Source organism: Pseudophryne corroboree, chromosome 2 (genome assembly GCF_028390025.1).
Source record: "Pseudophryne corroboree isolate aPseCor3 chromosome 2, aPseCor3.hap2, whole genome shotgun sequence".
Classification (NCBI taxonomy): Eukaryota; Metazoa; Chordata; class Amphibia; order Anura; family Myobatrachidae; genus Pseudophryne; species Pseudophryne corroboree.
Genome location: NC_086445.1, coordinates 132925027 through 133213384, shown reverse-complemented (window position 1 = coordinate 133213384; position 288358 = coordinate 132925027). Strand labels below are relative to the sequence as shown.

General features: G+C 47.6%; 1 protein-coding gene across 2 annotated transcripts; it reads right to left on the bottom strand.

Moving 5' to 3' along the window:
• Window positions 1–102371: 102371 nt before the first annotated feature.
• PAN3 (poly(A) specific ribonuclease subunit PAN3) lies at window positions 102372–277072 on the bottom strand. Of its 2 annotated transcripts, XM_063951726.1 has the most exons (18): window positions 276362–277072; window positions 215143–215264; window positions 179392–179458; window positions 171819–171889; window positions 167472–167622; window positions 145061–145308; window positions 144681–144785; window positions 136736–136793; window positions 135845–136006; window positions 135282–135398; window positions 133525–133626; window positions 124378–124543; window positions 123667–123754; window positions 116956–117095; window positions 113380–113509; window positions 112310–112374; window positions 103365–103503; window positions 102372–103211 (listed from the first exon to the last, which is right to left on the bottom strand). In XM_063951726.1, the coding sequence occupies exons 1-18, from the start codon at window positions 276639–276641 to the stop codon at window positions 103071–103073; spliced, it is 2352 nt and encodes a 783-aa protein (XP_063807796.1). In that variant the 5' UTR covers window positions 276642–277072; the 3' UTR covers window positions 102372–103070. The 2 variants fall into 2 exon arrangements, with proteins under 2 accessions (XP_063807796.1, XP_063807797.1); XM_063951727.1 differs by lacking the exons at window positions 171819–171889; window positions 179392–179458.
• Window positions 277073–288358: the final 11286 nt, after the last annotated feature.

Here is a 288358-nt window from a genome sequence, read left to right as displayed (position 1 = left end):
TTGGCTGCCGTTCCGTGAGCTCTGATTGGCTGGCGAACCGGCGCCACACAGCCGCCGGAGACCTGGAGCGGTGAGGGGAAGGAGAGGCGCTGCGCTCTCCCCTCACATAGACACAACAGGCGCCGGTGAGTGACCAGGGGGGGACGGACTCGGGGGAGCACAGTGGGGCATGTATCTGGCACTCAGGGGAGCACAGTGGGGCATGTATCTGGTACTCGGGGGAGCACAGTGGGGCATGTATCTGGCACTCAGGGGAGCACAGTGGGGCATGTATCTAGCACAATGGGGCATGTATCTGGCACAGTGGGGCATGCAACTGGCACAGTGGGGCATGTATCTGGCACAGTGGGGCATGTATCTGGCACTGTGGGGCAATGTATCTGGCACTGAGGGGCAATGTATCTGGCACTGAGGGGCAATGTATCTGGCACTGTGGGGCAATGTATCTGGCACTGTGGGGCAATGTATCTGGCACTGTGGGACATGTAACTGGCACTGTGGGGCATGTAACTGGCACTGTGGGGCATGTAACTGGCACTGTGGGGCATGTAACCGGCACTGTGGGGCAATGTATTCGGCACTGTGGGGCATGTATCCGGCACAGTGGGGCATGTAACCGGCACAGTGCGGCATGTATCTGGCACAGTGGGGCAATGTAACTGGCACTGTGGGGCAATGTATCTGGCACTGTGGGGCAGTGTATCTGGCACTGTGGGGCAGTGTATCTGGCACTGTGGGGCAATGTATCTGGCACTGTGGGGCAATGTATCTGGCACTGTGGGGCAATGTATCTGGCACTGTGGGGCAATGTGTCTGGCACAGTGGGGCAATGTATCTGGCACTGTGGGACATGTAACTGGCACTGTGGGGCATGTAACTGGCACTGTGGGGCATGTAACCGGCACTGTGGGGCAATGTATTCGGCACTGTGGGGCATGTATCCGGCACTGTGGGGCATGTAACCGGGCACTGTGGGGCATGTATCTGGCACAGTGGGGCAATGTATCTGGCACTGTGGGGCAGTGTATCTGGCACTGTGGGGCAGTGTATCTGGCACTGTGGGGCAATGTATCTGGCACTGTGGGGCAATGTATCTGGCACGGTGGGGCAATGTGTCTGGCACTGTGGGGCAATGTGTCTGGCACTGTGGGGCAATGTGTCTGGCAATGTATCTGGCACGGTGGGGCATGTATCCGGCATGGTGGGGCATGTATCCGGCACTGTGGGGCATGTATCTGGCACAGTGGGGCATGTATCTGGCACAGTGGGGCATGTATCCGGCACAGTGGGGCATTGTATCTGGCACTGTGGGGCAATGTAACTGGCACTGTGGGCCATTTTCAGTGGCCACACCCCTTCTGGTGCGTGGTCACACCCCTTCTGGAGTGTGGCAACACCCCTTCTGGTGTGTGGCCACACCCCTTTTTGTGTGTGGCCACACCCATTTTCTCAACACATGCTTCTTTTCCTGTGTTTTTTTTTTGGGGGGGGGGGGCTGTCAGGTGGCGCATAGCACATAGGCGCTCCATTATATTCAATGGTGGGTACTTTGCGGTCAGCGGTTGACCACGAGTAACCTCAACCGCTGACGCAAAGTTCCCACCATTGGATACAATGGAGCGCCTATGTGCTACATTGTATCTCGAGTGCGCCGCCTGACAGCTCAGACGCGCACAGCTAATCAGGAGAGTGCCACGACGTGGCGCTCCCTGATTGGCTGAAGGGACCCTCTTTGACAGCAGTCACGGGGGGGTCCCGCCAGTCGGGAAAAGGGGTCCCATGCGTAAACATGGGACCCCTTTCAGTGTGTGGATCGGGTTTTGCGTTTTATTATTTTGCCAAGTACGTGGATTACAAGCAGAAGAAAACAGATCTACACAGGATTTTTGTGAGTATAATTTTATTTACAGGTAACCCGTGGATTCTACTGGTGAAGAGGGCCGAGCCTCGTGTCAACATAGGTAAGTATGTGTGTGTCGGTGTGCATGTATGTAATAAAGTTATACTATCACGGTATGTGTGTACTGTTTTTATTTGTGTATTTTTTTTGCAGTAGAACTACAGGTACCAGCGGGCCCCGTTTCCCCCCGCATGCTGGTACTTGTGGTTCTCCAAGTACCAGTTTGCGGGGGAGGCTTGCTGGGACTTGTAGTTCTGCTACAAAAAACAATATTTTTTTTAACACTTGGCTATCAGCCTCCCATCTGCCGCCCTTGGATGGGGGAAGGGGGGGGGGGGGGACAGCCTCGGGCTCCACCTCAGACCCTTGGGTGGCTGGAGGGGGGGACCCCTTGATTTAAGGGGTCCCCACTCCTCCAGGGTACCCCGCCCAGGGGTGACTAGTTGGGGATTTAATGCCACGGCCACAGGGACCGGTATAAAAGTGTCCCCCAGCTGTGGCATTATCTCTCTAGCTAGTAGAGCCCGGTGCTGGTGTGAAAAATACGGGGGACCCCTACGTGTTTTGTCCCCCATATTTTTTGCACCAGGACCGGATGCAGAGCCCGGTGCTGGTTGTTAAAATACGGGGGATCCCCTGTCATTTTCCCCCCCGTATTTTTACAACCAGGACTGGCTCAAAGAGCCAGAGGCTGGTTATGCTTAGGAGGGGGGACCCCATGCATTTTTTCAGGGTTTTTTAAACACTTTTATGCCGTCCATGAAGTCGAATCCAGGCAGTGGTGCAAGTGGGCGGGTACGGGTGGGTACGGCGTACCCGTAAAAATTTAGCCATGGGTACGCCGTACCCACACCGACGGGCCGCCGCTCCTCGCACCGCCGCTGATGTGAGGGAAGGAGAGCGCAGCCTGTGCCTCTCCTTCCCCTCAGTCTCCGGCGGGTGTCATAGTTTAATTCAGCGCCGATCCGTGAGCCAATCAGAGCTCGCGGTGCGAGCTCTGATTGGCTCACGGATCGGCGCTGAATTAAACTGTGAGACACCCGCCGGAGACTGAGGGGAAGGAGAGGCACAGGCTGCGCTCTCCTTCCCTCACACAGGACGGCAGCGGCCAGCGGCAGCGGTGAGCAGGGGAGGGGGGAGGGAGGCATGTTATACCTGGCACTGGGGGATATCTGGCACTGGGGGGGGCATTTCTATCTGGCACTGGGGGATATCTGGCACTGGGGGGGCATTTCTATCTGGCACTGGGGGATATCTGGCACTGGGGGGCATATATACCTGGCACTGGGGGATATCTGGCATTGGGGGGCATATATACCTGGCACTGGGGGATATCTGGCACAGGGGGGCATGTATACCTGGCACTGGGGGATATCTGGCACAGGGGGGCATGTATACCTGGCACTGGGGGATATCTGGCACTGGGGGGGCATGTTATACCTGGCACTGGGGGATATCTGGCACTGGGGGGGCATTTCTATCTGGCACTGGGGGATATCTGGCACTGGGGGGCATATATACCTGGCACTGGGGGGGCATTTCTCTCTGGCACTGGGGGATATCTGGCACTGGGGGGCATATATACCTGGCACTGGGGGATATCTGGCACTGGGGGGCATATATACCTGGCACTGGGGGATATCTGGCACAGGGGGGCATGTATACCTGGCACTGGGGGATATCTGGCACAGGGGGGCATGTATACCTGGCACTGGGGGATATCTGGCACTGGGGGGGCATGTATACCTGGCACTGGGGGATATCTGGCACTGGGGGCATATCTGGCACTGGGGGCATATCTGGCACTGTAGGGGTATTTCTGTATCTGGCACGGGGGGCAATGTATATCTGACACAGTGGGAGCATTTGTGTATCTGGCACTGTGGGGCAATGTGTATCTGGCACTGTGGGGCAATGTATATCTGGCACTGTGGGGCAACGTGTATCTGACACTGCGAGGCAATGTATATCTGTCACTCTGGGGGCATTTCTGTATCTGGCACTGTGGGGCAATGTGTATCTGGCACTGTGGGGCAATGTGTATCTGGCACTGTTAGTCAATGTGTATCTGGCACTGTGGGGCAATGTATATCTGGCACTATTGGGGTCATACGTGTATCTGCCCCTCCCCCATATGTGTATCACGCCCCCATTTCCATTGGCCACGCCCCATGTGGCATTTGGCCACACCCATTTTTTTGCGCCCGCGCCTTCGGCGCGCGCACACAGTACCCGTAAGACATTTTTTCTACTTGCACCACTGAATCCAGGACGCACACTATCGTCAATTGGTCCGTTTTTCGACAGCGTGACTGTCGAATCTGTTTTTTACTGAATATGTCAAATTCGGGTCCCGGCGGGAGGGTGTCTGACTGTCGAATTAAAAAAGGGTAGAATTCCAGCCGGAATTCGACCGCAATTGCATATACCCCCAAAACAGCATTTAAATATAAAGTTTGTTCCCCCAATACATTCTATGGGATACATACTGTCAAACACAGAGTATGTCCACTGCATAATGTCAACAGGTACTGTATGTTTAATGTTGACAGAGTAAATGGGAACATGTTCATCATGCACAATTTCAACCATTTTAACCATCTGCAGCAGTTTGGGGGCGCTGATGTTTCCCAAAACTAAGGCTTGTCATCTCAGTTTTGGGGGCCAGGATCTCAGCCGGAAGACAGTAGATTTCCTGACTTCTTGGTCAGAGCTGTGGCAGCCGGCTTCGGCCAATGGTGTTGCAGGTGATCAGATACTGCGTCCGATAGCTACTAGATGCAGGAGGCATCTACTTCTACTAGGTGCCTCTTGCTGCATTATCACATTAGAGCCTCAGAGCAATGCTCACTCCAACTACATTTGAATCAGGCCCATGGCAACATCTAACCATAACTGTAATGTCAACAATTTCACTGTGTAAATATATTGTCCATGCCAACATTTTCCAGATGTGGACATTTTAACCATGTAATAACATTCAACATTTTGGTGTCTACCTTATGAAGGTCTGCTTCATAAATGCATACCCATTCTATAATATTATACTGCAGCACGGGCTATATTGCATGCACAACACAACAGACCATACGGTGGAAGTACATGCATGAAAAGCTCATTGAAAAGGCGTTAAGTCGTCAAGGGTGTATTCGTTTTCATGCAGTTGTGACGGAACCATGAAGATGTATTGTGGTTGCTACAAGAGGAGAATAGTAAAACAGAGGTCTCAGTTGATTATAGAAGCACAGTCTTACATGGAACGGGAAGAATTCTAACAAGATAATCTGTGCATAACACTCCAAAGATGTCACCAACAGGAATGCTGCTATTAATGAGGACAAATAGCATTTACTCAGTTTGTGTGCATGACCTGAACTGGATGACTTCATAGTATATGTCTCACTTATAAACCATGATAAAGGAAATATATGGAAGCCAAACACTTTAGTTCTATCTGGGCAATTCCTGCTTTAAGATCTACCAGGCTTATTGCATTTTCTGGATCACTCCGTGGGATCGGAAGCTTTATGAAGTCATGAGAAATATTTGAAATGTAGAATTCACGCTGAGGCAGGAAGGTTCATTCACAGTTGGAGACATGTGATGAGGTTCACGAAGCATACTAGATAGAGAGACACTGTTCTCCATGTGTGTTTAATGTAAAAACGGTAAGCACGGTAGCTAACCAACAACTCACTGAACAGGACACATTTCTGTTATTACCAAAAAATTAAAATGCTCCCAAAGGTATTTTCTATCTTCTATTTTTATTTTTCTAAACAGAGAACCAAAGATGCCGAAGGCAAGTTATTTTAAAATGGAGACAAATGATACTGCATTGGATGCTGGGCCATCATTGTAGACCTTGGGCAAACCAATGCACTGATGCCCCTATCCACAGGAATAAAAAAAATAATCACAACTTAGCCCTCCGCTGGTCCCGTGCTTTCATACAGTGAATGGATCCCTGCACTCTGACTGGTGGAAAGCTCCAGCCATCCACTAACTAGCATTCCTTTGGCCTTTCACTGTCTGGCTGTACTCTGGTGGATAGCCCTAGCCATCCACCAGTTAAAATTTGAAAAAACTATTCACTCCCTTAATGCTTTGTGTGTAATTCACAATAAGAATTGCCAGGAAGCATTCTCTACCTGCCTGCCAAGAAGCTCTAGAAACATCAGCCCTGTGGGCAGATATCCCCTGCTTGAAGGCCCCTAGAATTGAGGTTCCCTGGGCAATTGTGCAGTGTGCCTATATGTTAAGATGGCCCTGACTAGACAATAAGTTTGGTTTGCAAAATCATGCTTTTCAGATTTAAAAAAGGTGCCAATCACCCACAGTAGTTCAGTATTACCTAACTAATCCCTAAGAAGATTCTGTACTGGAAAAAGATTTAGGTGTTGACATAGATAACAAACTTAGCAGTAGTAAGAATGCAGCAAAAAACCGCAAACAAGGTATTATCATGCATAAAGCGGGGAATTGATGCAAGGGATGAGTGTGTTATATTCCAATTATATAAATCACTAGTGAGGCCACATCTCGAATACTGTGCACAACTATGGGCACCATACTACAAAAAGGATATCCTGAAACTAGAAAAGGTTCAGAGACGGGCGTCCAAATTGATTAAGGGGATGGAGACGCTAGAATGCGAGGAAAGGCTTGCTAGGCCAGGCATGTTTACACTGGAGTAAAGGAGATTAAGAGGGGACCTGATATATATACGGGGTCTATACACTGAGCTAGAGGCTCATTTGTTTTTGGTAAGATCATCACAAAGGACACGGTGATACCCGGTTAGGTTAGAGATTTCACACAGAGATGGATAGGTTTCTTCACAGTAAGGGCAATACGTATTTGGAATTCCCTGCGTGAGAGAATAGTAATGGCAGACTCTTTCATTACCTTTAAGAATGGGTTAGATAAATTCCTAATGGATAAAGGACATACAGGGTTATGGGGGGTAAATCATGCACTATAAAAATAAATAAAAAAGGAATTGACATAACGGCTAAACATTCACCACAGTTAAAATTAGTTTTAAAAATATTACGGTGAAGGAAATCACTAAATGGTTGAACTCGATGGACAAATTGTCTTTTTTCAACCTCAAAAACTATGTTACTATGTTAACTCCAGTCCTTGGGGAAACCTAACTGCATATTTTTATAGGCCATTGCTTGAGTACATTACATTACCAACACATTTTAAATACTAATCAGGTGGCATCAATTTTTTCACTAACAAGTAACCTGGAAAACAAGTACTTTTAGGGTTTCCTGAGGATAGGCATTTTTAAACACTGGTCTAGTCCTATTCCAACTGATTGAAAACCAGAGATTGATGCAACCATTGCTGAGAGGTGCATCATTAAAATTTTAAATACTTTAGATAAGTGGCTCTCAAACTTTGTCTTCAAGGCACCCTAACAGTCCAAGTTTTAAGAATATCCATGCTTAAGAACAGATTAATAAATCAAATTGACTGAGGTACTAATTTAGCCACCTGTGCTCAAGCATATTCTTAAAACCTGAACTATCAGGGTGCTTAGAGGACAGAGTTTGGGGGGTGGTATTCATGTGACCGCCGGTCAGCTGACCGACACAGTCACATGACCTCCTCCATGAGCCTGACGGCTCACTATCTCGATGGTCGGCATGCCGACCAACAGGGACTATTTCCACTCGTGGGTGTCCACGACACCCATAGAGTGGGAATAGAACCCGTGGCGACCGCAGGTCGCCACCGAGCCCGCAGCGTGGCGAGCCCGCAAGGGGCTTGCTGCACTCGCCCCTCCCTGCCGGGATCCCGACGTCGGTAAGCTGACCGGCGGTCTCCTGACCGCCGGTCAGCAGTACTACACCCAGTTTGGGAACCACTGCTCTAGTTACAGTCTGTCTGCCTTGACATTTTCCCTTGCTGTACACACATAGATATGTACAGTCATATTACGAAACTGCAACCTGTAGACTTATTTAAGGTTCACTGTGCACATTTATAAACACAATTAAAATTAAAAACTACCGACTCCAGTTACATTTGAATTCACAAAATAAAGGCAAATAATAGCCTACCTATTTTGATGTTTTAGTGCCTGTAAACTGCATTAATTTTTTTATGTTTAGTTAATATTAAAAATAGTCAGTACTAGTCACCAAGTATTTCATAACCCTTTCTTTAAGGACATGATTTGTTCTATTCTTAAAAATACACTGCTCAAAAAAATAAAGGGAACACTTAAACAACACAATGTAACTCCAAGTCAATCACACTTCTGTGAAATCATACTGTCCACTTAGGAAGCAACACTGATTGACAATCAATTTCACATGCTGTTGTGCAAATGGAATAGACAACAGGTGGAAATTATAGGCAATTAGCAAGACACTCCCAATAAAGGAGTTGTTCTGCAGGTGGTGACCACAGACCACTTCTCAGCTCCTATGCTTTCTGGCTGATGTTTTGGTCACTTTTGAAAGCTGGCGGTGCTTTCACTCTAGTGGTAGCATGAGACGGAGTCTACAACCCACACAAGTGGCTCAGGTAGTGCAGCTCATCCAGGATGGCACATCAATGCGAGCTGTGGCAAGGTTTGCTGTGTCTGTCAGCGTAGTGTCCAGAGCATTGGGGCGCTACCAGGAGACAGGCCAGTACATCAGGAGATGTGGAGAAGGCCGTAGGAGGGCAACAACCCAGCAGCAGGACCGCTACCTCCGCCTTTGTGCAAGGAGGAACAGGAGGAGCACTGCCAGAGCCCTGCAAAATGACCTCCAGCAAGCCACAAATGTGCATGTGTCTACTTAAACGATCAGAAACAGACTCCATGAGGGTGGTATGAGGGCCTGACGTCCACAGGTGGGGGTTGTGCTTACAGCCCAACACCGTACAGGACGTTTGGCATTTGCCAGAGAACACAAAGATTGGCAAATTCGCCACTGTCGCCCTGTTCTCTTCACAGATGAAAGCAGGTTCTCACTGAGCACATGTGACAGACGTGACAGAGTCTGGAGATGCCAAGGTGAACGTTCTGCTGCCTGCAACATCCTCCAGCATGACCGGTTTGGCAGTGGGTCAGTAATGGTGTGGGGTGGCATTTCTTTGGGGGGCCGCACAGCCCTCCATGTGCTCGCCAGAGGTAGCCTGACTGCCATTAGGTACCGAGATGAGATCCTCAGACCCCTTGCGAGACCATATGCTGGTGCGGCTGGCCCTGGGTTCCTCCTAATGCAAGACAATGCTAGACCTCATGTGGCTGGAGTGTGTCAGCAGTTCCTGTAAGACGAAGGCATTGATGCTATGGACTGGCCCGCCCGTTCCCCAGACCTGAATCCAATTGAGCACATCTGGGACATCATGTCTCGCTCCATCCTCCAACGCCACGTTGCATCACAGACTGTCCTCATCAGGCGTTGTAGGGAGGTCATACAGGCACGTGGAGGCCACCCACACTACTGAGCCTCATTTTGACTTGTTTTAAGGACATTACATCAAAGTTGGGTCAGCCTGTAGTGTGTTTTTCCACTTTAATTTTGAGTGTGACTCCAAATCCAGACCTCCATGGGTTAATAAATTTGATTTCCATTGATAATTTGTGTGATTTTGTTGTTGTCAGCACATTCAACTATGTAAGAACAAAGTATTTAATAAGAATATTTCATTCAGATCTAGGATGTGTTATTTTAGTGTTCCCTTTATTTTTTTGAGCAGTGTAGTTTTCCCATAAAAGAATGTTTAGAATGTTTTGGAAGGACAGACAGGTGCGGCCATCAAAGCCCTGCCCAGTAGTCACAGGCTTCATTTTTTAAGCTTCTTACCCAACCATCAATTCTGATCTTTCCTTCAGGAACTTTGGATGATTCTTACATTTATTTACATCAGCAATACCATCAGGGAGGCGTCTAATTGGCTCCAAATTTATTCTGCAGCAGAACATGGGTCGTTGGGTCGACTCAACTTAGGTCAACCGTCATTAGGTCAACCATATTAGGTCGACAGGGACAATAGGTCGACATGGTCATTGGGTTGACATGTACTAGGTCGACAGGTCAAAAGGTCGACATGGGTTTTTGGACTTTTTTTGGTGTTGTTTTCTTCGTAAAGTGACGAGGAACCCCAATTAGTGCACCATGTCCCCTCGCATGGCTCGCTTCTCTCGCCATGCTTCGGGCAAGGTGCCTCGCTTCGCTACCGCTGCACACGGCACAGGTTACCTTTCCCAATTGTAGTCCACGTGGATTGTCAAGTTTGAAAAAGTCCAAAAAATTAAAAAGTGGAAAACTCATGTCGACCTTTTGACCTGTCGACCTAGTACATATCGACCTTCAGTGGTCGACCTAATGACCGTATCCCATGTATTATTAACTGGAGATTACAGAAAAGAGGGTAAGACAACCTATATTTCTGCTGCGGGGTACACTGGACTCCACAAGGATTGGACAATGGGTGTAGAGTAGGATCATGATCCGAGGCACCAACAGGCTCAAAGCTTTGACTGTTCCCAGAATGCACAGCGCCGCCTCCTATATCACCCCGCCTCCCAGCACAGGAGCTCAGTTTTGTAAGTTGGTGCTGCAGTAAGCAGGCACTGAACAGAGGGGCTGCTCCAAGCAGCCCTAAGAAAAGCTTTTTATGAGGTAAAAAGTGAAGACTTCAAGGGCAGCAGCGGTGGTAAATGTCTTGTGACATTCACTGCTGCAGCTCCAGCTCTCCCCAGCGGCGCTGTACACTCCCGAGCCCTGGTTGCCGGGTACCTATAGCGGAGGCTCCGGTTTTCTTCACGTTAGACACACACGGCTGGGGCTCTCCTGGATCGCGTGGCCACGCTTCGGGAGGTGGTAAGTGGGTCCCGCTTGCGGGACCCGGTCTTTATCGCAATCCGGCGCGGTCAGTGGGAGGCAGACGCGCGCGCTGGCGGTGGACACTATGGCAGTACAGGCGATCCCACTAGATCACCAGGGCATGGGCGCAGGTTAGGTTCTCTAAACAAATTCTTATATCGCCCACAGTACCCGGTGGTTTTGCCAGCAGAGGGGATAAGGCTTAGACCTGAAGCCCCTCCCCGAGCCCCAGGGCGCCATTTCTAGCAAGTGTTCCCGCCCTGGAGCTGCATATCTGTCTTTTCCTCACTCCCTGTCAGTGTCTGCGGCGCCATTATCCCTCAGCTCACTGTTCCTGGGACTGCTTGGGCAAATCCTCCTATGTAATTGTAAAGCCGCCTGGTTGTCAGCGCTGTGCCTTTACATGACACTTAAGTATTCTACCTGCCTTTTTAGACAGTGATAGTTAAGAAAGAGTGCACTTAGGGTTTTATAGTACAATTACCATGTGATATACATCCAGTTCTTACTGTGTACTGTTATATCTATCTCCTATATAATAGCCCAGATCTGTGACTTTGTGACTCATTTGCTAATGCTGGGCAGAGTCACAACACTGGGCGGAGTTAGTCAAATGAGTCACAGATCTGGGCAAATCTATAGGAGACTAGGAGCAGAAGCAGATAGTATGGGCATGGCACAGGCAGGGGTGCATACCTCCCAGCTTTCTTCAGGCAGGAGGGACACACGCGCTGCAAAAAGGGGGCGTGGTCAACGAAAAGTGGACGTGGCTTCACGGGAGGGCCCCGTTTTCATCAGTGAGGGGGCATGCCCAGCGCTCTGTGAGCTGCTGGCATGCCTCCAGGGGCGGATTATGAGTCCGGGGGGCACAGGGCACTTGAGACAGGAGAGCCCTATCTCATTGCTGTGCCTGCTGTGGGGCGTGGCCTAATCGCGGGACACGTGGCCACGCCCCCTTATGCAAATTCAGGGATTTTTTTTTTTATATATATATATGGAATTTTGGCCCCTCAGCTAGGGCTAAATCCAGAGGAGGTGGTCGCTCCCCCCTACACACCCGCACAGGCAGAAGAAAGCAGGGAGACTACTGCCTCCCTGCAACACCACAGACCTGCCAACACGCAGCAGCGTGTGCTGCCTGTAGCCAGGCCCGGCGCTACCCGCTCAGCGAAGGGATGCAGTGCATGGAGGCGCTGGGACGGATAGGCGCTTCCACTGCTCTGCATCCCTTCCCTGCTGCGCCGTCCTGTCCCCACTGCTGCTGCTGCCACTGCTGTGTCTGTCACTGTATGACAGGCACTGGCAGCGGGCACCTGCAGCATGAAAATCCTCCTCCCTCCCCTCACCTCATCTGTGTGACTGTGAGAGCGCCGAGTACGGGACAGAAGGGGGCGGAGCTACACGGCCCTGTAGGGGGCGTGGCTAAACGGGCCATAAGGGGGCGGAGCTACACGGACCTGGCACCTGTACAGAGGGAGACTGGATTAGGTAAGTGGAGGGTGAGAGAGAAGTGTGTGTGTGTGGTGGGTGTGTATGTGTGTGTATATATATGTGTGTGTGTGTGTGTGTGTGTGTGTGTGTGTGTGAAGTATGTCTGTGCGCGCGCTCTATGGACGCCACTACTGGGGGGGCATTACGTATAAGGACGCTATTACTACAGGGGGGCATTACGTGTAACAACGCTACTACTGGGGAGGCCATTACGTGTAAGGACGCTAATACTACTGGGGGTGCACTACGTATAAGGACGCTACTACTATTGGGGGGTATTACGTATAAGGACGTGTCTACTACTGGGGGTGCACTACGTATAAGGACGCTACTACTACTGGGGGGTATTATGTATAAGAATGCTACTACTACTCGGGGGGCATTATTTATAAGGATGCTACTACTACTGGAGGGGCATTATGTATAAGGATGCTACTACTACTGGGGTGCATTACATATAAGGACGCTACTACTACGGGTGGGGCATTACGTATAAGGACGCTACTACTACGGGTGGGGCATTACGTATAAGATTAATAAGATTGTGCTACATTGTGGCGTAATTTTAAATGGGGGTACTACTGTGTGGCCATGCCCCTTACTTGTGAGACCACACCCCTTTTCCCGGCGCGCGCCAAAGGAATATGGGAGGGCGCAAATTTATAGTTTGCAGGGGGGCGCCGAACACCCTAGCACCGGCCCTGCCTGTAGCACAATTCTGCCGCTGTTGCTGGCAGGACGGGGGAGCTTCTGAGCTGGGATAGAGCTATTCCAGCCGGGGGGCCCCCTAAAACTGTGGGGCCCACGGTCCGTACCCCCTGGCCCCCCCCTTAATCCGGCTCTGCTGCCGGAACCCCGGGACAGTTGGGAGGTATGGGGGGGTATGCCATACAGACAGACGGGCACCGGCTCACTGTGTGCTTGACCCCCCACATCAGCATACTCAGCAGGGTCTTACTGGCGCGGAGGAGCGTCACTTTCTAGCACACTCCACGCTTCTTAGCTGCAGTTTTGTGGGGCACCTGCTGCTGTGCAGGTTCCGTACTGCCTCTGTTATCTCCAGCCCCGGAAACCCCACCGCTAGCTGCAGCGCTGCCGCCCGCAGTGAGGTGCGCCCAGCTCCTTCACAAACTTTAGCCAGCGGGTAGCGCTGCAGAAGTCCGAGCTGCTTGCAGGCTCCGACCCCCTCCACCCTCCAGCCGCAGCGTCTCCTGGGAGCTAACCAGTCACTCCCAGTCTCCCCTTACCACATAGTGCCCAGCAGCCGCGAGGTCCGCGCCGTGTGCATGCTATGACCCCCTCCTCCCTCCAGTCGCAGCGTCTCCTGGGGGCTAACCAGTCACTCCCAGTCTCCCCTTACCACACAGTGCCCAGCAGCCGCGAGGTCCGCGCCGTGTGCATGCTATGACCCCCTCCTCCCTCCAGTCGCAGCGTCTCCTGGGGGCTAACCAGTCACTCCCAGTCTCCCCTTACCACAGTGCCCGGCAGCCGTGAGGTCCACGCCGTGTGCATGCTATGACCCCCTCCTCCCTCCAGTCGCAGCGTCTCCTGGGGGCTAACCAGTCACTCCCAGTCTCCCCTTACCACAGTGCCCGGCAGCTGCGCGAGGTCTGCGGTGTGTGACTGAGGAGGGGGGGAGGGATGCTGATGGGCAGAGGAAGCACGACTCCAGCCTGAGAGAGTCAGCCATGCCAAGTCTCCACCAGCAGCACATCCCAACAGGTTGGAGTGGAACAGCAGCAGCCAGCAGCAGTGACTCCGGTAAGACACATCTGTCTGTCACCAATGTTTTGTCCCTAATACCAATCTTTCCCGTGCCCTGTGTTCTGTCTTGTCCCTGTCACCCCTGGCCTTGCCCTGTCACCCTTATGCTGGCCCTGTTACCCCTATCCTGGCCCCGTTACTCCATGCCCTCCAACTACCTTTTTGGCAGGTACAGTACCCGCAGCGCCTCCAGACCCCTCCTCAATGCACCACACCTCCGCACCTTCCCCTCCCCCACATGCAGCACTCCACCCCTCCCCCACACGCTGTGCCTCCAGACCCCCTACACCACCCGTGGCTCCCACTCCTCCGCCCCTCCACCACCCACAGCACCTCCAGACCCCCTCCACCATCCACCCCCCATATATGTCTCCCCCCACACCTGCCCCCCTTCACCCGCAGCATCTGCAGACACCCTCCTCCATCTGCGGTCCCACCCCTCCCCCACCCATGGCACTCCCGCACCTGCCCCTCCACCACCTGCAGCGCCTCCGGACCCCCTTCCCCATCCGCCGCACCACCCGTACCTGCACCTCCCCTACCCACGGCGCCTCCGGACCCCCTACCCCACCCCCGGCACCCCCGCCCCTTCCCATCCCACAGCACCTACGAAACCCTTCACCCATCCGCAACATCCCCGCACCTGCTCCTCTCCCACCCCTGCCACTCCCCCACCTACAGTGCCTCTGGACCCCTCCCCCATCTGCAGCCCCCTCTCCTCTGCCCCTCCCCCACCCGCAGCACCTCCCGACCATTCCCCATCCGGGCCCCCCCGCTTCTGCCCCCTCCACCCGCAGCATCTACAGACACCCTCCCCCATCCGCAGTCCCCCCCGCACCCGCTACATTCTGTACATCGTGCCCTGCAGGTGCTGTTCACGCTGTCGCAAGGGGCTGCGCCTCCTTCACCATCGCACGCCCTTTCATTGTGCAATATTTAACCACTAACAAAGGAATGCAGGTAATACTCCATATAATACAAATATTGAACCCCAGAAAGGCATGCAAGGGTTAAGGGGGCGTAGCCCCTTGCGACGGTGTGAAGAGCGCCCGTAGGGCGCGATGAAGCACCTAGTTGTTATATAGCTGTGTAAGCTGCTGATAATTGTACTGTGTTAACCTCATACTGCAAGTTATATCATGTCTGCTTCTGAGGGTAACGGTTCTGGGGCTGAACACACTGCCGGTGTTGCTGATGCCACGGAGCCATATGAGGAGAATATAGCAGCTGTGGGCTCTGGTTCTGGGGGCTCCTTGCCCCCCAGTGGGACTGTGGCAACGGAGGCACATACTGACCCACCGTGGGCCGCTTTTTACACGCTTCTGCATACGCTAGTTCATAAACTAACTCCCCCTATGGGACCACAAATGCCGGTAGAACCGTATGTGGTCCCTGCAGCTAACCCGCCGTGGGCGGACGATTTATCTGCTCAATTAAAGAAGTTGAACCAGTCCTTGACTAGTAAAAAGTCTGACCAACGCTCGCCTAAGTCCAAGAGGTCCTCTAAGCGAGCGCTTATCTCCTCAAAATCCACTACTGTCACGGACACCTCATCTGATGAAGACGGCATATATACAGACCCCTCAGGTTCTGACTCGGATACGGCTGATGGGGAGGGTAGTTCACATGTGGATGTTCCTGATCTTGTGGAGGCTATTAAATTAATTCTGCAGATTACGGATGATCCCGAGCCATCCGTCCCTCCTAAGAAACCAGATAGGTTCAAGAGTCAGAAGGTGGTTAAGCAAGTTTTACCTCACTCTGAACACCTAGTGGATATACGTCAGGAACCCTGGGAAAACCCGGGTACGAAGTTTGTGCCTCAAAAGAAGATGCTGGCTCGCTATCCCCTCGCGCCAGACCTGTCTAAAAATTGGGAAACGCCTCCTCCAGTGGACTCACATGTGGCTAGGATGGTGGTTTCCTCAGCTCTACCTGTCACTACCGTCACGTCTCTAAAAGAGCATACGGATAAACGTGTGGAGGGTTGTCTGAAAGCAATTTAAACCCTCACGGGTGCTGCACAAAGGCCCACTATTGCAGCTACATGGGCTGCAGAGGCTATTGAAGCATGGGCCTTGGAGTTAAAAGCTGAAATCTCTTCTGACCATGCTAGACAATGCTTGTCATATATTGTCACAGCTTCTCGATATATTAAAGAGGCGGCTTCTGATGCTGGTATCCTAGCAGCCAAGGCCTCTACTACGTCAGTCCTGGCTCGCCGGATATTGTGGCTGAGATCCTGGTCTGTGGATCTGGACTCTAGAAAAACCCTGGAGGTACTCCCTTTCAAGGGAGATATTCTGTTTGGGGAGGACTTAAATAAGATTGTGGATGACTTGGCTACTGCCAAAACTGCCTGTCTGCCTAATACCGCTCCTTCTGTGTCGAAGGCTAAAGGTACGTCCTTTCGCTCCTTTCGTCCTTCAGGTAAAGCAAAAGGTCAGGTGTACCATGGGGGTCATTCCGAGTTGTTCGCTCGCAAGCCGTTTTTAGCAGCTTTGCACACGCTAAGCCTACGCCTACTGGGAGTGAATCTTAGCATAGTAAAATTGCGAACGAAAGATTCGCAATATTGCGAAAAGACATCTCTGTGCAGTTTCTGAGTAGCTCCAGACTTACTCGGCATCTGCGATCAGTTCAGTGCTTGTCGTTCCTGGTTTGACGTCACAAACACACCCAGCGTTCGCCCAGCCACTCCTCCGTTTCTCCAGCCACTCCCGCGTTTTTCCCAGAAATGGTAGCGTTTTTTCCCACACGCCCATAAAACGGCCTGTTTCCGCCCAGAAACACCCACTTCCTGTCAATCACATTACGATCGCCTGAACGAAGAAAAAGCCGTGAGTAAAATTCCTAACTTCATAGCAAATTTACTTGGCGCAGTCGCAGTGCGAACATTGCGCATGCGCACTAAGCGGAAAATCGCTGTGATGCGATGAAATTTACCGAACGAACAACTCGGAATGACCCCCCATAAGCAGGCCCGCACTTCCAAGCCTGGTAAGCCGAAGCCCAAAAGAGCCTGGGCGGCCCGTCAGCCAGCTGCCAAGACTGATAAGCCTGCCGCATGACGGGGCGGGCCTCCCCCTGGGGGATCCCAGGGTGGGGGGCCGGCTTCTAGGGTATACCCAGGAATGGTTGGAGACCACTTCAGATGCCTGGGTATGGGAAGTAGTCACTCGAGGTTACGCCATAGCCTTCAAAAACCGACCCCCTCATCGATTTTGCCAGACAGACGTCCCTTTGGACCAGAAAAAGGCAAAAACTCTACACTCGGTGGTACAGACCCTCCTGGATACAGGAGTCGTCGTACAGGTGCCTCTTGCTCAGAGGGGCCGGGGGTACTATTCTCCGCTGTTTCTAGTCCCGAAACCGAATGGGTCCTCCCGGCCCATTCTCAACCTCAAGGCATTGAACAGGTTTGTGAAGGTTTCCAAGTTCCGTATGGAAACCCTTCGCTCTATAGTTCTGGCCTTGGAACCTGGGGACTACATGGTCTCCCTGGACATACAGGATGCTTACCTGCATACTCCTATAGCAGTGTCACATCAACAATACCTGAGGTTCGCTATTGGCAACCTACATTACCAGTTTTGGGCATTACCTTTTGGTTTAACAACGGCTCCACGAGTTTTCACCAAAGTTATGGCGGTGATGACGGTGGTACTCCGTCGTCAAGGGGTCAGGATACTGCCGTATCTGGATGACTTGTTAATCCTGGCAAATTCCCCAGATCTTCTCCTGCGTCATCTGGATATGACGGTCCGGTTTCTACAAGCCCATGGGTGGCTCATCAACTGGAAGAAATCCTCCCTGGTCCCTGCTCAGAGCATGGTGCACCTGGGAGCGTTGTTGGACACTCACAACCAGAGGTTGTTCTTGTCTCAGGAGAAAGTCCTGAAGATTCAGGACAGGATTAGTTGCTTCCTTTCTCGTCCGCAAGTGTCGATACATTCGGCAATGCAGGTGCTGGGCCTAATGGTATCAGCATTCGACATGGTGGAGTATGCTCAATTCCATTCTTGCCCCCTCCAGAGGCTGATTCTTGCCAAGTGGGACGGCCTGCCTCACCGGATCAGATCTCAAATGATCTTCTGGACTCCGGAGGTCCGTCTGTTGTTACACTGGTGGCTCCGGGACCAACAATTGTGCAGGGGTCGTCCCTTCTGGATATCCAACTGGGTCCTGTTGACGACAGATGCCAGTCTAAGAGGGTTGGGGCGCGGTGCTGGAGCAACACTCCCTTCAGGGTCGGTGTACCAAGGAGGAATCTCTCCTCTCGATCAACATTCTGGAATTGCGGGCGGTCTTCAATGCGTTGAATCTTGCCCAGCATTTAATTCAGAACCGTCCTGTTCAAGTACAGTCGGACAACGCCACCACAGTGGCTTACATAAATCAACAAGGCGGCACTCGAAGCCGTTTGGCAATGAAAGAAGTCTCACGGATTTTACGTTGGGCGGAATGCCATCTATCGGCTATATCGGCAATATTCATTCCGGGAGTCCTGAATTGGGAAGCGGACTTTCTCAGTCGTCAGGACGTGCATGTCGGCGAGTGGGGCCTCCATCCAGAAGTGTTTCAACTCCTCGTGGAAAAGTGGGGTCTTCCAGACGTGGATCTGATGGCGTCTCGACACAATCACAAGGTTCCAGTCTTCGGAGCAAGGACAAGGGATCCTCAAGCAGCATTCGTGGATGTGCTAGCGGTACCGTGGAGATTTCGGCTGCCGTATATGTTCCCTCCGGTGCCACTCCTGCCCAGGGTAATTCGGAAGTTCAAGCAAGAAAAAGTAAATCTGCTTCTCATAGCTCCAGCGTGGCCCAGATGGCACTGGTTCTCAGACCTGCAGGGCTTATCGTCAGAGCGTCCAATTCTACTTCCACAACGCCCAGACCTCCTCGTTCAGGGCCCCTGTGTCTACCAGGACCTAGCCCGGCTGTCTTTGACGGCGTGGCTCTTGAAGCTTCCGTCTTAAGGGCTAAGGGTTTTTCTGAAGAGGTCATTAAAACTATGTTGCGGGCCCGGAAACTGGCTTCTGCTCGGATTTACCATAGGGTCTGGCATTCCTACTTTGTTTGGTGCGCATCTAACAATTATGATGCTTCCAAGTTTAGTACAGCCAAGCTTTTGGCTTTTCTGCAGCAAGGCCTAGAGTTGGGCCTGCATCTGGCCTCCCTAAAGGTTCATATTTCTGCCTTGTCGGTGTGGTTTCAGAGAAAAATTGCGACTTTGCCTGATGTTCATACTTTCACTCAGGGTGTGTTGCGTATCCAACCTCCCTATGTCCCGCCTGTGGCTCCTTGGGACTTGTCGGTGGTTTTGGAGGCGTTGCAGGAGCCTCCATTTGAACCCCTTGATTCAGCTGACCTTAAGTGGCTTTCCTTTAAGGTGGTGTTCTTGCTGGCTATTGCCCCTGCTAGAAGAGTGTCTGATCTGGGTGCCTTGTCTTGTAGTTCCCCATATCTGATTTTTCACCGTGATCGGGCGGTTCTTAGGACTCGTCCCGGATATTTACCTAAGGTGGTTTCTTCGTTTCACCTAATCAGGAGATTGTGGTTCCGGCCTTTGTCTCTCTTGATTTGTCTCCCAAAGAGCGGTCTTTGGATGTGGTACGGGCTCTCCGTATCTATGTGAAGAGAACTGCTTCTATCCGAAAATCTGATTCTCTCTTTGTTTTGTTTGGATTTCACAAACGTGGCTGGCCTGCTCACAAGCAGACCCTGGCAAGATGGATTAGAATGGTGATTGCACATGCTTATGTGAAGGCTGGTCTCTCTGCTCCTGTTCACATTAAGGCCCATTCTACTCGGTCTGTTGGACCTTCTTGGGCGGCCCAACGTGGGGCAACCCTTGAACAATTGTGCAAGGCGGCTACGTGGTCTTCCAGGAACACGTTCATAAGGTTCTATGCCTTCGATACTGCCGCTTCCCAGGATGCTTCCTTTGGACGCTGGGCTCTTGTGCCCGCTACAGTGCGTCCCCTCCCATAAGGAACTGCTTTAGGACATCCCCATTGACCAATCCTTGTGGAGCCCAGTGTACCCCGCAGCAGAAAACGAGTTTTATGGTAAGAACTTACCTTTGTTAAAACTCTTTCTGCGAGGTACACTGGGCTCCACAAGGCGCCCACCCTGACGCACTTAGCTTCTTGGGTTGGTATAGCATTAGCCGCTGACACTTCTCTTGTCGTGAGAGTGTGGTGTATGTGGCTACTAACTGTTGTCGTCTCTTTTCCTGCTACTGCATTGGGCTGGTTAACTAAAAACTGAGCTCCTGTGCTGGGAGGCAGGGTGATATAGGAGGCGGCGCTGTGCATTCTAGGAACAGTCAAAGCTTTGAGCCTGTTGGTGCCTTGGATCAAGATCCTACTCTACACCCATTGTCCAATCCTTGTGGAGCCCAGTGTACCTCGCAGAAAGAGTTTTAACAAAGGTAAGTTCTTACCATAAAACTCGTTATACACTCAGCGGGTATGTAAGGCCCATGGGTATGACGCGGGAGTGCATCCAACCTATAAAGGATGTTGTGCTAATATCTTCTGGTCTCTCACGCCTACTTTTTCTCTGGCTTATCAGCCGAACACATTTAATCACCAAAACGATAATAATGATGACACCACAAAGACACAGGAGCAGCTTCCCTATGCTGGATATCATTTTCTGAGCCCATTCTCCTAAACCAGAAAACCATTTAAGCGGATTCAACCAGGAAGTCCATACCACAATCTTCTCGCCCACGGTCGATAAAGTAAGATTGTGCCTCCTCCTAAACTCCAATTTGAGTTGTAAGATCTTGTCCATTTTGTGGTCAATCACCTCCCTTGGGTCCTCAGTACTATTCGTGATGTATATGCAACTTTTGGCTCCAAACTGTGTTGCCAATGTTACACAATGGGGGTAATTCTGAGTTGATCGCAGCAGGGACTTTGTTAGCAGTTGGGCAAAACCATGTGCACTGCAGGGGAGGCAGATATAACATGTGCAGAGAGAGTTAGATTTGGGTGTGGTGTGTTCAAGCTGCAATCTAAATTGCAGTGTAAAAATAAAGCAGCCAGTATTTACCCTGCACAGAAACAAAATAACCCACCCAAATCTAACTCTCTCTGCACATGTTATATCTGCCTCTCCTGCAGTGCACATGGTTTTGCCCAACTGCTAACAAAGTTCCTGCTGCGATCAACTCTGAATTTCCCCCAATATCCGCCAGTACCAGCTGTTACATAATTCAGAACAATGCATTGCTGCACCAGGTCTTTCTTATATGCTTGTAACTCCCTGCCCGTATATCTGAAGATGTCATCATACATTTCAGTTATGTTATCTATCAAATTCGCCAACGCTTGGATGTACTTATAATTAACGATTCCTATGGCAGTTTGAGTTATATCTAATGCCATCAGAATCTGAATCCCTGTGGATTCTTGGATCAAATTAGACGCCATCGGTTCTACTCCATCTTATGAATGTGTTCGTACTGGGTGTGAGTGTAAGGAGAAGGAATACTTTTGTGAATATTTACCATATTGTCATGCGTAAGGGTCATTACCTCTGGCAGTATTCTCCCAAGGTAGCATAACCCTTTGGAGTTCGGAGAGAGACACTCATATGCTTTTCTACTACAGATAAAATAGATCATCTGGGAGTACATAGGGAACAGAGTGAATCATTATCATGTCACACAAAATTCTGACAAATAACCCTGTCCCCATTTCTTTCATTTGGGTATAACAAGTTTCTGGCTTTATGATTTTCATACAATAGTCTTCTACCGCTTTGCCGACCATTATCTTGCTATACCCTCTCGTATACCTATACCTGTAGTGTTTTCCACTACTGTGATCCCTCTTGCTGTTTCTGTATCAAGCTTGATGCGAGTTGGTCATTGTCTGATTGTTCCATATTATCTACCAATTTCCTGGTTTCTGGGAATTGGTGAAATCTAAATATATCAGGGATTTATCTACATGGTACTGGTGGAGTCTTAGGCTAGGGGACTCAGTTATATTTTATTTTTTATCCAACGGTCTACCTCCCATCAATTCAAGTACCTCAGATAACTTTAGTGGGTATGGGACTAAGCCTACATTATTTTGTCCTTGAGGTACCTGTGAGCACACCCAACATTCTGTTTGGTTTAAGACCTTACTCACTAGTGAGTGGTAATCACTCAAGGGATGTCTGTCAAATTCTGCCTTATTGCTAGACTGACATCTTTGGATGCACTCATCTTCAATTAGAAGGTTACAATACTTACAAATACAGTATTCCTCAGACAATAACCCCTCACATTGTCTTCGAACTCCGTACTCTCCAGACCTCTTACTCACTCCTGCTTTGAGCAAAGTATCAGGCTGTGCCTGGGATTCTATCAAGTCATCGCAGTTTCCTGAAAAGCTTGTCCCAGGCCCCCACTCAATTCTTTCTGAACCTTCGCAAAAATAAACAGTCCTGAGAAAAAATAAGATTTTAAACCTACCGGTAAATCTTTTTCTCGTAATCCGTAGAGGATACTGGGGACTCCGTAAGGACCATGGGGGGATAGACGGGCTCCGCAGGAGACATGGGCACTTTAAGAAAGATTTTAGGATTTGGGTGTGCACTGGCTCCTCCCTCTATGCCCCTCCTCCAGACCTCAGTTAGAGAAACTGTGCCCAGAGGAGACGGACAGTACAAGGAAAGGATTTTTGTTAAACCAAGGGCAAGATTCATACCAGCCCACACCAATCACACCGTATAACTTGTGATAAACTAACCAGTTAACAGTATGAAATTCAACATAGCTTCAGTCGGAAACTGAAAGCAACCATAACATAACCCTTATGTAAGCAAAACTATATACAAGTCTTGCAGAAGTAGTCCGCACTTGGGACGGGCGCCCAGCATCCTCTACGGACTACGAGAAAAAGATTTACCGGTAGGTTTAAAATCTTATTTTCTCTTACGTCCTAGTGGATGCTGGGGACTCCGTAAGGACCATGGGTATTATACAAAAGCTCCCAAACGGGCGGGAGAGTGCGGATGACTCTGCAGCACCGATTGAGCAAACAGGAGGTCCTCCTCAGCCAGGGTATCAAATTTGTAGAATTTCGCAAACGTGTTTGCCCCTGACCAAGTAGCCGCTCGGTACAGCTGTAGTGCCGAGACCCCTCGAGCAGCCGCCCAAGAAGAGCCCACTTTCCTAGTGGATTGGGCCTTGACTGATTTAGGTAACGGCAATCTAGCCATCGTATGCGCCTGCTGAATCGTGGTACAGATCCAGCGAGCAATAGTCTGCTTTGAAGCAGGAGCGCCAACCTTGGTGGCTGCATACAGGATAAACAGCGCTTCAGTTTTTCTGACTTTGGCCGTCCTGGCCACGTAAATTTTCAAAGCCCTGACTACATCCAGATACTCGGTATCCTCCAAGTCTCGTGTAGCCACCGGCACCACAATAGGTTGGTTCATATGAAAGGATGACACCACCTTAGGCAAGAATTGAGGATGGGTCCGCAATTCCGCCCTATCCATATGGAAAACTAGATAGGGGCTTTTGTGAGACAAAGCCGCCAATTCTGACACTCGCCTAGCCGAAGCAAAGGCCAACAACATGACCACCTTCCAAGTGAGATATTTTAACTCTACTGTCTGAAGTGGTTCAAACCAGTGCGACTTAAGGAAACTCAAAACCACGTTAAGGTCCCAAGGCGCCACCGGAGGTACAAAAGGAGGCTGAATATGAAGCACTCCCTTTACAAAAGTTTGTATTTCTGGAAGTGAAGCCAATTCTTTTTGAAAGAAAATGTTTGTAGAAAGTGAAGGAAACGGCCCAGATGGAATTCTTCCGTAGGAGCATTCCTGGCCTCACATCAAGCAACATATTTACGCCATATACGGTGATAATGTTTAGCTGTCACAACCTTCGTAGCCTTTATCAGAGTAGGAATGACCTCATCCGGAATGCCCTTTTCCGCTAGGATCCGGCGTTCAACCGCCATGCCGTCAAACGCAGCCGCGGTAAGTCTTGGAACAGACAGGGCCCCTGTTGCAACAGGTCCTGTCTTAGAGGAAGAGGCCACGGATCTTCTGTGAGCATCTCCTGCAATTCCGGGTACCAGGCCCTTTGTGGCCAATCTGGAACAATGAGAATTGTCCGAACTCCTCCTTTTCTTATTATTCTCAACACCTTTGGGATGAGAGGAAGAGGAGGAAAAACATATACTGAGTGGAACACCCACGGTGTCACTAGTGCATCCACCGCTACCGCCTGAGGGTCTCTTGACCTGGCGCAATACCTTTGCAGTTTTTTGTTTAGGCGGGACGCCATCATGTCTATCTAAAGGCAGGCCCCACTGGCTTGCAATCTGTGTGAAGACTTCCTGATGAAGTCCCCACTCTCCCGGATGCAGGTCGTGCCTGCTGAGGAAGTCTGCTTCCCAGTTGTCCACTCCCGGAATGAACACTGCTGATAGGGCGCTTACATGGTTTTCCGCCCAGCGTAGAATCTTTGTGGCTTCCGCCATTGCCACTCTGCTCTTTGTGCCGCCCTGGCGGTTTACTTGAGCTACTGCGGTGATGTTGTCTGACTGGATCAGAACTGGTAAGTCGCAAAGCAAAGTCTCCGCTTGACGAAGGGCGTTGAATATGGCCCTTGTCTTCACATCAACGTCCTGGAGCGAAGTCTCCTGACTTGACCAAAGACCCTGGAAGTTCCTTCCTTGTGTGACTGCACCCCAACCTCGGAGGCTCGCGTCCGTGGTCACCAGGACCCAATCCTGAATGCCGAATCTGCGGCCCTCTAGAAGGTGAGCACTCTGCAGCCACCACAGGAGAGACACCCTGGCCCTGGGGGACAGGGTGATCAACCGATGCATTTGTAGATGCGACCCGGACCATTTGTCCAGATGGTCCCATTGGAAGTTCCGTGCATGGAACCTGCCGAATGGAATGGTCTCGTAAGATGCCACCACTTTCCCAGGACTCGCGTGCAGTGATGCACTGACACCTGTTTTGGTTTCAATAGGTTCCTGACCCAAGTCACAAGTTCTTGAGCCTTTTCTATCGGCAGATACACCCTTTTCTGGTCCGTATCCAGAATCATGCCCAAGAAGGGTAGACGAGTCGTAGGAACCAACTGCGACTTCGGGATATTGAGAATCCAGCCGTGTTGCACCTTCAGTGAAAGTGACACGCTGTTCAGTAATTGTTCTCTTGATCTCGCTTTTATGAGGAGATCGTCCAAGTACGGGATAATTGTGACACCTTGCTTGCGCAGGAGCACCATCATTTCCGCCATTACCTTGGTGAAAATTCTCGGGCCCGTGGAAAGCCCAAACAGCAACGTCTGAAATTGGTAATGACAATCCTGTACCGCAAATCTCAGGTACGCCTGATGAGGTGGATATATGGGAACATGAAGGTATGCATCATTTATGTCCAGAGATACCATAAAATCTCCCCCTTCCAGGCTGGCGATGACCGCCCTGAGCAATTCCATCTTGAATTTGAACCTTTTCAAGTATAGGTTCAGGGATTTTAAATTTAAAATGGGTCTGACCGAACCGTCCGGTTTCGGGACCACAAACAGGGTTGAGTAATATCCCCTGCCCTGTTGAAGCGGGGGAACCTTGACCACCACCTGTTGAAGATACAATTTGTCGATTGCATTTAACACTATCTCCCGTTCTTGAGGAGACGTTGGCAGAGCCGATTTGAAAAACTGTCGAGGAGGCACCTCTTCGAATTCCAGTTTGTAACCTAGGGAAACAATTTCTATTGCCCTCGGATCCACCTGTGAGTGGGCCCAGATGTGGCTGAAAATTCGAAGACGTGCCCCCACTGGGGCGGACTCCCTTAGTGGAGCCTCAGCGTCATGCGGTGGATTTTGCAGAGGCCTGGTAGGACTTCTGTTCCTGGGAACTAGCTGTGTTGTGCAGCTTTTTCCCTCTGCCCTTACCTCTGGCAAGAAAGGACGATCCACGGCCTTTCTTGTTTCTATTTGATCGAAAGGAGTGCATTTGATAATGCGGTGCTTTTTTAGGTTGTGAGGGAATATAAGGTAAAAAATTAGATTTGCCTGCCGTAGCAGTGGAGACGAGGTCCGAGAGACCTTCCCCAAACAATTCCTCACCCTTGTAAGGTAAAACCTCCATATGCCTTTTTGAGTCGGCATCACCTGTCCATTGTCGGGTCCAAAGGACTCTTCTAGCCGAGATCGACATAGCGTTGATTCTCGAACCCAATAAACCAATGTCTCTTTGTGCATCTCTCATATATAAGACAGCATCTTTTATATGTCCTAGGGTCAATAGGATGGTATCCTTATCCAGGGTATCAATTTCTGCTGATAAGGTATCTGTCCATGCTGCTACAGCGCTACACACCCATGCCGACGCAATAGCCGGTCTGAGTAAGGTACCTGAATGTGTATAAATGGACTTCAGGGTAACCTCCTGCTTGCGATCAGCTAGATCCCTGAGGGTAGCCGTATCTTGGGAAGGCAGTGCTACCTTTTTGGATAAGCGTGTCAAAGCTTTGTCCACCCTAGGGGATGATTCCCACCGTATCCTGTCCGTTGGCGGGAAAGGATACGCCATAAGAATCCTTTTGGGAATCTGCAGTTTCTTGTCTGGAGATTCCCAAGCTTTTTCACATAACTCGTTCAGCTCATGTGAGGGGGGAAAATTTATCTCAGTTTTCTTTCCCTTATACATGTGTACCCGCGTGTCAGGGCAGGGGGTTCCTATGTGATATGCAAAACATCTTTGATTGCAATAATCATATATCGAATACATTTAGGCACCTTTGGCTGTAATTTTGCATCATCATATTCGACACTGGAGTCAGAATCCGTGTCGGTATCCGTGTCAACTATTTGGGATAGTGGGTGCTTTTGGGACCCCGAAGGTCCCTGCGACATAGGTACAGGCATGGGTTGACTCCCTGACTGTTCCCTAGCTTCAGCTTTATCCAATCTTTTGTGCAATAAATTTACATTGGCACTTAAAACATTACACATATCCATCCAGTCAGGTGTCGGCGCCATCGACGGCGACACCATTCATTTGCTCCTCCTCCCTCGAAAAGCCTTCTACCTCAGACATGTCGACACACACGTACCGACACACCACACACTCAGGGAACCCTCTTATCTGAGGACAGTTCTTCCACAAGGCCCTTAGGAGAGACAGAGAGAGTATGCCAACACACACCCAGTGCTATAATAACCCAGGACAAAAACACAATATTTATGTTTACCCAGATAGCGCTTTTATACTCAATTCGCCAATTATGTGCCCCCCCCTCTACTTTAAAACCCTCTTGTCACTGTGATCTAAGCAGGGGAGAGTCCGGGGAGCTTCCTCTCAGCGGTGCTGTGGAGAAAAAATGGCGCTGGTGAGTGCTGAGGCAGAAGCCCCGCCCCCTCGGCGGCGGGCTTCTGTCCCGCTCTAAAATACAAAACTTTGGCGGGGGCTTGTAGGTATATACAGTGGCCGGCTGTATATACCCATCTTTTGCCAGGAGAGGTTTATTTGCTCACTTTTTTGTGCACTCACAGGCGCCTGAGAAGGTCCGCAAAAGTTGCACACCTCCACGTGCGTCCGTGTCTGCACAATCTACGGGTGCAAAAATAAATTGTATCAGCAGGTGTCTTGATTTTTCAATCCCAATACACTGTACTAATCACTAGCTGTTAGAACCAGCTGCTCTCACTTAATAGTCTGAAGTGAACTATATTTATGGAACAATAAAATATCTATAAAGAGCGCATATATTCCAATATATTATATAAAAAAATATTTTTACTTCTAAAAAATTAGCATAAATAATGCATATATACACATAATATCACTTATTAGGCTAGGAAACACTGCATTATCTGATAATCAGAATCACAGCTCCAACATGATGTCAAAATTCATGCATATAATGGCAGTCCAAAGTCAGGTGTATTAAAGAGTCTCTTTTTATGCTCCTATATCCGGAGATAATTTTGAGGACCGCTGTTATTATATTGGTCCACTTTACTCCTATGGCTAGAAGAATTTCATTTGGTGACCAAAATGATGTAGGCTTTAGATCTGGACGTTTTTAAATATGATTTGTAGTGCAATTTCTAAATCATTAGGACCTATTGCATATTCACCAGGAGCCCGCTGTGCCCAGCCGCCGCTCTGATTCACTTTTCTATTGTCAGCGTACAGTGCGGTCCGAACAGGTGCAATGACCGGATAGGTCAAATGCAAAGTTTCTCACCTCACTTCTCCGCTGCCCGCATAGTGAATCCTCTTACGGGATGGAGCGGCCAGCAACCGTGATGACACAGGCAAAACGTCCCTCTGTCGGAGGGGCCCCCGGATCAGCGATCTCTCGTCTCTCCGGTCCAACGGACCTGCTGGTGGACGTCATAGTCCGCTGTGTTGATCTGCCAGGTGAATTGATCACTCGTAGCCAATTAGGATATGGCGGCCAGAATAGCAGAATTTAGGAGCCAGCAGAAGTTTCCTAGAGCGGTGTCTGATCCTTAACGCGTTTCTCCGTTATAGCATTTAGAACGGTTTCCTCAGAAGGTATACACCAGTTGTCCACACTCTGATATTTAAACATACTGTCGTCCAATCGTATACTGACAATCATTATAGCATCCAGGTGTGCTAAAGTGTTCTCAGCATGAATGTCATTATAACACCCAGCAGATCTCGTCTATACATGCATTATAGGGAACATATCCCCTGTTCACATTACAATACTGTGCAATTTTCAACTTATAATTTTATTAATATACATATCCAATAAAACCAATAAAAAGTTATATTTAAAAAAAAAAAACACCATTTCATAGCTATAGCAACACGTAGGATTATTGGAGAAAAACAAAAAGAAATATATTGTGGAGATCAATATTAGAGATATATGGATGTGAGGCATCACTAATAATTTATGGCTACCATAGCCAAACGGTTAGAGCTTTTGCCTAGTAATCTCCAGCCCTAGGTTCGAGACTCACTCCCCACCGCTTTCCAGTATATTTTTTCTTTAATAAACTTACATTTAAATACATTCTTTAGTTATATATATATATATATATATATATATATAGGTAGCGTGCCTATCCCACCTGTGGCTCAGGTATATCTGGAAAGGACAGAGGCGGCACTCCAAGGACTTTTGAAAAATGATTTATGTGCAAAGCATAGCAACTCAAAAAAATGTGCAAACAATCAAAAAAACATGGTGGTCTTACGTCTTATGCATGCATTATACTGGCCGATAACACGGTGTTTCTCTTTAAATTCTTTTTTCTTCTTTTGTTTTTGTCTCTTTTTTTATGCTATATTCCCTGTTTTGCATCGTCAGCGGAGCTTCAGTTTTTTAACCTCTTAAATATTTTTAAATGGTTTCTCACAGTCACTCTTATTGTTCACCCTCTTTGGGTGTCGTACACTGCTGCCCAGCATCACTTCTTTTTTCATTTCTCCTAGACACGACGGGTCTCCCCGGCGCCTGTGCGCATTCTCGTTGCCTAGCAACGATGACGTCAGCTATGCGCCACTCGGGCGCCGCACCCGGAAGTCCCGGACACGGACGCCGGGAACACCTGTCCCAGCATGTCCTTAAAAGGTGAGTTTTTCTCTTGGTTTGTTTGGTTTTCGCTTCTTCTCACTACACTCTCCACATGGGTCTCCTTACCTGAAGAAAAGGCTTGCTGCCTTGAAACGTAGTAAGACGTAAGACCACCATGTTTTTTTGATTGTTTGCACATTTTTTTGAGTTGCTATGCTTTGCACATAAATCATTTTTCAAAAGTCCTTGGAGTGCCGCCTCTGTCCTTTCCAGATATACCTGAGCCACAGGTGGGATAGGCACGCTACCTGAATTAATCTAAGGAAGGCACCCAGGCATATGCTTTTTCCAAATTGAGTGCCGGATGTATACATTGATATATATATATATATCTCCTATATAATAGCCCAGATCTGTGACTTTGTGACTCATTTGCTAACGCTGGGCGGAGTCACAACACTGGGCGGAGTTAGTCAAATGAGTCACAGATCTGGGCAAATCTATAGGAGACTAGGAGCAGAAGCAGATGGTATGGGCATGGCACAGGCAGGGGTGCATACCTCCCAGCTTTCTTCAGGCAGAAGGAGGGACACACAGGTGGCGTGACCAACGAAAAGGGGCGTGGCTTCATGGGAGGGCCCCCGTTTTCGTCAGTGAGGGGGCATGCCCAGCGCTCTGTGAGCTGCTGGCATGCCCCCAGGGGCGGATTATGAGTCCGGGGGGCCCAGAGCACTTGAGACAGAAGGGCCCTATCTCATTGCTGTGTCTGCTGTGGGTTTGGGGGCGTGGCCTAATTGAGGGACGCGTGTCCCCGCCCCCTTATGCAAATTCCGGAGATTTTATTTTATTTTTATGGGATTTTGGCCCCTCAGCTAGGGGTAAATCCAGAGAGGGTGGTCACTCCCCCCTACACACCCGCACAGGCAGAAGAAAGCAGGGAGGCTGCTGCCTACCTGCAACACCACAGACCTGCCAACATGCAGCAGCGTGTGCTGACTGTAGCACAATGCTGCTGCTGGCAGAACGGGGGAGCTTCTGAGCTGGGACAGAGCTACTCCAGCCGGGGGGCCCCCTAAAACTGTGGGGCCCACGGTATGTACCCCCTGGCCCCCCCTTAATCCGGCTCTGCTGCCGGAACCCCCCCTTAATCTGTACCCCCTGATGCCCCCTCTCCTCCTGTCTCCTCTAAATAGACGCTGTGCGCATCTATTCACCGCTGCTCTGCTAAGCAGAACAGCGAGTACAGGAGCTTCCCAACTCCCCCCCCCCCCCTTCACCGGGGGACACTGCGGCCCACGGGTGGGACAGCAGGACAGTTGGGAGGTATGGGGGGGTGTGAGGGGGTATGCCGTACAGACAGACGGGCACCGGCTCACTGTGTGCTTGACCCCCCCCCCCCACATCAGCAAACTCAGCAGGGGCTCTCTGGCGCTGAGGAGCGTCACTTTCTGGCACACTCCACGCTTCTTAGCTGCAGTTTTGTGGGGCACCTGCCGCTGTGCAGGTTCCATACTGCCTCTGTTATCTCCAGTCCCGGCAACCCCACCGCTAGCTGCAGCGCTGCCGCCCGCAGTGAGGTGCGCCCAGCTCCTTCACACACTTTAGCCGGCGGGTAGCGCTGCAGAAGTCCGCGCTGTTTGCAGGCTCCGACCCCCTCCTCCCTCCAGCCGCAGCGTCTCCTGGGAGCTAACCAGTCACTCCCAGTCTCCCCTTTCCACAGTGCCCGGCAGCCGCGAGGTCCGCGCCGCGTGCATGCTATGACCCCCTCCTCCCTCCAGCCGCAGCGTCTCCAGGGGGCTAACCAGTCACTCCCAGTCTCCCCTTACCACAGTGCCCGGCAGCTGTGCGAGGTCCGTGGTGTGTGACTGAGGAGTGGGGGAGGGATGCGGACGGGCAGGGGAAGCAGAACTCCAGCCTGAGAGAGTCAGCCATGCCAAGTCTCCACCAGCAGCAGATCCCAACAGCAGCAGTGACTCCGGTAAGACACATCTGTCTGTCACCACTGTTTTGTCCCTAATACCAATCTCTCCCGTGCCCTGTGTTCTGTCATGTCCCTGTCACCCCTGGCCTTGCCCTGTCACCCTCATCCTGGCCCTTTCACCCGTATCCTGGCCCTGTCATCCTTATCCTGGCCCTGTCACCCTTATGCTGGCCCTGTTACCCCTATCCTGGCTATGTCACCCCTGTGCTTGCTCTGTCAACCCTATACTGGCCCTGTCACCCCTGTCCTGGTCCTGCCGCCCCTACCCTGGCCATGTCACCCCTATCCTGTCCCTGTCATTTCTGTCCCGGACCCGTCACCCCTGTACTGGCCCCGCCACCGCTGTCCTGGCCCCGTCACCCCTGTTCGGACCCTGTCACCCCTGTCCTGGCCCTCTCACCCCTGTTCTGACCCTGTCACCCCTGTCCTGACCCTGTTACTGCATACCCTCCAACTACCTTTTAGGCAGGTACAGTACCCGCAGCGCCTCCAGACCCCTCCCCAATGCACCAAACCTCCATACCTTCCCCTCCCCCACACGCTGTGCCTCCAGACCCCCTAAACCACCCGCGGCTCCCACTCCCCCGCCCCTCCACCACCCACAGCACCTCCAGGCCCCCTCTACCATCCACCCCCCATATATGTCTCCCCCCACACCTGCCCCCCCTCTACCCACAGCATCTGCAGACACCCTCCTCAATCCGTGGCCCCACCTCACCCACCCACGGCACCCCCACACCTGCCCCTCCACCACCTGCAGCGCCTCAAGACCCCCATACACCGCACCACCTGTACCTGCTCCTCCCCCACCCATGGAGCCTCCGGTCCCCCTACCCCACCCCCGGCACCCCCGCCCCTTCCCATCCCACAGGACCTCCAAAACCCTTCACCCATCCGTAACATCCCCGCACCTGCCCCTCTCCCACCCATGGCACCCCTGCCCCTCCCCCACCTGCAGTGCCTCCTGACCCCTCCCCCATCTGCAGCCCCCACTCTTCTGACCCTCCCACATCCGCAACACCTCCCGACCCTTCCCCATCCGCCCCCCCCCCGCAGCAGCTACAAATACCCTCCCCCATCCGCAGTCCCCCCCACACCCGCTACATTCTGTACATCATGCCCTGCAGGTGCTGTTCATGCCGTCGCAAGGGGCTGCGCCTCCTTCACCATCGCACGCCCTTTCATTGTGCAATATTTAACCACTAACAAAGGAATGCAGGTAATACTCCATATAACACAAATATTGAACCCCAGAGAGGCATGCAAGGGTTAAGGGGGCATAGCCCCTTGCGACGGTGTGAAGAGCGCCCGTAGGGCGCGGTGAAGCACCTAGTATATATATATATACACACAGCTTTATTTCATAACTGGTTCTTCTCACTTCCATAGTTACTCCATATATCCTCCACTATATATTACAACCCTATCTATACAACTCAAATGAGTATGTGTTATCATTGCATATACTGATTTAACTCTTTAGCAACCCAGTACAGCTTTAGAAAGCTATTTCTACAGAATATACTAACTAAAAGGATCTTATGGAATAATCAGTTCCCCATTAATACTATGACACTCAGTTCTGACTTCAGACCATAGATTTGTATTGACAACCTTTCATAATTTAAAATAAACCCAGAGACCCAAAATCAAATACTATAGAGCCCAACCCCATCGGCTATTAGTACAGATTTTTTACCTATAAACTAGACTAATTTATCTTTAACTTTACAGTCTTATATATTGTTCATTTCTATATTATCATTGAGTCCTAAAGGAGATAGGGAACCCAATGAAAAGATCCAAAAGGCCTCTCTTTTACTTAATTTGTTGTATCTATCCCCTCCTCTATCTGTATTGGGTATATGCTCAATCCCCTGTAGCATCAGACCATCCATGTTACCCTCATGTTTGTTTTTAATATGCGCTGACAGACTGTGTGTTCTAATCCCTTTCATTATGTTACGTCTATGTTCTAAAAACCTAGTGTTAAGCTTCCAAGTCGTTCGTCCTACATATTGAGCTCCACATCTACAGGTGATCAAATAGACCACATATGTTGTGTTGCAATCAATATGTCCTTTAATCTCAAACTCAGTATTATATGTAGTAGAACGAAAATGTATGCTATTATGTGCCATATGTTTACACGTCATGCATTTTACACGGCCACACCTAAAACAACCCTTTTTCAAGGGGAGAGTAGTAAGCCACGTGTTGTTCATTGTTCTATGTGACGAAGAACCAACATAATGACTAGGGGTAAGATAACTGTAGCTTTCTAGCTTTTTAAAAAACAATCTGTAGTTCTGCTTCAGGTAAAGGTGCTAACAGTTTATCTGCCTTTAAAATAGACATGTTGTTTCTTAACACAGTCTTAATTTCTCTTGAGCTGGAATTAAATTTTGTTATAAATCTGAGTGGGGTGTTTCCTTTAGAGGGGATAGAGGCAGTTTTCTTAGTGGTGAGTAATGTCTTTCTATCTACTTTTCTAGCATGTTCCCTTGCTTCCTCTAAAATTTTCTCCGGATATTCTTGTTCCAGAAGTGCAAGAGTGAGATCCTGAGCTTGTCGATCATATTCCACTATATCCGTACAATTTCGTCTATGTCTCATATACTGGCTTTTTGGTATATTTCTAAGCCAAGGCAAGTAGTGGCAGCTTGAATAATGTAGAAATTTATTACAATCTACCTCTTTCTTAAATGTGGACGTAACTAAACTGCCATTCTTCACTTCTAGGGCGATGTCCAGAAAGGAAACTCTAGTGTCGTGAATAGTGCTAGTGAGTTTTAACCCATATTCATTACAGTTCAAATAGTCTACAAATGCTTTAGCCGAACTTATACTACCTTCCCAAATAAAAATCATATCGTCTATGTATCTGCCATAGAGCACCAAGCCCGCCCCAGTAGCACATGGCCAGATGAGCGTATTCTCAAAACTGCCCATGTACAGGTTGGCAAAACTAGGGGCGAACTTGGTGCCCATGGCAGTACCATGTGTCTGTAAATAAAATTGTGCATTAAAGGTGAAATAATTGTGAGTTAAAGTGAAAGTGATTGCCTCTAAAATAAATTTAAACCTGGCCTTACTCAGATCATCAGAGAGGAGGAAGCTCTCAACCGCCTCCACTCCTTCCTCCTGTGTCATCACGGTTGCCGGCCGCTCCATCCCGTAAGAGGATTCACTATGCGGGCAGCGGAGAAGTGAGGTGAGAAACTTTGCATTTGACCTATCCGGTCATTGCACCTGTTCGGACCGCACTGTACGCTGAATAGAAAAGTGAATCAGAGCGGCGCCTGGGCACAGCGGGCTCCTGGTGATTATGCAATAGGTCCTAATGATTTAGAAATTGCACTACAAATCATATTTAAAAACATCCGGATCTAAAGCCTACATCATTTTGGTCACCAAATGAAATTCTTCTAGCCATAGGAGTAAAGTGGACCAATATAATAACAGCGGTCCTCAAAATTATCCCCCGGATATAGGAGCATAAAAAGAGACTCTTTAATACACCTGACTTTGGACTGCCATTATATGCATGAATTTTGACATCATGTTGGAGCTGTGATTCTGATTATCAGATAATGCAGTGTTTCCTAGCCTAATAAGTGATATTATGTGTATATATGCATTATTTATGCTAATTTTTTAGAAGTAAAAATATTTTTTTATATAATAAATGATATTGGAATATATGCGCTCTTTATAGATATTTTATTGAGGTTTATTTGCTGCCCAGGGCGCCCGCCCCCGCGCCCTGCACCCTTACAGTGACACAGTATGTGAGGTGAATAGGAGCAATGGCGCACAGCTGCAGTGCTGTGCATTACCTCAGTGAAGAATAGTGAAGTCTTCTGCCGCCTCTGATGTCTTCTAACTTCTCATACTCACGTGGCTTCTACCTTCAGGCTCTGTGAGGAGGACGGCGGCGCGGCTCCGGGACGGACGGCGAGGATGAGACCTGCGTACCGATCCCTCTGGAGCTAATGGTGTCCAGTAGCCTAAGAAGCAGAGCCTTTCAACTCACAGAAGTAGATCTGCTTCTCTCCCCTCAGTCCCACGATGCAGGGAGTCTGTTGCCAGCAGGCTCCCTGAAAATAAAAAACCTAACAAAATACTTTCTGTCAGAAACTCAGGAGAGCCTCTGAAAAGCACCCAGTCTCCTCTGGGCACAGTAATCAACTGAGGTCTGGAGGAGGGGAATAGAGGGAGGAGCCTGTGCACACCAAAATCTTAAAGTCTTTCTTAAAGTGCCCATGTCTCCTGCGGAGCCCGTCTATCGCCCCATGGTCCTTACGGAGTCCCCAGCATCCTCTAGGACGTAAGAGAAATAAAGGCAAAAAGGAAAAAAAAAAAGAATAGAAAAAAAAAGTTGATTGCCGACGATCTTCCATCTCTCAACAGAAAAGTCCTATGTGTCCACTTAATATGCTCGGGGGGGGGGGGGGGGGGGGGGGGTGTCCACTGTTATTGCATCTCAGTTCTCCCGGAATAGGTACTCTAGTGATATCTCCTCTGTTTCACTCCTTTCCCGAGCTTTTTCCGGGTTACTGGCTTTTTTGCAATGCGACAAATGGACCCAAGTCTCTCTCTCTCTGCTTCCTTCAATGAAGTGGGGCTGGTCAACAAAACTTGGTAGGGTCCCTCCCAACGGTCTATCAAACAACCCGAGCGTAAAAAATGTCAAATTATCACATAGTTCTTAAAAAAAAAAAAAAAAAGGTTTCTCAGGCGCTGACAATCAACGCTCCGGCAGCTGAATAGAGTTAGGGCTGCGGCTTCATTCACAGGAGGTCACTGCACCTCTTATATCGGTGAGACGACCAATAACCACTACCTAGGAAGCGTGAGAACCGGAGGCTTATGGAAGGGGTGAGACGTCACCCAATACACTAATAGCCGTACACCGGATTGCTACACGCCGTGGAGTGGATCACCTCCAATACATGTGGCCATGCAAGTATAAATTGCACATGGACTTTCATTCATGAACAGTAGTTGTAAGCTTGTAAAACAAACATATTAACATCAATATAAGCTATGATGGATACAATATAACATGGTCATGTTGGATGAATGGACACAAACTAACAATCACTAATCCATTACTGATGCGCTTTATGCTGGCATCACATAGTTCCCTGGTTCAGTACCATGGCAGTTTGAACTTGGCATATCTGGAATCAACAGTTTTAAGTTCTTTTGCTGTTCTCTCAAGTGCATATTCATTTTTATGAGGTATTGAACTGTCACCTCATTCTGGCATTTCAAATCGTCCTGGGGGTCTATCATCACATGAGGTTGCCTTCCAAAAAGAATTTCAACAGGAGATAAATTGAGGGGAGCCCTGGGAGTGGTCCTGATGCTATACAGCACCAGTGGCAGCGCCTCTGGCCACAGTAGTCCAGTTTCAGTCATCACTTTGCTCAAATTGTTCTCGATAGTACTATTCACTCTCTCCACCTTTGCACTGGCTATCAATCCCCAGGAGTTTGCACATGACCTGAGAGACCTCCCCTGTGAAGTGGGTACCCCTATCACTTTCAATAGTCCTAGGGATATCATATCTACATACAAATTCTTGGACTATCTTCTTGGCAGTGAAGACAGCGGTGTTAGAGGCAGCTGGGAATGCCTCTACCCAATTGGAAAACATCGATACAAACACGTTTCACATTTCTACAGGGTGGTAGACGTATAAAGTAAATTTGTATTACCTGAAAAGGACCATCTGTAGGAGGGATAGGGGATGGCTCTGTTGGTACTGTCTTACCAATGGTCTTCCTCAGGCAAGTAAGACAAAACATGGCTTTCCTTCTTGCCTGAGAAGAGAATCCTGGTGCACCCCAGTAGGCTCTCACTAGTCTGCATATTCCTTCCTTGCCCAAGTGAGTCAGACTGTGTGCTGCTTCAGCTAGGCTGGGGAGATATGCTTTGGGAGCCACTGGCTTACCTTGTCCATCTCTCCAGAGTCCGGATGACTCTTGACCATATCCCTTCGCCTTCCAGACCGCTTTTTCCTGTGGGGAACACAAATTTAGCATTTTGATTAATTTCTGGGTGTTCGAAGGCGGGTCCAGGTATACTGTACACCTCTATGGGAGAAGGCAAACAGATACTGGCTGTTAGGGTGAAGTGGGACAGAAAAGAAAGCAGAACAGAGGTCAATTACAGTAAAGCGAGTAGAATGAGGAGGAATTTGCATAAGGATGACAGCTGGATTAGGCACTATGGGGAATTGGCTCTCAACTACTTTGTTTACCCCTCTTAAATCCTGCACTAGCCTAAAGCCGCTCCCCCCACTTTTCTTTACTGGAAAGATGGGACTATTGGCTGTGCTGGAAGTTGTGATTATAATTCCCTGTTGGAGCAGCCTTTTAATGACAGGATACACCCCTACTTCCACTTCTGGCTTCAGGGGGTACTGTGGTATTCTTGTAGCTGTCCTACAGTCTCTTAAATTGGATTACTATGGCAGCTATATTCTCCATTAATCCAGCGTCCTGTCCATATTTGGTCCAAAGGGAACCCGGTATTTGCGAGATCATTTCCTCTACCTGAGATGGATGCAAATCTAGAACGGGAGAATGCAACACTAGTATTTGGGGAGTGTCCAACATGTCCTGTACTTCCTGAGCGAAGTTTCCTGGGGTGTCTAAAAATACACCATCAGGGGTACAATAAATCACACATCCCATTTTACAAAGCAAATCTCTTCCCAGTAAGTTAGTAGGGGCTGCTGCAGGCAGGAAAAAAGAGTGTTTGGTGTGTAGCGGACCAAAAGGTAACCTCTGCTTGCTTAAAGGGTAATGTTGCACAGTACCCGTTACTCCCATTGCCGAAAGTTTTCCCAGTCATTTTTTTTAAAACTAAGTGGAGAAGTCAATACTGATCTGGCCGCCCCTGTATCTACAAAAGAGGTTTGCTCTGTACCATTTATGTCAACCGTCACTTGGGGTTTTGTTAAGATCATTAGTTAACCTAACTGGTTGTAGGATACAGGTGTGACCTTCTCCCTATTGACTTCCTTGGTTGTGCCTCATAGCGTTAGTTGCTATGATGTGTGCAGGTATACTTGGAGACACTTCTGAATCTCGCCAATCTCCTCTGGGGGCGGGTTTCTATGTGCTCCCCTGTTAGGTGGACTTTGGTTACCCCTATGTGAATCATAATCCCTTCTATGTGTGTCATAACTCCTAGTGTTCCTATGTCCTGGGCAGTCTGGAATAGTGCCCATCTCTCCCATACGTGTAGCATCCGATAAGTCTTTTATGTGGTACCCAGTGCGTATTAATCTGTATTGGTCTTGTTGTGGTGTTCTCTAATGCCTGGATACTTACCATCATTAGCTTCTCATTTTGTCTTTCTTTGTACTTACCTATGTTCCTATCGTGTTCTAGTGCAGATTCCCTGAGGGCATCTACAGTTATCCCATGCCAGTGGTAAGGATGTTTGCACTCTTACTTTAAACTTTGCTTTAGGCCATCCATAAGCACTGAGACAGCCACCTCCCTATGGTGCGCGTCATCTTTGATATCAGTAATTCCTGTGTATTTCAGACATTGCTAGCAAACTTCTAGCAAAATAATCCACGGCCGCTTCATTGTCTGTTTGTTTTATGGAAAAAATTTTGCTCCAGTCAACTACTACTGGAAAGTATATTCCTAATTGGGTAGTTATATGGGTCACATTTAATTGGTTGTCGGCATCTGATAAGGTCTTATCTTCCTCCAATTGACAATCTTTGATAAATTTCAAGCTATCAATGTAAGGAGGCAAACAGGACCTCAATACTACCCACCAGTCCTTTTTAGGGTCTGGAAACTCATAATGGTCCTTAACTCAGCTCTGGTCCATGTGCAATGCATGGCGATATTATTAATGGGAATTACTCCTTCTCTGTTTGCTTTCCCACTAGGGACAGCCAGAGTACGTATGGGGTACATTCCTGCCACTTCACTACTTCCTGACTCAGTTTTTTAAAATTACTGTTTCAGTGCTATGGCCCGTCTCATACTCCCCGCTTTCACTGATCTCAGCCGTCTCCTCTGTTTGAGTTGAGAAGCAGCCCCTCCTCTTGCTTGTTGGGTTTGTCCCTACTGCAGGCTGTTAATCGCATGAGAGACAGCCGAGATCAGGGTAGCTTCGTCCACCTCTCCTGCTCCGTTACCTTGGAACTTACTTAAGACAGGATATAAATTGCAAGGGTCAGTCTCATCAGTTTTTGTATTGGTTGTTACCTTTTCCCCATCCACATATGGTGGTGGTGCAGTTGACCCTATTTGTGTTACTATACTTGCATTTGCTGCATACCCCATTTCTCTCTGTTTCACCTTCATGCTGCCACAAATTTAAACAGTCATTTGGGTATATTTACTAAGCTCCCGGTTTTGTGGGTTTTTTTCAGTGTCATCTCGGGAATTTACCATACTCAAATCTCGGCAGTGATGAGGGCATTCATATATTTTTTTTAAGTCAGAGAAAAAAAAAATACGAATGAATACACGATCGGTCACACACGCCTGTTATTTGATACAACTCGGTAATTTACTAAAAAATCGTATTCACAAATCACTGCCGGCAAAAGCCAAACACTGCCGTGAAAGACCTGCTTTTCCCCCCCGTATTCTGATAAACATGCACGGATCTCACTGATCTGTGCATGCCTATCAGTGGGAAGGGGTGTGAAATGGTTAAAAATAAAAATTGCGTGGGGTCCCCACTCCTAAGCATAACCAGCCTCGAGCTCTTTGAGCCGGTCCTGGTTGTAAAAATACAGGGTAAAAATGACTGGGGTTCCCCCATATTTAAACAACCAGCACCGGGCTCTGCGCCTGGTCCTGGTGCCGAAAATACGGGGGACAAAAAACATAGGGGTCCCCCATATTTTTAACACCAGCACCGGGCTCCACTAGTCAGAGAGTTAATACCACAGCCGGGGGACACTTTTAAATTGGTCCCTGCGGCCCTGGCATTAAATCCCCAACTACTCACCCCTGGTAGGGGTACCCTGGAGGAGTGGGGACCCCTTACATCAAGGGGTCCCCCCCTCCAGCCACCCAAGGACCAAGGGTGAAGCCTGAGGCTGTCCCACCCATCTGTGGGCGGTGGATAGGCTGATAGCCTTTTGTGTAAAAAGAAAGAATATTGTTTTTTGTAGCAGAACTACAAGTCCCCGCAAGCCTCCCCCGCAAGCTGGTACTTGGACAACCACAAGTACCAGCATGCAGTGGGAAACGGGCCTGCTGGTACTTGTAGTTCTACTACAAAAAAAATACCCAAATAAAAACAAAACACAGACACCGTGAATGTAAGTTTAATGAACATACATGCACACTTATATACATACATACTTACCTATGTTGACCCGAAGCACTCGGTCCCCTTGTCCAGTAGAATCCAGTGGTACCTGTAAATAAAATTCTACTTACAAAGAATCCTGTGTAGATCGGTCCTCTTCTTAAAAGTTATAATCCAGGGACATGGCAAAAAAACAAACCGCTCACCCGACCCACGAACTGAAAGGGGATCCATGTTTACACATGGAGCCCCTTTCCCCGAATGTCGGGACCCCCCGTGACTCCTGTCAAAGAGGGTCCCTTCAGCCAATCAGGGAGCGCCACATCATGGCACTCTCCTGATTGGCTGTGCGCTCCTGCACTGTCAGTCAGGTGGTGCACTGCGGATACAATGTAGCGTAGCGGCGCTACATTATATGCAATGGTGGGAACTTTGCAGTCTGCGGTAGACCGCGAGGTTAAGTGGGGACACCCACAAGAGTGACCCCACTTAACCTCATGGTCTACCGCAGACCGCAAAGTTCCCATCTTTGGATATAATGTAGCTGCGCTACGCTACGCTACATTGTATCCAAAGTGCACCCACCGCCTGACTGACATTGCAGGAGCGCACAGCCAATCAGGAGAGTGCCATGACGTGGCGCTCCCTGATTGGCTGAAGGGACCCTCTTTGACAGGAGTCACGGGGGGTCCCGACATTAGGGGAAAGGGGATCCATGTGTAAACATGGATCCCCTTTCAGTTCGTGGGTCGGGTGAGCGGTTTGTTTTTTCCTGGATTATAACTTTTAAGAGAGGACCGATCTACACAGGATTCTTTGAAAGTATAATTTTATTTACAGGTACCCCTGGATTCTGCTAGACAAGGGGACAGAGTGCTTCGGGTCAACATAGGTAAGTAGGTATGTATGTATGTGTATATATATATATATATATATATATAAGTGTGCATGTATGTTCATTAAACTTTTACTTTCACGGTGTCTGTGTTTTGTTTTTATTTGGGTATTTTTTTTGTAGTAGAACTACAGGTACCAGCGGGCCCGTTTCCCCCCGCATGCTGGTACTTGTGGTTCTCCAAGCACCAGCTTGCGGGGGAGGCTTGCTGGGACTTGTAGTTCTGCTACAAAACACAATATTCTTTCTTTTTACACAAAAGGCTATCAGCCTCCCATCCACCGCCCACGGATGGGGGAGGGACACACAGCCTCAGGCTTCACCCCTGGTCCTTGGGTGGCTGGAGGGGGGGACCCCTTGATTTAAGGGGTCCCCACTCCTCCAGGGTACCCTGGCCAGGAGTGACTAGTTGGGGATTTAATGCCAGGGCCGCTGGGACCAATATAAAAAAGTGTCCTCTGGCTGTAGCATTATCTCTCTGACTAGTGGAGCCCGGTGCTGGTGTTAAAAATACGGGGGACCCCTACTTTTTTGTCCCCCGTATTTTTGGCACCAGGACCAGGCGCAGAGCCCGGTGCTGGTTGTTTAAATATGGGGGAACCCCAGTTATTTTTCCCTGTATTTTTACAACCAGGACCGGCTCAAAGAGCCCAAGGCTGGTTATGCATAGGAGGGGGGACCCCACGCAAATTTTTTGGGGGATTTTTAACTCTTTCTTCACTTCTCTGAATGCACACAATGAAGCCCTGCACGGATCTCACTTCCGTAAAACACTGCCTGACATTACGAATGACATCGACATCGGAAAAAACGAAAATGCAGAATACGACGGCATAGTAAATGAGATGTAAAAAAAACAAAAAGTTGCAAATACACACTACTGATGTCATTCGTGTTTAATTTCCCACCAAATCCCGACAATTACAAATCTTAGTAAATATACCCCATTATGTCTTATCCTCAGTTTATGAAATTTTATAAGACATATTCTATGTTTTTTTTGTTTTTTTTTTACAGTATGTAATACCTCTGGGTCAAAACTACCAATAATAGGAAATTATGTTTTACCTTTCTCATTCATACGTATTCTTTCACGAAAGCCAGTGTCTACCTACCATATTTCTGCATCATTATAGATATCGCTGACCCTTTTGGCCCGATATTTCCCGCAACCTGCACCTGAGTTGCAACAACGGCCATTCCACGTGAACCTTTAGCTCCCATTGCGGCTTTCTGCAATCCTTAAAGGTTTCTCTGAGAAATTCCTGTAGGGGATTACTGAGCTGCCCTCACACACTCCCTCCAACAGAGGAACAACTAACAATCAAGTAAGTAGTTGACGTAACCAGTGGAGTCGCCTACGTCGGCCACTTGTTACTAGGATGCTGGATATAGATTGTGCTTTACAGTGTCTCACATCAGCGGACCCATTTGCATGACTGGTCTGATTCTTTTGATCCGTTTCTTTCACTCCTTATCTCCCCCTTAGTAGAAGCTATAACTTAGAAGAAGTTATGCGGCCTGTACTCTGTTGTGAGAGGACAACAGATTTCCTCACAGTATCTCACACTAGCGGAGCCGTTTGTACGACTGGTCTGGATCTTTTGACCTGCTTTCTTTACACAAATCACGTTTGCGTTTAATACACAATGCAAATGACAGTGTCTAACACCAGCGGAGTAGTTTGCACAACAGGTCTGGTTCTTTTGACCTGACAATAAATAGGATTTTGGTTACCTACCTGTAAATCCTTTTCTCGTAGTCCGTAGAAGATGCTGGGGTCCACATTAGTACCATGGGGTATAGACTGGTCCACCAGGAGCCATTGGCACTTTAAGAGTCTGAGAGTGTGGGCTGGCTCCTCCCTCTATGCCCCTCATACCAGACTCAGTCAAGAAACTGTGCCCGAGGAGACGGACATCTTTGAGAGAAGGATTTAACACAGATAGTGGCAAGATTCATACCAGCTCACACATACAAGGCACATTAAGCTAACTTAGCTTGAAAACTCAGCAACTGCTGAAACATTACTTACCAAGTAACAATGCAGTACTTAACTAAAACGAAGTTGTACTGAACCAAATAACGATAGCAGGAAAACAAAGCGGTGGGCGGGCACCCAGCATCCTCTACGGACTACAAGAAAAGGATTTACCGGTAGGTAACCAAAATCCTATTTACTCTTACATCCTAGAGGATGCTGGGGTCCACATTAGTACCATGGGGATGTACCAAAGCTCCCAGAACGGGAGGGAGAGCGTGGAGGCTCCTGCAGAACTGATTGGCCTCTGATGATCTGAAGTTCAGTCAAAGTATGGAACTTGTAGAACTTTGCAAACATGTTCGACCCAGACCAAGTTGCAGCTCGGCAAAGTTGTAAAGCCGAGACACCCCGGGCAGCCGCCCAGGAAGACCCCACCTTACGAGTAGATTGGGCCTTGACAGTCGTAGGACACGGCAATCCTGCTGTAAAACACGCATGCTGGATAGTGAACCCGATCCAGTGAGAGAAGCAGGACACCAAATTTTCTTGGGATCATACATGACAAAGAGTCCGATTTTCTGTGATGAGCAGTCCTCTTCACATAGATTTTCAGAGCCCTTACAACATCTAAGGACTTTGATGAAATTGAGGAGTCAGTAGCCACTGGCACCACAATAGGTTGGTTGATATGAAATGCCGACACAACATTCGGAAGAAGCTGCTGACGTGTCCGGAGCTCATCTCTATCTTCGTGGAAGATCAAGTATGGGCTTTTACAGGACAAAGCCCCCCAACTCCGACACACATCTAGCAGAAGCTAAGGCCAACAACGTGACAGCATTCCATGTAAGAAATTTGACCTCAACCTCCTGTAGAGGCTCGAACCAGTCCGATTGGATGAACTGCAACACCACGTTAAGGTCCCAAGGCGCCGTAGGCGGTACAAAGGGAGGTTGGATGTGCAGAACTCCCTTCAAAAAAGTCTGAACCTCAGGGAGGGCAGCCAACTGTTTCTGGAAGAAAATATATAGGGCCGAAATCTGGACCTTCACAGATCCAAACCTCAGGCCCATATCCACACCGGCTTGTAGGCAGAGAAACCGTCCCAGTTGAAACTCCACCGCAGGAAATTTCTTGGACTCACACCAAGATACATATTTTTTCCAAATTCGATGGTAATGTTTAGACGTTACTCCTTTCCTAGCCTGTATCAGGGTAGGAATAACATTGTTCGGAATGCCCTTTTGAGCTAGTATAAGGCGTTCAACCTCCATGCCATCAAACGTAGCCGCAGTAAGTCTTGATAGGCGAACGGCCCCCGGCTGCAGCAGGTCCTCCCGAAGAGGAAGAGGCCTCGGCTCTTCTTGCAGTAGATCCAGAAGATCCGCGTACCAAGCCCTTCTTGGCCAGTCTGGAGCAATAAGGATCGCTTGAACCATTGTTCTCCTTATGAGCTTTAGAACTCTTCGGATGAAAGTGGAGGAAACACGTACACCGAATGGAACACCCACGGAGTCACTAGGGCGTCCACTGCAACTGATTGCGGGTCCCTCGACCTGGAACAATAGCTTCTTGTTGATACGAGATGCCATCATATTACGTTCCAAGGTTACTATATATATTCTACCTAAGATACATAAGGATCCACTCCACCCCCCGGGAAGACCAATCATATCAGGTTGCAATGGCATAACTGCCAATCTTTCAGCATTTATTGATTCCTTCCTGCAGCCTTTAGTGGCTAAAAGTAAATCATATTTGAAAGATACAGGAGATACATTAAGAAAATTACAACTTATTGATTGGGATACAGACTGTTTTTTATGTACAGCTGATGTGAGTACTCTGTACACCATAATTAAACCGACACAAGGTTTAGAGGCGGTATCATATTTTTTTAGATAGAAGTGATATGGAGGATTCATTGAAGGAATTTGTATTGGAAGGTATAGCTTTCATCCTGAAAAATAATTACTTTTATTTTAATGGAGATTATTATCTCCAACAGGTTGGCACTGCCATGGGCACCAGGTTTGCCCCTAGTTATGCCAACTTGTTCATGTCATACTGGGAAGAGTTGGCGGTGTGGCAGGACGAGTTGGCAGGGGCAGGCCTGGTGTCCTGGCATTGTTTTATTGATGACATTCTCTTCGTATGGAGAGGAAGCGAAGAGAGCCTTAATTCCTTTTGTGAAAAATTGAATCATAATGATAAAAATATTAAGCTAGTTTATACTATGAGTAAAAAGGAAATAAACTTTTTAGACTTAAATATATATATTAAAAATAACAAGTTGGAAACACAAATTTACAAAAAACCAAAAGACTCAAATTCCCTTATTGAGAAGGATAGCCAGCATCATGCAAACTGGTTGGAGGGAATACCCTTCAGCCAGTTTGTAAGAGTCAAACGAAATTGCTCTGAAATACAGGTGTGTAATACACAAATAGATCAAATTTCAAACTGCCTTGAAAATAAGGGCTATTAAAAGGAAAAATTACAGGTTGTTAAAGAAAGAGTTGAATCTATGTCGAGACAAGAATTACTGACTGAAAAACCCAAAAAACCTCCTTTGAAAAACCTGGAATGGTCTTTTATTTCTGGTTATAGTTTCTTACATCGAGAGATAGAAAAGATTTTTTCTAAAAATTGGAAACTTTTGGAACAAGACCATGTTCTAAAAGGGAATATACCTACAAGACCATCCTTTATTTATAGGAAGTCTAAATCGCTTAAGGATAAATTAGTTAAAAGTGCATTGAGTGATAATAAAAGGAGTAGTGAACGTGTACATGGTTTTCACAGATGTGGGTCCTGCTTGGTATGTCGAACTGTTAAAACCACAACTTCAAAATACAAAGAGGTTACTCAATTCATTACATGTACAACGAAAAATGTGATCTACGTAGTAGAGTGTAAATGTGGCCTATTGTATGTAGGCAAGACCACTAGAATGTTAAGTGAGACTTTGTGAGCATATTTATAACATCAGAAAAGGTCTTGAAACACACACTCTCTCAATGCACTTTAAACAATGTCACAAATCCAAAGAATGTGACATAAAAAATTTCTGGGGATTAGAGCAGGTTGTAGGAAATTGGAAAAATAAAAATATAGAAACAAGATTAGCTAAAACAGAAATGAAGTGGATATTTGATTTAAAAACATTGGTACCACGTGGGCTTAATGGTGAATTTGAATTGAGGTGGTTTTTAAATGAATAAGTTATTTTTATTGCTTATTTTAATATATTGTCTTTATTTATTTATTTATTGGATTTGAGCCCCTCGCCTTTATCTTTGATATATGAATGGACTTCCGCTATTATAAAAGAGTTGGAATGCACGTGAACCGCATACATAAGGAGATAGAACTGTGTCTGATGAACTTCCGCCATCACGGCGCTTTGACACGCTCGTGAACCGCACAGACAGGAAGACGGAAGTGAAACTAGACCTCCGGCGGTGGAACACAAAATCACGTGACCGGAAGCTACGAGAAGCCGGAATATCTCTAATGAATTTTTTAAACATTGTACAGCTGTTTGTTATTAAATGGGAGGATCTTGGGGTATATAAAGGAGGGATTGTTTAGTGTAGCATCATCCGCTTTTGAAAAAGGGAAACCGAAACGCGTTAAGCGGGTGTGCACCACTGTCCCGCTGTTTGCCTGAATATCATCGCTGTCCCCTGGAATAGGTGAGCTACATGCTTCCCGGGACTGTAGCCTACCAGCTGTTTATTGTGATCTCAGCATTACGGTGGGATTACTTTGGCATCTGTGGGAAGTGATATAGAGATTCTACATGCTTTTAAACATTTATGTGATGTAAGTGCAAACTTGTCAAAATAAAAATCTGTATACTTTTAAAGGAAGTCTGCACTATAAGCCTCTTTTTGCTTTATGTGTGTGAGATATTGTGTTCTACCTTTGTGGTAGACACATACACACTACATTTAGGTTGGAATTATGGAGAAAGAAGATTAATCCTTCTGGAAGCCAGCATAAGAGAAAGAAATTGTGATGAGCTCATTTTTTCAAGTTGCTTTGTGATTGTACATTTGTCTTTTAAAGACACATTCCTTTAAAAAAAAAAAAGGTCTCTGCACTATATGTTTTTTTTCTTTGTAAACTACATCCTTTTTATTAAATTGGTACACTTAGGTTCTAAGGATATGAAGATATTCCTTTACATGTAAGCCTAGTGAAGTGCCAGAGTGGAATATTACTTGTTTGTAATGAGATGCCATCATGTCGATCTGGGGTACACCCCAAAGATCTGTTATCTTCTTTCCAATGTGATTTTGGAAGATTAAGGATCCAGCCATGTTCCCTGAAAAGCTGGGTCGTGAGAGCTATGGACCGTAACAGCTTCTCCTTGGACGATACTTTTATCAGCAGATCGTCCAGATATGGAATTATGCTCAACCCCTGTCTGCGGAGGAGAATCATTTCCACCATCACCTTGGTGAATACCCTCTGTGCTGTGGAGAGGCCGAACGGCAGGGCCTGGAACTGAAAATGATAGTCCAACAGTGCGAATCGAAGATAAGCTTGATGCGGCAGCCAAATCGGAATGTGGAGGTACGCATCCTTGATATCCAGGGATACCAGGAATTCCCCCTCCTCCAGACCTGATCTCACTGCCCTTAGAGAATCCATTTTGAACTTGAACTCCCTCAGAAAGGGGTTTAGTGATTTTAAGTTGAGAATGGGCCTGACCGAACCATCCGGTTTGGGTACCACGAAAAGGTTTGAATAGTAACCTTTGTTTCGCATATGACTTGTGCCTCCACCAATTTCTGGATGGCTTTATGCAGGACAGTCCTGTCCGCCAGCAGAGCTGGCAAGCCCGATTTGAAAAATTGGTGAGGGAGATTTTGAAATTCCAGCCTGTTCCCCTGAGACACAATATCTTGCACCCAGGGGTCTAGGCCGGATGACACCCAGACGTGACTGAAATGCCTTAGTCTCGCTCCCACCGGCCCCACCTCTGGGGCGTGCAGTCCACCGTCATACGGAGGACTTTGGTGTACCTGAAGCAGGTTTCTGTTCTTGGGAACCTGCAGCCACAGGTTTCTTGGACTTGGACCGACCTCCCCGAAAGAAGGTGTTGTACGGCTTGGCCTTTCTGGGCTTGGTAGACCGAAAGGGCTGTGATGTAGCTGAAGAAAAGGGTTTCTTCGGAGCAGGTGTAGCTGAGGGAAGAAAGGGTGACTTACCAGCCATAGCCATGGAGATCCACGCATCGAACGCTTCCCCAAAGAGAGCCTTACCTGTGTAGGGTAGGGTCTCCACACTTCTCCTGGATTCTGCGTCAGCAGACCACTGGTGCAACCACAGTCCTCGACGAGCTGATACAGACATGGAAGAAATTCCCGCAGCCATGGAACCCAGGTCTTTCATGGATTCTACCAGAATTCCTGCCGAATCCTGAATGTTACGTAAAAACAATTAAACATCACATTTCTCCATAGTATCCAAGTCTTCAAGTAACGTGCCTGACCACTTTACTATGTCTTTGGCAATCAAAGCACTTGTAATAGTGGGACGTAGTATTGCCCCAGAAGCCGTGTATATGGATTTGAGCGTATTAGCAATTTTACGATCAGCCGGTGCTTTCAAGGCGGTAGATCCTGGAACAGGTAAAACCACCTTTTTTTGAGAGTCTGGACACTGACGCGTCAACAATAGACGGGTTTTCCCATTTTTCCTATCCTCTACCAGGAAAGGAAATGCCACCAGAACCCTTTTAGGTATCTGGAATTTTTTTCCGGGTTTTCCCAAGCGTTTTTAAAAAATAGCATTTAATTCCTTTGACGCAGGGAAGGTTAGCGAGGCTTTCTTATTTTCAGTAAAGTAAGCCTCCTCAACCTGTTCGGGTGTTGTATCAGCAATATTCAACACATCTCTAATAGCCTCTATCATCAACTGCACCACTTTAGCAAGAGATGCTGCCGCCCGCAACACATCTCCGTCACCGTCTGCAGTGTCAGAATTGGTATCCGTATCATCCTGCATGATCTGCGCAAGAGCACGTTTATGTGAATATACAGCGGGGAGCCCTGAGGTACCAGAACTGGGCCAGACTGCCATAGAGTTCTGTAAAGCCCGAGTTGCAGATTCATTTTGTGCAACCCTATTTGAAATCTGAGAAATCATAGATCTGATAGAGAATAACCACTCAGGCTCCCTTGCTGGTATCTGTGCTAAACCAGTGCAATCCTGATTACATGGAATGGGATCATCCTGAAAGAACATATCCTCTGCAGCATATGTGACAGAGTCTCTGGACATTGCTTAATGGAGACCACAGACACTACACACACACACGCACGAAAGGACAGAGATTCACCCCCAAGAATGGCGAGAGAGACACAGATTGGAGCAAACCCACACACAGCGCTTTTAATATAAAGGGACACCTTACTAGGTTACATAGTCTTAAAGCAGCCTCCGCCTCCTTCTACAACCCCCTGGTACCATGAGAGATAGCTGGAGTTGCTGGGGAGGGACTTGCTCTTCCTGGACAGCGCTGTGCAGGCAGGAAAATGGTGCTGAATGCTGCTGAATCCGCTCTGAGAAGCTCCGCCCCCAAAATGGCGCTGTCTTCCCGCTCTTCACAAGGATTATACTGGCCTGAGGTAAAATGCTGGCTGAGATCCACGGACCCCGACAGGTTTGCTGACCAGTGCAGGGTTCAGGCACTGACTCAGGGCGCCCCTCACAGCGCCGCACTAAGTACCGATGAGCCTCCGGAGCGCCGTTAGTACTGCGCTCCTACCCTGTTGCCGCCATCTTTACACCGGCCACCCGCTTGCTAGGGGGATCAGTGATTCACTCGCCACTGATCTTCAGCTCTGTAAGGGGGTGGCGGCATGCTGCAGGGGTGAGCGATCACCTGTGGCGGGGAACGATCTATCCCCTCAGGAGCTCAGTGTCCTGTCAGCGGAAATAGTGGCTGAGACCCCGCAGGGTGGGTCACTACTCCCCCCCTTAGTCCCACGAAGCAGGGAGGCTGTTGCAGCAGCCTCCCTGTAAAATAATAAACTCAAAAAAAAAAAAAAAATGACTAAAGAAGCTTTTTAGAGCTCCCCTAGCTGTGACCGGCTCCTCCTTTCTAAACTGAGTCTGGTAGGAGGGGCATAGAGGGAGGAGCCAGCCCACACTCTCAAACTATTAAAGTGCCAATGGCTCCTGGTGGACCCATCTATACCCCATGGTACTAATGTGGACCCCAGCATCCTCTAGGACGTAAGAGAAATGCGGGTTGACACACAGACGCATGGTCCGGCTATAAAACACACAAGTACTTGTTATCTGTATGTCTTATGGCTATGGAGACGTTTGGTGAAGGTACGCCTCTCCTAACCCTGCCTATCAGTCCTTCGTATTGTCGCTAATCGTACCTTCTACGAATCTACCTCATCCGTAGGCTATACACAAATCAATTTAACATACGGTATAAGGCTCATATGCCGCTGGGTCTCTCTACCCTGGCGTCACCTTGGTATACCCTTTTCTGGTTCACTCCACACACACTTTACTTTCAACCCACACAAATACACAATATTTTTCTGTACAGAAAAGAATCACTTCCCAAAACTGGTAATGTCCCAGAGGTCTTACTATACCCTTGTAAGATGTACACTAGTAATAGCCCATTTCAGGTTGGATTGTTATATTGCACCCTATACACTTCGCACGTATATACTTTTTTTCGCGTCCGGGTTCCGATTTCCAGCAACAATTTACACAATGCATTTCTTATACGCTTACCTAACTCTATGACTCAGTACAACTACTTGCGTACTTTTACTTAAAGCAACTTATATCTATTATTACTCAATTTAAACTGTGTTTCCTATAGCGTGCGTCGGAGGCTTCAGCCGCAAAGGCGCTCCAAATATGGTGTGATTACACAGCGTATTTTAGAACTCACCGGAGTGTACTTTAGCAATCGCAAAAGCGTACTTTAGCGCTCGCCAAGGATTACCTTAGTTGCTTGCAAAAGCATACTATAGTGCTCCCCGCAGGCACAGAGTGTCTTATTGTGAAAACACTCGCTGTTTGCAGATGAATCTCCGCTCAGCCGCGTGTTAACTGCGACCAAGTTTTGATTACAGGCTTATGATTTTACTATAGGTTTTAAACTTTTAGCAAACAAACAATCCAACTTGAATTAAGCCCTAAATGATTTGTATAAACCTGTGGCAGTGGCGCACCCAGGGGGGGTTCTGAGTACCAAGAAACCCCCCCTGATGGACCAAATAAATTTTATTGCTAATCACGGCTTGCGAATGTAGCTCCGCCCACTCACGGCATTAGACTCCGCCCACTCGCAGCATTCCCGTGATTTTCGGACGCTCTGGGTAGAGCTACACACACTGACTTCTCTCAGCCAGCGACAGGTGAACCAGAGCTAATGGTCACAAGTCTTGTGAGGCTGCCTAATCTGAATGTGACCACCACACAGACTGATCCCTTCCTAGCTGACCTCAGTAAGGAACCTCTGTCTTCAATCATCCATTGCTTCATATTCTTAAGGGCTTTAAACACAGTATACCAACATTTTTGTACATGTGCACTAATTTATTAGCTTTATGCATTGTGTGTGTGTGTGTGTGTGTGTGTGTGTGTGTATATGTCTTTTTCAAGCCAAATTAACAAGGTTAATAGCACCAGGAAAAACAAATGGGAACATAACTAATTGAATACATTAAATATAAAGAGTAAATAATAATATAAAAAATAAGAATTTACTTACCGATAATTCTATTTCTCGGAGTCCGTAGTGGATGCTGGGGTTCCTGAAAGGACCATGGGGAATAGCGGCTCCGCAGGAGACAGGGCACAAAAAGTAAAGCTTTAGGATCAGGTGGTGTGCACTGGCTCCTCCCCCTATGACCCTCCTCCAAGCCTCAGTTAGGATACTGTGCCCGGACGAGCGTACACAATAAGGAAGGATTTTGAATCCCGGGTAAGACTCATACCAGCCACACCAATCACACTGTACAACCTGTGATCTGAACCCAGTTAACAGTATGATAACAGCGGAGCCTCTGAAAAGATGGCTCACAACAATAATAACCCGATTTTTGTAACTATGTACAAGTAATGCAGATAATCCGCACTTGGGATGGGCGCCCAGCATCCACTACGGACTCCGAGAAATAGAATTATCGGTAAGTAAATTCTTATTTTCTCTATCGTCCTAGTGGATGCTGGGGTTCCTGAAAGGACCATGGGGATTATACCAAAGCTCCCAAACGGGCGGGAGAGTGCGGATGACTCTGCAGCACCGAATGAGAGAACTCCAGGTCCTCCTTAGCCAGGGTATCAAATTTGTAGGATTTTACAAACGTGTTTGCCCCTGACTAAATAGCCGCTCGGCAAAGTTGTAAAGCCGAGACCCCTCGGGCAGCCGCCCAAGATGAGCCCACCTTCCTTGTGGAATGGGCATTTACATATTTTGGCTGTGGCAGGCCTGCCACAGAATGTGCAAGCTGAATTGTATTACACATCCAACTAGCAATAGTCTGCTTAGAAGCAAGAGCACCCAGTTTGTTGGGTGCATACAGGATAACAGCAAGTCAGTTTTCCTGACTCCAGCCGTCCTGGAAACATATTTTTCAGGGCCCTGACAACATCCAGCAACTTGGAGTCCTCCAAGTCCCTAGTAGGCGCAAGGCACCACAATAAGCTGGTTCAGGTGAAACACTGACACCACCTTAGGGAGAGAACTGGGGACGAGTCCGCAGCTCTGCCCTGTCCGAATGGACAAACAGATATGGGCTTTTTTGAGAAAAAACCCACCAATTTGACACTCGCCTGGCCCAGGCCAGGGCCAAGAGCATGGTCACTTTTCATGTGAGATGCTTCAAATCCACAGATTTGACTGGTTTTAAACCAATGTGATTTGAGGAATCCCAGAACTACGTTGAGATCCCACAGTGCCACTGGAGGCACAAAAGGGGGTTGTATATGCAATACTCCCTTGACAAACTTCTGGACTTCAGGAACTGAAGCCAATTCTTTCTGGAAGAAAATCGACAGGGCCGAAATTTGAACCTTAATGGGCCCCAATTTGAGGCCCATAGACACTCCTGTTTGCAGGAAATGCAGGAATCGACCGAGTTGAAATTTCTTCGTGGGGCCTTCCTGGCCTCACACCACGCAACATATTTTCGCCACATGTGGTGATAATGTTGTGCGGTCACCTCCTTCCTGGCTTTGACCAGGGTAGGAATGACCTCTTCCGGAATGCCTTTTTCCCTTAGGATCCGGCGTTCCACCGCCATGCCGTCAAACGCAGCTGCGGTAAGTCTTGGAACAGACATGGTACTTGCTGAAGCAAGTCCCTTCTTAGCGGCAGAGGCCATAAGTCCTCTGTGAGCATCTCTTGAAGTTCCGGGTACCAAGTCCTTCTTGGCCAATCCGGAGCCATGAGTATAGTTCTTACTCCTCTACGTCTTATAATTCTCAGTACCTTAGGTATGAGAAGCAGAGGAGGGAACACATACACCGACTGGTACACCCACGGTGTTACCAGAACGTCCACAGCTATTGCCTGAGGGTCTCTTGACCTGGCGCAATACCTGTCCCGTTTTTTGTTCAGACGGGACGCCATCATGTCCACCTTTGGTATTTCCCAACGGTTCACCATCATGTGGAAAAACTTCCCGATGAAGTTTCCACTCTCCCGGGTGGAGGTCGTGCCTGCTGAGGAAGTCTGCTTCCCAGTTTCCACTCCCGGAATGAAACACTGCTGACAGTGCTATCACATGATTTTCCGCCCAGCGAAAAGTCCTTGCAGTTTTTTCCATTGCCCTCCTGCTTCTTGTGCCGCCCTGTCTATTTACGTGGGCGACTGCCGTGATGTTTTTCCCACTGGATCAATACCGGCTGACCTTGAAGCAGAGGTCTTGCTAAGCTTAGAGCATTATAAATTTACCCTTAGCTCCAGTATATTTATGTGGAGAAAAGTCTCCAGACTTGATCACACTCCCTGGAAATTTTTTCCTTGTGTGACTGCTCCCCAGCCTCTCGGGCTGGCCTCCGTGGTCACCAGCATCCAATCCTGAATGCCGAATCTGCGGCCCTCTAGAAGATGAGCACTCTGTAACCACCACAGGAGAGACACCCTTGTCCTTGGATATAGGGTTATCCGCTGATGCATCTGAAGATGCGATCCGGACCATTTGTCCAGCAGATCCCACTGAAAAGTTCTTGCGTGAAATCTGCCGAATGGAATTGCTTCGTAGGAAGCCACCATTTTTACCAGGACCCTTGTGCAATGATGCACTGACACTTTTCCTGGTTTTAGGAGGTTCTTGACTAGCTCGGATAACTCCCTGGCTTTCTCATCCGGGAGAAACACCTTTTTCTGGACTGTGTCCAGAATCATCCCTAGGCACAGCAGACGTGTCGTCAGGATCAGCTGCGATTTTGGAATATTTAGAATCCCTCCGTGCTGTTGTAGCAGTATCCGAGATAGTGCTACTCCGACCTCCAACTGTTCCCTGGACTTTGCCCTTATCAGGAGATCGTCCAAGTAAGGGGTAATTAAGACGCCTTTTCTTCGAAGAAGAATCATCATTTCGGCCATTACCTTGGTAAGGACCCGGGGTGCCGTGGACAATCCAAACGGCAGCGTCTGAAACTGACAGTGACAGTTCTATACCACGAACCTGAGGTACCCTTAGTGAGAAGGGCAAATTTGGGACATGGAGGTAAGCATCCCTGATGTCCCGGGACACTATATAGTCCCCTTCTTCCTGGTTCGTTATCACTGCTCTGAGTGACTCCATCTTGATTTGAACCTGTGTAAGTGTTCAAATTTTTTTAGATTTAGAATAGGTCTCACCTAGCCTTCTGGCTTCAGTACCACAATATAGTGTGGAATAATACCCCTTTCCTTGTTGTAGGAGGGGTAATTTGATTATCACCTGCTGGGAATACAGCTTGTGAATTTTTTCCCATACTGCCTCCTTGTCGGAGGGATACCTTGGTAAAGCAGACTTCAGGAGCCTGCGAGGGGGAAACGTTTCGACATTCCAATCTGTACCCCTGGGATACTACTTGTAGGATCCAGGGGTCCTGTACGGTCCCAGCGTCATGCTGAGAGCTTGGCAGAAGCGGTGGAAGGCTTCTGTTCCTGGGAATGGGCTGCCTGCTGCAGTCTTCTTCCCTTTCCTCTATCCCTGGGCAAATATGACTCTTATAGGGACGAAAGGACTGAGGCTGAAAAGACGGTGTCTTTTTCTGCAGAGATGTGACTTAGGGTAAAAACGGTGGATTTTCCAGCAGTTGCCGTGGCCACCAGGTCCGATGGACCGACCCCAAATAACTCCTCTTCCTTTATACGGCAATACACCTTTGTGCCGTTTGGAATCTGCATCACCTGACCACTGTCGTGTCCATAAACATCTTCTGGCAGATATGGACATCGCACTTACTCTTGATGCCAGAGTGCAAATATCCCTCTGTGCATCTCGCATATATAGAAATGCATCCTTTAAATGCTCTATAGTCAATAAAATACTGTCCCTGTCAAGGGTATCAATATTTTTAGTCAGGGAATCCGACCAAGCCACCCCAGCTCTGCACATCCAGGCTGAGGCGATCGCTGGTCGCAGTATAACACCAGTATGTGTGTATATACTTTTATATGATATTTTCCAGCCTCCTGTCAGCTGGCTCCTTGAGGACGGCCCTATCTATAGACGGTACCGCCACTTGTTTTGATAAGCGTGTGAGCGCCTTATCCACCCTAAGGGGTGTTTCCCAACGCGCCCTAACTTCTGGCGGGAAAGGGTATACCGCCAATAATTTTCTATCGGGGGGAACCCACGCATCATCACACACTTCATTTAATTTATCTGATTCAGGAAAAACTACAGGTAGTTTTTTCACATCCCACATAATACCCTCTTTTGTGGTACTTGTAGTATCAGAAATATGTAACACCTCCTTCATTGCCCTTAACGTGTGGCCCTAATAAGGAATACGTTTGTTTATTCACCGTCGACACTGGATTCAGTGTCCGTGTCTGTGTCGACCGACTAAGGTAAACGGGCGTTTTAAAACCCCTGACGGTGTTTTTGAGACGTCTGGACCGTACTAATTGTTTGTCGGCCGTCTCATGTCGTCAACCGACCTTGCAGCGTGTTGACATTATCACGTAATTCCCTAAATAAGCCATCCATTCCGGTGTCGACTCCCTAGAGAGTGACATCACCATTACAGGCAATTGCTCCGCCTCCTCACCAACATCGTCCTCATACATGTCGACACACACGTACCGACACACAGCACACACACAGGGAATGCTCTGATAGAGGACAGGACCCACTAGCCCTTTGGAGAGACAGAGGGAGAGTTTGCCAGCACACACCAAAAAACGCTATAAATATATAGGGACAACCTTATATAAGTGTTTTCCCTTATAGCATCTTTTTATATATTTCTAACGCCAAATTAGTGCCCCCCCTCTCTGTTTTAACCCTGTTTCTGTAGTGCAGTGCAGGGGAGAGCCTGGGAGCCTTCCCTCCAGCCTTTCTGTGAGGGAAAATGGCGCTGTGTGCTGAGGAGATAGGCCCCGCCCCTTTTTCGGCGGGCTCGTCTCCCGCTCTTCAACGGATTCTGGCAGGGGTTAAATATCTCCATATAGCCCCCGGAGGCTATATGTGAGGTATTTTTTGCCAAAAAATAGGTTTACATTGCCTCCCAGGGCGCCCCCCTCCCAGCGCCCTGCACCCTCAGTGACTGCCGTGTGAAGTGTGCTGAGAGCAATGGCGCACAGCTGCAGTGCTGTGCGCTACCTTAAGAAGACTGAGGAGTCTTCTGCCGCCGATTCTGGACCTTCTTCTCTTTTCAGCATCTGCAAGGGGGCCGGCGGCGAGGCTCCGGTGACCATCCAGGCTGTACCTGTGATCGTCCCTCTGGAGCTAATGTCCAGTAGCCAAAGAAGCCAATCCATCCTGCACGCAGGTGAGTTCACTTCTTCTCCCCTAAGTCCCTCGTTGCAGTGATCCTGTTGCCAGCAGGACTCACTGTAAAATAAAAAACCTAAGCTAAACTTTTCTAAGCAGCTCTTTAGGAGAGCCACCTAGATTGCACCCTTCTCGGCCGGGCACAAAAATCTAACTGAGGCTTGGAGGAGGGTCATAGGGGGAGGAGCCAGTGCACACCACCTGATCCTAAAGCTTTACTTTTTGTGCCCTGTCTCCTGCGGAGCCGCTATTCCCCATGGTCCTTTCAGGAACCCCAGCATCCACTAGGACGATAGAGAAATTATGTATATATAAAACTACTGAAGGCTACTTGATTGAGGGGGTAATTCAGACCTGATCGCTCGCAAGTGTTTTTTTGCTGTCTTGCATTCAGATAGTCGCCGCCCATAGGGGAGTGTATTTTCGCTGTGCAAGTGTGCGATCACATATGTTGCAGAGCTGCACAAACTGATTTTGTGCAATCTCTGAGTAGCCCAGAACTTACTCAGCTGCTGCGATCACTTCAGCCTGTCCGGGACCGTATTTGACGTCAGACACCCGCCCTGCAAACGCTCAGTTACGCCTGTGTTTTCACAGGCACTCCCAGAAAAATAAGAATTTACTTACCGATAATTCTATTTCTCGTAGTCCGTAGTGGATGCTGGGAACTCCGTAAGGACCATGGGGAATAGCGGCTCCGCAGGAGACTGGGCACAAAAGTAAAAGCTTTAGGACTACCTGGTGTGCACTGGCTCCTCCCCCTATGACCCTCCTCCAAGCCTCAGTTAGGATACTGTGCCCGGACGAGCGTACACAATAAGGAAGGATTTTGAATCCCGGGTAAGACTCATACCAGCCACACCAATCACACCGTACAACCTGCGATCTGAACCCAGTTAACAGCATGATAACAGCGGAGCCTCTGAAAAGATGGCTCACAACAATAATAACCCGATTTTTGTAACAATAACTATGTACAAGTATTGCAGACAATCCGCACTTGGGATGGGCGCCCAGCATCCACTACGGACTACGAGAAATAGAATTATCGGTAAGTAAATTCTTATTTTCTCTGACGTCCTAGTGGATGCTGGGAACTCCGTAAGGACCATGGGGATTATACCAAAGCTCCCAAACGGGCGGGAGAGTGCGGATGACTCTGCAGCACCGAATGAGAGAACTCCAGGTCCTCCTCAGCCAGGGTATCAAATTTGTAGAATTTTGCAAACGTGTTTGCCCCTGACCAAGTAGCTGCTCGGCAAAGTTGTAAAGCCGAGACCCCTCGGGCAGCCGCCCAAGATGAGCCCACCTTCCTTGTGGAATGGGCTTTTACAGATTTTGGCTGTGGCCGGCCTGCCACAGAATGTGCAAGCTGAATTGTACTACAAATCCAACGAGCAATAGTCTGCCTAGAAGCAGGAGCACCCAGCTTGTTGGGTGCATACAGGATAAACAGCGAGTCAGATTTTCTGACTCCAGCCGTCCTGGAAACATATACTTTCAGGGCCCTGACTACGTCCAGCAACTTGGAGTCCTCCAAGTCCCTAGTAGCCGCAGGTACCACAATAGGCTGGTTCAAGTGAAACGCTGAAACCACCTTAGGGAGAAATTGAGGACGAGTCCTCAATTTTGCCCTGTCCGTATGAAAAATTAGGTAAGGGCTTTTATAGGATAAAGCCGCCAATTCTGAGACACGCCTGGCTGAAGCCAGGGCTAACAGCATTACCACTTTCCATGTGAGATATTTTAAGTCCACAGTGGTGAGTGGTTCAAACCAATGTGATTTTAGGAACCCCAAAACTACCTTGAGATCCCAAGGTGCAACTGGAGGCACAAAAGGAGGCAGTATATGCAGTACCCCCTTGACAAACGTCTGAACTTCAGGAACTGAAGCCAGTTCTTTCTGGAGGAAAATCGACAGGGCCGAAATCTGAACCTTAATGGACCCTAATTTTAGGCCCATAGACAGTCCTGTTTGCAGGAAATGCAGGAAACGACCCAGTTGAAATTCCTCTGTAGGGGCCTTCCTGGCCTCACACCACGCAACATATTTACGCCAAATACGGTGATAATGTTGCACGGTTACATCCTTCCTGGCTTTGATCAGGGTAGGGATGACTTCATCAGGAATGCCTTTTTCCTTCAGGATCCGGCGTTCAACCGCCATGCCGTCAAACGCAGCCGCGGTAAGTCTTGGAACAGACAGGGTCCCTGCTGGAGCAGGTCCCTTCTTAGAGGTAGAGGCCATGGGTCCTCCGTGAGCATCTCTTGAAGTTCCGGGTACCAAGTCCTTCTTGGCCAATCCGGAGCCACGAGTATAGTCCTTACTCCTCTCCTTCTTATGATTCTCAGTACCTTGGGTATGAGAGGCAGAGGAGGGAACACATACACTGACTGGTACACCCACGGTGTTGCGTCCACAGCTATTGCCTGAGGGTCCCTTGACCTGGCGCAATATCTGTCTAGTTTTTTGTTGAGGCGGGACGCCATCATGTCCACCTTTGGTTTTTCCCAACAGTTCACAATCATGTGGAAGACTTCTGGGTGAAGTCCCCACTCCCCCGGGTGGAGGTCTGTCTGCTGAGGAAGTCTGCTTCCCAGTTGTCCACTCCCGGAATGAACACTGCTGACAGTGCTATCACATGATTTTCCGCCCAGCGAAGAATCCTTGCAACTTCTGCCATTGCCCTCCTGCTTCTTGTGCCGCCCTGTCTGTTTACGTGGGCGACTGCCGTGATGTTGTCCGACTGGATCAACACCGGCTGACCCTGAAGCAGAGGCCTTGCTTGACTTAGGGCATTGTAAATGGCCCTTAGTTCCAGGATATTTATGTGAAATTACGTTTCCATGCTTGACCACAAGCCCTGGAAATTTCTTCCCTGTGTGACTGCTCCCCAGCCTCTCAGGCTGGCATCCGTGGTCACCAGGACCCAGTCCTGAATGCCGAATCTGCGGCCCTCTAGAAGATGAGCACTCTGCAACCACCACAGGAGAGACACCCTTGTCCTTGGAGACAGGGTTATCCGCTGATGCATCTGAAGATGCGATCCGGACCATTTGTCCAGCAGATCCCACTGAAAAGTTCTTGCGTGGAATCTGCCGAATGGAATCGCTTCGTAAGAAGCCACCATTTTTCCCAGGACCCTTGTGCATTGATGCACTGACACTTGGCCTGGTTTTAGGAGGTTCCTGACTAGTCGGATAACTCCCTGGCTTTCTCCTCCGGGAGAAACACCTTTTTCTGGACTGTGTCCAGAATCATCCCTAGGAACAGCAGACGTGTCGTCGGAATCAGCTGCGATTTTGGAATATTTAGAATCCACCCGTGCTGTCGTAGTACTACTTGAGATAGTGCTACTCCGACCTCTAACTGTTCCCTGGACCTTGCCCTTATCAGGAGATCGTCCAAGTAAGGGATAATTAAGACGCCTTTTCTTCGAAGAAGAATCCTCTTCCAGGTTCGCTATCACTGCTCTGAGTGACTCCATCTTGAATTTGAACCTTTGTATGTAAGTGTTCAAGGATTTCAGATTTAAAATAGGTCTCACCGAGCCGTCCGGCTTCGGTACCACAAACAGCGTGGAATAATACCCCTTTCCCTGTTGTAGGAGGGGTACCTTGATTATCACCTGCTGGGAATACAGCTTGTGAATGGCTTCCAATACCGCCTCCCTGTCGGAGGGAGACGTTGGTAAAGCAGACTTCAGGAACCGGCGAGGGGGAGACGTCTCGAATTCCAATTTGTACCCCTGAGATACTACCTGCAGGATCCAGGGGTCCACTTGCGAGTGAGCCCACTGCGCGCTGAAATTCTTGAGACGACCCCCCACCGTACCTGAGTCCGCTTGTAAGGCCCCAGCGTCATGCTGAGGACTTGGCAGAAGCGGGGGAGGGCTTCTGTTCCTGGGAAGAGGCTGCCTGCTGCAGTCTTTTTCCCCTTCCTCTGCCCCGGGGCAGAAATGAGTGGCCTTTTGCCCGCTTGCCCTTATGGGGACGAAAGGACTGAGCCTGAAAAGACGGTGTCTTTTTCTGCTGAGAGGTGACCTGGGGTAAAAAGGTGGATTTCCCAGCCGTTGCCGTGGCCACCAGGTCCGATAGACCGACCCCAAATAACTAGACCGACCCCAAATAACTCCTCCCCTTATTACGGCAATACTTCCATATGCCGTTTGGAATCCGCATCACCTGACCACTGTCGCGTCCATAACCCTCTTCTGGCAGAAATGGACAGCGCACTTACTCTTGATGCCAGAGTGCAAATATCCCTCTGTGCATCTCGCATATATAGAAATGCATCCTTTAAATGCTCTATAGTCAATAATATACTGTCCCTGTCCAGGGTATCAATATTTTCAGTCAGGGAATCCGACCAAGCCACCCCAGCACTGCACATCAAGACTGAGGCGATTGCTGGTCGCAGTATAACACCAGTATGTGTGTATATACTTTTTAGGATATTTTCCAGCTTCCTATCAGATGGCTCCTTGAGGGCGGCCGTATCAGGAGACGGTAACGCCACTTGTTTTGATAAGCGTGTGAGCGCCTTATCTACCCTAGGGGGTGTTTCCCAACGCGCCCTAACCTCTGGCGGGAAAGGGTATAATGCCAATAACTTTTTAGAAATTAGCAGTTTTTTATCGGGGGAAACCCACGCTTCATCACACACCTCATTTAATTCATCTGATTCAGGAAAAACTACGGGTAGTTTTTTCACACCCCACATAATACCCTTTTTTGTGGTACTTGTAGTATCAGAAATGTTCAAAACCTCCTTCATTGCCGTGATCATGTAACGTGTGGCCCTACTGGAAATCACGTTTGTTTCCTCACCGTCGACACTGGAGTCAGTGTCCGTGTCTGTGTCGACCATCTGAGGTAACGGGCGCTTTAGAGCCCCTGACGGTGTTTGAGACGCCTGGACAGGTACTAACTGATTTTCCGGCTGTCTCATGTCGTCAACAGTCTTTTGTAAAGTGCTGACGCTATCACGTAATTCCTTCCATAAGACCATCCAGTCAGGTGTCGACTCCCTAGGGGGTGACATCACTATTACAGGCAATTGCTCCGCCTCCATACCATTTTCCTCCTCATACATGTCGACACAAACGTACCGACACACAGCACACACACAGGGAATGCTCTGATAGAGGACAGGACCCCACTAGCCCTTTGGGGAGACAGAGGGAGAGTTTGCCAGCACACACCAGAGCGCTATATATATACAGGGATAACCTTATATAAGTGTTTTTCCCTTATATAGCTGCTGTATTGATTAATCTGCCAAATTAGTGCCCCCCCTCTCTTGTTTTACCCTGTTTCTGTAGTGCAGGACTGCAGGGGAGAGTCAGGGAGACGTCCTTCCAGCGGAGCTGTGAGGGAAAATGGCGCTTGTGTGCTGAGGAGATAGGCTCCGCCCCCTTCTCGGCGGCCTTTCTCCCGCTTTTATAAGGAAAACTGGCAGGGGTTAAATGCATCCATATAGCCCAGGAGCTATATGTGATGTATTTTTCGCCATCTAAGGTGTTTTTATTGCGTCTCAGGGCGCCCCCCCCCAGCGCCCTGCACCCTCAGTGACCGGAGTGTGAAGTGTGCTGAGAGCAATGGCGCACAGCTGCGGTGCTGTGCGCTACCTTATTGAAGACAGGACGTCTTCTGCCGCCGATTTCTCTGGCTCTGTAAGGGGGCGGGCGGCGCGGCTCTGGGACCCATCCATGGCTGGGCCTGTGATCGTCCCTCTGGAGCTAATGTCCAGTAGCCTAAGAAGCCCAATCCACTCTGCACGCAGGTGAGTTCGCTTCTTCTCCCCTTAGTTGTGTACGCTCGTCCGGGCACAGTATCCTAACTGAGGCTTGGAGGAGGGTCATAGGGGGAGGAGCCAGTGCACACCAGGTAGTCCTAAAGCTTTTACTTTTGTGCCCAGTCTCCTGCGGAGCCGCTATTCCCCATGGTCCTTACGGAGTTCCCAGCATCCACTAGGACGTCAGAGAAATAAGATTTTACTTACCGGTAAATCTATTTCTCGTAGTCCGTAGTGGATGCTGGGGACTCCGTAAGGACCATGGGGAATAGACGGGCTCCGCAGGAGACATGGACACTTTAAGAAAGAATTTAGATTATGGTGTGCTCTGGCTCCTCCCTCTATGTCCCTCCTCCAGACCTCAGTTAGAGAAACTGTGCCCGGAAGAGCTGACAGTACAAGGAAAGGATTTTGGTAATCCAGGGCAAGATACATACCAGCCACACCAATCACACCGTATAACTTGTGATAAACTTACCCAGTCAACAGTATGAACAACAACAGAGCATCAGTGCAACCCTGATGCAACAATAACATAGCCCTTATTGCAGCAATAACTATATACAAGTATTGCAGAAGAAGTCCACACTTGGGACGGGCGCCCAGCATCCTCTACGGACTACGAGAAATAGATTTACCGGTAAGTAAAATCTTATATTCTCTAACGTCCTAGTGGATGCTGGGGACTCCGTAAGGACCATGGGGATTATACCAAAGCTCCCAAACGGGCGGGAGAGTGCGGATGACTCTGCAGCACCGAATGAGCAAACACACGGTCCTCCTCAGCCAGGGTATCAAACTTGTAGAACTTTGCAAAAGTGTTTGAACCTGACCAAGTAGCCGCTCGGCACAGCTGTAATGCCGAGACCCCTTGGGCAGCCGCCCAAGAAGAGCCCACCTTCCTAGTGGAATGGGCCTTAACTGATTTTGGCAGCGGCAATCCAGCCGCAGAATGATCCTGCTGAATCGTGTTACAGATCCAGCGAGCAATAGTCTGCTTTGAAGCACCAAGCTTGTTGGAAGCATACAGGAGAAACAAAGATTCTGTTTTCCTGACCCTAGCCGTTCTGGCTACATAAACCTTCAAAGCCCTGACCACATCAAGCCACTCGGAATCCTCTAAGTCAGTAGTAGCCACAGGCACCACAATAGGTTGGTTTATATGAAAAGATGAAACCACTTTTGGCAGGAATTGTGGACGGGTCCGCAACTCTGCTCTATCCGCATGGAAAACCAGATAGGGGCTTTTATGTGACAAAGCCGCCAATTCTGACACACGCCTAACCGAAGCCAAGGCCAGTAGCATGACCACCTTCCACGTGAGATATTTCAATTCCACCGTTTTGAGTGGTTCAAACCAGTGGGATTTCAGGAAACTCAACACCACGTTAAGATCCCAAGGTGCCACTGGGGGCACAAAAGGGGGCTGAATATGCAGCACTCCCTTCACAAACGTCTGAACTTCAGGTAGAGAAGCCAGCTCTTTTTGAAAGAAAATGGATAGGGCCGAAATCTGGACCTTAATGGAACCCAATTTTAGGCCCAAAGTCACTCCTGACTGTAGGAAGTGAAGGAAACGGCCCAGCTGGAATTCCTCCGTAGGGGCATTCCTGGCCTCACACCAAGCAACATGTTTTCGCCAAATACGGTGATAATGTTGAGCCGTCACGTCCTTCCTAGCCTTTATCAGCGTAGGAATGACCTCATCCGGAATGCCTTTTTCCGCTAGGATCCGGCGTTCAACCGCCATGCCGTCAAACGCAGCCGCGGTAAGTCTTGGAACAGACAAGGCCCTTGTTGCAACAAGTCCTGTCTTAGAGGAAGAGGCCACGGGTCCTCCGTGAGCATTTCTTGCAGATCTGGATACCAAGTCCTTCTTGGCCAATCCGGAACAATGAGTATTGTTCTCACTCCTCTTTTTCTTACGATTCGCAACACCTTTGGTATGAGAGGAAGAGGAGGGAATACATAGACCGACTGGAACACCCACGGTGTTACCAGGGCGTCTACAGCTATCGCCTGAGGGTTCCTTGACCTGGCGCAATACCTCTGTAGTTTTTTGTTGAGGCGGGATGCCATCATGTCCACCTGTGGCAGTTCCCACCGACTTGCAATCTGTGCGAAGACTTCTTGATGAAGTCCCTACTCCCCCGGGTGAAGGTCGTGCCTGCTGAGGAAGTCTGCTTCCCAGTTGTCCACTCCCGGGATGAACACTACTGACAGTGCACTGACGTGATTCTCCGCCCAGCGAAGAATTCTGGTGGCTTCCACCATCGCCACCCTGCTCCTTGTGCCGCCTTGTCGGTTTACATGAGCCACAGCGGTGATGTTGTCTGACTGAATCAGAACCGGTTGACCGCGAAGCAGGGTCTCTGCTTGACGTAGGGCGTTGTATATGGCCCTTAGTTCCAGGATGTTGATGTGAAGGCAAGTCTCCTGACTTGACCACAGACCTTGGAAATTTCTTCCCTGTGTGACTGCTCCCCACCCTCTGAGGCTTGCATCCGTGGTCACCAGGACCCAGTCCTGAATGCCGAATCTGCGGCCCTCGAGAAGGTGAGCACTCCGCAGCCACCACAGGAGAGACACCCTGGCCCTCGGGGATAGGGTGATTAACCGATGCTTCTGAAGATGTGATCCGGACCATTTGTCCAGTAAGTCCCATTGAAAGGTCCTCGCATGGAACCTGCCGAAGGGAATGGCCTCGTATGATGCCACCATCTTTCCCAGGACTCAAGTGCAGTGATGCACTGACACCTGTTTTGGTTTTAATAGGCCCCTGACCAGTGTCATGAGTTCCTGAGCTTTCTCTATCGGGAGATAAACCCTTTTCTGGTCTGTGTCCAGAATCATGCCCAGGAAAAACAGACAAATCGTAGGAACCAACTGCGACTTTGGAATATTTAGAATCCAGCCGTGTTGCCGTAACACTTCCAGAGAACGTGCTGATCAGCAACTGCTCTCTTGACCTCGCTTTTATGAGAAGATCGTCCAAGTATGGGATGATTGTGACCCCCTGCTTCCGCAGGAGCACCATCATTTCCGCCATTACCTTGGTAAATATTCTCGGAGCCGTGGAGAGACCAAACGGCAACATCTGAAATTGGTAATGACAATCCTGTACCACAAATCTGAGGTACGCCTGATGAGGTGGATAAATGGGGACATGAAGGTATGCATCCTTTATGTCCAGAGACACCATAAAATCCCCCCCTTCCAGGCTTGCAATGACCGCTCTCAGCGATTCCATCTTGAACCGGAACCTTTTCAGGTACATGTTCAGGGATTTTAAATTCAATATGGGTCTGACCGAATCGTCCGGTTTCGGTACTACAAACATGGTCGAATAATAACCCTTTCCTTGTTGAAGGAGGGAAACCTTGACCACCACCTGTTGAAGATACAATTTGTGAATTGCAGTTAACACTATTTCCCTCTCTAAGGGGGAAGCTGGCAGGGCCGATTTGAGGTATTGGTGAGGGGGCATCTCTTCGAATTCCAGCTTGTATCCCTGAGACACAATATCTATTGCCCAAGGATCCAACTGGGAGTGAACCCACTTGTGGCTGAAATTTCGGAGACGCGCCCCCACCGGGCCTAGCTCCGCCTGTGGAACCCCAGCGTCATGCGGTGGATTTAGTGGAAGCCGGGGAGGACTTCTGTTCCTGGGAACTAGCTGTGTTGTGCAGCTTCTTTCCTCTGCCCCTGCCCCTGGCAAGAAAGGACGCACCTCGGACTTTCTTGTTTTTCTGTGATCGAAAGGACTGCATTTGGTAATACGGTGCTTTCTTAGGCTGTGAGGAAACATAGGGCAAAAAATTTGACTTTCCAGCCGTAGCTGTGGAGACCAGGTCCGAGAGACCCTCCCCAGACAATTCCTCACCCTTGTAAGGTAAAACCTCCATGTGCCTTTTTGAGTCGGCATCACCTGTCCATTGCCGAGTCCACAGGACCCTTCTGGCAGAAATTGACATAGCATTTATTCTAGAACCTAGTAGGCTAATGTCTCTCTGAGCATCTCTCATATAAAGGACAGTGTCTTTAATATGCCCCAGGGTCATTAATATAGTATCCTTGTCTAAGGTATCAAGTTCCTCAGATAAGGTATCCGTCCATGCTGCTACAGCACTACACACCCAAGCCGACGCGATTGCCGGCCTCAGTAAGGTACCTGAATGTGTATAAATGGACTTCAGGGTACCCTCCTGTTTTCTATCCGCAGCATCTTTGAGGGTAGCCGTATCCTGTGACGGCAGGGCTACCTTCTTGGATAAGCGTGTCAAAGCTTTGTCCACCCTAGGGGAGGATTCCCAGCGTAACCTGTCCGTTGGCGAGAAAGGATACGCCATAAGAATCCTTTTGGAAATCTGCAGTTTTTTATCTGGAGATTCTCAAGCCTTTTCACATAACTCATTTAGCTCGTGTGAGGGGGGAAAGGTTACCTCCGGCTTCTTTTCCCCATACATATGAACCCTCTTGTCAGGGACTGGGGTTTCCTCTGTGATGTGCAACACATCCTTAATTGCTATAATCATATAACGGATGGATTTAGCCAATTTTGACTGTAACCTTGCATCATCGTAATCGACACTGGAGTCAGAATCCATGTCGGTATCCGTGTCAATAATTTGGGATAGTGGGTGCTTCTGAGACCCTGTCGGCCTCTGCGACATAGGATCAGGCATGGGTTGGGACCCTGACTGTCCTGAGGCTTCAGCTTTTTCCAACCTTTTATGTAAGGAATTAACATTATCATTTAAAACCTTCCACATATCCATCCAATCAGGTGTCGGTGCCGTCGGCAGAGACACCACATTCATTTGCTCCCGCTCTGCTTCCACATAGCCTTCCTCATCAGACATGTCGACACAAGCGTACCGACACACCACACACACAGGGAATGCCCTTTTTGAAGACAGTTCCCCCACAAGGCCCTTTGGTGAGAGAGAGTATGCCAGCACACACCCCAGCGCTATATAACCCAGGAATAACACACTAACTTAATGTTAACCCAGTAGCTGCTGTATTTGTGTTTTTAGCGCCTAATTATGTGCCCCCCCCTCTCTTTTTACCCTTTTTCTACCGTGATCTGCAGGGGAGAGCCTGGGGAGCTGTGGAGAAAAAAATGGCGCTGGTGAGTGCTGAGGGAAAAGCCCCGCCCCCTCGACGGCGGGCTTCTGTCCCGCTAAAATACTTATCTTTTTGGCGGGGGCTCATACATATATACAGTGCCCAACTGTATATATGTTTACTTTTGCCAACAGAGGTCCATATGCTGCCCAGGGCGCCCCCCTGCGCCCTTGCAGTGACCGGAGTATGTGAGGTGTGTATGGAGCAATGGCGCACAGCTGCAGTGCTGTGCGTTACCTCATGTGAAGAACGGAGTCTTCTGCCGCCGATTTCGAAGTCTTCTTTGCTTCTCATACTCACCCGGCTTCTGTCTTCCGGCTCTGCGAGGGGGGGCGGCGGCGCGGCTCTGGGATCGGACGACGAGGGTGAGATCCTGTGTACGATCCCTCTGGAGCTAATGGTGTCCAGTAGCCCAAGAAGCAGGACCTATCTTCAGAGAGTAGGTCTGCTTCTCTCCCCTCTGTCCCACGATGCAGGGAGTCTGTTGCCAGCAGAGCTCCCTGAAAATAAGAAACCTAACAAAATACTTTCTTATAGCAAGCTCAGGAGAGCTCACTGAACAGCACCCAGCTCGTCCGGGCACAGATTCAAACTGAGGTCTGGAGGAGGGACATAGAGGGAGGAGCCAGAGCACACCAGAATCTAAATTCTTTCTTAAAGTGCCCATGTCTCCTGCGGAGCCCGTCTATTCCCCATGGTCCTTACGAAGTCCCCAGCATCCACTAGGACGTTAGAGAAAATGGTCAGTTGACACCCACAAATGCCCTCTTCCTGTCAATCTCCTTGTGATCGCCCGTGCGATCGCTTTTTTCGCACCATCCCGTCGCTATGCACCAATGCCCGATGCAGTTGTCTGACGAGCCTGCGCATTGCGGTGCATACGCATGCGCGGTTCAGACCTGATTGCAGGCTGTGAGAAAACGTAGGTCTGATCGCAGGCTGTGAGAAAATGATCAGGTCTGAATTACTCCCTGAGATACCAATATATTAATAGCACCTGAAGTCTAAAATCATAGCATATAGCAAGTGAGGTGTAGAAAGGGGTTTGGTATTTATTACCGGCTGATGCGTTGCCGGCTGTCAGGATCCTGACAGCGGCATCCCGTCCTCCAGAATGCCGGCAGCGGGGTGAGCGCTGAGTCCCCTTGCGGGCTTGCTGCGCTCGCCACTCTGTGGGCATCCACGAGTGGAATAGCCCTGTTGCGCAGGGATTCCGACTGACGGCATTGTTTGTTGTCAGGATTCCGGAGTCGCTATCCTGACCGCCGGGATCCCGACAGCCAGCAAATTAAACAAATCCCATAGAAAGTCCTAAAATCTCATTGTATGATTTGACGTTGCTGCTGAAGAAGACATGGGGAAATTTGTCTGATGGAAACCCCCCTTTACAAATCCTGTGTTTGCCCCTGCTGTGGCAACCATACAGCTACCCACAAAAGAGAGACGACAATACATATTTAACACAGATAATACAGTAAAACTAATTGCACCCAGTACAGATAAGGAAATAAATGTTCCTTATCGTCCCTGGATTCACTTTAATACTTTGCAGACTTACACAAAACAGCAGACGTGGTTTGTCAGCATTGGATGAAAAAGAGACAAAAAAAACAAAAAACTAAACAATTTTGTTAGCCTTAAAATGACGCGTCCTCCACCCTTTGGTGACAAACCAAAGTCTGCCGCTGTTTCTGCGCAAAATCAGCAAAAAAATAAGATTTTACTCACCGGTAAATCTATTTCTCGTAGTCCGTAGTGGATGCTGGGACTCCGTAAGGACCATGGGGAATAGCGGCTCCGCAGGAGACTGGGCACAACTAAAGAAAGCTTTAGGACTACCTGGTGTGCACTGGCTCCTTCCACCATGACCCTCCTCCAGACCTCAGTTAGGATACTGTGCCCGGAAGAGCTGACACAATAAGGAAGGATTTTGAATCCCGGGTAAGACTCATACCAGCCACACCAATCACACCGTATAACTCGTGATACTATACCCAGTTAACAGTATGAAATATAACTGAGCCTCTGAACAGATGGCTTAACAATAACCCTTTAGTTAGGCAATAACTATAAACAAGTATTGCAGACAATCCGCACTTGGGATGGGCGCCCAGCATCCACTACGGACTACGAGAAATAGATTTACCGGTGAGTAAAATCTTATTTTCTCTGACGTCCTAAGTGGATGCTGGGACTCCGTAAGTACCATGGGGATTATACCAAAGCTCCCAAACGGGCGGGAGAGTGCGGATGACTCTGCAGCACCGATTGAGCAAACAGGAGGTCCTCCTCAGCCAGGGTATCAAACTTGTAGACTCTTGCAAAAATGTTTGAACCCGACCAAGTAACAGCTCGGCAAATTTGTAAAGCCGAGACCCCTCGGGCAGCCGCCCAAGAAGAGCCCACTTTCCTCGTGGAATGGGCTTTTACAGATTTAGGGTGCGGCAGTCCAGCCGCAGAATGTGCAAGTTGAATCGTGCTACAGATCCAGCGAGCAATAGTCTGCTTAGAAGCAGGAACACCCAGCTTGTTGGGTGCATACAGGATAAATAGCGAGTCAGTTTTCCTGACTCCAGCCGTCCTGGAAACATATACTTTTCAGGGCCCTGACTACGTCCAGTAACTTGGAATCCTCCAAGTCCCAAGTAGCCGCAGGCACCACAATAGGTTGGTTCACATGAAAAACTGATACCACCTTAGGAAGGAATTGGGAACGAGTCCTCAATTCCGCCTTATCCATATAAAATACAGATAAGGGCCTTTGCATGACAAAACCGCCAATTCTGATCACGCCTGGCCGACGCCAAGGCCCACAGCATGACCACTTTCCACGTGAGGTATTGTAGCTCCACGGATTTAAGTGGCTCAACCCAATGCGACTTCAGGAAATCCAACACCACGTTGAGATCCCACGGTGCCACTGGAGGCACAAACGGGGGCTGACTATGCAGCACTCCCTTAACAAAAGTCTGAACTTCAGGCAGTGAAGCCAGTTCTATTTTGGAAGAAAATCGATAGAGCCTAAATCTGGACCTTAATGGAACCCAATTTTAGGCCCGTAGTCACCTCTGACTGTAGGAAGTGCAGAAATCGACCTAGCTGAAATTCCTCCTTTGGGGCCTTCCTGGCCTCACAGCACGCAACATATTTCCGCCATATGCGGTGATAATGGTTTGCGTTCACTTCTTTCCTAGCTTTAATTAGCGTAGGGATAACTTCCTCCGGAATGCCCTTTTCCTTCAGGATCCGGCGTTCAACCGCCATGCCGCCAACGCAGCCGCGGTACGTCTTGGAACAGACAGGCCCCCTGCTACAGCAGGTCCTGTCTGAGCGGCAGAGGCCATGGGTCCTCTGAGATCATTTCTTGGAGTTCTGGGTACCAAGCTCTTCTTGGCCAATCCGGAACAATGAGTATAGTTCTTACTCCTCTCCTTCTTATTATTCTCATTACCCTGGGTAAGAGAGGCAGAGAAGGGAACACATACACCGACTGGTACACCAACGGTGTTACCAGAGCGTCCACAGCTATCGCCTGAGGGTCCCTTGACCTGGCGCAATATCTTTGTAGCTTTTTGTTCAGGCGGGATACCATCATGTCCACCTGTGGCCTTTCCCAACGGTGTACAATCATTTGGAAGACTTCTGGATGAAGTCCCCACTCTCCCGGGTGGAGGTCGTGTCTGCTGAGAAAGTCTGCTTCTCAGTTGTCCACTCCGGGAATGAACACTGCTGACAGTGCTAACACATGATTTTCCGCCCATCGGAGAATCCTTGTGGCTTCTGCCATTGCCATCCTGCTTCTTGTGCTGCCCTGTCGGTTTACATGAGCGACCGCCGTGATGTTGTCTGACTGGATCAGCACCGGCCGGTGTTGAAGCAGGGGTCTAGCCTGACTTAGGGCATTGTAAATGGCCCTTAGTTCCAGAATATTAATGTGTAGGGAAGTCTCCTGACTTTTCTTGAAAGTTTCTTCCCTGTGTGACTGCCCCCCAGCCTCGAAGGCTGGCATCGGTGGTCACCAGGACCCAGTCCTGTATGCCGAAACTGCGGCCCCCTGGAAGATGAGCACTCTGCAGCCACCACAACAGCGACACCCTGGCCCTTGGAGACAGGGTTATCCGCCGATGCATCTGAAGATGCGACCCGGACCACTTGTCCAACAGATCCCACTGGAAGATCCTTGCATGGGACCTGGCGAATGGAATTTCTTCGTAAGAAGCTACCATCTTTCCCAGGGCTCGCGTGCATTGATGCACCGACACCTGTATTTGTATTAGGAGGTCTCTGTCTAGAGACGACAACTCCTTGGACTTCTCCTCCGGGAGAAACCCTTTTTATCCTGTTCTGTGTCCAGAACCATACCCAGGAACAGTAGACGCGTCGTAGGAACCAGCTGCGACTTTGGAATATTCAGAATCCAGCCGTGCTGTTGTAGCACTTCCCGAGATAGTGCTACTCCGACGAACAACTGCTCCCTGGACCTCGCCTTTATAAGGAGATCGTCCAAGTACGGGATAATTATTTCGGCCATTACCTTGGTAAATACCCTCGGTGCCGGGGACAGACCAACGGCAACGTCTGGAATTGGTAATGACAATCCTGTACCACAATTTTGAGGTACTCCTGGTGAAGAGGGTAAATAGGGACATGCAGGTAAGCATCCTTTCAGTGATACCATGAAATTCTCCAGGCTTGCAATAATCGCCCTGAGCGATTCCATTTTGAACTTGAACCTTCGTATATAAGTGTTCAAGGATTTCAATTTTAGAATGGGTCTCACCGAACCGTCTGGTTTCGGTACCACAACATTTTGGAATAGTAACCCCGGCCTTGTTGAAGGAGGGGTACCTTGATTTCACCTGCTGGAAGTACAGCTTGTGAATTGCCGCCAGTACTACCTTTCTCCGAGGGCAGCAGGCAAGGCTGATGTGAGGTAACGGCGAGGGGGAGTCGCCTCGAACTCCAGCCTGTATCCCTGTGATACTACTTGCAGAACCTAGGGATCCACCTGTGGGCAAGCCCACTGGTCCCTGAAGTTCCCGAGACGCGCCCACACCGCACCTGTCTCCACCTGTGGAGCCCCAGCGTCATGCGGTGGACTCAGAGGAAGCGGGGGAAGATTTTTGATTCTGGGAACTGGCTGTCTGGTGCAGCTTTTTCCTTCTTCCCTTGTCTCTATGCAGAAAGGAAGCGCCTTTGACCCGCTTGCTTTTCTGAAGCCGAAAGGACTGTACCTGAAAATACGGTGCTTTCTTAGGCTGTGAGGAAACCTGAGGTAAAAATTTTTCTTCCCAGCTGTTGCTGTGGATACGAGGTCCCAGAGACGTTCCCCCAACAATTCCTCACCCTTATAAGGCAGAATCTCCATGTGCCTTTTAAAGGCAGCATCACCTGTCCACTGCCGGGTCTCTAATACCCTCCTGGCAGAATGGACATTGCATTAATTCTGGATGCCAGCCGGCAAATATCCCTCTGTGCATCCTTCATATATAAGACGACGTCTTTAATATGCTCTATGTTAGCAAAATATTATCCCTGTCTAGGGTATTAATATTATCTGACAGGGTATCAGACCACGCTGCAGCAGCACTATTTATGCTGAGGCAATTGCAGGTCTCATTATAGAACCTGAGTGTGTATATACAGACTTCAGGATAGCCTCCTGCTTTTTATCAGCAGACTCCTTCAAGGTGGCCGTATCCTAAGACGGCAGTGCCACCTTTTTTGACAAACGTGTGAGCGCCTTATCCACCTTAGGGGATATCTCCCAACGTGACCTATCCTCTGGCGGGAAAGGGTACGCCATCAGTAACTTTTTAGAAATTACCAGTTTCTTATCAGGGGAACCCACGCTTCTTTACACACTTCATTCACTCATCTGATGGGGTAACAAAACACTGGCTGCTTTTTCTCCCCAAAAATAAAACCCCTTTTATGTGGTACTTGGGTTCATGTCAGAAATGTGTAACACATTTTTCATTGCCGAGATCATGTAACGGATGTTCCTAGTGGATTGTGTATATATCTCAACCTCGTCGACACTGGAGTCCGACTCCGTGTCGACCTCTGTGTCTGCCATCTGAGGTAACGGGCGTTTTTTGAGCCCCTGATGGCCTTTGAGACGCCTGGGCAGGCGCGGGCTGAGAAGCCGGCTGTCCCACAGCTGTTACGTCATCCAGCCTTTTATGTAAGGAGTTGACATTGTCGGTTAATACCTTCCACCTATCCATCCACTCTGGTTTCGGCCCCACAGGGGGCGACATCCCATTTATCGGCCTCTGCTCCGCCTCCACGTAACCTTCCTCATCCAACATGTCGACACAGCCGTACCGACACACCGCACACACACAGGGAATGCTCTGACTGAGGACAGGACCCCACAAAGTCCTTTGGGGAGACAGAGAGAGAGTATGCCAGCACACACCAGAGCGCTATATAATGCAGGGATTAACACTATAACTGAGTGATTTTTCCCCCAATAGCTGCTTGTATACACATATTTCGCCTAAATTTAGTGCCCCCCCTCTCTTTTTAACCCTTTGAGCCTGAAAACTACAGGGGAGAGCCTGGGGAGCTATCTTCCAGCTGCACTGTGAAGATAAAATGGCGCCAGTGTGCTGAGGGAGATAGCCCCGCCCCTTTTTCGGCTGACTTTTCTCCCGCTTTTTCATGGATTCTGGCAGGGGTAATTTATCACATATATAGCCCTGGGACTATATATTGTGATGATTTGCCAGCCAAGGTGTATTATATTGCCCTCAGGGCGCCCCCCCCCCAGCGCCCTGCACCCATCAGTGACCGGAGTGTGAGGTGTGCATGAGGAGCAATGGCGCACAGCTGCAGTGCTGTGCGCTACCTTGTTGAAGACAGAAGTCTTCTGCCGACGATTTTCCGGAACACTTCTTGCTTCTGGCTCTGTAAGGGGGACGGCGGCGCGGCTCCGGGACCGAACACCAAGGTCGGGTCCTGCGGTCGATCCCTCTGGAGCTAATGGTGTCCAGTAGCCTAAGAAGCCCAAACTACCACCAGTTAGGTAGGTTCGCTTCTTCTCCCCTTAGTCCCTCGCTGCAGTGAGTCTGTTGCCAGCAGATCTCACTGTAAAATAAAAAAACCTAAATTATACTTTCTTTCTAGGAGCTCAGGAGAGCCCCTAGTGTGCATCCAGCTCAGCCGGGCACAAGATTCTAAATGAGGTCTGGAGGAGGGTCATGGTGGGAGGAGCCAGTGCACACCAGGTAGTCCTAAAGCTTTCTTTAGTTGTGCCCAGTCTCCTGCGGAGCCGCTATTCCCCATGGTCCTTACGGAGTCCCAGCATCCACTTAGGACGTCAGAGAAATATAGAAGAGCCCCCAAACTGTGAAAGTTGACAATCTTCAAAAACCAGTGCAATCATTAATGTAACCGGACACAACTCTGCGCCAATTAGCATACGGCACCTCCGGTGCTAGGAATACGCAAGCTCAAACCTGTGAGCGTATGGACGTAACTCCGATGAGAAGTGCAACACTTTACCTTAAATAAACACGTTACAAGTGTACTGCGCTCCAACCCGCAAACATTTAATAAAGAGAAAAGGAGAAAACAGAATGCAGTAACAATTGATCAAACATTAAAACACAGGTATACAGAGAAATGCAATTACAATATATTACACCAATAGGGACTTACAGGTAACAGACCAAATACATACGCAGGCGCCCCTGGATCCAGGCCACAGTTGTCAGCAGATAACCGCGATGATTTGAGTTAGGAGAGCTAATGCTTACTATGGCTTGTCCTACAGGATTTCCAAGCCCCACCGTGCAGTGGGGGATGCACTGCTACAATTGGTCAGTAAAGTACACAGTTTCAAATCTTGATAGTACATTGGTCCCCTTCAAAGGTATTGTCTTCAGGAATGCGACTGTTACTGTCCTAAGGGTTTCACCAGATAACCAGTTTCTGTGTACCTAATTACTTATTCATATTATGGTCACATATCTGATACTTGCTAATATCTTGCGAATGCCACGGTCTTTTTGCTACTACCGGATATTTGCTAATGAACTGACGATCATATTGATAACAGACATGGGGAGATAATATGTCCCTGTGTGTCTATAAGCGTAATTGTGCAATTGTCAATATTATACACACACACACACACACATTATATTATATATATATATACATATATACATATATATATATATATATATATATACACTGCAACAACGGCTTGGCACTCTGGACAATATAGGAATAAATGTGGTGCCCTCCCCACATGCATAGACAGTTCCTTGGTTCTTATAAATAAGAATAAAGGGCGGCACTCCAAATTCTTCAATATAAATAAATTCCTTTAGTGAAATTCCATATTAAATAATCGTCAACGTTTCAAGGCCCTCCGGCCTTTTCGTCAGGACGTAGTTACAAACGTGCAGAATAGTGAATATACAGCATTGCAAACAGATGTACTTTAACATACCTTTTATAAGATGCAGGTGTGCCACAGGTGTTGGCGTCCGTCGTCCTCCCGTTCGGCCAGCGTGACGTCCTCCCGGATCTGACATCATCTCAGCGCCCGTCCGTCCGGCCACCAGGGTTTCCATAGCAACCAGTCGCGGCTCTCTCTCTGCCTCCCGGGAGTGCGGTGTGCGCCCTCCTGTGGTCACTGCAAAAATACATAATCATATCATATGTAGTGTCAAACAAACTTAAATCAAGTGAAAAAACTGTACTCAAATCGGTGAAACAAAAGTGTGACACAAAATAGTGATGATATGGTAGTGCATATTGTTAGTCTAAAAACAAAAGATTAAAAACAATGCCAGAGATATAATCGATGTTATAATTAATGCACAATCTCCCTCTACTCCAATGCATGAAATCAAGAAATTCTTGTGTCATTATATCTAAACCTCTTTATGTCATAATCTCCCATCAAGGAAACATTGAATAAGGCCGTCTGGAGAGCCTAAGCTAAATGGGATCCACTTCACTATTCTATTTCATAGGAATATACTCCACGAGATCTTCTCATTGAGACCCCTTGGAGCTATAGTGTCCAAAATGTGAATCCACTTGGATTCACATTGACTCAACCGTCTCTTTCTATCACCTCCTCTAACATCGAGGGGGACGTGGTCGATGATCTTATATTTCAAAGAAGTCAGTGGATGGTGCACTTTCTTAAAGTGGCGTGTCACCGGTTGGTCGCAGTCTTTATCTTCTAATGCGGCCTTAATGGCCGATCGATGTAGGGCCATCCTTTCCCTGAAGATTCTTGTCGTTTGTCCTACATAATAAAGCCCACAAGGGCATATTATGATGTACACTACATACTGGGTTGTACATGTCAATACATGATTGTTCTTATATTTATGTCCAGTGTGTGGGTGTTTAAAGTATGGCCCTGAATCAAGATAATTACATGTAGTACATGATATACACCTGTAACATCCCATTTTCTTTTTCTGAACAAGAAAGGATGTCTTACCAGTGTTAGGAGTGTATTCTACTCTAGATTTAACAAGTATGTCTCTCAGGTTCTTGCCTCTTTTGTAACAAGGCATCAACTGTTTATCTTTAAAGATAGGTAACTCACTATCCCCACTCACTATCGGCCACAAAGCTTTCATTGCCCGGGGCATAACTTGACTAGCTAGAGTGTACTCCGATATTAATGGGATCTTATCTGGTTTAGTCTTGGGGGTATCAGGTCTCAAAAGAGCCTCCCTCGGTGTATTTAACACCTTTCGCTTAGATTCTTCCAAAAGTGATCTTAGATATCCCCTGTGTGTAAATTTATCTTGAACGAGATCTAAGACCGGTTCCAATGTGTTTACATCACTTGTAATTCTAGCTGCTCTTAACATCTGTGTTCTAGGTAGAGCTTTTTTCAAAGGAGGTGAGTGGCAACTGCTATAGTGTAATAACGTATTTCGGTCAGTACTCTTATGGTACAACTCCGTGGCGACAATACCATCTACCACCTTTACCTTCACATCTAAATAATTAATTGTTTCACAACTATATTGAAATGTAAATTTTACAGGATGATCAAGAGCATTGATTTGCGAAATCCATTGGGTCAATTCACTCTCTGATCCCGTCCAGATCATAAAGAGATCATCTATGTATCTCGTATACATCATGATCTTCTGGTGAATATTCTGATCTGAAAAGAAAAAATTGCGTTCCTGTTCAAACATAAATACATTGGCGTACGATGGGGAAACATTCGTCCCCATCGCACAACCAGTGCACTGTAGGTAAAATTTACCGTTGTGAACGAAAAAAATTTCGTGTTCGTATAAATTCCAACAACCGTAAAAATAGTGGGATATCAAGATCACAAAACTGATTAGAATATAGAAAACTCCTCATGCATTCTAAACCCATGGAGTGTGGTATAATCTTATACAGATTCTTTACATCCAAGGTGCACATCAAGGCACCTGCTGGAATCTGCCCTATTTTTTCAAGTTTCAACAAAAATTGTGTGGTATCTTTCAAAAAAGTTTCCTGTTTCATCACTAACGGCTGTAACAGAAAATCTAAAAAATTTATTTATGTTTGAACAGGAACGCAATTTTTTCTTTTCAGATCAGAATATTCACCAGAAGATCATGATGTATACGAGATACATAGATGATCTCTTTATGATCTGGACGGGATCAGAGAGTGACCGAAATACGCTATTATACTATAGCAGTTGCCACCCACCTCCTTCAGGGAAAGGATGGCCCTACATCGATCGGCCATTAAGGCCGCATTAGAAGATAAAGACTGCGACCAACCGGTGGCACGCCACTTTAAGAAAGCGCACCATCCACTGACTTCTTTGAAATATAAGATCATCGACCACGTCCCCCTCGATGTTAGAGGAGGTGATAGAAAGAGACGGTTGAGTCAATGTGAATCCAAGTGGATTCACATTTTGGACACTATAGCTCCAAGGGGTCTCAATGAGAAGATCTCGTGGAGTATATTCCTATGAAATAGAATAGTGGAATGGATCCCATTTAGCTTAGGCTCTCCAGACGGCCTTATTCAATGTTTCCTTGATGGGAGATTATGACATAAAGAGGTTTAGATATAATGACATAAGAATTTCTTGATTTCATGCATTGGAGTAGAGGGAGATTGTGCATTAATTATAACATCGATTATATCTCTGGCATTGTTTTTAATCTTTTGTTTTTAGACTAACAATATGCACTACCATATCATCACTATTTTGTGTCACACTTTTGTTTCACCGATTTGAGTACAGTTTTTTCACTTGATTTAAGTTTGTTTGACACTACATAGGATATGATTATGTATTTTTGCAGTGACCACAGGAGGGCGCACACCACACTCCCGGGAGGCAGTGAGAGAGCCGCGACTGGTTGCTATGGAAACCCTGGTGACCGGACGGACGGGCGCTGAGATGACGTCAGATCCGGGAGGACGTCATGCTGGCCGAACGGGAGGACGACGGACGCCAACACCTGTGGTACACCTGCATCTTATAAAAGGTATGTTAAAGCACATCTGTTTGCAATGCTGTATATTCCCTATTCTGCACGTTTGTAACTACGTCCTGACGAAAAGGCCGGAGGACCTTGAAACGTTGACTATTATTTAATATGGAATTTCACTAAAGGAATTTATTTATATTGAAGAATTTGGAGTGCTGCCCTTTATTCTTATTTATAAGAACCAAGGAACTATATATATATATATATATATATATATAGCGTGTTGGGCAGATGGTGCCTATATGTATATTATTTGTAAGTAAGAAGTATTTGCTATGTGTTACAGTATATTAACAAATGCGTCTTCTACCATATTGTGCACAGTAAGTCGCCGTTACGGTCATTCGCGCCCTACCGTATTACTTATAGAATGCGTATTTGACGCATGTGTCATGGGCGCGCCCATTAGTAAATGCCATAGTGTATTCTAAATATCGAAATATGCAATTTGACTTTGACAAACGGAATCGGAGGAAATAGGTAGATCAGCTGGTAAGGCCAAGGCAAAGTCAGTGCATCCACTGCCCTCGCCTGAGGGTCCCTGGTTCGTGAGCAAATACCATGGAAGTTTCTTGTTGAGATGAAACGTCATCATGTCGATTTGCTGGCAGCCCCACCGGTTGATGACCTGCTGGAAGACCTGCTGGTGGAGTCCCCACTCCCCCGGGTGAGATCGCGACAACTCAGGAAGTCCGCTTCCCAGTTGTCCACACCCGGAATGAAGATTTCTAACATTGCTCTTGCATTTTTTTTCCACCCAGAGGAGTATCTTTGACACCTCTCGCATGCAAGCTCTGCTTTTTGTCCCTCCTTGTGGACAAAGCTGTGGCGTTGTCTGACTGTACCTGGATCGCGTGATAGGCCTGAAGCAGAGCATTGTAGATCGCCCGAAATTCCAAAAAGTTGATCGGAAGGAGGCTTTCGTGGGCTGACCACCTGCCCTGGAACTGCGCCCCTTGGGAGACAGCTCCCCATCCTTGTAGACTCGCATCTGTCGTGAGGAGGGTCCAATCCTGAATTCCGAAACTCCGCCCCTCCAGTAGATTGGAGGACTGCAGCCACCACAGGAGGGAAATCCTGGCCTGAGGCGACAGCTGTATCATCCGGTGCATCTGAAGATGTGAACCGGACCATTTTCTCAGGAGATCCAGCTGAAAAAGTTCTGGCATGGAACATGCCATATTGGATCACCTCGTAGGAGGCGACCATCTTCCCCAACAATCTTATGCAAAGATGGATGGACACTCGAGCAGGTCGGAGTACCATGCTGACCATCTCCTGAAGTGTTCTCGCCTTGTTCTCTGGTTAGAACACCTTCTGTGCCACAGTATCCATCAACATCCCCAGGAACAGAAGCTGCTGATTCGGCTCCAGGTGGGACTTCTGTAAGTTGAGGATGCACCCATGGTGTGACAGAAGTTGGATAGTGCGGTCGATATGGAGCAACAAAAGCTCCCTGGATCTTGCTTTGATCAGACGGTCATCCAGGTAAGGTACAATGTTGACTCCCTGGACCTGAGCTGGAACATCATCTCCGCCATCACCTTTGTGAACACCCTCGGAGCTGTGGACAGGCCGAAGGGCAGTGCCTGGAATTGGAAGTGATTGTCCAGCAGTGCAAACCGCAGGTACGCCTGATGAGGTAGCCAAATCGGAATATGGAGGTAGGCATCAATGATATCCAAGGAGACCATGAATTCCTGTTCTTCCAGGCCCGCAAATCACTGCTCGCGGATTCAACGATTTTAGATTCAAAATGGGTCTTACCGAACCATCCGGTTTTGGTACCACAAACAGGTTTGAGTAAAACCCTTTGCAGCACTGCGATATTGGTACTGGAACAATGACGAGGGACTGGACCAACTTTAGGATGGCCTGTTGCAACGTAACTGGCACATCCTCCAAAGATGGTAAGCTTGATTTGAAAAATCGTTGGGGAGAAGTACTGTCGAACTCAATCTTATTGCCCTGAGAAACGAGATCTCTGACCCAGGTATCCTTGCAGGAAGCCTACCAGACGCGGCTGAAGTGACGCAGTCGAGCTCCCACCTCGAGATCCCCTCAGGGTTGGTAGGCACCATCATGCGGAGGCCTTAGCGAAAGCAGAACTGGTAGTCTGTTCCTGAGAGCTGGTGCTTGCAGGCTTTTTGGACTTACCTCTGGTGCCTCTAGTCACATTGGAGGAACCTCTGGCCTTAGATCGAAATCTGTGAGACCGAAAGAACTGGACAGATGGCCCCGGGTAGGAGCGTGTCGCTGGTGGGGCCCCAGAGGGGAGAAACATGGATTTCCCAGCCGTAATTTTGGAAATCCAGGTATCCAATTCAACCCCAAAGAGCCATTCCCTAGAAAAGGTGTGGGAATCCACACTGCATTTGAATTCTGCGTCCGCAATCCACTGACGCAACCACAAGGCTCTGCGCGCCGACACTGCCATGGCAGAAGTCCTAGCATTAATGTTCCCCATCTCCTTGAGCGAATCACAGAGGAAACATGTAGTGTCCTGAATGTGTTTTAGGAGGGTCACCATAGTGACCAAGGGCATATCCCCCCCAGAGGCCCCCCTGAATTTGAGTGGCCCAGGAATGAATGGCATGCATCATCCAGCAACCCGCAATGACCATCCTTTGCGATACACCTGCTGCCATGTAAATAGATTTGAGTGTAGTCTCTATTTTCCTATCCCCAGGATCCTTTATGGTAAAGGAGCCCGGGGCAGGCAGCACCGCCATTTTGGACAGTCGAGAGACTGATACATCAACCCCTGGGGGTTCCTCCCAAAATATCCTACCTTCAGGAGCAAATGGGATAGTGCGCAAAAATTTTTTGGACACTTGGAATTTTTTGTCTGGATTTTTCCAGGCCAGCTTCAATAGGTCATCTAACTCTGCAGAATCAGGGAAAGAGATATTAGGCTTGTTTTGTACAAAGAAAAATGACTGCTGTGACGCAGCGTCCTCTAGAGGGAGCTTTACAAAGTCCCGTATAGCCTGAATTAGGGGTTCAATACCCTGAGCAGAATCGGGATCCCGAAGTAACACAACTAAAGAGAATTCTTCTGCGCACTCTAGGAGCTGCAGTCTACGACTGTGTTAATGGTGTGTCACCATCCACACACCGATAGAGAACTCTGAATGCAATATGTAAACACAACCACAAATAGCGCTCACTATAACCAAAATATGAAGTCACCACACATAATATGGACCAGTGGTCACGTGATGTTATAAAGTCCTAGGGGTGCCGACCACTTTAATGGTGAGGCGATGACGGTCTCTTCGTAATAAATGTAAGTCCTGATCCCACGTGGTTCGATCTCCCAATTGGAAAGGGAATAAGAAAAAAAATAAGAATTTACTTACCGATAATTCTATTTCTCATAGTCCGTAGTGGATGCTGGGAACTCCGTAAAGACCATGGGGAATAGCGGCTCCGCAGGAGACTGGGCACAAATAGAAAGCTTTAGTACTACCTGGTGTGCACTGGCTCCTCCCCCTATGACCCTCCTCCAAGCCTCAGTTAGGATACTGTGCCCGGACGAGCGTACACAATAAGGAAGGATTTTGAATCCCGGGTAAGACTCATACCAGCCACACCAATCACACCGTATAACTTGTGACCTGAACCCAGTTAACAGTATGATAAACAGAGGAGCCTCTAGAAAAGATGGCTCACTACAACAATAACCCGATTTAGTTAACAATAACTATGTACAAGTATTGCAGACAATCCGCACTTGGGATGGGCGCCCAGCATCCACTACGGACTATGAGAAATAGAATTATCGGTAAGTAAATTCTTATTTTCTCTGACGTCCTAGTGGATGCTGGGAACTCCGTAAGGACCATGGGGATTATACCAAAGCTCCCAAACGGGCGGGAGAGTGCGGGTGACTCTGCAGCACCGAATGAGAGAACTCCAGGTCCTCCTCAGCCAGGGTATCAAATTTGTAGAATTTAGCAAACGTGTTTGCCCCTGACCAAGTAGCTGCTCGGCAAAGTTGTAAAGCCGAGACCCCTCGGGCGGCTGCCCAAGATGAGCCCACTTTCCGTGTGGAATGGGCTTTTACAGATTTTGGCTGTGGCAGGCCTGCCACAGAATGTGCAAGCTGAATTGTACTACAAATCCAACGAGCAATAGTCTGCTTAGAAGCAGGAGCACCCAGCTTGTTGGGTTCATACAGGATAAACAGCGAGTCAGATTTTCTGACTCCAGCCGTCCTGGAAACGTATATTTTCAGGGCCCTGACTACGTCCAGTAACTTGGAGTCCTCCAAGTCCCTAGTAGCCGCAGGTACCACAATAGGCTGGTTCAGGTGAAACGCTGAAACCACCTTAGGGAGAAATTGAGGACGAGTCCTCAATTCTGCCCTGTCCGTATGAAAAATTAGGTAAGGGCTTTTATAGGATAAAGCCGCCATTTCTGACACGCGCCTGGCTGAAGCCAGGGCCAATAGCATTACCACTTTCCATGTGAGATACTTTAAGTCCACAGTGGTGAGTGGTTCAAACCAATGTGATTTCAGGAACCCCAAAACCACATTGAGATCCCAAGGTGCCACTGGAGGCACAAAAGGAGGCTGTATATGCAGCACCCCTTTGACAAACGTCTGAACTTCAGGAACTGAAGCCAGTTCTTTTTGGAAGAAGATCGACAGGGCCGAAATTTGAACCTTAATGGACCCTAATTTTAGGCCCATAGATAGTCCTGTTTGCAGGAAATGCAGGAAACGACCCAGTTGAAATTCCTCTGTAGGGGCCTTCCTGGCCTCGCACCACGCAACATATTTACGCCAAATACGGTGATAATGCTGCGCGGTTACATCCTTCCTGGCTTTTATCAGGATAGGGATGACCTCATCCGGAATGCCTTTTTCCTTCAGGATCCAGCGTTCAACCGCCATGCCGTCAAACGCAGCCGCGGTAAGTCTTGGAACAGACAGGGTCCCTGCTGGAGCAGGTCCCTTCGTAGAGGTAGAGGCCACGGGTCCTCCGTGAGCATCTCTTGAAGTTCCGGGTACCAAGTCCTTCTTGGCCAATCCGGAGCCACGAGTATAGTCCTTACTCCTCTCCTTCTTATGATTCTCAGTACCTTGGGTATGAGAGGCAGAGGAGGGAACACATACACTGACTGGTACACCCACGGTGTTACCAGAGCGTCCACAGCTATTGCCTGAGGGTCCCGTGACCTGGCGCAATACCTGTCTAGTTTTTTGTTGAGGCGTGACGCCATCATGTCCACCTTTGGTTTTTCCCAACGGTTCACAATCATGTGGAAGACTTCTGGGTGAAGTCCCCACTCTCCCGGGTGGAGGTCGTGCCTGCTGAGGAAGTCTGCTTCCCAGTTGTCCACTCCCGGAATGAACACTGCTGACAGTGCTATCACATGATTTTCCGCCCAGCGAAGAATCCTTGCAACTTCTGCCATTGCCCTCCTGCTTCTTGTGCCGCCCTGTCTGTTTACGTGGGCGACTGCCGTGATGTTGTCTGACTGAATCAGCACCGGCTGACCTTGAAGCAGAGGTCGTGCTAGGCTTAGAGCATTGTAGATGGCCCTTAGCTCCAGGATATTTATGTGAAGTGATGTCTCCAGGCTTGACCACAAGCCCTGGAAATTTCTTCCTTGTGTGACTGCTCCCCAGCCTTTCAGGCTGGCATCCGTAGTCACCAGGACCCAGTCCTGAATGCCGAATCTGCGGCCCTCTAGAAGATGAGCCCTCTGCAACCACCACAGAAGAGACACCCTTGTCCTTGGAGACAGGGTTATCCGCTGATGCATCTGAAGATACGATCCGGACCATTTGTCCAGCAGATCCCACTGGAACGTTCTTGCGTGGAATCTGCCGAATGGAATCGCTTCGTAGGAAGCTACCATCTTTCCCAAGACTCTTGTGCATTGATGCACTGAGACTTGCCCCGGTTTCAGGAGGTTTCTGACCAGTTCGGATAACTCCCTGGCTTTCTCCTCCGGAAGGAACACCTTTTTCTGGACTGTGTCCAGAATCATCCCTAGGAATAGAAGACGTGTTGTCGGAACCAGCTGCGATTTTGGGATATTTAGAATCCAGCCGTGCTGCCGTAGCACTACCTGAGATAGGGCTACTCCGACTACTAACTGTTCTCTGGATCTTGCTCTTATCAGGAGATCGTCCAAGTAAGGGATAATTAAAATGCCTTTTCTTCGAAGAAGAATCATCATTTCGGCCATTACCTTGGTAAAGACCCGAGGTGCCGTGGATAATCCAAACGGCAGCGTCTGAAACTGATAGTGACAGTTTTGTACTACAAACCTGAGGTACCCTTGATGAGAAGGGTAAATGGGGACATGGAGGTAGGCATCTTTGATGTCCAGAGACACCATATAGTCCCCCTCTTCCAGGTTCGCGATCACTGCTCTGAGTGACTCCATCTTGAATTAGAACCTCTGTATGTAAGTGTTCAAAGACTTCAGATTTAAAATTGGTCTCACCGAGCCGTCCGGCTTCGGTACCACAAACAGCGTGGAATAATACCCCTTCCCTTGTTGCAGGAGGGGTACCTTGATTATCACCTGCTGGGAATACAGCTTGTGAACTGCCTCCAATACTGCCTCCCTGTCGGAGGGAGACGTTGGTAAAGCAGACTTCAGGAACCGGCGAGGGGGGAGACGTCTCGAACTCCAATTTGTACCCCTGAGATACTACTTGCAGGATCCAGGGGTCCACTTGCGAGTGAGCCCACTGCGCGCTGAAATTCTTGAGACGGGCCCCCACCGTACCTGAGTCCGCTTGTAAGGACCCAGCGTCATGCTGAGGACTTGGCAGAAGCGGGGGAGGGCTTTTGTTCCTGGGAAGTGGCTGTCTGTTGCAGTCTTTTTCCCCTTCCTCTGCCCCGGGGCAGAAAAGAGGAACCTTTTGCCCGCTTGCCCTTATGGGGACGAAAGGACTGAGCCGGATAAGATGGCGTCTTCTTATGTTGAGAGGTTACCTGGGGTAAAAATGTGGATTTCCCAGCAGTTGCCGTGGCCACCAGGTCCGATAGACCGACCCCAAATAACTCCTCCCCTTTATAAGGCAATATTTCCATATGCCGTTTAGAGTCCGCATCACCTGACCACTGTCGCGTCCATAATCCTCTTCTGGCAGAAATGGACAGCGCACTCACTCTTGAAGCCAGAGTGGAAATATCCCTCTGTGCATCTCGCATATATAGAAATGCATCTTTTAAATGCTCTATAGTCAACAATATACTGTCCCTATCCAGGGTATCAATATTTTCAGTCAGGGAATCCGACCAAGCCACCCCAGCGCTGCACATCCAGGCTGAGGCGATTGCTGGTCGCAGTATAACACCAGTATGTGTGTATATACTTTTAAGGATATTCTCCAGTTTTCTGTCACCTGGTTCCTTGAGGGCGGCCGTATCAGGAGACGGTAACGCCACTTGTTTTGATAAGCGTGTGAGCGCTTTATCCACTCTAGGGGGTGTTTCCCAACGCGCCCTAACCTCTGGCGGGAAAGGGTATAATGCCAATAACTTTTTTGAAATTATCAGTTTTTTATCGGGGAAAACCCACGCTTCATCACACACCTCATTTAATTCGTCTGATTCAGGAAAAACTACAGGTAGTTTTTTCACACCCCACATAATACCCTTTTTAGTGGTACTTGCAGTATCAGAAATGTTTAACACCTCTCTCATTGCCGTGATCATGTAACGTGTGGCCCTACTGGAAGTCACGTTTGTCTCCTCACCGTCGACACTGGAGTCAGTATCCGTGTCGACGTCAGTATCCACCACCTGAGGTAACGGCCTTTTTAGAGACCCTGATGGTTTTTGAGACGCCTGGACAGGGACCAGCTGATTAGTCGGCTGTCTCATGTCATCAACCGTCTTTTGTAAGGAGCTGACACTGTCACGTAAATCCTTCCATAAAGCCATCCACTCAGGTGTCGACTCCTTAGGGGGTGACATCTCTATTATAGGCAATTGCCCCGCCTCCACATCATTTTCCTCCTCATACATGTCGACACAAACGTACCGACACACAGCACACGCACAGGGAATGCTCTGACAGAGGACAGGACCCCACTAGCCCTTTGGGGAGACAGAGGGAGAGTATGCCAGCACACACCAGAGCGCTATATATAGATATAGGGACAACCTTATATAAGTGTTTCTCCCTTATAGCTGCTGTATTGTTAATCACCCGCCAATTAGTGCCCCCCTCTCTTTTTTACCCTGTTTCTGTAGTGCAGGACTGCAGGGGAGAGTCAGGGAGACGTCCTTCCAGCGGAGCTGTGAGGGAAAATGGCGCCTGTGTGCTGAGGAGATAGGCTCCGCCCCCTTCTCGGCGGCCTTTCTCCCGCTTTTTTGTGAAAATCTGGCAGGGGTTAAAATTCATCCATATAGCCCAGGAGCTATATGTGATGTATTTTTAGCCAGCCAAGGTGTTTCTATTGCTGCTCAGGGCGCCCCCCCCTAGCGCCCTGCACCCTCAGTGACCGGAGTGTGAAGTGTGCTGAGAAGCAATGGCGCACAGCTGCAGTGCTGTGCGCTACCTTGTGGAAGACAGGATGTCTTCTGCCGCCAATTTTCCGGACTCTTCTTGCTTCTGGCTCTGTAAGGGGGCCGGCGGCACGGCTCCGGGACCGAGCTCCAAGACTGGGCCTGTGAGCTGTCCCTCTGGAGCTAATGGTGTCCAGTAGCCAAGAAGCCCAATCCACTCTGCACGCAGGTGAGTTCGCTTCTTCTCCCCTTAGTCCCTCGATGCAGTGAGCCTGTTGCCAGCAGGTCTCACTGAAAATAAAAAACCTAAACTAAAACTTTCACTAAGAAGCTCAGGAGTGCCCCTAGTGTGCACCCTTCTCGTTCGGGCACAAAAATCTAACAGGCTTGGAGGAGGGTCATAGGGGGAGTAGCCAGTGCACACCAGGTAGTACTAAAGCTTTCTATTTGTGCCCAGTCTCCTGCGGAGCCGCTATTCCCCATGGTCCTTACGGAGTTCCCAGCATCCACTAGGACGTCAGAGAAATAGGATTTTAATACCTACCGGTAAATCCTTTTAGTCCGTAGAGGATGCTGGGGACACCATAAGAACCATGGGGTATAGACGGGATCCGCAGGAGACATGGGCACTTTAAGACTTTAAAAGGGGTGTGAACTGGCTCCTCCCTCTATGCCCCTCCTCCAGACTCCAGTTATAGGAACTGTGCCCATGGAGACTGACATTTCGAGGAAAAGGATTTATTGTTAACTAAGGTGAGACACATACCAACTCACACCTCAAACGCGCCGTACAACATGGTATTTAACAGAACTCCAGTCAACGGCATGAACAACGTCAGCAACAGGCTAACTATAACATAACACAACCCGTGTGTAAACATAACTAATAACTGCAGATAGAGTCCGCACAGGGACGGGCGCCTAGCATCCTCTACGGACTAAGAGAAAAGGATTTACCGGTAGGTATTAAAATCCTATTTTCTCATACGTCCTAGAGGATGCTGAGGACACCATAAGAACCATGGGGTTTATACCAAAGCTCTAGAACGGGTGGGAGTGTGAGGATGACTCTGCAGCACCGATTGACCAAACACGAGGTCCTCATCAGCCAGGGTATCAAACTTGTAAAATTTCGCAAAAGTGTTTGAACCCGACCAAGTAGCTGCTTGGCAGAGTTGTAATGCCGAGACCCCCTGGGTAGCCGCCCAGGATGAGCCCACCTTTCTGGTAGAGTGGGCCTTCACTGATTTCGGGAACGGCAATCCAGCCGTAGACTGAGCATGCTGAATCGTATTACAGATCCAGCACGCAATAGTCTGCTTGGAAGCAGGCGCCCCAATCTTGTTAGCAGCATACAGGACAAACAGAGCTTCCATTTTCCTAAGTTGAGCCGTTCTGGTGACATAAATCTTTAAGGCCCTGACAACATCGAGAGATTTTGACTCCGTGAAGGCGTCAGTAGCCACCGGTACCACAATAGGCTGGTTCATGTGGAACGATGAAACCACCTTCGGCAGAAATTGTTGACGAGTCCTCAACTCCGCTCTATCTTCATGGAAGATTAAATAAGGACTCTTGTGAGACAAAGCCGCTAACTCAGACACCCGCCTTGCGGATGCTAAGGCCAATAGCATGACCACTTTCCAAGTGAGAAATTTCAACTCTACCTTCTGTAAAGGTTCAAACCAATATGATTGAAGGAAATGCAACACCACGTTAAGATCCCATGGTGCCACTGGGGGCACAAATGGAGGTTGGATGTGCAAAAATTCTTTCACGAAAGTCTGAACTTCTGGGAGGCCAATTGTTTTTGAAAGAAAACCGATAAGGCCGAAATTTGTACTTTAATCGAGCCTAACTTTAGGCCCGCATCCACACCTGCTTGCAGGAAATGGAGAAAACGCCCTAGCTGAAATTCTTCCGTAAGAGCCTTCTTGGATTCACACCAAGACACATATTTTCTCCAAATACGGTGATAATGATTAGACGTTACTCCTTTTCTAGCCTGAAGAAGTGTGGGAATAACTACACTGGGAATACCCTTTCTGGCTAGGATCCGGTGTTCAACCGCCAAGCCGTCAAACGTAGCCGCGGTAAGTCATGATACACGCACGGCCCCTGCTGTAACAGATCCTCTCGTAAAGGAAGAGGCCAGGGATCTCTTATGAGAAATTCCAGAAGATCTGGATACCAAGCCCTCCTTGGCCAGTCCGGAACAATGAGGATCGCCTGAACCTTTGTTCTTCTTATGATCTTCATCACCTTTGGAATGAGTGGAAGCGGAGGGAACACGTACACCGACTGAAACACCCATGGTGTCACCAGTGCATCCACTGCTATTGCTTGAGGGTCCCTCGACCTGGAATATCTCTGAAGTTTCTTGTTGAGGCGAGAAGCCATCATGTCTATTTGAGGAATTCCCCCAAAGACTTGTCACTTCTGTGAAGACCTCACTCTCCTGGATGGAGATCGTGTCTGCTGAGGAAGTCTGCTTCCCAGTTGTCCACTCCTGGAATGAAGATCGCCGACAGAGCGCTTGTGTTCATTGTGAGAGGCGTGCATTATAAAGTGAGGCGTGCATTATAAAGTGAGGCTTGGCTTATTAAGTGAGTTTGAAACAGCAGCAGGTGAGTTAGAATATAGCAACAGGTGAGTTTTATAATACACCAAAGTGACACACAAATTTGCAATAACATTAACATCTGATACAATGTTTGGCCTTGTGCAGTGCAATGGATGTAAAGCATTTGTTTGGAAAGAGGCAGCGTGGAGACTCAGCTGCTGTCCAATCTGTGAGCAATTTTCTCTGCTGAAGGAGGAGATAGCAAAACTGCATGCTGAGATTTGTAGGATGTCTGTGTCTTTGAAGCCTCCACTGCCTCAGAGAGCCACCAGAAGACATTCTGCCTGGACTACTGTGGGCTCTCAAGGGCAGAGATTTCTAGAGGGACACAGACACCTCCCGCAAGCGGTGACACTGCAAAACTCGTATGCTACTCTTGCAGGGCTGGAAGATACAACTAATAGAGGCACTACAGAACAGGAGGATATGGGGACTTCTACCAACTATAGGAACAGGAAATGGAACAGGAAAATTGCATCTCCAAAAAGGACTGCACTTCTCTTGGGAGATTCCATTATTAGAGGAATACATCTGGGAAATGCAAATGAAGTAGAGAAACAAGTAAGGTGCTTACCTGGAGCCACAGCTCCAAGGGATAAAGAGCGCATGCTAAGAATTGTAAAGGCAGCAAGAAAAGATGGGGAGGTGGATGTCATTGTCCACCTAGGGACAAATGACCTGGCAAATGCTGAACTCATGGCTGTAAAAGATAAATTTAGGAAGTTAGGGACTGCTCTGAAGCAGGTGGCAACCACTATCTTTTTCAGAAGTATTGCCAGTACACAGAGGGGAAGACAGAACTCATTGCATCAGAAACTTCAAATGTTTGGCTAAGGACATGGTGCAATGAGGAGAGATTTGGATTTATAGGCCACAGTCACACCATCTGGCAAGATAGGAGCTTATACAAAAGTGACGGTCTGCACCCATCTTCAAGGGGAACAAGAATACTAACTGAACAGTTTGGATGCTTCATCAAGAACTATTTAAACTAACAAAGGGGGGCAGTGAACCAAACAGGAATAAAGAAATCTGCTCCCCCAACACAGAGGTATTGTTTCTGCAGGCAAAGGGAATAGGAAGCATATCCACAGCAACAGAAGATAATTCAGATCAAAACCAAATAAAAATAGGCAGAGAGAAGAACATAGCTAGGAACAGAAAAAGCACAAACAAAACTCTAAAAGCTATGTGTGCAAATGCTAGGAGCTTAGGAAATAAAATCCCAGAACTAACTGCAATAATGACAAGGGATGATCTAGACATTGTGGCAATTACAGAGTCATGGTACAATGAAAATCATGACTGGGACATAGCTATACCGGGATATACTTTATTTAGGAAGGACAGAATTGGAAAAATCGGAGGAGGGGTAGCAATGTATGTAAAAAATGCCATAAATACTACATTAATACAAAGTATTGAAGAAAAAACTGAGGCCCTTTGGGTGACCATAGAAACAGGGGAAAAGTTGATTATTCGTATTGGCGTGATATACAGGCCACCAGGTCAGGAAGAGGAACTTGACAAGAACCTATTGCAGGACATAACTAAAATGGCATTAAAAGGAGAGGTAATAATCATGGGAAACTTTAATCTTCCTGATGTAAACTGGGAGGTGTCTGTTGCTAGTTCCACTAGAAGTAGGAACATTTTAAATTCCCTTCAGGGAGCATCCCTCCACCAATTGGTGAGGGAGCCCACTCGGAAAGACGCAATATTAGACTTAATACTTACAAATGGAGACAGATTATCGGATGTAAAAGTGGGTGAAAACCTGGGATCCAGTGATCATCAAGCAGTATGGTTCAGCATTAAGACAGACTGACTCGTCCCATACAAAAACAAAGGTGTTGGATTTTAGGAAGGCTGATTTTGTAGGGATGGGAAAATGTGTAAGCGATTCTTTGGCAGAGTGGAGGAACTTGGAAACAGTGCAGGAGAGGTGGGAAACAATAAAATGTGCAATATTGAAGGCAACAGACCTTTGTATCAAAACGGTTAGGAAAAACACAAGGAAAAGGAAGGCAGTGTGGTTTGCAAAAGAAGTAGCAAATATTGTGAGAGCAAAAAAGATGGCTTTTAGGAAATATAAGCAGACACAAAATAATGAAGACAAAAAGATATATATCTTGTTAGACAGAAGGAGACAAAGAAGGTAATCAGATGTGCAAAGGCACAAGCTGAGGAGAAAATGGCCCAATCAGTGGGTAAAGGAGGCAAAACTTTTTTTTAGGTATATAAGCGAAAGGAGAAAAACAAAAGGCGGAATTATAAAACTAAAGACGGACACTGGGAGTCTTGTTGAAGGAGACAATTTAATAGCAGATCATCTTAATGATTATTTTTGCTCAGTATTTACTACTGAAAGAGAGGGGAAGGGGCCACAGTTAAGTTGCAGGGATATTCAGGAAAATGAAACAAGTACATTTACAGAGGAAAAAAGGTCCTAACAGAACTCTCAAAGCTGAAAGTGGACAAATCTATGGGGCCAAATGGGATACATCCAAGGATACTAAAAGAACTTAAAGAGGTGCTGGTAGCACCATTGACAGAATTATTCAACCAGTCATTAGCTACAGGAGTAATTCCAGGGGACTGGAAAAGAGCAAACGTAGTCCCACTGCACAAAAGTGGAAGCAAGGAAGAGGCAAACAACTACAGACCAGTGAGTCTTACATCAGTAGTAGGGAAATTGATGGAAACACTCTTAAAAGAAAGAGTTGTAGATTATCTCAAATCCGGCAATTTACTGGATCCCAAATAGCATGGATTCACTGGGGGGAGATCATATCAAACAAATCTTATTGACTTTTTTGATTGTGTGACTAAAGTGATGGATAAAGGTGGAGCCATGGATATAGCTTATCTAGACTTTAGTAAGGCTTTTGACAGTTCCACATCTCAGATTGCTAAATAAACTTGAAAGTTTGGGATTGGATATTAGGATTATTGAATGGATAAGATCTTGGTTGAAGGATAGAAAACAGAGAGTTGTGGTAAATGGAGTGCATTCACAGGAGGGAAATGTTACCAGTGGAGTACCCCAGGGATCTGTACTTGGACCAGTGCTTTTTAATATCTTTATTGGGGACATTGCAAATGGCATTAAAGGGAAAGTATGCCTTTTTGCAGATGACACAAAGGTATGCAACAGGGTAGACACACCAGGTGGGGTAAAACAAATGATTGAGGATCTAGGTAGACTAGAGGAATGGTCAAGAGTCTGGCAATTACAGTTTAATGCCAAAAAATGCAAAATCATGCACTTGGGTCTCAAAAATCCTAAAGCTAAATACAGTATTAATGGCACTATACTGGAAACTACTGAGGAGGAAAGGGATCTAGGAGTCACTATTTCAGATGACTTAAAGGCAGGTAAGCAATGTAACAAGGCAATGAGGAAGGCTAGTCAGATGCTCGGCTGCATTGGGAGAGGAATCAGCAGCAGAAAGAAAGAAGTAATAATGCCACTGTATAGGTCATTGGTACGGCCTCATCTAGAATACTGTATTCAGTTCTGGAGGCCATATCTTCAAAAGGATATTAATACATTAGAAACTGTACAAAGGAGGGCAACTAAAATGGTGCATGGCCTACATCACAAAACATACCCAGAAAGACTAAGAAATCTCAATATGTATAGTTTGGAGCAGAGAAGGGAAAGGGGGGACATGATAGAAACTTTCAAATATATCAAGGGTTTTAACAAAGTCCAGGAGGGAAACATTCTCCAAATGAAGAGAAGCAATAGGACACGAGGACATGCACTGAGACTGGAGGGGGGGAGGTTCAGGGGAAATTTGCGGAAAAATTATTTCACAGAAAGGGTAGTGGACAAGTGGAATAGCCTCCCATCAGAGGTGGTAGAGGCTAAGACAGTAGAGCAATTTAAACATGCATGGGATAGACATAAGGATATCCTTACAAAGAAATAAGGATCAAATAAGGTTAGAGATAAAAATAATATAAAAAAAAAAAAAAGGGGCAGACTAGATGGGCCAAGTGGTTCTTATCTGCCGACAAATTCTATGTTTCTATGTATGTCTTTCCGCCCAGCTGAGAACTTTTGTGGTCTCTGCCATTGCTGCCCTGCTCTTTGTTCCGCCCTGGCGGTTTATGTGCGCTACTGCTGTCATATTGTCCGACTGTATTAGGATGGGCAGGTTGCTAAGAAGACGTTCCGCTTGAAGGAGGCCGTTGTAAATGGCCCTTAACTCTAGGATGTTTATGTGTAGACAAACTTCCTGGCTTGACCATTTTCCCTGGAAGGTTTCCCCCTGTGTGACTGCTCCCCAGCCTCAGAGACTCGCATCCGTGGTTACTAGGATCCAGTCCTGGATCCCGAACCTGCGTCCCTCTAGGAGGTGAGAGCTGTGCAGCCATCACAGGAGTGAGATTCTGGTCTTGGAGGACAGGATTCTCCGGTGCATGTGCATGTCCAATAGGTCCCACTGAAACACTCTGGCATGGAATCTGCCAAACTGAATGGCCTCGTAGGCCGCCACCATCTTTCCCAGCAATCGAGTGCACTGATGAATTGATACTCTCGCTGGTTTCAGAATTTGTTTGACCAAACTCTGAATTTCCAGAGCCTACTCTTCTGGAAGAAAAACTCTAATTCCGTAGAAAATACAAAAAATCTTCCTAAGGCGCTGCAATATGGAGCAGCAGTAGACAGTATAGATAGGTCACCAACCTACAAAGACAATATGTAACAAAAAAATACAGTCTCACTTTCTGCGCTCCAAATGTCCCCTTGTTTTAAACAGTCCTCACAGCGATGTCATATTGTACATAAAAAAAGAGAAACAAAAAATACAATAGTGTAATCCTGTATGGGCACTAAAGTTCTTTCCACTGTGTTAAGGGAGAACTAGGTGATGAAGATGGTCCCAGAAAAGAAAAAAGACGTCCAACTTCTTATGGGGTCACCCAAAGTGATGCCGTGAAGATACGGTAATAGATCCTTACGTGTATGCTTACTTGAAAATAGAAGGTAGAAAGCACATAAAGGTTTCTTTTCCGTGTGTATTATTTCCTCTGTGGCCCATATGCCGAGTATAGATATCACTCATATGGTGGGTATGAAATTTAAAAAGGGAAACCAATTAGGGCAAAGAGAACCCTTTCTTTATTAAAATTGACAAATAAAACACAAATGGACAACCAGCCGTACCAAATGGGGAGCAGAGATGGAAATCAACTGACATCAAGTGATCCGGATATCATAAAATGTCATAAGCCCCCTTCAATGGATGTACTGGTTTTGGACATCAATATAGCACTGTATCACTGTATTTGCAAACGTTACCTCAGGTTTCTTTCCCTTATACATACAGACCCTAGTATCAGGAACAGCCGGGTCCTCAGTGATATGTAACACGTCTTTTATCGCCACAATCATGTACTGAATGTTCTTTGCCAATTTCGGGTCTAATCTGGTATCACTATAGTCGACACTGGAGTCAGTGTCCGTGTCGGTATCTGTGTCTGCCAACTGAGCAAACTAACATTTATGTGCCCCCGAGGGGGTCTGGACCTGTGATAACACATCCTCCACAAATTTCTTCCATGCCTGGTTCTGCGATTCAGATTTATCGAATCTCATTAATAAGAGCCACATTAGCATTCAAGGCATTCAACACATTTACCCTATCAGGATTTGGCGGTGCCGACAGGGTCACTCCCATAGCCGTGTCTGTCCCTAACAGTCTCCTCCTGGGAAGAGCACTCAGCCTCAGACATGCCGACACAGTGGGCAAATAGGGGACAGACCCACAGTAAAGCCTGTCAGAGAAACACAGAGGGTGTTTGCCAGCTCACAACCCAGCACTCAATCCCGGTTCTGAAACGTTAATATAAAGCCTCAGACCGGTAGCGCTTGTATAATAAGTTATATTTGCACCAAATTAACTGTGGCCCCCCCCCCCCATTTTGCACCGTTACTTGTACAGCAGTGTTGATGAAGGACCAGCGTCTCTGAAGTTCTGTGTAAGAGAAAATGGCGCTGATGAGAGCTGTGAGGGCTAAGCCCCGCCCCCTTAATAGTGCGCTTCAGCCCCGCTATTTTTTTAAGATACATATGCTGGCGGGGGTTAGAATCCAGTGCCTAGGCACTTATAATCCACTTTGCCAGCCTTAAATGATGAGGTTTATGCTGCCCAGGGCAACTCAGTAGAGCTCCTCTAAGTGGATCCAGTCTGCCTGGGCACAATTCTAAAACTGGAGTCTGGAGGAGGGGCATAGAGGGAGGAGCCAGTTCACACCCCTTTCAAAGTCTTAAAGTGCCGATGTCTCCTGCGGATCCCGTCTATACCCCATGGTTCTTATGGTGTCCCCAGCATCCTCTAGTACGTATGAGGGGAAAAAAATGAAAAAATATTGTAGTACAATCTGAAAATAAAATGTTTCCCTTACTTCACCACCGTGATGAATCCAAATAGGTGTATCAGCCACCTATTGTTTTATAGTATGAAGGATGCGTACCTTACTCACATCTGAGAGGGGTAGATATTTCCCATAAAGGTTTTTCACACTTTCCACTTAAAACAGGTGTCAATATCTCCTACAGGGCCACCTCAGTGATGTATATACGGGGTCATAATAACTGAGCGTACCCAACTTACTGCTAGCGGGGCTGTATAAATCTCATAAAGGTATCTTTACCCCAATAATAAGAGAGTCGACAGATATTGGGCGTACCCAACTTACTGTTATCAATACGATGTCTTTCACATAAAGATAACTTTTCACCGTCACTCCTCCTCTTTTCTCCTTTCCGATTTCAATCTCAAAAAAAAAAATTCATTTCAGGAAAAGGAAGAAGAGGGGACGTCTGAGTAACCCATATACATATGTAAAATTACAACAATAAATAATTTAAAAGCTGTGTGTACTTCAAACTCATGAATTTAGTATAGATTTTAGAAACCAAAGGATACGTAACTTATAGGGGTTTGTTGTCCAGTACTTATAGGGGTTTGTAACTTATAGGGGGTTTGTTGACAGTATGTCCACCTCAAGGCCGTGATCACTGGTGTAAATTCCGAGTTCAAGTACTTCCCAAAGCCTCCACAGCGCTTTCAAACCAACGCATTTCAACAATTATGTCTTCCTCAGGGTGTCGACCTCTGGTCCCGCTCTGAGTAAGCTCCGCCCCCTCCAATGGCGCCGGAGTTATAGTGATATATTATACTGGCAAAGTCTCCTTTCAGCTTAAAAACATCACAAGTAGTGCTAGTTTAAGCGGTTTTGTGCCAGTCTACATGGGGGATCTTAGCGGGACCCCCCCAGGGAGGGTCCCGTATGCCGTGCCCGCGTTCAGCCGCACAGTGAACCAGGGGACCCCCCTAGTGGGCCCATGGTTAGTAGTCACCTTCAGGCAGTGTTAGGGGTGTGCGGCGTGCTGCGGCAGCCAAGGCGCAGAGCCCCACTGAACAACAACCCCTCAGGACGGTGGTCCTGCAGCTGGGAAACGGCTCTGCACCTCATAAGGCCGGTGGCCACCCCCCCCCCCCCCCCACCAACTCCCACGGTGCAGGTATGCTGTTGCCCAAACAGCATACCGAAATTAACAAACATGAAAAAGAAATTGAAGAAAACGCTCTGGAGCTGAGATGTGCAGCCTCCCCTGAGGACACTTTTTTCTAAACTGCCTGTGGGAGGGGGCATAGAGGGGAGGAGCAAGCACACCCAGTTGAAGAATTTTAAAGTGAACTGGCTCCTTTGGACCCCGTCTATACCCCATTGTACTAAGTCTACCCAATATTCCTTATGGATGCTACAGAGACACCACTGTAGATTTCTCAAGCGTGGAAAATGGTTAAAAGGCTTCATGTAGATAGTAGTTATTGATCTATCACTACTCCCCTCACACTAAGGACTAACACCTTCTGGAGAACCTTAGCTTCAGGTCAGATCACCAGTTTGCAAACTATTACACAAGTATTGGATGATGCTAATATTAAACAAACTTTGTCAGCTATTTCTAGTTTTGTAGTCCTCTCCATAACAGTAAATGTTTACAGAGTATTCGGTATATTGAAGGCGGATGGTTTGATAGGACATATTTAGTCTAAGCCAGATTTTATTTCATCTACGCAAGTCAGTGCTGTGCAAATGGTCATTGCTAAACTGTATTTCAGAGACTGTTGCTTGTTCAATAGAGCTGGGACCACAAAGAACCCAACATGTAATCTGCAGAAATGATCTGGAAAGTCCACGTTATTGGTGTGCGACTGCGCTGCTGTGACCATGCATTGCCAGCCCCTTTCTTCCCCGAAAACAGCACTTCAATGTCACGCTATGAAAAGAAACCAAACACTAGGACATGCCTCCCAACTTTACCTGAATCAGGACATACCAGGTGTGGCTATTAAAAAACGAGACTGATCCTATAATTTACGTTTAATTATATGAAGTACTTTAACTCCGATCCCCTTCTACTGTATGTACCCGTCTGTATCCACACACCGCTGCATTCTTATTTTCCAATGGTCAAAGCCGTACTGTAGCTGCTAATCTGGCAGCTGTCTCACAGCTTCATCGTTTTCTTCTTTACATTCTTTGGGATAGTCCTAAATCAATGTTCCCCCACTCCCTTTCAACTCAAGCAGTCTGGATTATATTTTACAAGTACAGTCTGTATTTAATAGCCACACCCCGTAGTACTGAGAATCGAGAACGAGACAACCACCACAAATCGGGACATTCACTACTAAATCAGTATGTATAAAATGTTTGAATGACCAATGGGTATATTGTGGGAATATATCAGTAGGAAAACTGAAGTGTGAAAGAGTATTGTTTACACCTTGGACATAATTTGTAAATTAGACTATATGGAGGTAGTCATGTTTGGATAGTTATTTGCTCAAGTATTCTACACCAACATTTCCTGACTGAGCCCCTGCAAATCTTTAACCTCTAAGACAAGAGCACGGATGGCACTAGCATGTACATGTTATGATAAAAAGGTGATTAGTATCTTCTGTGTACCAAGTAACTTCATAAACCATATTAAACACACAAAAGTCTCACACAAAATTTCTTGTATCCTTTATTAAAAAATACTGCTGTACACATGAAAACTGAAAGAAAAAAAATATATATAAATCAATAAAAGATGGGTAGCATTTGGGGATCATGACACTAAAACTTAACATACAGGTGATAGGGAAGTCACTGATAATACAGAGTGGACGCCAGGGCAAATAAGAATATGTACCCTTATGTAATATTTACAAGGCAGAAAAAAATAAGTGTTACAGGTGTACATATATGTAAAAGAACTCACATGATTTATTTTCTCTGTGCTTTTATCTCGGCTGAAAAAAAGTAAGATGTTCTTGTATCCCGTTGTAAGGTATCCTGGGGATGCATGCCTGGGCTTTTTTTTTTCTTTTACAATTTGCCACCAGGTTCGGTTACCCTTTGTGAGCATGTTTTAAAACAATTAACAACAAAAGGAATTAAGTTAACGGTGTTGTGACCGCCCCCTGAAATACCTGTGCAAAACCGTAAAACCCTTTTTAAATTTTTGAAAAGACTGCAACTTAAAATAAAAGTGCATGCATTTACTGGTTTACCATTTTTATTTTTTTCTTATTTGTTTTATTACGAAATCCTGAGATTAGTGTATGGCCTGAAAAAAATAAATATATATATATATATATATAACTGGTAGCAGGATCCAAATGTGTTTGTTTCTTTCTTTTTTTTAAATAATATTGCGAGTCGTATGCTGGTCAATTAACACTGAAAGCCCTCTTATCTAACATTTTGCTTTTTCAGAAAAACATTGGTCCCAAAAAGGAAAAACAAATAGGAGTACTAAGCCAAATATCCATGATACCCACATCCTATAACATGCCAGCTGTACCTATGATTTTAGAGCTTCCATCCCTTCCAGTATTGATAGGAAAACTAAAATTAACAAAATAAAAATAAATAAATAAAAACCCTGAATTTGCAGAATAAAAACAAAAACAAACAAACAAACAAACCCTGTATGGTTGCGCCCATGCCTGCCTGCAGCTCCCCACGCTACCCCCCTTCCTTAAGAAAAAAAAAATGCAGTCTGCTTATAAAGCATATTTGTTTGTAGAATACAAGTACTTCTGTTTTGTACAAAAAATTGCAATATGATTTGTCAAAAACATATAAAAAACAGCTGCTTTCTCTATTATACACAAGCTAATGATAAAAGACAGTTGTTACTCAAAATTCCCCTTAATAATGGTGATAGGTTTATAGCCTTTTCAAAAAGAATAGCATTCGTGGGAAGCTGTAACAAAATTTCTCATGGTGGCCATTTTGTTTCAGTAAACCGAAAACAAAATAAAACGAATGCAACATAATTTACTTCTGCATTTTTCCACATGTAAATGTTGTTATGGTGGCTTAGGTTACCAGACTTTTTGAAACAAAAGTATCTCTCTCCTCCAATCGAAGTACCTGTTGGCATTTTTTTTTTAAGCTTAAAATAAAGGACAACTGATTGCGAATCATTAAAATATATGGTGAGACACCTTAAAAAGTATATATATATTTTTTACATTTATTGGAGGGGCATCTTCATTTTACTTAGTTATTCATGGTACAGAATGGACTAGTGATATATTTATGTTCAGTGCTAAAAGGCAATGCCTCCACTACCACCTCACCCATAACCCCTCTGAAAATCCTAAATATTTGGCAGTTTTTAACACAAGGTTTTTAATTAAGTAGAAATTCACTGAGTTATCGGTGCCACAGTGTTAAACTATACTGGTAAGACAAAGGGGGCAGGTTGTGGTGCATGGAGGAAAGTTTTAGACACAAACTAAAAAAAAATCCAAGGGCTTTCAACAAAATATTCCTAATGAGGGGCCAAGCCAGACCTTCCTACAAATTATCCTGGCACCAGTATACTGTTGCATTCATTCAGTTAGTCTTAACAGTGTCTCTGTATCCAGTGTAACGTACCCTAGTAAAGTTATGGTTCTGACAGAAGGTTAATATGGTTTCAATTATGTGTTCCTGAACAAAAAAACAAAAACAAAAAAAACAACTTGTGGCAATTGACGCAACATAAAATATTAAAACCATTGCATAAATGTATAAAGCAGAAAACAAATGTACAGCATTTTGCAAAAGGCGCTGGTTGTGTTTTATTTTTTTTTGTTGTTTTGTTTTTTTTTATAGATAAAAAAATTGCAGCTCGTTGAAGGTAATCGTGCACTGTGACCTAGTTAAACACTGATTACTTTTGAATGGTAAAAGTGGACGATCCTTTCACTTGCTCCTATACACCTTCACAAACCAGTCTGTTGATAGTGACACCAGTATGCTTACAGCACATTTCTATGGAGGGTAAAAAAAAAATGAAGTTTTTATGGAATTATTTCACTATCTGGTGCATTTACACTATCAGGACACAAGCTATGCACAACTTGCAATATCGATGATGACACCGTGCCCCTGAAAGAAGGTTCTTAAAAAAAAACAAAAAAAACATTTTCCCTTAAGTGTCAAAGTCTTCAAATTAAAAGTAGTGCATACAAGTGGAACAAAATAAAACCGGAACATCATGCACCTGATGGTGTTCCTAGATTTAAAACAAAATTCTTCACAGATAAAGCCTCCATTGGCAGCCTTAGCTCGTGTTAACTGAAAATACCATTCTTCCCTTCAAGTAACAGTGTACCTGACTGAAGTGCAAGCAGCTTTGCTCATCTCCTGTTGATTCCCGATTGTGAAATGAGATGACAATGACAACTCAGCTGTAGTGCAATTTGCTATTGGTTTACTTCCTCAGCAATGTCCGGCATGCTTTCAGCAAATACTACAACTGTCCGTTTGCGGCTGCAATCAGTTCTTGAAACGTATTTTCACAGCAGCGTTTGAGATCACTGTACGTTACCACAAGCACGCTCTTCTCATCTCTGGAAATGAGGCTGATTTTCTCTGGCACGCCAGCATCTAACTGGAAGGAGCAGGGGAAAACAGAATGTAAACGGTGAAGGGGGAACAAAGATTATTAAGAACAAAAAAAAAAATCATCTGCCTTGTTTTACCTTAGGGTGGGAATAGAGCAATGTACCCAGATGATAAACACACAGCACACTTCATGCATTACCTTGTTAAGACATGATACAATATGACTGAGGTCAATCCAGGGAGTTCCTGCCTCTGTCACCTGATGGAAAAGATGATCCCTAAAGAGTTTAAGCAAATATCTGTCCCCCGTCTCCGACCAGGTCGGGTCTTTTTGGAATCTGAGGATAAACAAAAAACATTTGCATATCTAGCCAAATATATTATATATATATATATATATATATATATATATATATATATATATACACAGGTTGAGTATCCCATATCCAAATATTCCGAAATACGGAATATTCCGAAATACGGACTTTTTTGAGTGAGAGTGAGATAGTGAAACCTTTGTTTTTTGATGGCTCAATGTACACAAACTTTGTTTAATACACAAAGTTATTAAAAATATTGTATTAAATGACCTTCAGGCTGTGTGTATAAGGTGTATATGAAACATAAATGCATTATGTGCTTAGATTTAGGTCCCATCACCATGATATCTCATTACTGTATGCAATTATTCCAAAATATGGAAAAATCCCATATCCAAAATACCTCTGGTCCCAAGCATTTTGGATAAGGGATACTCAACCTGTATTTAAAAAAATACATAGAACCCTCTACTGATTTAAATGTATGGTCAGTTCAGCAAAATAATCTAAACATTGTTCCACCTAATGATATATACAGGGGCATTTTAACGACTTTAATATATGTGGGTGGGTGTCATTTCTTTATATACATATACTATTTTACAGTGCGTCTTTTTTGTGTCATAATTTTTGTATATTAGGGATCTTCTTCAGGCGCCATAGTCTTCACAGGGTTACCATCCTCCACACGGTAGAGTACATAAACATAGAGGGGCAAATTTACTAAAGTGGGAGGTTTTTCTTAGAACTAATGATGTTGCCCATAGCAACCAATCACATTCTATTATCTTCTAGAAGCAGCTAGATAAATTTTAAGTAACATCTGATTGGTTGCTATGGGCAACATCATCAGTTCTAAAAAAAAAATCCCACCTTAGTAAATTTACCCCATAGAGTTTGATTTTGAGTTAGGGACTAAAGCAAACAAAAAAAAATCTTGCAACTGCAACTAACTATGTTGCAATACAAGGGGAGCAAATACATTTATTTATTTATTTATTTAATTTTGCATGCAGGGTAAATACTGGCTGCTGTCAACATGTAGCCCACAAAAGCTGGACAGCTTTATTGTAATAAGTACCAAAGACAAAGACCAAAGGGCACTAGTGAACACCAGCCATGTTCCTATCAGTTGATAACTGTTAGAGACTGCCACTTCCACAAGAGAGGAGCCGTCACTCAAAAAAAAAAAAGGACAAATAAAGAAAAAGCTGTGCAGCGCTGTCTAATTAACGGAAACCAATGTCTCATCTATTTATAATAATAGCAACAATAGTTTTTATTACATCATAAAATCACAAAATTGAAAATGAATATAATACTCACTGACAATAATATAGTATCTGGTATGTAGCAGCTTATATAGCTTAGTAAATGGTTAACTGGTCCTATATTAGTCCTGGTTATATTGTCGTACTGAGAAAGTATACTATACTAATGTACCGGGTGCTCCTAAAAATACGCTTATTTATACCAACCTTTGAAATCCGCTTAGTACGACAATATAATTGGGACTAATATAGGACCAATTAAACATTTACTAAGCTATGTAAGCTGCTACGTGATTTTTGCTTTCATTTTAGTGCAGACACCAGAGAATAAATTAGAGTGAATTTTATATTAATTTGAAATAGTGATTTATTTTTAATGATATAATAAAAATATTTCTGCTGTTCTAAATAGATTTGAGGTCGTTTTCTGTTGATTAGAGAGTGGTGCACAGCTTTACTGTTACACTGTAATTTAGGTAGGGGTTTCAAAAGAGGCTTCCCTGTCACATTTGACATCTGCCCCACCAGAAGTGCAACAAGTATTTACTGAGGTGCCATTTTCCTTTTTTCCTGCTTTGCTCCCATCTTAGCCCCATAGTCCACATTATATTGCCCAAGCAAGGGCTCATACTGATCTAGAATTAATCCACTCCATTCCTCTGCCCTGTTAGGGTCTAATGAGGCCACAGAGCCGCAACAAGTTCTCCCAGAAGAGGATAAATCTGCCCTCTCCTAGGCAAGGAAAACAAAGAATAATAAGAATTTACTTACCGATAATTCTATTTCTCGGAGTCCGTAGTGGATGCTGGGGTTCCTGAAAGGACCATGGGGAATAGCGGCTCCGCAGGAGACAGGGCACAAAAGTAAAGCTTTCCGATCAGGTGGTGTGCACTGGCTCCTCCCCCTATGACCCTCCTCCAAGCCAGTTAGGTACTGTGCCCGGACGAGCGTACACAATAAGGGAGGAATTTTGAATCCCGGGTAAGACTCATACCAGCCACACCAATCACACCGTACAACTTGTGATCTAAACCCAGTTAACAGTATGATAACAGCGGAGCCTCTGAAAAGATGGCTCACAACAATAATAACCCGATTTTTGTAACTATGTACAAGTATTGCAGATAATCCGCACTTGGGATGGGCGCCCAGCATCCACTACGGACTCCGAGAAATAGAATTATCGGTAAGTAAATTCTTATTTTCTCTATCGTCCTAGTGGATGCTGGGGTTCCTGAAAGGACCATGGGGATTATACCAAAGCTCCCAAACGGGCGTGAGAGTGCGGATGACTCTGCAGCACCGAATGAGAGAACTCCAGGTCCTCCTTAGCCAGGGTATCAAATTTGTAGAATTTAGCAAACGTGTTTGCCCCTGACCAAGTAGCTGCTCGGCAAGGTTGTAAAGCCGAGACCCCTCGGGCAGCCGCCCAAGATGAGCCCACCTTCCTTGTGGAATGGGCATTTACATATTTTGGCTGTGGCAGGCCTGCCACAGAATGTGCAAGCTGAATTGTATTACACATCCAACTAGCAATAGTCTGCTTAGAAGCAAGAGCACCCAGTTTGTTGGGTGCATACAGGATAACAGCAAGTCAGTTTTCCTGACTCCAGCCGTCCTGGAACATATTTTCAGGGCCCTGACAACATCTAGCAACTTGGAGTCCTCCAAGTCCCTAGTAGGTGCAAGGCACCACAATAAGCTGGTTCAGGTGAAACACTGACACCACCTTAGGGAGAGAACTGGGGACGAGTCCGCAGCTCTGCCCTGTCCGAATGGACAAACAGATATGGGCTTTTTTGAGAAAAAACCACCAATTTGACACTCGCCTGGTCCAGGCCAGGGCCAAGAGCATGGTCACTTTTCATGTGAGATGCTTCAAATCCACAGATTTGACTGGTTTTAAACCAATGTGATTTGAGGAATCCCAGAACTACGTTGAGATCCCACAGTGCCACTGGAGGCACAAAAGGGGGTTGTATATGCAATACTCCCTTGACAAACTTCTGGACTTCAGGAACTGAAGCCAATTCTTTCTGGAAGAAAATCGACAGGGCCGAAATTTGAACCTTAATGGACCCCAATTTGAGGCCCATAGACACTCCTGTTTGCAGGAAATGCAGGAAACGACCGAGTTGAAATTTCTTTGTGGGGCCTTCCTGGCCTCACACCACGCAACATATTTTCGCCACATGTGGTGATAATGTTGTGCGGTCACCTCCTTTCTGGCTTTGACCAGGGTAGGAATGACCTCTTCCGGAATGCCTTTTTCCCTTAGGATCCGGCTTTCCACCGCCATGCCGACAAACGCAGCTGCGGTAAGTCTTGGAACAGACATGGTACTTGCTGAAGCAAGTCCCTTCTTAGCGGCAGAGGCCATAAGACCTCTGTAAGCATCTCTTGAAGTTCCGGGTACCAAGTCCTTCTTGGCCAATCCGGAGCCATGAGTATAGTTCTTACTCCTCTACGTCTTATAATTCTCAGCACCTTAGGTATGAGAAGCAGAGGAGGGAACACATACACCGACTGGTACACCCACGGTGTTACCGGAACGTCCACAGCTATTGCCTGAGGGTCTCTTGACCTGGCGCAATACCTGTCCCGTTTTTTGTTCAGACGGGACGCCATCATGTCCACCTTTGGTATTTCCCAACGGTTTACAATCATGTGGAAAAAAAAAACAAAAAAACTTCCCGATGAAGTTTCCACTCTCCCGGGTGGAGGTCGTGCCTGCTGAGGAAGTCTGCTTCCCAGTTTCCATTCCCGGGATGAAACACTGCTGACAGTGCTATCACATGATTTTCCGCCCAGCGAAAAGTCCTTGCAGTTTTTGCCATTGCCCTCCTGCTTCTTGTGTCGCCCTGTCTGTTTACGTGGGCGACTGCCGTGATGTTTTTCCCACTGGATCAATACCGGCTGACCTTGAAGCAGAGGTCTTGCTAAGCTTAGAGCATTATAAATTTACCCTTAGCTCCAGTATATTTATGTGGAGAAAAGTCTCCAGACTTGATCACACTCCCTGGAAATTTTTTCCTTGTGTGACTGCTCCCCAGCCTCTTGGGCTGGGCTCCGTGGTCACCAGCATCCAATCCTGAATGCCGAATCTGCGGCCCTCTAGAAGATGAGCACTCTATAACCACCACAGGAGAGACACCCTTGTCCTTGGATATAGGGTTATCCGCTGATGCATCTGAAGATGCGATCCGGACCATTTGTCCAGCAGATCCCACTGAAAAGTTCTTGCGTGAAATCTGCCGAATGGAATTGCTTCGTAGGAAGCCACCATTTTTACCAGGACCCTTGTGCAATGATGCACTGTTTTTAGGAGGTTCCTGACTAGCTCGGATAACTCCCTGGCTTTCTCTTCCGGGAGAAACACCTTTTTCTGGACTGTGTCCAGAATCATCCCTAGGCACAGCAGACGTGTCGTCGGGATCAGCTGCGATTTTGGAATATTTAGAATCCACCCGTGCTGTTGTAGCAGTATCCGAGATAGTGCTACTCCGACCTCCAACTGTTCCCTGGACTATGCCCTTATCAGGAGATCGTCCAAGTAAGGGATAATTAAGACGCCTTTTCTTCGAAGAAGAATCATCATTTCGGCCATTACCTTGGTAAAGACCCGGGGTGCCGTGGACAATCCAAACGGCAGCGTCTGAAACTGATAGTGACAGTTCTGCACCACGAACCTGAGGTACCCTTAGTGAGAAGGGCAAATTTGGGACATAGAGGTAAGCATCCCTGATGTCCCGGGACACTATATAGTCCCCTTCTTCCTGGTTCGTTATCACTGCTCTGAGTGACTCCATCTTGATTTGAACCTGTGTAAGTGTTCAAAAAATTTTTTAGAATAAGTCTCACCTAGCCATCTGGCTTCAGTACCACAATATAGTGTGGAATAATACCCCTTTTCTTGTAGTAGGAGGGGTAATTTAATTATCACCTGCTGGGAATACAGCTTGTGAATTTTTTCCCATACTGCCTCCTTGTCGGAGGGAGACCTTGGTAAAACAGACTTCAGGAGCCTGCGAAGGGGAAACGTCTCGACATTCCAATCTGTACCCCTGGGATACTACTTGTAGGATCCAGGGGTCCTGTACGGTCTCAGCGCCATGCTGAGAACTTGTCAGAAGCGGTGGAACGCTTCTGTTCCTGGGAATGGGCTGCCTGCTGCAGTCTTCTTCCCTTTCCTCTATCCCTGGGCAGATATGATCTTATAGGGACGAAAGGACTGAGGCTGAAAAGACGGTGTCTTTTTCTGCAGAGATGTGACTTAGGGTAAAACGGCGGATTTTCCAGCAGTTGCCGTGGCCACCAGGTCCGATGGACCGACCCCAAATAACTCCTCTTCCTTTATACGGCAATACACCTTTGTGCCGTTTGGAATCTGCATCACCTGACCACTGTCGTGTCCATAACATCTTCTGGCAGATATGGACATCGCATTTACTCTTGATGCCAGAGTGCAAATATCCCTCTGTGCATCTCGCATATATAGAAATGCATCCTTTAAATGCTCTATAGTCAATAAAATACTGTCCCTGTCAAGGGTATCAATATTTTTAGTCAGGGAATCCGACCAAGCCACCCCAGCTCTGCACATCCAGGCTGAGGCGATCGCTGGTCGCAGTATAACACCAGTATGTGTGTATATACTTTTAATGATATTTTCCAGCCTCCTGTCAGCTGGTCCTTGAGGACGGCCCTATCTATAGACGGTACCGCCACTTGTTTTGATAAGCGTGTGAGCGCCTTATCCACCCTAAGGGGTGTTTCCCAACGCGCCCTAACTTCTGGCGGGAAAGGGTATACCGCCCATAATTTTCTATCGGGGGGAACCCACGCATCATCACACACTTTATTTAATTTATCTGATTCAGGAAAAACTACGGTAGTTTTTTCACATCCCACATAATACCCTCTTTTGTGGTACTTGTAGTATCAGAAATATGTAACACCTCCTTCATTGCCTTTAACGTGTGGCCCTAATAAGGAATACGTTTGTTTATTCACCGTCGACACTGGATTCAGTGTCCCTGTCTGTGTCTGTGTCGACCGACTAAAGTAAACGGGCGTTTTAAAACCCCTGACGGTGTTTTTGAGACGTCTGGACCGGTACTAATTGTTTGTCGGACGTCTCATGTCGTCAACCGACCTTGCAGCGTGTTGACATTATCACGTAATTCCCTAAATAAGCCATCCATTCCGGTGTCGACTCCCTAGAGAGTGACATCACCATTACAGGCAATTGCTCCGCCTCCTCACCAACATCGTCCTCATACATGTCGACACACACGTACCGACACACAGCACACACACAGGGAATGCTCTGATAGAGGACAGGACCCACTAGCCCTTTGGAGAGACAGAGGGAGAGTTTACCAGCACACACCAAAAACGCTATAATTATATAGGGACAACCTTATATAAGTGTTTTCCCTTATAGCATCTTTTTTATATATTTCTAACGCCAAATTAGTGCCCCCCCTCTCTGTTTTAACCCTGTTTCTGTAGTGCAGTGCAGGGGAGAGCCTGGGAGCCTTCCCTCCAGCCTTTCTGTGAGGGAAAATGGCGCTGTGTGCTGAGGAGATAGGCCCCGCCCCTTTTTCGGCGGCCTCGTCTCCCGCTCTTAACGGATTCTGGCAGGGGTTAAATATCTCCATATAGCCTCCGGAGGCTATATGTGAGGTATTTTTAGCCAAAATAGGTATTCATTTGCCTCCCAGGGCGCCCCCCTCCCAGCGCCCTGCACCCTCAGTGACTGCCGTGTGAAGTGTGCTGAGAGGAAAATGGCGCACAGCTGCAGTGCTGTGCGCTACCTTTAGAAGACTGAGGAGTCTTCTGCCGCCGATTCTGGACCTCTTCTTACTTCAGCATCTGCAAGGGGGCCGGCGGCAAGGCTCCGGTGACCATCCAGGCTGTACCTGTGATCGTCCCTCTGGAGCTGATGTCCAGTAGCCAAGAAGCCAATCCATCCTGCACGCAGGTGAGTTCACTTCTTCTCCCCTAAGTCCCTCGTTGCAGTGATCCTGTTGCCAGCAGGACTCACTGTAAAATAAAAAACCTAAGCTAAACTTTTCTAAGCAGCTCTTTAGGAGAGCCACCTAGATTGCACCCTTCTCGGCCGGGCACAAAAATCTAACTGGCTTGGAGGAGGGTCATAGGGGGAGGAGCCAGTGCACACCACCTGATCGGAAAGCTTTACTTTTGTGCCCTGTCTCCTGCGGAGCCGCTATTCCCCATGGTCCTTTCAGGAACCCCAGCATCCACTAGGACGATAGAGAAAAGTGTTTACACTAAAACACTCTAGAAGTTCAGTTATTAAGCCTTATATAAAGTCATTTAAATGTAGCACCACAGAATATATAACTCAAAAACAGCTAGAGTAAAAGACTCTGGGTTTTATCTACAGAAACAAAGAGCCCTGGAATACAATAATACAACGTAATAATGTGCAGGGAACACCAGCGATTGTTGCAGTCATCACCCTGCTGGACAAGGCTCAGCAGCAGGGAAGAGGCAGCAAAACATTTACCTTTCGGTGCCAATAGTTTTAAAGGCTAGTTGTACAAAATGTACGAATGTATCCTCATACATTTTGCCTCAATACGCCATGGAGTGGGAGACGCCTGGTGTGACTGAGCCGAAAAGGTGCAGCTTTGTTAATGTCAGACTTTTTTTTGCTAAAAATGCATCTCATTTGCGAATAAAATGCACAAGTAGACTCTGCTGATTAAAATGATATGCGGCATGCCTATATTCTGTGTGCGAGCGCGCTTGTATCTGCATACAAACTGCTATGTTAGGCATTTCATATGCAGATACAGCCACGGTTGCACACAGAATATAGGCATCATTTTAGGCATAATTTTAATCAGCAAAAGCTGCTTGTGCATCCTATTTGCATAATTTTGTGAATAAGACGCATTTTGTCAATAAGACGCATTTGAATGCAAAAAGTAGCACAAAAAGATGCTCTGCACTACAAAGTCACGCCACAGCATGGCTAGAAGGGCTGCTTAACATGCAGGAAGGCTAGAGAAAAGTGGTCACATCTGTATCAATTAATATTTGTGTAAAGCCATGCATTAGCCCTGTTACTGTCAGTGATATGGGGAGGTCATTTCACGGGTTGGGTTCGTGTGACCAGCGGTTTGGAGACTGCCGGTCACCATACCGACGGCGGGATCTCTGCTTTTAGATGGCCGGTGGGGGCACAACAAAGCCCCTTGCGTGCTCGGTGGCTCGCTACACGTTATATTCCCACTCTATGGGTGTCGTGGACACCCACGAGTGGGAATAGTCCCTGTTGGTCGTCATCCCAACCGTCGGGCTGTTCACTGATCGGGATCCAGGCGTCTGTATAGTGACTGGTGGTCACATAACCACATCCCCATTTCACATATAATGGCCTCTCTATAGAGGAAGAGGAAATTGAAGGTATGCTGGCCACTAGAAAACCTATATTGAAGTATATTGACTCAATGCTGGGGACCCTGGGTCTGAGGTTAAAAGATATAACAATGCAAATAGGCACATAACGTATCTCTTACTCTGGTCTCTCATTTATTGTTCCCAACTTTGCCAGGAGCCTGAACAATCGTCCATTCTGCACCTCCTAGAGAAAAGACAAATACTCACACAATGACTTGTGGGGCAGGAGAAAAACAACAGGGATTGTCATAACAAATCACTGACACATTACAATCATTATTTAAACAATATAAAAACAAAATAAAAATAAAAAATGTAATAAGACACCAGCGACTGCCTACCAAACCTAAAAAGCAGACATGATGTGTTATGAATATACTGTAGTCTTCAGTTAAGTCATATTTTTAATATATAATATCCCGCACCAGACATGCAATCAATGAAGATTGATACGTCATACACTTATTTAAAAAAAAACAGCTCCATAAATTCTATCCCCATTTGGGATTATATATTTCAAAAAGGCTGGAGGTACTCCTGCAATCACGAACCACGTATTCATACATATACACTTGTTGGAAGAGACCAACAAAAAGAAATAGATTGTTTTTTTGGAGCACACTTTTATATACGTTAATAAACTAATTTGACATGATTATATTAATCTAAAACTTAACTTTTAATATACTTCCTAAAATAACATGAGGTAATAGAACCCCACTTACCATAATTAAGCACATTGAATTTGATATTGATTTATTATTAAAAAAAACAAACATATACTCGCACATTAAAGATTAAGGGGGGGTTATTCAGGTTTGTTCGCAAACCAAACAAATAAGCAATTGGGTAAAACCATGGTGCACTGCAGGTGGGGCAGATGTAACAAGTGCAGTAATTAGATTTGGGTGGGGTGTGTTCAAACTGAAATCTAAATAGCAGAGTAGAAATTAAGAAGACAGTATTTACCATGCACAGAAACATAACCCACCCAAATCTAACGCTCTCTGCACATGTTACATCTGTCCCACCTGCATGCAACATGGTTTTACGAAAGCTAAAATAGAACTAGAAGCAATACATTTATAACAAACAAACAAAAAATATATAATCAAGAGTAAGAAAATTGCATACAGCAGTGACATGTTCACACTCAAATACTTTAGATCACAGTGATTGACTAACTTACCTTTGCAAGGTCCTCCTCTATGACATCATTGCGCATCTGTGCAGCATCCAACTGAGTATAAAACCTAGCACCAATCATCGGCATGATGTCGTTTACACTACGCAAACGGTTTTGGTCTGTCAGCAAGTATCTGCACATTTAAGAAACATAGATATGGCTGTACATTAGATCTTTGGTGTGCATTTAAACCTAATATTATAAAAAAGGCAATTAATACCCATCTGAGTTCAGTTAAAGCAGACCAGTGGCACTAGCTCTGGTTTCTTTCTACACATGCAGTAAGCAACAGTATCAGGGTTGCCTTGGAATGTCTTTAGCCTGAAGGCCCGTACACACTGGTCGATATATCGGCCTCTCTCTTGGAACGGCCGATATATCGCGGGACCGTCGGCCAGTGTGTACGGCCGATACGTCTGTGAACTCCGTCGTTCACAGACGTATCGCGTCGGCCGCGCAGCACAGCCGACAGCCAATATATCTACCGATATATTGGCGCGTCGCTGTGTGTGTACGGGGCGGTCGGCCGACCGCCCGTACACATGCTGCGGCGGCCGGCGGTGATTGACAGCTGAACTGGGCGGGCGTGTGTACACGCCCGCCCAGTTCATGACGTCAGTCCCCGACGAATCGCGCAGTGTGTATGCACAGCACGCTGCTCTATCCGACAATAGATATATCTGCAGATCAACTGATCTGCAGATATATCTACTAGTGTGTACCCACCTTAAGAGATACCATTTTATTCAGTGTGCTCTCCCCCAGGCAGGCTGTATTCAGCAGCACAGCAGTCAGAGCTGAAACACGTAGGGTAATATTCTATGGGAGTAAGAATAGGGCAGCAGGAAAGGAAGCTCCGGCTGACAGACTAAACACAGAATTTTACGGCAGATAAGAACCTCTTGGCCCATCTAGTCTGCCACTTTTTCTTTTATCCTTTTGGTAACTTCAACCCTATTTGTTCCTTAGGTCTTTGTAAGGATATTCTTATGCCCATTCCCAAGCGTGTTTAAACTGCTCTACTGTATTAGTTTCTACCACCTCTGACTGATTCACTACTCTTTCTGTGAAGTAGTTATTTCTCAAATTTCCCCTGAACCTGCCTCCCTCCAGTTTCAGCACATGACCACGTGTTCTAGTACTCCTCTTCCTTTGAAGAAGGTCTGCCCCCTGTACCTTGTTAAAACCTTTAATATATTTGAAAGTCATTTAGTTGCCCTTCTTTGCATAGTCTCTAATGTATGTATATTCTTCTAGAGATATGGTCTCCAGAACTGAACACAGTATTTTAGATGAGGCCGTACCAATGACCTATACAGTGGCATTGTTACGGATTTCTTTCTGTTACAGATTCCTCTCTCTATGCAACCAAGCATCTGACTAGCTTTCCTCATTGCTTCGTTACACTGCTTGCCTGCCTTTAAGTCACCTGAAATAGTGACTCCTAGATCCCTTCCCTCCTCAGTAGTTTCCATTATATAGTGCCCTTGATAATATATTTAGCCTTTGGGTTTTTGATACCCAAGTGCATGATTTTGCATTTTTACATTAAACTGTAGTCGCCACGTTCTTGACCATTCCTTCAGTCTACCAATATCCTCCATCATTTGTTTTACCCCTCCTGGTGTGTCTACCATGTTACACACATTTGTGTCATCAGCAAAAAGGCATACTTTCACTTCAAAACCATTTGTAATGTCACCAACAAAGATATTAAAAAGCACTGGCCCAAGTAAAGATCGCTTTCCATTAACTACAACTCTCTGTTTCCTATCCTACAAGCAAGATCTTATCAATTCAACAGTCTGAATCCAATCCCAAGCATTTCAGTTTATTTAGCAGTCCGCAATGTGGGATAGTGTCAAAAGCCCTACTATAGTGAAGATAAGCAACATCTACCTTGATCACTTCAGTCTTCCAGTCAAAGTCAGTAAGATTTGTTTGGCATGACCTCCCCCCAGTAAATCCATGCTGTTTGGGACCCTGTAAATTGCTGGATTTGAGATATTCCACAATTTTCTTTTAATAGAGTTTCCATGATTTTTCCTACTATGGATGTAAGGCTCAGTGGTTACTCGACTCTTCCTTGCTTCCATTTTTGTGCAGTGGGATTACATTCGCTCTTTTCCAATCCTCTGTAATTACTCCAGTAGCTAGCGACTGATTGGATAATTTTGTTAATGGTGTTACCAGAACCCCTTTAAGCTCTTTTAGCATCCTTGAATGTATACCATCTGGCCCCACTGATTTCTCCACTTTCAGTTTTGAGAGTTCTGTTAGGACCTTCTCTTCTGTAAATATACTTTTATCTATCTCATTTTATGAATGTCCTTTGTAACTTAACTGTGGCCCCTTTCCTTCTCCTCATGGATAATCTGCTATTGCCTTGTTTGAAACGATTGAACTTAAGGGCCATACACACTAGGCGACCTGCAGCCGAGGTGCCCGACGGCCGATGCATCAGCAGGTGCGGGTGACAAGGGGAGTGAAAGTTTCCCCAACATTAAGGTCGTCCATACTGACCAGCATGTTCAAACGACGGGAGAACAATGATGAACAAGCACAGGGATGCGCATTCTTCATCGTTGAAGCATCCACACTGAAAGATATGAACGTTTTATTGTTCATTTATGAATATCGTTCATATCTTTCAGAGAATATCAACCAGTGTGAAGGGCCCATTACTCTGTATTTGTCCTTTAGTTTATCTCCTTTCACTTATACACCTAAAATAAAGTTTTGCCCCCTTTACCTACTGACTGGGCTATTTTCTCTTCAGCTTGTAACTTCTGCACGTCTTATTACCATCTTAGCCTCCTTTCTTCTAGCAAGATACACCGCTTTGTCCTCATTATTTTGAGTCTGCTTATATTTCCTAAAAAGGCCATCTTTTCTGCTTTCACACTAGTTGCTACTTCTTTTCGTAAACCACACTGGCTTAACTTTTCTTAATCCTTTTGATACGAATAGGTCTGTTGCCTTTAGTACTACACTTTTTATTTTTTCCCACCTCTCCTGCACTCCTTCCAAGTTTCACTAATCTGCGAATAACTCATGAACACATTTCCCCATCTCTAGAGTACTTGCTCCTGAGTAGACAGCTGTACAGCTACGGTGAGGTCAAAATGGCTGCCCAGGAGAGAGCGAAGTGTGCTGGGTAAAATGCAACCTCTTAGAGCATAAGGCAAAATGCAGTAAAGCAACCACATATGCACGGCACCTAGAGATCGGTCCACTTTAAAGGTAATGGAAAGAAAAATGTATAACCTTTCATTTCGTTATGCAGTTTACTGGTTTAGATAGAAACTCTTCAGTATCAAAAAGTGTAGGCGGCAATTTGAAATACAGAACTTGCATGAAACATTCTACTTCCCTTTTAAAGTTTCCAAGCAGAACAAGAAAGGCATTTACACTTCTGAAATATTTCATGTCACCAAAGATCAGATGTAGTTTCGTTAATGTCAAAAATAGGTCTATGTATTACAGACAACAAATGAACTTGATGTCCTTGCATTAAAGTATGTTCAAAATGAAGGTCAACTACTGCTGGCAACATTTAGTCTAGCAGACAAGTCTTACAAGATGAGATTTTTTAAGTCCGAGGAATAGTTGATGTTCACAAGTTCCATTGCTTTCTGCAGATTCTCCCGTTGAATTCCCGCCAGAGAGTTGCAGGATAGTGCCAGTACAACTTTCCCTAATGAGATCAGGTCTGCTTGCTGGAGGGAACAGAAAAGTATTAGACCAGGATTATTACATGTACTAATATATTCAGATTAAAGGGTATGAATTTATTTCTCTATCACTTGCTTAAACCAGAACATACTGTAAAAATAAAGCAATTCAAGTGTTTTATTTGCCATTACTGTATACTCAAAGATTTCCTTATGTGAATTAATGCATTTGAACTCTTTCCCCGACACCACTACGCAGCTGTTATATCAAATCTGAAACCTGTATTGGCAGGAATATGGATTAACAGATGCATTGTAGATAATTGGCTAAAGGATATATTGTGTTACTTACACAGACATATAGAGTGGAGGGGTAGGCAGAGTGCAATCTTGTTGAAAACAGCCATTGCAAATAATTAGCAATGCTGCTAGGATTTCCAGAGACACTCAAAGTTTGCTCCATTCATAAGGAGCTGCCCTAATTACACCCTTCCCCCGACCCCCCAAAAAAAAGAAGAAAAAGAAAAAAATAAGAATTTACTTACCGATAATTCTATTTCTCATAGTCCGTAGTGGATGCTGGGGACTCCGTAAGGACCATGGGGAATAGCGGCTCCGCAGGAGACTGGGCACATCTAAAGAAAGCTTTAGGACTATCTGGTGTGCACTGGCTCCTCCCCCTATGACCCTCCTCCAAGCCTCAGTTAGGATACTGTGCCCGGACGAGCGTACACAATAAGGAAGGATTTTGAATCCCGGGTAAGACTCATACCAGCCACACCAATCACACCGTATAACCTGTGATCTGAACCCAGTTAACAGCATGATAACAGAGGAGCCTCTGAAAGATGGCTCACAACAATAATAACCCGATTTTTGTAACAATAACTATGTACAAGTATTGCAGACAATCCGCACTTGGGATGGGCGCCCAGCATCCACTACGGACTATGAGAAATAGAATTATCGGTAAGTAAATTCTTATTTTCTCTAACGTCCTAAGTGGATGCTGGGGACTCCGTAAGGACCATGGGGATTATACCAAAGCTCCCAAACGGGCGGGAGAGTGCGGATGACTCTGCAGCACCAAATGAGAGAACTCCAGGTCCTCCTCAGCCAGGATATCAATTTTGTAGAATTTTACAAACGTATTTGCTCCTGACCAAGTAGCTGCTCGGCAAAGTTGTAAAGCCGAGACCCCTCGGGCAGCCGCCCAAGATGAGCCCACCTTCCTTGTGGAGTGGGCATTTACAGATTTTTGGCTGTGGCAGGCCTGCCACAGAATGTACAAGCTGAATTGTACTACAAATCCAACGAGCAATAGTCTGCTTAGAAGCAGGAGCACCCAGCTTGTTGGGTACACACAGGATAAACAGCGAGTCAGATTTCCTGACTCCAGCCGTCCTGGAAACATATATTTTCAGGGCACTGACAACGTCTAGCAACTTGAAGGCCTCAAAGTCCCTAGTAGCCGCAGGCACCACCAATAGGTTGGTTCAGGTGAGACGCTGAAACCACCTTGGGGAGAAACTGAGGACGAGTCCTCAATTCCGCCCTGTCCGAATGGAAAATCAGATAAGGGCTTTTTCAGGATAAAGCCGCCAATTCTGACACGCGCCTGGCCCAGGCCAGGGCCAACAGCATGACCACTTTCCATGTGAGATATTTTAACTCCACAGATTTAAGTGGTTCAAACCAATGTGACTTTTGGAACCCAAAACTACATTGAGATCCCAAAGTGCCACTGGAGGCACAAAAGGAGGCTGTATATGCAGTACCCCTTTTACAACGTCTGAACTTCAGGGACTGAAGCTAGTTCTTTTATCAAGAAAATTGACAGGGCCGAAATTTGAACCTTAATGGACCCCAATTTCAGGCCCATAGACACTCCTGTTTGCAGGAAATGTAGGAATCGACCCAGTTGAATTTCCTCCGTCGGGCCTTACTGGCCTCGCACCACGCAACATATTTACGCCAATTGCGGTGATAATGTTTTTGCGGTTACATCCTTCCTGGCTTTGATCAGGATAGGGATGACTTCATCCGGAATGCCTTTTTTCCTTCAGAATCCGGCGTTCAACCGCCATGCCGTCAAACGCAGCCGCGGTAAGTCTTGGAACAGACAGGGTCCTTGCTGGAGCAGGTCCCTTCTTAGAGGTAGAGGCCACGGATCCTCCGTGAGCATCTCTTGAAGTTCCGGTTACCAAGTCCTTCTTGGCCAATCCGGAACCACGAATATAGTGCTTACTCCTCTCCATCTTATCAATCTCAGTACCTTGGGTATGAGAGGCAGAGGAGGGAACACATACCCTGACTGGTACACCCACGGTGTTACCAGAGCGTCTACAGCTTATTGCCTGAGGGTCCCTGGACCTGGCGCAATACCTGTCGAGTTTTTAATCATGTGGAAGACTTCTGGGTGAAGTCCCCACTCTCCCGGGTGGAGGTCGTGCTGAGCAAGTCTGCTTCCCAGTTGTCCACTCCCGGAATGAATACTGCTGACAGTGCTATCACATGATTTTCCGCCCAGCGAAGAATCCTTGCAGCTTCTGCCATTGCCCTCCTGCTTCTTGTGCCACCCTGTCTGTTTACGTGGGTGACTGCCGTGATGTTGTCCGACTGGATCAACACCGGCTGACCTTGAAGCAGAGGTCTTGCTAAGCTTAGAGCATTGTAAATGTCCCTTAGCTTCAGGATATTTATGTGAAGTGATGTCTCCAGGCTTGACCATAAGCCCTGGATATTCCTTCCCTGTGTGACTGCTCCCCAGCCTCGCAGGCTGGCATCCGTGGTCACCAGGACCCAGTCCTGAATGCCTAATCTGCGGCCCTCTAGAAGATGAGCACTCTGCAACCACCACAGGAGGGACACCCTTGTCCTTGGTAGGAAGCCACCATTTTACCCAGAACCCTTGTGCATTGATGCACTGAGACTTGGCTCGGTTTTAGGAGGTTCCTGACTAGCTCGGATAACTCCCTGGCTTTCTCCTCCGGGAGAAACACCTTTTTCTGGACTGTGTCCAGGATCATCCCTAGGAACAGAAGACACGTCGTCGGAACCAGGTGCGATTTTGGAATATTGAGAATCCAATCGTGCTGCCGCAACACTACCTGAGATAGTGCTACACCGACCTCCAACTGTTCCCTGGATCTTACCCTTATCAGGGAATTGTCCAAGGAAGGGATAACTAAAATTCACTTCCTTCGAAGGAATATCATCATTTCGGCCATTACCTTGGTAAAGACCCGGGGTGCCGTGTACCATCCATACGGCAGCGTCTGAACTGATAGTGACAGTTCTGTACCATAAACCTGAGGTACCCTTGGTGAGAAGGGTAAATTTTGACATGAAGGTTAGCATCCTTGATGTCCCGAGACATCATGTAGTCCCCTTCTTCCAGGTTCGCAATCACTGCTCTGAGTGACTCAATCTTGAAATTGAACCTCTGTACGTAAGTGTTCAAAGATTTTAGATTTAGAATCGGTCTCACCGAGCCGTCCGGCTTCGGTACCACAACAGTGTGGAATAATACCCCGTTCCCTGTTGCAGGAGGGGTATCTTGATTATCACCTGCTGGGAATACAGCTTGTGAATGGCTTCCAAAACTGTCTCCCTGTCAGAAGGAGACATCGGTAAAGCCGACTTTAGGAAACGGCGAGGGGGAGACGTCTCGAATTCTAATTTGTACCCCTGAGATATCACCTGAAGGATCCAGGGGTCTACTTGCGAGTGAGCCCACTGCGCGCTGAAATTCATTGAGACGGGCCCCCCACCGTGCCTGATTCTGCTTGTAAAGCCCCAGCGTATACTGAGGGCTTGGCAGAGGCGGGAGAGGGTTTCTGTTCCTGGGAACTGGCTGATTTCTGCAGCCTTTTTCCTCTCCCTCTGTCACGGGGCAGAAATGAGGAACCTTTTGCCCGCTTGTCCACGAAAAGACTGCGCCTGATAATACGGCGTCTTCTCATGTTGAGAGGCGACCTGGGGTACAAACGTGGAATTCCCAGCTGTTGCCGTGGCCACCAGGTCTGAAAGACCGACCCCAAATAACTCCTCCCTTAATAAAGCAATACTTCCAAATGCCGTTTGGAATACGCATCACCTGACCACTGACGTGTCCATAACCCTCTACTGGTAGAAATGGACAACGCGCTTAGACTTGATGCCAGTCGGCAAATATTCCGCTGTGCATCACGCATATATAAAAATGCATCTTTTAAATGCTCTATAGGCAAAAATATACTGTCCCTATCTAGGGTATCAATATTTTCAGTCAGGGAATCCGACCACGCCAACCCAGCACTGCACATCCAGGCTGAGGCGATTGCTGGTCGCAGTATAACACCAGTATGTGTGTAAATACCTTTTAGGATACCCTCCTGCTTTCTATCAGCAGGATCCTTAAGGGCGGCCATCTCAGGCGAAGGTAGAGCCCTTACAAGCGTGTGAGCGCTTTATCCCCCCTAGGGGGTGTTTCCCAACGCACCCTAACCTCTGGCGGGAAAGGATATAATGCCAATAACATTTTAGAAATTATCCGTTGTTATCGGGGGAAACCCACGCATCATCACACACCTCATTTAATTTCTCAGATTCAGGAAAACTACAGGTAGTTTTTCCTCACCGAACATAATACCCCTTTTTGGTGGTACTCGTATTATCAGAAATGTGTAAAACATTTTTCATTGCCTCAATCATGTAACGTGTGGCCCTACTGGAAGTCACATTCGTCTCTTCACCGTCGACACTGGAGTCAGTATCTGTGTCGGCGTCTATATCTGCCATCTGAGGTAACGGGCGCTTTAGAGCCCCTGACGGCCTATGAGACGTCTGGACAGGCACAAGCTGAGTAGCCGGCTGTCTCATGTCAACCACTGTCTTTTATACAGAGCTGACACTGTCACGTAATTCCTTCCAACAGTTCATCCACTCAGGTGTCGACCCCCTAGGGGGTGACATCACTATTACAGGCAATCTGCTCCGTCTCCACATCATTTTTATCCTCATACATGTCGACACAAAAGTACCGACATACAGCACACACACAGTGAATGCTCTGATAGAGGACAGGACCCCACTAGCCCTTTGGGGAGACAGAGGGAGAGTTTGCCAGCACACACCAGAGCGCTATATATATATACAGGGATAACCTTATATAAGTGTTTTTCCCCTTATAGCTGCTGTATAGTTAATACTGCGCCTAATTAGTGCCCCCCCCTCTTTTTTTAACCCTTTCTGTAGTGTAGTGACTGCAGGGGAGAGACAGGGAGCTTCCCTCCAACGGAGCTGTGAGGGAAAATGGCGCCTGTGTGCTGAGGAGATAGGCTCCGCCCCTTTTTCGCGGACTTTTCTCCTGCTTTTTTATGGATTCTGGCAGGGGTTAAATGCATCCATATAGCCCAGGAGCTATATGTGATGCATTTTTTTTGCCATCCAAGGTGTTTTTATTGCGTCTCAGGGCGCCCCCCCCCCAGCGCCCTGCACCCTCAGTGACCGAAGTGTGAAGTGTGCTGAGAGCAATGGCGCACAGCTGCAGTGCTGTGCGCTACCTTGTTGAAGACAGGACGTCTTCTGCCGCCGATTTTCCGGACCTCTTCTGCCTTCTGGCTCTGTAAGGGGGCCGGCGGCGCGGCTCTGGGACCCATCCAAGCTGGGCCTGTGATCGTCCCTCTGGAGCTAATGTCCAGTAGCCTAAGAAGCCCAATCCACTCTGCACGCAGGTGAGTTCGCTTCTTCTCCCCTTAGTCCCTCGATGCAGTGAGCCTGTTGCCAGCAGGTCTCACTGAAAATAAAAAACCTAATCTAAAACTTTCACTAAGAAGCTCAGGAGAGCCCCTAGTGTGCACCCTTCTCGTTCGGGCACAGAGATCTAACTGAGGCTTGGAGGAGGGTCATAGGGGGAGGAGCCAGTGCACACCAGATAGTCCTAAAGCTTTCTTTAGATGTGCCCAGTCTCCTGCGGAGCCGCTATTCCCCATGGTCCTTACGGAGTCCCCAGCATCCACTTAGGACGTTAGAGAAAGAAAAAAAAGTCTGCTGATGCGGGTCCACTATTGGATTAGTCCCACACAATATAAACTAGTGTCGAGAGACAGGGTCAATACCCAATTAGGTTACACACACCTGTTGTAAGCGGATGAGATGACTCCTAATATGATGGGACACTATCTGCTAGCGCAGGGATGGGGAACCTTCGGCCCTCCAGCTGTTGTTGAACTACACATCCCAGCATGCCCTGCAACAGTTTTTGCATGGCCAAATAGCAAAATTGTTGCAAGGCATGCTGGTATGTGTAGTTCAACAACAGCTGGAGGGCCGAAGGTTCCCCATCCCTGTGCTAGCGAGACTGGATGATGACCCCTCACACAGGATGAGAGCAGTCATCTCCAATATGCATTTAGCATCATGCCTAATATGCTTATCCAATCAATTTTGATCGTATTATTATCGGGCATCTCAGCTATTCCAGGCCGCCATAAGAATACACAATACCAGGTACAAATACTGCAGCGTTTGTGGGTAGTACGAGAAGAAGATTAGGCTGTGTATGTGTCATATACAGTATATGTTAATGTTACGTCCAGTCTTCATTTAGCTATTGCTTATTCCTAGGTCTTACCTGGTACTGGGGCATTAAAGCCATAGGGTTACTCTGACTGCCATCATACGTTAAAACATCAAATATTCCAACACAGTTGACATGTAGCCTATTAAAAAAAAAATACAAAACTATAGTAAAATATTTGACTGACAATAAGAGAAAGAATAGGTAAAATCAATAAGTTGCATCTCAAAAAGGCTGCATGGAACATCTTAAATAGCGCAGAGTGTTCTTTTCTTATATTGTCTAGCTGGTAATCCCCCTTTCTTAAAGGGGAACCACTGATTTTGTGCTTACACTAGCACAATTAACATTCAGCAGCTGATTAATATTTGCATTCCTATTAACTATTAAGGTTTGTTTTAGAATAAATATAACATTTAAAATTTAGTACTAGCGCCGCGAGACTTTCTTGTATAAAGTATTTGCATGGAACATGGGACATACAGGAGCTACAGTGGTTGCTAAAAAAAGAAAAGAAAAAAAAGGGGTGGGGGGGGGGGGGGCTGTATCCTGAAGTACAATGCAAGAGTCCATACAAGGCTGGAACACTAAAAACACGTATGAACAGCTCACTTAAAACATTTCTGAACTAGGTATTTCGGAGAAAGAGAAGTGTCGATATTTAGCGAGAAGTGAAAGACCAACAAAATATAGATTACATCCTTCAGATTCGACAAGGTTTGCCGGAAAATGTACTAAACCTGAGCTGGTAGCTAATAATGATACCTTGTTTTGCCAGTAATGAGAATCTTAGTTGGATCCATTACACGACATGCAAGGCCAGCTGTGTGAATGGTTCGTAATGCTGAGCTCAACTGGACAATGTAAGCCCAAATGAGGGACTCTGGTAGCAATCCGGCATGTTGACGTGGCAATGGACCGTCGTGTTGGCCTGCAGCAAGTAAACAATGTTTAAATGGTGTTACAAAGTACAATGGTTTTGGTCTACGACTAAACAAAAATATTAAATACAAATAATTGGCTAATATTTGTATTATGCAGAATATGCTAGGTAAATCGCTGCATTTTATTGCCTAAAGGTCAGCGTTACCAGTAAATGCTTTATAGATATTAGCATTACTAGGTGTCACTAACAAATGACTACACTCATAACTCAACCATGTAGTATTAATTCAGGACAACAGAATGCGAAGGTAGAGGCTACTGCAGTGGTGCACTGTGATCTGTAGCAGCGAGATATATGCCATTGCAGTGGCTTTAAACAGCTGCAGCTTTGAGTGCACACATTTGAGGAGGTGTGTGTACGCATCTGAGGTGTACAAAACAGCACCAACCTTTAATTTTTTTCACTAGGTACATGCAACTGCAGTGGTGTGGGCTGTGATCTGTAGAAGTCCGGTAGATGGCGTGGTGTGATCTGAAGTAGTCAGTCATGGCGTGGTATGATCTAGTAGTAGTCAGTCCTGGCGTGACATGACATGTAGTAGTCAGTCCTAGCGTGATCTGTAGTAGTCAGTCATGGCGTAGTGTGATCTGTAGTAGTCAGTCATGGCGTGGTGTGATCTGTAGTAGTCAGTCCTGGCGTGGTGTGATCTAGTAGTAGTCAGTCATGGCGTGGTGGGATCTAGTAGTAGTCAGTCATGGCGTGGTGGGATCTGTAGTAGTCAGTCCTGGCGTGGTGGGATCTGTAGTAGTCAGTCCTGGTGTGGTGTGATCTGTAGTAGTCGGTCCTGGTGTGGTGTGATCTGTAGTAGTCAGTCCTGGCGTGGTGTGATCTAGTAGTAGTCAGTCCTGGCGTGATCTAGTAGTAGTCAGTCATGGCGTGGTGGAATCTAGTAGTAGTCAGTCATGGCGTGGTGGGATCTAGTAGTAGTCGGTCCTGGTGTGGTGTGATCTGTAGTAGTCAGTCATGGCATGATGTGATCTGTAGTAGTCAGCCCTGGCGTGGTGTGATCTGTAGTAGTCAGTCCTGGTGTGGTGTGATCTGTAGTAGTCGGTCCTGGTGTGGTGTGATCTGTAGTAGTCAGTCATGGTGTGGTGTGATCTGTAGTAGTCGGTCCTGGTGTGGTGTGATCTGTAGTAGTCAGTCCTGGCGTGGTGTGATCTAGTAGTAGTCAGTCCTGGCGTGGTGTGATCTAGTAGTAGTCAGTCATGGCGTGGTGGGATCTAGTAGTAGTCAGTCATGGCGTGGTGGGATCTGAAGTAGTCAGTCATGGCGTGGTGTGATCTGTAGTAGTCAGTCCTGGTGTGGTGTGATCTGTAGTAGTCGGTCCTGGTGTGGTGTGATCTGTAGTAGTCAGTCATGGTGTGGTGTGATCTGTAGTAGTCGGTCCTGGTGTGGTGTGATCTGTAGTAGTCAGTCCTGGCGTGGTGTGATCTAGTAGTAGTCAGTCCTGGCGTGGTGTGATCTAGTAGTAGTCAGTCATGGCGTGGTGGGATCTAGTAGTAGTCAGTCATGGCGTGGTGGGATCTAGTAGTAGTCGGTCCTGGTGTGGTGTGATCTGTAGTAGTCAGTCATGGCATGATGTGATCTGTAGTAGTCAGCCCTGGCGTGGTGTGATCTGTAGTAGTCAGTCATGGTGTGGTGTGATCTGTAGTAGTCAGTCATGGTGTGGTGTGATTTGTAGTGGTCAGTCATGGCGTGGTGTGATCTGTAGTAGTCAGTCAGTAATGGCATGGTGTGATCTGTACTAGTCAGTTATGCCATGGTGTGATCTGTAGTAGTCAGTCATGGCATGGTGTGATCTGTAGTAGTCAGCCATGGCATGGTGTGGTGTGATCTGTAGTAATCAGGTAGATGACATTTTTACTCAATGCAACTGAAAATGTGACAGACTGTAGGTTTTTGGCAATTTATCTTCTACCCAAATCAACTACTAAAATGATTTATTGACTTAACCCTATTATGCTGAAAGTGTAAGTTTACCAGTGAATGTCTAACATTTAGGCGGTCCCTCCGACTCCCAAAATAGGAGTATTGTGGAGTACACGCCACCACTATTACCTAGATCAGTGATGGCTAACCTTGACACTCCAGCTGTTGTTGAACTACATATCCCAGCATGCCCTGCATCAGTTTTAGCATGGCCAAATAGCAAAACTGTAGCAGGGCATGCTAGGATATGTAGTTCAACAACAGCTGGAGTGTCAAGGTTAGCCATCACTGATCTAGATGCTCACTTTCTCAAAACAGCACAAGTCTCACAAGTCCAAAGAGAGAACGTGCTTTGGTGTCACCAAAAACATTTTATAGGGGTCAGTGGGCAAAAATAGGGAAATACATATATAACACAATGCAAATATAGGTAAAAGTTACATACTCTGAAAAACTACCACTTTAAATGTCATATGCAATGTCATTTAAGTTAGCAACATGTTTGCTTTGGTGAACCAGCAAGGCACCTTTTCATCTATTTTTTACTTTATCTTTACTGAAAGGACCTGATTTAGGGCTTTCCCAGCTAGTTATAGATAACCATCATCAGTAATTAATTAATACAGTGAAGCTGGGGAAAGTTGTATCTGAGCCACCTCTAGTTGCGCGGTAACAGAGTTATATGCAGTGTATGATGTGCTGCCAGGCTTTCAGAGTGTGGAAGATCCGCTTCCTCTTTAGATTTCACAGCAAGCATAATTAAACAACACAGACACCATTAATGCTCGGCAAAAGCGTATGTACATCGCCACATGGAAAGAAAAATGCATGACTTACATCTAAGTAAGTCCTAGGGGGTATATTCAATTAAAGTCGGAAATTGCCGTCTTGTCGGAAAGACGGCAGTTTCCAAATGATTGAGGTCTCAAAAGGAATTCAGACCTATTCAATCCGGGCCATTTTTTCCGAAAAATCCGACTTGTCGGAATACAGGTGGATTGGCGGCTTAAGCTGCAGATCCACCTGCATTGTTGGAAGCGCAGCCAAACCCGACAGGTTTTAGCCCTGTTTCCGACAATGTCAATCCGACTTTAAAAAATGTCGGATTGTCACTGTGGGGAAAAGGCCAAACCTGTCGGGTTTGGCCCGGCATTGAATAGAGTGCTGTCGTGTCCTTTCCGTAGGAAAGGATCCAACAGCAATTGAATATACCCCATAGTAGAGTAAATAAAAAAAAAAAAAAATGAAGTTACCTCAATGACAATATCGCTGTAAAGCATATAATAGTGGACAAATTTGTGCAGATGTAATAATGATATATTACAGGTGGAAAATAAGATTTTACTTACCGGTAAATCTATTTCTCGTAGTACGTAGTAGATGCTGGGGACTCCGTAAGGACCATGGGGAATAGACGGGCTCCGCAGGAGACATGGGCACTTTAAGAAAGAATTTAGATTCTGGTGTGCTCTGGCTCCTCCCTCTATGTCCCTCCTCCAGACCTCGGTTAGAGAAACTGTGCCCGGAAGAGCTGACAGTACAAGGAAAGGATTTTGGAAATCCAGGGCAAGACTCATACCAGCCACACCAATCACACCGTATAACTTGTGATAAACTTACCCAGTCAACAGTATGAACAACAACAGAGCATCAGTTCAACTCTGATGCAACAATAACATAGCCCTTATTGCAGCAATAACTATAAACAAGTATTGCAGAAGAAGTCCGCACTTGGCACGGGCGCCCAGCATCCACTACGGACTACGAGAAATAGATTTACCGGTAAGTAAAATCTTATTTTCTCTTACGTCCTAGTGGATGCTGGGGACTCCGTAAGGACCATGGGGATTATACCAAAGCTCCCAAACGGGCAGGAGAGTGCGGATGACTCTGCAGCACCGATTGAGCAAACAATAGGTCCTCCTCAGCCAGGGTATCAAACTTGAAGAACTTTGCAAAAGTGTTTGAACCTGACCAAGTAGCAGCTCGGCATAGTTGTAATGCCGAGACCCCTCGGGCAGCCGCTCAAGAAGAGCCCACCTTCCTAGTGGAATGGGCTTTAACTGATTTTGGCAGTGGCAATCCAGCCGCAGAATGAGCCTGCTGAATCGTGTTACAGATCCAGCGAGCAATAGTTTGCTTTGAAGCAGGAGCACCCAGCTTGTTGGATGCATACAGGATAAACAGCGACTCCGTTTTCCTGACTCTAGCCGTTCTGGCTACATAAACCTTCAAAGCCCTGACCACATCCAGTAACTCGGAATCCTCCAAGTCACGAGTAGCCACAGGCACCACAATAGGTTGGTTCATATGAAAAGAGGACACCACTTTTGGCAGAAATTGTGGACGGGTCCGCAATTCTGCTCTATCCATATGGAAAACCAGATAGCGGCTTTTATGTGACAAAGCCGCTAAATCTGACACACGCCTAGCCGAAGCCAAGGCTAATAGCATGACCACCTACCACGTGAGATATTTTAACTCCACCGTTTTAAGTGGTTCAAAGCAGTGTGATTTCAGGAAACTTAACACCACGTTAAGATCCCAAGGTGCCACTGGAGGCACAAAAGGAGGCTGAATATGCAGCACTCCCTTTACAAACGTCTGAACTTCTGGTAGAGAAGCCAACTCTTTTTGAAAGAAAATGGATAGGGCCGAAATCTGGACCTTAATGGAGCCCAATTTTAGGCCCAAATTCACTCCTGACTGTAGGAAGTGAAGGAAACGGCCCAGCTGGAATTCCTCTGTAGGAGCATTCCTGGCCTCACACCAAGAAACATATTTTCGCCATATACGGTGATAATGTTTAGCTGTCACGTCCTTCCTAGCCTTTATCAGCGTAGGAATGACCTCGTCCGGAATGCCCTTTTCTGCTAGGATCCGGCGTTCAACTGCCATGCCGTCAAACGCAGCCGCGGTAAGACTTAGAACAGACAGGGCCCCTGTTGCAACAGGTACTGTCTTAGAGGAAGAGGCCACGGGTCCTCTGTGAGCATTTCTTGCAGATCTGGATACCAGGTCCTTCGTGGCCAATCTGGAACAATGAGGATTGTTCTCACTCCTCCTTTTCTTATTATCCTCAGCACCTTGGGAATGAGAGGAAGAGGAGGAAATACATAGACCGACTGGAACACCCACGGTGTCACCAGGGCGTCTACCGCTATTGCCTGAGGGTCTCTTGACCTGGCGCAATACCTCTGTAGTTTTTTGTTGAGGCGGGATGCCATCATGTCCACCTGTGGCAGTTCCCACCGATATGTGATCTGTGTGAAGACTTCCTGATGAAGTCCCCACTCTCCCGGGTGGAGGTCGTGTCTGCTGAGGAAGTCTGCTTCCCAGTTGTCCACTCCCGGGATGAACACTGCTGACAGAGCGCTTACGTGATTCTGCGCCCAGCGAAGAATTCTGGTGGCTTCTGCCATTGCCACTCTGCTCCTTGTGCCGCCTTGGCGGTTCACCTGAGCCACTGCGCTGATGTTGTCTGACTGAATCAGAACCAGTTGGTCGCGAAGAAGAGCTCCGCTTGACGTAGGACGTTGTATACGGCCCTTAGTTCCAGGATGTTGATGTGAAGGCAAGTCTCTTGACTTGACCACAGACCTTGGAAATTTCTTCCCTGTGTGACTGCTCCCCACCCTCGGAGGCTAGCGTCCGTGGTCACCAGGACCAAGTCCTGAATTCCGAATCTGCGTCCCTCTAGAAGGTGAGAACTCTGCAGCCACCACAGGAGTGACACCCTGGCCCTGGGGGACAGGGTGATTAACCGATGCATTTGAAGATGTGATCCGGACCACTTGTCCAGTAAGTTCCATTGGAAGGTCCTCGCATGGAACCTGCCGAAGGGAATGGCCTCGTATGATGCCACCATCCTTCCCAGGACTCGAGTGCAGTGAAGCACTGACACCTGTTTTGGTTTTAATAGATTCCTAACCAGTGTCATGAGCTCCTGAGCTCTCTCTATCGGGAGATAAACCCTTTTCTGGTCTGTGTCTAGAATCATGCCTAGGAAAGGCAGATGAGCCGTAGCAACCAACTGCGACTTTGGAATATATAGAATCCAGCCGTGTTGCCGTTACACTTCCAGAGAAAGTGATACGCTGTTCCGCAACTGCTCTCTTGATCTCGCTTTTATGAGGAGATGGTCCAAGTACGGGATAATTGTGACACCTTGCTTCCGCAGGAGCACCATCATTTCCGCCATTACCTTGGTGAAGATTCTCGGGGCCGCGGAGAGACCAAACGGCAACGTCTGAAATTGGTAATGACAATCCTGTACCGCAAATCTGAGGTACGCCTGATGAGGTGGATAAATGGGGATATGAAGGTATGCATCCTTTATGTCCAGAGACACCATAAAATCTCCCCCTTTCAGGCTTGCGATGACCGCTCTTAGTGATTCCATCTTGAACTTGAACCTTTTCAGGTATATGTTCAGGGATTTTAAATTCAATATGGGTCTGACCGAACCGTCCGGTTTCGGGACTACAACATGGTCGAATAATAACCCCCTCCTTGTTGAAGGAGGGGAACCTTGACCACCACCTGTTGAGGATACAATTTGTGAATTACAGTTAACACTATTTTCCTCTCGTGGGGGGAAGCCGGCAGGGCCGTCGGTGAGGGGGCATCTCCTCAAAGTCCAGCTTGTATCCCTGAGACACAATATCTATTGCCCAGGGATCCAACAGGGAGTGAACCCACTTGTGGCTGAACTTACGAAGACGTGCCCCCACCGGCCCTAGCTCCGCCTGTGGAGCCCCAGCGACATGCGGTGGATTTTGTAGAGGCCGGGGAGGACTTCTGTTCCTGGGAACTAGCTGTGTTGTGCAGCTTCTTTCCTCTGCCCCTGCCTCTGGCAAGAAAGGACGCACCTCGGACTTTCTTGTTTCTTTGTGATCTAGAGGCTTCATTTGATAATGTCGTGCTTTCCTAGGCTGTGCAGGAATATAAGGCAAAATATCAGAATTACCAGCTATAGCTGTGGAGACCAGGTCCGAGATTCTTTCTCCACACAATCCTCAGCCCTCCATATGCCTCTTAAGTCGGCATCACCTGTCCATTGCACATTCTATAGGACACGTCAAGCAGAAATCGACATAGCGTTGACTCTAGAACTCAGCAGACTAATGTCTCTTTGGGCATGTTTTATATAGATATCTCTTAAGACAGCATCTTTAATATATATATATATATATATATATATATACACACACACATACATACATACATACATACATACATACATACATACATACTAGGTCTGCTGATAAGGTACCTGTCCACGCTGCTACAGCGCTATAAACCCATGCCGACACAATCGCCGGTCTGAGTAGTGTACCAGAATGTGCACGCTATCTGCAGGATCCCTGAGGATAGGTGTTAAGTCAGGGCTACCTTTTGGGCAAACGTGACACCCTAGGGGAAGATTCCCATCGTATCCTGGCCCTAGTAGGGAAAGGATACTCCCTGAGAATTCTTTGTGGGAAACTGCAGTCTCTTGTCTGGAGATTCCCGCTCTTTTTCATCATGAGAGGAGTGAAATTTACCTCAGCTTTCTTCCCCTTAAACATGTGTACCCTTGTGTCAGGGACAGATGAGTCATCAGTGATATGCAAATCATCTTTTATTCCAATAATCATATATTGAATACTTTTCTGCCATTTTGCTGTAACTTTGCATTATCGTAGTCGACACTGGAGTCAGACTCCGTGTCGATATCAGTGTCTATTATTTTGGATAATGATCATTGAGAGACTCTGAAGGTCTCTGCGACATAGGGACAGACATGGGTAGATTCCCTGTCTGTTCTCTAATCTTTTGTGCAATAAATTCACCTTAGCACTTAATTACACATATCCAAACAGGTGTCGGCGTTGTCGACGGAGACACCCTCACACACACATTTGCTCCATCTCCTCCTTAGGGGAGCCTTTTACCTCAGACATGTTGACACACACATACCGACACACCACACACTCAGGGAATGCTCATCTGAAGACAATTCCCCCATAAGGCCCTTTGGAGAGACAGAGAGAGAGTATGCCAGCACACACCCCAGCGCTATTAACCCAGGAATAACACAGTAACTTGATGTTAACCCAGTAGCTGCTGTTTATATTGATTTTTGCGCCTAATTATTTACCCCCCCTCTTTTTACCCTCTTCTACCGTGTATCTGCAGGGGAGAGCCTGGGGAGCTTCCTCTCAGCGGTGCTGTGGAGAAAAAACATGGCGCTGGTGAGTGCCGAGAAAGAAGCCCCGCCCCCTCGACGGCGGGCTTCTGTCCCGCTTAAATATACATTTACTTGGCGGGGGCTCATACATATATACAGTGCCCAACTGTATATATGCTAAACTTTTGCCAAAGAGGTCCCAATTGCTGCCCAGGGCGCCCCCCCCTGCGCCCTGCACCCTTACAGTGACCGGAGTATGTGAGGTGTGTGTGGGAGCAATGGCGCACAGCTGCAGTGCTGTGCGCTACCTCAGTGAAGACAGGAGTCTTCTGCCGCCGATTTCGAAGTCTTCTTGCTTCTTATGCTCACCCGGCTTCTGTCTTCCGGCTCTGCGAGGGGGACGGCGGCGCGGCTCTGGGATCGGACGACGAGGGTGAGATCCTGTGTACGATCCCTCTGGAGCTAATGGTGTCCAGTAGCCTAAGAAGCAGGACCTATCTTCAAAGAGTAGGGCTGCTTCTCTCCCCTCAGTCCCACGAATGCAGGGAGTCTGTTGCAAGCAGAGCTCCCTGAAAATAAAAAACCTAACAAAATACTTTCTTACAGCAAGCTCAGGAGAGCTCACTGAACAGCAGCCAGCTCGTCCGGGCACAGATTCAAGCTGAGGTCTGGAGGAGGGACATAGAGGGAGGAGCCAGAGCACATCAGAATCTAAATTCTTTCTTAAAGTGCCCATGTCTCCTGCGGAGCCCATCTATTCCCCATGGTCCTTACGGAGTCCCCAGCATCCACTAGGACGTTAGAGAAATAATGTATACTGCAAGCAGAGATTGCAGCAAATGAGTGTCAAAGGAATCACGCTTACCCCACTTTCTTTTAGTAAAATAAGCATCTGCACTGGGATCATTAAAATGCCTGCTCATCATGGTCTCCGCTCCAGCATGGAAATCGTATGCAAAAACCAAGGCTTTAAACAAAGGGAAAAGAAACAAATCATTACCAATCACCAATGTAAGGAGGTCCGCACCTGATAAGCCCCGCTGTATATCCAATGAGCACCAACTATTACAAATATTAATAAACTTATCTTTATTACCAATTCTATTAACTTCTCTTTCCACTATAGCAGAATGGTAAGGGGGGTACACACGGAGAGATCCGTACTTCTGACTAGATTGCTTAGAAATTAAGCACGGATCTCTCTGTGTGTATGCCTATAGCGATGCGCGGTCCCGTGCGTCGCTGTAGCCGGTTCCAGATTAGTCAGGTCGCTCACTTCACCTCTGTATGAAGTGAGCGGTCCCCCCGCCCAGCACACATCATGCTGTGTACTGAGCGGGGAGAGAGATGTGTGCCGAGCGGTCTGCGATAAGGGGGGTACACACGGAGAGATCCGTGCTTAAATTCTAAGCAATCTGACTAGATAGCGATGAGCGCCCCCTGCTAGAGGCACAATCTAGCAGGTAGCTCCTTTCACCGTTTTTTCAACCAGTCGGAAAAAAAATCAACTTTTTGCCCGTTTTTAGGACAAATTTACATTCAACCTATTCAGTGCCTATGACGTTTTTTCAACTGGTTGAAAAATCCGGCACTGGCAAAAACCACGTGTTTTGGTGCAATTTTCGCTCGTGGCGATTAGACAATAAAAAAAAAAGAAAACGTCAGCAACTGAATACCCTGTGTCGAATTAGTGCCATTTTTTTTCGACCAGTCAAAAAAAAGGCACATAATTGAATTCCCCCCTATGTGAATTGCAGATTACTACTGCATTCACTGCACAGTGCCATGCAAGCTGGCCCTCCACCACTACAAGTGCACTTTAAAGAGACACATAGCGAAGACACTGCAGCTGAAACTCACAGAAGCTCCTACAAAGAGGCAATGGAGAGGAAGGATCGGGGGGCTAACAGTAAAAAAAACAAAAAAATCCATTTCAGTGGGCAAATAATTAATATATTTAAAGACGGATTTCTGTCAGATTATGTGTACACCTTTTACTGTTTTGGGGTTAGAAAACTACAGTAAGCATGTGTTTTGTCTGCTGCGCAGTTACATGTAGTCACATTGGGGTCTCTCTAGAAAAGCCTTTACTATAATTACCTCAAAGCCCCTAGAACTAGCTCCTGTCTGCTAGCCGACGGCGGTTACAGGTCATTGTGTGCTCTACACAATGCTCCAGTTTCAAAACCATTAACTAGATTTCTAGAGGACTCCAACTAACAGCACCAAAGTCATTAGGTCCTTATTAATAGGATTTAACATTACATACAGCGGGTGGTAGTCATGTGACCGCTGGTCGGCTGACCGACAGTCACATGACCTCCTCCGTGAGCCCGACGGCTCACTATCCCGATGATCGGCATGCCGACCAACAGGGACTATTTCCACTCGTGGGTGTCCACGACACCCATAGAGTGGGAATAGATCCCGTGGCGACCGCAGGTCGCCACCGAGCCTACAGCGTGGCGAGCGCAGCGAGCCCGCAAGGGGCTTGCTGCACTCGCCCCTCCCCGCCGGGATCCCGGCGTCGGTATGCTGCCGGGATCCCGGCGTCGGTAAGGTGACCGGCGGTCAGGAGACCGCCGGTCACCCGTACTACACCCCATACAGCAGTTAACTTACAATGCTCTCCAAATGCTTTTGTTGTAAACATTTCCCTTAAGGTAACAATATTTGAATGCTGGATTTTTTTCCACGTGTCAACCAAGGACATGCATTTTGTGTTTACCAGACGGAAGCCTGCAATGATAAAAGATAAACGGGTAAAAGGGAATTCTATACATGTATATACATTTACGGCTTCATATATCCTAAGACTGCATTTTGAAAGAGGTAAAATCTCAAAATCGGCTGCAGAGGAATTAAACTCCGTAATTCTCTACTTTTTTTTTTTTTTTTTAACGCAATTTCCATTGAAAACCTGTACATACAGTATAATGGTCATAATTACAGCGGTCTATCCAATGCTATTACAGAATTTCGCTGCACTACACGTTGCTGCCTAGCCAGTTTGTATTTAGGAGAATGCTAGAGTGATTACATGCTATTTTTTTTTGTCCCAAAAGGTCATGTTAACATGTTTATCACAAAGTGACAGCAACAGTCAAATTAAGGAAAGTCTTGATAAATCTCTAGTTAAGTTATCGAAGCTAAAGTTTTCTGCAACACAACCAATGCCGTCTCACCATGAACTCTCCGCAGGCAGTAGGTCAGGTCATCCTTACTGTTGACAGCTTTGTAGCATGATGTGATGTACCCGAAGTTGCTGGATTTGTGTATTCGGTTGGGAGGTGGCAGAGGTTCCAGGGGGAAGAGGCTGTGGTAGCTATCCACATCCGCAGGTACAGCTAAAACCAAACAGAGTGCCGTCACAGTAAGAACTTTCCCACCAAGGTCACACCTAGCACCATCTAACAAACTCAGGAGGCAAATTACACATCTCCCGAACAATATTCTCTGAACGAAAAGGGAATCGAGGGGAATATGTAAATCCCAGTTACACGCAGTGAGTTTGTAGGTTTCTGTTCCCATGACCCATAAAGACTGAACAGTCCCATCACAGCTATTCCAGTGCAGGGAATACATGCAGGGGTTAGCAAAATGAAAAGAAACTTATTTAAATGGGATTTTTTAATCATGTTGTGCAGACACCAGAACTCGTAAGAAAACGATAATGTCTGTAGGGCAAGACTTTTGTCCTCAAGTCATATAACAGTCCAGGGTTAAAGGATAGCTGTACTTGAGCACAGGTGACTTAATTAGTGACTCAGTTACTGGGGCTCAACTATCTGTGCTCAACCATGGATATACTTAACTGGACTGTTAGTGTGCCTTGAGAAGAAAGGTTGGGAAACACTGTTATAGGGGTTGCTACTGTAATAATAATAAAAAATAAAATAATAAAGGGGTAAAATAAAGTGACAAAGTGGCAAAGTGTTTTTTGATGCTGTATATTTTGTTCTGGTGTCACTAACACTTTGATAGCAATGTTTGCTTCATGGGTATTTTACATACAACCATCATATTTATTCCAAAGTGACAAGCTCTCATGGGAAAGGACAAAGAAAATAACTTACCGGGCATATCTGCTTGATCTATCTGAGCCATGGTTATTAAATGCCGATTTATCAACTCCTAGAAAAATAAATAGGTTAAGCAAGCAAATCTTTTATGATGTAGTCAGAGATGGCATGCCCCAGTGGACGCTGCAATGACCGATCCCACAGATCACAAATGGCCACAAGATGTAGGGAAGCAGTAGCCACTTTGGTGGGACTGCAAGCTTACATTTATGTATCACAGAGGCATTGTATGGGGTCAGTGTTGGGAATACAAGCTACATATTTGGGAAGTTAAATATTCAGTATATTAGACGTCTACATGACATTTTAGTTAAACAGGACATAATAAACAGCAATCTGCTTTAATCATGCTAGTGCAATAGAGTAGGTGTCCAAATACATCACCCTCTAACATGTAATAGAACATTAAAACACAAAAGTGTCAATTTAATCTAATGGACTACAGTATATTAAAAAATAAACTGTTTATTACATCCCTAATACCATTAAAATATTTTGGGCAAGATGTATCAAGCCTTGGAGAGAGAGAAAGTGGAGAGAGATAAAGCACCAACCTGTCAGCATCTGCAACTGTCACTTTACAGGCGGTGCTTGACAAATGACAGTTAGGAGCTGATTGGCTGGTGCTCTCTCTCTCTAAGGCTTCATATCGCTCACCCTTTATGGTAAAGTTATATTATTACCCATTACAATTATACAAAGGAGCAGAATCAATTACAAGCGATGATAATGAAATGTAGCTGGAACAGTGGTGATCGCAGACGCACATAGACACCGTACAGCACTTGGAACTGAATCAGCCAAAAAATGTCTGGCTGGAAAACCAAATGAATGTCATTGTATTTAGGACTCAATTGAAATTTCCATAGATTTCCTATATTGAAAGTATAATAAATAATAATCATACAATTACATCTGGCTCTATAGCCATAACAAACTCTTAGAAAAGCACATGTACATGTTATCCCCATACTGTATAAAAAGCCACCAAGGGAAGAAGGGAAGCGTAATGGCAGGTACACACTAGACTATATTGTGACTGATGTGCCCAATTCAGATCTCCCAGTGTACACACACTATGCACGCTTCCGCATGTCATCAGCACCCTCCTCTGTCGCCAGCGAGGGACATGAAGCCAAATGCAGCAGGGCCCGCTCCCCCTGGCATTGACAAGTGTGCATGCACATGCCGATGCCGACACCCCCGCCGGGTCCAGTCCCCGCCTATATCGCTGAGTAGACTCATTGGGGGAAATTCAGAGTTGATCGCAGCAGCAAATTTGTTAGCAGTTGGGCAAAACCATGTGCACTGCAGATGTGGCAGATATAACATGTGCAGGGAGAGTTAGATTTGGGTGGGTTATATTGTTTCTGTGCAGAGTAAATACTGGCTGCTTTACTGCTTTACAATTTAGATTGCAGATTGAACACCCCCCACCCAAAGCTAACTCTCTGCACATGTTATATCTGCCCCCTCCCCCCTGCAGTGCACATGGTTTTGCCCAACTGCTAACAAATTTGCTGCTGCGATCAACTCTGAATTAGGCCCATTGTCCCTACTCCTATTAGGAAGGGGTTAAAACTTTCTATTGTTATGATCAATCAATTCTTCCTAGACTGTGAAGTCCTCTCTCCAAAGGGCTGTGACCAGCGGCAGCTGCAACGCCGACTACCTTGTGCAAAGGGGGGGGTGGGCACTAAGCACATATGAGGATACATGCAGATGTATGTACTATATGTGCTGGCAGTGTGTCTGGATCAGCTATATTTCCCACAATCATGTGGCAGATTACTGGCCTGTACACTGCCTCCTGCAAATTTTACTACAAAAAATAAGAATTTACTTACCGGTAATTCTATTTCTCGTAGTCCGTAGTGGATGCTGGGGACTCCGTAAGGACCATTGGGAATAGACGGCTCCACAGGAGACTGGGCACACTAAAAGAAAGATTTGGTACTACCTGGTGTGCACTGGCTCCTCCCTCTATGCCCCTCCTCCAGACCTCAGTTAGGATACTGTGCCCGGAAGAGCTGACACAATAAGGAAAGGATTTTGAATCCCGGGTAAGACTCATACCAGCCACACCAATCACACCGTATAACTCGTGATATTTTACCCAGTTAACAGTATGAATAACAACTGAGCCTCTCAACAGATGGCTCAACAATAACCCTTTAGTTAGGCAATAACTATATACAAGTATTGCAGACAATCCGCACTTGGGATGGGCGCCCAGCATCCACTACGGACTACGAGAAATAGAATTACCGGTGAGTAAATTCTTATTTTCTCGGACGTCCTAGTGGATGCTGGGGACTCCGTAAGGACCATGGGGATTATACCAGAGCTCCCAAACGGGCGGGAGAGTGCGGATGACTCTGCAGCACCGAATGAGAGAACTCAAGGTCCTCCTCAGCCAGGGTATCAAATTTGTAGAATTTTGCAAACGTGTTTGCCCCTGACCAAGTAGCAGCTCGGCAAAGTTGTAAAGCCGAGACCCCTCGGGCAGCCGCCCAAGATGAGCCCACCTTCCTCGTGGAATGGGCTTTCACTGATTTAGGATGCGGCAAACCAGCCGCAGAATGCGCCAGCTGAATTGTGCTACAAATCCAGCGAGCAACAGTCTGCTTAGAAGCAGGAGCACCTATTTTGTTGGGTGCATACAGGATAAAAAGCGAGTCAGTTTTCCTGACTCCAGCCATCCTGGAAACATACATTTTCAAGGCCCTGACTACGTCCAGTAACTTGGAATCCTCCAAGTCCTTAGGAGCCGCAGGCACTACAATAGGTTGGTTCAAGTGAAAAGCGGATACCACCTTAGGGAGAAACTGGGGACGAGTCCTCAATTCTGCCCTATCCATATGGAAAATCAGATAAGGGCTTTTACACGACAAAGCCGCCAATTCTGACACACGCCTGGCCGAAGGCAAGGCCAATAACATGACCACTTTCCACGTGAGATATTTGAGATCCACGGTTTTAAGTGGTTCAAACCAATGTGATTTTAGGAAACCCAACACCACATTGAGATCCGAAGGTGCCACAGGAGGCACAAAAGGGGGCTGAATATGAAGCACTCCCTTTACCAAAGTCTGAACTTCAGGCAGTAAAGCCAGTTCTTTCTGGAAGAAAATCGACAGAGCCGAAATCTGGACCTTAATGGAACCCAATTTTAGGCCCATAGTCACTCCTGACCGTAGGAAGTGCAGAAAACGACCCAGCTGAAATTCCTCTGTGGGGGCCTTCCTGGCCTCACACCACGCAACATATTTTCGCCAAATGCGGTGATAATGGTTTGCGGTTACTTCTTTCCTGGCTTTTATCAGCGTAGGAATGACTTCCTCCGGAATGCCCTTTTCCTTTAGGATCCGTAATTCAACCGCCATGCCGTCAAACGAAGCCGCGGTAAATCTTGGAACAGACAGGGCCCCTGCTGTAGCAGATCCTGTCTGAGCGGTAGAGGCCATGGGTCCTCTGATAACATTTCTTGAAGTTCCGGGTACCAAGCTCTTCTTGGCCAATCCGGAACCACGAGTATCGTTCTTACTCCTCGCCTTCTTATTTATTCTCCGTACCTTTGGTATGAGGGGCAGAGGAGGGAACACATAGACCGACTGGTACACCCACGGTGTCACTAGCGCGTCCACAGCTATCGCCTGAGGGTCCCTTGACCTGGCGCAATATTTCTTTAGCTTTTTGTTGAGGCGGGACGCCATCATGTCCACCTGTGGCCTTTCCCAACGGTTTACCAACAGTAGGAAGACTTCTGGATGAAGTCCCCACTCTCCCGGGTGTAGGTCGTGTCTGCTGAGGAAGTCTGCTTCCCAGTTGTCCACTCCCGGAATGAACACTGCCGACAGTGCTATTATGTGATTTTTCCGCCCATCGGAGAATCCTTGCGGCTTCTGCCATCGCCATCCTGCTTCTTGTGCCGCCCTGTCGGTTTACATGGGCGACTGCCGTGATGTTGTCTGACTGGATCAGTACCGGCTGGTTTTGAAGCAGGGGTTTTGCCTGACTTAGGGCATTGTAAATGGCCCTTAGTTCCAGAATATTTATGTGCAGGGAAGTCTCCTGACTTGACCATAGTCCTTGGAAGTTTCTTCCCTGTGTGACTGCTCCCCAGCCTCGAAGGCTGGCATCCGTGGTCACCAGGACCCAGTCCTGTATGCCGAATCTGCGGCCCTCTAGAAGATGAGCACTCTGCAGCCACCACAGTAGAGACACCCTGGTCCTTGGAGACAGGGTTATCAGTTGATGCATCTGAAGATGCGATCCCGACCACTTGTCCAAGAGGTCCCACTGGAAGGTCCTTGCATGGAACCTGCCTGCCGAATGGAATTGCTTCGTATGAAGCCACCATTTTTCCCAGGACTCGTGTGCAGTGATGCACCGATACCCGTTTTGGTTTTAGGAGGTCTCTGACTAGAGATGACAGCTCCTTGGCTTTCTCCTGCGGGAGAAACACTTTTTTCTGTTCCGTGTCCAGAATCATCCCCAGGAACAGTTGTGACTTTGGGATGTTTAGAATCCAGCCATGCTGTTGTAGCACTTCCCGAGATAGTGCTACTCCGACCAGTAACTGCTCCCTGGACCTCGCCTTTATTAGGAGATCGTCCAAGTACGGGATAATTAAAACTCCCTTTTTTCGAAGGAGTATCATCATTTCTGCCATTACCTTGGTAAACACCCTCGGTGCCGTGGACAGTCCAAACGGTAGTGTCTGGAATTGGTAATGACAATCCTGTACCACAAATCTGAGGTACTCCTGGTGAGGAAGGTAAATTGCGACATGCAGGTAAGCATCCTTGATGTCCAGGGATACCATCTAATCCCCCTCGTCCAGGCTTGCAATAACCGCCCTGAGCGATTCCATCTTGAACTTTGATTTTTTTATGTATGCGTTCAAGGATTTCAAATTTAAAATGGGTTTCACCGAACCGTCCGGTTTCGGTACCACAAACAGTGTGGAATAGTAAAACCGTCCTTGTTGAAGTAGGGGTACTTTTACTATCACCTGCTGGGAATACAGCTTGTGAATTGCCTCTAGTACAGCCTCCCTGCTCGAGGGAATTGTCGGTAAGGCCGATTTGAGGAAACGGCGGGGGGGAGTCGTCTCGAATTCCAGCTTGTACCCCTGAGATACTACTTGAAGGATCCAGGGATCCACCCATAAGCGAACCCACTGATCGCTGAAATTTTTGAGGCGGCCCCCCACCGTACCTGGCTCCGCCTGTGGAGCCCCACCGTCATGCGGCGGATTTGGAAGAAGCGGGGGAGGACTTTTGTTCCTGGGAACCTGCTGTGTGGTGCAGCTTTTTTCCCCTTCCTCTGCCTCTAGACAGAAAGGACCCGCCTTTTCCCCGCCTGTTTTTCTGGGTTCGAAAGGACTGCACCTGATAGTACGGCGCTTTCTTAGGCTCTGAGGGGACATGGGGTAAAAATGCTGACTTCCCAGCTGTTGCTGTGGAAACAAGGTCTGAGAGACCGTCCCCGAATAACTCCTCACCCTTATAAGGCAAAACTTCCATGTGCCTTTTAGAATCTGCATCCCCTGTCCACTGCCGAGTCCATAAGCCTCTCCTAGCAGAAATGGACAATGCACTTATTCTAGATGCCAGCCGGCAGATCTCCCTCTGTGCAGCTCTCATGTACAAGACTGAGTCTTTTATATGCTCTATGGTAAGCAATATAGTGTCCATGTCCAGGGTGTCAATATTTTCTGACAGGGAATCTGACCAAGCAGCAGCAGCACTGCACATCCACGCTGAAGCAATAGCTGGTCTCAGTATAACACCAGTGTGTGTATATATAGACTTTAGGATAGCCTCCTGCTTTCTATCAGCAGGTTCCTTTAGGGCGGCCGTATCCGGAGACGGTAGTGCCACCTTTTTAGACAAACGTGTGAGCGCTTTATCCACTCTAGGGGGAGTTTCCCAACGTGACCTATCCTCTGGCGAGAAAGGGAACGCCATTAGTAATTTTTTTGAAATCACCAATTTCTTATCAGGGAAAGCCCACGCTTCTTCACACACTTCATTTAATTCTTCAGATGGGGGAAAAACTATTGGTAGTTTTTTCTCCCCAAACATAATACCCTTTTTTGAGGTACCTGGGTTTATATCAGAAAGGTGTAAAACCTCTTTCATTGCCTCAATCATGCCACGAATGGCCCTAGTGGACATTAAATTTGACTCATCGTCGTCGACACTGGTATCAGTATCCGTGTCGACATCTGTGTCTGCCATCTGAGGTAGTGGGCGTTTTAGAGCCCCTGATGGCCATTGAATTGCCTGGGCAGGCACGGGCTGAGAAGCCGGCTGTCCCGTATTTGGCCTGTCGTCAAATTTTTTATGTAAGGAGTCGACACTTGCACGTAATTCCTTCCATAAGTCCATCCACTCAGGTGTCTGCCCCGCAGGGGGTGACATCACATTTATAGGCATCTGCTCCGCCTCCACATAAGTCTCCTCATCAAACATGTCGACACAGCCGTACCGACACACCGCACACACACACAGGGAATGCTCTTAAAGGAGACAGGACCCCACAAAAGCCCTTTGGGGAGACAGAGAGAGAGTATGCCAGCACACACCAGAGCGCTATATAATGCAGGGACTAACTGAATTATGTCCCCTATAGCTGCTATAATATTTACTGCGCCTCAAATCAGTGCCCCCCCCTCTCTTTTTTACCCTTTTCTGTAGTGTAGACTGCAGGGGAGAGTCAGGGAGCTTCCTTCCAGCGGAACTGTGAGGGAATAATGGCGCCGGTGTGCTGAGGGAGATGGCTCCGCCCCTTTTTCGGTGGACTTTTCTCCCGCTTTTTTCTGTATTCTGGCAGGGGTAATTACCACATATATAGCCTCTGGGGCTATATATTGTGGTTATTTTGCCAGCCAAGGTGATATTATTGCTGCTCAGGGCGCCCCCCCCAGCGCCCTGCACCCTCAGTAACCGGAGTGTGAAGTGTGTATGAGGAGCAATGGCGCACAGCTGCAGTGCTGTGCGCTACCTTGGTGAAGACTGAAGTCTTCTGCCGCCGCTTTTCCGGACCATCTTCTTGCTTCTGGCTCTGTAAGGGGGACGGCGGCGCGGCTCCGGGAACGAACACCAAGGACGGGTCCTGCGGTCGATCCCTCTGGAGCTAATAGTGTCCAGTAGCCTAAGAAGCCCAAGCTAGCTGCAAGCAGGTAGGTTCGCTTCTTCTCCCCTTAGTCCCTCGTTGCAGTGAGCCTGTTGCCAGCAGGTCTCACTGTAAAATAAAAAACCTAACATATACTTTCTTTCTAGGAGCTCAGGAGAGCCCCTAGTGTGCATCCAGCTCGGCCGGGCACAGAAATCTAACTGAGGTCTGGAGGAGGGGCATAAAGGGAGGAGCCAGTGCACACCAGGTAGTACCAAATCTTTCTTTTAGTGTGCCCAGTCTCCTGCGGAGCCGTCTATTCCCCATGGTCCTTACGGAGTCCCCAGCATCCACTAGGACGTCAGAGAAATAGTGGTAGTTTATTTTTGTTGTCTAAAAAACAATCAAACACACACACCATAGGTTTACTGTGCTTTCTGCATGTAGATGCATCTGGGCTCTTAGCTCCCGCGATGCGTACACACATGCATAGGCATCGCGGCAACGACTAGCTGTGCCTGTCAATGCAATGCGTATGGATCGTGGGTTCAAAAATACGCACGCCGGTGTGCGCACTCATTTCGGCAACCTTGTCGCACCCGCGACTAGGTACAGCTACAATGAGTGTGGCTACATCTGTTCCTGTATCCAAAAAGGACAGGCTTGGTTCTAACCCGGGTCCACAACAGACAAATCTGGACAGATATTACATAAACATTACTAAAAAGCACAGGGAATAACCCTGCCAAATAAACAAGTTATCTGAAGATGGAAAACCACTAGGAACAGACAGGTTAAAGATTTTGGACAATACCTGTCTGAGCTCATCAGCCATGAAGAAGGAAGGTGCATTTGCTTTTGGCTGCATGTAAGCAACATGAGGAGCGGTAGGAGGGTAAAGGTGATAATTTGGGAATACCTTTGGTAGGGAACAAAAAAACAAAAAAAGTGATAACGTTAATACAAAAATTTCATAAATTACTTTAACTCCCGTAACGAAGCAAATTTATTAGTCAAAATCAGCTTACATGGAGTTTACTTGAAGACAGACTTCAACTAGTCAAGTAATGCAGATGAAACAACGGGTACAGGCATCAGTAATGTGTACAGAACTTTACACGGAAAAAATGACACTAAATACTTCACGGAGCTTTGCAGATGTTTCCATGACTAAGGAACATGTCACGCACATACCATTCCTGTGAGAGGCGCTGGAGTGGTGTCGGTATAGAAGTAGGTGGTTCCGCCTACAGTCTCTTTCTGAATGACCTGTCCAGCAGATGGCGGCTGGGAAACGGAATTGGTCACCGGTGTTGAGGCACTAGTGGGCACCATGTAAGTGGCTGGGTTTGGTGTGTGGCTTCTTCGCCTTGGAGCAGGAGAGGTGTGAGGTGTAATTTTAGGAGAATGAAGTGGTGAAGACCCAGCTGATAGTGACATCCCTAGAACAGACAGAAAAACAAAGCTTGTCTCAAAACACAAGAGCTGGCAATATACTGTATTCCATTTTAAATCTAAGTGTACTGTATATGCCCAAATACTTGTTAGATATACAGACATCACTTAACGCTATATTGCAGTATACAAAACACCTCGAACGAGTGACTGCAATATTGTACAATATGTAGCCGATGTGAAGTTCTGGCAGCATTCCCTGGGAGATAAGGGAATGCAGGTCTAATTTACATCTTATCCTATATAATAAAAGGCCAATGTTGCTGATCTATCTAGGGAATTGTGTTTTGTGTGGCGCCCAATGGAGCAATTCAAGTGTTGCTCTGTTCGGGCGCACACAGCCTTTGGCGCCATTACTGTTCTTTTGTTCTGTCATTCTGACAGGCTGGTAACTCGTAGAATTTAAAAGCCGTGGAGGGGTGATTTTACAAATGCAATGCTGGATGCCCTCCTGCAGAACGGCCACACAACAGCTACGACCATCACTGGAGCTTTGCTCCTCTGCAATGTAACCTCTTCTGCTATGACATGTGCACAAAAGTGGAACTTCTGCTTCGCTCCTCTCTAATCCCCACTATTACAGACAGCTGAAGACATCGTAACATCTTTAAGACAGCGTCTTAATGGGATCTGACACAGGTCAAAAAGCTGCAACGTCACGTGTAAGAATACAGCAATCCGCTGACTGCATTTCTACAAAGCAAGCCAAACAATTTGTCAGTTACACTGTGTTAGACAAGCATGCAACTCCCTCCAAACATGACAACCAACTACAGAGGCGTGAGCAAGCTATTTCATGCTTAATATTCTGCTGTGTAATACACATATTAATATCAAACAGTGACATTGGCAGCAATATCTTCCAACTGTTGTAGAAAACCAAATGCAATTGTAGGAATAGTCCCGGACTGTTCTGAAACTTCCTTAAAACTCACGAACAGCAGAATGTGTAAATGCAATTAGTGGGTCTTTGCTTACAATACATTATAGATGTTTGCCATCATTTAACAAGTGGAAACTTCCTATAAGATGTTTACCAACACTTCAAAACAGAGATGGAACAGAACAAGTAATCTTAGGTCAGAGCACATGAAATATATCGGCCCCCAGGGACACCCCGCACAGCTGCGGCTGCAGATATTGTTAGCAGGCTGTCAGATGGCACCCCAAGCATGGTTTTACTGTCACACAAAATTCGATGTCTAAAAAGATAGAGCGATGTGACTATAAAATGAAAGTACGATTTTAGGTAAACATAGAATTCAGTGAAAATGTATCCACAAGGTAATTGACAGCACTGGTCAGTGTAATGAATGTGTGTGTATATAGACCGCTGTAATTTTAGTTGCATCTCTGAAACTAAAATAAATAAATTAGGTTGCTGCAACATTTTAGGGGATTATGGAAACTGAAGACATATGGTACAGTGGTTCATAGAAGGACCCCTGGTCTTTAAAAGCAATATTTCTTCTTCGCCCACTAGTGAGCACAGGGAGGACGATGGATATAGTCTGGAGGGGAGAGTATGGGCATCCAACAGCCCAATTTAATAATGCAGCAGCCCGGGACTCCCTCTCCCCTATACCCACCCCATTGCCAGCCTAGCCAGATTTCAGTTTGGTGTCGGTAAGGAAGGGCACCAAATTTTTTACTTTGAGTAGGCAGTGAAAGGTGTCCTATAGGTCAGTCTCACTGACGCTCTGATTACCCAAGTGCCAGTGACCGCAGCACTGGCGACCGGGTCAAAGACTTTGGCTGCGACTCCAATGCACACAGGGACATCTACCGGGGCAGTCGCAGCCGGATGCACAAGGGTAACAGGTAAGGGGGGGGGGGGGGGGAACTCCATAGTCACGGCTTTCACCACTTGTGTGTGAGACCACCGCCAATGCTGGCAGTGGGGGCTCCGGTATTTTCCGCACCACCCACTAGACCAGTGAAAGGGCCACAGGTAACTGCTATATTGCGGTGGCAGCCATTATCCCGTGGTCTAGGCCAGACGGGAGAGCCAGGACCAAAGCAAGTGAAATCATTCTCCTCCAAGAACTCTAGGTCCAGAGGTCGGCAGCACTGATCCACCAGACAGCTGACAGGCCTGTAACATGAAGGCCTCCGTCTAGGGTACCCCAGTGTGAGCAGCAGTCTTTTTTTTTTTTTTTTTACCAAACTTTGGTAGGTAACCATGACAACAGACTCTGGGGTCAGAAGCATATTTTCTCAGGCATATGCACTGACCTTTCAAATGCATCCTCCACTGTGGTTCTTTTCCACAGGATTTCAAACAGATCCAGGAAAAGCAAGAGCTCTCGGAGTCCGTTCGCTCCCTTCTTGCCTCCATGGTCATCAAACCGGTGCCCCCATCTCAAAGACGGCTCATTTTGGCCCATCCTCAATTTGAAAGCACGGAACAGATATCTATGGATTCCTAGATTCCACATGGAGTCTCTTCGCTCCATCATTCTGGCTATGGAACCGGGATATTTTATGGCATCCTTGGACATCCAGGATTCCCATTTACACATCCCCATCCGACTCAGCCACTAGCGCTTCCTTCGATCACTACCAGTTTCAGGTCATGACAGTGAACCTTCGTCAAAGGGGCATCAGAATACTGTCTTACCTGGATGACCTTCTCCTGGCCCAGTCTCCAGCTGTCCTGACATTTGTCAGACAGTGGATCTTCTATAATCACAAGGGTGGATAATCAATTTGCAAAAACCCACATTGATGTCTTCTTAGGAGATGCTGCATTCCAGGGTTCAGCGGTTCTTCCTTCTGGCCGACAAGGTTCAGGCCCTGCAATCCAAATTTTGCATGTTCTTCAGTCATCATCGGGTGTTGATCTACTCCTGCATGCATATCCTGGGTTCCTTGGTCGCCACATTTGACATGGTGGAGTATGTCCAGTTTCACTCACGTCCCCTTCAACTGGAATTGCTGGCCAGGTGGAACAAGTCCCATCAGCACCTCAGGGCGCAGACGATCATTCTCTGGCAGTAGGTTCCATCACTCCCTCTTTATGGTGGTTACACCAGTCCCACCTGAACCAAGGTCACCCCTTTTGGATACAGAACTGGGTCCTGTTCACAGATGCAAGTCTTTGGGGGTGGGGGGCGGTTTCTTGTCCGCAGACTACCCACCAATGTCCTGAAACTTAGGGTGGTATACAGAGCCCTTTGCTTGGCTCAGCCTCTGCTCCCAATAAACCATCAGGGCAGCACCTGCAGTCACATCCTCTTTTGGGCAGGTACCACTTACAGCTCTGTCAGCAATTTTCATTCCTGGCATACAGAATTGGAAAGTGGACTTCCTAAGCCGCCAGGACATTCACTTGTGCGAGCGGACTCTGCAGCCAGACGCCTTCTAATTACTAGTCATCCGTTGGGGTCTTCCAGACATAGATAGGATGGTGTTTCGACCACCAGCTGCTGAGGTACTGTTCCTGCAGCAAGGATCCCATCGCTCTCATAGTGAATGCTCTGGCGGTGTTGTGGATGTTTCCGCTCATCTACAATTTTTCCTCCATACTTATTGATCAGCAGGTACACCGCAGGGTAATATTGAAGGACAGCATGGTTACCCTGGTGGCTCCAGATTGGCAATGGCGGGTGTGGTACGCGGATCTTCTGGGCCTCCCCATCGACACTCCACTGCGTTTTCCTTTACGGCCAAATGTTCTGTGTCAGGGTTCGTGCTTCCATGCAGGTCTGGCCTGTCTAGCTCTGACAGGGAGACTAGCGAGACCTCCTTCCTGAGAGCAAAGGGGTTTTCCAGGAGAGTCATCCGTACCATGCTTAATGCCCGGAAACCTCCTTTAGCATGAATTTATCACTGCATTGGCAGACCAAGTTTGTGTGCTGTTCACTGGAAGTTTCAACCACCAATCCTTCCGGCTCTCTCGAGTCCTCTCTTTTCTGCAAGTGGGTCTGAATTTATACCTCCGGCTCTCTTCTTTGAGGGTAACAGGTCTCCTCCCTGTTTGTACTTTTTCAGCGGGCGACTGCTCGCTTACCAGATGTATGGAAGCCCTCTCGGGGCTTCCTCCACGTGCAGCGGTCGTCTGTTCCTCCAGTGGCTCCATGGAATCTCTCCTTGGTTCTTCAGGCTCTCCAGTCAGATCCTTTTGAGCCTTTGGATAGGGTGGACATTTGTTGGCTTACCTGGTAGACCTCCTTCCTGAGAGCAAAGGGGTTTTCCAGGAGAGTCATCCGTACCATGCTTAATGCCCGGAAACCTCCTTTAGCATGAATTTATCACTGCATTGGCAGACCAAGTTTGTGTGCTGTTCACTGGAAGTTTCAACCACCAGTCGTTCCGGCTCTCTCGAGTCCTCTCTTTTCTGCAAGTGGGTCTGAATTTATACCTCCGGCTCTCTTCTTTGAGGGTAACAGGTCTCCTCCCTGTTTGTACTTTTTCAGCGGGCGACTGCTCGCTTACCAGATGTATGGAAGCCCTCTCGGGGCTTCCTCCACGTGCAGCGGTCGTCTGTTCCTCCAGTGGCTCCATGGAATCTCTCCTTGGTTCTTCAGGCTCTCCAGTCAGATCCTTTTGAGCCTTTGGATAGGGTGGACATTTGTTGGCTTACCTGGTAGACCTCCTTCCTGAGAGCAAAGGGGTTTTCCAGGAGAGTCATCCGTACCATGCTTAATGCCCGGAAACCTCCTTTAGCATGAATTTATCACTGCATTGGCAGACCAAGTTTGTGTGCTGTTCACTGGAAGTTTCAACCACCAGTCCTTCCGGCTCTCTCGAGTCCTCTCTTTTCTGCAAGTGGGTCTGAATTTATACCTCCGGCTCTCTTCTTTGAGGGTAACAGGTCTCCTCCCTGTTTGTACTTTTTCAGCGGGCGACTGCTCGCTTACCAGATGTATGGAAGCCCTCTCGGGGCTTCCTCCACGTGCAGCGGTCGTCTGTTCCTCCAGTGGCTCCATGGAATCTCTCCTTGGTTCTTCAGGCTCTCCAGTCAGATCCTTTTGAGCCTTTGGATAGGGTGGACATTTGTTGGCTTACCTGGTAGACTGTCTTCCCATCTTCCATTGCTTTAGCCAGGAAGATATACTATCTGAGCATCTTTTCTTGCTGCTCTCACTTTCTGATCTTCCATTCAAATCTGGTTGTTCAGAGGACTCGCTTGGGTTACTTACCAAAAGTTGTGTCTCAGCTCCACATCAACCAGGAGATTGTGGTACAGTGATTCAGTGTACCGGGCTCTTTGCCAGAGGAAGATGCTCTGGATTTGGCGAGGGCTGTCCGGCTTTACGTGGACAGGACCAGGGATCTCCATAGATCCGATTCTCTGTTTGTCCTGTATGATTTTCACAAGCAGGGCTGGCCAGCTTCTTAACAGACATTGGCCAGATGGCTCTGCTTGACTATTTGCCAAGCCTACTTGGAGAGCCACCGTGCAATATCAGCTGGGGTACCCAAAGCTGTGCCTTAGCTGCCAACCACTATTCCTTCAGTCAGTGCCACTAAAATGTTCTGGTAAGCAACACAACTTGCCAATACCTAGATAACATGGAAGGTTCAAGCCACTTTGGGATGCCCATTAGGGTGCATCAAACGCCCCATGAACTTTTAAAAGTAAGAAAAATGATTTGTCCCCATGCTACATTTTTTTAAATTGTTAAGGATATATTGCATACCAATTTTGAAGAATCTGAGATGATATTTATGTGGCCCACCATGCCCCTGAAGATTAAAGATTTCTATTAATTTTTATTTTTCAAATTATTTTATTTTATTTCTATATATTTCTATTTATTTTATCTGAAAAAGAAATGATTTGATTAGTGATTTGTGATTTGGATGGGAACAGCCACGATAGGCCCATGAGGGTTCATGCTGTTCCCTTTCTTTGTTATGTTCTTAAATCAATGTAAGACACGCATTCATGGCACATATATAAAAGTTGGCTTCGTTTTGCTAAAGTTAGTTGTTTTGTATAATACAATACAATACAATACAGTACAGTACAGACAATTTTTTGGTGTGGAGGTGGACCACCTAAGTCAAATCGTACATCAAAAAAAAATGTGCACAGTTGTTTCTATGCTAAAAAAGCATTCCGAATGTCGGGGCGTTTGATGCACCCTAATATGTACAGATTATCTTGCGTGACTCAGAACTACTTCCCCCACACCGGATATCAGAGTGCTGCCAGTTGGCATCTACCATCGATCTCAAAAAATAGCTGAAACCAGTGTTCACACTTTCATCCACGGCACAGACAGTATATAAGCTGCACAATGTCTAATGTGTTGGGTTTTTTTTTTTTTACCTCATCTGAGAATTGATTAATATGTTTTGAAGAATACAATGTGAAACATTGGACATTCTTAAATATCGTAAACTTAATTTGGGATTAGGGGTCTTTAAAGGACAAATATAGAAATTTCATAACATTCATCCTTACTGGAAAGTTACCAAACATGATTGGAAGAGCCGGGTAATATGGGTGTGGATCATTAGATCGATAGTGTCTAGGTCGACAATATTTAGGTCAACCACTATAGGTCGATAGGTCAAAAGGTCGACATGAGTTTTTTATGTTTTTTTGGTGTCGTTTTCTTTGTAAAGTGACCGGGAACCCCAATTAGTGCACCGTGTCCCCTCGCATGGCTCGCTTCGTTCGCCATGCTTCAGGCAGATTACCGTTCCAATCGTAGTCCACGTGGATTGTTAAGTAGGAAAAAGTAGTACAAAAAAGAAAAAAAATGTGAAAAACTCATGTCGACCTTTTGACCCTGTCGACCTAGTGGGTGTCGACCTAAACATTGTCGACCTAAACACTTGATCTTCAGACCGGATCCCGGGTAATATAACCCGATGTTTAAAATTGAAATAGCCTTACAATATTAAGATTGTCTGCAGCAAACTTTTCGTAAAATACTAAACAATTTGTAAAGAGCAACAGTACACTGATGACACCAGCAGGCTACAAGAAGGTACTACCCAAAATATAAAAACAATTAATCATTAACCCATAAGACTAACAGACTTAAACAGAGTTATGTACAGATATACTTAAATAAAGAAAAGGTGGTAGTGAGGGTGATGGAGGGGGGGTTGGATACGAAAATATTGCTTAATTTCTAGAATAAGGGGAAAAATACATAAGATGTATCCTTATTAACAATCATATAATGGATAATGCAAACATACTTAGTTCAGGGAAAACAAAATGTAAAAATAAAAACAGTTGCAGTAATTAAAGAAATGTATTAAAAAAACAAATGTTAAAAACAAAATTTTTAATTCATATTGAGCTCACGAATTAATATACAAATAGTTCAAACAAATAAAATACATACAAACTCTGAAGCTACTTGATACAGCTTTACTCTGCAGGTACTTTGTTGTTACCTGCAGTCACCAGCAAAGAACTAAAATTTCACTTCTTATATCACTTTCGTATAGGTAGTATTGTGGGTCCAGAAAAGGAGAAGTGAGGAGTTCAGTTCAGTAAATGAAATAATACAGACTAACATGACACAAAAACAAGATGTTCTAAGAGTAGAAAGTTATTTTGAGAACAGAGGACACCGCTAGAATAGGATGTGGAATTTTTACACACTGGAGCTCAAAGTGCTTCATACTTATATTTTAGATTTAAGAGAGCAATATTATGCCCACATCCATGCATAACGCACACATTAATAGGACTGGGGGAGGCATGAAGAGATTTTCTAGCCTTCTACCTAAGGAAAAGCACGTCACTCAAAATCTCAAACAGCAGCTTAAAGTCAGTGCACGTGATGTGAAAGGTAGATACTGTATATACCTCAGTGAGAAGTCAGCTCACACAGCAGTTTACCTAATACACGAGGGCCAACTTCCTCCAGCTTTATTAGCCATTACAGCTTTAATAACCCCCATCATATTTCAAATAAGAAATGCATAGAATGGTCTCTTCTCACACTCTAATTGTATTTCTACCAATAGTTGGGAAGCTGTAGTGGTCTTGCTGTTGCCGTATGTAGCAGATATGGTCACAAATATTTAATCTACTTTATTTAGAAAAATCAGGTAAATTTTGGTTGAATATGCTTGACCGGCTTGCCGGGATCAAGGATACCGACACAGGGATCCCGGCAGTCAGGATACTGACACAGGGATCCCGGCGGTCAGGATACCGACACAGGGATCCCGGCAGTAGGATACTGACACAGGGATCCCGGCAGTAGGATACTGACACAGGGATCCCGGCAGTAGGATACTGACACAGGGATCCCGGCAGTAGGATACTGACACAGGGATCCCGGCAGTAGGATACTGACACAGGGATCCCGGCAGTAGGATACTGACACAGGGATCCCGGCCTCTTGTGGGCTCTCTGCGCTCGCCACGCTGCGGACTCGGTGCGCTCGCCACAGTTCTATTACCACTCTATGGGTGTCATGGACACCCAAGAGTGAGAATAGCCTTCCGCTCCCTGCTGGCATTCTGGCAGCTGGGATCCCAGCGTCAGTACGCTGATTGCAGGGATCCCGGCCACCGGGATCGTAATTACATCCCAATGAATCATACAGGAAAGCTTTAAATGACTGATGAGGCTTTTAAGTGGATCTACAACCATGCAGTACAACATCCTATTTGAACAAGCATCTTAATAAAGAGGTTTTACAGTGGTTTATTCTATTGTCACAAAGTTGAAGTCCAAACAACGGAGATCATCTTCTGGGACTCAGTAATGGGAGCCGTGGGCGGCTCGCATACTCACAAGAGTATACCCAAGTTCTGAAGAGCTTTTTGGGACGACAGGCCACTCCAAAAGTTTTCCTTATTGGTAAGCAGACTCTCCACACTTACACTGATGGAGTCTATAAGCATAATCCCTTCATGCTTGCAAAATGAAGCATTACACGAAATGAGTAAGACAGCGGCACACTAACATCATTAGGTCTACTGCTATCTGGCTGTAACAGCAGCTTACATGTTAGCGGATATTAAACCTATGCTAAAGTGGATCTAATAGTGTTGGTGTTAAGGGGGATACAGTCAGAAGCTCCCAGTGCCCCTAATGGACCTCCCACATCAGCGATTGTTGCCTTACCTATCAGAACAATAAATGGGTCAGGCTGCTGTAGGAGGCAGAGGCAATAACTATGCTGCCTATATTTTACATGGAATATAATTAGTGAGAACGGAGATGGAAAAGATCTATGTATAGTAGCTCACCTAAGAATATTCTGGGGTGCATAGAATAGAAAAAAAAACAAATGTAAATTTACTACTGGAAATAGGGTATAACTGTGGGTACAAAGAAGGGCCAGAGATGAAGTACTTTACTGTTAAGGGGAATTGAAGGTTCAATGATAATGCAATACTTCCCAAACTTGGGCTGTTAACTTTGGGGGTAGATGCGTCATAGGAGATGGTGACCGGATTTAATATCTGTACATATATTCCAGGATAACGGCGAGATTTAGAATGATTAGCGTTTAACACCTAGTACTGCACAGCTGACCAGGAAGCTGCCCCCGGCAGTGGAGGAACTACACAGTCACTACAAACATTAAAAAAAAAAAAAAAAATGCTGTTACAATGCAAGGGAAATTATAATACAGAGGTAGTAATAACAGGTTTGCTGGATGGATTTAAATACAGATTGGATCAAGTAGCCATTATAAATTATGCAGTTAGGGTGATAGATGCAAAGAATTAGGGGAGTATTCATTTAGTGCCGTTTTTTTCGCCCAGGCAAAAAAACCGCACTTTTTCGCCTGTTTATAGGTAGAATTTACATTCGACATAGTCAATGACCGTGCCGTTTTTTCGAATGGTTGAAAAAAAAAAACGGCACGGGCAAAAACCATGTGGATTGGCTGCCGATCCACACATTTTGTCAAATTCGTGGGAGTTTTCGCCTGTTTTTGTGTCCATTTTCGCCCATGCCGATTTGTCCAAAAAAAAATAAGAATTTACTCACCGGTAATTCTATTTCTCGTAGTCCGTAGTGGATGCTGGGGACTCCGTAAGGACCATGGGGAATAGACGGGCTCCGCAGGAGACTGGGCACTCTATAGAAAGATTTAGGACTATCTGGTGTGCACTGGCTCCTCCCCCTATGACCCTCCTCCAAGCCTCAGTTAGGAACTGTGCCCGGAAGAGCTGACACAATAAGGAAGGATTTTTGAATCCCGGGTAAGACTCATACCAGCCACACCAATTACACCATATAACACGTGATAGGAACCCCGGTTAACAGTATGATAACAAATGGAGCCTCTGAAGAGATGGCTCACAACAAAACCCGATTTTTGTAACAATAACTATGTACAGGTATTGCAGACAATCCGCACTTGGGATGGGCGCCCAGCATCCACTACGGACTACGAGAAATAGAATTACCGGTGAGTAAATTCTTATTTTCTCTGACGTCCTAGTGGATGCTGGGGACTCCGTAAGGACCATGGGGATTATACCAAAGCTCCCAAATGGGCGGGAGAGTGCGGATGACTCTGCAGCACCGAATGAGAGAATTCCAGGTCCTCCTCAGCCAGGGTATCAAATTTGTAGAATTTTGCAAACGTGTTTGCCCCCGACCAAGTAGCTGCTCGGCAAAGTTGTAAAGCCGAGACCCCTCGGGCAGCCGCCCAAGATGAGCCCACCTTCCGTGTGGAATGGGCTTTTACAGATTTAGGCTGCGGTAAGCCTACCGCAGAATGCGCCAGCTGAATAGTGCTACAAATCCAGCGCGCAATAGACTGCTTAGAAGCAGGAGCACCCAGCTTGGTGGGTGCATACAGGATAAACAGCGAGTCAGTCTTTCTGACTCCAGCCGTCCTGGAAATATAAATTTTTAGGGCCCTGACTACGTGCAGCAACTTGGAATCCTCCAAGACCCTAGTAGCCGCAGGCACCACAATAGGTTGATTCAAGTGAAAAGCTGAGACCACCTTTGGGAGAAACTGAGGACGAGTCCTCAATTCTGCCCTATCCATATGGAAAATCAGATAAGGGCTTTTACAAGACAAAGCCGCCAATTCTGAAACCCGCCTGGCCGACGCCAGGGCCAACAGCATGACCACTTTCCACGTGAGATATTTTAAATCCACAGTCTTAAGTGGTTCGAACCAATGTGATTTCAGGAATGCCAAAACCACATTGAGATCCCAAGGTGCCACTGGGGGCACAAAAGGAGGCTGAATATGCAGTACTCCTTTGACAAAAGTCTGAACTTCAGGCAGTGAAGCCAGTTCTTTTTGGAAGAAAATCGACAGAGCCGAAATCTGGACCTTTATGGACCCCAATTTGAGGCCCAACGTCACCCCTGCTTGCAGGAAGTGAAGGAATCGACCCAGGTGAAATTCCTCCGTCGGGGCCTTCATGGCCTCACACCAAGCAACATATTTTCGCCAAATGCGGTGATAATGTCTTGCGGTGACATCCTTCCTGGCTTTGATCAGGGTAGGGATGACTTCCTCCGGAATACCCTTTTCCTTCAGGATCCAGTGTTCAACCGCCATGCCGTCAAACGCAGCCGCGGTAAGTCTTGGAACAGACAGGGTCCCTGCTGCAGCAGGTCTTGTCTGAGCGGCAGAGGCCAAGGGTCCTCTGTAAGCATCTCTTGAAGTTCCGGGTACCAAGCTCTTCTTGGCCAATCCGGAACCACGAGTATGGTTTTCACTCCTCGCCTTCTTATTATTCTCAGTACCTTGGGTATGAGAGGTAGAGGAGGAAACACATAAACCGACTGGTACACCCATGGTGTCACCCGAGCGTCCACCGCTATCGCCTGAGGGTCTCTTGACCGGGCGCAATAACTTTTCAACTTCTTGTTGAGGCGGGACGCCATCATGTCTACCTGTGGTTTTTCCCACCGGTTGACCAGCATTTGGAAGACTTCTGGATGAAGTCCCCATTCTCCCGGGTGGAGGTCGTGCCTGCTGAGGAAGTCTGCTTCCCAGTTGTCCACTCCCGGAATGAACACTGCCGCCAGTGCTAACACATGATTCTCTGCCCATCTGAGAATCCTTGTGGCTTCTTCCATCGCCATCCTGCTTCTCGTGCCGCCCTGTCTGTTTACATGGGCGACCGCCGTGATGTTGTCTGACTGGATCAGTACCGGCTGGTTTTGAAGCAGGGGTCTTGCCTGGCTTAGGGCATTGTAAATGGCCCTTAGCTCCAGGATATTTATGTGGAGAGAAATCTCCTGATTTGACCACAGTCCTTGGAAATTTCTTCCCTTTGTGACTGCCCCCCAGCCCCGAAGGCTGGCATCCGTGGTCACCAGGACCCAGTCCTGTATTCCGAATCTGCGGCCCTCTAGTAGATGAGCCCTCTGCAGCCACCACAGCAGCGACACCCTGGTTCTGGCCGATAGGGTTATCCGCTGTTGCATCTGGAGATGGGACCCGGACCATTTGTCCAACAGGTCCCACTGGAACGTCCTTGCGTGGAACCTTCCGAATGGAATTGCTTTGTACGAAGCTACCATTTTTCCCAGGACTCGTGTGCATTGATGTACCGACACTTTTCCTGGTTTTAGGATGTCTCTGACCAGAGATGACAATTCCTCGGCTTTTTCCAGTGGAAGAAACACTCTTTTCTGGTCTGTGTCCAGAATCATTCCCAGGAACAGAAGACGTGTCGTCGGGACCAGCTGTGACTTTGGAATATTGAGAATCCAGCCGTGCTGTTGTAGCACTTCCTGAGAAAGTGCCACCCCCACTATCAACTGTTCTTTGGACCTCGCCTTTATCAGGAGATCGTCCAAGTACGGGATAATTAAAACTCCCTTCTTGCGAAGGAGTATCATCATTTCGGCCATTACCTTGGTAAAGACCCTCGGTGCCGTGGATAACCCAAACGGCAGCGTCTGGAACTGATAGTGACAGTCCAGTACCACAAATCTGAGGTACTCCTGGTGCGGAGGGTAAATGGGGACATGCAGGTACGCATCCTTGATGTCCAGGGATACCATGTAATCCCCCTCCTCCAGGCTCGCAATAACCGCCCTGAGCGATTCCATCTTGAACTTGAACCTTTTGATATAAGTGTTCAAGGCTTTTAAATTTAAGATGGGTCTCACCGAACCGTCCGGTTTCGGTACCACAAACATTGTGGAGTAGCAACCCTTTCCTTGCTGAAGGAGGGGTACCTTGACAATCACTTTCTGTGAATACAGTTTTTGAATAGCCACCAACACTGCCTCCCTGGCAGAGGGAGTTGCCGGCAAGGCAGATTTTAGGAAACGGCGGGGGGGGGGGGAAACGTCTCGAATTCCAGCCTGTACCCCTGAGATACTACTTGAAGGACCCAGGGATCCACTTGTGAGAGAGCCCACTGTGTGCTGAAAAACCTGAGACGTGCCCCCACCGTTCCCGATTCCGCCTGAGCAGCCCCAGCGTCATGCTGTGGACTTACCGGACGCAGGGGAGGACTTCTGCTCTTGGGAACAAGCTGTGTGCTGCAGCTTTTTCCCCCTTCCTCTGCCCCTCGGCAGAAAGGATGAGCCTCTAGCCCGCTTAGTTTTCTGGGGCCGAAAGGACTGTACCTGATAATACGGTGCTTTCTTTTGCTGTGGGGTAGCCTGTGGCAAAAAAGTCGATTTCCCAGCAGTAGCTGTGGAAACGAGGTCTGAAAGACCTTCCCCAAAAAGTTCCACCCCTTTATAGGGTAAAACTTCCATGTGCCGCTTGGAGTCGGCATCACCTGACCATTGCCTAGTCCATAACCCCCGTCTGGCGGCAATGGACATAGCGCTTATTTTTGATGCCAGCAGGCAAATATCCCTCTGTGCATCACGCATGTATAAGACCGCGTCTTTTATATGGTCAATCGTTAGCAAAATATTGTCCCTATCCATGGTATCAATGTTTTCCGACAGGGAGTCTGACCACGCAGCTGCAGCACTGCACATCCAAGCTGATGCAATAGCGGGTCTCAATATAATGCCAGTGTGTGTGTTTATAGCTTTTAAGGTACTTTCCTGCTTTCTATCAGCAGGTTCTTTTAGGGCGGCCGTATCCGGAGACGGTAGTGCCACCTTCTTTGATAAGCGTGTCAGCGCTTTATCTACCCTAGGGGGTGTTTCCCAGCGTGACCTATCCTCTGGCGGGAAAGGGTACGCAGCCATTAACCGTTTAGAAATGATCAATTTCTTATCTGGGGAAGTCCACGCTTCCTCACACACCTCATTTAATTCGTCAGATGCAGGAAAAACTACTGGTAGTTTTTTCTCACCAAACATAATACCCTTTTTTGTGGTACCTGGGGTATCATCAGAAATGTGTAATACATTTTTCATAGCCTCAATCATATAACGGGTGGATCTATTGGAGGGTACACTCGTCTCATCATCGTCGACACTGGAGTCGGTATCCGTGTCGACGTCTGTATCTGACATCTGAGGTAGCGGGCGTTTTATAGCCCCTGATGACATTTGAGACGCTTGGACAGGCACAATCTGAGTAGCCGGCTGTCCTATGTCGTCAAACCTTTTATGTAAGGAGCTGACACTGTCACGTAATTCCTTCCATAAGTCCATCCACACTGGTGTCGACCCCGCAGGGGGTGACATCACATTCACAGGCATTTGCTCCGCCTCCACATCATTATCCTCATCATACATGTCGACACAGCAGTACCGACACACAGCAGACACACAGGGAATGCTCTTACAGAGGACAGGACCCCACAAAGCCCTTTGGGGAGACAGAGGGAGAGTATGCCAGCACACACCAGGGCGCTATATAACACAGGGATATCACTATACAAAGTGTTTTCCCCTATAATATATATATATTGCGCCTAAATTGTGCCCCCCCTCTCTTTTTTACCCTTTCTGTAGTGCAGGACTGCAGGGGAGAGCCAGGGTGCTTCCTTCCAGCGGAGCTGTGAGGGAAAAAAGGCGCCAGTGTGCTGAGGGAGTTGGCTCCGCCCCTTTTTCGGCGGGCTTTCTCCCGCTATTTTATCTTTTCTGGCAGGGGTTAATATACACCTATATAGCCTCTGGGGCTATATATGGTGTTAGTTTTGCCAGCCAAGGTGTTACTATTGCTGCTCAGGGCGCCCCCCCCCCCCAGCGCCCTGCACCCATCAGTGACCGCAGTGTGTGGTGTGCATGAGGAGCAATGGCGCACAGCTGCAGTGCTGTGCGCTACCTTGGAGAAGACAGAAGTCTTCAGCCGCCGATTTTCCGGACCACCTTCTTGTTTCTGGCTCTGTAAGGGGGACGGCGGCGCGGCTCCGGGAACGGACGACGAGGTCGGGTCCTGTGTTCGATCCCTCTGGAGCTAATGGTGTCCAGTAGCCTAAGAAGCCCAAGCTACCATCATTTAGGTAGGTTCGCTTCTTCTCCCCTTAGTCCCTCGTTGCAGTGAGCCTGTTGCCAGCAGGTCTCACAGAAAATAAAAAACCTAAACTATACTTTCTTCTAGGAGCTCAGGAGAGCCCCTAGTGTGCATCCAGCTCAGCCGGGCACAGAAATCTAACTGAGGCTTGGAGGAGGGTCATAGGGGGAGAAGCCAGTGCACACCAGATAGTCCTAAATCTTTCTATAGAGTGCCCAGTCTCCTGCGGAGCCCGTCTATTCCCCATGGTCCTTACGGAGTCCCCAGCATCCACTAGGACGTCAGAGAAATAGGATTTTAATTACCTACCGGTAAATCCTTTTTCTCGTAGTCTGTAGAGGATGCTGGGGTCCACATTAGTACCATAGGGTATAGACTGGTCCACTAGAAGCCACTGGCACTTTAAGAGTTTAACAGTGTGGGCTGGCTCCTCCCTCTATGCCCCTCCTACCAGACTCAGTCTAGAAACTTTGCCCGACGAAACGTACAACTTCGGAAGACGGCTTTTACAGATAGTGGCGAGATTCACACCAGCTCACACAAACAAGGCAAACCAAGCTAACTAGCTTGAAAACTCAGCAACAACTGAATAACATTACTGAACCAAGTAATAACGCAGTACTTAACTAAGAACAAAGCAGTACTGAATCAAGTAACCACTGCAGGATAACGAAGAGCTAGGCGGGCGCCCAGCATCCTCTACGACTACGAGAAAAGGATTTACCGGTAGGTAATTAAAATCCTATTTTCTCTTACGTCCTAGAGGATGCTGGGGTCCACATTAGTACCATGGAGATGTACCAAAGCTCCCAGAACGGGACGGAGAGCGCGGAGGCTCCTGCAGAACTGATTGACTGAACTTCACATCAGAGGCCAAAGTATCGAACCTGTAGAATTTAGCAAACGTGTTCGACCCAGACCAAGTAGCCGCTAGGCAAAGCTGTAAAGCCGAGACACCTCGGGCAGCCGCCCAGGAAGAACCCACCTTACAAGTAGAGTGGGCCTTAACAGATTTTGTACACGGCAGTCCTGCCGTAGAATACGCATGCTGGATAGTGAACCTGATCCAGCGAGAGATCGTCTGCGTAGAAGCAGGACACCCAAGTTTCTTGGGATCATACAGGACAAACAGAGAGTCCGATTTTCTGTGACGAGCAGTCCTCTTCACATAGATTTTCAGAGCCCTTACAACATCCAAGGACTTTGATGGAATTGAGGAGTCAGTAGCAACTGACACCACAATAGGTTGGTTGATATGAAAAGCCGACACAACCTTTGGAAGGAACTGTTGACGTGTCCGGAGCTCAGCTCTATCTTCATGGAAGATCAAGTAGGGGCTTTTACAAGACAATGCCCCCAGCTCCGATAAACGTCTAGCAGAAGCTAAGGCAAGCAGAGTGACAGCCTTCCACATGAGAAACTTGACCTCAACCTCCTGTAGAGGTTCGAACCAATCCGATTGAAGGAACTGCAACACCACGTTAAGATCCCAGGGTGCCGTAGGCGGCACAAAGGGAGGCTGGATGTGCAGAACCCTTTTCAAAAAAGTCTGAACCTCAGGGAGGGAAGCAAGCTGTTTCTGGAAGAAAATGGATAAGACCGAAATCTGGACCTTTACGGATCCCAACCTCAGGCGCATATCCACACCTGCTTGCAGGAAAAGGAGAAACCGTCCCAGTTAAAACTCCACCGTAGGAAGCCTCTTGGAGTCACACCAAGATACTTACCTTTTCCAAATACGATGGTAATGTTTAGACGTTACTCCTTTCCTAGCCTGTATCAGGGTAGGAATAACCTTGTTCGGAATGCCCATCCGAGCTAATATCTGGCGTTCAACCTCCATGCCGTCCAACGTAGCCACGGTAAGTCTTGATAAGTGTACGGACCCTGTTGTAGCAGGTCCTCCCGAAGAGGAAGAGGCCTTGGATCGTCCAGCAGTAAACCCAGAAGATCCGCGTACCAAGCCCTTCTTGGCCAGTCCGGAGCAATGAGGATTGCCTGAACTCTTGTTCTCCTTATGAGCTTTAGAATCCTTGGAATGAGTGGAAGTAGAGAAAACACGTACACCGACTGGAACACCCACGGAGTCACCAGGGCGTCCACCACCATTGCTTGCGGGTCTCTTGACCTGGAACAATACCTCGAATGCTTCTTGTTGAGGTGGGAGGCCATCATGTCTATTTGAGGGAACCCCCCTTAAGATTTGTCACCTCCGTGACCACCTTTGGATGGAGGCCTCACTCTACTGGATGGAGATCATGTCTGCTGAGGAAGTCCGCTTCCCAGTTGTCCACTCCAGGAATGAAAATTGCTGACAGCGCCAGCGCGTGTCTTCCGTCCAGAGGATGATCCTTGTTACCTCTGACATTGCAGCTCTGCTCTTCGTTCCGCCCTGTCGGTTTATGTAGGCCACCGTTGTTACATTGTCCAACTGTACTTGAATGGCTCGATCTTGCAGAAGATGTGCCGCTTGGAGAAGACGATTGTTCCAGAATGTTTATTGGAAGACTGGATTCCAGACTTGACCACCTTCCTAGGAAGGTTTCCCCTTGAGTGACTGCACCCCATCCCCAGAGACTTGCATCCGTGGTTAGAAGGATCCAGTCCTGAATCCCGAATCTGCGGCCCTCCAGAAGGTGAGGTATTTGCAGCCACCAGAGGAGTGAAATCCTTGCTTTCGGCGACAGACGTATCCTCGGGTACATATGCAGATGGGAACCAGACCACTTGTCCAAGAGATCCAGTTGGAAGGATCGAGCATGAAATCTTCCGTATTATAGAGCCTCGTAGGAGGCAACCATCTTCCCCAGAATGCGTATACACTGATGACCCGAAACCCGGGCTGGCTTCAGGACATCCCGGACCACTGTTTGTATCACCAACGCTTTCTCCGTTAGAAACACCCTCTGCACTTCTGTGTCGAGGATCATCCCCAGGAAAGAATCTCCTTGTCTGTTCCAAATGTGATTTTGGAAAGTTCAGGATCCAACCATGTTCCCTGAGCAGACAAGTCGTGAGAGCAATGGACTGCAACGTCTCCCTGGATGATGCCTTTATCAGCAGATCGTCCAGATATGGAATTATGTTCACTTCCTGTCTGCTGCGGAGAACCATCATCTCTGCCATCACCTTGGTGAATACCCTCGGCGCCGTGGAGAGACCGAATGGTAGTGCCTGAAACGGATAGTGACTGTCTAACAGTGCAAATCTGAGATAAGCCTGGTGCGGCGGCCAAATCGGAATGTGGAGGTACGCATCCTTGATCTCCAGGGATACCAGAAACTCTCCCTCCTACAGACCCGAGATCACCGCTCTCAGAGACTCCATTTTGAACTTGAACTCCCTCAGATAAGGGTTTAATGATTTCAAGTTCAAAATCGGTCTGACAGAACCATCCGGTTTCGGTACCACAAAAAAGGTTTGAATAGTAACCTTTGTTTTGCATATGAGTTGGAACTGGAACAATGACCGCCGACCTTTCCAATTTTTGGATGGCTTCCTGTAGAATAGCCCTGTCTGTCAGTAAAGCTGGCAAGCCTGATTTGAAGAACTGGTGAAGCGGGAGTTCTTGAAACTCCAGTCTGTACCCCTGGGATACAATATCCTGTACTTAGGTATGCAGGCCGGATGACACCCATACTTGGCTGAAACGTCTGAGCCTCACACCCACCAGTCCGTCCTCCAAGCTGTGTGGTCCACCGTCATGCTGAGGATTTTGAGGCGCCAGAAGCAGGCTTCTGGTCCTGGGAGCCTGCAGGTGCAGGCTTTTTGGATTTTGCACGCCCACCTCTAAAGAAAGTGGTAGGAGGCTTGGACTTTTTTGTCTTGGCGGTCCGAAAGGGAAGAAAAGGTGACCCGCGGTTGCCGTGGAAATCCACGCATCCAATGCCTCCCCAAATAGAGCCTGACCTGTGTAGGGTAGGTTCTCCACACTTCTCCTGGATTCCGCGTCGGCAGACCATTGGCGTAGCCAGAGTCCCCTGCGAGCCGAGACAGACATGGAAGATATCCTCGCATTCAGCGTTCCCAGGTCCTTCATGGATTCCACCATGAACCCCGCAGAATCTGTAGGTTACGTAAAACAGTTCAATGTCACTTCTATCCATTGTATCTAAGTCTTCTAGTAACGTGCCTGACCACTTTACTATAGCTTTTGAGATCCATGCACAGGCAATAGTAGGCTTTAACGCCACCCCTGAAGTAGTGTATATGGATTTGAGCGTAGTGTCAATCTTACGATCAGCCGTTTCTTTTAATGCGGTAGATCCAGGGACAGGTAAAAACACCTTTTTTGACAGTCTGGAGACAGATGCGTCAACTATGGGTGGGTTTTCCCATCTTTTTCTATCCTCCTCCGGGAAGGGAAAAACCACCAGAACGCTCTTGGGGGATCTGGAATTTTTTCTCTGGGGTTTCCCAGGATTTTTCAAATAAAGCATTTAATTCTTTAGATGCAGGAAAGGTTTTCTTATTGTCTGTGAAGTTAGCCTTCTCAACCTGCTCAGGTGGTGTATCAGTAATGTTTAACACATCTCTATTGGCCTCAATCATGAGCTGCAGCCCCTTAGCCAGAGATGCCGCCCCCCTCAGCACATACCCATCACCGTCTGCCGTGTCAGAGTCAGTATCCGTGTCATCTTGCATAATCTGGGCAAGTGCACGTTTCTTTGGAAATATGCTAGGGGATTGAGAAGGAATAGGAACAGAACCTGACCATACAGCCATAGAACTCTTTAAAACCCGAGTTTCCGTCTCAGTATGAACTACCCTAGTAGAGATCTGAAAGATCATTCCCTCAATAGAAGTCAGCCATTCTGGCTCTTTACTAGGAATCTGAGACAACACATTACATTCCTGGGTACATGGAATGGATTCCTCTGGGGACGAAACATCCTCTGCAGCATAAGACACAGAGTCCCTGGACATGACTATGTGAGAAAACATACACCCACACTAGAAAATGTCAGACACAGTTTCCCCCAAGCACCTTCAGAGAAACACAGAGCTTGGAGCCAGCCTACACACAGTGCTTCACCAGGTATAAATAATACAAATACTGGGCGCTGACTGTGTACCTTAATAGACTACACAGTAATACACAGCCTCCCCCCCTCCCACCTTCTACAACCCCCTGGTAGCGCACAGGATAGCTGGAGTCGTGTGGAGGGACAGCTCACCCTGTCAGCGTCCATGTAGCTGGATCTGCAGGGAGGAAAATGGCGCTGAATGCTGCTGTGTCCTCTCTGAGGAGAAGCTCAGCCACCTGAAACATGGCGCTGCTTCCCGCATTTTTCATCTTTATACTGGCCTGAGGTATGGTGCTGGCAGCGTTACCAAGGTTCCTGACAGTCTGAGTGACCAGTGTAGGGTATAGGCGCTGGCTCAGGGCGCCCCTCATAGCGCCGCACTGTGTGCCGCTGAGCCTCCGGAGTACAGTTAGTACCGCGCTCCCACTCTGTTGCCGCCATCTTCACACCGGCTCCCCGCTTGTCGGGGCGCCGGTGACTCACTCGCCACCGGAATCTTCTGGCTCTGTTAGGGTGTAGCGGCATGCTGCGGGAGTGAGCAGTCGCCTGGGGCGGCTAACTATCATCATCCTCAGGAGCTCAGTGTCCTGTCAGCAGAGACCGTAGCCATTAACCTCTCAGGGTTGGACACTACTCCCCCCCCCCCCCCCCCCCCCCAAGTCCCACGAAGCAGGGAGGCTGTTGCCAGCAGCCTCTCTGTGCCTAAACTCTAATGAAAAAACATAAAACTAGAAAAACTCCTATGGAGCTCCCCTAGCTGTGACCGGCTCCTCCGGGCACATTTTCTAAACTGAGTCTGGTAGGAGGGGCATAGAGGGAGGAGCCAGCCCACACTGTTAAACTCTTAAACCCGTCTATACCCCATGGTACTAATGTGGACCCCAGCATCCTCTAGGACGTAATAGAAATAAATAAATAAAAAATGCATGGGCAAAAAGTGACAAAAAAATGGGCAAAAACGGCCACAACTGAATACACTTACTTCGAATTGGTGCCGTTTTTTCGGATAGCCAAAGAAAACGCCACTAAATGAATACCCCCACTTAATCTGACTGCCCTACATGGGGTCAGGTTGGAGCTTCTTCCCCTGTGAGATTCAACTAGCGGATGCTTCTGAGTTCAGAGTTCCGACTTCTTCTTGATCTACACATTTAAATGAAAATAGTGAACTAGATGGACTTCTATATTACATATTTGGGACTGAGAAAATACATGTTCTACGTAAGCCTGTAAGGGTTGTCTGAGCGTTTTCTGCATTCCTGATACAGCATAAGTAGCAAGTAATCTTAGAAATCTGAAAGCAATGATCAGAGTTAGTTCCGGCATGGGATGCAAGTGCACTATTGCAGTAACATTCCATATACAGATGTGCAGCCATGCAGCACAAGACGTACCAATCAGTGTAGAATAGCAATTTGTTTTTCCTTTACATTTGTCTTTTCCGCACTTCAGACACCGCGACTAAGATGCATATTCGAGTGAAACATGTTCAGTGTAAGCCGAGATGCACAGGACCTGGCATGCCAAGAAGGGCCGTTTGAAGCATCAGCGGCTCTAGGTGTTTGAGGACACATCTGTAAGTGAGCTGTACCGCAAAGCAGCCTCTGCTGACCGAGCATAAGACTCTGGTCACTAGGAAAGTGGTTTCCCCTGCTAAGCAAAAGGACTCCCCATAGAATTACTAACCGAACACATTGTTACAAGTTGCTATGCAGCCACTATGGGCAGCTAAGCTGTTACTATAAAAACAGGTGCTGCATGTGGTGCAACGAAGCCAATCTGCTTCCATTTTACCTCCACTTTTCCAACAGTGGATATTGTTACCTGGAGCAAGACCAGCTGCAGCAGGACCTCCCATAGATGGATGGGAGAATAACGCTTGAGAGAAGGCAGACATGTTGGGCTGGGACATATTACTCAATCGTGACGTGGATCCTCCTTTGGGGATAAACTCGCTGGCAGTAGGATTTGGAGCCTGAAAACAGGAGACACGTATTAAAGAAATCGGATCTTCGTACTAGACATACTGATTTCATAGCCTTGCAAGAAGGAAACTGTATTAAAGTTCAAAATTCCCACTGGACATTTATCAGCTGTCCCATGGAGAACCTGGATTCAAAATGTTCCTATGCTATGTCCATACCCTAAATGCCCAATAACCTCGGCAACTTTTTATCTACTGCAATGAATAAACAAAAACACCAGTTCTGTGCAAGGATTCAGGTATGCTAGTGGTCACCATAATGTACTGCAATCATTGACATGGAGGTGGACACTGGGAGAGAAGTCCCTGAACAGAGGAGCAGCTAGACAATAAAACCACAAATCTCTCCTGTGGTGACTCACCGCTGATCCCTATGGCTACCGCTTTTTCATGGCCACATAAAAGAGGTACATTTTGTAAACACCCCATGGAGTATTTTCAATGCACACATACATGTGCACTAAAGAAGGGATTACAGTAATTTACATTTAATACTAATCCAGCACTAAACACAGGGAACTTCACCAGTGCCCATAACCCACACACAAACATATTCCTAGCAAAACTAATCAACTTAAAAAGTCCTTTATTGCCAAGGATGTGTTGTTTTCTCATTTATATGGGTAATACCAGTCCTTTCACAGATAACACATTGCTCTTCTACAAAATGTTATCCCTTCTAGAATGAACAATCATGCAGAAAAGTAAAGCAGGAGCGCGATAACCAAGGATTATAATGTCAGCCGTCTGTGATTCTATTTCATACAGAGCTGTATCATCAGAATAGCCGAGCATTATACTTTACAATAAAACGATCATTTTATTTTATATGAAACTGTAGAGATAATTCACCTGCACCTGATCCACAGTTTAGCTTTACAATACCATGCAGTCATAGAGTTTTAAATGGACCCAATGGCAAATACAGCTCTCATACAAGTTATACTAATGCATGCATAGGTTTTTATGCAGTAGCACAAGGATTTGTGTGGCCAACACGGGGGGGCTTAAAGAGTGCGCTTGGGTGTACTGGGGACCAGGTGACTAACGAAACACATTGAGAGTAGCAGATATATATCATTCCACTGCACAATCCTTATTTTGCAGGCGGTCACAGCATTTCTCTCAGTACAAGGAGACTTGTCAACAATTCGTGAAACCACGCTTAATAGGACACATTTTGCTCCTTCCAGCTACACTTAAAATGACAAACAGCATTTCTACCAATGTAATAACTAAGACCACAAGAGGGACACATGTAAACGGTAGGAGGGCGAGTTTCCAGCTTTCCACCATGTGCACTCACAGCCAGACCAGCAATCCTATAAAACTATGAGCAGGTGGATTGTCTAGGGAGAATTCAGGAAACGGATACCAGCATGCACCTATAAATGGGCTAAGCAGACTAATACGGGGATTCGCACAAGCAGTTAAGCGCTGGATGTCTTCATGTTTAACACTGTAGTGCCAGATTCAGAGATATACACATCTAATGTTTTTGAGATCTGCACATGCTGAGGATCTGTACCAGATATGTGCAGATCTCCGCCTGCAACGGCGCTCACAATGCCCACTAATCTGCAGCTGACTGATACACTGCTGCCATTAGGGGGCAGAGAAGGGGTTTACAGAGGCCAGTGGCTGTGTCCTTGGACTCTATCTTCACTGGCCAGGACAGTGTGAAAACACCGGACATCCTGAGTAACCCGAGGGTTCCACGATGGTCACGCAGATGATCCGATGCTACGTATGAAGCAGAGCGGTTGGAGGCACATATTTACACAAGACTCCTCCTTCGGCAGCATATTTTAGCACAGCCGCTGTGTACACAGATGCAGCAGTTTTGCTTCTGTGCCCATCTCGGAATCCAGCCCTTAGTGTGTATAATGCCATCGGTGAATTCTTCTTCCTGACCGGGGCACGCATGACAACTGGTGCACAGGAAGCTACTATAACGCATAGCAAACTATCACTTGGAAAGGTTACAGCACTTACATCCCATGCACAAGTTATCATATGTGCTCCTGTAATAGGTTCTACACATTAGGCGATTTCACTGAATGATATGAACGAGAACTCGTGCATAACGTTCAGTGTGTAGGCACAAACGTTGAACGATGCGCGGTCCCGCGCTCGTTCATCGTTGGTGCCGGGTCACTTATACATGCAGGCCAATATGGACAATCGCGTCCATATTAGAATACATTGCTATGGCGCCGGGTGATCGGGTGGGGGAGGGGGTGGGCATAGAAACTACATTTCCCCCCCCCCGCCGGCGGGTCGCCCGTAGGCCTTTTCTGCTGTCGGACAGCTCGGCAGCATATCGCCTTATGTGTAGGGCCCATTAGATTATTATAGAAAAGCAGAGAAACCAAAATGATAGAATTGATCAGTATAACACGATATTTACAGTGGCAGAAACAGTCAGCTTGACTGCATCACAGTGAAGGTACTTGTACCAGGTCATTAATTTAGGCATTTTAGATGTTAACTTACAAATGACAAATACAGTACACATGGGAATAGGCCTGGTTAAATTGCTAGACAATTACAATAGTATCTAAAATGTAATATTCCTTTTTCTTTGTAAGTTTCTGAAGAGCAAAACACCCCACTCCGATTAGCACAACTGATGGGTTCTCCTAACAGTTAGGATTGTCAAAGCTTTCAACCCACGATCACTGCAAATTACAATGACTAAATCTGACTGCTATGCTGTTCTGATTCCACTACGCTGCTGCTGCACGAATGTGAAGCTGAACAGTTCACAAATTACTTCAGTGTCAATGTCATATTTTCATAGGGGAGAGAAGACAATAGTTCCATAAGGAATACATTAGCTATGCACCACCTGCAAGGAGGGGAGCGAGTTGTCTGCAATATAGCAGCATAGAAACAAAAGTTGAAGATTCAAACAGGTATAGAACAGAAGTCAGAATCCGTGGCTCAGCCAAACAGGAGCGGTGTTTAACTACCTTGCTGGTGTGTTGGAGTGGCCCTACATGTCTGGTGCCTACTTTAAGGTAGCCAGACACTGGCCTTGGTCTGAGTGAAAGTACTAAGAGCATACAGTTTGGCCACATCTGATTAGATATGGCCAACTGACTCCAGACATGCGGCTACAGAGCAGTACAAAATTCTAGTGAGTCCCAGCCCCACCTCTGGAGCCTCCTGGTTGGACAAGTTTGGTTTCATTACAGCCAGTTAGTGCAGTTGGAGGATCTACCAACCATGTTTCCCACCATGTCCAATAATTATCCTACTTATCCCAACGGCTCATTATGCATCACTGTAGATGTTTTGCAGCCCACCACATCTGAAATATCACAGCATGTGGGGCAAGCTTTAGTGAGTATAGACAATTCACATCAAGCCATAAAATGTTAACCCATACATATTGGTGATGTTGCTACTTAAATTATAGCAAGATACTGAAAAAAATAAAATCTCCTTCTTAGGATTCACTTCACAACCCCAGCAACAGGTAGTTGCAGACTCCCCAGCTCACACCTACCAGTTTCTTTGTAAGGCAAAACACAAGGATTCAAAAAGATATTTGGACTTATCCACCCACCATTACAATGCACCATCAATGGTTCTATATTCTGGAGGTAGCTGGTTGGGATCCGGTCATGTGGCCGGTGCTCAGGATCCTGGCGGTCACCATGCAGACACCGGGATCCCGAACAATCACAATGCCGGCACACAGAATGCCGACCCACAGGCGCTATTCCTATGACACCCATAGAGCGGGAATAGCTCTGTTGCGCTCCCCCCCCAGCATTCTGCTGCTGAGATCCCGGGGTCAGTATGCTGACCGCCGAGATCCCCAGCGCTGGTCTCCCAGCCCCAACCCAGCTGGTTTTACTTATGCTGTATAAAAGGACTACAATTACCACCACAAAGATCCTGTACACTAGGTGTAATGCTCTGCCTTTCCTTAGAATCTGGAGACTTCAAACTTCTAGTTATAGTCTCGTCTATCACACATTAACTGTATATATATGTGTTATGTATAAATTTACATCAATAGCTGCAAAATGCTATTATTTAATTATTTTTTTACACATATAATACTTTAAATCCTAATGTATTTTGCATTTTTATATTAGAGACCACTGGTACCAAACCTATAGATATAAAAAGAAATGTTGATGATGATGATGATGATAATGAACATAACCTACCTTTCGCCTCTGAGAAATGCTGAGGCCAGCAAAGTCATTAAAGAGATTGGAGGCTGGAGAGCCTAAAGGATCTAAAAGTACATAATTATATGGTTAGGACATTACAAGTCTAATTGAGTGCGTAAATTACCATTTAAAAGAGTTAGGCAGTGCTACAGTAATAAGTCTCTTCCCTCGTAATTGTACAAAACACCAGTCTTTGGTTCTATTCCACATAACCATAAAGGGCAGCCCCACACTGTTCCAAAATATATTAACATACTGAAGAAAGACTGTATAATCCTGCTCTAAATGAGGCGTTTCCAACCCGGACACACACAAGGGAAGTAAAAGTCAGGAGAAAAGCTTTAATGTAGTACCTTGACAGATGGATTTCTGGGAAAACCCAAATATATAATAATAGATATCCAATAGATCATTCTTGGCAACGGGTTTGGAGCCACACTGTCCTTCTTCAGATTGTACACTTTGCCCCTGTTTACATAAAAGCAGGCCTCAGCCCTATCTAGTATGAAAGGCTGTGAGGAGCACCTACAGATGACACTGTAGGTATGCCATCACAATGTGTACACTAGAAAGGTACCTAACTATATGAACTGAACTCATAGTTAACAAAATAATTTAATATTTTAATAACTTTCATTTTTTTTTAGTTCACAGTTCTCCTGTAAGTGGTCACAAGGAACAGTTTATAAAAAAAAAATAGGATTTTAATACCTACCGGTAAACCCTTTTCTCTCAGTCCGTAGAGGATGCTGGGGTCACCATTAGAATCATGGGGTATAGACAGGATCCGCAGGAGACATGAGGACTTTAAGACTTTCAAAGGGTGTGAACTGGCTCCTCCCTCTATGCCCCTTCTCCAGACTCCAGTTATAGGAACTGTGCCCATGGAGACGGACATTTCGAGGAAAGGATTTATTGTTAAACTAAGGTGAGATTCATACCAGCTCACACGTCAAGCATGCCGCACAACGTGGCCTTCAACAGAATACAAGCCAACGGTATGAACAATTTCAGCAACAGGCTGATTATAAACGTAACACAACATGTGTGTAACCACAACTAATAACTGCAGATACAGTACGCACTGGGACGGGTGCCCAGCATCCTCTACGGACGAAGAGAAAAGGATTTACCGGTAGGTATTAAAATCCTATTTTCTCATACGTCCTAGAGGATGCTGGGGTCACCATTAGAACCATGGGGTTATACCAAAGCTCTAGAACAGGCGGGAGAGTGCGGATGACTCTGCAGCACCGACTGACCAAACTTGAGGTCATCATCGGCCAGGGTATAAAACTTGTAAAACTTTGCAAAAGTGTTTGAACCTGACCAAGGAGCTGCTCGGCAAAGTTGTAATGCCGAGACCCCCCCGGGCAGCCGCCCAGGACGAGCCCACCTTTCTAGTAGAATGGGTCTTCACCGATTTCGGCAACGGCAATCCAGCTGTGGAATGAGCAGCTGAATCATATTACAGATCCAGCGTGCAATGGTCTGCTTGGAAGCAGGACACCCAATCTTGTTGGGAGCATACAGGACAAACAGAGCCTCCATTTTCCTAACCTGAGCCGTTCTGGCGACATAAATTTTCAAAGCTCTGACCACATCCAGAGACTTTGACTCAATTAAGGCGTCAGTAGCCACTAGCACCACAATAGGTTGGTTCATGTGGAAAGATGAAACCACCTTCGGCAGAAATTGCTGACGAGTCCTCAACTCTGCTCTATCTTCATGGAAGATAAAATAAGGGCTCTTGTGAGACAAGGCCGCTAACTCAGACACCCGCCTTGCGGATGCCAAGCCAACAGAATGACCCCTTTCCAAGTGAGGAATTTCAACTCCACCTTCTGTAAAGGTTCAAACCAATGTGATTGAAGGAACTGCAACACCACGTTAAGATCCCATGGTGCCACTGGGGGCACAAATGGAGGTTGGATGTGCAACACACCTTTCACGAAAGTCTGAACTTCTGGAAGGGAGGCCAATTGTTTATGAAAGAAAACCGATAAGGCTGAAGTCTGTAACTTCATTGAGCCCAACTTTAGGCCCGCATCCACACCTGCTTGTAGAAAATGGAGAAAACGTCCCAGCTAAACTTCTTCCGTAGGAGCCTTCTTGCATTCACACCAAGAAACATATTTTCTCCAAATACGGTGGTAATGTTTAGACGTTACTCCTTTCCTGGCCTGAATAAGTGTGGGAATGATTTCACTGGGAATACCCTTTCGGGCTAGAATTTGGCACTCAACCGCCATGCCGTCAAACGTAGCAGCGGTAAGTCTTGATACACGCACGGCCCCTGCTGTAACAGGTCCTCGCGTAAAGGAAGAGGCCAGGGATCTCCTATGAGCAATTCCTGAAGATCTGGATACCAAGCCCTCCTTGGCCAGTCTGGGACAATGAGGATCGCTTGAATCTTTGTTCTTCTTATGATCTTTAGAACTTTTGGAATGAGAGGAAGTGGAGGGAATACATACACCGACTGAAACACCCATGGTGTCTCCAGTGCATCCACTGCTATTGCGTGAGGGTCCCTCGACCTGGAACAATATCTCTGAAGCTTCTTGTTGAGGCGAGATGCCATCATGTCTATTTGAGGAATTCCCATATGACTTGTCACTTCTGTGAAGACCTCTTGATAGAGGCCCCACTCTCCTGGATGGAGATCGTGTCTGCTGAGGAAGTCTGCTTCCCAGTTGTCCACTTCTGGAATGAAAATCGCTGACAGAGCGCTTGTATGCTTTTCCGCCCAGCGGAGAACCTTTGTGGCTTCTGCTATTGCCGCTCTGCTTTTTGTTCCGCCCTGGCGGTTTATGTACGCTACTGCTGTTACATCGTCCGACTGGATCAGTACGGGCAGATTGCGAAGATGTTCCGCTTGTAGAAGGCCGTTGTAAATGGCCCTTAACTCCAGAACGTTTATGTGGAGACAAGTTTCCTGGCTTGACCATCTTCCTTGGAAGTTTTCCCCCTGTGTGACTGCTCCCCAGCCTCGGAGACTTGCATCCGTGGTTACTAGGATCCAGTCCTGGATCCCGAACCTGCGCACCTCTAGGAGGTGAGAGCTGTGCAGCCACCACAGGAGTGAGATTCTGGTCTTGGAAGACAGGATTATCCTTCGGTGCATGTGCAGATGGGATCCGGACCACTTGTCCAACAGGTCCCACTGAAACACTCTGGCATGGAATCTGCCAAACTGAATGGCCTCGTAGGCCGCAACCATCTTCCCCAGCAACCGAGTGCATTGATGGATTGACACACTTGCTGGTTTCAGAATTTGTTTGCCCAGACTCTGAAGTTCCAGAGCCTTTTCCACTGGAAGAAAAAAAACTCTCTGTAGTTCTGTGTCCAGTATCATTCCCAAAAACGACAACCGCGTCGTCGGAATCAACTGTGATTTTGGCAAGTTTAGGAGCCAACCATGTTGCTGAAGAACTGTCAGGGAGAGTGCAATGTTTTGCACCAACTGGTCCCCGGATCTCGCCTTTATCAGGAGATCATCCAAGTACGGGATAATCGTGACTCCTTGCTTGTGAAGGAGACCATCATTTCCGCCATCACTTTGGTGAAAATCCTCGGAGCCGTGGACAGACCAAACGGCAACGTCTGAAATTGGTAATGACAATCCTGAATTGCAAACCTCAGGTAAGCCTGATGCGGAGGATAAATGGGAACATGTAAGTAGGCATCCTTTATGTCCACCGACACCATAAAATCCTCTTCCTCCAGACTGAAGATCACTGCTCGGAGAGACTCTATCTTGAATTTGAATTTTCTTAGGTAGAAATTGAGGGATTTCAGGTTTAGGATTGGTCTGACCGAGCCGTCCGGCTTCGGGACCACGAACAGGCTTGAATAAAAGCCTTCTCCCTGTTGTGACGGAGGAACCATGACAATGACCTGATGTTGACACAACTTTTGCATTGCGTCGTATACTACCTCCCTGTCCGGAAGAGAAGCTGGTAAGGCCGATTTGAGAAATCGGCGAAGGGGAACGTCTTGAAACTCCAGTTTGTACCCTTGGGATACTATTTGTAAAACCCATGGGTCCAGATCCGAACGAAACCAGAACTGACTGAAGAGTTTGAGACGTGCCCCCACTGGTGCGGACTCCCGCAGAGGAGCCCCAGCATCATGCGGTGGAATTAGCAGAAGCCGGGGAGGACGTCTGCTCCTGGGAACCCGACAAGGCTGGTGATCTTTTACCTCTTCCCCTTCCTCTAGTAGCAAGGAAGGAAGAACCTCGCCCTTTTCTGTATTTATTGGGCCGAAAGGACTGCATTTGATAGTGGTGTGTTTTCTTTTGTTGTGGAGGAACATAAGGCAAAAAGGATGACTTACCCACGGTAGCCGTAGATACCAAATCAGCGAGGCCGTCACCAAACAAGGCACCACCTTTATATGGTAGAGATTTCATCTTTTTCTTGGAGTCAGCATTAGCATTCCATTGGTGAATCCATAATGCTCGCCTAGCTGAGACTGCCATGGCATTGGCTTTTGATCCCAAAAGGCCAATATCTCGCAGTTTCCTTTAGGTATGCTGCAGCGTCCTTGATATAACCCAGCGTCAAGAGGATGCTATCCATATCTAGGCTATATCAGATGACAAGATATCTGCCCACTTTTCGATAGCACTACTCACCCACGCAGATGCAATGACAGGTCCGAGTAGCGTACCTGTGGTCGCATAAATGGATTTTAACGTAGTTTCTTGCTTACGATCCGCAGGGTCCTTAAGGGCTGCCGTGCCAGGTGACGGGAGAGCCACCTTTTTAGACAAACGTGATAGGGCCTTGTCTACACTGGGGGGTGACTCCCACTTTTCCCTATCCTCAGAGGGACACGGATAAGCCACCGGAATCCTTTTGGGAATCTGAAACTTCCTGTCAGGGCTTTCCCAGACTTTTTCAAATAGAGTGTTCAGTTCATGAGAGGGAGGAAACGTTATCTCAGGTTTCTTTTCCTTATACATACAGACCCTTTTATCAGGAACAGCAGGGTCCACACTGATATGTAATACATCTTTAACCGCCACAATCATGTACTGAATGCTCTTTGCCAATTTTGGATCTAATCTGGAATCACTATAGTTGACAATGGAATCAGTGTCCGTGTCGGTACCAGTGTCTGTCAACTGGGCAAAAATACGTTTTTGTGACCCCGAGGGGTCCTGGACTTGTAATAACACATCCTCCACAGATTTCCTCCATGCCTGGGTCTGAGACTCAGACTTATCTAATCTCTTACTAATAAGAGCCACATTAGCATTCAAAGGATTCAAAACATTTACCCAATTAGGAGTCAGCGGTGCAGACAGGGTCACCCCTACAGCCGTTTGTGTCCCTAATACAGCCTCCTCCTGGGAAGAGCACTCAGCCTCAGACCTGTCGACACACGTGTACCAAACACCCCCAGACACACCGGGCATATAGGGGATAGACCCACAGTAAAGTCTGTCAGAGAGACATAGAGGGGATTTGCCAGCTCACAACCCAGCGCCAAATTAACAGGTCTGAAAACACACAAAAAATGCCCCAGACCTGTAGCGCTTTAAATATCAAATATATTGCACCAAATTATACTGTGCACCCCCCCCCGTTTGTTTTGCACCCTGATACTTGTCAGCAGTGTGAGGAAGGACCAGCGTCTCTGCAGCCCTGTGGAGAGGAAATGGCGCCGAGCTGAGAGTGAGCTGTTCAGTCCCGCTTATTTTAATAAATAATTATACTGGCGGGGGTTAGGACAGTGCCTTGGCACTAATGTCCTCTCTTGCCAGTGGAAATTGAGTATTTTTGCTGCCCATGTCTCCTGCGGATCCAGTCTATATCCCATGGTTCTAATGGTGACCCCAGCATCCTCTAGGACGTATGAGAAATAAATAAAACCATTCAGAAACAGAATATAAATTGTCCTCCCACTTGACTGAACTAGGAGAAAGTAGCACCACATCAGCATCCTACGGCCCAATTAGCATCATGGTATTGTACAAATTTGACACATATACAGCCCTGGTGAGAAAGCCTGCAGATCACACTACAGCCACACATCCCTCACTGAAACCCCTACACAGTCCTGTCCATGAGATGGTTAATCTCTCATTATCTGCGTAAACCTTCAGTCATTACTGCATAATGGCCCTCATTCCGAGTTGTTTGCTCGCTAGCTGCTTTTAGCAGCATTGCAAACGCTAGGCCGCCGCCCTCTGGGAGTGTATCTTAGCTTAGCAGAATAGCGAACGAAAGATTAGCAGAACTGCTACTAAATAATTCCTTGCAGTTTCTGAGTAGCTCCAGACCTACTCCTAGATTGCGATCACCTCGGTCCGTTTAGTTCCTGCTTTGACGTCACAAACACGCCCTGCGTTCGGCCAGCCACTCCCCCGTTTCTCCAGCCACTCCTGCGTTTTTACCTGGCATGCCTACGTTTTTTAGCACACTCCCTGAAAACGCCAAGTTGCCGCCCAGAAACACCCACTCCTGTCAATCACACTACGATCACTCCAGCGATGAAAAAACATCGCTCGAGCTGTGTAAATCTCCAAAGTTTTGTGTTAAATTACTAAGCGCATACGCGCTGCGTAGCATGCGCATTTTCCACCTAATCGCTGCGTTGTGAAAAACGGCAATGAGCGAACAACTCGGAATAAACACCAATATTTTTGTGTGTATTTAGCGAATGTCACAAAACATCTTTAGGGCTTGTATACATACAGTAGGTGCTTTCCATGTGCTCCTGTTAGGTTTCCTTTTCGCTATATGAGTGCAGCTTAACTAACACTGCAAAAACCATGACAACTGGCAATACTTTCAATGGCACTGGAGCATTGTGGGTAAATTGTGCAGCAGGGGTCTGAACAGTTCCCCTTTTTCTGTAGGCATGTTCTTCATGCGGTTCTTCAATTTCTAAGTTGCGTTCATCAAGAGATGGATACAGCTCACATCAACATGCCACAGACCCATGGAAAGCACTGGCTGCCCAAGGCATAGGTACATGATCCAGGATATCCCAACAGCGTCACAAGATTAGATACATTAATTACTTTACAACTCTTCACAGTGGGCCTCATTCAGATGTGGTTGTTGATGCGACGGCCGTTTCAATCTTTTGCAGGTTGCGAATATATGCTAATATGCCCAGAAGCTCCTGAGCATAGGTACTGCTGCCACCTCATTTCCGTCTGATGGCGTACACGTTCCATAGTCACAGAATGGGCCATCACACCTCTGATTGCCTCAGAAGACGTGCAGGCCGAGCTGCTCTCCTGGGATGCAGAGGGCTCTCCAGTAGCAAGCGAGATTGTAGCAACTAATTTATGCACGCCCAGAAAATGTTGTGTAAGTGGCCAAGACACGCCTGCATTTGCCCGACCACTCCCCGTTACCACCCCCCAAACGCTGTCTTCCGGTCACTCACTTCCCGACTAATCCATCGTTGCGGCGAGAGTCATAACAATATACTCAACCAAATCTGAATGAGGTCCTGTGTAACCCTATGCTCAGTAGGTCTCAGCTGCTTGCTAAGCCTCTAGTTTTAAGACTACTTCGCACCAAGCAACAACCTTCTCGCTTACCATGGCCTGTGTATGGCTTGGCACTGTCATTCAGAAGGCTTGGGGAACTGCTGCTGTTTGTCATACGCTACAAAACAATAAAAAAAATAAAAAAAAAGGCTGGTTACAACAAATTCAAAATAAATTAAAAAAAACAAACATCTGTATATTTTACTTATATCAATCAATAGGATTTATGAATCATGGTTATTCATGGTTATGTAAATAAATCTGCCAGCCTGTACAAATGGATCTTGGAAAGATGCTGAACTGGGCACTCAGGTCTCTCTTTTATTCGCTACATATCCAGGGCAGACAGACAGAGTTCTATGGTCTTTCATACGGGATGTGGTCAATTTACCTACGGTCAAAATCCCGACAAGGTCAAAATATCAACATTTAAAATGTTGACAGGTCAAAAAGTCGAAATGAGTTTTTCATGATTTTTTCATTTAAACAGACTTGTTCATACTTTACCATCCCAGTGGACCAGGAGGGGGAATATAACAGTGCCCGAAGCGCGCGAGCCAGGCAAGGGGATGCAGTACACTTATACGGTGTCCATGTCGACATACACATCAAAAAACCCAATGAAAAAACGTATGTCGACTTTTTAACCTGTCGACATTTTAAAATTCCGTTATTTTGACCATGGGGGTAATTCAGACTGGATCGCTGCAGCGATAGCAGTCTGAATTACTGTGTGGAGTGCGCACGTGCAGCGGCCATACTGCGCGTGCGCACCCCAGGAGCCATCTCACTGGCTGTGATGGCCTCTGACTGATTGAGGGGCAGAAGCGGTCGCGGGGCGGGAGGGGAGGGGGAGTACCAACGAATGACGTTGGCGGGGCGCGGTCTGGACCGCAGTGGCTGCGTGACATCACGCGCAGCCGCTGCAACGCGGCGAGTAGCGGCCTGCCAGCGTGCAGGAGCTGCAATGGCAGGGAGCTGCTCATCAGGTACAAAAGCATCACCGCCGTGCGATAATTTTGTACCTGTGCGGGGGGGAATAGGGCCCGACATGTGGGGCGGGGTAGCCCTGTGCTGGGCGTCCCTGTACATGTCAGAGTAACTGATCGTAGATCACATCTACGATCAACTCTGAATTACCCCCCATGTCTGTATTTTAAATGTTGGGATTTTGACTGTCAGGATTTTGATTGTAGGTATTTCATACTAAACCCTCTCAGACTTTAAGGCCCATTTCCCAGCTGTGACCCAGCTCCATTTGTTTCAGGTCCCTTTCACTGGCACATCAGTATTTAAACTACCTGCATCCAATAAGAGCACAATGGCCTTGAGGTTGTAGAGGAAATTATGTGCAAATAGAGTGCAAACCTCCAGCAACAAACCCTGTGAGTTCAGCATTTGCTTCATGGTTACGAATATTTCATATTAACATAGAACTTAATCATCTCCGCACAGAGCTGGGAAGATTCATATCTACTTATTCTACAGTGTGATGTATCAAGGGTAAGGCTGGAGCCAACTGACCAGGGAAATATAGCATTTGCAGGGCAATATGAAAAAAAGCCAAATACATTTCAGAGAACAGCCAATTTCTGGATGCTTCAATTAGCAGCAAGTAGACGTGTAGTCAGGGCCGGCATGAGCTAAATTTTTTCAGTAAGCGAATTTAGAATTTAGCGCCCCCTGATGGGATCAAATTTTAAAAGAGGTGTGGTCTCACAAGGAAGGGGCATGGCTACACAATAGTACCCCCAGGGGTACAGGGAGATTGTCGATGACAGGGAGAAAGTGCGTGACTGGGTGGCAGAGGTGATGGAGATAGTGGGTGACTGAGGAGGCTGGAGTGACCGGGAGATAGTGGGTGACAGGGAAGGCTGGGGTGACAGGGAGCAGTGATCGCGCAGAGCCCCCCCCAAAAAAAAAGTGGGTCCCAGGGACCCCTCACTTTTCAAAATAATATTTTAAACCTACCGGTAAATCTTTTTCTCCTAGTCCGTAGAGGATGCTGGGGACTCCGTAAGGACCATGGGGTATAGATGGGCTCCGCAGGAGACATGGGCACTATAAAGAACTTTTAGTATGGGTGTGCACTGGCTCCTCCCTCTATGCCCCTCCTCCAGAACTCAGTTAGAGAACTGTGCCCAGAGGAGATGGACAATATGAGGAAAGGATTTTGTTAATCTAAGGGCAAGATTCATACCAGCCCACACCAATCATACCATATAACCTGGAATATACGCAACCAGTTAACAGTATGAACAAAAAACAGTATCAGTCAAAGACCGATTCTAACTGTAACATAACCTTTATGAAAGCAACAACTATATACAAGTCTTGCAGATGTAGTCCGCACTGAGAAGGGCGCCCAGCATCCTCTACGGACTAGGAGAAAAAGATTTACCGGTAGGTTTAAAATCTTATTTTCTCTTACGTCCTAGAGGATGCTGGGGACTCCGTAAGGACCATGGGGTTTATACCAAAGCTCCCAACCGGGCGGGAGAGTGCGGATGACTCTGCAGCACCGACTGAGCAAACGCAAGGTCCTAATCAGCCAGGGTATCAAACTTGTAGAATTTTGCTAAAGTGTTTGAACCCGACCATTTAGCAGCTCGGCAAAGCTGTAATGCCGAGACGCCTCGGGCAGCCGCCCAAGAAGAGCCCACCTTCCTAGTGGAATGGGCCTTTACTGAATTGGTAACGGCAATCCAGCCGTAGAATGAGCCTGCTGAATCGTGTTACAGATCCAGCGAGCAATAGTCTGCTTAGAAGTAGGAGCGCCAACCTTGTTGGCTGCATACAGGACAAACAGAGCCTCTGTTTTCCTAACCCTAGCCGTCCTGGCTACATAAATCTTTAAGGCCCTGACTACATCCAGGGACTTTGAGTCCTCCCAGTACCCCATAGCCACAGGCACCACAATAGGTTGGTTCATATGAAATGAAGAAACCACCTTAGGCAAAAATTGAGGACGAGTCCTCAACTCCGCTCTATCCACATGGAAAATCAAATAGGGGCTCTTGTGGGACAAGGCCGCCAATTCGGACACCCGCATTGCAGATGCCAAGGCCAATAACATGACCACCTTCCACGTGAGAAATTTTAATTCAACTGTTTGAAGAGGCTCAAACCAGTGAAATTTCAGGAAACTTAACACCACGTTAAGGTACCACAAAGGGGGGCTGGATGTGCAGCACTCCCTTCACAAACGTCTGAACTTCTGGGAGAGAAGCCAATTCCTTCTGAAAGAATATAGATAGGGCCGAAATCTGTACCTTAATGGAGCCTAACTTCAGGCCCATATCCACTCCTGTCTGTAGAAAGTGGAGAAACCGGCCCAGATGGAAATCTTCCGTAGGAGCATTCTTGGCTTCACACCAAGATACATACTTCCTCCAGATACGGTGATAATGCTTTGCCGTCACCTCCTTCCTAGCCTTTCTCAGAGTAGGGATGACTTCCTCCGGAATACCTTTCCCAGCTAGGATTCGGTGTTCAACCGCCATGCCGTCAAACGTAACCGCGGCAAGTCTTGGAACACACATGGCCCCTGCTGTAACAGGTCCTCCCTGAGAGGAAGAGGCCACGGATCTTCTGTGAGCATTTCCTGAAGATCTGAGTACCAGGCCCTTCGAGGCCAATCTGGAACAATGAGTATTGTCTGCACTCTTCTTTGTCTTATGATTCTCAATATTTTTGAGATGAGAGGAAGAGGAGGAAAAACATAGACCGACTGAAACACCCATGGTGTCACTAGAGCGTCTACTGCTACTGCCTGAGGGTCCCGTGACCTGGCACAATACCTCCGAAGCGTCTTGTTGAGGCGTGACGCCATCATGTCTATTTGAGGAATTCCCCAAAGACTTGTTATTTCTGCAAAAACTTCTTGATGAAGTCCCCACTCTCCTGGATGGAGATCGTGTCTGCTGAGGAAGTCTGCTTCCCAGTTGTCCACTCCCAGAATGAAGACAGCTGACAGAGCGCTTACGTGATTTTCCGCCCAGCGAAGAATTCTGGTGGCTTCTGCCATCGCCACTCTGCTCCTTGTCCCGCCTTGGCGGTTTACATGAGCCACGGCTGTGACGTTGTCTGATTGAATCAGAACCGGTAGGTCGCGAAGAAGATTCTCCGCTTGTCGTAGGCCGTTGTATATGGCCCTCAATTCCAGTATGTTGATATGTAGACAAGCCTCCTGGCTTGACCATAGTCCCTGAAAATTTCTTCCTTGTGTGACTGCTCCCCATCCTCGGAGGCTCGCGTCCGTGGTCACCAGAACCCAGTCTTGAATGCCGAACCTGCGACCCTCTAGAAGGTGAGCACTTTGCAGCCACCACAGGAGAGACACCCTGGCCCTGGTGGACAGGGTTATTTTCTGGTGTATTTGTAGATGGGACCCGGACCACTTGTCCAGAAGGTCCCACTGAAAAGTCCTTGCATGAAACCTGCCAAAGGGGATAGCCTCGTAGGCTGCCACCATTTTTCCCAGAACTCGAGTGCATTGATGAACAGACACTCTTTTTGGTTTTAGCAGGTCTCTGACCATGTTCTGGAGATCCTGGGCTTTTCCCAATGGGAGAAAAACCCTCTTTTGTTCCGTGTCCAGAATCATGCCTAGGAATGATAGCCAAGTCGTTGGACCCAATTGTGACTTTTGCAGATTGAGTATCCAACCGTGCTGTTGCAGCACTTTCAGGGAGAGCGACACGCTCTTCAGCAATTGATCTATCGATCTCGCCTGTATGGGATAATTGCGACTCCCTGCCTGCGCAGGAGCACCATCATCTCCGCCATTACCTTGGTGAAAATCCTCGGGACGTGGAAAGCCCAAACGGCAACATCTGAAACTGGTAATGACAGTCCTGTACAGCGAATCTCAGGTACTCCTGATGAGGGGGGTATATGGGGACATGAAGGTATGCATCCTTTATGTCTAGTGACACCATAAAATCCCTCCCTTCCAGGCTGGATATTACAGCTCAGAGCGATTCAATCTTGAATTTGAACTTTTTCAAGTACAGGTTTAGGGATTTTAGATTTAAAATGGGTCTGACCGAACCATCCGGCTTCGGGACCACAAACAGGGTTGAATAATACCCTTTCCCCTGTTGGACCAGGGGAACCTTGACCACCACTTGCTGTTGACACAGCTTTTGAATTGCAGCTAACACTACTTCCCTCTCCGGGGGTGAAGCTGGCAAGGCTGACTTGAAAAATCGGCGAGGGGCACCTCTTCGAATTCCAGCTTGTAGCCTTGGGAAACAATTTCCATCGCCCAAGGATCCACGTCTGAAAGAACCCAGATCTGGCTGAAAAGTCGAAGGCGTGCCCCCACTGGTGCGGACTCCCTTAGGGGAGCCCCAGCGTCATGCGGTGGATTTTGTAGAAGCCGGGGAGGACTTCTGCTCCTGGGAACTAGCCGAAGCAGGTGTTCTCTTTCCCCTACCCTTACCTCTGGCAAGGAAGAAAGAGCCCCGACCTCTTCTGGACTTATGCGACCGAAAGGACTGCATCTGATACTGTGGAGTTTTCTTTTGCTGTTGGGGAACAAAAGGTAAAAAGGTAGATTTACCCGCGGTAGCTGTGGAAACCAGGTCCGCGAGCCCATCCCCAAACACTTCACCCTTGTAAGGTAAAACCTCCATATGCTTCTTTGAGTCTGCATCACCCGTCCATTGGCGGGTCCATAGAGCTCGTCTCGCAGAAATAGCCATGGCATTGGCTCTGGAACCCAGCAGCCCAATGTCTCTCTGAGTGTCCCTCATATATAAGACTGCGTCTTTAATGTAGACTAAGGTTAATAAAATGGTATCCCTGTCTAGGGTATCAAGGTCAGCTGACAAGGTATCTGTCCATGCTGCAACTGCGCTACATACCCATGCCGATGCTATTGCCGGTCTGAGCAAAGCACCTGTATGCGCATAAATAGACTTTAAAGTAGTCTCCTATCTGCGATCAGTAGGATCCTTGAGGGCTGCCGTGTCCGGAGACGGTAACGCCACCTTCTTGGACAGGCGTGTTAAAGCCTTGTCCACCCTGGGAGAGGATTCCCAACGTACCCTGTCCTGTGCAGGGAAAGGATACGCCATAAGAACCCTTTTGGGAATCTGCAGCTTTTTTATCTGGAGTTTCCCAAGCTTTTTCAAATAACTCGTTAAGCTCATGAGAAGGGGGAAAGGTTACCTCAGGTTTCTTTTCCTTATACATGCGCACCCTCATGTCAGGGACAGAGGGGTCATCTGTGATATGCAAAACATCTTTTATTGCAATAATCATACACTGAATACTTTTTGCCAACCTTGGGTGTAATTTTGCATCATCGTAGTCAGAATCCGTGTCGGTACCAGTGTCTACTATTTGGGATAGGGGACGTTTTTGAGTCCCAGAAGGGCCCTGTGACCCAGTCCAATCCGTGGATTGACTCCCTGCTTTCTCCCTGGACTCTGCTTTGTCCAGTCTCTTATGTAATGAGGCCACACTTGCATTTAACATATGCCACATGTCCATCCAATCATGAGTCGGCGTTGCCGACGGAGACACACCACTCATCTGCTCCACCTCCTCCTTGGATGAGCCTTCCGCTTCAGACATGCCGACACGCACGTACCAACACAGGGATATATCTATAAGGGGACAATTCCCCAACAAGGCCCCCTGGAGAGACAGAGAGAGAGAGTATGCCAGCACAAACCCAGCGCCAACTGACACTGGAATAAAACCCAGACAGCGCTATATATATATATATATATATATATATATATATATATATATATATATATATATATATATATATATATATATATATAATCAATGTGTATACACTCATTGCGCCTTAAAAATACCCCCCCCCCCCTCTTTTCAGCCCTCTGTCACCGAGTTCAGCAGGGGAGAGTTCGGGGAGCCAGCTTCTATGCAGCGTTCTGTGGAGAAAATGGCGCTGTTAGTGCTGAGGGATCAAGCTGCGCCCCCTCCAGCGGCGGGCTTCGGTCCCGCTTCAATATACAAAAAATGGCGGGGGATCTCTACATTTACTGCCTCCGCAGCCTAATGTACCCTTATATGCCAGTCCAGAGGTTTATTGCTGCCCAGGGCGCCCCCCCTGCGCCCTGCACACATCAGTGCCTGTTCCGTGTGTGTAGTGTGTGGCAGCAATGTTGCGCAGCGTCAGGGAAGATCTGAAGTCTTCTGCCACCTTGAAGTCTTTTCTTCTTATACTCACCCGACTTCTATCTTCCGGCTCTGCAAAGAGGACGGCGGCGCGGCTCTGGGACGAACGGCGGGGTGAGACCTGCATTCCGACTCCCTCTGGAGCTAATGGTGTCCAGTAGCCTAAGAAGCAGAGCCTATCATTTAAGTAGGTCTGCTTCTCTCTCCTCAGTCCCACGATGCAGGGAGCCTGTTGCCAGCAGTGCTCCCTGAAAATAAAAAACCTTACAAAATTCTTTTTCAGAGAAATTCTGGAGAGCTCCCCTGTAATGCACCCTATCTCCTCTGGGCACAAAATCTAACTGAGGTCTGGAGGAGGGGCATAGAGGGAGGAGCCAGTGCACACCCATACTAAAAGTTCTTTATAGTGCCCAAGTCTCCTGCGGAGCCCGTCTATACCCCATGGTCCTTACGGAGTCCCCAGCATCCTCTAGGACGTAAGAGAAAATTGGGGTCCTAGCTGTCCTTTTCTGAGTCCCATCGGAATGAAGATTCTTATTAATCTTATTAATGATTAAAATATAAAAATACAGACTTGATTTGGACAGTACAAAAGTGTTGCAAGGGGAGGAGGCTGGTGACAATGCTACTGGGCTGTGTAGCATGCAGGACACCCTGCACCAGAGCTGTAACTAGACATTTTAGTGCCCTTCGGCAGAAAGTTAATTGGTGCTCCAACTCCTAGATTGCAAAGATTAGACAGTGCGCGCTTGCAAAAATTGGGGGCGTTGCTTTGTGGGGAAAGGGGGGAGGGCACATAATAGTGCCAATTCACATTACACCACACAGTAGTGCCGCTTATACACATTGCACCAAGTAGAACCTCCTATACACACTGCGCCAGATATTGCATGTTCTACACTTTGCACCAGGTAGAGCACATTCTACACTTTGCGCCAGGTAGAGCACGTTATACACATTGCGCCAAGTAGAGCACGTTATACACATTGCGCCAGGTAGAGCACGTTATACACAATGCGCCAGTTAGGGCACGTTACACACAATGCGCCAGGTAGAGCACGTTATACACAATGTGCCAGGTAGGGCACGTTATACACAATGCGCCAGGTAGAGCACGTTGTACACAATGCACCAGGTAGAGCACGTTATACACAGTGCAGCCTCAGCCCCTCAGTCGTCCACCACAAACAGCAACGCTGGAACCCCCTACAGCAACCCCATCCACCACCCCACACAGCCTGGTGCAGTGCGGGCACACATGCTGCTGGGGGCACAGGGCAGATGCACTCACCGTTGCGCAGGTCAGTCTCTTGGTGCTTGCGGCGGCGCCCAGGGTCAGCATGCAGGCAGGCTTTCCCTCGGGCTCTGGCTCAAGCCACTGGCAGCCCACCCCATGCCCCGTAGGACGACAGCTCGGGAGGGAGGTGGGCACAGAGCTACAGCAGCAGCTTCTCCTCAGGCAGCCTCTGATGGACAGAGGCGTGGGCTTGGGCGGCCAGCGTAGTAGGGCCGCAGTCACGCCCCGCAGGGAGGAGAGAGCCACTGACAGCGCGGGCAGGCGAGTGGGCACCCGGGCAGGAGTCAGACAGCAGCTTTGGCTGAGAGCGGCGTGACGGAGCGTGCGTGGTGCAGGCTGCCGACGCCTTCCTCACTGTGGCACCTTACTCGTACGCGTACCCCGCGTAACGGGCGGGCCGGCCCTGCGTGTAGCGATGCTCTGCAAAGGCAATTGTAACAGCACATTTCCCTCTCCACTGAAATCAGCAAAACTCTGATACCAAACTCAGGACAGTCAGAAAGCATGTGATATACACTGTATAAAATCAGGACAAAGCAAGAATCGACCCAGAAATAATTTCAGAACTGTATGTAATACTAGATGGCGCCTGATGGAGCAATTCAAGTGTTGCTCCGTTCGGGCATGCACCGCCGCTGGAAAAAAATAAATAAAAATTATTATATATACAGGTTGGGTACCCGATATCCGGATACTCGTTAACCAAAATATTCTGAAAACTAGTATATTTCAGTCCTGTAGTGATGTCATGATGCGGCTGGCGTCATGACGTCACTGAAGTCTGCGGCCAATCACAGACAGGTGGGGGAGTGGCTTTGCAGCCATTCCTTCACCGCCACTGACTCCCAGTACCCGCCGGACACGTCCGCATAACAGGTAATCTGTTAGCAGGAAAAAATCATATCCGGAACGGTCTCGAGCATTCCGGATATGGTATACTCAACCTGTAATAATATATTATATACAGTACTGTGCAAATGTTTTCGGCAGGTGTAGAAAAAGTTCTGCAAGGAAAGAATGCTTTCAAAAATAGAAGCGTTTATAGTTTATCAATTAACAATATGCAAAGTGAATGAACAGAAGAGAAATCTAAATCAAATCAATATTTGGTGTGATCACCCTTTGCCTTCAAACACAGCATCAATTCTTCTAGGTATACTTGCACAGTTTTTGAAGGAACTCGGCAGGGAGGTTGTTCCAAACATCTTGGAGAATTAACAGAAGATCCTCTGTGGATGTAGCAGGGTTGGAAAAAAAACATTTTTTTTTTTTTTAAACAAAAAATAATGACATTGGCTGTATATTTGGGGTGCGTATCCTGCTGCAGAATAAATTTGGAGCCAATCAGACACCTCCCTGATGGTACTGCATGATGGATAAATGCCTGCCTGTATTTCTCAGCACTGGAGCACAAACAAACGGGCAACGTTGAGGACTGTAGGCACAGTGGTCGGCCAAGGAAACTTAGTGCATCAGTTGAAAGACAAATCATGCATACTTCCCGTCGAAATCAGAATATGTCGTGCAGCGCCATCAGCTCAGAACTGCCAGAAACCAGTGGGACCCAGGTACACCCATCTATTGTTCGGAGAAGTCTGGCAAAAAGTGGTCTTCATGGATGAATTGCAGCCAAAAAGCCATACCTTTCGATTTGGAAACAAGGCCAAGTGACTCACCTATGTACAAAAACATAGGAACTGGGGTGCATAAAAATGGCAGCAGGTGCTCTGGACTGAGGAGTCAAAATGTGAAATATTTGGCTGTAACAGAAGGCAGTTTGTTTGCCGAAAGAATGGAGAGCGGTACAATAAGTGTCTGCTGGCAACAGTGAAGCATGGTGGAGGTTCCTAGCAAGTTTGGGTCGGCATTTCAGCAAATAGAGTTGGGGAGTTGGTAAGGATTAATAGTATTAGTGTAAGACTCCTTGATAAAGCTCCCATTGATGGTGCGAAACTAGTCAGAGCTTGGACATTGTGGACCCCCCCGGTTAATCTGCCTGTGCCTTTGTGGAGCCCTGGTGAGACGGACGCGCAGTGAAACGGTGTTTCTACAGTGATACTGAGGTAGAGGCTGCACAATACCCGTTTGGAAATATAACTAAAAACACTGCGTGTAAAAACCTGGAACAAATGGGATATTGAAATACCGGAAATCATCATGTTTTAAATGCGGACACAATTATAACAAACAAGTTTTTTATTCCTTTGTCTCCTATACTAAAACATTATAGATCCACCTCCCAGAATAGGTAAATCCAGTTATTTTTTGCATATATGAAGGTATATTTTAAAGCTGCTATTTAAGCTGTGAAAATGTGTGCTTTATACTGTATATATGTTGAATTTGAAGATGTTCTAATTTTATTAGACCGGGCAATATGCTTTTAATAAATCTGCATCTATATAAAATTTATAATGGTGTGACATTTTCTGCCAGACTAGTTTTCCCATGTCATATGTTTTTTAGCGCAGAGGTACTCTGCTGTTTAACTGTATTACACCTGTTTTCAAGGTGCTGCTGGGTGCAACCACAAGCACACTTACTTGCCTTTTGCTGCTTATTTTAATAAATATTTCAAGACACATTTTATATATTTGGTAATACGGTTTATTAGCGCCAGGTCATTTGTGTGGTATATACTGTAAAAGGATTAATGGTGCACTCAATACTGAGAAATATAGGCAGGTATATTATGCAATTCCATCAGGAAGGGTCTGATTGGCTACAAAAAATATATTCTGCAGCAGGATAACGACCCCAAACATACTGCCAATGTCATTAAGAACCACCTTCAGCATAAAGAACAATGAATCCTGTAAGTGATGATATGGCCCCCACAGAGCCCTGATCTCAACATCATTGAGTCTGTCTGGGATTACATGTAGAGACAGAAGTCTGCATCCACAGAAGATCTGTGGTTAATTCTCCAAGATGTTTGGAACGGGATCCGGTCTGAACATCAACAGTTTCTAGGTCGACAATGTTTAGGTGGACCACTATAGGTCGACAGGGTTTGAAGGTCGACATGAGGTGTTTTTTTTAAATATATACAGGTTGAGTCTCCCTTATCCAAAATGCTTGGGACCAGAGGTATTTTGGATATGGGATTTTTCTGTATTTTGGAATAAATGCATACCATAATGAGATATCATGGTGATGGGACCTAAATCTAAGTACAGAATGCATTTATGTTTCATATACACCATATACACATAGCCTGAAGGTCATTTTAGCCAATATTTTTAATAACTTTGTGCATTAAACAAAGTGTGTCTACATTCACACAATTCATTTATGTTTCATATACACCTTATACACACAGCCTGAAGGACATTTAATACAATATTTTTAATAACTTAGTGTATTAAACAAAGTTTGTGTACATTGAGCCATCAGAAAACAAAAGGTTTCACTATCTCACTCTCACTCAAAAAATAAGATTTTACTTACCGATAAATCTATTTCTCGTAGTCCGTAGTGGATGCTGGGGACTCCGTCAGGACCATGGGGATTAGCGGCTCCGCAGGAGACAGGGCACAAAACTAAAGCTTTAGGATCAGGTGGTGTGTACTGGCTCCTCCCCCTATGACCCTCCTCCAAGCCTCAGTTAGGATACTGTGCCCGGACGAGCGTACACAATAAGGAAGGATATTGAATCCCGGGTAAGACTCATACCAGCCACACCAATCACACCGTATAACTTGTGATCTGAACCCAGTTAACAGTATGACAAACGTAGGAGCCTCTGAACAGACGGCTCACAACAATAACAACCCGATTTTTTTGTAACAACAACTATGTACAAGTATTGCAGACAATCCGCACTTGGGATGGGCGCCCAGCATCCACTACGGACTACGAGAAATAGATTTATCGGTAAGTAAAATCTTATTTTCTCTGACGTCCTAAGTGGATGCTGGGGACTCCGTCAGGACCATGGGGATTATACCAAAGCTCCCAAACGGGCGGGAGAGTGCGGATGACTCTGCAGCACCGAGTGAGAGAACTCCAGGTCCTCCTCAGCCAGGGTGTGCCCCTGACCAAGTAGCAGCTCGGCAAAGTTGTAAAGCCGAGACCCCTCGGGCAGTCGCCCAAGATGAGCCCACCTTCCTTGTGGAATGGGCATTTATATATTTTGGCTGTGGCAGTCCTGCCACAGAATGTGCAAGCTGAATTGTACTACACATTCAACTAGCGATCGTCTGCTTAGAAGCAAGAGCACCCAGTTTTTTGGGTGCATACAGGATAACAGCAAATCAGTTTTCCTGACTCCAGCCGTCCTGGAAATCTATATTTTCAGGGCCCTGACAACATCTAGCAACTTGGAGTCCTCCAAGTCTCTAGTAGCCGCAGGTACCACAATAAGCTGGTTCAGATGAAACGCTGACACCAACTTAGGGAGAAACTGGGGACGAGTCCGCAGCTCTGCCCTGTCCGAATGGACAATCAGATATGGGCTTTTGTGAGACAAAGCCGCCAATTCTGACACTCGCCTGGCCGAGGCCAGGGCCAACATCATGGTCACTTTCCATGTGAGATATTTCAAATCCACAGATTTGAGCGGTTTAAACCAACGTGATTTGAGGAATCCCAGGACTACGTTGAGATCCCACAGTGCCACTGGAGGCACAAAAGGGGGTTGTATATGCAGTACTCCCTTGTCAAATTTCTGGACTTCAGGAACTGAAGCCAATTCTTTCTGGAAGAAAATCGACAGGGCCGAAATTTGAACCTTAATGGACCCCAATTTGAGGCCCATAGACACTCCTGTTTGCAGGAAATGCAGGAATCGACCGAGTTGAAATTTCTTCGTGGGGCCTTCCTGGCCTCACACCACGCAACATATTTTCGCCACATGTGGTGATAATGTTGTGCGGTCACCTCCTTCCTGGCTTTGACCAGGGTAGGAATGACCTCTTCCGGAATGCCTTTTTCCCTTAGGATCCGGCGTTCAACCGCCATGCCGTCAAACGCAGCCGCGGTAAGTCTTGGAACAGACATGGTACTTGCTGAAACAAGTCCCTTCTTATCGGCAGAGGCCCTGAGTCCTCTGTGAGCATCTCTTGAAGTTCCGGGTACCAAGTCCTTCTTGGCCCATCCGGAGCCACGAGTATAGTTCTTACTCCTCTACGTCTTATAATTCTCAGTACCTTTGGTATGAGAAGCAGAGGAGGGAACACATACACCGACTGGTACACCCCTGGTGTTACCAGAACGTCCACAGCTATTGCCTGAGGGTCTCTTGACCTGGCGCAATACCTGTCCAGTTTTTTGTTCAGGCGGGACGCCATCATGTCCACCTTTGGTCTTTCCCAACGGTGCACAATCATGTGGAAAAAACTTCTCGATGAAGTCCCCACTCTCCCGGGTGGAGGTCGTGCTGAGGAAGTCTGCTTCCCAGTTGTCCACTCCCGGAATGAAAACTGCTGACAGTGCTATCACATCATTTTCCGCCCAGCGAAGAATCCTTGCAGTTTCTGCCATTGTCCTCCTGCTTCTTGTGCCGCCCTGTCTGTTTACGTGGGCGACTGCCGTGATGTTGTCCCACTGGATCAATACCGGCTGACCTTGAAGCAGAGGTCTTGCTAAGCTTAGAGCATTGTAAATTGCTCTTAGCTCCAGTATATTTATGCGGAGAGAAGTCCCCAGACTTGATCACACTCCCTGGAAATTTTTTCCCTGTGTGACTGCTCCCCAGCCTTTCAAGCTGGAATCCGTGGTCACCAGGACCCAGTCCTGAATGCATAACTGTGGCCCTTTAGTAGATGAGCACTCTGCAGCCACCACAGAAGAGACACCCTTGTCCTTGGAGACAGGGTTATCTGCTGATGCATCTGAAGATGCGATCCGGACCATTTGTCCAGCAGATCCCACTGAAAAGTTCTTGCGTGAAATCTGCCGAATGGAATCGCTTCGTAAGAAGCCACCATTTTTCCCAGGACCCTTGTGCAATGATGCACTGACACTTTTCCTGGTTTTTGGAGGTTCCTGACTAGCTCGGATAACTCCCTGGCTTTCTCCTCCGGGAGAAACACCTTTTTCTGGACTGTGTCCAGAATCATCCCTAGGGACAGCAGACGTGTCGTCGGAGACAGCTGCGATTTTGGAATATTTAGAATCCACCCGTGCTGTCGTAGAACTATTTGAGATAGTGCTACTCAGACCTCCAACTGTTCTCTGGACCTTGCCCTTATCAGGAGATCGTCCAAGTAAGGGATAATTAAGACGCCTTTTCTTTGAAGAAGAATCATCATTTCGGCCATTACCTTGGTAAAGACCCGGGGTGCCGTGGACAATCCAAACGGCAGCGTCTGAAACTGATAGTGACAGTTTTGTACCACGAACCTGAGGTACCCTTTGTGAGAAGGGCAAATTTGGACATGGAGGTAAACATCCTTGATGTCCAGGCACACCATATAGTCCCCTTCTTCCTGGTTCGCTATCACTGCTCTGAGTGACTCCATTTAGAATAGGTCTCACCGAGCCGTCTGGCTTCAGTACCACAATATAGTGTGGAATAATACCCCTTTACTTGTTGTAGGAGGGGTACTTTGATTATCACCTGCTGGGAATACAGCTTGTGAATTGTTTCCACTACTGCCTCCCTGTCGGAGGTAGACGTTGGTAAAGCAAACTTCAGGAACTTGCGAGGGGGAGACGTCTCGAATTTCCAATCTGTACCCCTGGGATACTACTTGTAGGATCCAGGGGTCCACTTGCGAGTGAGCCCACTGCGTGCTGAAACTCTTGAGACGACCCCCCACCGCACCTGTTTGTACGGCCCCAGCGTCATGCTGAGGACTTGGCAGAAGCGGTGGAAGGCTTCTGTTCCTGGGAATGGGCTGCCTGCTGCAGTCTTCTTCCCTTACCTCTATCCCTGGGCAGATATTATGGGGACGAAAGGACTGAGGCTGAAAAGACTATGTCTTTTTCTGCTGAGATGTGACTTGGGGTAAAAAAATAAGAATTTACTTACCGATAATTCTATTTCTCATAGTCCGTAGTGGATGCTGGGACTCCGTCAGGACCATGGGGAATAGCGGGCTCCGCAGGAGACAGGGCACATCTAAAAAAGCTTTTAGGTCACATGGTGTGTACTGGCTCCTCCCCCTATGACCCTCCTCCAAGCCTCAGTTAGGTACTGTGCCCGGACGAGCGTACACAATAAGGAAGGATCTTGAATCCCGGGTAAGACTCATACCAGCCACACCAATCACACCGTACAACCCGTGATCTGAACCCAGTTAACAGTATGATAACACAAACGAAGTAGCCTCTGAACAGATGGCTCACAACAACAGTAATAACCCGATTTTTGTAACAATAACTATGTACAAGCATTGCAGACAATCCGCACTTGGGATGGGCGCCCAGCATCCACTACGGACTATGAGAAATAGAATTATCGGTAAGTAAATTCTTATTTTCTCTAACGTCCTAGTGGATGCTGGGACTCCGTCAGGACCATGGGGATTATACCAAAGCTCCCAAACGGGCGGGAGAGTGCGGATGACTCTGCAGCACCGAATGAGAGAACTCCAGGTCCTCTTTAGCCAGAGTATCAAATTTGTAAAATTTTACAAACGTGTTCTCCCCTGACCACGTAGCTGCTCGGCAAAGTTGTAATGCCGAGACTCCTCGGGCAGCCGCCCAGGATGAGCCCACTTTCCTTGTGGAATGGGCCTTTACAGATTTAGGCTGTGGCAGGCCTGCCACAGAATGTGCAAGTTGGATTGTACTACATATCCAACGTGCAATCGTCTGTTTAGACGCAGGAGCACCCAACTTGTTGGGTGCATACAATGTAAACAACGAGTCAGATTTTCTGACTCCAGCTGTCCTTGAAATATATATTTTTAATGCTCTGACAACGTCCAGTAACTTGGAGTCCTCCAAGTCGCTAGTAGCCGCAGGCACCACAATAGGCTGGTTCAAGTGAAATGCCGAAACCACCTTAGGGAGAAATTGAGGACGTGTCCTCAATTCTGCCCTGTCCGAATGGAATATCAGATATGGGCTTTTGTATGACAAAGCTGCCAACTCCGAAACTCTCCTGGCTGAAGCCAGGGCCAACAGCATGGTTACCTTCCATGTAAGGTATTTTAAATCTACCGATTTTAAAGGCTCAAACCAATGAGATTTGAGAAAATTTAGAACCACGTTCAAATCCCACGGTGCCACTGGAGGCACTATTGGGGGTTGTATATGTAGTACACCTTTGACAAAAGTTTGTACTTCAGGCACTGACGCCAATTCCTTCTGGAAGAAAATTGATAAGGCCGAAATTTGAACTTTAATGGACCCCAATTTGAGGCCCATAGACAATCCTGCTTGCAGGAAATGTAAGAATCGACCCAATTGAAATTCTTCCGTTGGAGCCTTCTTGGCCTCACACCACGCAACATATTTTCTCCAAATGCGGTGATAATGTTGTGCGGTCACTTCTTTCCTGGCTTTAATTAAAGTAGGAATAACTTCCTCAGGAATGCCCTTCTCTTTTAGAATCCGGCGTTCAACCGCCATGCCGTCAAACGCAGCCGCGGTAAGTCTTGGAACATACAAGGTCCCTGCTGAAGCAGATCCCTTCTTAGAGGTAGAGGCCACGGATCCTCTGTGAGCATCTCTTGAAGTTCCGGATACCAAGTTCTTCTTGGCCAGTCCGGAGCTACCAGTATTGTTCTTACTCCTCTTTTCCGTATAATTCTCAGTACCTTTGGTATGAGAGGCAGAGGAGGGAACACATACACTGACTGGTACACCCACGGTGTTACCAGAGCGTCCACAGCTATTGCCTGAGGGTCTCTTGACCTGGCGCAATACCTGTCCAATTTTTTGTTGAGGCGAGACGCCATCATGTCCACCTTTGGTTTTTCCCAACGGTTCACAATCATGTGGAAAACTTCTGGATGAAGTCCCCACTCTCCCGGGTGAAGGTCGTGTCTGCTGAGGAAATCTGCTTCCCAGTTGTCCACTCCCGGGATGAACACTGCTGACAGTGCTACGACATGATTCTCCGCCCAGCGCAGAATCCTTGCAGCTTCTGCCATTGCACTCCTGCTTCTCGTGCCGCCTTGTCGGTTTACGTGGGCGACTGCCGTGATGTTGTCGGACTGGATCAACACCGGCTGACCCTGAAGCAGCGATTTTGCCAGGCTTAGAGCATTGTAGATCGCTCTTAGCTCCAGTATATTTATGTGAAGAGACGTCTCCAGGTTTGACCACACGCCCTGGAAGTTTCTTCCCTTTGTGACTGCTCCCCAACCTCGTAGGCTGGCATCCGTAGTCACCAGGACCCAGTCCTGTATGCCGAATCTGCGGCCCACTAACAGATGGGCAGTCTGCAACCACCACAGGAGAGACAACCTTGTTCTCGGTGACAGTGTTATCCGCTGATGCATGTGCAGATGCGATCCGGACCATTTGTCCAGCAGATCCCACTGAAATGTTCGTGCATGGAATCTGCCGAATGGAATCGCTTCGTACGAAGCCACCATCTTTCCCAGGACTCTTGTGCATTGATGTACTGACACAGTTCCTGGTTTTAGGAGGTTCTTGACAAGTTCGGATAACTCCCTTGCTTTCTCTTCCGGGAGAAATACCTTTTTCTGAACCGTGTCCAGAATCATGCCCAGGAACAGCAGATGTGTTGTCGGGGTCAATTGAGATTTTGGAAGATTTAGAATCCACCCGTGTTGCTGAAGCACTACTTGTGTTAGCGCTACACCGACTTCCAGCTGTTCTCTGGACTTTGCCCTTATCAGGAGATCGTCCAAGTAAGGGATAATTAATACGCCTTTTCTTCGTAGAAGAACCATCATTTCGGTCATTACCTTGGTAAAGACCCGAGGGGCCGTGGACAACCCAAACGGCAGCGTTTGAAACTGATAATGACAGTCTTGTATCACGAACCTGAGATACCCTTGGTGTGAGGGGTAAATCGGGACATGTAGATAAGCATCTTTTATGTCCAAGGACACCATGAAGTCTCCTTCTTCCAGATTCGCTATCACTGCTCTGAGTGACTCCATCTTGAACTTGAATTTCTTTATGTACAGGTTCAAGGATTTCAGATTTAGAATAGGCCTTACCGAACCGTCCGGTTTCGGTACCACAAATAGTGTGGAATAATACCCCTTTCCCTGTTGTAGGAGGGGTACCTTGACTATCACCTGCTGAGAATACAGCTTGTGAATGGCTTCCAAAACCGACGTCCTTTCTGAGGGAGACGTTGGTAAAGCAGACTTTAGGAACCGGCGAGGGGGAGACCTTTCGAACTCCAGCATGTAACCCTGAGATACTATCTGCAGGACCCACGGGTCCACTTGTGAGTGAACCCATTGATTGCTGAAAATCTTGAGTCGACCCCCCACCGTTCCTGAGTCCGCTTGTAAAGCCCCAGCGTCATGCTGATGGCTTTGTAGAAGCCGGGGCGGGCTTCTGTTCCTGGGCAGGGGCTGCTTGCTGCCCTTTCTTACCCTTTCCTCTGCCTCGCGGCAGATAAGACTGTCCTTTTGGTCGCTTTTTATAGGAGCGAAAGGACTGCGGCTGAAAAGACGGTGTCTTTTTCTGTTGGGAGGGGGTCTGAGGTAAAAAAGTGGATTTGCCGGCAGTTGCCGTGGCCACCAGGTCCGAAAGACCGACCCCAAACAATTCCTCTCCTTTATATGGCAATACTTCCATATGCCTCTTGGAATCCGCATCACCTGACCACTGTCGCGTCCATAAACTTCTTCTGGCAGATATGGACATCGCGCTTACTCTTGATGCTAGAGTACAAACATCCCTCTGAGCATCTCGCATATAAAGGAAAGCATCCTTTAATTGCTCTAGAGTCAATAAAATACTGTCCCTATCCAGGGTATCAATATTTTCAGTCAGAGAATCCAACCACACTACCCCAGCACTGCACATCCAGGCTGAGGCTATTGCCGGTCGCAGTATAACACCAGTATGTGTGTATATACTCTTCAGTGTAGTTTCCAGCCTCCTATCTGCTGGATCCTTGAGGGCGGCCGTATCAGGAGACGGCAACGCCACTTGCTTTGATAAACGTGTGAGCGCCTTATCCACCCTAGGGGGTGTTTCCCAGCGCGCCCTAACCTCTGGTGGGAAAGGGTATAATGCCAATAACTTCTTGGAAATTAGCAGTTTTCTATCGGGGTTAACCCACGCTTCATCACACACGTCATTCAATTCCTCTGATTCTGGAAAAAATACAGGTAGTTTTTTCACCCCCCACATAATACCCCTTTTTGAGGTACCAGCAGTATCAGAGATCTGCAAAGCCTCCTTCATTGCCGTGATCATATAACGTGTGGCCCTATTGGAAAATACGTTTGTTTCTTCACCGTCGACACTAGATTCATCTGTGTCGGTACCCGTGTCGACTGACTGAGGTAAAGGACGTTTTACAGCCCCTGACGGTGTCTGAGACGCCTGAACCGGTACTAACTGGTTTGCCGGGCGTCTTATTTCGTCAACTGACTTTTGTAATGTGCTGACATTATCACGTAATTCCATAACTAAAGCCATCCATTCCGGTGTCGACTCCCTAGGGGGTGACATTACCATCATCGGCAATTGCTCTGCCTCCACACCAACATCGTCCTCATACATGTCGACACACACGTACCGACACACAGCAGCCACACAGGGAATGCTCTAATCGAAGACAGGACCCCCTAGCCCTTTGGGGAGACAGAGGGAGAGTTTGCCAGCACACACCAAAAGCGCTATAAATGTATATAAACAACCCTAGAAGGTGTTGTTTACTATATATGCGCTCTTAATATATAAATATCGCCAATTTATGCCCCCCTTCTCTTTGTTACCCTGTTTCTGTAGTGCAGTGCAGGGGAGAGACCTGGGAGCCTTCCTCACCAGCGGAGCTGAGCAGGAAAATGGCGCTGAGTGCTGAGGAGAATAAGCTCCGCCCCTTTTTCGGCGGGCTTTTCCCCGGTTTTTAAGAAACTGGCCTGGGTTAAAATACATACATATAGCCTTAATGGCTATATGTGATGTATTTATTTTGCCACTAAAGGTAATTATATTGCTGCCCAGGGCACCCCCAGCAGCGCCCTGCACCCTCCGTGACTGAGTCAGTGAGCCGTGTGACAACAATGGCGCACAGCTGCCGTGCTGTGCGCTACCTTCAAGAAGACTGAGGAGTCTTCTGCCGCCTGCTTTCCGGACCTCCGTTCTGCCGTCTCTTCAGCGTCTGTAAGGGGGATCGGCGGCGCGGCTCCGGGACGAACCCCAGGCTGACCTGTGTTCCGACTCCCTCTGGAGCTAAGTGTCCAGTAGCCTAAGACTCCAATCCATCCTGCACGCAGGTGAGTTGGAAATCTCTCCCCTAAGTCCCTCGATGCAGTGATCCTGTTGCCAGCAGGAATCACTGAGATTGAAACCTAAAAAAAAAACTTTTCTAAACAGCTCTTTAGGAGAGCCACCTAGATTGCACCCTCTCGGACGGGCACAAAAACCTAACTGAGGCTTGGAGGAGGGTCATAGGGGGAGGAGCCAGTACGCACCATGTGACCTAAAAGCTTTTTTAGATGTGCCCTGTCTCCTGCAGAGCCCGCTATTCCCCATGGTCCTGACGGAGTCCCAGCATCCACTAGGACGTTAGAGAAAGGTGGATTTTCTAGCTGTTGCCGTGGCCACCAGGTCCGATGGACCGACCCCAAATAACTCCTCCCCTTTATACGGCAATACTTCCATGTGCCGTTTGGAATCTGCATCACCTGACCACTGTCGTGTCCATAAACATCGTCTGGCAGATATGGACACCGCACTTACTCTTGATGCCAGAGTTTCGCATATATAGAAATGCATCTTTTAAATGCTCTATAGTCAATAAAATACTGTCCCTGTCAAGGGTATCAATATTTCCAGTCAGGGAATCCGACCAAGCCACCCCAGCGCTGCCCATCCAGGCTGAGGCGATCGCTGGTCGCAGTATAACACCAGTATGTGTGTATATACTTTTTAGGATATTTTCCAACCTCCTATCAGTTGGCTCCTTGAGGGCGTCCGTATCTGGAGACGGTAACGCCACTTGTTTTTATAAGCGTGTGAGCGCCTTATCCACCCTAAGGTGTGTTCCCAACGCGCCATAACTTCTGGTGGGAAAGGGTATACCGCCAATAATTTTCTATCGGGGGAAACCCACGCATCATCACACACTTCATTTAATTTATCTGATTCAGGAAAAACCACATGTAGTTTTTTCACACTCCACATAATACCCTTTTTTGTGGTACTTGTAGTATCAGAAATATGTAACATCTCCTTCATTGCCCTTAACAAGTAACGTGTGGCCCTAAAGGAAAATACGTTTGTTTCTTCACCGTCGACACTGGAGTCAGTGTCCGTGTCTGTGTCGACCGACTGAGGTAAAAAGGACGTTTTAACGCCCCTCACGGTGTTTTAGACGCCTGGACAGGTACTAATTGGTTTGCCGGCCGTCTCATGTCGTCAACCGACCTTGCAGCGTGTTGACATTATCACGTAATTCCTTAAATAAGCCATCCATTCCGGTGTCGACTCCCTAGAGAGTGACATCACCATTACCGGCAATTGCTCCGCCTCCTCACCAACATCGTCCTCATACATGTCGACACACAAGTACCGACACACAGCACACACACAGGGAATGCTCTGATAGAGGACAGGACCCCACTAGCCCTTTGGGGAGACAGAGGGAGAGTTTGCCAGCACACACCAAAAACGCTATATTATACAGGGACAACCTTTATATAAGTGTTTTTCCCTTATAGCATTTTAATATATATATATACATATCGCCAAATCAGTGCCCCCCCTCTCTGTTTTAACCCTGTTTCTGTAGTGCAGTGCAGGGGAGAGCCTGGGAGCCTTCCCACCAGCATTTCTGTGAGGGAAAATGGCGCTGTGTGCTGAGGAGAATAGGCCCCGCCCCCTTTTCGGCGGGCTTCTTCTCCCGTTTTTCTGAGACCTGGCAGGGGTTAAATACATCCATATAGCCTCCAGGGGCTATATGTGATGTATTTTTAGCCAGAATAAGGTATTATACATTGCTGCCCAGGGCGCCCCCAGCAACGCCCTGCACCCTCCGTGACCGTTGGTGTGAAGTGTGTGACAACAATGGCGCACAGCTGCAGTGCTGTGCGCTACCTTCATGAAGACTGAAAAGCCTTCTGCCGCCGGTTTCTGGACCTTCAATCTTCAGCATCTGCAAGGGGGGTCGGCGGCGCGGCTCCGGGACGAACCCCAGGGTGAGACCTGTGTTCCGACTCCCTCTGGAGCTAATGGTGTCCAGTAGCCTAAGAAGCCAATCCATCCTGCACGCAGGTGAGTTGAACTTTTCTCCCCTAAGTCCCTCGATGCAGTGAGCCTGTTGCCAGCAGGACTCACTGAAAATAAGAAACCTAAAAACTTTTTCTAAGCAGCTCCTTAAGAGAGCCACCTAGATTGCACCCTGCTCGGACGGGCACAAAAACCTAACTGAGGCTTGGAGGAGGGTCATAGGGGGAGGAGCCAGTACACACCACCTGATCCTAAAGCTTTAGTTTTGTGCCCTGTCTCCTGCGGAGCCGCTAATCCCCATGGTCCTGACGGAGTCCCCAGCATCCACTTAGGACGTCAGAGAAAAGTCCGTATTTCGGAATATTTGGATATGGGATACTCAACCTGTATATATTTTTTTGAACTTTTTCATACTTAACAATCCACGCGGACTACGATTGGGAATAATAACCTGTGCCGAGTGCAGTGAGGCACCTTGCCCGAAGCATGGCAAGAGAAGTGAGCCATGCGAGGGGACATGGTGAACTAATTGGGCTTCCCGGTCACTGTACGGAGAAGACACTGCACCAAAAAAAAAACACAACATGAAAAACTCATGTTGACCTTTTTACCTAGAACATGTAGACCTAGAAACTCTGTCGACCTTCAAACACTGTCGACCTAGTGACTGTCGACCTAATGATCCACACCCGTTTGGAACCACCTCCCTGCAGAGTTCCTTCAAACAATGGGGCAGATGTATTAACCTGGAGAAGGCATAAGGAAGTGATAAACCAGTGATATGTGCAAGGTGATAAAGGCACCAGCCAATCAGCTCCAATATGTAAATTAACAGTTAGGAGCTGATTGGCTGGTGCCTTTATCACCTTGCACATATCACTGGTTTATCACTTCATTATGCCTTCTCCAGGTTAATAAATCTGCCCGTGTGTACCTAGAAGAACTGATGCTATTTTGAAGGCAAAGGGTGGTCACACCAAATATTGCCTTGATTTAAATTTCCCTTCTGTTCATTCCCTTCATATTTTGTTAATTGTTCAAAATAAAGTATAACATTTTATTTTTGAAAGCATGCTTACTTTACAGCATTTTTTCCCACACCTGCCTAAAACATTTGCACAGTAGTGTATATAACATCTCTTTTGTACCACAAGGAGCAATGGTACATTATAATGAAGAAATAGCATCCAGAAATACATTATGTATTGATGATTACCAGAAGCTCCTATCTACATTTAGCAGCGGTCACTAGTACACATCTCTGGCTATAGATAAAATTTACATTTTTATTGTTTCAAAAACACATTTAGATACAACAGGTGCATTCATGAGGTCTGATATCTTGTACTCTCATGAGTCTAAATGTTTTTGACATGCACCTCTCCAGGCAAATAGATTTCATTTCCTGGCTCATATTCTCAATATATTACCATTTATTTATGAAGTTATATATAACCGCATGTACCGTAACTATACTGTAAAGCAGTCAGAATAACAAAGAAGGCCCAACCTTGATCACTGTTAAAAGAGAAAGACCAAAGCACAGAGCGCGAAGACAAGCTGGGAATGGTCACTGCTAGACTTCATTTGTGTGTTACCGTCTTTCATAAGTAGACAATTAAAATGACAGCTACCGCCAGAGAATACAACAGAATGCACTCTTGTGGAATATCTATGATACTATGGGGCAGATGTATTAACCTGGAGAAGGCATAAGGAAGTGATAAACCAGTGATATGTGCAAGGTGATAAACACACCAGCCAATCAGCTCCAATATGTAAATTAACAGTTAGGATCTGATTGGCTGCTTCCTTTATCACCTTGCACATATCATTGGTTTATCACTTCCTTATGCCTTCTCCAGGTTAATACATCTGCCCCAATGTTCATTTCAAAATTACATGCAAAACCTAACAATAACTCAAACACAATGGGCCTAATTCAGACCTGAATGCAGCAGCAAATTTGTTAGCAGGTGGGCAAAACCATTGGCACTGCGGGGGGGGGGATCAGGTCTGAACTGCGTATGCGCCGCAGTGTGCCGATGCATGCCAGAGATGCGATCAGCATCTCAGCCCAGCGATTGCCTATGCCTAATTGACAGGCAGAGGCGTTCACTGGGTGGGAGGGGGCGGGTTGGCGGCGTTGGGTTGCCATTTTTGGGGGTATCGTGTGGAGGGCAGGCCGCGGCGGCTCATGACGTCACACGCAGCCACTGCGACCCGGAGAGCGACAGGTAGCTCCCTGCAGCGCGCAGGGGTGCGCTGTAGGGAGCTACTCTTTAGGTACAAAAGCATCGCCGCCATGTTATGCTTTTGTACCTTAGCAGGGGGGAGCGATAGGCTGCTTCTGCTTGTGCCGCCATAGACTGTGAGCAGAATCAGCCTTCTGTCTGTCGGAAGATGCCCCTAAGTATTCACTTAAAAACAATGGACCCAATTTAGATGTGGTTGTTCTTGCAATTGCTGTTGCTATCTTTTGCTGTACGCAATTGCGATTATATGCTAATATGGGCAAAAGCAAACCTGAGCGTAGGGATACCCACTGCTGTCGCATCATTTCCGTTCAATGGCGTATTATCGCTGACACATCATGATGTAGCTTTAGTACTTCTGCGGACGCCCAGGCCCAGATGCTTTCCTGGGATGCAGAGAGCTCTCCTGTAGCAAGATCGCAACTGCTAATTTATGCATGCCCAGAAAACGCAGTCTGAGTGGCCATGATACTCCTGCATTTGGGCCTATCCCTCCCTGTTCCCACTCCCACATGCTACCTGGCACTCACTTTGAGACTAAGGGCCTAATTCAGACCCTGTCGCAAGTGTGCAAAAATCGCTATGAAGCTATTATTGCACATGTGCGGACGCTGTTATGCGCATGTGCAAGATCCTAAGCTGCGTTCTCTTCAGAACGCAGTTTAAGACCTGGAGGGGGTGGGAACAGGGCATTGACACAGCATTTTATGGAAGTTGGCGCTCCGTTTAAGGGGTGTGGTCCGGACAACGCAGGCATGTCTGGACCAATGCTGGGGCAGGCTGTGTGAAGTCACAAACAGCCGCTGAGACCAAAAACATCGCGGGTAGCCATCTTCCCTAGGCTGTGTAGGCAGAGAGCTACTCGAACAATGCAAAAGCATCGCCGCCATGGGATGCTTTCACATGTCTGTGGGGGGCAGGACCGGCATGCGGGGCGTACTGGCCCTGTGCTGGGCGTCCTCCCGTATGTCAGAGAAAATGATCGTAGATGTGCGGTTTTTCGCACATCTACAGTCAGGTCTGATTTACCCCCTAATTCCTCAGTGCGACAGCCATCGCAATTCACTCACTGCGCTTGCAGCTCATACATGGTAAGAAAACAAACAAATCGACCACTCTGCGTACAATAGCCGCTTTGCGACCGCATCTGAATTAGGCCCAATGAGACCACTTTTGCATTGTAAGTAGAAGCAATACAAGGCCAATAAGCCTACAGCTGACAACTCCTTTTGGGTGGTTGAACCGAATGGAGATTAAGAACTGTAATAAATAGTATTCAATTTAACACCAATTTACAGCCTGCAATAATGAATAAGCTAACACACTAAAACAGTGATCTCCAACCCGTAGCTCGCGAGCTACCAGTAGCTCGCCGTAGTATTTTTGGTAGCTCACGGGCTTGGGCAGTCCTCCTCCCTCATGGACTGGCAGTGGCGGCACCTGAATGGCTCACTTACCGGCACCATATTTTAAATGCCCTCCGCCGGAGACTCTGTCACCCTCACCGCAGCCGCTCTCCGGACTTCACAGAAGAGGCGCGCGCGCTGCGCTCTCCTCCCCTTCCGTCCCTCATACAGGAGGATCAGCACCGGCAGCAGTAGAAGCCAGCAAGGGTTAGCTCTGTGTGGGGCACTGTATCGGACACTGCGGGGGGGCATTTTATCTGGCGCTGCGGGGGGGTCATTTTAAATGGCACTGCGGGGGATATTGTATCTGGCATTGTATCTGGCACTGCTGGGGGGCATTATTTGTGTATCTGGCACTGCTGGGGGGCATTATTTGAATATCTGGTACTGCTGAGGGGCATTATTTGAATATCTGGCACTGCTGAGGGGCATTATTTGAATATCTGGCACTGCTGAGGGGCATTATTTGAATATCTGGCACTGCTGAGGGGCATTATTTGAATATCTGGCACTGCTGAGGGGCATTATTTGAATATCTGGCACTGCTGAGGGGCATTATTTGAATATCTGGCACTGCTGAGGGGCATTATTTGAATATCTGGCACTGCTGAGGGGCATTATTTGTGTATCTGGCACTACGCAGGGGGCATTACTTGTAGTTATGAGGCCACACCCACTTTTGTGAGGCCACGCTCACTTTCACAGGAACACAGGCACATTGGGGGGAGCTCCTTCAGAGGTTTTATTTTCCGAAAGTAGCTCACACCCCAATTAAGGTTGGAGACCACTGTACTAAAAGCTTTCAGTTTGCAAACTGTTTCTTTTGCCATAGAATATCTGCTAGATTGTAACCACCTCTGGGTGCATTTATGAAGTGCTGGTGTCAACAGCATTGTCCCATTACATTTCAGGTTTAAACACATCAGGAAGCAATGGTGTGCTTAGATATAAAACTGGTATCCGAATTAACACAAGGGGGTTTTGCTTACTAAGGGGCATAACACAGACGGATCTAGTATGATATACCGGCAGACAGGATGCCGGCTGTCAGTATAGCGACAGCAGCATCCCGTCTGCCGGAATCCCAGCGAGTCCCCTCACGGACTCACTGCGCTCACCATAGGTTCTATTCCCACTCAGTTGGTGGCGTGGACCCACCAACCGTGTGGTAAAATGGGGAGGGTGTGTGGATTCTGGTCTTCTGTAAAATGCGAGCTGTCAGGATTCCAGCGTCGGTATCCTGAACGCCGGGATTCCGACAGCCGACATTTTAACTGCATCCCACACAAACATGTTTGATGATAAAATCACAAGTCACCTGTTTCACGTTTCTAATTTACACACACAAAATCTGGAAGGGTCAACAATCTATTTTTCTCGTACGTCCTAGAGGATGCTGGGGTCCACTTCATGACCATGGGGCATAGACGATTCCGCAGGAGCCATGGGCACTCTTAAGACTTTTCAATGGGTGTGAACTGGCTCCTCCCTCTATGCCCCTCCTCCAGACCTCAGTTTTAGAAATGTGCCCAAACAGACTGGATGCACTCTGAGGAGCTCTACAGAGTTTCTCTGAAAATACTTATGTTAGGTTTTTATTTTCAGGGAGAACTGCTGGCAAAAGTCTCCCTGCTTCGTGGGACTGAGGGGGCAGAAGTAGGAACCAATTTCCTGAAGAGTTTCATGGCTCTGCTTCTGGCTGACAGGACACCATTAGCTCCTGAAGGGAAATGAACGCTAGCCGTGCCTAGCTGCTCACTCCCCTCACAGAGCCAGAAGTCAGAAGAGTAGAAGAAGACAGATCTTCTATCAAGAAAAGTGACGGCTGAGGTACAGCGCGGCTGGCGGGAGCGCGGCGCGCCATTGCTGCCCACACACACAGGCACTGCAGGGCGCAGGGGGGGGGCGCCCTGGGCAGCAAAAACACCTCTATAAACTGGCAAAAAGGGGGCATAAGATGCCCAGGCACAGCCCTACCCCCGCTAGTATAAATATTACAAACAGTCTCTGAGGTAAAAATGCGCCATTGCGGGGGCGGAGCTTCTTCCTCAGGCAGCCAGCACACTGCTCAGCGCCATTTTCTCTCTCCTCAGGCTGCAGCGACAATGCTGGTCCTCCTACACTTTTGACTACAAGTATTCAGGGTGCAAAACGGGGGGGGGGGGGGGGGGGGGCACAAGCAAATTTGGTGCATTGCAAGTGTGTTATACTGTGTAAGAAGCGCTGCATGTCAGTGGGCATTCTGTGTTCAAAGGCATTAAGGCCCATACACGCTTGACGATAAAATGAACGACGTCGTTCATTTCAGTCCTCATCAACGACGTCGCTCATTATATCGTCAAGTGTGTATGCATCCGACGACCACCGATGCGCGGCCCCGTGGGACGTTAACGACCCTCGCTTATCTGTGGAGCATGTATGCTCAATTTCCACTATGGTCGTTACCGACCAGAGACGTCGTTGAATGTGTATGGTGTGAACGACGAAAGACCAACGACCAAGCCACTGTTCACCAGCCCTGTTCCCAGCTCATTATTTTAATAAACTGTTCAGCTTGGATGCTTCAACGATGAATGGTCTATGGTCTTTCGTCTTTGGTCGTTCGTCTTTGGTCGTTCGTCTTTGGTCGTTCGTCTTTGGTCGTTCGTCTTTGGTCGTTGGTACTGTGTATGCTCATGTCGTTTGCTCAGCTGTTCAAGGGAAGTCGTTAACGACGGTCGTTAACGACGTGTGCATCGTCAAGTGTGTATGGGCCTTTAGATACTGGCGCTGGGGTTGTGAACTGGCTGCTCCTAAACTGTGTCCCTCTGACAGATTTTATTGTGGGTCTGTCCCCTGTAAGTCCCAGTGTGTCTGTGTGTGTCTTGTACACGTGTGTAAGACATGTCAGAGGCGGGGAGTTTCTCCCAAGAGGAAACCATTTTAGGGACACAGAGTGTAATGTGGTGGCGCTGCCGGCACACAAAGAGCCTGCATGGGTGAAAGAAATACGTGATAGTATGCATCATATCAATAGGAGATTAGATAAGTCTGAATCTCATGCTGAGTGCTGGAGAAAATCTGTGGAAGATGTGCTTTTTCAGGGCTCTGTTCTTCCATCCGCAGGAGACCCCTCTGGGTCACATAAGAGACCATTTGCAAATATTGTGAATACTGATACTGACACAGACACTGATTCTTGTGTCGACGATAGTGACTCCAGAGAAATAGATCATAAATTGGCCAAAAATATACAATATATGATTGTGGCTATAAGGGAAGTACTGGAAGTCACGGAAGCCACTCCTGTACCTCAGGAGAAGGCTTATTTCTGTAAAGAAAAGAAATCCAAGGACACTTTCCCTCCTTCCCACGAGCTTAATACTCTCTTTGAAGGGATGTGGGTCAATCCCGAAAAGAAATTTCGTATTCCCAAGAGAATTCAGACAGCTTATCCTTTCCCGGAGGAGGACAGGAAAAAATGGGAGTCACCCCGTGTTAGACAGTGCACTGTCCAGGTTGACAAAGAAGGTAATTCTCCGTGCACCTGGCACGGCTTCACTAAAAAAGCCGGCAGACCAAAAGATGGAAACTACATTGAAATCCATTTATGTTGCCAATGGTACGCTGCTCAGACCCACAATTGCTTGCGCGTGGGTGAGTCGCGCTATTGAAAAATGGTCAGAAAGCGTGTCATCAGAAATTGACACGATTGATAAAGATGAGATACTCCTTAAGTTAGGGAATATCAAAGACGAAAGATATTGGACTCGAGTTCACAAGCGGCTACCATGGAAATATCGGCTCGGCATTCATTGTGGAATCGCCAGTGGAACGCAGATGCAGATTCCAAAAGAAATATGGGAGGCTCTCCCATATAAAGGTGAGGCCTTATTTGGCGATAGACTGGATGCATTAGTCTCGGCGGCTACCGCAGGTAAGTCGACATTTTTGCCTTTTGATCCTGCACCGGCAAAAAAGATAATCACCCGCACATGGAGTCCTTTCGGCCCAATAAATATAAAAAAGCGAGAGGTTCCCCCTTCTTTGCAGGTAGGGGAAGGGGAAAGGGAAAGAAGTCCACAGCTACTTCAGGTTCCCAGGAGCAGAAGTCTACCCATACTTCTGCCAAATCTTCAGCATGACGTTGGGGCTCCTTTGCGGGAGGCCGCTCGGGTGGGGGCACGTCTCAAACTGTTCAGCCAAGGTTGGATTCTGTCTGGCCTGGATCCCTGGGTGTTACAAATAGTGTCCCAGGGATACAAGCTGGAGTTTCAAGACGTTCCCCCATCCCGATTTTTCAAATCGGCCATGCCAGCTTCTCTTCCAAAAAGGGAAATAGTAACAGCGGCAATCCAAAAATTATGTCAGGATCAGGTCATAGTCCTGGTACCTTTGTCACAACAAGGGGAGGGGTTTTATTCAAGCCTTTTTGTAGTTCCGAAGCAGGACGGTTCGGTCAGACCGATCCTAAAACCTAAAAAATCTGAATCTCTACTTGAAACGATTCAAGTTCAAAATGGAATCACTGAGGGCAGTGATTTCCAGTCTGGAGGAGGGGGACTACATGGTGTCGGTAGACATAAAGGATGCTTACCTGCATGTTTCCATTTATCCTCCTCACCAGGCTTATCTGAGATTCGCGGTTCAGGATTGCCATTACCAATTCCAGACGTTACCTTTCGGTCTCTCCACGGCGCCGAGAGTATTAACCAAGGTGATGGCGGAGATGATGATTCTGCTGCGTCAAAAAAAAGTCAATATAATTCCTTATCTAGATGATCTCGTGATAAAGGCAAGATCCAGGGAGCAGTTGTTTAAAAACATCACACTCTCCCTGTCAATACTCCAACAACACGGTTGGATAATAAATTATCCAAAGTCACAGTTGGAACCGACGACAAGATTGTCTTTTCTCGGGATGATTCTGGACACAGAAGTTAAGAGAGTATTTCTTCCGCTGGAAAAGGCTCTGGAAATACAGAAAATGGTATAACAAATATTGAAACCATCAAGTGTGTCGATCAATCAGTGCATTCGGTTGTTGGGGAAGATGGTGGTGGACTATGAGGCCATACAGTTTGGCAGGTTCTATGCCAGAATATTCCAGTAGGACCTGTTGGACAAGTGGTCGGGATTCCACCTACACATGCACCGGAAGATAATCCGGTCGTCAAAAGCCAGGATTTCGCTCCTGTGGTGGCTACACAGCTCGCACCTACTAGAAGGACGCAGGTTCGGGATTCAGGACTGGGTCCTGGTAACCACGGATGCAAGTCTCCGAGGCTGGGGAGCTGTCACTCAGGGAGAAAGCTTCCAAGGAAAATGGTCAAGTCAGGAAGCCTGCCTTCACATAAACATGCTGGAATTGAGAGCCATTTACAACGGCCTTCAACAAGCGGATCCAACCGTGTTCCCTGAGCAGGTGGGTCGAGAGAAGAAATGACTAACAGCTTCTCCCTGGACGATGCCTTTATCAGCAGATCGTCCAGATATGGAATTATGTTCACTCCCTGTCTGCGGAGGAAAACCATCATTTCCACCATCACCTTGGTGAATACCCTCTGTGCTGTGGAGAGACCGAATGGCAGGGCCTGGAACTGACAGTCCAACAGTGCGAATCGGATATAAGCTTGATGTGGCAGCCAAATCGGAATGTGGAGGTACGCATTCTTGATATCCAGGGATACCAGGAATTCCTCCTCCTCCAAACCCGATATCTCCGCCCTTGGAGACTCCATTTTGAACTTGAACTCCCTCAGAAAGGGGTTTAGTGATTTTAAGTTCAGAATGGGCCTGACCGAACCATTCGGTTTCGGTACCACGAAAAGGGTCAATTAGTAACCTGTGTTTTGCATCTGTGGAGGAACCGGTACAATAACCTGTGCCTCCACCAACTTCTGAATGGCTTCCTGTAGGATAGCCCTGTCTGCCGGCAAAGCTGGCAAGCCTGATTTGGAGAACCGCTGCGGAGGGAGATCTTAAAATTCCAACCGGTACCCCTGGGACACAATATCTTGTACCCAGGGATCCAGGCCGGACGACACCCAGATGTGACGGAAATGTCTGAGCCTCGCCCCCACCGGCCCTACCTCCAGGCCGCGCAGTTCACCGTCATGCTGAGGACTTTGGGGTACCTGAAGCAGATTTCGGTTCCTGGGAACCCGCAGCAGCAGGTTTCTTGGATTTTGGTCGCCCTCCTCTAAAGAAGGTGTTGGACGGTTTGGCCTTTCTTGCTTTAGTAATCCGAAAGAACTGTGAAGCAACTGAAGAAAAAGGTTTCTTTGCAGCAGGTGCAGCTGAGGGAAGAAAAGGTGACTTACCCGCTGTAGCCGTTGAAATCCACGCATCCAACGCTTCCCCAGAGAGAGCCAGGTCAGGTGCAGGGTAGGGTCTCCACACCTTTCCTGGATTCCGCGTTGGCAGGCCACTGGCGCAGCCACAGTCCCCTGCGAGCGGAGACAGACATGGAAGAAATTCCTGCAGCCCTTGAACCAAGGTCCTTCATGGATACCACCATAAATCCTGCAGAATCATGAATGTTACGTAAAAACAAATCAACGTCACTTTTATCTAAATCCTCTAGTAAAGTGCCTGACCACTTTGCTATAGCTTTGGAAATCCATGCACAGGCAATAGTCGGACGTAGTATCGCCCCTGACGCCGTGTATATGGATTTGAGCGTAGCATCAACTTTGCGATCAGCCGGCTCCTTTAAGGCGGTAGATCCTGGAACCGGCAAAACCACCTTTTTTGAGAGTCTGGATACAGATGCATCCACTACGGGTGGGTTTTCCCATTTTTTCCTATCCTCCTCAGGAAAAGGAAAATCAACCAGAACCCTTTTAGGGATCTGGAATTTTTTCTCCGGGTTTTCCCACACTTTTTCAAAGATTGCATTCAATTCTTTGGACGCAGGGAAGGTTAGCAAGGCTTTCTTACTGTCTGCGAAGTAAGCCTCCTCACCCTGCTCAGGTGTTGTATCAGCAATATTCAACACATCCCTAATAGCCTCTATCATCAACTGCACCCCTTTAGCAAGCGATGCGGTCCCCCTGAGCACATCCCCATCACCGTCTGCCGTATCAGAATCGGTATCCGTGTCATCATGCATAATCTGGGCAAGAGCACGTTTATAGGACCCAACAGAGGGAGGCCCTGAGGTAACAGAACCGGACCATACTGCCATAGAGTACTGTAAAATCTGAGTTGCAGATTCATTCTTTGCAACCCTTGTAGAGATCTCAGCCATCATAGATTTGAAATAGGAAAACCATTCAGGCTCCCTTGCTGGTATCTGTGTTAAAACAGTGCAGCCCTGATTACCTGGATTGAGATCATCCCGAGAGGACAAATCCTCTGCAGCATATGACACAGAGACCCTAGACATAGCTAAAATGAGACCCCAAACACACACAGGGGAGGTTAGACAGAGTTTCACCCCCAAGAATGGCAAGAGAGACACAGAGATTGGAGCCAATCCACACACAGCGCTTTCAAGTTATAGGGAGACCCCTACCAGCGCTGACTGTGTACCTTAATAGGTTACACAGCCTGTATACAGCCTCCCCCCCCCCCCCCCCCCCCCACCCCCTTCTACAACCCCCTGGTACCGTTAGAGATAGCTCGAGTTGACATTAAGTGACTTGCTTTCACTGACAGCGCTTCTGCAGGCAGGAAAATGGTGCTGAACGCTGCTGGGTCCTCTCTGAGGAGAAGCTCCGCCCCCATAATGGCGCTGTCTTCCCACTCTTCTGAAGTTTATACTGGCCTGAGGAATTGTGCTGGCAGCGATCCTGGGACCCTGACAGGCTTGGAGGTCAGTGTAGGGTTTAGGTGCTGACTCAGGGCGCCCCTCACAGCGCCGCACAATTTACCACTGAGCCCCGGAGCGCAGTTAGTACTCCCCCCCCCCCCCCCATAGTCCCACGAAGCAGGGAGGCTGTTGCCAGCATCCTCCCTGTAATATAATAAACGCTAAAAATAAACTTTACTAGAGAAACTCTGGAGAGCTCCCCTAGCTGTGACCGGCTCCTCCAGGCACATTTTCTAAACAGAGTCTGGTAGGAGGAGCATAGAGGGAGGAGCCAGCACACAGTCTCAAACTCTTAAAGCGCCAGTGGCTCCTAGTGGATCCCATTGTACTAATGTGAACCCCAGCATCCTCTAGGTCGTAAGAGAAAGAACTGAATAGACCCCTAGTAATTTGGTCAGCGTGCTTCTACTTTTGTTCCGCCCAAACATTTCCATTACTACACACCAACCACAACACAGAGCAGAATGAACTGCCATCACAAAACTAAAATATACTGTAAATCAGGGGCGTTACTGGGGTCAGTGATAGCCGATGCGCTAACCCCCCCCCCCCCCCCTCTACAACCGAAAAGGAGGCGTGGCCTTGTGAGCCAACCAGTTTCATCACTTTACAGAGGTGTGCCCAGCTTTCCTGGAGATGCTGGGCTGTCCCTGGAGACTCATCTGGCTGCACTGCCGGCTCCCTTCACTGAGAAGTCATCAGCATTTTTGGAGGGCGGCACCTGCTAGAAATTCCATAAAATGCTAAATGACAAATACAGTGCGGAATGCTATTATTCAATGGAAGATCTAAGCAAACAAATAACTGCAAGATAAGGTCACCAGAACTTAGCACCTCTGCAAAACTTGACACAATCAACATTTTGCTGCATTTTCGCTCATTTCTATCATGATACATACATACAGTCAGTGTCTCTCCCTCTTGATAACCATCATATTGTACCAAGCTACATTACATTTAACTACAGGCATAGGATCTGCATGACATGACATGTCATATACTTATCAATCATTTGGCAACTATGCATAATATACACAATGGAGCAGATTCAATTCAAAGTGATGTGCAGCTGGGCATCACACACATATCGGCCATTTACTGTAGTGCCAACATCACAGGTATTCCCTCTACGGGGTGAAAGGGAAACCTTGCAATGCTTGCTGGTGCATTGTACTGCTCCGGAATGGCACATTACATCTTTCACGCAGAACTGGACTGAACATGCAATAATTACTTTATTTCAAATGATATGCTAATCTTTTTCCAACACTGTCCCCTAGCATTTCCTCACCCTACTAAATAATTAAGTAATGCTCTGCACTGTGATTATAGGAAGAGACACAGGGAATAGGCCAGTATTACAAAGCACAAGTGTTATTTCATCATTTACATTATGGCTTTAGGACTTTTCTGGATTTCATTTAAGAAAATAAAAATAGAAGTGAAAAATCAGGCAGGATTAGGAGGAGAAGGAAACACCAAAAATAGCTCCAAAACCATTCCACCAATGTTATTGCCAGTCAACAGAATGTAATTAAAAAAAAAAAAACAATGTAACTTATAAAACCCCTAGTCCTACTAATTTCACACTTCGCGTATTACCTGCATCCGAGGATAGTTTGCTTCTGCAGGGCTTCCAAACCCATTCATTCCAATAAAACTGGTGCTGAAGTAGGAATCAGTCAGGCTGGTATCGGATAAAGCGCCTCCATCTATTCCAGGAACTGGAGAAGAAAAAAAAATAAACAATTAGGGGAGCTTGTCCACTTTTCAATAAGTAAATCCCATCTGAAAATAATGAAACCCATTTCACCGTGTTACCATATTGCGCCTGTCAGCTTCTATGATAATCTTTGGGGGCGATTCAATTGTTTAATGGGAGCCCATAGTAACATATCCCCCATCACTTTAGATGGGGTGTTTGCAATTGTATAAGCAGTAAGCACCCACTGCTTTATTTCACCCAGAAGTACCAGGTTTAGACTCGCAAAACATAACTAAAATTACAGGGCGCAACGTGAGTAGTGATGTTTGGGGCCCAAATGGGGCAATTTTATCATATTTCTGCTCGCCACCTCAGGAGTGTGTGTGGGTGGAGGGGGCGATGATAACAAGTGAATGCCCCTTTTGACTCCTATGGTAAATATATTATATTGATTTTTGGTTGTTACTGAATATGACCATGGTGACCCCTACCTGTCCATGTAGTCATGATGTAGCTTCGAGCAAGCAGAGGAGGCCTACACAGAATGGCTTCTGGAGTTATCCCATGCTGGGCTTTTAATTTTTGAAAATCCAAAATAACCTTTCATCTAACAGTGTGCAAAGAATAGTTGGACAATGATCACCGACTGCTTGTGATTGCACCTGGCTGGATAAGGGAAAGGAGGAAGCATCCAGCACCGTAGGTGGTGAAAGATGCCAGGTGAGGTCTAGATCCCCAACAAGGCAAACTTCTTTACATAATGGTTACAGAACAATTTCAGGCAACTCTGCTTATTTTAAAAACCCTAAATGTAAGGTTGAGTATCCCTTATCCAAAATGCTTGGGACCAGAGGAATTTTGGATATCGGATTTTTCCGTATTTTGGAATAATTGCATACCATAATGAGAGATTATGGTGATGGGACCTAAATCTAAGCACAGAATGCATTTATGTTACATATACACCTTATACACACAGCCTGAAGGTCATTTTAGCCAATATTTTTTATAACTTTGTGCATTAAACAAAGTGTGTCTACATTCACACAATTCATTTATGTTTCATATACACCTTATACACACAGCCTGAAGGTCATTTAATACAATATTTTTAATAACTGTGTATTAAACAAAGTTTGTGTACATTGAGCCATCAAAAAACAAAGGTTTCACTATTTCACACTCACTCAAAAAAGTCCGTATTTCGGAATATTCCGTATTTCGGAATATTTGGATATGGGATACTCAACCTGTATATGCCCAATTCGGGATAAAATCTTAGAACTACACATTGGGGTATATGCAATTGCGGTCGAATTCCCGAAATTGTCGAATTTCGGGTCATTTTCGACCCAAAAAAAAAATCGCCTATGCAATTCAGTGCTTTCCGACCAAGGGCCCTCATTCCGAGTTGTTCGCTCGGTATTTTTCATCGCATCGCAGTGAAAATCCGCTTAGTACGCATGCGCAATGTTCGCACTGCGACTGCGCCAAGTAACTTTACTATGAAGAAAGTAATTTTACTCACGGCTTTTTCTTCGCTCCGGCGATCGTAATGTGATTGACAGGAAATGGGTGTTACTGGGCGGAAACACGGCGTTTCAGGGGCGTGTGGCTGAAAACGCTACCGTTTCCGGAAAAAACGCAGGAGTGGCCGGGGAAACGGTGGGAGTGCCTGGGCGAACGCTGGGTGTGTTTGTGACGTCAACCAGGAACGACAAGCACTGAACTGATCGCACAGGCAGAGTAAGTCTGGAGCTACTCTGAAACTGCTAAGTAGTTAGTAATCGCAATATTGCGAATACATCGGTCGCAATTTTAAGAAGCTAAGATTCACTCCCAGTAGGCGGCGGCTTAGCGTGTGTAACTCTGCTAAATTCGCCTTGCGACCGATCAACTCGGAATGAGGGCCAAAAAACGGACTTTCAAAATTCGACTTTTTGAAATTCGAATTTTTGCAAATTCGACTTTTCTGCAATGATACAAGTGCTGCAATTCGACCAAAGCATATTCAATTCAAGTTTGGAAATTCGACAGCAGTGCTTTTAGACAGCAAATTCGTCATTTTCAATCCGCCACACTTTGGAGGGTGAAAACAAATAAAAAAATTTTAAACATGTTTTTTTTTGTGTTTTTTTTGGGGGGAATAGCAGATCTATTTATATTAGAAGGGATTAGGTACTTTTTTTTTTTTTTTTTTGGAGGCACAAATATTATTTATATATTTTTTAAAATATTATTTTTTTTTTTTTTTTTTTTTTTATGCTGGAACGGTGAAATCATAAAAAAAAATGGCGTGGGGTCCCCCCTCCAAAGCATAACCAGCCTCGGGCTCTTCGAGCTGGTCCTGGTTCTAAGAATGCGGGGGAAAAATTGACAGGGGATCCCCCGTATTTTTAAAACCAGCACCGGGCTCTGCGCCTGGTGCTGGTGCCAAAAATACGGGGGACAAAAAGAGTAGGGGTCCCCCGTATTTTTAACACCAGCATCGGGCTCCACTAGCTGGACAGATAATGCCACAGCCGGGGGTCACTTTTATGCCGTGCCCTGCGGCCGTGGCATTAAATATCCAACTAGTCACCCCTGGCCGGGGTACCCTGGGGGAGTGGGGACCCCTTCAATCAAGGGGTCCCCCCCCCCAGCCACCCAAGGGCCAGGGGTGAAGCCCGAGGCTGTCCCCCCCCATCCAATGGGCTGCGGATGGGGGGGCTGATAGCCTTTTGTGATAATAAAAAGATATTGTTTTTTCCAGTAGTACTACAAGTCCCAGCAAGCCTCCCCCGCAAGCTGGTACTTGGAGAACCACAAGTACCAGCATGCGGGAGAAAAACGGGCCCGCTGGTACCTGTAGTACTACTGGGGAAAAAATACCCAAATAAAAACAGGACACACACACCGTCGACAGTAAAACTTTATTTCATACGTCGACACACACATACTTACCTATGTTCACACGCCGACATCGGTCCTCTTCTCCATGTAGAATCCACGGATACCTGAAAAGAAAAGATCAATATACTCACCTCAGCCATGGTCCAGAGATAAATCCACGTACTTGGCAAAAAAGCAAACCGAACACCCGCTCCATGCCGGACTGAAAGGGGTCCCATGCTGACACATGGGACACCTTTCCACGAATGAGACCTGTCAGTGACAGCTGTCACAGAAAGGTCTCTAAGCCAATCAGGAAGCGCAACTTCGTTGCGCTCACCTGATTGGCTGTGCGCTGTCTGTACTGTGACAGCACATCGCAAAGCCGCTCCATTACTTTCAATGGTGGGAACTTAGCGGCTAGCGGTAAGGTCACCCGCCGGTCAGCGGCTGACCGGCGGGTGACCCCACCGCTACCCGCAAAGTTCCCACCATTGAAAGTAATGGAGCGGCTTTGCGATGTGCTGTCACAGTACAGACAGCGCACAGCCAATCAGGTGAGCGCCACGGAAGTAGCGCTTCCTGATTGGCTGAAGGGACTTCAGTGACAGGAGTCACGTGATGTCCCGGCATTCGGGAGAAAGGGGTCTGATGTGAAAGCATTGGACCCCTTTCTAGTCCGGTATGGAGCGGGTATTTGCGTTTTCTTTTTTTTTTTACAAGTACGTGGATTTATCTCTCTGGACGTGGATTTATCTCTGGACGCTGGAAGGTGAGTATCATTTTTTCACAGGTACCCTCGGATCGTCGGAGACCGTGGCAGTCGGCGTGTCAACATAGGTAAGTATGTGTGTGTCGGTAGTGTGTAATAAAGTTTTACTGTCACGGTGTGTGTGTCCTGTTTTATTTGGGGTATTTTTTTCCCAGTAGTACTACAGGTACCAGCGGGCCCGTTTTTCTCCCGCATGCTGGTACTTGTGGTTCTCCAAGTACCAGCTTGCGGGGGAGGCTTGCTGGGACTTGTAGTACTACTGGAAAAAAACAATATCTTTTTATTATCACAAAAGGCTATCAGCCCCCCCATCCGCAGCCCATTGGATGGGGGGGGACAGCCTCGGGCTTCACCCCTGGCCCTTGGGTGGCTGGGGGGGGGACCCCTTGATTGAAGGGGTCCCCACTCCCCCAGGGTACCCCGGCCAGGGGTGACTAGTTGGATATTTAATGCCACGGCCGCAGGGCACGGCATAAAAGTGACCCCCGGCTGTGGCATTATCTGTCCAGTTAGTGGAGCCCGATGCTGGTGTTAAAAATACGGGGGACCCCTACTCTTTTTGTCCCCCGTATTTTTGGCACCAGCACCAGGCGCAGAGCCCGGTGCTGGTTTTAAAAATACGGGGGATCCCTGGCCAATTTTTCCCCGGATTTTTAGAACCAGGACCAGCTCGATGAGCCCGAGGCTGGTTATGCTTTGGAGGGGGGACCCCACGCCATTTTTTTTTCCGGGTTTCTCCCGTTTTTTACCGTTTTTTAAAATCGCTGCAAAATCCGCCAAATCGGCCGATTTTCGCCCGCGACTCTGGCTAATCCGTTTTTCATTGAATATGGTGAATTCCGGAAGCCACCTTCCGGAATTCACCTGGCGAATTTAGTCGAATTAAAAAACGGCGAAAAATTGCCGCGATTCGCCGTGAATTGCATATACCCAATTGTTACCAAATATATATATTTGTTTTTACTGGAATATTATCCTTACAAATTTCTTATGCTCAATCTCTCTTAAGTACAGGGAGATGGCTCCACTGCGCGGCCTGCTTAATAAGTGTTAATTATGTGAAAGAGATACTGACTGACAAGTTATTTTGTGGTGAGAACTGTAATCTTTTGCATTTATTAAAGAGTTGGAGCTGCCGCTAAAACACAGAATAATAATAATAATAATCATTATATGTTTCCTTTAGATAGTGCGTACAAGACAGCCCAAGGTCAAACATATTGAAACATTAGGGAACTTTAAACAAATGTTGCATGATTAAATGACTAATCGCATACAAAAAACAGTGTGACACTGACTATACATGATTGCATGACATTAGTAATGCAGTTATTGTGACAATACTCACACTAGAACAATGCAATAATATTGCAATTAGTTTATAATTATTCATTTTTTTGCAGGGAAGATTGCGATGCCATTACCAATTTAGTGTACAATGCTCTTACTCACATGTAAAAGACAGCCATGTGCAATTACAGTCTATTAATACGAGCTCCAAGTCATCTAAGTGCAATTTGTGTTTCAGTAGCGCCTTTCTGATGTAACATCTGCTCCAAAATGAAAGTCGCTGGTGTCATACACAAACATAAGAATTAATAAGTCAAAACATATGGCATGAAAACCCAACATTACTTTGCATGCTTATTAGCAAACACTAATTTCTTCCCTTTGGATATCAGGCGCTTCACAGAAGAAAAACAATATTTGCACAATTAAATGTACAACAAAAATATTCAGAATAATAAATGTCATAAATTGCGATCATCTCAGTCAGATTACTTTTTTGAAGTGATCAAGGTTATCAAAAACGTGGCTCAGGAAACCTACAAGTTTCCACCACTACTCACATGTACAATTGCTGCTAATCGATACCTGGACACTACCAACCTCAGCAGCAACGGGTTGGGGCTGCTTTACCGGCACGCGGGATCCCTGGCGGTCAGCATCCCGGCGCCATGATCCCGGCCGCAGAATGCCGGCAGGTGTGGTGGTTCCAGCGCAAAGAAGCCCCTTGCGGGCTTGCTGCGCTGGCCACGCTGCGGGCTCGGTGGCTCGCTGCTCTTGCCACAGGTTCTATTCCCCCTCTATGGATGTTGTGGACATCCACGTGTGGGAATAGTCACTTCTAGTCGGCATGCCGGCTGACTGACTGCATTTTGATGGTTCGGGATGCAGGGGGGGAGTTATTGTGACCGTCGGTCACATAACTACATCCTGAAGCAACAGCTACCATACAGCTAATAAAGCTTGTTTTATTCAAATACATTACATACAAAATATGATTGATGAATCTTTCATGGAATCATACATTAGTTATATCAGAAACGTCTCACATAGAGAAAAACATTCATTACCGAGACATCTCTCATTCAGTCTTCCATACCATGTGTGTCACCCCTGTCTGTCAGCTCTTCCCTTTAGAATGCAAGCTCTCACAAGAAGGGCCCTCAACCCTCATGTGCTTTTCCATTCAGAATATTTTCTACTCCCTATATCAGCACGTAACACTCGGTGTCTGCCACCCTGATGTTTATTTCATTGTCCTGTTCCCTGATGAATAAAATAGGATTTTAGTTACCTACCGGTAAATCCTTTTCTCGCAGTCCGTAGTGGATACTGGAAAACCATTAAGTACCATGGGGTATAAATGGGTCCACTAGGAGCCATGGGCACTTTAAGAATTTTATAGTGTGCACTGGCTACTCCCTCTATGCCCCTCCTACCAGTCTAGGAAACTGTGCCCGAGGAGACCGACATACTTTGAGAGAAAGATAGAGAAGAGGAAAGTGGTGAGATTCCGAACACACACACACACACACACACACACACACACACACACACACACACACACACACACACACACCACAACAGGCAAGCCATGCTAACCAAACTTGAAAACGGGAACAGCAACACTAAACCAAACACCCGCCCGGTGCAGAAAGAACAAAGCACCGGGCGGGCGCCCAGTATTCTCTACGGACTACGAGAAAAGGATTTACCGGAAGGTAATTAAAATCCTATTTTCCTTACGTCCTAGAGGATAATGGGAAACCATTTAGTACCATGGGGAAGTAACAAAGCTTCCAACCGGGTGGGAGAGTGCTCAGGGTCCTGCATAACTGATTGACCAAACTGAAGGTCCTCAGAGGCCAAAGTATCGAACTTGTAGAACTTAGCAAACGTGTTCGAACCTGACCAAGTAGCTGCTCGGCATAGCTGTAAAGCAGAGACACCCCGGGCAGCCCCTCAAGAAGAACCCACCGACCTAATGGAGTGGGCCTGTACATATTTCGGAACCGGCAATCCTGCCGTGGAATAAGCTTGCTGGATAGTGAGCCTGATCCAGCGTGCAATTGACTGCTTTGAAACAGGACACCCAATTTTATTGAGATCATAAAGAACAAACAGCGAGTCCGATATTCTGCGACGAGCTGTTCGTTATAAATACTCCTTCAAATCCCTCACAACATCCAAAGACTTTGAAGTAGCAGAGGTGTCGGTAACAACCGGAACCTTAGGATGAAATTGCTGACGAGTTCTGAGTTCAGCTCTGTCCTCATGGAAAATTAAACAGGGGCTCTTGTGAGACAACGCACCCAGCTCCGACACACGTCTTGCTGAAGTCAAGGCCAACAGTGTGACTGTTTTACACGTAAGATACTTTACGTCTACCTCCTGTAACGGTTCAAACCAGTCCGATTGGAGGAAATGCAGCACCAAGTTGAGATCCCAAGGTGCTGTGGAAGACACAAAGGGAGGCTGGATGTGTAGAACACTTTTCAAGAACGTCTGTACCTCAGGGAGAGAAGTCAATTGTTTCTGAACGTAAACAGACAAGGCCGAAATCTGGACTTTAATTGAGCCTAGGCGTAGGCCCACATCCACTCCCGACTGCAGAAAAAGCAGGAGACGTTCCTGATAAAATTCCACCGCAGAATATTGTCTGCTCTCACACTAAGAGACATACGTCTTCCATATATGTTGGTAATGTTTAGACGTTACCCCCTTCCTGGCTTGGATCTTAGTCGGGATGACCTGGTCAGGAATCCCTCTCCTGGCTAGAAATCAGCTGTTCAACTTCCACGTCGTTAAACGTAGCCGCTGTAAGTCTTGACAGATGAACGGCCCTGTTGCAGAAGTTCCTCGGGAAGAGGTAGAGGCCACGGATCTTCGATCAGCATTTCGAGAAGATCCGCGTACCAGGCCCTTCGAGGCCAGTCCGGAGCAATGAGGATTGCTTGAACCTTTTCCCTTTTTATTCTCTTTAGAATTCTTGGGATCAGAGGCAGTGGAGAAAATACGTACACCAGCTGGTAGACCCACAGGGTTGTCAGAGCGTCTACCGCCAATGCTTGTGGGTCCCTCGACCTGGAACAGTACAGCTTGAGCTTCTTGTTGAGTCGAGAGGCCATCATGTCGATCTGTGGATTACACCACTGACGTGTCAACCACCGGAACACCTCCGGGTGGAGGCCCCACCTCCGTGGGTGCAGGTCGTGACTGCAGAGGAAGTCTGCTTCCCAGATGTCTACTCCCGGAAATGAAGACCGAGAACACCACCACCACGTGTTTTTCCGCCCAGAGAATACTTGAAACCTCTGACATTGCTGCTCTGCTTTTCATTCCGCCCTGTCGGTTTACGTACGTTACTGCCAGTACATTGTCCGACTGGACCTGAATGGCCTGATTCCGAAGTAGAGATGAGGCCTGCAGAAGGGCGTTGTATATTGCCCTGAATTCCAGGATGTTTATTGGAAGGACGACTTCCCAACTTAACCATCTTGCTTGAAACTTCAGACCCTGGGTGACTGCTCCCCAACCTCTGAGGCTTGCGTCTGTGGTTAGCAGAATACAATTCTGAATCCCGAAACTCTGATCCTCGATGAGGTGAGACGTCTGTAGCCACCACAGAAGGGAGATTCTGGCTCTTGGCGACAGACACATCCTCTGGCGAATGCACAGATGCACCGAGATCCAGGTTGGCTTCAGGATAGCCCGAACCATCGACTGGCGATCCCTGGACGTTGCATTTATCAGAAGATCGTCCAGGTACGGAATTATGTTCACTCCCTGTTTGCGGAGTAGACACATCATCTTTCCCATCACCTTGGTGATCATCTTTTTGTCGTGGAGAGACCAAATGGCAGGGCCTGGAACTGGTAGTGGCAGTCCTGCAGGGCAAACCGTAGATAAGCATGATGAGGCGGCCAGATCATAATGTAAAGGTACGCATCCTAGATATCCAGGGACACTAGGAATTCCCCCCCTTCCAGACCTGAGATCACCGGTCTCAGAGACTCCATCTTGAATTTGAACACTCCTAAGTATGGGTTCAACGACTTGAGGTTGAAATCGATCTTACCGAACCGTCCGGTTTCGGTACTACAAAACAAGTAAATCCTTTTCTCGTAGTCCGTAGAGGATGCTGGGGTCCACATTAGTACCATGGGGTATAGAGGAGTCCACCAGGAGCCATTGGCACTTTAAGAGTTTAAGAGTGTGGGCTGGCTCCTCCCTCTATGCCCCTCCTACCAGACTCAGTCCAGAAACTGTGCCCGAGGAGACGGACATCTTCGAGAGAAGGATTACACAGATAGTGGCAAGATTCACACCAGCTCACACAACAAGGCAAACCAAGCTAACTAGCTTGAAACTCGGCAACAGCTGAAAACATTACTCAACCAAGTAACAACACAGTACAAAACTAAAAACAATGGGGGTAATTCCAAGTTGATCGCAGCAGGAATTCTGTTAGCAGTTGGGCAAAACCATGTGCACTGCAGGGGAGGCAGATATAACATGTGCAGAGAGAGTTAGATTTGGGTGTGGTGTGTTCAATCTGCAATCTAATTTGCAGTGTAAAAATAAAGCAGTCAGTATTTACCCTGCACAGAAATAAAATAACCCATCCAAATCTAACTCTCTCTGCAAATGTTATATCTGCCACACCTGCAGTGCACATGGTTTTGCCCAACTGCTAACAAATTTCCTGCTTGGATCAACTTGGAATTACCCCCAAAGTCGTACTGAATCAAGTAAACACTGCAGGACTACGAGAAAAGGATTTACCGGTAGGTAATTCAAAAATAAGAATTTACTTACCGATAATTCTATTTCTCGTAGTCCGTAGTGGATGCTGGGAACTCCGTAAGGACCATGGGGAATAGCGGCTCCGCAGGAGACTGGGCACAAAAGAAAAGCTTTAGGACTACCTGGTGTGCACTGGCTCCTCCCCCTATGACCCTCCTCCAAGCCTCAGTTAGGATACTGTGCCCGGACGAGCGTACACAATAAGGAAGGATTTATGAATCCCGGTTAAGACTCATACCAGCCACACCAATCACACCGTACAACTTGTGATCTGAACCCAGTTAACAGCATGATAACAGAGGAGCCTCTGGATAGATGGCTCACAACAACAATAACCCGAATTGTTAACAATAACTATGTACAAGTATTGCAGATAATCCGCACTTGGGATGGGCGCCCAGCATCTCCAGGCTTTCTGTGAGAGAAAATGGCGCTGTGTGCTGAGGAGATAGGCCCCGCCCCTTTTTCGGCGGGCTCGTCTCCCGCTATTTAGTGAATCTTGGCAGGGGTTAAATATCTCCATATAGCCTCTGGGGGCTATATGTGAGGTATTTTTCGCCAAAAAAGGTTTTCATTTGCCTCCCAGGGCGCCCCCCTCCCAGCGCCCTGCACCCTCAGTGACTGCCGTGTGAAGTGTGCTGAGAGGAAAATGGCGCACAGCTGCAGTGCTGTGCGCTACCTTTAGAAGACTGCAGGAGTCTTCAGCCGCCGATTCTGGACCTCTTCTTACTTCAGCATCTGCAAGGGGGCCGGCGGCGCGGCTCCGGTGACCATCCAGGCTGTACCTGTGATCGTCCCTCTGGAGCTGATGTCCAGTAGCCAAGAAGCCAATCCATCCTGCACGCAGGTGAGTTCACTCCTTCTCCCCTAAGTCCCTCGTTGCAGTGATCCTGTTGCCAGCAGGACTCACTGTAAAATAAAAAACCTAAGCTAAACTTTCTCTAAGCAGCTCTTTAGGAGAGCCACCTAGATTGCACCCTTCTCGGCCGGGCACAGTACCTAACTGGAGTCTGGAGGAGGGTCATAGGGGGAGGAGCCAGTGCACACCACCTGATCGGAAAGCTTTACTTTTTGTGCCCTGTCTCCTGCGGAGCCGCTATTCCCCATGGTCCTTTCAGGAACCCCAGCATCCACAAGGACGATAGAGAAATTGAGGACGAGTCCTCAATTCTGCCCTGTCCGTATGAAAAATCAGGTAAGGGCTTTTACAGGATAAAGCCGCCAATTCTGACACACGCCTGGCCGAAGCCAGGGCCAACAGCATGACCACTTTCCATGTGAGATATTTTAAGTCCACAGTGTTGAGTGGTTCAAACCAATGTGATTTTAGGAAACCCAAAACAACATTCAGATCCCAGGGTGCCACTGGAGGCACAAAAGGAGGCTGCATATGTAGCACTCCCTTAACAAACGTCTGGACTTCAGGCACTGAAGCCAGTTCTCTTTGAAAGAAAATCGACAGGGCCGAAATCTGGACCTTAATGGATCCTAATTTTTAGGCCCATAGACACTCCTGCTTGCAGGAAATGCAGGAATCGACCCAGTTGAAATTCCTCCGTCGGGGCCTTTTTGGCCTCGCACCACGCAACATATTTCCGCCAGATGCGGTGATAATGCTTTGCGGTTACATCCTTTCTGGCTTTTATCAAAGTAGGGATGACTTCTTCTGGAATGCCTTTTTCCTTTAGGATCCGGCGTTCAACCGCCATGCCGTCAAACGCAGCCGCGGTAAGTCTTGGAACAGACAGGGTCCCTGCTGGAGCTGGTCCCTTCTCAGATGTAGAGGCCACGGGTCCTCTGTGAGTATTTCTTGAAGTTCCGGGTACCAAGTCCTTCTTGGCCAATCCGGAGCCACGAGAATGGTTCTTACTCCTCCCCGCTGTATAATACTCAGCACCTTGGGTATGAGAGGCAGAGGAGGGAACACATACACTGACTGGTACACCCACGGTGTTACCAGAGCGTCCACAGCTATTGCTTGAGGGTCCCTTGACCTGGCGCAATACCTGTCCAGTTTTTTGTTGAGGCGGGACGCCATCATGTCCACCTTTGGTTTTTCCCAACGGTTTACAATCATGTGGAAGACTTCTGGGTGAAGTCCCCACTCTCCCGGGTGGAGGTCGTGCCTGCTGAGGAAGTCTGCTTCCCAGTTGTCCACTCCCGGAATGAACACTGCTGACAGTGCTATCACATGATTTTCCGCCCAGCGAAGAATCCTTGCAGCTTCTGCCATTGCCCTCCTGCTTCTTGTGCCGCCCTGTCTGTTTACGTGGGCGACTGCCGTGATGTTGTCCGACTGGATCAGCACCGGCTGAAGCAGAGGTCTTGCTTGGCTTAGAGCATTGTAAATGGCCCTTAGCTCCAGGATATTTATGTGAAGTGATGTCTCCAGGCTTGACCACAAGCCCTCTAAATTTCTTCCCTGTGTGACTGCTCCCCAGCCTCGCAGGCTGGCATCTGTGGTCACCAGGACCCAGTCCTGAATGCCGAATCTGCGGCCCTCTAGAAGATGAGCACTCTGCAACCACCACAGGAGAGACACCCTTGTCCTTGGGGACAGGGTTATCCGCTGATGCATCTGAAGATGCGATCCGGACCATTTGTCCAGCAGGTCCCACTGGAATGTTCTTGCGTGGAATCTGCCGAATGGGATTGCTTCGTAGGAAGCCACCATTTTTCCCAGGACCCTTGTGCATTGATGCACTGATACTTGGCCTGGTTTTAGGAGGTTCCTGACTAGCTCGGATAACTCCCTGGCTCTCTCTTCCGGGAGAAACACCTTTTTCTGGACAGTGTCCAGAAACATCCCTAGGAATAGAAGACGTGTCGTCGGGATCAGCTGCGATTTTGGGATATTGAGAATCCAACCGTGCTGCCGCAGCACTACTTGAGATAGTGCTACCCCGACTACCAACTGTTCCCTGGATCTCGCCCTTATCAGGAGATCGTCCAAGTAAGGGATAATTAAAACTCCTTTCCTTCGAAGGAGTATCATCATTTCGGCCATTACTTTGGTAAAGACCCGGGGTGCCGTGGACAACCCAAACGGCAGCGCCTGAAACTGATAGTGGCAGTTCTGTACCACAAACCTGAGGTACCCTTGGTGAGAAGGGTAAATTGGGACATGGAGGTAAGCATCCTTGATGTCCAGAGACACCATATAATCCCCTTCTTCCAGGTTCGCGATCACCGCTCTGAGTGACTCCATCTTGAATTTAAACCTCTGTATGTAAGTGTTCAAAGATTTTAGATTTAAAATGGGTCTCACCGAGCCGTCCGGCTTCGGTACCACAAACAGCGTGGAATAATACCCCTTTCCCTGTTGCAGGAGGGGTACCTTGATTATCACCTGCTGGGAATACAGCTTGTGAATGGCTTCCAATACCGCCTCCCTGTCGGAGGGAGACGTCGGTAAGGCAGACTTTAGGAAACGGCGAGGGGGAGACGTCTCGAATTCCAATTTGTACCCCTGAGATACTACCTGAAGGATCCAGGGGTCCACTTGTGAGTGAGCCCACTGTGCGCTGAAATTCTTGAGACGGGCCCCCACCGTGCCTGAGTCCGCTTGTATAGCCCCAGCATCATGCTGAGGACTTGGCAGAAGCGGGAGAGGACTTCTGTTCCTGGGAACTGGCTGTTTGCTGCAGCCTTTTTCCTCTCCCTCTGCCACGGGGCAGAAATGAGGAGCCTTTTGCCCGCTTGCCCTTATGGGGCCGAAAGGACTGCGCCTGATAATACGGCGTCTTCTTATGTTGAGAGGCTACCTGGGGTAAAAATGTGGATTTCCCAGCAGTTGCCGTGGACACCAGGTCTGATAGACCTACCCCAAATAACTCCTCCCCTTTATAAGGCAATACTTCCATATGCCTTTTAGAATCAGCATCACCTGACCACTGCCGCGTCCAGAACCCTCTTCTGGCGGATATGGACAGCGCACTTACTCTTGATGCCAGTCGGCAAATATCCCTCTGTGCATCACGCATATATAAAAATGCATCTTTTAAATGCTCTATAGTCAGTAATATACTGTCCCTATCCAGGGTATCAATATTTTCAGTCAGGGAATCCGACCAAGCCACCCCAGCACTGCACATCCAGGCTGAGGCGATTGCTGGTCGCAGTATAACACCCGTGTGAGTGTATATACATTTTAGGATATTCTCCTGCTTTCTGTCAGCAGGTTCCTTAAGGGCGGCCGTATCAGGAGACGGCAGTGCCACCTGTTTAGACAAGCGTGTGAGCGCTTTATCCACCCTAGGGGGTGTTTCCCAACGTGCCCTATCCTCTGGCGGGAAAGGGTATGATGCCAATAACCTTTTAGGAATTATCAGTTTTTTATCGGGAGAAACCCACGCTTCATCACACACTTCATTTAATTCCTCAGATGCAGGAAAAACTACAGGTAGTTTTTTCTCACCAAACATAATACCCTTTTTAACGGTACTTGTACTATCAGAAATGTGTAAAACATTTTTCATTGCCTCAATCATGTAACGTGTGGCCCTACTGGAAGTCACATTCGTCTCTTCATCGTCGACACTGGAGTCAGTATCCGTGTCGGCGTCTGTATCTGCCATCTGTGATAGCGGGCGTTTAAGAGCCCCTGATGGTCTTTGAGACGCCTGGACAGGCACAAGCTGAGTAGCCGGCTGTCCCATGTCATCAAACTTCTTTTGTAAAGAGCTGACACTTTCACGTAATTCCTTCCATAAGCCCATCCACTCAGGTGTCGACCCCCTAGGGGGTGACACCTCCACTACAGGCAATTGCTCCGCCTCCACATCATTTTCCTCCTCATACATGTCGACACACAAGTACCGACACACAGCACACACACAGGGAATGCTCTGATAGAGGACAGGACCCCACTAGCCCTTTGGGGAGACAGAGGGAGAGTATGCCAGCACACACCAGAGCGCTATATATATACCGGGATAACACACTACAGAGTGTTTTTCCCTTTATAGCTGCTGTTTATATTATACTGCGCCTAATTAGTGCCCCCCCCTCTCTTGTTTTACTCTTTTCTGTAGTGCAAGACTGCAGGGGAGAGTCAGGGAGACGTCCTTCCAGCGGAGCTGTGAGGGAAAATGGCGCCCGTGTGCTGAGGAGATAGGCTCCGCCCCCTTCTCCGCGGACTTTTCTCCCGCTTTTTTCTGGAATCTGGCAGGGGTTAATATACATCCATATAGCCCTGGGGGTTATATGTGATGTATTTTTGCCAGCCAAGGTGTTTATATTGCTGCTCAGCGCCCTGCACCCTCAGTGACCGGAGCGTGTGGTGTGCATGAGGAGCAATGGCGCACAGCTGCAGTGCTGTGCGTTACCTTGGTGAAGACTGATGTCTTCTGCCGCCGATTTTCCGGACCTCTTCTTGCTTCTGGCTCTGTAAGGGGGCCGGCGGCGCGGCTCTGGGACCGGACTCCGAGGCTGGGCCTGTGTTCGGACCCTCTGGAGCTAATGGTGTCCAGTAGCCTAAGAAGCCCAAGCTGGCTGCAAGCAGGCAGGTTCGCTTCTTCTCCCCTTAGTCCCTCGATGCAGTGAGCCTGTTGCCAGCAGGTCTCACTGAAAATAAAAAACCTAAAACTAACTTTTTCTAAGAAGCTCAGGAGAGCCCCCTAGATTGCACCCAGCTCGGTCGGGCACAAAAATCTAACTGAGGCTTGGAGGAGGGTCATAGGGGGAGGAGCCAGTGCACACCAGGTAGTCCTAAAGCTTTTCTTTTGTGCCCAGTCGCTATTCCCCATGGTCCTTACGGAGTTCCCAGCATCCACTAGGACGTCAGAGAAATAAGATTTTAAAACCTACCGGTAAATCTTTTTCTCCTAGTCCGTAGAGGATGCTGGGGACTCCGTAAGGACCATGGGGTATAGACGGGCTCCGCAGGAGACATGGGCACTATAAAGAACTTTAGATGGATGTGCACTGCCTCCTCCCTCTATGCCCCTCCTCCAGACCTCAGTTAGAGAACTGTGCCCAGAGGAGACGGACAGTACGAGGAAAGGATTTTTGTTAATCTAAGGGCAAGATTCATACCAGCCCACACCATATAACCTGGAATATACGCAAACAGTCAACAGTATGAACAAAACACAGCATCAGCCAAAGACTGATCTCAACTGTAACATAACCCTTATGTAAGCAATAACTATATACAAGCCTTGCAGAAAAACGTCCGCACTGGGACGGGCGCCCAGCATCCTCTACGGACTAGGAGAAAAAGATTTACCGGTAGGTTTAAAGTCTTATTTTCTCTTACGTCCTAGAGGATGCTGGGGACTCCGTAAGGACCATGGGGATTATAACAAAGCTCCAGACCGGGCAGGAGAGTGCGGATGACTCTGCAGCACCGATTGAGCAAACATGAGGTCCTCATAAGCCAGGGTATCAAACTTGTAGAATTTTGCAAAAGTGTTTGAACCCGACCAAGTCGCCGCTTGGCAAAGCTGTAATGCCGAGACGCCTCGAGCAGCCGCCCAAGAAGAGCTCACCTTCCTAGTGGAATGGGCCTTTACTGAATTTGGTAACGGCAATCCAGCCGTAGAATGAGCCTGCTGAATCGTGTTACAGATCCAGCGAGCAATAGTCTGCTTAGAAGCAGGAGCGCCAACCTTGTTGGCTGCATACAGGATAAACAGTGCCTCTGTTTTCCTAACCCGAGCCATCCTGGCTACATAAATTTTTAAGGCCCTGACTACATCAAGGGACTTGGAATCCTCCAAGTCACCCGTAGCAACAGGTACCACAACAGGTTGGTTCATATGAAACGATGAAACCACCTTAGGCAAAAATTGAGGACGAGTGCTTAATTCCGCTCTATCCACATGGAAAATCAGAGAGGGGCTTTTATGAGACAAAGCCGCCAATTCGAACACCTGCCTTGCAGATGCCAAGGCCAACAACATGACCACCTTCCAAGTGAGAAATTTTAATTCAACCGTTTGAAGAGGTTCAAACCAGTGAGATTTTAGGAACTGTAACACCACGTTAAGGTCCCATGGTGCCACTGGAGGCACAAAAGGAGGCTGTATGTGCAGCACTCCCTTTACAAAAGTCTGGACTTCTGGGAGAGAAGCCAATTCCTTCTGAAAGAAAATTGATAAGGCCGAAATCTGTACCTTAATGGAGCCTAATTTTAGGCCCATATCCACTCCTGGCTGTAGAAAGTGGAGAAAACGGCCCAGATGGAATTCCCCTGTAGGAGCATTCTTGGCTTCACACCAAGAGACATACTTTCTCCAGATACGGTGATAATATTTCACCGTCGCCTCCTTCCTAGCCTTTATCAGAGTAGGGATGACTTCTTCCGGAATGCCTTTCCCAGCTAGGATTCGGTGTTCAACCGCCATGCCGTCAAACGTAACCGTGGTAAGTCTTGGAACATGCAGGGCCCCTGTTGCAACAGGTCCTCTCTGAGAGGAAGAGGCCATGGATCTTCTGTGAGCATTTCCTGAAGATCTGAATACCAGGCCCTTCCAATCTGGAACAATGAGTATTGTCCGCACGCTTGTTCGTCTTATGATTCTCAATAACTTTGAGATGAGTAGAAGAGAGAACACATAGACTGACTGAAACACCAACGGTGTCACCAGGGCGTCTACTGCTACTGCCTGAAGGTCCCCTGACCTGGCACAATACCTTCGAAGCTTCTTGTTGAGGCGTGACGCCATCATGTCTATTTGAGGAAGTCCCCAATGACTTGTTATCTCTGCAAAAACTTCTTGATGAAGTCCCCACTCTCCTGGATGGAGATCGTGTCTACTGAGGAAGTGTGCTTCCCAGTTGTCCACTCCCGGAATGAAGACTGCTGCCAACGCGCTTATGTGATTTTCCGCCCAGCGAAGAATCCTGGTGGCTTCCGCCATTGCCACTCTGCTCCTTGTCCCGCCTTGGCGGTTTACATGAGCCACGGCTGTGACGTTGTCCGATTGAATCAGAACCGGTCAGCCGCGAAGAAGATTCTCCGCTTGACGTAGGCCATTGTATATGGCCCTCAATTCCAGTACGTTGATGTGTAGACAAGCCTCCTGGCTTGACCACAGTCCCTGAAAGTTTTTTCCTTGTGTGACTGCTCCCCATCCTCAGAGGCTCGCGTCCGTGGTCACCAGAACCCAGTCCCGAACGCCGAACCTGCGACCCTCTAGAAGGTGAGCACTCCGTAGCCACCACAGGAGAGACACCCTGGCCCTGGGGGACAGGCTTATTTTCTGATGAATTTGAAGATGGGACCCGGACCACTTGTCCAGAAGGTCCCACTGAAACGTCCTCGCATGAAACCTGCCGAAGGGGATGGCCTCGTAGGTCGCCACCATTTTCCCCAGTACTCTTGTGCATTGATGGACTGACACTCTTTTCGGTTTTAAGAGGTCTCTGACCATGTTCTGGAGTTCCTGGGCTTTTTCCATTGGGAGAAAAACCCTCTTTTGTTCCGTGTCCAGAATCATGCCTAAGAAAGATAGCCGAGTTGTTGGAACCAACTGTGACTTTGGCAGATTGAGAATCCAGCCATGTTGCTGCAGCACTCTCAGGGAGAGCGCCACGCTTTTCAGCAACTGATCTCTCGATCTCGCTTTTATCAGGAGATCGTCCAAGTACGGGATAATTGTGACTCCCTGCCGGCGCAGGAGCACCATCATTTCCGCCATTACCTTGGTGAAAATCCTCGGGGCCGTGGAAAGCCCAAACGGCAACGTCTGAAACTGGTAATGACAGTCCTGTACAGCGAATCTCAGGTATGCCTGATGAGGGGGATATATGGGGACATGAAGGTATGCGTCCTTTATGTCCAGTGACACCATAAAATCCCCCCCTTCCAGGCTGGAGATAACTGCCCGGAGCGATTCCATCTTGAATTTGAACTTTTTCAAGTACAGGTTTAGGGATTTTAAATTTAGAATGGGTCTGACCGAGCCATCCGGTTTCGGTACCACAAATAGGGTTGAATAGTACCCCTTCCCCTGTTGAACTAGGGGAACCTCGACAACCACTTGTTGTTGACACAGTTTTTGAATTGCAGCTAAAACTATCTCCCTTTCTGGGGAAGAAGCTGGTAAAGCCGATTTGAAAAACCGTCGAGGAGGCACGTCTTCGAATTCCAGCTTGTAACCCTGGGATACAATTTCTATTGCCCAAGGATCCACGTCTGACTGAACCCAGATGTGGCTGAAGAGTCGAAGACGTGCCCCCACCGGTGCAGACTCCCTCAGTGGAGCCCCAGCGGTGGATTTAGTAGAAGCCGGTGAGGACTTCTGCTCCTGGGAACTAGCCGTAGCAGGCAGTCTTTTCCCTCTACCCTTACCTCTGGCAAGGAAGGAAGAGCCCCGACCTCTTCTGGACTTATGCGACCGAAAGGACTGCATCTGATACTGCGGCGTTTTCTTTTGCTGTGGGGAAACATAAGGTTAAAAAAAAGTACATTTACCCGCGGTAGCTGTGGAAACCAAGTCCGCGAGACCTTCCCCAAATAAATCCTCACCTTTTTAAGGTAAAACTTCCATATGCTTCTTTGAGTCGGCATCACCCGTCCATTGGCGGGTCCGCAGGGCTCGCCTAGCAGGAATCGCCATGGCGTTGGCTCTCGAACCTAGCAGCCCAACGTCTCTCTGAGCGCCTCTCATATATAAGACTGCGTCTTTAATGTGACCTAAGGTCAATAAAATGGTATCCCTATCCAGGGTATCAATGTCAGCTGACAAAGTATCCGTCCAAGCCGCAACAGCGATACAAACCCAAGCCGACGCTATTGCCGGTCTGAGCAAGGTACCCGTATGTGTATAAATTGATTTTAAGGTCGTTTCCTGTCTGCGATCAGCAGGATCCTTGAGGGCTGCCGTGTCTGGAGACGGTAGCGCCACCTTTTTGCACAAGCGTGTTAACGCCTTGTCCACCCTGGGTGAGGATTCCCACCGTAACCTGTCTTGCGCAGGGAAAGGATACGCCATAAGAATTCTTTTGGGAATCTGAAGTTTCTTGTCTGGAGTTTCCAAAGCCTTTTCAAATAACGCGTTCAGCTCATGAGATGGGGGAAAAGTTACCTCGGGTTTCTTTTCCTTAAACATGTGTACCCTCTTGTCAAGGACAGAGGGGTCATCTGTGATATGTAAAACATCCTTTATTGCAATAATCATAAAATGAATACTTTTGGCCACCCTTGGGTGTAACCTCGCATCATCGTAGTCGACACTGGAGTCAGAATCCGTGTCGGTATCAGTGTCTGCTACTTGGGACAGGGGACGTTTCTGAGACCCTGAAGGGCCCTGTGACACAGTCAAAGCCATGGATTGACTCCCTGTTCTATCCCTGGACTCTGCTTTGTCCAATCTCTGATGTAATAAAGACACATTTGCATTTAAAACATTCAACATATCCAACCAATCCGGTGTCGGCGTTGCCGACGGAGACACCACAATCCTCTGCTCCACCTCCTCCTTAGATGAGCATTCCGCTTCACACATGCCGACACACGCGTACCGACACCCCCACACACTCAGGGATATATCTATATGGAGACAGTTCCCCAATAAGGCCCTTTGGAGAGGCAGAGAGAGAGTATGCCAGCACACACCCAGCGCCAACTGACACTGGAAACAAAATTGCCAGATAAAACAGCGTTTTTATATAAATATTATATATATATATATATATATATATATATATATATATATATATATATATAAATAAGATTTTACTCACCGGTAAATCTATTTCTCGTAGTCCGTAGTGGATGCTGGGGACTCCGTAAGGACCATGGGGAATAGACGGGTTCCGCAGGAGACTGGGCACTCTAAGAAAGAATTAGGTCTACTGGTGTGCACTGGCTCCTCCCTCTATGTCCCTCCTCCAGACCTCAGTTAAGGAAACTGTGCCCGGAAGAGCTGACAGTACAAGGAAAGGATTTTGGAATCCAGGGTAAGACTCGTACCAGCCACACCAATCACACCGTATAACTCGTGAAACACTTACCCAGTTAACAGTATGAACAACAACAACAGAGCATTAGACAACCTGATGCAAACATAACATAACCCTTATTTAAGCAATAACTATATACAAGTATTGCAGAAGAAGTCCGCACTTGGGACGGGCGCCCAGCATCCACTACGGTCTACGAGAAATAGATTTACCGGTGAGTAAAATCTTATTTTCTCTAACGTCCTAGTGGATGCTGGGGACTCCGTAAGGACCATGGGGATTATACCAAAGCTCCCAAACGGGCGGGAGAGTGCGGATGACTCTGCAGCACCGAATGAGCACACACAAGGTCCTCCTCAGCCAGGGTATCAAACTTGTAGAACTTTGCAAAAGTGTTTGAACCTGACCAAGTAGCCGCTCGGCAAAGCTGTAATGCCGAGACCCCTCGGGCAGCCGCCCCAGAAGAGCCCACCTTCCTTGTGGAGTGGGCTTTCACTGATTTTGGAAGCGGCAAACCAGCCGCAGAATGAGCCTGCTGAATCGTGTTACAGATCCAGCGAGCAATAGTTTGCTTTGAAGCAGGAGCACCCAGCTTGTTGGATGCATACAGGATAAACAGCGACTCAGTTTTCCTGACTCTAGCCATTCTGGCTACATAAACTTTCAAAGCCCTGACTACATCTAGTAACTCGGAATCCTCCAAGTCACGAGTAGCCACAGGCACCACAATAGGTTGGTTCATATGAAAAGATGACACCACTTTTGGCAGAAATTGCGGACGAGTCCGCAATTCTGCTCTGTCCATATGGAAAACCAGATAGGGGCTTTTATGTGACAAAGCCGCCAATTCTGACACACGCCTAGCCGAAGCCAAGGCTAATAGCATGACCACCTTCCACGTGAGATATTTTAACTCCACGGTTTTAAGTGGCTCAAACCAGTGAGATTTCAAGAAACTCAACACCATGTTAAGATCCCAAGGTGCCACTGGTGGCACAAAAGGGGGCTGAATATGCAGCACTCCCTTTACAAACGTCTGAACTTCAGGAAGAGAAGCCAGTTCCTTTTGAAAGAAAATTGATAGGGCCGAAATCTGGACCTTAATGGACCCTAATTTTAAGCCCATAGTCACTCCCGACTGTAGGAAGTGAAGGAAACGGCCCAGCTGGAATTCCTCTGTAGGGGCCTTCCTGGTCTCACACCAAGCAACATATTTTCGCCATATACGGTGATAATGTTTTGCTGTCACGTCTTTCCTAGCCTTCATCAGCGTAGGAATAACCTCATCCGGAATGCCTTTCTCTACTAGGATCCGGCGTTCAACCGCCATGCCGTCAAACGCAGCCGCGGTAAGTCTTGGAACAGACAGGGCCCCTGTTGCAACAGATCCTGTCTGGGATGCAGAGGCCATGGGTCCTCTGTGAGCATTTCTTGCAGCTCTGGATACCAAGTCCTTCTTGCCAATCCAGAACAATTAGTATTGTTCTCACTCCTCTTTTTCTTATGATTCTCAGTACCTTGGGTATGAGAGGAAGAGGAGGAAAAACATAAACCGACTGGAACACCCACGCTGTCACTAGTGCGTCTACAGCTATCGCCTGAGGGTCTCTTGACCTGGCGCAATACCTCTGTAGATTTTTGTTGAAGCGGGATGCCATCATGTCCACCTGTGGCAGCTCCCACCGACCTACAATCTGCGCGAAGACTTCTTGATGAAGTCCCCACTCTCCCGGGTGGAGGTCGTGCCTGCTGAGGAAGTCTGCTTCCCAGTTGTCCACTCCCGGAATGAACACTGCTGACAGTGCTCGTACGTGATTCTCCGCCCATCGAAGAATTCTGGTGGCTTCCGCCATCGCCACCCTGCTCCTTGTGCCGCCTTGGCGGTTTACATGAGCCACTGCGGTGATGTTGTCTGATTGAATCAGCACCGATTGGTTGCGAAGCAGGGTCTCCGCTTGACTTAGGGCGTTGTATATGGCCCTTAGTTCCAGGATATTGATGTGAAGGCAAGTCTCCTGACTTGACCACAGCCCTTGGAAACTTCTTCCCTGAGTGATTGCCCCCCACCCTCGGAGGCTTGCATCCGTGGTCACCAGGACCCAGTCCTGAATGCCGAACCTACGGCCCTCGAGAAGGTGAGTACTCTGCAGCCACCACAGAAGAGACACCCTGGCCCTGGGGGATAGGGCGATCAGCCGATGCATCCGTAGATGCGATCCGGACCACTTGTCCAACAGATCCCATTGAAAAGGTCCTCGCATGGAACCTGCCGAAGGGAATGGCCTCGTATGACGCCACCATCTTTCCCAGGACTCTCGTGCAGTGATGCACCGACACCTGTTTTGGTTTTAAGAGGTCTCTGACCAGTGTCATGAGTTCCTGAGCCTTCTCCGTCGGGAGAAAAACCTTCTTCTGGTCTGTGTCCAGAATCATGCCCAGGAAGGGCAGACGCGTCGTAGGAATCAGCTGCGACTTTGGAATATTCAGAATCCAGCCGTGCTGTTGTAACACTTCCCGAGAGCGTGCTACACTAATCAGCAACTGCTCTCTGGACCTCGCCTTTATGAGGAGATCGTCCAAGTATGGGATAATTGTGACTCCTTGCTTTCGCAGGAGCACCATCATTACTGCCATTACCTTGGTAAATATTCTCGGTGCCGTGGACAGACCAAACAGCAACGTCTGGAATTGGTAATGACAATCCTGTACCACAAATCTGAGGTACTCCTGATGAGGTGGATATACGGGGACATGAAGGTAAGCATCCTTTATGTCCAGAGACACCAAAAAAAAAACCTCCCTTGCGATGACCGCTCTGAGCGATTCCATCTTGAACTTGAACTTATCAAGTATATGTTCAGGGATTTTAAATTCAATATGGGTCTGACCGAACCATCTGGTTTCGGGACTACAACATGGTCGAATAATAACCCCCTCCTTGTTGAAGGAGGGGAACCTTGACCACCACCTGTTGAAGATACAATTTGTGAATTGCAGTTAACCCTGTTTCCCTCTCGGGGGGGGGGGGGGGGTGGAGCCGGCAGGGCAGTCAGTGAGGAGGCATCTTCTCAAAGTCCAGCTTGTATCCCTGAGACACAATTTCAATTGCCCAGGGATCTAACAGGGAGTGAACCCACTTGTGGCTGAACTTGACGAAGGCGTGCCCCCACCGGGCCTAGCTCCGCCTGTGGAGCCCCAGCGACATGCGGTGGATTTTCGTAGAGGCCGGGGAGGACTTCTGTTCCTGGGAACTAGCTGTGTTGTGCAGCTGGTTTCCTCTGCCCCCGCCTCTGGCAAGAAAGGACGCACCTCGGACTTTCTTGTTTCTTTGTTCGAAAGGCTGCATTTGATAATGTCGTGCTTTCCTAGGCTGTGCAGGAATATAAGGCAAAATATCAGAATTACCAGCTATAGCTGTGGAGACCAGGTCCGAGAACCCTTCTCCACACAATCCTCAGCCTTCCATATGCCACTTAAGTTGGCATCATCTGTCCATTGCATATTCTACAGGATACGTCAAGCAGAAATCGACATAGCTTTGCCTCTAGGACCCAGTATACTCATGTCTCTTTGGGCATGTTTTACGATATATATCTCTTAAGACAGCATCTTTAATATCTTTAATATCTCTATATATATATATATATATATATATCTCTCTATATATATATATATATATATATATATATATATATATATATATATATATATATATATATATACATACATACATACATACTAGGGTCTCAATTTCTGCTGATAAGGTACCTGTCCACGCCGCCACAGCGCTATAAACCCATGCCGACACAATCGCCGGTCTGAGTAGTGTACCAAAATGTGCACGCAATCTGCAGGATCCCTGAGGATAGCTGTTAAATCAGGGCTACCTTTTGGGCAAACGTGACACCCTAGGGGAAGATTCCCATCACATCCTGGCCCTAGTGGGGAAAGGATACTGCCTGAGAATTCTTTGTGGGAAGCTGCAGTCTCTTGTCTGGAGATTCCCGCTCTTTTTCCTCATGAGAGGAGGGAAATTTACCTCAGCTTTCTTCCCCTTAAAATGTGTACTCTTGTGTCAGGGACAGATGAGTCATCAGTGATATGCAAATCATCTTTATTACAATAATCATATATTGAATACTTTTCTGCCCTTTTGGCTGTAACTTTGCATTATCGTAGTCGACACAAGAGTCAAACTCCGTGTCTATATCAGTGTCTATTATTTTGGATAGTGAGCATTGTGAGACTCTGAAGGTCTCTGCGCCATAGGGACAGACATGGGTAGATTTCCTGTCTGTTCTCTAATCTTTTGTGCAATAAATTCAGCTTAGCACTTACACATATCCAAACAGGTGTCGGCGTTGTCGACGGAGACACCCTCTCACACACATTAGCTCCATCTCCTCCTTAGGGGAGCCTTTTACCTTAGACATGTCGACACACACGTACCGACACACCACACACACAGGGGATGCTCTATTTGAAGACAGTTCCCCCACAAGGCCCTTTGGAGAGACAGAGAGAGAGTATGCCAGCACACACTCAGCGCTATATGACCCAGGAATCACACAGTAACGTAGTGTTAACCCAGTAGCTGCTGTATACATTGTTTTTACGCCAAATTTATGTGCCCCCCCTCTCTTTTTCACCCTCTTCTATCGTGCTTCTGCAGGGGAGAGCCTGGGGAGCTTCCTCTCAGCGGAGCTGTGGAGAGAAAATGGCGCTGGTGAGTGCTGAGGAAGAAGCCCCGCCCCCTCAGCGGCGGGCTTCTGTCCCGCGATTTTGTGTAAAATAATGGCGGGGGCTCATGCATATATACAGTGCCCAACTGTATATATGCCCACTTTGCCAAGAGGTCTCTAATTGCTGCCCAGGGCGCCCCCCCCCTGCGCCCTGCACCCTACAGTGACCGGAGTGTGTGGGTGTAATGTGGGAGCAATGGCGCACAGCTGCAGTGCTGTGCGCTACCTCATGTGAAGACAGGAGTCTTCTGCCGCCGATTTTGAAGTCTTCTTGCTTCTCTCGCCGGCTTCTGCCTTCTGGCTCTGCGAGGAGGACGGCGGCGCGGCTCCGGGATCGGACGACCAAGGGTGAGTTCCTGTGTTCGATCCCTCTGGAGCTAATGGTGTCCAGTAGCCTAAGAAGCACGACCTATCCGCAGTTAGTAGGTTTGCTTCTCTCCCTCAGTCCCACGTAGCAGAGAGTCTGTTGCCAGCAGATCTCTCTGAAAATAAAAAACCTAACAAAATACTTTCTTATTAGCAAGCTCAGGAGAGCTCACTAAAGTGCACCCAGCTCTGTACGGGCACAGATTCAAACTGAGGTCTGGAGGAGGGACATAGTGGGAGGAGCCAGTGCACACCAGTAGACCTAATTCTTTCTTAGAGTACCCTGTCTCCTGCGGAGCCCGTCTATTCCCCATGGTCCTTACGGAGTCCCCAGCATCCACTAGGACGTTAAAGGACGTCCCTTTGTCACTCTGTGTTTGTTCACCTTGACAAAGGGACGTTCGCGCCCCGAAACGTTGGATCACCCCTGTTTTGCTGAAATGGATTAAAAGCACCTGCACTTTATTCCTGGTCTCTGAGTGCCGCTGATTGTCCTTTCCTGATAGCGTGTGTGTATTGTGTATTATATATATATATATATATATATATATATATATATATATATATATATATATATATATATATATATATATATATATATATATATATATATATATATATATATATATATATATATATATATACATACATATATACACATACATATATACACATACACACACACATACATACATACATACATACACACACACACACACACTCACTCACTGCGCCAATTAAAAGTCCCCCCCCCCCCCCCCCCTCTTTTTTGCCCTCTGTCACCGTCTACAGCAGGGGAGAGTCCGGGGAGCCAGCTTCTCTGCAGTGTGCTCTGGAGAAAATGGCGCTGGTTAGTGCTGGAGGATCAAGCTCCGCCCCCTCAGCGGCGGGCTTCGGTCCCGCTCAAATTTCCAATACTGGCGGGGAATTATATAATATACTGCCTCCACAGCCTATATATATGTTAGCCAGTTCCTAGAGGTTTATTATTGCTGCCCAGGGCGCCCCCCCTGCGCCCTGCACCCTTCAGTGCCCGCTGTGTGTGTTGTGTGTGGGAGCAATGGCGCGCGCGTTACCTCAGAGAAGATCTGAAGTCTTCTGCTGCCTTTGAAGTCTTCTTTCTTCTTATACTCACCTGGCTTCTATCTTCCGGCTCTGTGAGGAGGACGGCGGCGCGGCTCCGGGACGAACGGCAAGGGTGAGAGCTGCGTTCCGACCCTCTGGAGCTAATGGTGTCCTGTAGCCTAAGAAGCAGAGCCTATCATTTAAGTAGGTCTGCTTCTCTCCCCTCAGTCCCCCGATGCAGGGAGCCTGTTGCCAGCAGTGCTCCCTGAAAATAAAAAAACCTAACAAAATTATTTTTCAGAGAAACTCAGGAGAGCTCCCCTGTAGTGCACCCAGTCTTCCCTGGGCACAGGATCTAACTGAGGTCTGGAGGAGGGGTATAGAGGGAGGAGCCAGTGCACACCCATCTAAAGTTCTTTATAGTGCCCACGTCTCCTGCGGAGCCCGTCTATACCCCATGGTCCTTACGGAGTCCCCAGCATCCTCTAGGACGCAAGAGAAATCCTATTTTCTCTTACGTCCTAGAGGATGCTGGGATCCACATTACTACCATGGGGATGTACCAAAGCTCCCAGAACGGGAGGGAGAGCGCGGAGACTCCTGCAGAACTGATTGACCAAACTTTAGGTCCTCAGAGGCCAAAGTATCGAACTTGTAGAACTTTGCAAACGTGTTAGACCCTGACCAAGTAGCCGCTCGGCAAAGTTGTAAAGGCGAGACACCCCTAGCAGCCGCCCAGGAAGAACCCACCTTATGAGTCGAGTGGGTCTTAACAGACGCAGGACACGGCAATCCTCCGGTAGAATACGCATGCTGGATAGTGAACCTGATCCAGCGAGAAATTGTCTGCTTAGAAGCAGGACCCACAAGTTTCTTGGGATCATACAGGACAAACAGAGTCCAATTTTCTGTGACGAGCAGTCCTCTTCACATAGATTTTCAAAGACCTCACAACATCCAAGGACTTAGAAGCAATTAAGGAGTCAGTAGCCACTGGCACCACAAGAGGTTGGTTGATATGAAAAGCCGACACAACCTTTGGAAGAAACTGCCGACGCGTCCTGAGCTCAGCTCTCCGCTTTTACACGACAAAGCCCCCAACTCAGACACACATCTAGCAGAAGCTAAGGCCAACAAAGTTACAGCTTTCCATGTGAGAAACATGACCTCAACCTCCTGTAGAGGCTCGAACCAAGCCGATTGGAGGAACTGCAACACCACGTTAAGATCCCAGGGTGCCGTAGGTGGCACAAAGGGAGGCTGGATGTGCATGACCCCGTTCAAAAAAGGGGAAGCTAGCTGATTCTGGAAAAAAATGGATAGGGCCAAAATCTGGACCTTTACGAATCCCAACCTCAGGCCCATATCCACACCTGCTTGCAGAAAGAGGAGAAACCGTCCCAGTTGAAACTCCACTGTAGGAAACTTCTTGGACTCACACCAAGAGACATACTTTACCATCGAATTTGATAAATGTTTAGACGTTACTTCTTTCATAGCCTGTATCAGGGTAGGATTAACCTTGTTCGGAATGCCTTTCCGAGCTAATATCTGGCATTAAACCTCCATGCTGTCAAACGTAGCCGCGGTAAGTCTTGATAAGCGAAAGGCCCCTGTCGCAGTAGGTCCTCCCGAAGAGGAAGAGGCCTCGGATCTTCCATCAGAAAACCCAGAAGATCCGCATACCAAGCCCTCCTTGGCCAGTCCGGAGCAATGAGGATTGCCTGAACTCTTGTTCTCTTTATGAGTTTTAGAACTCTTGGAATGAGTGGAAGTGGAGGAAACACGTACACCGACTTGAAAACCCACGGAGACACCAGGGCGTCCACTGCCATGGCTTGCGGGTCACTTGACCTGGAACAATACCTCTGAAGCTTCTTGTTGAGACGGGAGGACATTGTGTCTATTTGAGGTACACCCCAAAGATCCGTCACCTCCGTGAACACCTCCGGATGGAGGCCCCACTCTCCTGGATGGAGATAGTGTCTGCTGAGGAAGTCCGCTTCCCAGTTGTCTACACCCAGAATGAAGATTGCCGGCAACGCCAACGCGTGTTTTTCTGCCCATAGGAGGATTCTTGTTACCTCTGACATTGCAGCTCTGCTCTTCGTTCCGCCCTTTCGGTTTATGTAGGCCACAGTCGTTACATTGTTCGACTGTACTTGAATGGCTCGATCTCGCAGAAGATGAGCCGCTTGGAGAAGACCGTTGTAGACGGGTCTTAGTTCCAGAATGTTTATCGGAAGACTGGATTCCAGGCTTGACCACCTTCCTTGGAAGGTTACCCCCTGAGTGACAGCAACCCAGCCCCGGAGACTTGCATCCGCGGTTAGGAGGATCCAATCCTGAATCCCGAACCTGCTTCACTCCAGAAGGGGAGACATTTGCAGCCACCAGAGGAGTGAAATTTTTGCTTTCGGCAACAGACGTATACTCAGGTGCATATGTAAATGAGACCATGACCACTTGTCTAGGAGATCCAGTTGGAAGGATCGAGCACGAAATCTTCCGTACTGCAGAGCCTAGTAGGAGGCAACCATCTTCCCCAGAAGGCGAATGCACTGATGAACCAATACCCGGGCTGGCTTCAGGACATCCCGGACCATTGTTTGAATCACTAACACTTTTTCCTCCGGTAGAAACACCCTCTGCGCTTCCGTGTCGAGGATCATCCCCAGGAAAGACAGAATATCTTTGTCGGCTCCAAATGCGACTTCGGAAGGTTCAGGATCCAACCATGTACTCTGAGCAGACGAGTCGTGAGAGCAATGGACTGCAACAAGGCCTCCCTGGTCGACGCCTTTATCAGATCGTCCAGATATGGAATTATGTTCACTCCCTGTCTGCTGCGGAGAACCATCATCTCTGCCATCACCTTGGTGAACACCCTCGGTGCCGTGGAGAGACCGAATGGCAGTGCCTGAAACTGATAGTGACTAACATTGCAAACCTGAGATAAGCCTGGTGTGGCGGCCAAATCGGAATGTGGGAGTTACGCATCCTTGATATCCAGGGATACCAGAAACTCTCCCTCCTCCAGACCGGAGATCACAGCTCTCAGAGACTCCATTTTGAATTTTAACTCCCTCAGATAAGGGGTTTAACAATTTCAAGTTCAAAATCGGTCTGACCGAACCATCCGGTTTCGGTACCACGAAAAGGTTCGAATAGTAACCCTTGTTTTGCATATGCAGTGGAACTATAACGATGACCGCTGACCTTTCCAATTTTTGAATGGCTTCCTGTAAGACAGCCCTGTCTGCTAGTAACGCTGGCAAGCCTGATTTGAAGAATCGGTGAGGCGGGAGTTCTTGAAACTCCAGTCTGTATCCCTGGGACACAATATCCTGTACCCAGGGGTCCAGGCAGGATGACACCCAGACGTGGCTGAAACATCTGAGCCTTGCACCCACCAGATCGTCCTCCAGGTTGTACGGTCCACCATGAGTCATGCTCAGGATTTTGAGGAACCAGAAGCAGGCTTCTTGTCCTGGGAGCCTGCAGGTGCAGGCTTTTTGGATTTTGCACGCCCACCTCTAAAGAAAGTGGTAGGGGGCTTGGACTTTTTTGTCTTAGCCGCCCGAAAGCACTGCGATGCAGATGAAGAAAAGGGTTTCTTCGTAGAAGGTGTAGCTGAGGGAAGAAACGGTGACTTACCCGCATTTGCTGTGGAAATCCACGCATCCAACGCTTCCCCAAACAGAGCCTGACCTGCGTATGGTAGGTTCTCCACACTTCTCCTGGATTCCGCGTCTGCAGGCCATTGGCGTAACCAGAGTCCCCTGCGAGCTGAGACAGACATGGAAGATATCTGTGCATTCAGCGTACCCAGGCCCTTCATGGATACCACCATGAACCCCACAGAATCCTGTATGTTACATAAAAACAGTTCAATGTCACTTCTATCCACTGTATCCAAGTCTTCTAGTAACGTGCCTGACCACTTTACTATAGCTTTTGAGATCCATGCACAGGCAATAGTAGGCCTTAATGTCACCCCTGAAGCAGTGTATATGGATTTAAGTGTAGTGTCTATCTTACGATCAGACGGTTCTTTTAATGCGGTAGATCCAGGGACAGGTAAAACCACCTTTTTTGACAGTCTGGACACAGATGTGTCAACTATGAGTGGGTTTTCCCATTTTTTCCTATCCTCCTCAGGAAAGGGAAAAGCAACCAGAACTTTTTTGGGGATCTGGAATTTTTTTCTCCGGGGTTTCCCAGGCTTTTTCAAATAAAATGTTTAATTCTTTTGACGCAGGGAAGGTTAGCGACGCTTTCATATTATCTGTGAAGTAAGCCTCCTCAACCTGCTCAGGTGGTGTGTCCGCAATGTTTAACACATCTCTCATGGCCTCAATCATGAGCTGCACCCTTTGCCAGAGATGCCGCCCCCCTCAGCACATCCCCATCACAGTCTACTATGTCAGAGTCGGTATCCGTGTCATCTTGTATAATCTGGGGAATAGCACGTTTCTGTGGGTATATGTTAGAGGATTTGGAAGAAATAGGAACAGAACCTGACCAAACAGCCATAGAATTCTTTAAAACCCGAGTTTCAGTCTCAGTATGAGCTACCCTAGTAGATATGTGAGAGATCATTCCCTTAATAGAAGTTAGCCATACCGGCTCAGTAATGGGAATCTGAGATAAGACATTACATTCCTGGAAACATGGAATTGATTCCTCTGGAGTGGAAATGTCCTCTGCAGCATAAGACACCGAATCCCTTGACATGGCTATGTGAGAAAACATACACCCACACAAACAGGAAAATGTCAGACACAGTTTCCCCCCCAAGTATGCCACAGAGAAACACAGAGCTTGGAGCCAGCACACACACACAGCGCTTCCCTCTGTAGATATAATACCACTACCTGGCGCTGACTGTGTACCTTAATAGACTACAAAGTAATTACACAGAATCCCCCCCCCCCCTTCTACAACCCCCTGGTACCGCACAGGATAGCTGGAGGTGCGTGGAGGGACAGCACTCCCTGTCAGTGTCTCTGTAGTTGGATCTGCAAAATGGCGCTCAACGCTGCTGGGTCCGCTCTGAGAAGCTCAGCCCCCCAAACATGGCGCTGTTTCCCGCACTTTACATCTTTATACTGGCCTGAGGAATTATGCTGGCAGCGTTACCAAGGTCCCGGACAGCCTTGGTGACCAGTTTAGGGTATAGGCGCTGGCTCACGGCGCCCCTCATGGCGCCGCAGTGTACCGCTGAGCCTCCGTAGCGCAGTTAGTACTGCGCTCCCACTCTGTTACCGCCATATTCACACCGGCTCCCCGCTTGCTGGGGCGCCGGTGACTTACTCACCACCGGAATCTTCTGGCTCTGTTAGGAGGTGGCGGCATGCTGCGGGAGTGAGTGGTCGCCTGGGGCAGCTAACGATCATCACCCTCAGGAGCTCAGTGTCTGTCAGCGGAGATAGTGGCCATTAAATTCACAGGGTTGGACACTACTCCCCCACTAAGTCCCACGAAACAGGGAGGCTGTTGCCAGCAGCCTCCCTTTGCCTAACTAACTAAAACAACAAAACTAGAAAAACTCCTATGGAGCTCCCGTAGCTGTGACCGGCTCCTCCGGGCACATTTTCTAGACTGAGTCTGGTAGGAGGGGCATAGAGGGAGGAGCCAGCCCACACTGTTAAACTCTTAAAGTGCCAATGGCTCCTAGTGGACTAGTCTATACCCCATGGTACTAATGTGGACCCCAGCATCCTCTAGGACGTAAGAGAAATTGGAAATTATTCCCATAATGGAGTCCAGCCATGCTGCCCTGTTAGTCTGGGAGGGTACACTGCACTGAGTCCACTGTAGTGAACTCCTGGAGAAGAGGAACATTGTGCTTTACATGAAACACACTCTTTGCCTGACATACTGTGACAGTGACCACACCCACCCACACAGGAACAGGTTAAATGCACAATTAACCCATAAAGAGCCCTTCCAGGGAGACACAGAGATAGTACGGAGCCAGCACACAGCACCCTTATTGCTAATGCTAAGCTTAGCCGGGTAGCAGATCAAGCACCCAGATTGGGGACTTAGTACACTAGTAAGCGCTCCCCCCCTGCTATGGCCCCCTGGTACCGCTGAGGTAATCTGGAGCCTCTCCGGAGAAGCTGCGCGTCCCTGTCAGTCAGCGTCTGTGTCCACTGCAGAGGGAAAATGGTGCTGGTGAGCTGCTGGATCCGCTCATGGTGAAGCCCCGCCCCTTCAATTGTGCGCGGTCTTACCGCACTTTTTTATACTGGCTAAGGTAAATTTAGTGCCTAAAATGGAGTCAGCCCCCTTTTAAGTCTGTAATGCCAGTCTGGGTACTGTGTACACACATAGTGTACTGAGACTCCGTTCGCTCCCTCAGAAGCGGTGCGTCCGCACTGTGTACCGAGTCTGGAGACCCAGCCGCCCCACGTAGAAGCCGTGCGTCTCCGTACCCTTATGCCGCCATAATGGCTGGCGACCCGCTAACCGGGACGCCGGCTGAGTACTCACTACTCTTCTATCTTCTGGCTCTGTTAGGGGTGGCGGCGTGCTGCAGGAATGTATGCTTGCTGTGGTGGGGCTTGCGAACAGTTCCCTCAGGAGCTAGTGTCCTGTCAGCGGGGAACGGGACCATTAACCCTTCAAGAGGTTGGGCCATTCTCCCCCCTAAGCCACACGAAGCAGGCAGGCTGGTGCCATCCAGTCCTGCCTGAAAATAACAAACAGATAAAATAAATGCAGAAAACTCTTCAGGAGCTTCCAGCGACGTGACCGGCTCATGCGGGAAAATTTTCTAAATTGAGGGGTCTATATACTAAGCCTTGGATGGAGATAAAGTCGCTGGAGATAAAGTACCAGCCAATAAGCTCCTAACTGACATTTTTCACACACAGCCTGTGACATGGCAGTTAGGAGCCGATTGGCTGGTACTTTATCTCCAGCGACTTTATCGCCATCCAAGGCTTAGTAAATAGACCCCTAAGTCTGGTAGGAGGGGCATAGAGGGAGGAGCCAGCCCACACTATCAAATTCTTAAAGTGCCCATGGCTCCTAGTGGACCCGACTATACCCCATGGTACTAAATAGTTTCCAAGTATCCTCTACGACGTAAGAGAAAATGTTTATATACCACGTACTTGTCCTACATTGTCTTGTACTGTAAGTCATTGTTTTCATGTTCGGCTCATGTACTTTGTTAGCTGCTGCAGAACCATTGTGGCACAATAGAAATAATAACAATAATAATAATAAAAAAATAATAATCATTTGATTTGGCTTCACTAATTATACTCCAATACATTTTAGAAATACATTTTTTATTACAAGTTATTTATATAGTCCACACATACTGTATTCTGCAGCGCTTTACAGAGAATATTTGGCCATTCCAGTGGAGCTTACAATCTAATCGCTAGCTGAAAATGTTCGCTGCGCTGCGATGATGCAAAAAAACTGCACTTCTGCGTATGCGTCGCAATGCGCATGAGTGACGTACTTTCACAACGACCAATGTAGTTTCACACGGGATCCGGTCTGAAGATCGACAGTGTCTAGGTCGACAATGTTTAGGTCGACCACTATAGGTCGACAGTCACTAGGTCGACATGGATGGAAGGTCGACAGGGTTTCTAGGTCGACATGTGCTAGGTCGACAGGTCTAAAAGGTTGACATGAGTTTTTCACATTTTTTTTTGTTTTGGATTTTTTCATACTTAACGATCCACGTGGACTACGATTGGAGCGGTAAAGTGTGCCGAGCGAAGCGGAAACGGAGCAAAGGCACCATGCCCGAAGCATGGCGAGCGAAGCGAGCCATGCGAGGGGACGCAGTGCACTAATTTGGGATCCCGATCACTTTACGAAGAAAACGACACCAAAAATAAGAATTTACTCACCGGTAATTCTATTTCTCGTAGTCCGTAGTGGATGCTGGGAACTCCGTAAGGACCATGGGGAATAGACGGCTCCGCAGGAGACTGGGCACATCTAAAGAAAGATTTAGGACTATCTGGTGTGCACTGGCTCCTCCCCCTATGACCCTCCTCCAAGCCTCAGTTAGGACACTGTGCCCGGAAGAGCTGACACAATAAGGAAGGATTTTGAATCCCGGGTAAGACTCATACCAGCCACACCAATCACACCATATAACTCGTGATAGGAACCCCGGTTAACAGTATGATAACAAAAGGAGCCTCTAAACAGATGGCTCGCAATAATAACCCGATTTGTGTAACAATAACTATTTACAAGTATTGCAGACAATCCGCACTTGGGATGGGCGCCCAGCATCCACTACGGACTACGAGAAATAGAATTACCGGTGAGTAAATTGTTATTTTCTCCGACGTCCTAGTGGATGCTGGGAACTCCGTAAGGACCATGGGGATTATACCAAAGCTCCCAAACGGGGGGGAGAGTGCGGACGACTCTGCAACACCGAATGAGAGAACTCCAGGTCCTCCTCAGCCAGGGTATCAAATTTGTAGAATTTTGCAAACGTGTTTGCCCCTGACCAAGTAGCAGCTCGGCAAAGTTGTAAAGCCGAGACCCCTCGGGCAGCCGCCCAAGATGAGCCCCCCTTCCTTGTGCAGTGATCGCGCTAAGCCCAAAAAAAAGTGGGTCCCAGGGACCCCTCACTTTTAAAAATTGGGGTCCTGCCTGTCCTTTTTTGGGTTCCATCGGAATAAAGGTTCTTATTAATGATTCAAACATAAAACACAGACTTGATTTTGACGCTACAAGAGTGCTGCAAGGGAGAGTGACAGTGCTGCTGGGCTGTGCAGCATACAGGACACTCTGCAACAGGGCTTTAACTAGACATTTTGGTGCCCTTTAGCAGAAACTGAACTGGTTCTACCCCTCCTATAATGCGAAGAAAGGAACAGACAGTGCGCGCCGAAGGCGCGCCGCAAAAATTTAGGTTCATGTTTTCGTGGAGAAGGGGCATGGCCACATCATAGTAGTGCCGCTTGTACACATTGCACCAGGTAGGACCTCCTATACATGTTATACACATTGCGCCAGGTAGAGCACGTTACAAACATTGCACCAGGTAGAGCACGTTATACACATTGCACCAGGTAGAGCACGTTACACACACAGCGCCAGGTAGAGCACGTTACACCCACTGCGCCAGGTAGAGCACGTTACACCCACTGCGCCAGGTAGAGCACGTTACACCCACTGCGCCAGGTAGAGCACGTTACACCCACTGCGCCAGGTAGAGCACGTTACACCCACTGCGCCAGGTAGAGCACGTTACACACATTACGCCAGGTAGAGCACGTTACACACATTGCACCAGGTGGAGCACGTTACACCCACTGCGCCAGGTAGAGCACATTACGCCAGGTAGAGCACGTTACACCCACTGCGCCAGGTAGAGCACGTTACACCCATTACGCCAGGTAGAGCACGTTACACACATTGCGCCAGGGGAAGCACGTTACACACATTGCGCCAGGTAGAGCACGTTACACACATTGCGCCAGGGGGAGCACGTTACACACATTGCGCCAGGGGGAGCACGTTACACACATTGCGCCAGGGGGAGCACGTTACACACATTGCGCCAGGGGGAGCACGTTACACACATTGCGCCAGGTGGAGCACGTTACACACATTGCGCCAGGGGGAGCACGTTACACACATTGCGCCAGGGGGAGCACGTTACACACATTGCGCCAGGGGGAGCACGTTACACACATTGCGCCAGGGGGAGCACGTTACACACATTGCGCCAGGGGGAGCACGTTACACACATTGCGCCAGGTGGAGCACGTTACACACATTGCGCCAGGTGGAGCACGTTACACACATTGCGCCAGGTAGAGCACGTTACACACATTGCGCCAGGTAGAGCACGTTATACACATTGCACCAGGTAGAGCGCTTATACAAAATAATCAATTTTTCAGAAGATAGGAGGTAGTAATGTACATTGATAATATGCTAATGCCATCATTCAATACAGTATGACTAAAATAACATTAAAAAAACAACTTAGATTTCTAGGTGACCAGTACTATTTTACATCAGTGATAGTTACGGTAAAGACAACCGCAACAGCAAGGTTTGCATGAACACAGTGTAATGTGTGACAAATGAAATCCCTATGCAACACGTATTCTGCTCCCTCAGAACAACTCACAAACTTTGGAGGAAGGCACTGAGAGAGGGGACCTGTGGGCAGGCAGAGGCTCGGCCGTCCCTGCATTACAAGATATCGGCCTCCGGATTTTAGCCCGGGCACAATAGCGCATCCTCAATCTGTCACCTGTAGTGCAGGACCGGGTCTCGCAGAGGAGCGGGTGCACGGTGCTGACCCTGGCGCTTAGTAGCAGACCTTTCTTCTTTCCACCCCCCTGATTGTCCGCCACGGAGTACTGGGCGGACGACGCTCACACTCAGACCCGCTGATGCACAGGCAGGGCTGCAACGGGGGGAGCGCTGATAGCCGCCACTGCCAGTTACCCGGCAATACATGGAAGGGGACACGGAGCAGACAGAAGGGGGTGGGGCTGGTGAGGCTAAGTGGGAGGTGCCGACAGGAGACGGGGCGGTGTGCGCGCAGAGCAGACAGTGAGGGGAGGCGGGAGTGAACATACTCTCAATCTCCTCCCCTTCCAAGTTCCGTGGAGACAAAAACTGACTGACAGTGCAGGACAGCGCTGCTAGTCAGAGCGCGTCCTGAGGGACCCGGCGGTTTTTTTTTTTTTTTTTGAGTCCCCACCATCAATAATGGGGTAAAATACGCTCCATAGCGCGTTTTTGCGATCACTGCTTGTGGAATGGGCTTTTACAGATTTAGGCTGCGGTAGTCCCACCGCAGAATGCGTCAGCTGAATAGTGCTACAAATCCAGTGCGCGATAGTCTGCTTAGAAGCAGGAGCACCCAGTTTGTTGGGTGCATACAGGATAAACAGCGAGTCAGTTTTCCTGACTCCAGCCGTCCTGGAAACATAAATTTTCAGGGCCCTGACTACGTCCAGTAACTTGGAATCCTCCAAGTTCCCAGCAGCCGCAGGCACCACAATAGGCTGGTTTAAGTGAAACGCTGATACCACCTTCGGGAGAAACTGAGGACGAGTCCTCAATTCTGCCCTATCCATATGGAAAATCAGATAAGGGCTTTTATAGGACAAAGCCGCCAATTCTGACACACGCCTGGCCAAAGCCAGGGCCAACAGCATGACCACTTTCCACGTGAGATATTTCACATCCACAGTCTTAAGTGGTTCAAACCAATGTGATTTCAGGGACTCCAAAACCACATTGAGATCCCAAGGTGCCACTGGGGGCACAAAAGGAGGCTGAATATGCAGAACTCCCTTGACAAAAGTCTGAACTTCAGGCAGGGAAGCCAGTTCTTTCTGGAAGAAAATCGACAGGGCCGAAATCTGGACCTTAATGGACCCCAATTTGAGGCCCAACGTCACCCCTGCTTGTTGGAAATGCAGGAATCGCCCCAGTTGAAGTTCCTCCGTTGGGGCCTACCTGGCCTCACACCAAGCAACATATTTTCGCCAATGCGGTGATAATGTTTTGCGGTGACATCCTTCCAGGCTTTGATCAGGGTAGGGATGACTTCCTCCGGAATGCCCTTTTCCTTCAGGATCCGGAGTTCAACCGCCATGCCGTCAAACGCAGCCGCGGTAAGTCTTGGAACAGACAGGGCCCCTGCTGCAGCAAATCCTGTCTGAGCGGCAGAGGCCAAGGGTCCTCTGAAAGCATCTCTTGAAGTTCCGGGTACCAAGCTCTTCTTGGCCAATCCGGAACCACGAGTATAGTTTTCACTCCTCGCCTTCGTATTACCTTGGGAATGAGAGGCAGAGGAGGAAACACATAAACCGACTGGTACACCCACGGTGTTACTAGAGCGTCCACAGCGATCGCCTGAGGGTCCCTTGACCTGGCGCAATTCCACCTGTGGTCTTTCCCACCGGTTTACCAGTATTTGGAAGACTTCTGGATGAAGTCCCCATTCTCCCGGGTGGAGGTCGTGCCTGCTGAGGAAGTCTGCTTCCCAGTTGTCCACTCCCGGAATGAACACTGCTGTCAGTGCTAACACATGATTTTCCGCCCATCGGAAAAACCTTGTGGCTTCTGCCATTGCCCTCCTGCTTCTTGTGCCGCCCTGTCTGTTTACATGGGCGACCGCCGTGATGTTGTCTGATTGGATCAGTACCGGCTGGTTCTGAAGCAGGGGCCCTGCTTGGCTTAGGGCATTGTAAATGGCCCTTAGCTCCAGAATATTTATGTGAAGCGAAATCTCCTGATTTGACCACAGTCCTTGGAAATTTCTTCCCTGTGTGACTGCCCCCCAGCCCCGAAGGCTGGCATCCGTGGTCACCAGGACCCAGTCCTGTATTCCGAATCTGCGGACCTCTAGTAGATGAGCCCTCTGCAGCCACCACAGCAGCGACACCCTGGTTCTTGCCGACAGGGTTATCCGCTGTTGCATCTGGAGATGGGACCCGGACCATTTGTCCAACAGGTCCCACTGAAAAGTCCTTGCGTGGAACCTTTCCGAATGGAATTGCTTCGTACGAAGCTACCATTTTTCCCAGGACTCGTGTGCATTGATGTACCGACACCTGTCCCGGTTTTAGGAGGTCTCTGACTAGAGATGACAACTCCTCGGCTTTTTCCACTGGAAGAAACACTTTTTTCTGGTCTGTGTCCAGAATCATTCCCAGGAAAAGAAGACGTGTCGTCGGGACCAGCTGTGACTTTGGAATATTGAGAATCCAGCCGTGCTGTTGTAGCACTTCCCGAGAAAGTGCTACCCCCACTACCAACTGTTCCTTGGACCTCGCCTTTATCAGGAGATCGTCCAAGTACGGGATAATTAAAACTCCTTTCTTGCGAAGGAGTATCATCATTTCGGCCATTACCTTGGTAAAGACCCTCCGTGCCGTGGATAACCCAAACGGCAGCGTCTGGAACGGATAGTGACAGTCCTGTACCACAAATCTGAGGTACTCCTGGTGAGGGGGGTAAATGGGGACATGTAGGTACGCATCCTTGATGTCCAGGGAGACCATGTAATCCCCCTCGTCCAGGCTCGCAATAACCGCCCTGAGCGATTCCATCTTGAACTTGAACCTTTTGATAATAAGTGATCAAGGATTTTAAATTTAAGATGGGCCTCACCGAACCGTCCGGTTTCGGTACCACAAACATTGTGGAATAGTAACCCTTTCCTTGCTGAAGGAGGGGTACCTTGACAATCACTTGCTGTGAATACAGTTTCTGGATAGCCACCAACACTGCCTCCCTGACAGAGGGAGTTGCTGGTAAGGCAGATTTTAGAAACGGCAGGGGGGGGGGGGGGGGGGGGACGTCTCGAATTCCAGCCTGAACCCCTGAGATACTACTTGAAGGATCCAGGGATCCACCTGTGAGAGAGCCCACTGTGTGCTGAAATTTCTGAGACGGGCCCCCACCGTACCCGGGTCCGCCTGTGAAGCCCCAGCGTCATGCTGTGGACTTACCGGACGCGGGGGAGGACTTTTGCTCTTGGGAACTGGCTGTATGCTGCAGCTTTTTCACTCTACCTTTGCCTCTCGGCAGAAAGGATGCGCCTCGAGCCCTCTTGTGTTTATGGGGCCGAAAGGACTGTACTTGATAATATGGTGCTTTCTTTTGCTGTGCAGTAGCCTGTGGCAAAATGTCGATTTCCCAGCCGTAGCTGTGGAAACTAGGTCTGAAGACCATCCCCAACAGTTCCATCCCTCAGCAAAATATTGTCCCTATCCAGGGTATCAATATTATCCGACAGGGAATCTGACCACGCAGCAGCAGCACTGCACATCCATGCTGATGCAATCACTGGTCGCAATAAAATGCCCGTGTGTGTATATATATAGCTTTTAGGGTAGCTTCCTGCCTTCTATCAGCAGGATCCTTTAGGGCGGCCGTATCCGGAGACGGTAGTGCCACCTGTTTTGATAAACGTGTAAGCGCTTTATCTACCCTAGGGGATATTTCCCAACGTGACCTATCCTCTGGCGGGAAAGGGTACGCTGCCAATAACCATTTAGAAATTATCAATTTCTTATCGGGGGAAGTCCAGGCTTCCTCACACACCTCATTTAATTCCTCAGATGCAGGAAAAACTACTGGTAGTTTTTTCTCACCGAACATAGTACCCCAGGTACCACAAAAAAGGGTATTATCAGAAATGTGTAATACATTTTTCATTGCCTCAATCATGTAACGGGTGGACCTATTGGAGGGTACACTAGTCTCATCGTCGTCGACACTGGAGTCGGTATCAGTGTCGACATCTGTGTCTGTCATCTGAGGTAGCGGGCGTTTTAAAGCCCCTGATGACATTTGAGACGCTGGAACAGTCACAAGCTGAGTAGCCGGCTGTCCTATGTCGTCAAACCTTTTATGTAAGGAGCTGACACTGTCACGTAATTCCTTCCATAAGTCCATCCACACAGGTGTCGACCCCTCAGGGGGCGACAACACATTTACAGGCATTTGCTCTGCCTCCACATCATTTTCCTCATCATACATGTCGACACAGCGGTACCGACACACAGCACACACACAGGGAATGCTCTGACAGAGGACAGGACCCCACAAAGCCCTTTGGGGAGACAGAGGGAGAGTATGCCAGCACACACCAGAGCGCTATATACCACAGGGATATCACCTATAAAGAGTGTTTTCCCCATATAGCTGCATATATATATTATACTGCGCCTAAATTTGTGCCCCCCCTTCTCTTTTTTACCCTTTCTGTTGCAGGACTGCAGGGGAGAGCCAGGGAGCGATCCTTCCAGCGAAGCTGAGGGAAAATGGCGCCAGTGTGCTGAGGGAGATGGCTCCGCCCCTTTTTCGGCGGGCTTTCTCCCGCTATTTTAATATTTCTGGCAGGGGTTAATATACACCTATATAGCCTCTGGGGCTATATATGGTGTCAGTTTGCCAGCCAAGGTGTTATTTATTGCTGCTCAGGGCGCCCCCCCCCCCCCCCAGCGCCCTGCACCCATCAGTAACCGAAGTGTGTGGTGTGCATGAGGAGCAATGGCACACAGCTGCAGTGCTGTGCGCTACCTTGGAGAAGACAGAAGTCTTCAGCCGCCGATTTTCCGGACCTTCTTGCTTCTGGCTCTGTAAGGGGGACGGCAACGCGGCTCCGGGAACGGACGACGAGGTCGGGTCCTGTGTGCGATCCCTCTGGAGCTAATGGTGTCCAGTAGCCTAAGAAGCCCAAGCTACCACCACTTAGGTAGGTTCGCTTCTTCTCCCCTTAGTCCCTCGGTGCAGTGAGCCTGTTGCCAGCAGGTCTCACTGTAAAATAAAAAACCTAAATTATACTTTCTTTCTAGGAGCTCAGGAGAGCCCCTAGTGTGCATCCAGCTCAGCCGGGCACAGAAATCTAACTGAGGCTTGGAGGAGGGTCATAGGGGGAGGAGCCAGTGCACACCAGATAGTCCTAAATCTTTCATTAGATGTGCCCAGTCTCCTGCGGGGCCGTCTATTCCCCATGGTCCTTACGGAGTTCCCAGCATCCACTAGGACGTCAGAGAAAAAAAAATCCTCATGTCGACCTTTAGACCTGTCGACCTTTAGACCTGTCGACCTAGAAACCCTGTCGACCTTCCATCCATGTCGACCTAGTGACTGTCGACCTATAGTGGTCGACCTAAACATTGTCGACCTAGATACTGTCGATAAAACGAACCACACCCGTTTCACACAGGGTCTAGCGAAGCTTTTCATTTGCACTGGTGGCCGCAGAGTGATTGACATGAAGTGGGCGTTTCTGGGTGTCAACTGGCCGTTTTCAGGGAGTGTTCGAAAAAACGCAGGCGTGCCAGGAAAAAAAGCAGGCGTGGCTGCGCGAACGCAGGGCGTGTTCGTGACGTCAAAACAGGAACTGAATAGTCTGAAGTGATCGTAAGCGCTGAGTAGGTCTGAAGCTACTCTGAAACCGCACAAAATTGTTTTGTAGCCGCTCTGCGATCCTTTCGTTCGCATTTCTACTAAGCTAAAATACGATCCCAGTGGGAGGCGGCATAGCGTTTGCACGGCTGCTAAAAACAGCTAGCGAGCGAACAACTCGGAATGACATAGAATTTGTCGGCAGATAAGAACCACTTGGCCCATCTAGTCTGCCCCTTTTTTTTTTTTTATATATTATTTTTTTTTTATCACTAACCTTATTTGATCCTTATTTCTTTGTAAGGATATCCTTATGTCTATCCCATGCATGTTTAAATTGCTCTACTGTCTTAGCCTCTACCACCTCTGATGGGAGGCTATTCCACTTGTCCACTACCCTTTCTGTGAAATAATTTTTCCGCAAATTTCCCCTGAACCTCCCCCCCTCCAGTCTCAGTGCATGTCCTCGTGTCCTATTGCTTCTCTTCATTTGGAGAATGTTTCCCTCCTGGACTTTGTTAAAACCCTTCATATATTTGAAAGTTTCTATCATGTCGCCCCTTTCTCTTCTCTGCTCCAAACTATACATATTGAGATTTCTTAGTCTTTCTGGGTATGTTTTGTGATGTAGGCCATGCACCATTTTAGTTGCCCTCCTATATTCCCTACCACATGTACATGCACACACATTCACGCTAAGGTTAATTTTTGTTGGGAGCCAATTAACCTACCAGTATATTTTGGGATTGTGGGAGGAAACCGGAGAACCCAGAGGTAACCCTCGCAAGTACGGGGAGAATATACAAACTCCACACAGTTAGGGACATGGTGGGAATCAAACCCATGACCTCAGTGCTGTGACGTAGCAATGCTAACCATTACACCATCCATGCTGCCCATAAAGTACACCATTTTGCTGAACACACTGGGGGCACGATTCAATTCGATGACAATTGAATAGCGCCAGGAATCAGCTCCCGGGGCTATTCAATACAGCGCCATGTGACACCCAATGATCAGATTTCTTCCCGCACCCCCGGAGGGGTGCGAGCAGAAATCCAAATAAAATGCAGGCGCGATGCTGATTTCTGCCCCTAGTGCAGTGGAAACAGCGTCATATCGGGCATTTAAGTTGGAGAATGCCCGTTCTCCCAACAAAACACCCCGTTTTGCATTCTCCAACTTACCACTGCGCTGTATTGCACAGCACCAGGAGCTAATTACCGCCGCTATTCAACCGTCATCGAATTGAATCGAGCCCTAGGACTATTTGTCTAAGATATTAATCTGTAATTGAATGCGTTGTGCATATCGCAAGTTTTGCCTCACTATCACTAGCAGGAACATGCGTCATGTCGGCAGCACTGTATCTAAGCGATATGGGTGCAGCGGGGCATAGCGGCAATGCTCGGCAGCACATCACCAGTAACTGAATTCCCCCCTAGATATTTTGTTTTGTCAAAACATACAATTATATTAGTATTTAATGGAGCATTTTTATTTTGAAAATATGTTATCTCTCTGGAGTGTTTCTGTGGGAATTTGTGCCCATTCAGTCTGAAGAGCATTTATGAGGTCAGGCACTGATGTTGGACCAGTAGGCTTGGCTCGCAATCTCCGTTCCAGTTCATCCCAAAGGTGCTCAATGGAGTTGAGGTCAGGGATCTGTGAGTGCCAGCCAAGTTCTTCCACACCGAACCCATCAAACTATGAGGGTCATTCAGACCCGGCCGCTTAAGCGGCCTGCGGCGCAGTGGCCGCACATTGGCTGCGCAGACACAGACATTGCGGTCACATCCCCGATGAATGCAACAGCAAAGTGATGGACAGCAGGAGGCGATTTCTGGCCAGCGACTTGGACTTGGGGGGGGGGGGGGGGGGGGGGCAAGGCGAACAGATTGCAGACACATCCATCGGAAGGTGGCCTCACACATGATTTTATCATTATATATATTGTGAGCGCAACAGAGAGAGGGGCGGCACTTACAGGGGCTTACATATGTGTGAATCAGCATATAGACACAGGTAGGTGCATGCAACATTTTAATAATTTTCTTCACGGACAGATATACAACTTCATTACTGAAAAATAAGAAGAGATGATATAAAATATGTGCCATGGACACAATTTCGTTTACACACCTGTAACTATTGCCCTAAATGAGGAAGTCTACCTAAGTTTAAACATAAAGGGGAGTTACATTTTCTGCAATGTGTCCCCACGATGTTCGGATGTACATTCCGCAAGCCCAACTTAACTAAATTATTCAGTGCAGCTCTGAGAGGTCTGAGGGTGAATTGCAATTTTAGTGGCAGAGAGGTGCCGGCTACCACTTTGCAGACATCACCCGAGATTGGAAAAGTCTTGTTCGCATGCTCACCATACACGCCCCTATCATCTGACAGGTCATTAAAAAAAAAAAAAAAAAAAACATAATGATGGACCAGTAAGTAAGGAAGGTTTGATTAACACTAGGGGTAGATTAAATAAGCCATGATCAACCCACTAGTAGCCACGAAACAACAGTCACCCTGTTAGCGTGATCACAAGTGTTAACTGCTGACTGGGGGCAGCTCGTGGGTTGATTGCGGGACTGTAATTGAATAGCTCTGAGCACAAAACCCAGGACAACAGACAGCGTGACTCAACCTGCAGCTAATTGAATCTGCACCTCTGTGCAGCATTAAGGAAATCACTGACAAAGGAAAGGTCAACATTAAGGAAGTAGAAATAGATACATATTACTAATTAGAGACAATCAAGAGAAATACTTCTGCATTTTTTTTTAGACACTTTATTATCAATTAAAGAGGATCTATCATTTCTGATACTAAGGCAGCCCAACATAGTACCACATGCACTCTGTATGACCTTAAGAGACTTCCATATTGTGCCTCTACCAGGGACAGAGCAATGTATCAGTGTTCTTATATGCCTATGCCATAAGTCAGCAATAAAGACTGACTGATCATCATTCCCGGCAAGAGACAATGACATAGTTAGACAAGGAATCCTATGTTCAATGACATTCCGAATGTAAAATCATTTGGTTCTGCTCTGTTTTTAGTAGTCTGTTTTTAGCAAGCAGTAAATGTGGGTGTCTCAGAATTCCATTCAAATAAATGTTCTGAACACTTTGAGGTCAGATCCATTCCAGCACCCGTCTAGAACACACTCCCCAACCGTCCCGATTTTAGCAGGACAGTCCAATTTCAAGGGACTGTTCCACAATCAGGATTTCCCTAAAAACAAACTAAAAATGTGTTTTATTGTGAAAAATAACTACTGTGGATGTGGCCACACCCACTAGACATTATCATGTCCCCAAATCACCATTGCTTGATGTTAGTACGTATGCTATATGTTCTAGAGTCCGATTACTACTTACATGAAGTACTATGTGCTAGACCTATACCTGATTTTCAAAAACTTAAAAACCCCTTCCCCACAAAAAACAAAACAAAAAATAAAATAAAAATAAAAAACCCCACAACCTTCCACAAGTCTGATAACAGGTTCTGTAAGACTGTAGGGGGGTTATAGTAAACGTTCCTCATCTACTACAGACATACAGATTAAGAATGTAATAAAAACATGCCACAGGAGTTATAGGAGGCAATTCAGTTATACCCCTTTTACACTCACACAGCCGAGTCACTCCTGGGATGTATTCCCGGGACTGACCCCTTTCACACTACACTAAGACCTGGGATCGACCCGGGACAGCCCAACTTACACCGATGCCGGGATATCCCTGCAAATGCATATGTATGTCATTATAAATGGCCTTGGGCACAGAAAAGATGACATCATCTTTTCTGTGCCCAAGAAAGCTCCAATCCGAGGCTTTTTAACAGTCCCGGGTAGTGAATCCCAGGACGGGCCCTTTCATGCTACACAGCTTCCCGGGATGGTCCCGGATTCAACCCTGGTCGAGACCTGGGATGAAATCCCGGGATGCTCGTCCCGGGAAACTGTCCCTGTACCCTTTCACACTGAGCAAAATCCCGGGATGATGCGCGTTCATGTGCAATATCCCGGGATATTTTTGCGAGTGTAAAAGGGGTATTAGTAGCGATGGCTGTGAAGGATCAGCGAAACACCGGCACTATAGGACCCCCAACATCGAACATTTTCCTTCAATGTCCACAGAGATGCACAGAAAATGTGCAAAGTTGAGGGACCGCAATTCACAGTGAAGTGCAAAATACATGGCTATGAACAGCACAGATTCTGAGCTTTCCAAGTAACACACTAGGCCTTGCAGCAACATCAGAAGGACTTCTGCCCAATAATGTGAAAGCAAGGACCTGTGAAACAAGAGAATAATAATAGGATTTTAATACCTACCGGTAAATCCTTTTCTCTTAGTCCGTAGAGGATGCTGGGGTAACCATAAGAACCATGGGGTATAGACGGGATCCGCAGGAGACATGGGCACTTTAAGACTTTGAATGGGTGTAAACTGGATCCTCCCTCTATGCCCCTCCTCCAGACTCCAGTTATAGGAACTGTGCCCAGGGAGACGGACATTTCGAGGAAAGGATTTATTGTTAAACTAAGGTGAGATACACACCAGCTCACACCTCAAACACGCAGTACAACATGGCATTCAACAGAACTCCAGCCTACGGCCTGAACAATGCCAGCAACAGGCTGACTATAACGTAACACAAACTGTGTATAACCAGAACTAATAACTGCAGATACAGTACGCACTGGGACGGGCGCCCAGCATCCTCTACGGTAGGTATTAAAATCCTATTTTCTCATACGTCCTATAGGATGCTGGGGTCACCATAAGAACCATGGGGTTTATACCAAAGCCCTAGAACAGGCGGGAGAGTGCGGATGGCTCTGCAGCACCGATTGACCAAACATGAGGTCCTCCTCAGCCAGGGTATCGAACTTGTAAAACTTTGCAAAAGTGTTTGAACCGAACCAAGTAGCTGCTCGGCATAGCTGTAACGCCGAGACCCCCCGGGGCAGCCGCCCAGGACGCGCCCACCTTGCTGGTAGAATGGGCCTTCACCGATTTCGGTAACGGCAATCCAGCCGTAGAATGAGCCTGCTGAATCGTAGAACAGATCCAGCGTGCAATAGTCTGCTTGGAAGCAGAAGCCCCAATCTTGTTGGGATCATACAGGACAAACAGAGCCTCCGTTTTCCTAATCCGTGCTGTCCTGGCGACATACATTTTTAAAGCTCTGACCACATCGAGAGACTTCGATTCCACTGAGGCGTCAGTAGCCACTGGCACCACAATAGGTTGGTTCATGTGGAACGACGAAACCACCTTCGGCAGAAATTGCTGACTAGTCCTCAACTCTGCTCTATCTTCATGGAAGATCAAATAAGGGCTCTTGTGAGACAAAGCCGCTAATTCCGATACCCGCCTTGCGGATGCCAAGGCCAACAGCATGAGCACTTTCCAAGTGACGAATTTCAATTCCACCTTTTGTAAAGGCTCAAACCAATGTGATTGAAGGAACTGCAACACCACATTAAGATCTCGTGGTGCCACTGGGGGCACAAAGGGAGGTTGGATGTGCAACACGCTTTTCACAAAAGTTTGAACCTCTGGAAGGGAGGCCAATTGTTTTTGGAAGAAAACCGATAAGGCCGAAATTTGCACTTTATTTGAGCCCAACTTCAAACCCGCATCCACACCTGCCTGTAGAAAATGGAGAAAACGTCCCAACTGAAATTCTTCCGTGGGAGCCTTCTTGGATTCACACCAAGACATATTTTCTCCAAATACGGTGGTAATGTTTGGACGTTACTCCCTTCCTAGCTTGCAGAAGTGTGGGAATGACTTCACTGGGAATACCCTTTCGGGTTAGGATCTGGCGTTCAACCACCAAGCTATCAAACGTAGCGGCGTTAAGTCCTGATACACGCACGGCCCTTGCTGTAACAGATCCTCTCGTAGAGGAAGAGGCCAGGGATCTTCTATGAGTAATTCCTGAAGATCTGCATACCAAGCCCTCATTGACCAGTCTGGAACAATGAGGATCGCCCGAACCTTTGTTCTTCTTAAGATCTTTAGCACTTTTGGAATGAGCGGAAGCGGAGGGAATACATACACCGACTGAAACACCCATGGTGTCACCAGGGCATCCGCTGCTGTTGCTTGAGGATCCCTCGACCTGGAACAATATCTCTGAAGCTTTTTGTTGAGACGAGATGCCATCATGTCTACTTGAGGAATTCCCCAAAGACTTGTCACTTCTGCGAAGACCTCTTGATGAAGACCCCACTCTCCTGGATGGAGATCGTGTCTGCTGAGGAAGTCTGCTTCCCAGTTGTCCACTCCCGGAATGAAGACTGCTGACAGAGCGCTTGTATGTCTTTCCGCCCAGCGGAGAAACCTCGTGGCCTCTGCCATTGCCGCTCCGCTTTTCGTTCCGCCCTGGCGGTTTATGTATGCTACTGCCGTTATATTGTCCGACTGGATCGGTACAGGCAGATTGCGAAGCAGATGTTCCGCATGAAGAAGGCCGTTGTATATGGCTCTTAACTCCAGAACGTTTATGTGTAGACAAGTTTCCAGGCTTGACCATCTTCCCTGGAAGTTTTCCCCCCGTGTGACTGCCCCCCAGCCCCGGAGACTCGCATCCGTGGTTACTAGGATCCAGTCCTGGATCCCGAACCTGCGCCCCTCTAGGAGGTGAGAGCTGTGCAGCCACCACAGGAGTGAAATTCTGGTCTTGGAAGACAGAATTATTTTCCGGTGCATGTGCAGGTGGGATCCGGACCATTTGTCCAACAGGTCCCACTGAAACACTCTGGCATGGATCCTGCCAAACTGAATGGCCTCGTAGGCCGCCACCATCTTCCCCAGTAAACGAGTGCACTGATGGACTGACACTGATGGTTTCAGAATTTGTCTGACCAGGTTCTGAATTTCCAGAGCCTTTTCCACTGGAAGAAACACTCTCTGTAATTCTGTGTCCAGAATCATTCCCAAAAACGACAGTCGTGTCGTCGGAATTAACTGTGATTTTGGAAAGTTTAGGAACCAACCATGTTGTTGCAGAACTGCCATGGCGAGTGTAATGTTCTGCCCAAGTTGGTCCCTGGATCTCGCCTTTATCAGGAGATCGTCCAAGTACGGGATAATTGTGACTCCTTGTTTGCGAAGGAGAACAATCATCTCCGCCATCACTTTGGTGAAAATCCTCGGAGCCGTGGACAGACCAAACGGCAACTTCTGAAATTGGTAATGACAATCCTGAATTGCAAACCTCAGGTAAGCCTGATGCGGAGGATAAATGGGAACATGTAAGTAGGCATCTTTTATGTCCACCGCCACCATAAAATCCCCTTCCTCCAGGCTGGATATCACTGCTCGGAGATACTCCATCTTGAATTTGAATCTTCTTAGGTAGAAATTGAGGGTTTTTAGGTTCAGGATTGGTCTGACCGAGCCGTCCGGCTTCGGGACCACGAACAGGCTCGAATAAAAGCCTTCTCCCTGTTGTGACGGGGGGAACCTTGATAATGACCTGATTTTCACACAACTTTTGTATTGTGCCGCATACTACCTCCCTGTCTGGAAGAGAAGCTGGTAAGTCCGATTTGAAAAATCGGCGAGGGGGAAAGTCTTGAAACTCCAGTTTGTACCCCTGGGACACTATTTCTAAAACCCATGGGTCCAGGTACGAACGAACCCAGAACTGACTGAACAGTTTGAGACGTGCCCCCACCGGTGCGGACTCCCGCAGAGGAGCCCCAGCGTCATGTGGTAGATTTTGCAGAAGCAGGGGAGGACTTCTGCTCCTGGGAACCTGCCGAGGCCGGTGACCTTTTATCCCTCCCCCTTCCTCTAGTAGCAAGGAAGGAAGAACCTCGGCCCTTCCTGTATTTATTGGGCCGAAAGGACTGCATCTGATAATGATGCGTTTTCTTTTGTTGTGAAGGAACGTAAGGCAAAAATGATGACTTACCCGCGGTGGCCGTAGATACCAAATCCGTGAGACCTTCACCAAACAAGACACCACCCTTATATGGCAGAGATTCCATATTTTTCCTGGAGTCAGCATCAGCATTCCATTGATGTATCCACAATGCTCGCCTAGCTGAGACTGCCATGGCATTGGCTTTTGATCCAAAAAGGCCAATATCTCTCGCCGTTTACTTTAGGTAGGCCGCTGCGTCCCTGATATGACCCAGTGTCAAAAGGGTATCTATGTCAGATGACAAATTATCTGCCCACTTTTTTGATAGCACAACTCACCCACGCAGACGCTATGGCTGGTCTGAGCAGCGTACCCGTGGTGGCATAAATGGATTTTAATGTATTTTCCTGCTTGCGATCTGCAGGGTCCTTAAAGGCTGCCGTATCAGGAGACGGGACAGCCACCTTTTTAGACAAGCGGGATAGGGCCTTGTCCACAATGGGGGGGGGGGGGGGGGGTGACTCCCACTTTTCCCTATCCCCAGAGGGGAACGAATACGCCACCTGAATCCTCTTGGGAATTTGAAATTTCTTGTCAGGGCTTTCCCAAACCTTTTCAAAAAGAGTGTTCAGCTCATGAGAGGGAGGAAATGTTACCACAGGTTTCTTTTCTTTATACATACAAACCCTTGTCTCAGGAACAGCAGGGTCCTCAGAAATATGTAATACGTCTTTTACCGTCACAATTAGGTACTGAATACTCTTTGCTAATTTAGGATCCAATCTGGAATCACTAAAGTCAACACTGGAGTCAGTATCTGTGTCTGCCAACTGGGCAAACGGACGTTTTTGTGATCCCGAAGGGGTCTGTACCTGCAATAATGCATCCTCCACAGATTTCTTCCATGCCAGGTTCTGAGAATCGGACTTATCTAATCTCTTATTAATACGAGCCACAATAGCATTCAAAGCATTCAACACATTTACCCAATCAGGAGTCGGCGGTGCCGACAGGGTCACTCCCACAGCCGTTTGTATCCCTAATACAGCCTCCTCCTGGGAAGAGCACTCAGCCTCAGACATGCCGACACACGTGTTCCAAACACCACAGACACACCGGGCATATAGGGGACAGACCCACAGCAAAGTCTGTCAGAGAGACACAGAGGGAGTTTTGCCAGATCACAACCCAGCGCCTAATCACCAGTTCTGGGACACTAAAGAATGCCCCAGACCTGCAGCGCTTTTATAACAAACATATACTGCACCAATATTACTGTGCCCCCCCCCCCCCCACCTGTTTTTCATCCTGATACTTAGTCAGAAGTGTGAGGAAGGACCAGCGTCTCTGCAATGTGGAGAGGAAAATGGCGCTGAGCTCCGTGAGCTGTGAGGATGAAGCTCCGCCCCCTTAATGGCGCGCTTCAGTCCCGCTTTTTTAAAATATATTTTTATACTGACGGGGGTTAGGACAGTGCCTAGGCACTTATGTCCCCTCTTGCCAGTCCAGTTTAGAGGTTTATCTGCTGCCCAGGGCGTCCCCCCCCCCCCCGCGCCCTGCACCCTGTAGTGCCGCTGTGTAGTGGGAGCATGGCGCGCAGCGTGCGTTCGCCGGTACCTCAGAAAGCAGTCACTGAAGTCTTCTGATCTTCTACTCACCTGTCTTCTGACTTCCGACTCTGTAAGGGGGGTGACGGCGGGCTCTGGGAACGAGCATCTAGTCGTACCTAGCGATTAAACCCTCAGGAGCTAATGGTGTCCTGTAGCCAGAAGCAGAGCCTTTGAACTCACTGGAAGTAGGTCATACTTCTCTCCCCTTAGTCCCACGAAGCAGGGAGACTGTTGCCAGCAGTCTCCCTGAAAATAAAAAACCTAACAAAAGTCTTTTCCTAAGAAACTCTGTAGAGCTCCTCAGTGTGCATCCAATCTGCCTGGGCACAATTCTAAAACTGGAGTCTGGAGGAGGGGCATAGAGGGAGGAGCCAGTTCACACCCATTCAAAGTCTTAAAGTGCCCATGTCTCCTGCGGATCCAGTCTATACCCCATAGTTCTTATGGTTACCCCAGCATCCTCTAGGACGTATGAGAAAGTAACAATTGAAAATGTCACTCTCTGGGGAAATTAAAAGAGTAAAAAAATGATCTTCTAATTAACGGACCATACAGTGCTAGATTAGGTTTAATTTCTGAAATATTATGTCTATGATGAAAGTAGATTCTATAGCTGCCTGTTAATCAAAACCAAACACCATCATCAGTGGGAAACGCAAACGATCGACGCTATCAGCCATGTACTAACGAGAGTCTGTGATATTAATGAACGAATTAACCACAGTGTGCAATACTGATCATCAGTTAGGGGCCTATTCATTAAAGGAGGGGTGATCATTAAGTATCTAATATGCCGTGCGTTGCAGCAGTGGATACATAACTACAGGAGAAATTCATCATTGTGGAGACAGATGATCTGAAAATCAGCTGTTCCCACTATCACTATCACTGCTACCTAAGCAGGAGTGATACTTGCCCATGCCAATTTTGCCTAGTGCGCATGCTTAGCGCGAGGTCACCCATGGGCACAGCCACAGAGCTGAAGGAATCCAATTGGATCCCTTCTTGGAACTGGACCTCCCATAAGAAGGAGCGTGGCTCTGAGAACCAAATACCAAAAGAAGATGGTTTCTGCAGGCAAACGTCAAAAGCTTTAAGCTTTGCTCATTAGGCAGCCTCATCAGGTCCCTAATAATGAAAGGACCCTAGCGTTTCAGCATGTGTACTGGGCACAATAGTGACAAATGAATAGACCCTTTAGAATGGAAAAATAGACACATTGCTAGGAAGACAACTGGAGAAACGTATGTAAACACTGTATATCACAAGTGGGGTGTGACAATCTCGCAAGCAAGCTGTGAGTATGGATCTTCGAGCTCTTCTGTCTCAGAAAGATAATGCAATACATTTAACAAAAAAAAATAAAAAAAAAAATACAGAAACATGCTATACACTAGAGAACATCTACTATATAAAAGCGAAAATTTGTCCTTCTGTCTTTCTATACAAATCCACAGTTTACAAGAGAAGATCGTGAAATTTTACATACGAGCGTATTAAAACACTGCGGAGGCAACTAAAACAATTTGAAATCCCTAGCACCCCTAGGGGGGAGACAGCAGCACAGAGTGTATCAGGAGTCAGCATAACTCCGGAATTGCTGAAGCAATGTACTCAAAAATTGGTAAACATATGCCTTACACTCTGGGAACAAACGCTGTGGGGTCAGACACCCCTAGCACTCCTAGGGGTGGGACAGCAGCACAGAGTATTTCAGGAGACAGCAAAACTGTGGAAGGCCTGGAGAAATTTACACCAGATTTGGTACACATCTGACTTACAAGCTGGGAACAAACACTGTGGGGGTAAGACACCTTTAGCACCCCTAGGAGTGAGGCAGCAGCACAGAGTTTTTCAGGAGACAGCATAACGCTGGAATGCCTGGAGCAATTTACACAAATCTTACTACACATATGACTTAAGGTCCATACACACTGGGCGTTTTTGCCCAGCGTGTATGAACAGCTATGATCACTGACATCGCTGGGCTGAAAAGCGTTCAGTGCATACACACCGAGCGCTTTACCCCCTGCCCAGCGATGTCAGCGGCTTCCCATAGAAGGACGCTATGGAAATCCGCTCACCCCGCCATTCATTTACTAGTAATAGCAGCATATGAACGGCAGCTGCCAGCAATGAAACGGGAGCGCGCATCAGCGCTCATCGCTTGCTAATACACACTGGGCGGCTTTGAGCTGAAAGCAGCTCAAAACACCAAAAGTGAGCTGCTTTCAGCTCAAAACCGTCCAGTGTGTATGGGCCTTTACACTCTGGGAACAAACAAACAAACACACCACTAGCACCCCTAGGGGTGGCCCAGAAGTACAGACTATATCAGGACATGCATGATAGGTCAGTGATGACAGGGCTTCATGTGACAGGAGCAATGACATGATGTGAGGAGGGGAATGCAGGTAGCACAAACCCACACACAGAGTTAGATAGTGGAAGTAGCACGGTCCCCCAGCAGCACAAAGTATATCAGGAGATACATAATTTGCTGCGCTATATAAGAAACTGTAAAAAATTTGATAATTTCACAGGGGCAATGACATTATGTGAGGAGGCAGCAGGAAGCCACAGACAGAGTTGTATAGTGGGAAGAGCAGGGTCCCTTGGGGGACCAAAAAGGGGTCCGGCCACTACACAAAGTGCATCAGGGAAGCAAGATATGCCTATATAGTAGATCTCCAATCAAGGTATAACGAACAACTATAATTCCTCTTAACCATCCTCATCCCTTAGCGAAGCACAGGTATTCAGCTATCTACAATGTTATTTATACTGTGTGTTTAATATTTACATTTATTTTTGTAAACAGACATTCTTAAAATCCCGGGCAACGCCGAGTACTCCAGCTCGTAACCATATAAAATACACGTTAGACTGCCTCAAAAGTGGCCCAAAACTTTAGTACCACAGATGAGCAAAATCTCAGGTGAACAGTTCTGCAACAAACCCCATCAACCTATATGAACGGTATCCGGACAAAACGTCGACACCAATAAGGTCGACACCTGAAATAGGTCAGCATGGCTAAAAGGTCGACGTGAACAAGGTCGACATGAGTTTCGCATTTCTTTCTGCATTTTTGGAACTTTTTCCTACTTTACGATCCACGTGGACTACAATTGGGAACGGTAACCTGTGCCAAGTGCAACGGTAGCGGAGCGAGGCACCTTGCCCGAAGCGAGGGGACACAGTGCACTAATTGGGGTTTCCGGTCACTTTACGGAGAACACGACACCAAAAAAAAACCATAAAAACTCATGTCGACCTTTTTCATGTTAACCCTTTGTCCATATCGACCTATTTCAGGTATCGACGTAAGGTGCGTCGACCTTGAGTCCCAGACCCATATGAACGCAGCAACGAGACCAATTCCCCCTGCTAAACGTTCTACAATTTCTCCGCTCTGCCTGTATTTTACTGAACTCAAAATAAAATACTTCTACTAACACACAAAGACAAGAACTAAACTGCATTAAAATGGGACTCTTCTCCAAATATCTCACAACTAATCATACCACTCTGCCAAAGACCTGCAACTCACTCCTACACACATTACCTGTTACAGAGATTTCTTCATACAGCACCCACTCTGGAATTCCCTCCCTAGTACAAGACTTTCCTCCAGCCACCAAACCTTCAAGCATTCCATGAAATCTCATCTCTTTAGGCCAACTTTCCAAATTACAGAACCCAATTACTACCACTCACAACATTTACTCTCCCTCATAGCCCCACTAAACCTTATTCTCTGTTGTTGTGGGTGCCATCAAGGGGGGTAATTCTAAGTTGATCGCAGCAGGATTTTTTTTAGCAGCTGGGCAAAACCATGTGCACTGCAGGGGAGGCAGATATAACATGTGCAGATAGAGTTAGATTTGGGTGGGTTATTTTATTTCTGTGCAGGGTAAATACTGGCTGCTTTATTTTTACACTGCAAATTAGATTGCAGATTGAACACACCACACCCAAATCTTACTCTCTCTGCACATGCAATATCTGCCTCCCCTGCAGTGCACATGGTTTTGCCCAACTGCTAAAAAAAAAATCCTGCTGCGATCAACTTGGAATTACCCCCAATATGCAATATGTCTCAAGGTGCATACACACTTAGCGATATAGTAAATTATATCACTAATTTTCCCACCTGAGCGATATCGTTTACGATATCGGCCAGTTTATATGCAGCTGGCGACGGACGATAGCGATATCACAGTGTGGATGCCCACCGTCGGGCGGCCCGGCCCAGGAGGACAAACACTAGGCGATGTTGCTCATGGAGCACATCACCTAGTGTGTACCCACCTTCACTTAAGCTGGGCATACACTATACAATTATCTGCCAGATCTGGCTGGTTGGAATGAAAATCTGGTAATGGATGAGAGTAAATAACAATCGATCATTTGTTCCCAAACACTGGAAAACGGACAAAACCTGTCGTTCAGACAAATTGGTTAATCACAGATTTAACCAATTTGTATGAACAACACTTTTTTTCTCTGTTTTCCAGTGTTTGGGAGCAAATGGTCGATTATCATTTGCTCTCATCCATTAACACATTTTCATTTTAACTAGCCAGATCAGGCAGATAATTGTATAGTATATGCCCAGCTTTGGGTGGAAATGTATCAAACCGTCTAAAGAGAGAAGTGGACAAGAGGAGCAGTTGCACATAGCAATCAGCTTAACTATTATCAAGTACATTCTATAAAATTATAGGTAGAAGTTGAATAGTGGTTATGGGCAACGTTTCTGCTCTTTAGAAGGTTGGACACATTTCTCCTAAACACCTCACATATATAACATAATAGGCGGTATCCTATTAGCCGCAATGCCATTCCGGCAGCTAAAAATGGCCGGATATCGCGATTAATGACCGTTGGTCATTATCGGGGTATTCCATTAGAGGCCATTTTCAACGGCCGACATTGTCCTGCGATAGCACGAAAACACATAGGAACAGGGATAAGTCCCCGATTCCATGTGTTATCGCAGTTCTGGCGGGCTGCTTATCGGGGATTATGCTTCCATAATCCTGATAAGTGCCGGCAATACTATTAGCAGTGCTAAAGTACCGCTGCTAACAGGATACCGCCCAATGTATCAAATGCCTACTTCCCTGTAGATTGTAAGCTTGCAAGCAGGGCCCTCTTACCACTTTTGTCTGTTATTACATGATCTAATTATATTAAAGCATTTGTTCTCAAATGTAAAAAGCTACAGAATACAGAGTATGGTACTATATACTGTAGATAAATGTTAAGAAATCATGTTGTGTGGTGGGGCTTGGGTAGGACTGGATACACTAAAGCCCACATTCCACAGTAAATTGCAGAATAAGGGTAGGGCTACACATAGCGGCCAAGCGGGTCCCGTTCAGCGGGACCCACTTCAACGGAAGGAGACTGCACAGACGCCCACACATATGCGGCAGTCCTGCCACCGCCGGATCCAACCGCAGCATGCTGCAGTTGGGCCGGACGGCGGGAAATCAGTGTGAACACATACATTTCAATGTATGTGTTCACACAGTCTGGCTGTGCCGCACTGTGGGGGGTCATTCCGACCCATTCGCACGCTGCTGTTTTTTGCAGCGGTGCGAACGGTCGGTTCTGCGCACGCGCGGCGGCCACATTGCGCAGGCCCGTTGTTCCCCAGCGACGGCCGTCGCTGGGCAACAACAAGAAGGCCGAAGAAAGCGATCGCTACCGCAAGAAGATTGACAAGAGGGGCGTCAACTGACCGTTTTCTGGGACTGGTGCGGCGAACGCAGGCGTGTCCACGCATTTGGATGGCGGATGTCTGACGTCAATTCCGGGACCTGCAACGCTGGAATCATCGCACAGGGTAAGTAACTCTTACCCTGGTCTAGTTCTACACAAAACTTTGTTTGCATAGCAGGGCTGCACAAGCGTTCGCAGCCTTGCTATGCAAAAAAACTCTCCCCCATAGGCGGCGTCTAGTTGATCGCACGGGCAGCAAAAAGTTGCTACGTGCGATCAGCTCGGAATGACCCCCCCATGTTCTATAAATTCCTGTGCGTCACTGGCCGGATCCTGTTCTGTGACATCCCGCAGAACAGGATCCGTGTGAACACAAAACCCCCTTTCCGTCCAGTGAGACCCGCCTGGCCGCTATGTGTGGCCCTACCCTAAGGCATGTTGAAATTTTGCTCCTCTGTCATTGGGACACATGGCTTAACACTTTGGGCTACATTTACTAAGCAACGGCATTTGAAAGCTACAGATTCTCTGCAGTTTGAATCCTGGAATATAAAATAGAAATGATAAATACAAAACACACCTGGTTTTGCATTTAATAATATTACGAGCTTACATTTTGGAGTCAAAATTACCACAGCTTAGTAAATACAACTTTGGGCATTAAAACTAGCTTGAATGAAGACCTCCTGTAATGAGAGCATTTCTTTACAACACCTTTGTATTCTGTAGCTGTTCCTCATTAGGTGACTACTTCTAATCACAAAAAAGAAATTCACTATAGAGTTTACATAGAAGATTTTTGTTGTTGTATTTTTTATGTAACACCTTCAAGCTGAGCTATGACTGGCTAAGGGCTTTCAACCAATCAGAAATGAAGGACAACAGAAGAGATCTTGCAAGTGATTGGCTGTAAAGTCCGGCATATATTATGCAATAATTGGCGGACTGGGCCCATAACTGCATAGTGTATAGCCACAACCGATCAGCGATAATCTGATGGCTGGCATAAATATAAAACCATCTTCCAACATGACCAACTGATTGGTTCACTGGGTCGGCCACATCTGGAAGTGTATGCACTGCCACGGCTCACAGCCCGAAATTTCCCCCTGTTCCTTCACAGGGGAGAATGGGGAACTGTTCCCTTTCCAGATGAAGAAAGCAGATATTGTGGCCATACACTGAAATATCTCACAGTGTATGGCCATGATATCTGATGGGTTTCAGCTTACCAGATAAAGGTCTGCAGGTCAGACAGACATTTTATCTGACAATGTATGCCCAGCATTAAGTTACAAAGCATCCAACAAATACCGTTAGGCCGGGTACACATCAGAACGATGTGTACCTAGCCGACATACCAGCCGACGGACAGACATATAGTACAGACAGTACACAGCAGAGGGATGTAATGAACGATCCCTCGTTCCGTCCTTCATTACACTGCACAGAGTCACATGAAATATCTTACGATTGGCTGTACAGCGTGGCCAACCAGAAGATATCGCATGTGACTGGCAGGAACACGCAATTGGGCATACACACTGCCCGATGTGTTGGCCGGAATTTACATATCGTGACGATATCTGCCAGGTGTGTACCCACCCTTAGAATAGTCAGGAGAATGCAATCAAATGCAAGAAAACGGGGTTCAGATCATACCCAGGTTCCTGACTGGAATTATACCATACTACAAGCTTACCTTAGTCCTCAGCTTGCTGTGATTACAACTGGACTACCTCATTGGGCCTTTTACTACTTTTCAGGTTTTTTAATTTTAACATACTCTGCTAGTCACAGACAGGTTGTACACTCTTCGCATTCAAGGGTTGTTGAAAAGAGCCCCAAGCCAGTGTGTATAGCGATGGCAAAATTTCATACCTGAACCACATGTAAGACTCCAAATTCCGTGAGAAGTTTATTTTACAGAGCATTGAAAGTAATGCCCATCATGGCACGTTGCTGTACATAGGGGATGCATTAAGTTTACCAGCTGTCAGGATCCCAGCGTTCAGAACCGACGCTGGAATCCAGATACCGGCCCGGAATTCCAATTGGGAATAGAACCTGTGGCGTGCACAGCGACCCACCAGGCCCGATGTGTGGTGAGCCCGTGAGGGGACTCGCTTTCGGTATTCCGGAAGATGGGATGCCACTGTCGGTATAGTGACAGCCAGCATCCTGTTTCCCGGGATATCGTACGTATCCTGTACATAGGAGGGCTCTTCATGCATATACTGTATACACATACTAAAATATAGTTGGTAATTTGTCAGTGCTTTAGTTCATGTTTCAAATACTCTAGGTGCTATTCTTCAGAAAACGGTTTCTAAAGATCTTGTGATTTACCATTCTACTAATTGAAACATTCCACCTACAACAGTAATAAGCAACCGGTAAACTTCAGGAGACGCACTGGCTGGCCCACTATAACCTTCAACAGGGCCGTACATTACTCTTCATGTCAATAGTAAGTTAAATTAATATATTTAATCAAGGAAAAAGATGTCCAGCTGTAGTAACTCATCAGCAGGTCTTGCAAACTAGTTTAAGCTGTAACAAAGAAATATCACAACAAACCAGGAAAGAGCTGGGGGCAGCAAGTGAAGATTCGGAGGGCAGCATGTGGCCCCAAAGGCCGTCTGTTGTCCATCACTGTCATGCACGCATAGAAAGATTTATCAATCCCCTCAGACCAACTCCTGTCACATTACTAAATACACATATGGCTATCTACCTCAGTGCCATCTATAACAGGAACACCTCCTAACTCCGCCACCACAGTACCCCTGGCTGTGCGCATATGAACTGTGTTCCTTGAATTCAGAAGTCCTTCTATTATCACAGCACTGCTGGCACAAATGGAAACACTGGCCTTGGTAACATTAGTTCAAGTTCCATAGGATGCGAGAAGACACTCCCATTCCCCACTTCCCCTGCATATATACACACACAGGAGGGCTGGCTGACACTAGTGACATGAAGCAGGTGCAGGGTCAGGAGCTGTGAGGAACTGCAAGTCCCAGCGTGCCCTGCCACCTGATGCACAGGACAGGGGGTGTTTCTGTGCCTGCACCTGGGGATGCCACACTGTTATATAACCCCTGGCAGTGGCAGAGACCTCCCTCCCCCCCCGGCCAGGCCTCCTCGTACTTACTGGTTAGGCGCTGGCCGTCCACCAGACCCCCCAGCTCCACCTTCTTGCCCCCGGGGGTGATGGGCATGACGGGCGGCGGGTACCCGACCAGGCTGCTGCTGCTGTGGATGCCCAGCGGCTCCTCGTGCAGGAACTGGCACTCTTCCCCGTAGAAGCAGGTCTTATCCTTGGCGTAGTAGCGGCAGTACTTCAGCTTCACCCCGGGCAGCCCCACGGGACCCAGCGGGGCCGCCGCTACCACCGCCGCCGCGGTGGGGTTCGGGGTCAGACCAGTGTTCATGGCCGCGGTACAACTGTTCCTGCCTCGGTGATGGGCGCCAGCATGGGGGTCTCCCGTGTGACAGGGGCAGTGCGGCCCCGGGTCTGTGTTGCTGGGGGGAGGAGGAGGAGGGCCCGGGCTGCTGTCTGTACGCCCCCTCCGGTGCTCCGGCTCTCCCGGGCAGCAGTCCCTGGCTTATTCCCCTCACTGCTGCTGCTGTTTTCCTATGTTCCTCTTCCTGAGCTCGCCGTGTTCTGCGCCTGCGCGGCCCGGGGAATGCTGGGAGCTGCGGCCTCCCCCCAACTACTCCAGGCACTGCTCACTGTCAGTCCTCGCTTATCTGCGCTGCCCCGCCGCGGGTGTCTTCCGGCAACAGCAGGTAACAGCCAGAGCTCAGCGCCCGGCCCTCTCCCGTCACCTCACCCGGTCCGCTGCGAACGACCACTTTAATTCTGTCGTCGTAAAGGCACTCTTACGTCACCGGCAGAATTCTAGAGTTGGTTTAGTAGTGTCACATGAGGCATAATAGTGACAGAGAGTACCAACATACATGTCACATGCAGCTCCAGTTATTACACGTGTGTGCTGGGGCCACTCCATACAGTGTGAGTGCTGGGGCTACTGCATGCAGTGTGAGTGCTGGGACTACTCCACAGAGTGTGAGTGCTGGGGCCACTTCATGCAGTGTGAGTGCTGGGGCCACTCCATAGAGTGTGAGTGCTCAGCTGGATCCACTCCATAGAGTGTCAGTTCTGGGCCCACTCCACGTAGTGTGCGTACTGGGGCCACTCCATAGAGTGTGAGTGCTGGGGTCACTCCATAGAGTGTGAGTGCTGGGGCTACTCCATAGAGTGTGAGTGCTGGGGCTACTCCATAGAGTGTGAGTGCTGGGGCCACTCCATAGAGTGTCAGTTCTGGGCCCACTCCACGTAGTGTGCGTACTGGGGCAACTCCATGCACTTTGAGTGCTGGGGTCACTCCATAGAGTGTGGGTGCTGGGGTCACTTAATACAGTGTGAATGCTGGGCCCACTCCACGTAGTGTGCGTACTGGGGCAACTCCATGCAGTGTGAGTGCTGGGGCCACTCCATAGAGTGTGAATGCTGGGGCCACTCCATAGAGTGTGAATGCTGGGCCCACTCCATACAGTGTCAGTTCTGGGCACACTCTACGTCAGGCCTGGCCAACCTGTGGCTCTCCAGCTGTTGTAAAACTACAAGTCCCATCATGCCTTGCCACAGTTTTGCTATTAGGGAATGCTAAAAATGTGGCAGGGTATGCTGGGATGTGTAGTTTCACTACATCTGGAGAGCCACAGGTTGGCCAGGCCTGCTCTACGTAGTGTGCGTACTGGGGCAACTCCATGCAGTTTGAGTGCTGGGGTCACTCCATAGAGTGTGGGTGCTGGGGTCACTCCACACAGTGTGAGGCCTGGGGCCACTATACTATATAAGCATTGAAAGTACTCGCTGTAAACAGTGTGTTACAGCCCCTCCATACAGTGTGAGTGCTGGATCCTTTCCATATGGTGTTAGTACTGTGGCAACTCCATGCAGTTTACCCGTTGGGTGGGGTTGGTATATATAGTAAAAAATAAACACACAGACAGTCAGACACTTATATACTGTAGGTGGAAAAGTAGTACAACACTGATTATGCTTGTTGTTACCCAAGAGGACCTGTTACACTAACACTGGATAATAATACTACTTACCTTATATTCTGTATAGGAATCAGTAATGTTATACTGTATCACCCTCTTTACTGAATTTTACCTTCTATTAAATAAAGCACAAGAATTACGTGCAGGCTTACTTTTTATTCCCATCTATCAAGTCAAAGGAAAGAGTGTTTGCAGTCACCTGAAGGTAGCAGTGATCTGATGCCTGTAGTGGTTTATGTGCATACTTGGAACTTCCTGTCACTGGATGATTGCATTGTCCGCTGTCACAACAATTGAGTGTATCAGATTGGCAGTGTCCATGCACAGCCCTAGAGTATGTAAGGGATATCCCCTAACCTGTAACACAAGGACAATACAGTAAGAATCACGCATGTGTGTAACTTTATACTAAGCATAAAATCACTCTAGGGTTTGCTGGAGGTTGTCCATTAAAGGTGCTGGCATATGTAATGATATTTCTCTAACGTCCTAGTGCAGTAATTTTCAATCTTTTTTAACTCGCGGCACACTGAACAATATTGTAAAATTGCCAAGGCACACCATCAGTTCCCCACAGAAAAACCCCCCACACACATTGGCCCTAACAGTAAAAAAATAATCCACACATACATTGGCCTACACAGAAAAAACAATCACATTGCTCCCCACATAAATCATGTTGCTCCCTACATAAATCCTTTTGTTCCCCACATAAATAAATCACATTGCTCCTCACATAAATCCTATTGCTCCCCACCTGAGAAATAAAATAACAAATATTAGCCCCTACCGGTCAGCTGTCCTCCTCCCTATCCCTCAGTGGTGGGGGATGTTCATAGTGGAGTGCTGCGAATACTGAGCACAGGGCGGTCAGGCAAGTGTGGATGAGGGTGCGCAGGGAAAGTTGTGGATGCGGGCGGGAACTGGAAGATGTGTATGCAGGTGAGTGGGCTAGCTGGGTGGTGAGACGCGATGGCCGTGACCTATGATGTCACACCGCCGTGTCTTCAAGGCATAGGTCACAGGCAGGGCATGACTGATCCTATAAGAAGAGCCTGGGCCACAGTTCGCTCTGAAGGTGCAGGCAGTTACTCTGACTCCGCGGCACACCTTGCAACTGCTCGCGGCACACTAGTGTGCCACGGCACACTGGTTGAAAAAGCCTGTCCTAGTGGATGCTGGGGACTCCGAAAGGACCATGGGGAATAGCGGCTCCGCAGGAGACTGGGCACAAAAGTAAAAAGCTTTAGGACTACCTGGTGTGCACTGGCTCCTCCCCCTATGACCCTCCTCCAAGCCTCAGTTAAGATTTTGTGCCCGAACGAGAAGGGTGCAATCTAGGTGGCTCTCCTGAGCTGCTTAGAGTAAAAGTTTAAATAGGTTTTTTTATTTTCAGTGAGACCTGCTGGCAACAGGCTCACTGCATCGAGGGACTAAGGGGAGAAGAAGCGAACTCACCTGCGTGCAGAGTGGATTGGGCTTCTTAGGCTACTGGACATTAGCTCCAGAGGGACGATCACAGGCCCAGCCATGGATGGGTCCCGGAGCCGCGCCGCCGTCCCCCTTACAGAGCCAGAAGACTGAAGAGGTCCGGAAAATCGGCGGCAGAAGACGTCCTGTCTTCACTAAGGTAGCGCACAGCACCGCAGCTGTGCGACATTGCTCTCAGCACACTTCACACTCCGGTCACTGAGGGTGCAGGGCGCCGGGGGGGGGGGCCCTGAGACGCAATAAAAACACCTTTTTGGCAAAAAATACATCACATATAGCTCCTGGGCTATATGGATGTATTTAACCCCTGCCTATTTTTACATAAAAAAGCGGGAGAAAGGCCGCCGAAAAAGGGGCGGAGCCTATCTCCTCAGCACACTGGCGCCATTTTTCCTCACAGCTCCGTTGGAGGAAGGCTCCCTGACTCTCCCCTGCAGTCCTGCACTACAGAAACAGGGTAAAACAAGAGAGGGGGGGCACTAAATTGGCATATAAATATATACAGCAGCTATATTAGGGAAAAACACTTATATAAGGTTATCCCTGTATATATATAGCGCTCTGGTGTGTGCTGGCAAACTCTCCCTCTGTCTCCCCAAAGGGCTAGGTCCTGTCCTCTATCAGAGCATTCCCTGTGTGTGTGCTGTGTGTCGGTACGTTGTGTCGACATGTATGAGGAGGAAAATGGTGTGGAGGCGGAGCAATTGCCTGTGTTAGTGATGTCACCCCCTAGGGAGTCGACACCTGACTGGATGGTCTTATGGAAAGAATTACGTGATAGTGTCAGCACTTTACAAAAGACTGTTGACGACATGAGACAGCCGGCAAATCAGTTAATACCTGTACAGGCGTCTCAAACACCGTCAGGGGCTCTAAAGCGCCCGTTACCTCAGGTCGATACAGACACGGACACTGACTCCAGTGTCGACGGTGAGGAAACAAACGTATTTTCCAGTAGGGCCACACGTTACATGATCACGGCAATGAAGGAGGTTTTGAACATTTCTGATACTACAAGTACCACAAAAAAGGGTATTATGTGGGGTGTGAAAAAACTACCCGTAGTTTTTCCCGAATCAGATGAATTAAATGAGGTGTGTGATGAAGCGTGGGTTTCCCCCGATAAAAAACTGCTAATTTCTAAAAAGTTATTGGCATTATACCCTTTCCCGCCAGAGGTTAGGGCGCGTTGGGAAACACCCCCTAGCGTAGATAAGGCGCTCACACGCTTATCAAAACAAGTGGCGTTACCGTCCCCTGATACAGCCGCCCTCAAGGAACCAGCTGATAGAAAGCTGGAAAATATCCTTAAAAGTATATACACACATACTGGTATTATACTGCGACCAGCAATCGCCTCAGCCTGGATGTGCAGTGCTGGGGTGGCTTGGTCGGATTCCCTGACTGAAAATATTGATACCCTGGACAGGGACAATATATTATTGACTATAGAGCATTTAAAGGATGCATTTCTATATATGCGAGATGCACAGAGGGATATTTGCACTCTGGCATCAAGAGTAAGTGCGATGTCCATTTCTGCCAGAAGAGGATTATGGACGCGACAGTGGTCAGGGGATGCGGATTCCAAACGGCATATGGAAGTATTGCCGTATAAAGGGGAGGAGTTATTTGGGGTCGGTCTATCGGACCTGGTGGCCACGGCAACGGCTGGAAAATCCACCTTTTTACCCCAAGTCACCTCGCAGCAGAAAAAGATACCGTCTTTTCAGGCTCAGTCCTTTCGTCCCCATAAGGGCAAGCGGGCAAAAGGCCACTCATATCTGCCCCGGGGCAGAGGAAGGGGAAAAAGACTGCAGCGGACAGCCTCTTCCCACGAACAGAAGCCCTCCCCCGCTTCTGCCAAGTCCTCAGCATGACGCTGGGGCCTTACAAGCGGACTCAGGCACGGTGGGGGCCCGTCTCAAGAATTTCAGCGCGCAGTGGGCTCACTCGCAAGTGGACCCCTGGAACCTGCAGGTAGTATCTCAGGGGTACAAATTGGAATTCGAGACGTCTCCCCCTCGCCGGTTCCTGAAGTCTGCTTTACCAACGTCTCCCCCCGACAGGGAGGCGGTATTGGAAGCCATTCACAAGCTGTATTCCCAGCAGGTGATAATCAAGGTACCCCTCCTACAACAGGGAAAGGGGTATTATTCCACGCTGTTTGTGGTACCGAAGCCGGACGGCTCGGTGAGACCCATTTTAAATCTGAAATCCTTGAACACTTACATAAAAAGGTTCAAGTTCAAGATGGAGTCACTCAGAGCAGTGATAGCGAACCTGGAAGAAGGGGACTATATGGTGTCTCTGGACATCAAGGATCCTTACCTCCATGTCCCAATTTGCCCTTCTCACCAAGGGTACCTCAGGTTTGTGGTACAGAACTGTCACTATCAGTTTCAGACGCTGCCGTTTGGATTGTCCACGGCACCCCGGGTCTTTACCAAGGTAATGGCCGAAATGATGATTCTTCTTCGAAGAAAAGGCGTCTTAATTATCCCTTACTTGGACGATCTCCTGATAAGGGCAAGGTCCAGAGAACAGTTAGAGGTCGGAGTAGCACTATCTCAAGTAGTACTACGACAGCACGGATGGATTCTAAATATTCCAAAATCGCAGCTGATTCCGACGACACGTCTGCTGTTCCTAGGGATGATTCTGGACACAATACAGAAAAAGGTGTTTCTCCCGGAGGAGAAGGCCAAGGAGTTTTCCGACCTAGTCAGGAACCTCCTAAGACCAGGCCAAGTGTCAGTACATCAATGCACAAGGGTCCTGGGAAAGATGGTGGCTTCTTACGAAGCGATTCCATTCGGCAGATTCCACGCAAGAACTTTTCAGTGGGATCTGCTGGACAAATGGTCCGGATCGCATCTTCAAATGCATCAGCGGATAACCCTGTCTCCAAGGACAAGGGTGTCTCTCCTGTGGTGGTTACAGAGTGCTCATCTCCTAGAGGGCAGCAGATTCGGCATTCAGGATTGGGTCCTGGTGACCACGGATGCCAGCCTGAGAGGCTGGGGAGCAGTCACACAGGGAAGAAATTTCCAGGGCTTGTGGTCAAGCATGGAAACGTCACTTCACATAAATATCCTGGAACTAAGGGCCATTTACAATGCCCTAAGTCAGGCAAGACCTCTGCTTCAGGGTCAGCCGGTGTTGATCCAGTCGGACAACATCACGGCAGTCGCCCACGTAAACAGACAGGGCGGCACAAGAAGCAGGAGGGCAATGATGAAAGTGGCAAGGATTCTTCGCTGGGCGGAGAATCATGTGATAGCACTGTCAGCAGTGTTCATTCCGGGAGTGGACTTCACCCGGGGGAGTGGGGACTTCACCCAGAAGTCTTCCACATGATTGTGAACCGTTGGGAAAAACCAAAGGTGGACATGATGGCGTCCCGCCTCAACAAAAAACTGGACAGATATTGCGCCAGGTCAAGGGACCCTCAGGCAATAGCTGTGGACGCTCTGGTAACACCGTGAGTGTACCAGTCAGTGTATGTGTTCCCTCCTCTTCCTCTCATACCAAAAGTACTGAGAATCATAAGAAGGAGAGGAGTAAAGACTATACTCGTGGCTCCGGATTGGCCAAGAAGGACTTGGTACCCGGAAATTCAAGAGATGCTCACGGAAGACCCGTGGCCTCTACCTCTAAGAAAGGACCTGCTCCAGCAGGGACCATGTCTGTTCTAAGACTTACCGCGGCATGGCGGTTGAACGCCGGATCCTGAAGGAAAAAGGCATTCCGGATGAAGTCATCCCTACCCTGATCAAAGCCAGGAAGGATGTAACCGTACAACATTATCACCGTATTTGGCGTAAATATGTTGCGTGGTGCGAGGCCAGGAAGGCCCCTACAGAGGAATTTCAACTGGGTCGTTTCCTGCATTTCCTGAAAACAGGACTGTCTATGGGCCTCAAATTGGGGTCCATTAAGGTTCAAATTTCGGCCCTGTCAATATTCTTCCAAAAAGAACTGGCTTCTGTTCCTGAAGTTCAGACGTTTGTCAAGGGAGTACTGCATATACAGCCTCCTTTTGTGCCTCCAGTGGCACCTTGGGATCTCAATGTAGTTTGGGGATTCCTAAAATCACATTGGTTTGAACCACTCACCACTGTGGACTTAAAATATCTCACATGGAAAGTGGTAATGCTGTTAGCCCTGGCTTCAGCCAGGCGTGTCTCAGAATTGACGGCTTTATCCTATAAAAGCCCTTACCTAATTTTTCATACGGACAGGGCAGAATTGAGGACTCGTCCTCAATTTCTCCCTAAGGTGGTTTCAGCTTTTCACTTAAACCAGCCTATTGTGGTGCCTGCGGCTACTAGGGACTTGGAGGATTCCAAGTTGCTGGACGTAGTCAGGGCCCTGAAAATATATGTTTCCAGGACGGCTGGAGTCAGAAAATCTGATTCGCTGTTTATCCTGTATGCACCCAACAAGCTGGGTGCTCCTGCTTCTAAGCAGACGATTGCTCGTTGGATTTGTAGTACAATTCAGCTTGCACATTCTGTGGCAGGCCTGCCACAGCCAAAATCTGTAAAAGCCCATTCCACACGGAAAGTGGGCTCATCTTGGGCGGCTGCCCGAGGGGTCTCGGCTTTACAACTTTGCCGAGCAGCTACTTGGTCAGGGGCAAACACGTTTGCTAAATTCTACAAATTTGATACCCTGGCTGAGGAGGACCTGGAGTTCTCTCATTCGGTGCTGCAGAGTCATCCGCACTCTCCCGCCCGTTTGGGAGCTTTGGTATATCCCCATGGTCCTTTCGGAGTCCCCAGCATCCACTAGGACGTTAGAGAAAATAAGAATTTACTTACCGATAATTCTATTTCTCATAGTCCGTAGTGGATGCTGGGCGCCCATCCCAAGTGCGGATTGTCTGCATTACTTGTACATAGTTATTGTTACAAAAATCGGGTTATTGTTGTTGTGAGCCATCTTTGCAGAGGCTCCTTCTGTTATCATGCTGTTAACTGGGTTCAGATCACAAGTTGTACGGTGTGATTGGTGTGGCTGGTATGAGTCTTACCCGGGATTCAAAATCCTTCCTTATTGTGTACGCTCGTCCGGGCACAGTATCCTAACTGAGGCTTGGAGGAGGGTCATAGGGGGAGGAGCCAGTGCACACCAGGTAGTCCTAAAGCTTTTTACTTTTGTGCCCAGTCTCCTGCGGAGCCGCTATTCCCCATGGTCCTTTCGGAGTCCCGAGCATCCACTACGGACTATGAGAAATAGAATTATCGGTAAGTAAATTCTTATTTTATTTACTGTTTAGATCAAATCCAACCAATTTGCCCCTGGAGAAACCATGTAGTGATCAAAGGAATTCAAATGCAGTTTGTTTTTGCAAGTAGGGAAAATGCTGGCTTCTATTACATGTATCAGAAATACCGGTCAGCTTTATTTTTACCCTCTTAGCTGCGTTTACTTCTAATTCTAAGTGGTAGACGCAGAGTTAAATTATACCCGCATTGCGGGCACATAAATGTGCCTTTTTGCCCATATGCTGAGTTTTTATGCATCTCTGCAGCTAGCAGTTTTCTTGGTTTAATCCCCATCATCATCATCATCATCATCATCATCAATATGCACTTACAGTACACCTGAAAGCAAAAAAATGGAATTCTCATTATCCTCTTCCGGCTGGAAATTGTTTGAAAAGGGAGGTTGATACCAAAGTAGATACGCATGTCATTTGTTCGGTGCGTAAATCTACATTACCTCTGCTTTCAACATTAAATTATGTAATGGATATAAAAATAGTTTTCTAAAAACTGTTTTTTCCTTGTCAGGTGCAGTTGTTAGACCGGCCATGGCTTCATCCTGGATGGAGAAAGCAGTGGTGGCCTGGGCTGATGCATTGGAAGACGACCTTACATGCACCTATAGAACAAAAGTCCCATATTGCATATATTAAACAAGCAGCTGTCTTTATGGAAGAAGCAGCCTTGGATATGGGTATAGTAGCTTCTCATGCATCAGCCTTAGCAGTAGCAGAACGCTGAATGGTCTGGCTACGTACATGAAAGGCTGACTTAGAGTCCAAAAAGGTGCTAGAGTCCTTGCCGTTTGCAGGAGATATTTTTTTTGGTAAGGAGTAAAACAATATTCTGGAGTAGGAAGCAGACTCTAAGAAAGTGAAGTTTCCCTCTACCTACAAGTCTAAACCTAGATTTCCAGCTTTTCGGTCCTTTCGGATCCAAGGAAAAGCGAAAGGAAGGGGTTACGGCAAACAGTCCCAATCGGATAAGTCTAGAAAGACTAAAAAGCATTAGGCTACTGTTATGAACCACAGGTAGTGGTTCATTCCTATTTTATGTTTATAAAGTTGTCTTGCATGCCAGGATTTCCTGTTGCTCTGTTTTAGAATACTCTTGTCTGCTGCCGCTGGTGAGTCTGTGTAATTGCAGCTTGTTCCCTTGTGTTCAGCCTCACCTGGCTGCTAATTGCATCTGGTCAGTTTGGAATCATGCAACAAGGCAGCTGTATGGGATTATTAATTAGGCCTCTCTGTTATATGCTGGCTGTTTGCAATTCACAGATGCTGGTGATATTCCTGGGTTTTCAGTCTGCTTGAGTTCTGAGCTTGGTTCCTGCTAGTTCCTGAGCTTCCTGTGTCGATTCCTGTGTCAGTCCCTGTGTCGATTCCTATGTCTGATCCCGTGTCCTGCCGTGAGGCGTTCCTGTCCTGAGGTCCAGTACTTTTGCCTGTGCAAGTTTCTGGCTTCTTGGTGTCCACCGGTCTGTCGTTTGGGATTCTGTCTGTCCTCCAGTTCTGAGAGTCTGTGTCAGCAGCATTGGGAGTTCCTGTCCGTTTGCCAGTATTCGTACCGGTTCCGTGAGTAGCGGCACGGCCGCGTCCGTTGGCTTAGGCCGCTGTATTCCCTTATTATTTCTGTCACTGGTGTTTTGCAGAGGGTTCTGCTTATGCTGTCACCGCCGGTACACAAAAGTATTGTCGGCGTGTGGTCAGCATTTCCTTTGTTGTTCTTTTCCTTTGGCAGCAAGCCGCACATACTTTGGCTTTAGGTTTGTTAGTAGCCCCTGGCCTTGTTGTTTAGTCAGAGGGCCCCTTGTTATCACCCTGTCTCGGTTCACTCTTTGTCTCTCATTAAGACCCGAGGGGGCATCGAAGTTGGGCAGACGTAATCCGCCCTTCAAACGCGGCTGCCATGGGCTCAAGCAACCATAGTCTCGCAAGAGTGTACTGACAGCACGGGTGAGACAACGGAGATAGGGCGCCAGGGGCTATTCCCTTTCCATTCCCCTTTCCCAGCATTCCGTCCTGGTGCTCTGGACTCGCTTCATAACATCTCCCTTGTTCTGAGCACCAGGAACCTAACATTATCACCAGCCATACCACAAAAAAGAAATAAAACTTTTTTTTTCTTTTTTGGCCCAGTCCAGTGTCTAGTCTAGAATCCAGTCCTGTCTAGATTTCAGTGTGTTAGAATCCAGTCCGGTGTTTGAATCCAGTCCGGTGTTAGAATCCAGTCTTGTTTAGAATCCAGTCCGGTGTTTAGAATCCAGTCCGGTGTTTAGAATCCAGTCCGGTGTTTAAAAAAAAAAAAAAAAAGTCTAGTTTTGTTTAGCAAAATTTAGTCTTGCCTTGTCTTGTCTTGTCCTGTCTAGTTTTAAATCCTCCTATGTCTACTATGCAAGCCCTGCAGGCATCTCTCGCAGCCCTGAACTCTGTATTCAGTGCTTTGAGACCAGAGCGACTAGAAGTTTTGCAGCAATCCCTAAAGCAACTGCAAAACCTTCTGACTAAAATCTTGCTCATTTTGCCAGAAGTCGTTGAGAGTACATCTATCTCTAAAGAGACTCTTGTTCACAGTATGGTGACAAGAGAATCCTCTGGTTTAATTGAAGAGAAAAGGTTTAAAAGTTTTCTGCGGCCCAGGCTCTCAGAAGAGGAGCGTCTGCGTCGCAGAAACTTAAACTTATGCCTATATTGTGGGGGTTTAGGCCACTATCTGCAGACCTGTGAGTTGCGCAAGCCAAAGTGTGGTGACGAGTCTTGCCCTCTGGCCAAGTTGAGTCAGGATACAAGACCTACTCCTGTCTCTACTGTGGCAGAGGTACTTGTCACACAACCCACACTAAAAAGCTCTCTGCCCTATAATTGGGGTCCTTGGGCAAGGGAGCCCCATTATAGATTCAGGAATCAAAAAAGAATGTTTTTCTCCTCTCTTGAGGTTCCTGTGGAAGCGGAGTTGCAAGCCCCTGGAGTGGTGCCCGATGCTCAGGTTCTTGGTGCGGTACCCGATGCCCAGAGTGCTGGAGCGGTACCCGATGCCCAGAGTGCTGGAGCGGTACCCGATGCCCAGAGTGCTGGAGCGGTACCCGATGCCCAGAGTGCTGGAGCGGTACCCGATGCCCAGAGTGCTGGAGCGGTACCCGATGCCCAGAGTGCTGGAGCGGTACCCGATGCCCAGAGTGCTGGAGCGGTACCCGATGCCCTAGCTTATAGAGGGACATCAAATATTATAGTTCAGGTGTCCATACCGGAAGGGGTCTCAGAAGCTGTCACCCCAGGTAGGGACTTGAAAAGCGCAACCCAAGAAAGGGTCTC

What these genes read in the sequence shown, in the direction of transcription:
- PAN3 (XM_063951726.1), bottom strand. Translation starts at nt 276,641, where the DNA reads ATGAACACTGGTCTGACCCCGAACCCCACCGCGGCGGCGGTGGTAGCG. An exon ending in AAAAGCATTTGGAGAGCATT is followed by an intron (nt 133,627 to 135,281) that starts GTAAGTTAACTG and finishes CTTTGTTTAAAG; the next exon opens with CCTTGGTTTTTGCATACGAT. An exon ending in CTTTAATGCCCCAGTACCAG is followed by an intron (nt 117,096 to 123,666) that starts GTAAGACCTAGG and finishes TGTTCCCTCCAG; the next exon opens with CAAGCAGACCTGATCTCATT.